The sequence below is a fragment of the Meriones unguiculatus genome, chromosome 5 (assembly GCF_030254825.1).
Source record: "Meriones unguiculatus strain TT.TT164.6M chromosome 5, Bangor_MerUng_6.1, whole genome shotgun sequence".
In the NCBI taxonomy this organism is placed as follows: domain Eukaryota; kingdom Metazoa; phylum Chordata; class Mammalia; order Rodentia; family Muridae; genus Meriones; species Meriones unguiculatus.
The window spans coordinates 72,618,545-72,906,902 of record NC_083353.1 but is presented as its reverse complement, the minus strand read 5'-3'; positions in this window follow the sequence as shown (position 1 = coordinate 72,906,902).

The following is a 288,358-nucleotide window of genomic DNA, read 5'->3' as shown; positions in this document are numbered from 1 at the left end:
CGTTTGTAGCGTGTTTTCTGTGCTCTGGAGTCGTTTCTTTGGAAGCGAATTTTTTGTGTTCTGGGGTGATTTCTTTGGAAGCGAATTTTTTGTGTTCTGTGGTAATTTCGTTGGAAGCGAATTTTTTGTGCTTTGGGGTGATTTCGTTGGAAGCGAATTTCTTGTGTTCCGGGGTATTTTAGTTGGAAGCTATTTTTTTGTGTTTTAAGGTGATTTTGATGGAAGCAAATTTTTGAAGTATGGGTAATATCATTGGAAGCGAATTTTTTTGTGTTCTCGGGTGATTTCGGTGGTCCCGAATTTCTTGTCTTCTGGGTAGATGTCGTTGGAAGCAAATTTTTTGTGTTCTGGGTTAAGTACGTTGGAAGCAAATTTTTTGTGTTTTGGGGTGATTTCTTTGTAAGCATGTTTTCTGTGCATTGGAGTCATTTCCTTGGAAGCAAATTTTTTGTGTTCTGGGGTGATTTTGTTGGAAGCGAATTTTTTGTGTTCTAGGGTGATTTCTTGGAAGCAATTTTTTGTGCTCTGCGGGAATTTCGTTGGAAGCGAATTTTTTGTGTTCTGGGGGATTTCGATGGAAGTAAAAATTTTCCGTTCTGGGGTAATTTCTTTGGAAGCCAATATTTGTGTTCTCGGGTGATTTTTTTGGAAGGGAATTTTTCGTGCTCTGGCTTGATTTGGGTGGAAGTAAATTTATCTATTCTGGAGTAATTTCTTTGGAAGCGAATTTTTTCTGTTCTCGGGTGATTTCGATGGAAGCAAATTTTTTGTGTTCTGGGTTAAGTACGTTGGAAGCAAATTTTTTGTGTTTTGGGGTGATTTCTTTGTAAGCATGTTTTCTGTGCATTGGAGTCATTTCCTTGGAAGCAAATTTTTTGTGTTCTGGGGTGATTTCGTTGGTAGCGTTTTTTCTGTGTTCTGGAGTGATTTCGTTGCAAGAGAATTTTTTGTGTTCTGGGTTGATTTCATTGGACACGAATTTTTTGTGTTCTCAGGTGATTTCGTTGAAAGAGAAATTTTTTTCCTTAGGGTTATTTCGTTGGAAGTGAATTTTTGGTGCTCTGGGGTGATTTCTTTGGAAGCGAATATTTGTGTTCTCAGGAGATTTCTTTGGAAAAGAATTTTTTGATTTTATGGTGATTTCATTGGAAGCTAATATTTGTGTTCCCGGGTGATTTCGTTAGAAGTGAATTTTTTTCTGTTCTCGGGTGATTTCGATGGAAGCAAATTTTTTGTGTTCTGGGGTGATTTCCTTGGAAGCAAATTTTTGTGTTCTGGGGTAATTTCTTTGGAAGCGAATTTTTCGTGTTCTCGGGTGATTTCGATGAAGCAAATTTTTCAAGTATGGGCTCATTTCATTGAAAGCGAATTTTTTGTGCTTCGGGTGATTTCGTTGGAAGCGAATTTTTTGTGCTCTGGGGTGATTTCTTTGGAAGCGAATATTTGTCTTCTCAGGAGATTTCTTTGCAAGCGAATTTTTTGTGTTCTGGGGTAATTTCGTTGGAAGCGAATTTTTTATGTTCCTGGGTGATTTCGTTGGATGCAAATATTTTTGTTCCCTGGTGATTTCGGTGGAAGCTAATTTTTCATGTTCTGTGGTATTTTTGTTGGAAGCGAATTTTTTTCTGTTCTCGGGTGATTTCAATAGAAGCAAATTTTTCGTGTTCTGGGTTGATTTCTTTGGAAGTAAATTTTTTGTGTGTTGGGGTGATTTTGTTGGAAGCGATTTTTTTGTGTTCTGGGGTGATTTCGATGGAAGCAAACTTTTTCCATTCTGGGGTAATTTCGTGGGAAGTCAATATTTGTGTTCTCGGGTGATTTTGTTGGAAGGGAATTTTTTGTGCTCTAGGTTGATTTGGTTGGAAGTAAATTTTTTCAATTCTCGGGTAATTTCGTTGTATGTGAATTTTTTGTGTTCTCGGGTGATTTCGTTGAAAGTGAATTTTTTTGCTTTAGGGTGATTTCGTTGAAAGCGAATTTTTTGTGCTCTGTGGTGATTTCTTTGGAAGCGAATTTTTTGTGTTCTGCGGTGATTTTATTGGAAGCGAATTTTTTGTGTTCTAGGGTGATTTCGTTGGAAGCGAATTTTTTGTGTTCTCTGGTTTTTTCGATGGAAGCAAATTTTTGAAGTAGGGGGTCATTTCATTGGAAGCGTGTTTTCTGTACTCTGGAGCCATTTCGTTGGAAGGGAATTTCTTCTGTTCTGAGGTAATTTCGTTGGAAGCGAATTTTTTTGTGTTCTCGGGTGATTTCGATGGAAGCGATTTTTTTATGTTGTAGCGTGATTTCGTTGGAAGCTAATATTTTTGTTCTCGTGTGATTTCATTGGATGCGAATTTTTGGTGGTCTGGCGTAATTTCTTTGGAAGCGAATTTTTTCTGTTCTCGGGTGATTTCGATGTAAGCAAATTTTTTGTGTTATGGGTTCATGTCGTTTGAAGCGAATTTTTGGTGTTCTTGGGTGATTTCGATGGAAGGAAATTATTGAAGTATGGGATCATTTCTTTGGAAGCGTGTTTTCTATACTCTGAAGTCTTTTCGTTGGCAGCTAATTTTTTGGGCTCTGCGGTGATTTCTTTGGAAGCGAATATTTTGTGTTCTCGGGTGATTTCGTTGAAAGCGCATTTTTTATGTTCTAGGGTAATTTCATAAAAGCGAATTTTTTGAGATCTGGGGTGATTTGGTTGGAAGTGAATTTTTTGTCTTCTGTGGTGATTTCGATGGAAGCGAATTTTTTATGTTCTAGGGTGATTTCGTTGGAAGCGAATTTTTTGTGTTCTGGGGTAATTTCATTTGAAGCTTCTTTTCTGTGCTCTGGAGTCATTTCGTTGGAAGCGAATTTTTTGTGCTCTGCGGTGATTTCGTTGGAAGCGAATTTTTTGTGTTCTCTGGGGATTTCGATGGAAGCATATTTTTGAAATATGGGGTCATTTCATTGGAATCATATTTTCTGTGCTCTGGAGTCTTTTCTTTGAAAGCGAATTTTTTGTGCTCTGTGGTGATTTCGTTGGAAGCGAATTTTTTGTGTTCTCGGGTGATTTCGTAGAAAGGGAATTTTTTTGTTCTAGGGTGATTTAATTGGAAGCAATTTTTTTCTGATCTGGGATGATATCTTTGGAAGTGAATATTGGTGTTCTCAGGAGATTTCCTTGGAAAAGATTATTTTGTCTTCTGGGGTAATATCTTTAAAAGAGATTTTTTGTGTACTACGGTCTTTTCGATGGAAGCAAATTTTTGAAGTAGAGGGTCATTTCGTTGGACGCGTGTTTTCTGTGCTCTGGAGTCATTTCTTTGGAAGCGAATTTTTTGTGCTCTGCGGTGATTTCGTTGGAAGCGAATATTTTCTTCTCAGGAGATTTCGTTGCAAGCAAATTTTTTGTGTTCTCGGGTGATTTCGTTGGCAGCGAATATTTGTGTTCTCAGAAGATTTCGTTGCAAGTGAATTTTTTGTGTTCTCCGGTTTTTTGGATGTAAGTAAATTTTTGAAGTATGGGGTCATTTCTTTTGAAGCATGTTTTCTGTGCTCTGGAGTAATTTCTTTGGAAGGGAATTTTTTTTGCTCTGGGGTGAATTCGTTTGAAGTGAATATTTGTGTTCTTAGGAGATTTCATTGCAAGCGAATTATTTGTGTTCTTAGGTGATTTCGTTGAAAGGGAATTTTTTGTGTTCTCGGGTGATTTCGTTGAAAGGGAATTTTTTGTGTTCTAGGGAGATTTCTTTGGAAGCGAATTTTTTGGTGCTCTGCGATGATTTCTGTGGAAGCGAATATATGTGTGCTCAGAAGATTTCGTTGCAAGCGAATTCTTTGTGTTCTGGGGTAATTTCGTTGGAAGCGAATTTTTTGTGTTTTTGGGTGATTTCGATGGAAGCAAATTTTTGAAGTATGGCGTCATTTCGTTGGAAGCGTGTTTTCTGTGCTCTGGAGTCATTTCGTTGGCAGCGAATTTTTTGTGCTCTGAGGTGATTTCGTTGGAAGCGAATATTTTGTGTTCTCGGTTGATTTCGTTGAAAGCGAATTTTTTATGTTCTAGGGTAATTTCGTAAAAGCGAATTTTTTGAGCTCTGGGGTGATTTGGTTGGAAGCGAATTTTTTATCTTCTGTGGTGATTTCAAAGGAAGCGAATTTTTTATGTTCTAGGGTGATTTCGTTGGAAGCGAATTTTTTGTGTTCTGGGGTAATTTCATTTGAAGCTTGTTTTCTGTGCTCTGGATTCATTTCGTTGGAAGCGAATTCTTTGTGCTCTGGGGTGATTTCATTGGAAACGAATTTTTTGTGTTCTCGGGTGATTTCGATGGAAGCGAAAGTTTTATGTTCCTGGGTGATTTCGTTGGAAGCAAATATTTGTGTTCCCTGGTGATTTCGTTGGAAGCTAATTTTTTATGTTCTGGGGTATTTTTGTTGGAAGCGATTTTTTTTCTGTTCTCGGGTAATTTCGATAGAAGCAAATTTTTCGTGTTCTGGGTTGATTTCTTTGGAAGTAAATTTTTTGTGTGTTGGGGTGATTTCGTTGGAAGCGAATTTTTTTGTGTTCTCTGGGGATTTCGATGGAAGCGAATTTTTGAAATATGGGGTCATTTCGTTGGAATCATGTTTTCTGTGCCCTGGAGTCATTTCTTTGGAAGCGAATTTTTTGTGCTCTGTGGTGATTTCGTTGGAAGCGAATTTTTTGTGTTCTCGGGTGATTTCGTTGAAAAGGAATTTTTGTGTTCTAGGGTGATTTAATTGGAAGCAATTTTTTTCTGATCTGGGATGATATCTTTGGAAGGGAATATTGGTGTTCTCAGGAGATTTCCTTGGAAAAGATTTTTTTGTCTTCTGGGGTAATATCTTTAAAAGAGAATGTTTTGTGTACTACAGTCTTTTCGATGGAAGCAAATTTTTGAAGTAGGGGGTCTTTTCATTGGAAGCGTGTTTTCGGTGCTCTGGAGTCATTTCGTTGGAAGCGAATTTTTTGTGCTCTGTGGTGATTTCGTTGGAAGCGAATATTTGTGTTCTCAGGAGATTTCGTTGGAAGCGAATTTTTTGTGTTCTGGGGTGATTTCGATGGAAGCAAATTTTTGAAGTATGTGGTCATTTCGTTGGAAGCGTGTTTTCTGTGCTCAGGAGTCATTTGGTTGGAAGCGAATTTTTTGTGCTCTGGGGTGATTTCTTTGGAAGAGAATTTTTTGTGTTCTCGGGTGATTTCGATGGAAGCAAATTTTTGAAGTATGGGATCTTTTCTTTGGAAGCGTGTTTTCTGTGCTCTGGAGTCATTTAGTTGGAAGCGAATTTTTTGTGTTCTGGTGTGATTCCGTTGGAAGCGAATATATGTGTTCTCAGACGATTTTGTTGCAAGCGAATTTTTTGGGTTCTGGGGTAATTTCGTTGGAAGCAAATTTTTTATGTTCTCGGATGATTTCAATGGAAGCAAATTTTTGAAGTTTGGGGTCATTTTGTTGGAAGTGTGTTTTCTGTGCTCTGGAGTCATTTCGTTGGCAGCGAATTTTTTATGTTTAAGAGTGATTCCTTTGGAAGCGAATTTTTTGTGCTCTGGGGTGATTTCCTTGGAAACGAATATTTTCTTCTAAGGAGATTTCGTTGCAAGCAAATATTTTGTGTTCTCAGGTGATTTCGTTGGCAGCGAATATTTGTGTTCTATGAAGATTTCGTTGCAAGCGAATTTTTTGTGTTCTGGGGTAATTTCGTTGGAAGCGATTTTTTGTGTTCTTGGGTGATTTCGATGGAAGCAAATTTTTGAAGTATGGGGTCATTTCGTTGGAAGCGTGTTTTCTGTGCTCTGAAATCATTTCGTTGGCAGCGAAGTTTTTGTGCTCTGGGGTGATTTCGTTGGAAGCAAATATTTTGTGTTCTCGGGTGATTTTGTTGAATGCGAATTTTTTATGTTCTAGGGTAATTTCGTAAAAGTGAATTTTTTGAGCTCTGGGGTCATTTGGTTGGAAGCGAATTTTTTGTCTTCTGTGGTGATTTCGAAGGAAGCGAATTTTTTATGTTCTAGGGTGATTTCGTTGGAAGCGAATTTTTTGTGTTCTGGGGTAATTTCATTTGAAGCTTGTTTTCTGTGCTCTGGAGTCATTTCGTTGGAAGCGAATTCTTTGTGCTCTGGGGTGATTTCATTGGAAACAAATTTTTTGTCTTCTGTGGTGATTTCCATGGAAGCGAATTTTTTATGTACTAGGGTGATTTCGTTGGAATAATTTTTGTGTTCTGTATTCATTTTTTTGGAAGCGTGTTTTCTGTGCTTTGTAGTCATTTCGGTGGAAGCAAATTTTTTCTGCTCTGGGGTGATTTCTTTGGAAGGGAATTTTTTTGTTCTAAGGTGATTTCGTTGCGAGCAAAATTTTGTGCTCTGGGATGATATCTTTGGAAGAGAATATTTGTGTTCTCAGGAGATTTCGTTGGAAAAGAATATTTCATCTTCTGGTTTAATATCGTTGGAAGAGAATTTTTTCTGTTCTCCGGTCTTTTCGATGGAAGCAAATTTTGAAATAGTGTGTTCTCTGGTTTTTTCGATGGACGCAAATTTTTGAAGTAGGGGGTCATTTCGTTGGAAGCATGTTTTCTGTGCTCTGGAGTCATTTCATTGGAAGCGAATTTTTTGTGATCCGCGGTGATTTCGTTTGAAGCGAATATTTGTGTTCTCAGGAGATTTCGTTGCAAGCGAATTTTTTGTGTTCTCGGGTGATTTCGTTGAAAGCGAATTTTTTATGTTCTATGGTGATTTCTTTGGAAGCGAATTTTTTGTCTTCTGGGTCCTTTCATTGGAAGCGTGTTTTCTGTGCCCTGCAGTTATTTCATTGGAACCAAATTTTTTGTGTTCTGGGGTGAGTTCGTTGGAAGTGAATTTTTTGTGTTCTGGGTTGATTTCTTTGGAAGCGAATTTTTTTGTGTTCTGGGGTAATTTCGTTGGAAGAGAATATTTTGTATTCTCAGGTGATTTCGATGGAAGCAAATTATTGAAGTATGGTATCATTTCGTTCGAAACGTGTTTTCTGTGCTCTGGAGTCAGTTCTTTGGAAGCGAATTTTTTGTGTTCTCGGGTGATTTATTTGAAAGTGAATTTTTTATGTTCTAGGGTGATTTTGTTGGAAGCGAATTTTTTGTGCTCAGGAGGTCTTTAGTTGGAAGCGTGTTTTCTTGTGCTCTGGAGTCATTTCGTTGGAAGCAAATTTTTTGTGCTCTGGGATGATATTTTTGGAAGCGACTATTTGTGTTCTCAGGAGATTTAGTTGGAAGCGAATTTTTTGTCTTCTGGGGTAATATCGTTGGAAGAGAATTTTTTGTTTTCTCCTTTTTTTTTTCGATGGAAGCAAGTTTTTGAAGTAGTAGGTCATTTTGTTGGAAGCGTGTTTTCTGTGCTCTGGAGTCATTTCGTTGGATGCAAAATTTTTGTGTTCTGTGGTGATTTCTTTGGAAGCGAATTTTTTGTGTTCTGGGGTAATTTCAATAGAAGCAATTTTTGTGTTCTGGGGTAATTACTTTGGGATCGAATTTTTTGTTTTCTGGGGTGATTTCGATGGAAACGAATTTTTTGTGTTCTGGGGTGATTTTGATGGAAGCGAATATTTTGTGTTCTGGGTTGATTTCGTTGGAAGAGAATTTTTTGTGTTCTGGGGCAATTTTGTTGAAAGTGATTTTTTTTTTTGAAGTATGGGGTGATTTCGTTGGAAGCATGTTTTCTGTGCATTGGAGTCATTTCCTTGGAAGCAAATTTTTTGTGTTCTGGGGTGATTTTGTTGGAAGTGAATTTTTTGTGTTCTAGGGTGATTTCTTTGGAAGCAATTTTTTTGTGCTCTGCGGGAATTTCGTTGGAAGCGAATTTTTTGTGTTCTGGGGGATTTCGATGGAAGTAAAAATTTTCCGTTCTGGGGTAATTTCGTTGGAAGCCAATATTTGTGTTCTCGGGTGATTTTTTTGGAAGGGAATTTTTTGTGCTCTGGCTTGATTTGGGTGGAAGTAAGTTTATCTATTCTGGTGTAATTTCTTTGGAAGAGAATTTTTTCTGTTCTCGGGTGATTTGGGTAGAAGCAAATTTTTTGTGTTCTGGGTTGATTTTGTTGGAAGCGAATTTTTTGTGCTCTGGGGTGATTTCATTGGAAGCGTGTTTTCTGTATTTTGGAGTCATTTCGTTGGAAGGGAAAATTTTGTGTTCTGGGTGATTTCTTTGGATGCGAATTTTTTGTGTTCTGGGTTGATTTCGTTGGACCCGAATTTTTTGTGTTCTCAGGTGATTTCATTGAAAGTGAATTTTTTTTTTGCCTTAGGGTAATTTCGTTGGAAGCGAATTTTTGGTGCTCTGGGGTGATTTCTTTGGAAGCGAATATTTGTGTTCTCAGGAGATTTCGTTGGAAAAGAATTTTTTGGTTTTAGGGTGATTTCATTGGAAGCTAATATTTGTGTTCCCGGGTGATTTCGTTAGAAGCAAATTTTTTCTGTTCTCTGGTGATTTCGATGGAAGCAAATTTTTTGTGTTCTGGGTTGATTTCGTTGGAAGCGAATTTTTTGTGTTCTGGGGCAATTTAGTTGGAAGTGAATTTTTCTGAAGTATGGGGTGATTTCGTTGGAAGCAATTTTTTTGTGCTCTGGGGTGATTTCGTTGGAAGCGAATTTTTTTGTGTTCTCGGGTGATTTCGATGGAAGCGAATGTTTCATGTTCCTGGGTGATTTCGTTGGAAGCAAATATTTGTGTTCCCTGGTGATTTCGTTGGAAGCTAATTTTTTATGTTCTGGGGTATTTTTGTTGGAAGCGAATTTTTTTCTGTTCTCGGGTGATTTCGATAGAAGCAAATTTTTCGTGTTCTGGGTTGATTTCTTTGGAAGTAAATTTTTTGTGTGTTGGGGTGATGTCGTTGGAAGCGAATTTTTGTGTTCTGGGGTAACTTCGTTCGAAGCGAATTTTTTGTGTTCTGGGGTCCTTTCATTGGAAGCTTGTTTTCTGTGCTCTGGAGTCATTTGGTTGGAAGAGAATTTTTTGGGTTCTGGGGTGAATTGGTTGGAAGCTAATTTTTTGTGTTCTCGGGTGATTTCGTTGGCCGCAAATTTTTAGTGTTCTGGGGTCATTTCGTTGGAAGCGTGTTTTCTGTGCTATGGAGTCATTTTGTTGGAAGCCAATTTTTTGTACTCTGTGTTGATTTCGTTGGAAGTGAATTTTTTGTGTTCTCGGGTGATTTCGTTGAAAGGGAATTTTTTGTGTTCTGGGGTCATTTCCTTGGACACCTGTTTTCTGTGCTCTGGAGTCATTTCGTTGGAAGCGAATTTTTTGTTTTCCAGGCTGATTTCGTTGGAAGCGAATTTTTTGTGTTCTGTGGAAATTTTGTTGGAAGCAAATTTTTTGTGTTGTCCGTTTTTTTCGATGGAAGTAAATTTTTGAAGTAGGGGGTCATTTTGTTGGAAGCGTGTTTTCTGTGCTCTGGAGTCACTTGGTTGGAAGAGAATTTTTGGTGCTCAGGGTTGATTTCGTTGGAAGCGAATTTTTTGTGTTCTCGGGTGATTTCATTTAAAGGGAATTTTTTGTGTTCTAGGGTGATTTCGTTGGAAGCGTGTTTTCTGTGCTCTGGAGTCATTTCGTTGGAAGGGAATTTTTTGTGCTCTGGGGTGATTTCGTTGGTAGCGAATATTTTGTGTTCTCGGGTGATTTCATTGAAAGGGAATTTTTTGTGTCCAGGGGTGATTTCGATGGAAGTGAATTTTTTGTGTTCTCCGGTTTTTTCGATCGAAGCAAATTTTTGAAGTAGCAGGTCATTTCGTTGGAATAGTGTTTTCTGTGCTCTAGAGTCATTTCGTTGGAAGGGAATTTTTTTTTCTCTGGGTTGATTTCGTTAGAAGCGAATTTTTTTGTTCCCGGGTGATTTCGTTGAAAGGGAATTTTTTGTGTTCAAGGTTGAATTCGTTGGAAGCGAATTTTTTGTCTTCTGGAGTAATTACGTTGGAAGCGAATTTTTTGTGTTCTCCGGTGATTTCTTTGGCCACGAATTTTTTGTGTTCAGGGGTGATTTCGATGGAAGCAAAATTTTTCTGTTGTGTGGTAATTTCTTTGGACGTGAATTTTTTGTGTTCTCGGGTGATTTGGTTGAAAGGGAATTTTTTGTGTTCCAGGGTGATTTCGTTGGAAGCGGATTTTTTTGTGCTCTGGGATGATTTCTTTGGAAGCAAATATTTGTGTTCTCAGGAGGTATCTTTGGAAGCGGATTTATTGTGTTCTGGGGTAATTTCGTTAGAAGCGAATTTTTTGTGTCCTGCGGTGATTTCGATGGAAGGAAATTTTTTCCGTCCTGGGGTAATTTTGTGGGAAGCGAATATTTTTGTTCTCAGGTGATTTATTGGAAGGGAATTTTTTGTGCTCTGGGGTGATTTCGTCGGAAGCAAATTTTTTCTATTCTAGGGTAATTTCGTTGGACGTGAATTTTTTTGTTCTCTGGTGATTTCATTGAAAGTGAATTTTTTGTGTTCTCAGGTCATTTCATTGCTATATTGTTTTCTGTGCTCTGGAGTCATTTCGTTGGAAGCGATTTTTTTGTGTTCTCGGGTGATTTCTTTGGCCGCGAATTTTTAGTGTTCTGGGGTCATTTAGTTGGAAGCGTGTTTTCTGTGTTCTGGAGTCATTTCGATGGAAGCGAATTTTTGTGCTCTGGGGTGATTTCGTAAAAGCAAATTTTTTGTGTTCTGGGTGATTTCGTTGGAAGCGAATTTTTTGTGTTCTGGGGTAATTTCATTGGAAGCGAATTTTTTGTGTTCTCGGGTATTTTCGATGGAAGCAAATTTTTTGTGTTCTGGTGTGATTTCGTTGGAAGCCTGTTTTCTGTGCTCTGGAGTCATTTGGTTGGAAGCGAAGATTTGGGTTCTGGGGTGAATTGGTTCAAAGCTAATTTTTTGTGTTCTCGAGTGATTTCGTTGGCCGCGAATTTTTAGTGCTCTGGGGTCATTTCGTTGGAAGCGTGTTTTCTGTGCTATGGAGTCATTTTGTTGGAAGCCAATTTTTTGTACTCTGTGTTGATTTCGTTGGAAGTGAATTTTTTGTGTTCTCTGGTGATTTCGTTGAAAGGGAATTTTTTGTGTTCTCCGGTTTTTTGGATGTAAGTAAATTTTTGAAGTATGGGGTCATTTCTTTTGAAGCATGTTTTCTGTGCTCTGGAGTAATTTCTTTGGAAGGGAATTTTTTTTGCTCTGGGGTGAATTCGTTTGAAGTGAATATTTGTGTTCTTAGGAGATTTCATTGCAAGCGAATTATTTGTGTTCTTAGGTGATTTCGTTGAAAGGGAATTTTTTGTGTTCTCGGGTGATTTCGTTGAAAGGGAATTTTTTGTGTTCTAGGGAGATTTCTTTGGAAGCGAATTTTTTGGTGCTCTGCGATGATTTCTGTGGAAGCGAATATATGTGTGCTCAGAAGATTTCGTTGCAAGCGAATTCTTTGTGTTCTGGGGTAATTTCGTTGGAAGCGAATTTTTTGTGTTTTTGGGTGATTTCGATGGAAGCAAATTTTTGAAGTATGGCGTCATTTCGTTGGAAGCGTGTTTTCTGTGCTCTGGAGTCATTTCGTTGGCAGCGAATTTTTTGTGCTCTGAGGTGATTTCGTTGGAAGCGAATATTTTGTGTTCTCGGTTGATTTCGTTGAAAGCGAATTTTTTATGTTCTAGGGTAATTTCGTAAAAGCGAATTTTTTGAGCTCTGGGGTGATTTGGTTGGAAGCGAATTTTTTATCTTCTGTGGTGATTTCAAAGGAAGCGAATTTTTTATGTTCTAGGGTGATTTCGTTGGAAGCGAATTTTTTGTGTTCTGGGGTAATTTCATTTGAAGCTTGTTTTCTGTGCTCTGGATTCATTTCGTTGGAAGCGAATTCTTTGTGCTCTGGGGTGATTTCATTGGAAACGAATTTTTTGTGTTCTCGGGTGATTTCGATGGAAGCGAAAGTTTTATGTTCCTGGGTGATTTCGTTGGAAGCAAATATTTGTGTTCCCTGGTGATTTCGTTGGAAGCTAATTTTTTATGTTCTGGGGTATTTTTGTTGGAAGCGATTTTTTTTCTGTTCTCGGGTAATTTCGATAGAAGCAAATTTTTCGTGTTCTGGGTTGATTTCTTTGGAAGTAAATTTTTTGTGTGTTGGGGTGATTTCGTTGGAAGCGAATTTTTTTGTGTTCTCTGGGGATTTCGATGGAAGCGAATTTTTGAAATATGGGGTCATTTCGTTGGAATCATGTTTTCTGTGCCCTGGAGTCATTTCTTTGGAAGCGAATTTTTTGTGCTCTATGGTGATTTCGTTGGAAGCGAATTTTTTGTGTTCTCGGGTGATTTCGTTGAAAAGGAATTTTTGTGTTCTAGGGTGATTTAATTGGAAGCAATTTTTTTCTGATCTGGGATGATATCTTTGGAAGGGAATATTGGTGTTCTCAGGAGATTTCCTTGGAAAAGATTTTTTTGTCTTCTGGGGTAATATCTTTAAAAGAGAATGTTTTGTGTACTACGGTCTTTTCGATGGAAGCAAATTTTTGAAGTAGGGGGTCTTTTCATTGGAAGCGTGTTTTCGGTGCTCTGGAGTCATTTCGTTGGAAGCGAATTTTTTGTGCTCTGTGGTGATTTCGTTGGAAGCGAATATTTGTGTTCTCAGGAGATTTCGTTGGAAGCGAATTTTTTGTGTTCTGGGGTGATTTCGATGGAAGCAAATTTTTGAAGTATGTGGTCATTTCGTTGGAAGCGTGTTTTCTGTGCTCAGGAGTCATTTGGTTGGAAGCGAATTTTTTGTGCTCTGGGGTGATTTCTTTGGAAGAGAATTTTTTGTGTTCTCGGGTGATTTCGATGGAAGCAAATTTTTGAAGTATGGGATCTTTTCTTTGGAAGCGTGTTTTCTGTGCTCTGGAGTCATTTAGTTGGAAGCGAATTTTTTGTGTTCTGGTGTGATTCCGTTGGAAGCGAATATATGTGTTCTCAGACGATTTTGTTGCAAGCGAATTTTTTGGGTTCTGGGGTAATTTCGTTGGAAGCAAATTTTTTATGTTCTCGGATGATTTCAATGGAAGCAAATTTTTGAAGTTTGGGGTCATTTTGTTGGAAGTGTGTTTTCTGTGCTCTGGAGTCATTTCGTTGGCAGCGAATTTTTTATGTTTAAGAGTGATTCCTTTGGAAGCGAATTTTTTGTGCTCTGGGGTGATTTCCTTTGAAACGAATATTTTCTTCTAAGGAGATTTCGTTGCAAGCAAATATTTTGTGTTCTCAGGTGATTTCGTTGGCAGCGAATATTTGTGTTCTATGAAGATTTCGTTGCAAGCGAATTTTTTGTGTTCTGGGGTAATTTCGTTGGAAGCGATTTTTTGTGTTCTTGGGTGATTTCGATGGAAGCAAATTTTTGAAGTATGGGGTCATTTCGTTGGAAGCGTGTTTTCTGTGCTCTGAAATCATTTCGTTGGCAGCGAAGTTTTTGTGCTCTGGGGTGATTTCGTTGGAAGCAAATATTTTGTGTTCTCGGGTGATTTTGTTGAATGCGAATTTTTTATGTTCTAGGGTAATTTCGTAAAAGTGAATTTTTTGAGCTCTGGGGTCATTTGGTTGGAAGCGAATTTTTTGTCTTCTGTGGTGATTTCGAAGGAAGCGAATTTTTTATGTTCTAGGGTGATTTCGTTGGAAGCGAATTTTTTGTGTTCTGGGGTAATTTCATTTGAAGCTTGTTTTCTGTGCTCTGGAGTCATTTCGTTGGAAGCGAATTCTTTGTGCTCTGGGGTGATTTCATTGGAAACAAATTTTTTGTCTTCTGTGGTGATTTCCATGGAAGCGAATTTTTTATGTACTAGGGTGATTTCGTTGGAATAATTTTTGTGTTCTGTATTCATTTTTTTGGAAGCGTGTTTTCTGTGCTTTGTAGTCATTTCGGTGGAAGCAAATTTTTTCTGCTCTGGGGTGATTTCTTTGGAAGGGAATTTTTTTGTTCTAAGGTGATTTCGTTGCGAGCAAAATTTTGTGCTCTGGGATGATATCTTTGGAAGAGAATATTTGTGTTCTCAGGAGATTTCGTTGGAAAAGAATATTTCATCTTCTGGTTTAATATCGTTGGAAGAGAATTTTTTCTGTTCTCCGGTCTTTTCGATGGAAGCAAATTTTGAAATAGTGTGTTCTCTGGTTTTTTCGATGGACGCAAATTTTTGAAGTAGGGGGTCATTTCGTTGGAAGCATGTTTTCTGTGCTCTGGAGTCATTTCATTGGAAGCGAATTTTTTGTGATCCGCGGTGATTTCGTTTGAAGCGAATATTTGTGTTCTCAGGAGATTTCGTTGCAAGCGAATTTTTTGTGTTCTCGGGTGATTTCGTTGAAAGCGAATTTTTTATGTTCTATGGTGATTTCTTTGGAAGCGAATTTTTTGTCTTCTGGGTCCTTTCATTGGAAGCGTGTTTTCTGTGCCCTGCAGTTATTTCATTGGAACCAAATTTTTTGTGTTCTGGGGTGAGTTCGTTGGAAGTGAATTTTTTGTGTTCTGGGTTGATTTCTTTGGAAGCGAATTTTTTTGTGTTCTGGGGTAATTTCGTTGGAAGAGAATATTTTGTATTCTCAGGTGATTTCGATGGAAGCAAATTATTGAAGTATGGTATCATTTCGTTCGAAACGTGTTTTCTGTGCTCTGGAGTCAGTTCTTTGGAAGCGAATTTTTTGTGTTCTCGGGTGATTTATTTGAAAGTGAATTTTTTATGTTCTAGGGTGATTTTGTTGGAAGCGAATTTTTTGTGCTCAGGAGGTCTTTAGTTGGAAGCGTGTTTTCTTGTGCTCTGGAGTCATTTCGTTGGAAGCAAATTTTTTGTGCTCTGGGATGATATTTTTGGAAGCGACTATTTGTGTTCTCAGGAGATTTAGTTGGAAGCGAATTTTTTGTCTTCTGGGGTAATATCGTTGGAAGAGAATTTTTTGTTTTCTCCTTTTTTTTTTCGATGGAAGCAAGTTTTTGAAGTAGTAGGTCATTTTGTTGGAAGCGTGTTTTCTGTGCTCTGGAGTCATTTCGTTGGATGCAAAATTTTTGTGTTCTGTGGTGATTTCTTTGGAAGCGAATTTTTTGTGTTCTGGGGTAATTTCAATAGAAGCAATTTTTGTGTTCTGGGGTAATTACTTTGGGATCGAATTTTTTGTTTTCTGGGGTGATTTCGATGGAAACGAATTTTTTGTGTTCTGGGGTGATTTTGATGGAAGCGAATATTTTGTGTTCTGGGTTGATTTCGTTGGAAGAGAATTTTTTGTGTTCTGGGGCAATTTTGTTGAAAGTGATTTTTTTTTTTTGAAGTATGGGGTGATTTCGTTGGAAGCATGTTTTCTGTGCATTGGAGTCATTTCCTTGGAAGCAAATTTTTTGTGTTCTGGGGTGATTTTGTTGGAAGTGAATTTTTTGTGTTCTAGGGTGATTTCTTTGGAAGCAATTTTTTTGTGCTCTGCGGGAATTTCGTTGGAAGCGAATTTTTTGTGTTCTGGGGGATTTCGATGGAAGTAAAAATTTTCCGTTCTGGGGTAATTTCGTTGGAAGCCAATATTTGTGTTCTCGGGTGATTTTTTTGGAAGGGAATTTTTTGTGCTCTGGCTTGATTTGGGTGGAAGTAAGTTTATCTATTCTGGTGTAATTTCTTTGGAAGAGAATTTTTTCTGTTCTCGGGTGATTTGGGTAGAAGCAAATTTTTTGTGTTCTGGGTTGATTTTGTTGGAAGCGAATTTTTTGTGCTCTGGGGTGATTTCATTGGAAGCGTGTTTTCTGTATTTTGGAGTCATTTCGTTGGAAGGGAAAATTTTGTGTTCTGGGTGATTTCTTTGGATGCGAATTTTTTGTGTTCTGGGTTGATTTCGTTGGACCCGAATTTTTTGTGTTCTCAGGTGATTTCATTGAAAGTGAATTTTTTTTTTGCCTTAGGGTAATTTCGTTGGAAGCGAATTTTTGGTGCTCTGGGGTGATTTCTTTGGAAGCGAATATTTGTGTTCTCAGGAGATTTCGTTGGAAAAGAATTTTTTGGTTTTAGGGTGATTTCATTGGAAGCTAATATTTGTGTTCCCGGGTGATTTCGTTAGAAGCAAATTTTTTCTGTTCTCTGGTGATTTCGATGGAAGCAAATTTTTTGTGTTCTGGGTTGATTTCGTTGGAAGCGAATTTTTTGTGTTCTGGGGCAATTTAGTTGGAAGTGAATTTTTCTGAAGTATGGGGTGATTTCGTTGGAAGCAATTTTTTTGTGCTCTGGGGTGATTTCGTTGGAAGTGAATTTTTTTGTGTTCTCGGGTGATTTCGATGGAAGCGAATGTTTCATGTTCCTGGGTGATTTCGTTGGAAGCAAATATTTGTGTTCCCTGGTGATTTCGTTGGAAGCTAATTTTTTATGTTCTGGGGTATTTTTGTTGGAAGCGAATTTTTTTCTGTTCTCGGGTGATTTCGATAGAAGCAAATTTTTCGTGTTCTGGGTTGATTTCTTTGGAAGTAAATTTTTTGTGTGTTGGGGTGATGTCGTTGGAAGCGAATTTTTGTGTTCTGGGGTAACTTCGTTCGAAGCGAATTTTTTGTGTTCTGGGGTCCTTTCATTGGAAGCTTGTTTTCTGTGCTCTGGAGTCATTTGGTTGGAAGAGAATTTTTTGGGTTCTGGGGTGAATTGGTTGGAAGCTAATTTTTTGTGTTCTCGGGTGATTTCGTTGGCCGCAAATTTTTAGTGTTCTGGGGTCATTTCGTTGGAAGCGTGTTTTCTGTGCTATGGAGTCATTTTGTTGGAAGCCAATTTTTTGTACTCTGTGTTGATTTCGTTGGAAGTGAATTTTTTGTGTTCTCGGGTGATTTCGTTGAAAGGGAATTTTTTGTGTTCTGGGGTCATTTCCTTGGACACCTGTTTTCTGTGCTCTGGAGTCATTTCGTTGGAAGCGAATTTTTTGTTTTCCAGGCTGATTTCGTTGGAAGCGAATTTTTTGTGTTCTGTGGAAATTTTGTTGGAAGCAAATTTTTTGTGTTGTCCGTTTTTTTCGATGGAAGTAAATTTTTGAAGTAGGGGGTCATTTTGTTGGAAGCGTGTTTTCTGTGCTCTGGAGTCACTTGGTTGGAAGAGAATTTTTGGTGCTCAGGGTTGATTTCGTTGGAAGCGAATTTTTTGTGTTCTCGGGTGATTTCATTTAAAGGGAATTTTTTGTGTTCTAGGGTGATTTCGTTGGAAGCGTGTTTTCTGTGCTCTGGAGTCATTTCGTTGGAAGGGAATTTTTTGTGCTCTGGGGTGATTTCGTTGGTAGCGAATATTTTGTGTTCTCGGGTGATTTCATTGAAAGGGAATTTTTTGTGTCCAGGGGTGATTTCGATGGAAGTGAATTTTTTGTGTTCTCCGGTTTTTTCGATCGAAGCAAATTTTTGAAGTAGCAGGTCATTTCGTTGGAATAGTGTTTTCTGTGCTCTAGAGTCATTTCGTTGGAAGGGAATTTTTTTTTCTCTGGGTTGATTTCGTTAGAAGCGAATTTTTTTGTTCCCGGGTGATTTCGTTGAAAGGGAATTTTTTGTGTTCAAGGTTGAATTCGTTGGAAGCGAATTTTTTGTCTTCTGGAGTAATTACGTTGGAAGCGAATTTTTTGTGTTCTCCGGTGATTTCTTTGGCCACGAATTTTTTGTGTTCAGGGGTGATTTCGATGGAAGCAAAATTTTTCTGTTGTGTGGTAATTTCTTTGGACGTGAATTTTTTGTGTTCTCGGGTGATTTGGTTGAAAGGGAATTTTTTGTGTTCCAGGGTGATTTCGTTGGAAGCGGATTTTTTTGTGCTCTGGGATGATTTCTTTGGAAGCAAATATTTGTGTTCTCAGGAGGTATCTTTGGAAGCGGATTTATTGTGTTCTGGGGTAATTTCGTTAGAAGCGAATTTTTTGTGTCCTGCGGTGATTTCGATGGAAGGAAATTTTTTCCGTCCTGGGGTAATTTTGTGGGAAGCGAATATTTTTGTTCTCAGGTGATTTATTGGAAGGGAATTTTTTGTGCTCTGGGGTGATTTCGTCGGAAGCAAATTTTTTCTATTCTAGGGTAATTTCGTTGGACGTGAATTTTTTTGTTCTCTGGTGATTTCATTGAAAGTGAATTTTTTGTGTTCTCAGGTCATTTCATTGCTATATTGTTTTCTGTGCTCTGGAGTCATTTCGTTGGAAGCGATTTTTTTGTGTTCTCGGGTGATTTCTTTGGCCGCGAATTTTTAGTGTTCTGGGGTCATTTAGTTGGAAGCGTGTTTTCTGTGTTCTGGAGTCATTTCGATGGAAGCGAATTTTTGTGCTCTGGGGTGATTTCGTAAAAGCAAATTTTTTGTGTTCTGGGTGATTTCGTTGGAAGCGAATTTTTTGTGTTCTGGGGTAATTTCATTGGAAGCGAATTTTTTGTGTTCTCGGGTATTTTCGATGGAAGCAAATTTTTTGTGTTCTGGTGTGATTTCGTTGGAAGCCTGTTTTCTGTGCTCTGGAGTCATTTGGTTGGAAGCGAAGATTTGGGTTCTGGGGTGAATTGGTTCAAAGCTAATTTTTTGTGTTCTCGAGTGATTTCGTTGGCCGCGAATTTTTAGTGCTCTGGGGTCATTTCGTTGGAAGCGTGTTTTCTGTGCTATGGAGTCATTTTGTTGGAAGCCAATTTTTTGTACTCTGTGTTGATTTCGTTGGAAGTGAATTTTTTGTGTTCTCTGGTGATTTCGTTGAAAGGGAATTTTTTGTGTTCTCCGGTTTTTTGGATGTAAGTAAATTTTTGAAGTATGGGGTCATTTCTTTTGAAGCATGTTTTCTGTGCTCTGGAGTAATTTCTTTGGAAGGGAATTTTTTTTGCTCTGGGGTGAATTCGTTTGAAGTGAATATTTGTGTTCTTAGGAGATTTCATTGCAAGCGAATTATTTGTGTTCTTAGGTGATTTCGTTGAAAGGGAATTTTTTGTGTTCTCGGGTGATTTCGTTGAAAGGGAATTTTTTGTGTTCTAGGGAGATTTCTTTGGAAGCGAATTTTTTGGTGCTCTGCGATGATTTCTGTGGAAGCGAATATATGTGTGCTCAGAAGATTTCGTTGCAAGCGAATTCTTTGTGTTCTGGGGTAATTTCGTTGGAAGCGAATTTTTTGTGTTTTTGGGTGATTTCGATGGAAGCAAATTTTTGAAGTATGGCGTCATTTCGTTGGAAGCGTGTTTTCTGTGCTCTGGAGTCATTTCGTTGGCAGCGAATTTTTTGTGCTCTGAGGTGATTTCGTTGGAAGCGAATATTTTGTGTTCTCGGTTGATTTCGTTGAAAGCGAATTTTTTATGTTCTAGGGTAATTTCGTAAAAGCGAATTTTTTGAGCTCTGGGGTGATTTGGTTGGAAGCGAATTTTTTATCTTCTGTGGTGATTTCAAAGGAAGCGAATTTTTTATGTTCTAGGGTGATTTCGTTGGAAGCGAATTTTTTGTGTTCTGGGGTAATTTCATTTGAAGCTTGTTTTCTGTGCTCTGGATTCATTTCGTTGGAAGCGAATTCTTTGTGCTCTGGGGTGATTTCATTGGAAACGAATTTTTTGTGTTCTCGGGTGATTTCGATGGAAGCGAAAGTTTTATGTTCCTGGGTGATTTCGTTGGAAGCAAATATTTGTGTTCCCTGGTGATTTCGTTGGAAGCTAATTTTTTATGTTCTGGGGTATTTTTGTTGGAAGCGATTTTTTTTCTGTTCTCGGGTAATTTCGATAGAAGCAAATTTTTCGTGTTCTGGGTTGATTTCTTTGGAAGTAAATTTTTTGTGTGTTGGGGTGATTTCGTTGGAAGCGAATTTTTTTGTGTTCTCTGGGGATTTCGATGGAAGCGAATTTTTGAAATATGGGGTCATTTCGTTGGAATCATGTTTTCTGTGCCCTGGAGTCATTTCTTTGGAAGCGAATTTTTTGTGCTCTATGGTGATTTCGTTGGAAGCGAATTTTTTGTGTTCTCGGGTGATTTCGTTGAAAAGGAATTTTTGTGTTCTAGGGTGATTTAATTGGAAGCAATTTTTTTCTGATCTGGGATGATATCTTTGGAAGGGAATATTGGTGTTCTCAGGAGATTTCCTTGGAAAAGATTTTTTTGTCTTCTGGGGTAATATCTTTAAAAGAGAATGTTTTGTGTACTACGGTCTTTTCGATGGAAGCAAATTTTTGAAGTAGGGGGTCTTTTCATTGGAAGCGTGTTTTCGGTGCTCTGGAGTCATTTCGTTGGAAGCGAATTTTTTGTGCTCTGTGGTGATTTCGTTGGAAGCGAATATTTGTGTTCTCAGGAGATTTCGTTGGAAGCGAATTTTTTGTGTTCTGGGGTGATTTCGATGGAAGCAAATTTTTGAAGTATGTGGTCATTTCGTTGGAAGCGTGTTTTCTGTGCTCAGGAGTCATTTGGTTGGAAGCGAATTTTTTGTGCTCTGGGGTGATTTCTTTGGAAGAGAATTTTTTGTGTTCTCGGGTGATTTCGATGGAAGCAAATTTTTGAAGTATGGGATCTTTTCTTTGGAAGCGTGTTTTCTGTGCTCTGGAGTCATTTAGTTGGAAGCGAATTTTTTGTGTTCTGGTGTGATTCCGTTGGAAGCGAATATATGTGTTCTCAGACGATTTTGTTGCAAGCGAATTTTTTGGGTTCTGGGGTAATTTCGTTGGAAGCAAATTTTTTATGTTCTCGGATGATTTCAATGGAAGCAAATTTTTGAAGTTTGGGGTCATTTTGTTGGAAGTGTGTTTTCTGTGCTCTGGAGTCATTTCGTTGGCAGCGAATTTTTTATGTTTAAGAGTGATTCCTTTGGAAGCGAATTTTTTGTGCTCTGGGGTGATTTCCTTTGAAACGAATATTTTCTTCTAAGGAGATTTCGTTGCAAGCAAATATTTTGTGTTCTCAGGTGATTTCGTTGGCAGCGAATATTTGTGTTCTATGAAGATTTCGTTGCAAGCGAATTTTTTGTGTTCTGGGGTAATTTCGTTGGAAGCGATTTTTTGTGTTCTTGGGTGATTTCGATGGAAGCAAATTTTTGAAGTATGGGGTCATTTCGTTGGAAGCGTGTTTTCTGTGCTCTGAAATCATTTCGTTGGCAGCGAAGTTTTTGTGCTCTGGGGTGATTTCGTTGGAAGCAAATATTTTGTGTTCTCGGGTGATTTTGTTGAATGCGAATTTTTTATGTTCTAGGGTAATTTCGTAAAAGTGAATTTTTTGAGCTCTGGGGTCATTTGGTTGGAAGCGAATTTTTTGTCTTCTGTGGTGATTTCGAAGGAAGCGAATTTTTTATGTTCTAGGGTGATTTCGTTGGAAGCGAATTTTTTGTGTTCTGGGGTAATTTCATTTGAAGCTTGTTTTCTGTGCTCTGGAGTCATTTCGTTGGAAGCGAATTCTTTGTGCTCTGGGGTGATTTCATTGGAAACAAATTTTTTGTCTTCTGTGGTGATTTCCATGGAAGCGAATTTTTTATGTACTAGGGTGATTTCGTTGGAATAATTTTTGTGTTCTGTATTCATTTTTTTGGAAGCGTGTTTTCTGTGCTTTGTAGTCATTTCGGTGGAAGCAAATTTTTTCTGCTCTGGGGTGATTTCTTTGGAAGGGAATTTTTTTGTTCTAAGGTGATTTCGTTGCGAGCAAAATTTTGTGCTCTGGGATGATATCTTTGGAAGAGAATATTTGTGTTCTCAGGAGATTTCGTTGGAAAAGAATATTTCATCTTCTGGTTTAATATCGTTGGAAGAGAATTTTTTCTGTTCTCCGGTCTTTTCGATGGAAGCAAATTTTGAAATAGTGTGTTCTCTGGTTTTTTCGATGGACGCAAATTTTTGAAGTAGGGGGTCATTTCGTTGGAAGCATGTTTTCTGTGCTCTGGAGTCATTTCATTGGAAGCGAATTTTTTGTGATCCGCGGTGATTTCGTTTGAAGCGAATATTTGTGTTCTCAGGAGATTTCGTTGCAAGCGAATTTTTTGTGTTCTCGGGTGATTTCGTTGAAAGCGAATTTTTTATGTTCTATGGTGATTTCTTTGGAAGCGAATTTTTTGTCTTCTGGGTCCTTTCATTGGAAGCGTGTTTTCTGTGCCCTGCAGTTATTTCATTGGAACCAAATTTTTTGTGTTCTGGGGTGAGTTCGTTGGAAGTGAATTTTTTGTGTTCTGGGTTGATTTCTTTGGAAGCGAATTTTTTTGTGTTCTGGGGTAATTTCGTTGGAAGAGAATATTTTGTATTCTCAGGTGATTTCGATGGAAGCAAATTATTGAAGTATGGTATCATTTCGTTCGAAACGTGTTTTCTGTGCTCTGGAGTCAGTTCTTTGGAAGCGAATTTTTTGTGTTCTCGGGTGATTTATTTGAAAGTGAATTTTTTATGTTCTAGGGTGATTTTGTTGGAAGCGAATTTTTTGTGCTCAGGAGGTCTTTAGTTGGAAGCGTGTTTTCTTGTGCTCTGGAGTCATTTCGTTGGAAGCAAATTTTTTGTGCTCTGGGATGATATTTTTGGAAGCGACTATTTGTGTTCTCAGGAGATTTAGTTGGAAGCGAATTTTTTGTCTTCTGGGGTAATATCGTTGGAAGAGAATTTTTTGTTTTCTCCTTTTTTTTTTCGATGGAAGCAAGTTTTTGAAGTAGTAGGTCATTTTGTTGGAAGCGTGTTTTCTGTGCTCTGGAGTCATTTCGTTGGATGCAAAATTTTTGTGTTCTGTGGTGATTTCTTTGGAAGCGAATTTTTTGTGTTCTGGGGTAATTTCAATAGAAGCAATTTTTGTGTTCTGGGGTAATTACTTTGGGATCGAATTTTTTGTTTTCTGGGGTGATTTCGATGGAAACGAATTTTTTGTGTTCTGGGGTGATTTTGATGGAAGCGAATATTTTGTGTTCTGGGTTGATTTCGTTGGAAGAGAATTTTTTGTGTTCTGGGGCAATTTTGTTGAAAGTGATTTTTTTTTTTGAAGTATGGGGTGATTTCGTTGGAAGCATGTTTTCTGTGCATTGGAGTCATTTCCTTGGAAGCAAATTTTTTGTGTTCTGGGGTGATTTTGTTGGAAGCGAATTTTTTGTGTTCTAGGGTGATTTCTTTGGAAGCAATTTTTTTGTGCTCTGCGGGAATTTCGTTGGAAGCGAATTTTTTGTGTTCTGGGGGATTTCGATGGAAGTAAAAATTTTCCGTTCTGGGGTAATTTCGTTGGAAGCCAATATTTGTGTTCTCGGGTGATTTTTTTGGAAGGGAATTTTTTGTGCTCTGGCTTGATTTGGGTGGAAGTAAGTTTATCTATTCTGGTGTAATTTCTTTGGAAGAGAATTTTTTCTGTTCTCGGGTGATTTGGGTAGAAGCAAATTTTTTGTGTTCTGGGTTGATTTTGTTGGAAGCGAATTTTTTGTGCTCTGGGGTGATTTCATTGGAAGCGTGTTTTCTGTATTTTGGAGTCATTTCGTTGGAAGGGAAAATTTTGTGTTCTGGGTGATTTCTTTGGATGCGAATTTTTTGTGTTCTGGGTTGATTTCGTTGGACCCGAATTTTTTGTGTTCTCAGGTGATTTCATTGAAAGTGAATTTTTTTTTTGCCTTAGGGTAATTTCGTTGGAAGCGAATTTTTGGTGCTCTGGGGTGATTTCTTTGGAAGCGAATATTTGTGTTCTCAGGAGATTTCGTTGGAAAAGAATTTTTTGGTTTTAGGGTGATTTCATTGGAAGCTAATATTTGTGTTCCCGGGTGATTTCGTTAGAAGCAAATTTTTTCTGTTCTCTGGTGATTTCGATGGAAGCAAATTTTTTGTGTTCTGGGTTGATTTCGTTGGAAGCGAATTTTTTGTGTTCTGGGGCAATTTAGTTGGAAGTGAATTTTTCTGAAGTATGGGGTGATTTCGTTGGAAGCAATTTTTTTGTGCTCTGGGGTGATTTCGTTGGAAGCGAATTTTTTTGTGTTCTCGGGTGATTTCGATGGAAGCGAATGTTTCATGTTCCTGGGTGATTTCGTTGGAAGCAAATATTTGTGTTCCCTGGTGATTTCGTTGGAAGCTAATTTTTTATGTTCTGGGGTATTTTTGTTGGAAGCGAATTTTTTTCTGTTCTCGGGTGATTTCGATAGAAGCAAATTTTTCGTGTTCTGGGTTGATTTCTTTGGAAGTAAATTTTTTGTGTGTTGGGGTGATGTCGTTGGAAGCGAATTTTTGTGTTCTGGGGTAACTTCGTTCGAAGCGAATTTTTTGTGTTCTGGGGTCCTTTCATTGGAAGCTTGTTTTCTGTGCTCTGGAGTCATTTGGTTGGAAGAGAATTTTTTGGGTTCTGGGGTGAATTGGTTGGAAGCTAATTTTTTGTGTTCTCGGGTGATTTCGTTGGCCGCAAATTTTTAGTGTTCTGGGGTCATTTCGTTGGAAGCGTGTTTTCTGTGCTATGGAGTCATTTTGTTGGAAGCCAATTTTTTGTACTCTGTGTTGATTTCGTTGGAAGTGAATTTTTTGTGTTCTCGGGTGATTTCGTTGAAAGGGAATTTTTTGTGTTCTGGGGTCATTTCCTTGGACACCTGTTTTCTGTGCTCTGGAGTCATTTCGTTGGAAGCGAATTTTTTGTTTTCCAGGCTGATTTCGTTGGAAGCGAATTTTTTGTGTTCTGTGGAAATTTTGTTGGAAGCGAATTTTTTGTGTTGTCCGTTTTTTTCGATGGAAGTAAATTTTTGAAGTAGGGGGTCATTTTGTTGGAAGCGTGTTTTCTGTGCTCTGGAGTCACTTGGTTGGAAGAGAATTTTTGGTGCTCAGGGTTGATTTCGTTGGAAGCGAATTTTTTGTGTTCTCGGGTGATTTCATTTAAAGGGAATTTTTTGTGTTCTAGGGTGATTTCGTTGGAAGCGTGTTTTCTGTGCTCTGGAGTCATTTCGTTGGAAGGGAATTTTTTGTGCTCTGGGGTGATTTCGTTGGTAGCGAATATTTTGTGTTCTCGGGTGATTTCATTGAAAGGGAATTTTTTGTGTCCAGGGGTGATTTCGATGGAAGTGAATTTTTTGTGTTCTCCGGTTTTTTCGATCGAAGCAAATTTTTGAAGTAGCAGGTCATTTCGTTGGAATAGTGTTTTCTGTGCTCTAGAGTCATTTCGTTGGAAGGGAATTTTTTTTTCTCTGGGTTGATTTCGTTAGAAGCGAATTTTTTTGTTCCCGGGTGATTTCGTTGAAAGGGAATTTTTTGTGTTCAAGGTTGAATTCGTTGGAAGCGAATTTTTTGTCTTCTGGAGTAATTACGTTGGAAGCGAATTTTTTGTGTTCTCCGGTGATTTCTTTGGCCACGAATTTTTTGTGTTCAGGGGTGATTTCGATGGAAGCAAAATTTTTCTGTTGTGTGGTAATTTCTTTGGACGTGAATTTTTTGTGTTCTCGGGTGATTTGGTTGAAAGGGAATTTTTTGTGTTCCAGGGTGATTTCGTTGGAAGCGGATTTTTTTGTGCTCTGGGATGATTTCTTTGGAAGCAAATATTTGTGTTCTCAGGAGGTATCTTTGGAAGCGGATTTATTGTGTTCTGGGGTAATTTCGTTAGAAGCGAATTTTTTGTGTCCTGCGGTGATTTCGATGGAAGGAAATTTTTTCCGTCCTGGGGTAATTTTGTGGGAAGCGAATATTTTTGTTCTCAGGTGATTTATTGGAAGGGAATTTTTTGTGCTCTGGGGTGATTTCGTCGGAAGCAAATTTTTTCTATTCTAGGGTAATTTCGTTGGACGTGAATTTTTTTGTTCTCTGGTGATTTCATTGAAAGTGAATTTTTTGTGTTCTCAGGTCATTTCATTGCTATATTGTTTTCTGTGCTCTGGAGTCATTTCGTTGGAAGCGATTTTTTTGTGTTCTCGGGTGATTTCTTTGGCCGCGAATTTTTAGTGTTCTGGGGTCATTTAGTTGGAAGCGTGTTTTCTGTGTTCTGGAGTCATTTCGATGGAAGCGAATTTTTGTGCTCTGGGGTGATTTCGTAAAAGCAAATTTTTTGTGTTCTGGGTGATTTCGTTGGAAGCGAATTTTTTGTGTTCTGGGGTAATTTCGTTGGAAGCGAATTTTTTGTGTTCTCGGGTATTTTCGATGGAAGCAAATTTTTTGTGTTCTGGTGTGATTTCGTTGGAAGCCTGTTTTCTGTGCTCTGGAGTCATTTGGTTGGAAGCGAAGATTTGGGTTCTGGGGTGAATTGGTTCAAAGCTAATTTTTTGTGTTCTCGAGTGATTTCGTTGGCCGCGAATTTTTAGTGCTCTGGGGTCATTTCGTTGGAAGCGTGTTTTCTGTGCTATGGAGTCATTTTGTTGGAAGCCAATTTTTTGTACTCTGTGTTGATTTCGTTGGAAGTGAATTTTTTGTGTTCTCTGGTGATTTCGTTGAAAGGGAATTTTTTGTGTTCTGGGGTCATTTCTTTGGACGCCTGTTTTCTGTGCTCTTGAGTCATTTCGTTGGAAGCGAATTTTTTGTTTTCCGGGCTGATTTCGTTGGAAGCGAATATTTTGTGTTCTCCGGTTTTTTCGATGGATGTAAACTTTTGAAGTAGGGGGTCATTTTGTTGGAAGGGTGTTTTCTGTGCTCTGGAGTCACTTGGTTGGAAGAGAATTTTTGGTGCTCTGGGTTGATTTCGTTGGAAGCGAATTTTTTTTGTTCTGGGTGATTTCATTTAAAGGAATTTTTTTGTGTTCTAGGGTGATTTCGTTCGAAGCGCATTTTTTGTTTTCTGGGGTATTTACGTTGGAAGCGAATTTTTTGTGTTTTAGGGTGATTTCGTTTAAAGGAAATTTTTAGTGTTCTGGCATCATTTCATTGGAAGCGTGTTTTCTGTGCTCTGGAGTCATTTCGTTGGAAGCGAATTTTTTGTGCTCTTTGGTGATTTCGTTGGAAGCAAATTTTTTGGGTTCTCGGGTGATTTTGTTGAAAGGGAATTTTTTGTGTTCTGGGCTCATTTCGTTGGAAGCGTGTTTTTTGTGTTCTGGAGTCATTTCGTTGGAAGGGAATTTTTTGTGCTCTGGGGTGATTTCGTTGGAAGCGAATATTTTGTGTTCTCGGGTGATTTCATTGAAAGGGAATTTTTTGTGTCCAGGGGTGATTTCGATGGAAGTGAATTTTTTGTGTTCTCCGGTTTTTTCGATCGAAGCAAATTTTTGAAGTAGCAGGTCATTTCGTTGGAATAGTGTTTTCTGTGCTCTAGAGTCATTTCGTTGGAAGGGAATTTTTTTTTCTCTGGGTTGATTTCGTTAGAAGCGAATTTTTTTGTTCCCGGGTGATTTCGTTGAAAGGGAATTTTTTGTGTTCAAGGTTGAATTCGTTGGAAGCGAATTTTTTGTCTTCTGGAGTAATTACGTTGGAAGCGAATTTTTTGTGTTCTCCGGTGATTTCTTTGGCCGCGAATTTTTTGTGTTCAGGGGTGATTTCGATGGAAGCAAAATTTTTCTGTTGTGTGGTAATTTCTTTGGACGTGAATTTTTTGTGTTCTCGGGTGATTTGGTTGAAAGGGAATTTTTTGTGTTCCAGGGTGATTTCGTTGGAAGCGGATTTTTTTGTGCTCTGGGATGATTTCTTTGGAAGCAAATATTTGTGTTCTCAGGAGGTATCGTTGGAAGCGGATTTATTGTGTTCTGGGGTAATTTCGTTAGAAGCGAATTTTTTGTTTTCGGGTGATTTCGATGGAAACAAATTTTTGAAATATGGGGTCATTTCGTTGGAAGCGTGTTTTCTCTGCTCTGGAGTCATTATGTTGGAAGCTAATTTTTTGTGTTCTGGGGTAATTTCCTTGGAAGCGAATATTTTGTTTTCTCCGTTTTTTTCGATGGAAGCAAATTTTTGAAGCGGGGGTCATTTCGTTGGAAGTGTGTTTTCTGTGCTCTGGAGTCATTTCGTTGGAAGCGAATTTTTGGTGCTCTGGGTTGATTTCGTTAGAAGCGAATTTTTTGTGTTCTCGGGTGATTTCATTTAAAGGGAATTTTTTGTGTTCTAGGGTGATTTCGTTGGAAGCGCATTTTTTGTTTTCTGGGGTAAGTACGTTGGAAGCGAATTTTTTGTGTTCTCGGGTGATTTCATTGAAAGGAAATTTTTAGTGTTCTCGCATCATTTCATTGGAAGCGTGTTTTCTGTGCTCTGGAATCATTTCATTGGAAGCTAATTTTTTGTGCTCTTGGGTGATTTCATTGTAAGCAAATTTTTGAAGTATGGTATCATTTCGTTCGAAGCGTGTTTTCTGAGCTCTGGAGTCATTTCGTTGGAACAAATTTTTTGTGATGTAGGGTGATTTCGTTGGAAGCGAATTTATTGTATTCTGGGGTGATTTCGATGGAAGCAAATTTTTTCTGTTCTGTGGTAATTTCGTTGGACGTGAATTTTTTGTGTTCTCGGGTGATTTCGTTGAACGGGAATTTTTTGTGCTCTGGAATGATTTCTTTCGATGCGAATATTTGTGTTCTCAGGAGATTTTTTGGAAGCGAATATTTTGTCTTGTGGGGTAATATCGTTGGAAGAGAATTTTTTGTTTTCTCCGGTTTTTTCGATTGAAGCAAATTTTCGAAGTATGGTATCATTTCGTTGGAAGCGTGTTTTCTGTGCTCTGGAGTCATTTCGTTGGAAGCGAATTTTTTGTGTTCTGGGGTGATTTCGTTGGAAGCGAATTTTTTGTGCTCTGGGGTGATTTGATTGGAAGCTAATATTTGTGTTCTCAGGATATTTCGTTGCAAGTGAATTTTTTGTGTTCTGGGGTAATTTCGTTGGAAGTGAATTTTTTGTGTTCTCCGGTTTTTTCGATGGAAGCAAATTTTTTAAGTAGAGGGTCCTTTCTTTGGAAGCGTGTTTTCTGTGCTCTGGAGTCATTTCTTTGGCAGTGAATTTTTTGTGCTCTGGGGTGATTTCGTTGGAAGCGAATTTTTTCTAATCTCGAGTGATTTTGTTGAAAGCGAATTTTTTATGTTCTAGGGTGATTTCGTTGGAAGCGAATTTTTTGTGCTCTGGGGTGATTTGGTTAGAAGGAAATTTTTTGTCTTCTGTGGTTATTTCGATGGAAGCCAATTTTTATGTTTTAGGGTGATTTCTTTGGAAGCGAATTTTTTGTGTTCTCGGGTCATTTCATTGCTACATTGTTTTCTGTCCTCTCGAGTCATTTCGTTGGAAGCGAATTTTTTGTGTTCTCAGGTGATTTCGTTGAAAGGGAATTTTTGTGTTCTTGGGTGATTTCGTTGGAAGCGAATTTTTTTTGCTCTGGGATGATATCTTTGGAAATGAATATTTGTGTTCTCAAGAGTTTTCGTTGGAAAAGAATTTTTTGTCGTCTGGGGTAATATCGTTGGAAGAGAATTTTTTCTGTTCTCTGGTCTTTTCGATGGAAGCAAATTTTGAAATAGTGTGTCATTTCGTTGGAAGCATGTTTTCTGTGCTCTGGAGTCATTTCGTTGGTAGCGAATTTTTTTACTCTGTGGTGATTTCGTTGGAAGTGAATTTTTTGTGTTCTCAGGTGATTTCGTTGAAAGGGAATTTTTGTGTTCTGGGGTCAATTCTTTGGAAGCCTGTTTTCTGTGCTCTGGAGTCATTTCGTTGGAAGCGAATTTTTTGTCTTCCTGGGTGATTTCTTTGGAAGCGAATTTTTTGTGTTCTGTGGAAATTTTGTTGGAAGCGAATTGTTTGTGTTGTCCGTTTTTTTCGATGGAAGTAAATTTTTGAAGTAGGGGGTCATTTTGTTGGAAGCGTGTTTTCTGTGCTCTGGAGTCACTTGGTTGGAAGAGAATTTTTGGTGCTCAGGGTTGATTTCGTTGGAAGCGAATTTTTTGTGTTCTTGGGTGATTTCATTTAAAGGGAATTTTTTGTGTTCTAGGGTGATTTCGTTGGAAGCGCATTTTTTGTTTTCTTGGGTATTTACGTTGGAATCAAATTTTTTGTGTTCTCGGGTGATTTCGTTTAAAGGAAATTTTTAGTGTTCTGGCATCATTTCATTGGAAGCGTGTTTTCTGTGCTCTGGAGTCATTTCGTTGGAAGGGAATTTTTTGTTCTCTGGGGTGATTTCGTTGGAAGCGAATTTTTTTGTTCTTGTGTCTTTTCGTTGAAAAGGAATTTTTTGTGTTCAAGGTTGATTTTGTTGGAAGCGATTTTTTTGTGTTCTGGGGTAATTACGTTGGAAGCGAATTTTTTGTGTTCTCGGGTGATTTCTTTGGCCGCGAATTTTTAGGTTTCTGGGGTCATTTAGTTAGAAGCGTGTTTTCTGTGCTCTAGTGTCATTTCGTAGGAAGCAAATTTTTTGTGATCTGGGGTGATTTCGTTGGTAGCAAATTTTTTGTGTTCTGGGGTGATTTCATTGGCAGCGAATTTTTTGTGTTCAGGGGTGTTTTCGATGGAAGCCAAATTTTTCTGTTCTGTGGTAATTTCGTTGGAAGGGAATTTTTTGTGTTCCAGGGTGATTTCATTGGAAGCGAATTTTTTTGTGCTCTGGGATGATTTCTTTGGAAGCAAATATTTGTGTTCTCAGGAGGTATCGTTGGAAGCGAATTTATTGTGTTCTGGGGTAATTTCGTTAGAAGCGAATTTTTTGTGTTTTTGATAGAAGCAAATTTTTGAAATATGGGGTCATTTCGTTTGAATCCTTTTTTCTCTGCTCTGGAGTCATTATGTTGGAAGCTAATTTTTTGTGTTCTGGTGTGATTTCGTTGGAAGCAAATATTTTGTGCTCTGGGGTGATTTGATTAGAAGCTAATATTTGTGTTCTTAGGATATTTCGTTGCAAGCGAATTTTTATGTTCTGGGGTAATTTCGTTGGAAGCGAATTTTTTGTGTTCTGGGGTAATTTCGTTGGAAGCGAATTTTTTGTGTTCTCGGGTATTTTCGATGGAAGCAAATTTTTTGTGTTCTGGGGTGATTTCGTTGGACGCCTGTTTTCTGTGCTCTGGAGTCATTTGGTTGGAAGCGAATTTTTTGGATTCTGGGGTGAATTGGTTGGAAGCTAATTTTTTGTGTTCTCGGGTGTTTTCGTTGAAAGGGAATGTTTTGTGTTCTAGGGTGATTTCGTTGGCAGCGAATTTTTTTGTTCAGGGGTGATTTCGATGGAAGCAAAATTTTTCTATTATGTCGTAATTTCGTTGGACGTGAATTTTTTGTGTTCTCGGGTGATTTCTTGAAAGGGAATTTTTTGTGTTCTCGGGTGATTTCGTTGGAAGCAAATTTTTTTGTGCTCTGGGATGATTTCTTTGGAAGCAAATATTTGAGTTCTCAGGAGATATCGTTGGAAGCGAATTTATTGTGTTTTGGGGTAATTTCGTTGGAAGCGAATTTTTTTTGTTTTCAGGTGATTTCGATGGAAGCAAATTTTTGAAATATGGGGTCATTTCGTTTGAAGCGTGTTTTCTCTGCTCTGGAGTCATTATGTTGGAAGCTAATTTTTTGTGTTCTGGGGTGATTTCGTTGGAAGCGAATATATGTATTCTCAGAAGATTTTGTTGCAAGCGAATATTTTGTGTTCTGGCGTAATTTCGTTGGAAGCGAATTTTTTGTTTTCTCAGGTTTTTTCGATGGAGGCAAATTTTTGAAGCAGGGGGTGATTTCGTTGGAAGTGTGTTTTCTATGCTCTGGAGTCATTTCGTTGGAAGCGAATTTTTTGTGTTCTGGGGTGATTTCATGGAAGCAAATTTTTTGTATTCTGGGGTAATTTCGTTGGAAGCGAATTTTTTGTGCTCTGGGATGATATCTTTGGAAGCGAATATTTGTGTTCTCTGGAGATTTCGTTGGAAAAGAATTTTTTGTCTTCTGGGGTAATATTGTTGGAAGAGAATTTTGTGTGTTCTCCGGTTTTTTTGATGGAAGCAAATTTTTGAAGTAGGTGGTCATTTCATTGTGAGCATGTTTTCTTTGCTCTGGAGTCATTTTGTTGGAAGAGAATTTTTGTGCTCTGGGGTGATTTCTTTGGAAGCGAATTTTTTTGGGTTCTCGGGCAATTTCGTTGAAAGGGAATTTTTGCATTCTAGGGTGATTTCTTTGGAAGCAATTTTTTTTGTTCTCGCATGATTTCTTTGAAAGGGAATTTTTGTGTTCTGGGGTGATTTCGTTGGAAGCGAATTTTTTTCCTCTGGGATGATATCTTTGGAAGCGAATATTTGTGTTCTCAGGAGAATTAGTTGCAAAAGAATTTTTTTTCTTCTGGGTTAATGTCGTTGGAAGAGATTTTTTTGTGTTCTCCACTTTTTTCGATGGAAGCAATTTTTTGAAGTAGGGGGTCATTTCATTGGAAGCATGTTTTCTGTGCTCTGGAGTCATTTCATTGGAAGCGAATTTTTTGTGCTCTGGGATGTTATCTTTGGAAGCGAATATTTGTGTTCTCAGGAGATTTCATTGGAAAAGAATTTTTTGTCTTCTGGGGTAATGTCTTTGGAAGAGAATTTTTTGTGTTCTCCGCTTTTTTCGATGGAAGCACATTTTTGAAGTAGTGGGTCATTTTGTTGGAAGCGTGTTTTCTGTGCACTGGAGTCATTTCGTTGGATTCAAATTTTTGGTGCTCTGGGGTGATTTCGTTGGAAGCGAGTATTTGTGTTCTTAGGAGATTTCGTTGCAACCAAATTTTTTGTGTTCTGGAGTAATTTCCTTGGAAGCGAATTTTTTTTGTTCTCGCGTGATTTCTTTGAAAGGGAATTTTTGCGTTCATGGGTGATATCATTGGAAGCATATTTGTTGTGCTCTGGGATCATATGTTTGGAAGCGAATATTTGTGTTCTCAGGAGATTTCGTTGGAAAAGAATTTTTTCTCTTCTGGGGTAATGGCGTTGGAAGAGAATTTTTTGTGTTCTCTAATTTTTTCGATGGAAGCAATTTTTTGAAGTAGTGGGTCATTTCGTTGGAAGCGTGTTTTCTATGATCTGGAGTCATTTCTTTGGAAGCGAATTTTTTGTACTCTGGAGTGATTTCGTTGGAAGCGAATTTTTTGTGTTCTCGCGTGATTTCTTTGAAAGGGAATTTTTGTGTTCTGGGGTGATTTCGTTGGAAGCGAATTTTTTGTGCTCTGGGATTATATCTTTGGAAGCGAATATTTGTGTTCTCAGGAGATTTCGTTGGAAAAGTATTTTTTGTCTTCTGGGGTAATGTCGTTGGAAGAGAATTTTTTGTGTTCTCCGTTTTTTTCTATGGAACCAAATTTTGAAGTAGGGTGTCATTTCGTTGGAATCATTTTTTCTGTGCTCTGGAGTCATTTCGTTGGAAGCGAATTTTTTGTGGTCTCAGGTGATTTTGTTGAAAGGGAATTTTTGTGTTCTGGAGTGATTTCGTTGGAAGCGAATTTTTTTTTGCTCTGGGATGATATGTTTGGAAGCGAATATTTGTGTTCTCAGGAGATTTCGTTGCAAAAGAATTTTTTGTCTTCTGGGGTAATATCGTTGGAAGAGAATTTTGTGTGTTCTCCGGTTTTTTTGATGGAAGCAAATTTTTGAAGTAGGTGGTCATTTCATTGTGAGCATATTTTCTGTGCTCTGGAGTCATTTTGTTGGAAGCGAATTTTTTGTGCTCTGGGATGATTTTGTTGGAAGCGAATTTTTTGTGTTCTAGGGTGATTTCGTTGAAAGGGAATTTTTGTGTTCTAGGGTGATTTCGTTGGAAGCGAATTTTTTGTGCTCTGGGATGATATATTTGGAAGCGAATATTTGTGTTCTCAGGAGATTTCGTTGGAAAAGAATTTTTTATCTTCTGGGGTAATATCGTTGGAAGAGAATTTTTTGTGTTCTCCTGTTTTTCGATAAAAGCAAATTTTTGAAGTAGGGGGTCATTTCATTGGACGCGTGTTTTCTGTGCTCTGGAGTCATTTCGTTGGAAGCGAATTATTTGTGCTCTGGGGTGATTTCGTTGGAAGCGAATTTTTTCTGTTCTCGGGTGATTTCGTTGAAAGGGAACTTTTGTGTTCTAGGGTAATTTCATTGGAAGCAAATTTTTTTTGCTCTGGGATGATATCTTTGGAAGTGAATATTTATGTTCTCCGGAGATTTAGTTGGAAAAGTATTTTTTGTTTTCTTGGGTAATATCTTTGAAAGAGAATTTTTTGTGTTCTCCGTTTTATTCGAAGGAAGCAAATTTTTGAAGCAGGGGGTCATTTCGTTGGAAGCGCGTTTTCTGTGCTCTGGATTCATTTCGTTGGAAGAGAATTTTTTGTGCTCTCGGGTGATTTCCTTGAATAGAAATTTTTGCGTTCTAGGGTGATTTCGTTGGAAGCGAACATTTTGTGCTCTGGGACGATATCTTTGGAAGCGAATTTTTGTGTTCTCAGGAGATTTCGTTGGAAAAGAATTTTTTATCTTCTGGGGTAATATCGTTGGAAGAGAATTTTTTGTGTTTTCCGGTTTTTTCGATGGAAGCAAATTTTTGAAGTAGGTGGTCATTTCATTGGACGCGTGTTTTCTGTGCTCTGGAGTCATTTCGTTGGAAGCGAATTATTTGTGCTCTGGGGTGATTTCGTTGGAAGCGAATTTTTTCTGTTCTCGGGTGATTTCGTTGAATGGGAATTTTTGTGTTCTAGGGTAATTTCATTGGAAGCAATTTTTTTTTGCTCTGGGATGATATCTTTGGAAGCAAATATTTATGTTCTCCGGAGATTTAGTTGGAAAAGTATTTTTTGTTTTTTTGGGTAATTTCTTTGAAAGAGAATTTTTTGTGTTCTCCGTTTTATTCGAAGGAAGCAAATTTTTGAAGCAGGGGGTCATTTCGTTGGAAGCGCGTTTTCTGTGCTCTGGATTCATTTCGTTGGAAGAGAATTTTTTGTGTTCTCGGGTGATTTCCTTGAATAGAAATTTTTGCGTTCTAGGGTGATTTCGTTGGAAGCGAACTTTTTGTGCTCTGGGACGATATCTTTGGAAGCGAATTTTTGTGTTCTCAGGAGATTTCGTTGGAAAAGAATTTTTGGTCTTCTGGGGTAATGTCGTTGGAAGAGCATTTTTTGTGTTCTCTGGTTTTTTCAATGGAAGGAAATTTTTGAAGTAGGGGGTCATTTCGTTGGAAGCATGTTTTCGTTGCTCTGGAGTCATTTCATTGGAAGCGATTTTTTTGTGTTTTCGCGTGATTTCGTTAAAAGGGAATTTTTGTGTTCTGGGGTGATTTCGTTGGAAGCGAATTTTTTTTTGCTATGGGATGATATCTTTGGAAGCGAATATTTGTTTTCTCAGGATATTTCTTTGAAAAAGAATTTTTGTCTTCTGGGGTAATGTCGTTGGAAGAGAATTTTTTGTGTTCTCCGGTTTTTTCGATGGAAGGAAATTTTTGAAGTATGGGGTCATTTCTTTGGAAGCTTGTTTTCTGTGCTCTGGAGTCATTTCGTTGGAAGCGAATTTTTTGTGACTGGGGTGATTTCGTTGGAAGCGAATTTTTTGTGTTCTCGGGTGATTTCGATGGAAACAAATTTTTGAAGTATGGGATCATTTCGTTGGAAGCGTGTTTTCTGTGCTCTGGAGTCATTTCGTTGGAAGCGAATTTTTTGTGCTCTGGGGTGATTTCGTTGGAAGCGAATTTTTTGTGCTCTGGGATGATATCTTTGGAAGCAAATATTTGTGTTCTCAGGAGATTTCCTTGGAAAAGAATTTTTTGTCTTCTGGGTTAATTTCTTTGGAAGCGAATTTTTTGTGTTCTCGTGTGATTTCGATGGAAGCAAATTTTTGAAGTATCTGATCATTTTGTTGGAAGCATGTTTTCTGTGCTCTGAGTCATTTCATTGAAAGCTAATTTTTATTTTCTGGGGTTTTTTCGTTGGAAGCGAATTTTTTGTATTATCGGGTGAGTTAGTTGAAAGCGAATTTTTTGTGTTCAGGAGTGATTTGGTTCGGAGCGAATTTTTTGTCTTCTGTGGTGATTTCGATGGAAGCGATTTTTTTTTATGTTTCATGGTGATTTTGTTTGAAGGGAATTTTTTGTGTTCTGGAGTCATTTCCTTGGATGCGTGTTTTCTGTGCTCTGGAGTCATTTCGTTGGAAGCGAATTTTTTGTGCTCTGCGGTGATTTTGTTGGAAGCGAATATTTGTGTTCTCAGGAGATTTCGATGCAAGCGAAATTTTTGTTTTCGGTGGTGATTTTGTTGGAAGAGAATTTTTTGTGTTCTCGGGTGTTTTCGTTGATGGGGAATTTTTGTGTTCTATGGTGATTTCGTCGAAAGCGAATTTTTTGTGCTCTGGGGTGATTTTGTTGGAAGCGAATTTTTTTGTTCTCAGGTGATTTTGTTGAAAGAGAATTTTTTGTGCTCTGGGGTGATTTCGTTGGAGGCAAATTTTTGTGTTCTCGGGTGATTTCGTTGGAATCAAATTTTTGAAGTATGGGGTCATTTCGTTGGAAGCGTGTTTTTTGTGCTCTGGAGTCATTTCAGTGAAAGCGAATTTTTTGTGTTCTGGGGTGATTTTTTGGAAGTGAATTTTTTGTGTTCTCCGGTGATTTCGTTGAAAGCGAATTTTTTATGTTCTAGGGTTTTTTTTTTGGAAGCGAATTTTTTGTCTTCTATGGTGATTTCGATGGAAGCGAGTTTTTTATATTCTAGGGTGATTTCGTTGGAAGGGAATTTTTTGTGTTCTGGGGTCATTTCATTGGAGGTGTGTTTTCTGTGCTTTGGAGTCATTTCTTTGGTCACGAATTTTTGTGCTCTGGGTGATTTCGTTGGAAGGGAATTTTTTGTGTTCTCGGGTGATTTCATTGAAAGGGAATGTTTGTGTTCTAGGGTGATTTCGATGGAATCGAATTTTTTGTGCTCTGGGATGATATCTTTGGAAGCGAATATTTGTGTTCTCCGGAGATTTCGTTCGAAAAGAATTTTTTGTCTTCTGGGGTAATATCGTTGGAAGAGAATTTTTTGTGTTTTCTGGTTTTTTTCGATGCAAACAAATTTTTGAAGTAGGGGGTCATTTCGTTGTAAGCGTGTTTTCTGTGCTCTGGAGTCATTTCGTTGGAAACAAATTTTTGGGTTTCTGGAGTGATTTTGGTGGAAGCGAATTTCTTGTGTTCTGGGGTAATTTCTTTGGAAGCGAATTTTTTTGTGTTCTGGGGTAATTTTGTTGGAATCAAATTTTTTGTGTTCTGGGTTAATATTGTTGGAAGCGAATTTTTTGTGTTCTGGGATGATTTCGTTTGAAGCCTGTTTTCTCTGTTCTGGATTCATTTCCATGGAATGGAAATTTTTGTGTTCTGTGGTGATTTCTTTGGAAGCAAATTTTTTGTGTTCTGGGATGTTTTCGTTGGAAGCGAATTTTTTGTATTCTGTTGTAATTAACTTGGAAGCCAATTTTTTGTGTTCTCGGTTGATTTCTTTGAAAGAGAATTTTTTGTGTTATAGGGTGATTTCGTTGAAAGGGAATTTTTGTGTTCTGGGGTGATTTCTTTGGAAGCAAATTTTTTGTGTTCTGGGATGATTTCATTGAAAGTGAATTTTTTGTATTCTGTTGTAATTAACTTGGAAGCCAATTTTTTGTGTTCTCGGTTGATTTCATTGAAAGAGATTTTTTTGTGTTCTAGGGTGATTTCGTTGAAAGAAAATTTTTGTGTTCTGGGGTAATTTCTTTGGAAGTGAATTTTTTGTGTTCTGGGGTGATTTCGATGGAAGCAAATTTTTTCTGTCCTGGGGTAATTTCATTGGAAGCCAATATTTGTGTTCTCGGGTAATTTTGTTGGAAGGGAATTTTTTGTGCTCTGGGTTGATTTGGTTGGAAGTAAATTTTCTCTCTTTGTGGTAATTTCTTTGGACGCGAATTTTTTTGTTCTCGGGTGATTTTGTTTATAGGGAATTTTTTTGTGTTCTGGGGTGATTTAGTTGGAGGCGAATTTTTTGTGTTCTCGGGTGATTTCGTTGGAAGCAAATTTTTGAAGTATGGGGTCATTTCGTTGGAAGCGTGTTTTCTGTACTCTAGAGAAATTTCGTTGGAAGCGAATTTTTTGTTCTCTGGGGTGATTTAGTTGGAAGCGAAATTTTTGTGTTCTAGGGTGATTTCTTTGGAAGCGAATTTTTGTGTTCTTGGGTGATTTTGTTGGAAGCGAATTTTTGTGTTCTGGGGTAATTTCTTTGGAAGTGAATTTTTTTTGCTCTGGGGTGATTTCGTCGGAAGCCAATTTTTTGTGTTCTCGGGTGATTTCGATGGAAGCAAATTTTTGAAGTACGGGATCATTTCGTTGGAATCGTGTTTTCTGTGCTCTGGAGTCATTTCTTTGGAAGCGAATTTTTTGTCTGCTGGAGTAATTTCATTGGAAGCGAAATTTTTGTGTTCTGGGGTGATTTCTTTGGAAGCAAATTTTGTGTGTTCCGGGGTGATTTCTTTGGAAGCATATATATGTGTTTTCGGGTGATTTTGTTGGAAGGGAATTTTTGTGTTCTGGGTTGATTTGGTTGGAAGTAAATTTTTTCTATTCTGCAGTAATTTCCTTGGACACCAATTTTTTGTGTTCTCGGATGATTTCGTTGAAAGTGAATTTTTCTTGTTCTAGGGTGATTTCGTTGGTAGCGAATTTTTTATGTTCTAGGGAGATATCGTTGGAAGCTAATATTTGTATTCTCGGGTGATTTCGTTGGAAGCGAATTTTTTGTGTTGTGGGTTGATTTCGTTGGAAGCGAATATTTGTGTTCTCGGGTGATTTCGTTGGAAGCGAATTTTTTGTGTTCTGGGGTAATTTCATTGGAAGCGAGTTTTTTGTGTTCTTGGGTGATTTCGAAGGAAGTGAATTTTTTGTGTTCTGGGTTGATTTCATTGGAAGCGAATTTTTTGTGTTCTGGTGTGATTTCATTGGGAACGAATTTTTTGTGCTCTGGGGTGATTAGGATAGAAGCGAATTTTTTCTGTTCTGGGGTAATTTCGTTGGAAGTGAATATTTTGAAGTATGGGGTGATTTCGTTAGAAGCATGTTTTCCGTGCTCTGGAGTCACTTCGTTGGAAGCAATGTTTTTCTCTTTTGGGGTAATTTCGTTGGAAGCACATTTTTTGTGTTCTCGGGTGATTTCGATGGTAGCGTGTTTTCTGTGGTCTGGAGTCATTTCGTTGGAAGCAAATTTTTTCTCTTCTGGGGTAATTTCGTTGGAAGCGAATTTTTGAGTTCTGGGGTGATTTCTTTGGAAGCAAATTTTTGTGTTCTGGGGTAATTTCATTGGAAGCCAATATTTGTGTTCCTGGGTGATTTTGTTGGAAGGGAATTTTTTGTGTTCTAGGGTTATTTTGTTGGAAGCGAATTTTTCGTGTTCTGGGGTGATTTCGTTGGAAGCGAACTTTTTGTGTTCTGGGGTGATTTCTTTGAAAGCAATTTTTTGTGCTCTGGGGTCATTTCGTTGGAAGCGAATTTTTTGTGTTCTCGGGTGATTTCGTTGGAAGCGAATTTTTTGTGTTCTGGGGTAATTTTGTTGGAAGCCTGTTTTTTGTGTTCTTGGGTGATTTCGAAGGAAGCGAATTTTTTGTGTTCTGGTGTGATTTCATTGGGAACGAATTTTTTGTGCTCTGGGGTGATTAGGACAGAAGCGATTTTTTTCTGTTCTGGGGTAATTTCGTTGGAAGTGAATTTTTTGTGTTCTGGGTTGATGTCGTTGAAAGCGAATTTGTTGTGCTCTGGGTTGATTTCGTTGGAAGCGAATAGTTGTGTTCTGGGGTAATTACGTTAGAAGAGAATATTTTTTGTTCTTGGGTGATTTTGTTGGAAGCGAATATTTGTGTTCTCAGGAGATTTCATTGCCAGCAAATTTTTTCTGTTCTGGGGTAATTTTGTTGGAAGTGAATATTTTGAAGTATGGGGTGATTTCGTTAGAAGCATGTTTTCTGTGTTCTGGACGCATTTCGTTGGAAGCAAATTTTTTCTCTTCTGGGGTAATTTCGTTGGAAGCGAATTTTTTGTGTCTCGGGTTATTTCGTTGGAAGCGTGTTTTCTGTGTTCAGGAGTCATTTCGTTGGAGGCGAAATTTTTGTGTTCTGGGGTGATTTCTTTGGAAGCGAATTTTTTGTGTTCTGGGGTGATTTCGTTGGAAGCAAATTTTTGTGTTCTGGGGTAATTTTGATGGAAGCCAATTTAGTGTTTTCGGGTGATTTCGATGGAAGCAAATTTTTTATGTTCTAGGGTGATTTCGTTGCAAGCAAATTTTTTTTGTGTTCTGGGGTAATTTCGTTGGAAGCGAATTTTTTGTGTTCTGGGTTGATTTCGTTGGACGCGAATTTTTTGTCTTCTAGGGTGATTTCGTTGAAAGCGAATTTTTGTGCTCTAGGGTGAGTTCGTTGGAAGCGAATTTTTTGTGCTCTGGGGTGATTTCGTTGGAAACAAATTTTTTTCTGTTCTGGGGTAATTTCGTTGGAAGTGAATATTTTGAAGAATGGGGTGATTTCGTTAGAAGCGTGTTTTCCGTGCTCTGGAGTCATTTCGTTGGAAGCAATGTTTTTCTCTTTTGGGGTAATTTCGTTGGAAGCACATTCTTTTGTGTTCTCGGGCGTTTTCGATGGTAGCGTGTTTTCTGTCGTCTGGAGTCATTTCGTTGGAAGCAAATTTTTTCTCTTCTGGGGTAATTTCGTTGGAAGCGAATTTTTGAGTTCTGGGGTGATTTCTTTGGAAGCAAATTTTTGTGTTCTGGGGTAATGTCATTGGAAGCCAATATTTGTGTTCCTGGGTGATTTTGTTGGAAGGGAATTTTTTGTGTTCTAGGGTTATTTTGTTGGAAGCGAATTTTTTGTGTTCTGGGGTGATTTCATTGGAAGCGAATTTTTTGTGTTCTGGGGTAATTTCGTTGGAAGCCAATATATGTGTTCCTCGATGATTTTGTTGGAAGGGAATTTTTTGTGCTCTGGTGTGATTTCTTTAGGGCAAATTTTTTCTATTCTGATGATTTCGTTGGACACGAATTTTTTGTGTTCTAGGGTGATTTTGTTGAAAGCGAATTTTTTGTGCTCTACGGTGATTTCGTTGGAAGTGAATTTTTTGTGCTCTGGGGTGATTTCGGTGGAAGCAAATTTTTTCTGTTCTGCTGTAATTTCGTTGGAAGTGAATTTTTTGAAGAATGGGGTGATTTCGTTAAATGCGTGTTTTTTGTGCTCTGAAGTCATTTCATTGGAAGCAAAATTTTTGTGTTCTGGGGTGATTTCTTTGGAAGTGAATTTTTTATGTTCTGGTGTGATTTCGTTGGAAGCAAATTTTTGTGTTCTGGGCTAATTTCATTGGAAGCAATTTTTTTTTGTGTTCTGGGGTGATTTCGATGGAAGCAAATTTTTTCTGTACTGGGGTAATTTCCTTGGAAGCCAATATTTGTGTTCCTGCGTGATTTTGTTGGAAGGGAATTTTTTTTGCCCTTGGTTGATATGGTTGGAAGTAATTTTTTTCTATTCTGGGGTAATTTCGTTGGACACCAATTTTTTGTGTTCTGGGTGATTTGGTTGAAAGCGAATTTTTGTGTACTAGGGTGAGTTCGTTGGAAGCGAATTTTTTGTGCTCTGGGGTGATTTCGTTGCAAGCGAATGTTTTGTGTTCTGGGGTAATTTCGTTGGAAGAGAATATTTGTGTTTGTGTGTTTTCTGTGCTTTGAAATCACCCGAGAACACAAAAAAATTCGCTTGCAACGAAATCTTCTGAGAATACAAATATTCGCTTCCAACGAAATCACCTCAGAACACAAAAAATTCGCTTCCAAAGAAATCACCCTAGAACACAAAAAATTCCCTTTCAAAGAATTCACCGAGAACACAAAAAATTCAAGTCCAACGAAATTACAACAGAACAGAAAAAATTTGCTTGCAACGAAATCTTCTGAGAACACATATATTCGCTTCCAATGAAATCACCCCAGAACACAAAAAATTCGATTCCAACGAAATTACCGAGAAAACAAAAATTTCGTTTCCAACGTATTCTCCTGGGAACACAAATATTCGCTTCCAACGAAATCACCCCAGAGCACAAAAAACTCGTTTCCAACGAAATGACTCCAGGGCACAGAAAACACGCTTCAAATGAAATGACCCCCTACTTCAAAAATTAGTTTCTATCGAAATCACATGAGAACACAAAAAATTTTCTTCCAACGAGTTCACCCCAGAGCACAAAAAATTTGCTTCCAACGAAATGACTCCAGAGCACAGAAAACACGCTTCCAAAGAAATGACCCCATACTTCAAAAATTTGCTTCCATCGAAAAAACCGGAGAACACAAAAAATTCTCTTCCAACAATATTACCCCACAAGACAAAAAATTCTTTTCCAATGAAATCTCCTGAGAACACAAATATTCGCTTCCAAAGGTATCATCCCAGAGTAGAAAATATCGCTTCCAACGAAATCACCCTAGAACACAAAAATTCCCTTTCAACGAAATCACCCAAGAACACAAAAAATTCGCTTCCAACGAAATCACCCCAGAACACAAAAAATTTGCTTCCAACGAAATGACTCCAGAGCACAGAAAACACGATTCTAACAAAATGACCCCCTATTTCAATAATTTGCTTCCATCGAAAAAACCGGAGAACACAAAAAATTCACTTCCAAAGAAATTACCCAGAAAACAAAAGTTTCTTTTCCAACGTATTCTCCTGGGAACACAAATATTCGCTTCCAAAGAAATCACCCCAGAGCACAAAAAACTCGTTTGCAACGAAATGACTCCAGGGCACAGAAACACGCTTCAAATGAAATGACCCCCTACTTCAAAAATTAGTTTCTATCGAAATCACATGAGAACACAAAAAATTTGCTTCCAACGAAATTACCCCTGAACACAAAAAATTCGCTTGCAACGAAATCTACTCAGAACACAAATATTTGCTTCCAACGAGATCACCCCAGAGCACAAAAAATTCGCTTCCAACGAAATGACTCCAGAGCACAGAAAACACGCTTCCAAAGAAATGACCCCATACTTCAAAAATTTGCTTCCATCCAAAAAACCGGACAACACAAAAAATTCACTTCCAACGAAATTACACCAGAAGAGAAAAAATTCGTTTGCATCGAAATCTTCTGAGAACACAAATATTCGCATCCAACGAAATCACCACAGAACACAAAAAAATTCGCTTCCAAACAAATCACACTATAACACAAAAAAATTCCCTTTCAACGAAATCACCCGAGAACACAAAAAATTCGATGCCAACGAAATTACCCCAGAACACAAGACATTCCTTCCAACGAAATCACCACAGAGCACAAAAAATTCGCTTCCAATGAAATTAACCCATAACAGAAAAAATTCGCTCCAACAAAATCACCCCAGAGCACAAAAAATTTGCTTCCAACAAAATGACTCCATAGCACAGAAAACATGCTTCCAACGAAATGACCCCATACTTCAAAAATTTGCTTTCATCGAAATCACCCGAGAACACAAAAAATTCGCTTCTAACGAAATTACCCGAGAACACATAAAATTCGCTTGCAACGAAATTTTCTGAGAACACCTATATTCGCATCCAACGAAATCACCACAGAACACGAAAAATTCGCTTCCAACGAAATAACTCCAGAGCACAGAAAACAAACATCCAACGAAAGGACCCCATATTTCAAAAATTTCCTTCAGTCGAAATCACCCAAGAACACATAAAATTCGCTTCCTACAATATTACCCCAGAACACAAAAAATTCTTTTACAACGAAATCTCCTAATAACACAAATATTTGCTTCCATAGAAATCATCCCAGAGAAAAAAAAATTCGCTTCCAAAAAAATCATCCTAGAACACAAAAAATTCGCTTCCAACGGAATCACCTCAGAACACAAAAAATTCGCTTGCAACGAAATCTCCTGAGAACACAAATATTCACTTGCAATGAAAAAACCCCAGAGCACAAAAATTCGCTTCCAACGAAATGACTCGAGAGCACAGAAAACACACTTCTAACGAAATGACCCCCTACTTCAAAAATTTGCTTCCATCGAAAAAACCGGAGAACACAAAAAATTCTCTTCCAACGAAATTACCCCAGAAGACAAAAAATTCTTTTCCAACGAAATCTCCTGAGAACACAAATATTCGCTTCCAAAGGTATCATCCCAGAATAGAAAATATCGCTTCCAACGAAATCACCCTAGAACACAAAAATTCCCTTTCAACGAAATCACCCAAGATCACAAAAAATTCGCTTCCAACGAAATCACCCCGGAGCACAAAAAATTCACTTCCAACGAAATGACTCCAGAGCACAGAAAACATGCTTCCAAAGAAATGACCCCATATTTCAAAAATTTGCTTCCATCGAAATCACCCAAGAACACAAAAAATTCGCTTCCAATGAAATTAACCCAGAACACAAAAAATTCGCTTCCAATGAAATCTCCTGATAACACAAATATTTGCTTCCAAAGGAATCATCCAGAGCACAAAAATTTTGCTTTCAAGGAAATCACCTGAGAACACAAAATATTCGCTTCCAACGAAATTACCCCGAACACAAAAAATTAGCTTTAAAGGAAATCACCTGAGAACACAAACAATTCGCTTCCAACAAAATCACCCCAGATCACAAAAAATTCACTTCCAATGAAATGACTCCAGAGCACAGAAAACACACTTCCAATGAAAGGACCCCAGCACACAAAAAGTTCACTTCCAACGAAATCACAGTAGAACATAAAAAATTCGCTTTCAACAAAATCACCCGAGAACACAAAAAACTCGCTTCCAACCAAATCAACCCAGAACATAAAAAATTCGTTTCCAAAGAAATGACTCCAGAGCACAGAAAACACGCTTCCAACGAAATGACCCCATATTTCAAAGATTTGCTTCCATCGAAATCACCCTAGACACAAAAAATTCACTTATAACGAAATTACCCCAGAACACAAAAAATTTGCTTCCGTTGAAATCTCTTGAGAACACAAATATTCGCTTCCAAAGAAAGCATCCCAGAGCACGAAAACTTCGCTTACCACGAAATCACCCTACAACACAAAAAATTCCCTTTCAACGAAATCACCTGAGAAGACAAAAAATTCACTTCCAAAGAAATCAACTCAGAGCACAAAAAATTCGCTTCCAACGAAATGACTCCATGGCACAGAAAACACGCTTCCAACGAAATGACCCCCTACTTCAAAAATATGTTTCCATTGAAATCACCTGAGAACACCAAAAATTCGCTTCCAACGAAATTACAACAAAACACAAAAAATTCGCTTGCAACAAAATCTCAGGAGAACACAAATATTCGCTTCCAACGAAATAACCGCAGAGCATAAAAAATTCGCATCCATCGAAATTACCCCAGAACACAAAAAATTCTTTTCCAACGAAATCTCCTGAGAACACAAATATTCGCTTCCAAAGAAATCACCCCAGAGCACAGAAAACACGATTCCAACGAAATGATCGCCTATTTCAAAAATTTGCTTCCATTGAAAAATCCTGAGAACACAAAAAATTCTCTTCCAACAATATTACCACAGAAGACAAAAAATTCTTTTCCAATGAAATCTCCTGAGAACACAAATATTCGCTTCCAAAGAAAACATCCCAGAGCACAAAAAGTTCGCTTCCAACGGTATCAACTCAGAGCACAAAAAATTCGCTTCCAACGAAATGACTCCAGGGCACAGAAAACACGCTTCCAACGAAATGACCCCATTCTTCAAAAATTTGCTACCATGCAAATCACACCAGAACACAAAAAATTCGCTTGCAATGAAATCTCGTGAGAAGACAAATTTTGGCTTCCATCGAAATCACCTCAGAAAATCACAAAAAAATCTCTTTCAACGACATGACTCCAGAACACTTAAAACACGCTTCCAACGAAATGACCCACTACTTCAAAAATTTGCTTCCATCGAAAACACCGGAGAACACAAAAAATTTTCTTCCAACGATATTACCCCAGAAGACAAAAAATTCTTTTCCAACGAAATCTCCTGAGAACACAAATATTCACTTCCAAATATATCATCCCAAAGTAGAAAAAATTCACTTCCAACGAAATCACCCTAGAACACAAAAATTCCCTTTCAATGAAATCACCCGAGAACACAAAAAAGTCGCTTCCAACGAAATGACTCAGGAGTACAGAAAACACGCTTCCAACGAAATGATCCCATACTTCAAAAATTTGCTTCCATGGAAATCACCCGAGAACACAAAAAATTTGCTTGCAACGAAATCTTCTGAATACACAAATATTCACTTCCAATGAAAATACCCCAGAGCACAAAAAACTATTTTCGAACGAAATGACTCTAGAGCACAGAAAACACGCTTCCAAAGAAATGACCCCCTACTTAAAAAATTTGATTCCATCGAAAAAACCGGAGAAAACCAAAAATTCGCTTCCAACGAAATTACACCAGAACAAAAAAATTCGCTTACAACAAAATCTTCTGAGAACACAAATATTCGCTTCCAACGAAAACATCCCAGAACACAGAAAATTCGCTTCCAACGAAATCACCCTACAACACAAAAAATTCCCTTTCAACGAAATCATCCGAGAACAAAAAAAAAATTCGCTTCCAACGAAATCACCCCAGAGCACAAAAAATTCGCTTTCAAAGAAATGACTCCAGAGCACAGAAAAAACGCTTCCAATGAAATGACCCCAGAACACAAAAAATTCGCCTCCAACTAAATCACCCTAGAACATAAAATATTCGCTTCTATCGAAATCACCACAGAAGACAAAAAATTCACTTCCAACGAAATCACCCCAGAGCACAAAAATTTGCTTCCAACGAAATGAGTCCAGAGCACAGAAAACACGCTTCCAACGAAATGACCCCATACTTCAAAAATTTGCTTCTATTGAAATCACCCGAGAACACAAAAAATTCTCTTCCAACGATATTACCCCAGAATACAAAAAATTCGCTTCCAACGATATCTCCTGATAACACAAATATTCGCTTCCAAAGAAATCATCCCAGAGCACAAAAAAATTCGCATCCAAAAAAATCACCCTAGAACACAAAAAATTCCCTTTCAAAGAAATCACCGGAGAACACAACAAATTCACGTCTAACGAAATTACCACAGAACAGAAAAAATTTGCTTCCATCGAAATCACCCCAGAACACAAAAAATTCGCTTCCAACGAAATGACTCCAGAGCACAGAAAACATGCTTCCAACAAAATGACCCCATACTTCAAAAATTTGCTTTCATTGAAATCACCAGAGAAGAGAAAAAATTCGCTTCTAACACATTACCCCAGAACACATAAAATTCACTTGCAACGAAATCTTCTAAGAACACATATATTCGCTTCCAACGAAATCACCCCAGAACACAAAAAATTGACTTCCAACGAAATGACTCCAGAGCACAGAAAACACGATTCCAACGAAATGACCCCACACTTCAAAAATTTGCTTCCATCGAAATCACGCGAGAACACAAAAAAATCGCTTCCAACGAAATCTCCTGAGAAAACAAATATTTGCTTCCAAAGAAATCATCCCAGAGCACAAAACAATTTGCTTCCAACGAAATCACCCTAATACACAAAAATTCCCTTTCAACAAAATCACCCGAGAACACATAAAATTCGCTTATAATGAAATCACACCAGAGCACAAAAAATTCGCTTGCAATGAAATCTACTGAGAACATAAATATTCACTTCCAATGAAAGGACTCCAGAGCACAGAAAACACGATTCCAACGAAATGACCCCCTATTTCAAATATTTGCTTCCATCGAAATCACTCGAGAACACAAAAAATTCTCTTCCAACGAATTTACCCCAGAAGACAAAAATTTCTTTTCCAACGAAACCTCCTGAGAACACAAATATTCGCTTCCAACGAACTCACCCCAGAGCACAAAAAACTCGCTTCCAACGAAATCACCCTACAACACAAAAAATTCCCTTTCAACGAAATCAACCGAGAACACAAAAAATTCTCTTTCAACGAAATCACCCCAGAACACAAAAAATTTGCTGCCAACAAAATCACCTCGAACACAAATAATTCGCTTTCAACAAAATCACACCAGAGCACAAAAATTAGCTTCCAACGAAATGACTCCAGAGCACAGAAAACACGCTTCCAAAGAAATGACCCCAGAACACAAAAAATTCGCTACCAACAAAATCACCTCGAACACAAATAATTCGCTTTCAACAAAATCACCCGAGAAAAAAAATTCACTTCCAACGTAATCACCATAGAGCACAAAAAATTCGCTTCCCGTAAAATGACCCTAGAACATAAAAAATTCGCTTCAATCGAAATTACCAGAGAAGACAAAATATGCGCTTACAACCAAATCACCCCAGAGCACAAAAAATTCTCTTCCAACGAAATGACCCCCAACGTCAAAAATTTTCTTCCATCGAAAAACAGTAAAACACAAAAAATTCACTTCCAACGAAATTACCCAAGAAAACAAAAAATTCGCTTGCAACCAAATCTCTGGAGAAGACAAATATTCGCTTCCAAAGAAATCATACCAGAGCACAAAAAATTCTCTTAAAACGAAGTGACTCCAGAGCACAGAAAACACGCTTCCAACTAAATGATCCCATACTTCAAAAATTTGCTTCCATTGAAATCACCAGAGAACACAAAAAATTCGCTTCCAACGAAATGACTCCAGAGCACAGAAAACACGCTTCCAACGAAATGACCCTCTACTTAAAAAATTTGCTTCCATCGAAAAAACAGGAGAACACAAAAAATTCGCTTCCAAAGAAATGACCCCAGAACACAAAAAATTCGCTTGAACGAAATGTCCTGAGAACACAGATATTCGCTTCCAAAGAAATCATCCCAGAGCAAAAAAAGTTCGCTTCCAACGAAATGACCCTAGAACACAAAAAATTCCCTTTCGATGGAATCACCCGAGAAAACAAAAAATTCATGTCCAACGAAATCACCCTAGAACACAAAAAATTTCCTTTCAACGAAATCAAACTAGAACACAAAAAATTCGCTTCCTACAAAATCACCCCAAAGCACAAAAAATTCCCTTCCAACGATCTGACCCCAGAGCACAGAAAACAAGCTTCCAACGAAATGTCCCTCTACTTCAAAAATTTGCTTCCATCGAAATTACCCCAGAACACAAAAAATTCGCTTCCAACGAAATCACCTCAGAACACAAAAAATTCGCTTCCAAAGAAATGACTCCAGAGCACAGAAAACACGCTTCCAACGAAATGACCCCCTGCTTCAAAAATTTGCTTCCATCGAAATTACCCCAGAACACAAAAAATTCGCTTCCAACGAAATCACCTCAGAACACAAAAAATTCGCTTCCAAAGAAATGACTCCAGAGCACAGAAAACACGCTTCCAACGAAATGACCCCCTGCTTCAAAAATTTGCTTCCATCAAAAAAACAGGAGAAAACCAAAAATTTAGGTCCAACAAAATTACCACAGAACAGAAAAAATTTGGTTCCATAGAAATCACCACAGAGCACAAAAAATTTGCTTCCAACAAAATCACCCTAGAACACAAAAAATTCCCTTTCAACGAAATCACACTAGAACACAAAAAATTTGCTTCCAAAGAAATCAGCCAAAAGCACAAAAATTCCGTTCCAACGAAATTACTCCAGAGAACAGAAAACAAGCTTCCAAAGAAATGACCCCCTACTTCAAAAACTTGCTTCCATCGAAAAAACCTGAGAACACAAAAAATTCGCTTGCAACAAAATCGTCTGAGAACACAAATATTTGCTTCCAACGAAATGACCCTCTACTTAAAAAATTTGCTTCCATCGAAAAAACCGGAGAACACAAAAAATTCGCTTCCAAAGAAATTACCCCAGAACACAAAAAATTCGCTTGCAACGAAATGTCCTGAGAACACAAATATTAGCTTCCAAAGAAATCACCCCAGAGCACAAAAAATTCGCTTTCAAAGAAATGACTTCAAAGCACAGAAAACATGCTTCCAGCAAAATGACCTCATATTTCAAATATTTGCTTCCATTGAAATCACTTGAGAATACAAAAAATTCGCTTCCAACGAAATTACCCCAGAACAAAAAAAATTCGCTTGCAACGAAATCTCCTGAGAACACAGATATTCGCTTCCAAAGAAATCATCCCAGAGCAAAAAAAGTTCGCTTCCAACGAAAACACCCTAGAACACAAAAAATTTCCTTTCAACGAAATCAAACTAGAACACAAAAAATTCGCTTCCAACGAAATCACCCCAAAGCACAAAAAATTCCCTTCCAACGATCTGACTCCAGAGCACAGAAAACAAGCTTCCAACGAAATGTCCCCCTACTTCAAAAATTTGCTTCCATCGAAATGACCCCAGAACACAAAAAATTCGCTTCCAACGAAATTACCCCAGAACACAAAAAATTTGCTTCCAACGAAATCACCCCAGAACACAAAAAATTGCTTCCAACGAAATGACTCCAGAGCACAGAAAACACGCTTCCAACGAAATGACCCCCTGCTTCAAAAATTTGCTTCCATCAAAAAAACTGGAGAAAACCAAAAATTTAGGTCCAACAAAATTACCACAGAACAGAAAAAATTTGGTTCCATAGAAATCACCACAGAGCACAAAAAATTTGCTTCCAACAAAATCACCCTAGATCACAAAAAATTCCCTTTCAACGAAATCACACTAGAACACAAAAAATTCGCTTCCAACGAAATCAGCCCAAAGCACGAAAAATTCCGTTCCAACGAAATTACTCCAGAGCACAGAAAACAAGCTTCCAAAGAAATGACCCCCTACTTCAAAAATTTGCTTCCATCGAAAAAACCTGAGAACACAAAAAATTTGCTTGCAACAAAATCGTCTGAGAACACAAATATTCGCTTCCAACGAAATGACTCCAGAGCACAGAAAACACGCTTCGAACGAAATGATACCATACTTCAAAAATTTGCTTCTATTGAAATGACCCGAGAACACAAAAAATTCACTTCCAACGAAAATACCCCAGAACACAAAAAATTCGCTTCCAACGAAATGACTCCAGAACATAGAAAACACACTTCCAACGAAATGACCCCAGAACACAAAAAATTTACTTCCAACGAAATGACCCCAGAACACAAAAAATTTACTTCCAACGAAATGACCCCAGAACACAAAAAATTGCTTCCAACGAAATTACCCCAGAACACAAAAAATTTGCTTCCATGAAATCACCCCAAAACATAAAAAATTCGCTTCCAACGAAATGACTCCAGAGCATAGAAAACAGACTTCCAACGAAATGACCCCCGGCTTCAAAAATTTGCTTCCATTGAAAAAACCGTAGAAAACAAAAAATTCGCTTCCAACGAAATCTTTTGAGAACACGAATATTCGCTTCCAACGAAATCACCCCAGAACACAAAAAATTCGCTTTTAAACGGAATGACTCCAGAGCACAGAAAACACGCTCCCAAATATATGATCCCATACTTCAAAAATTTGCTTCCATTGAAATCACCCGAGAACACAAAAAATTCGCTTCCAACGAAATCACCCCAGAACACAAAAAATTAGTTTCCAACATAATGACTCCAGAGCAGAGAAAACACGATTCCAACGAAATGACCCCATATTTCATAAATTTGCTTCTATCGAAATCACCCGAAAACACAAAAAATTCGCTTCCAACGAAATTACCCCAGAACACAATAAATTCGCTTCAAACGATCTCTCCTGAGAACACAAATATTTGCTTCCAAAGAAATCATCCCAGAGCACAAAAAAATTCGCTTCCAACGAAATCACCCTGGAACACAAAAAATTCCCTTTCAACGAAATCACCCGAGAACACAAAAATTTCGCATCCAACAAAATAACCTCAGAGCACAAAATATTCACTGCCAAAGAAATGACTCCAGAGCACAGAAAACACGCTTCCAACGAAATGACCCTCTATTTAAAAAATTTGCTTCCATCGAAAAAACCGGAGAACACAAAAAATTCGCTTCCAACGAACTTACCCCAGAACACAAAAAATTTGCTTGCAATGAAATATCCTGAGAACACAAATATTAGCTTCCAATCAAATCACCCCAGAGCACCAAAAATTCGATTCCAACGAAATCACCCCAGAACACAAAAAATTCGCTTCCAACGAAATGACTCCAGAGCACAGAAAAAACGCTTCCAACGAAATGACCCCCTGCTTCAAAAATTTGCTTCCATCAAAAAAACCGGAGAAAACCAAAAATTCACGTCCAACCAAATTACCACAGAACAGAAAAAAATTGCTTCCATCGAAATCACCACAGAACACAAAAAATTCGCTTCCAACAAAATTACCCTAGAACACAAAAAATTCCCTTTCAACGAAATCACACCAGAACACAAAAAATTCGTTTCCAACGAAATCAGCCCAAAGCACAAAAAATTCCCTTCCGACGAAATTACTCCAGAGCACAGAAAACGAGCTTCCAACGAAATGGCCCCTACTTCAAAAATTTGCTTCCATCGAAAAAACCGGAGAACACAAAAAATTCGCTTGCAACGAAATCGTCTGAGAACACAAATATTCGCTTCCAACGAAATGACTCCAGAGCACAGAAAACACGCTTCGAATGAAATGATACCATACTTCAAAAATTTGCTTCCATTGAAATGACCCGAGAACACAAAAAGTTCACTTCCAACGAAATTACCCCAGAACACAAAAAAATTGCTTCCAACGAAATGACCCCAGAACACAAAAAATTCGCTTCCAACGAAATGACCCCAGAACACAAAATATTTGCTTCCATGAAATCACCCCAGAACACAAAAAATTCGCTTTCAACGGAATGACTCCAGGGCACAGAAAACATGCTCCCAACGAAATGATTCCATACTTTAAAAATTTGCTTCCATCGAAATCACACGAGAACACAAAAAATTCGCTTCCAACGAAATTACGCCAGAACACAAAAAATTTGCTTGCAACAAAATCTTCTGAGAACAATATATTTGCTTCCAAAGAAATCATCCCAGAGCACAAAAAAATTAGCTTCCAATGAAATCACCCTGGAACACAAAAAATTCCCTTTCAACCAAATCACCCGAGAACACAAAAAATTCACGTCCAACGAAATTACCACAGAACAGAAAAATTTTGCTTCCATCGAAATCACCCGTGAACACAAAAAACTCGCTGCGAACGAAATCACCCTAGAACACAAAACATTCCCTTTCAACGAAATCACCCGAGAACACAAAAAATTAGCTTCCAACGAAATGACTCCAGAGCACAGAAAACATGCTTCAAACGAAATGACCCCAGAACACAAAAAAATTCGCTTCCAACGAAATCACCCAAGAGCACAAAAAATTCCCTTCCAACGAAATGACTCCAGAGCACAGAAAACACGCTTCCAACGAAATGACCCCCTGCTTCAAAAATTTGCTTCCATCAAAAAAACCGGAGAAAACCAAAAATTCAGGTCCAACAAAATTACCACAGAACAGAAAAAAATTGGTTCCTTCGAAATCACCAAAGAGCACAAAAAATTTGCTTCCAACAAAATCACCCTAGAACACAAAATATTCCCTTTCAACGAAATCACACTAGAACACAAAAAATTCGCTTCCAACGAAATCAGCCCAAAGCACAAAAAATTCCGTTCCAACGAAATTACTCCAGAGCACAGAAAAAAAGCTTCCAACGAAATGACCCCCTACTTCAAAAATTTGCTTCCATCGAAAAAACCTGAGAACACAAAAAATTTGCTTGCAACAAAATCGTCTGAGAACACAAATATTCGCTTCCAATGAAATGACTCCAGAGCACAGAAAACACGCTTCGAAGAAAATGATACCATACTTCAAAAATTTGCTTCCATTGAAATGACCCGAGAACACAAAAAATTCACTTCCAACGAAATTACCCCAGAACACAAAAAATTCGCTTCCAACGAAATGACTCAGAGCATAGAAAACACACTTCCAACGAAATGACCCCAGAACACAAAAAATTCACTTCCAACGAAATGACCCCAGAACACAAAAAATTTACTTCCAACGAAATGACCCTAGAACACAAAAAATTGCTTCCAACGAAATTACCCCAGAACACAAAAAATTTGCTTCCATGAAATCACCCCTAAACACAAAAAATTCGCTTCCAACGAAATGACTCCAGAGCATAGAAAACACACTTCCAACGAAATGACCCCCGGCTTCAATAATTTGCTTCCATTGAAAAAACCGGAGAAAACAAAAATTTCACTTCCAACGAAATCTTCTGAGAACACGAATATTCGCTTCCAACGAAATCACCCCAGAACACAAAAAATTCGCTTTTAAACGGAATGACCCCAGAGCACAGAAAACACGCTCCCAAAGAAATGATCCGATACTTCAAAAATTTGCTTCCATTGAAATCACCAGAGAACACAAAAAATTAGTTTCGAACATAATGACTCCAGAGCAGAGAAAACACGGTTCCAACGAAATGACCCCATATTTCAAAACTTTGCTTCTATCGAAATCACCCGAAAACACAAAAAATTTGCTTCCAACGAAATTACCCCAGAGCACAATAAATTCGCTTCAAACGATCTCTCCTGAGAACACAAATATTTGCTTCCAAAGAAATCATCCCAGAGCACAAAAAAATTCGCTTCCAACGAAATCATCCTGGAACACAAAAAATTCCCTTTCAACGAAATCAGCCGAGAACACAAAAATTTCGCTTCAAAAAAAATCACCCCAGAGCACAAAATATTCACTGCCAAAGAAATGACTCCAGAGCACAGAAAACACGCTTCCAACGAAATGACCCTCTATTTAAAAAATTTGCTTCCATCGAAAAAACCGGAGAACACAAAAAATTCGCTTCCAACGAAATTTCCCCAGAACACAAAAAATTTGCTTGCAACGAAATGTCCTGAGAACACAAATATTAGCTTCCAAAGAAATCACCCCAGAGCACAAAAAATTCGCTTTCAAAGAAATGACTTCAAAGCACAGAAAACATGCTTCCAGCAAAATGACCTCATATTTCAAATATTTGCTTCCATTGAAATCACTTGAGAATACAAAAAATTCGCTTCCAACGAAATTACCCCAGAACAAAAAAAATTCGCTTGCAACGAAATCTCCTGAGAACACAGATATTCGCTTCCAAAGAAATCATCCCAGAGCAAAAAAAGTTCGCTTCCAACGAAAACACCCTAGAACACAAAAAATTTCCTTTCAACGAAATCAAACTAGAACACAAAAAATTCGCTTCCAACGAAATCACCCCAAAGCACAAAAAATTCCCTTCCAACGATCTGACTCCAGAGCACAGAAAACAAGCTTCCAACGAAATGTCCCCCTACTTCAAAAATTTGCTTCCATCGAAATGACCCCAGAACACAAAAAATTCGCTTCCAACGAAATTACCCCAGAACACAAAAAATTTGCTTCCAACGAAATCACCCCAGAACACAAAAAATTGCTTCCAACGAAATGACTCCAGAGCACAGAAAACACGCTTCCAACGAAATGACCCCCTGCTTCAAAAATTTGCTTCCATCAAAAAAACTGGAGAAAACCAAAAATTTAGGTCCAACAAAATTACCACAGAACAGAAAAAATTTGGTTCCATAGAAATCACCACAGAGCACAAAAAATTTGCTTCCAACAAAATCACCCTAGATCACAAAAAATTCCCTTTCAACGAAATCACACTAGAACACAAAAAATTCGCTTCCAACGAAATCAGCCCAAAGCACGAAAAATTCCGTTCCAACGAAATTACTCCAGAGCACAGAAAACAAGCTTCCAAAGAAATGACCCCCTACTTCAAAAATTTGCTTCCATCGAAAAAACCTGAGAACACAAAAAATTTGCTTGCAACAAAATCGTCTGAGAACACAAATATTCGCTTCCAACGAAATGACTCCAGAGCACAGAAAACACGCTTCGAACGAAATGATACCATACTTCAAAAATTTGCTTCTATTGAAATGACCCGAGAACACAAAAAATTCACTTCCAACGAAAATACCCCAGAACACAAAAAATTCGCTTCCAACGAAATGACTCCAGAACATAGAAAACACACTTCCAACGAAATGACCCCAGAACACAAAAAATTTACTTCCAACGAAATGACCCCAGAACACAAAAAATTTACTTCCAACGAAATGACCCCAGAACACAAAAAATTGCTTCCAACGAAATTACCCCAGAACACAAAAAATTTGCTTCCATGAAATCACCCCAAAACATAAAAAATTCGCTTCCAACGAAATGACTCCAGAGCATAGAAAACAGACTTCCAACGAAATGACCCCCGGCTTCAAAAATTTGCTTCCATTGAAAAAACCGTAGAAAACAAAAAATTCGCTTCCAACGAAATCTTTTGAGAACACGAATATTCGCTTCCAACGAAATCACCCCAGAACACAAAAAATTCGCTTTTAAACGGAATGACTCCAGAGCACAGAAAACACGCTCCCAAATATATGATCCCATACTTCAAAAATTTGCTTCCATTGAAATCACCCGAGAACACAAAAAATTCGCTTCCAACGAAATCACCCCAGAACACAAAAAATTAGTTTCCAACATAATGACTCCAGAGCAGAGAAAACACGATTCCAACGAAATGACCCCATATTTCATAAATTTGCTTCTATCGAAATCACCCGAAAACACAAAAAATTCGCTTCCAACGAAATTACCCCAGAACACAATAAATTCGCTTCAAACGATCTCTCCTGAGAACACAAATATTTGCTTCCAAAGAAATCATCCCAGAGCACAAAAAAATTCGCTTCCAACGAAATCACCCTGGAACACAAAAAATTCCCTTTCAACGAAATCACCCGAGAACACAAAAATTTCGCATCCAACAAAATAACCTCAGAGCACAAAATATTCACTGCCAAAGAAATGACTCCAGAGCACAGAAAACACGCTTCCAACGAAATGACCCTCTATTTAAAAAATTTGCTTCCATCGAAAAAACCGGAGAACACAAAAAATTCGCTTCCAACGAACTTACCCCAGAACACAAAAAATTTGCTTGCAATGAAATATCCTGAGAACACAAATATTAGCTTCCAATCAAATCACCCCAGAGCACCAAAAATTCGATTCCAACGAAATCACCCCAGAACACAAAAAATTCGCTTCCAACGAAATGACTCCAGAGCACAGAAAAAACGCTTCCAACGAAATGACCCCCTGCTTCAAAAATTTGCTTCCATCAAAAAAACCGGAGAAAACCAAAAATTCACGTCCAACCAAATTACCACAGAACAGAAAAAAATTGCTTCCATCGAAATCACCACAGAACACAAAAAATTCGCTTCCAACAAAATTACCCTAGAACACAAAAAATTCCCTTTCAACGAAATCACACCAGAACACAAAAAATTCGTTTCCAACGAAATCAGCCCAAAGCACAAAAAATTCCCTTCCGACGAAATTACTCCAGAGCACAGAAAACGAGCTTCCAACGAAATGGCCCCTACTTCAAAAATTTGCTTCCATCGAAAAAACCGGAGAACACAAAAAATTCGCTTGCAACGAAATCGTCTGAGAACACAAATATTCGCTTCCAACGAAATGACTCCAGAGCACAGAAAACACGCTTCGAATGAAATGATACCATACTTCAAAAATTTGCTTCCATTGAAATGACCCGAGAACACAAAAAGTTCACTTCCAACGAAATTACCCCAGAACACAAAAAAATTGCTTCCAACGAAATGACCCCAGAACACAAAAAATTCGCTTCCAACGAAATGACCCCAGAACACAAAATATTTGCTTCCATGAAATCACCCCAGAACACAAAAAATTCGCTTTCAACGGAATGACTCCAGGGCACAGAAAACATGCTCCCAACGAAATGATTCCATACTTTAAAAATTTGCTTCCATCGAAATCACACGAGAACACAAAAAATTCGCTTCCAACGAAATTACGCCAGAACACAAAAAATTTGCTTGCAACAAAATCTTCTGAGAACAATATATTTGCTTCCAAAGAAATCATCCCAGAGCACAAAAAAATTAGCTTCCAATGAAATCACCCTGGAACACAAAAAATTCCCTTTCTACCAAATCACCCGAGAACACAAAAAATTCACGTCCAACGAAATTACCACAGAACAGAAAAATTTTGCTTCCATCGAAATCACCCGTGAACACAAAAAACTCGCTGCGAACGAAATCACCCTAGAACACAAAACATTCCCTTTCAACGAAATCACCCGAGAACACAAAAAATTAGCTTCCAACGAAATGACTCCAGAGCACAGAAAACATGCTTCAAACGAAATGACCCCAGAACACAAAAAAATTCGCTTCCAACGAAATCACCCAAGAGCACAAAAAATTCCCTTCCAACGAAATGACTCCAGAGCACAGAAAACACGCTTCCAACGAAATGACCCCCTGCTTCAAAAATTTGCTTCCATCAAAAAAACCGGAGAAAACCAAAAATTCAGGTCCAACAAAATTACCACAGAACAGAAAAAAATTGGTTCCTTCGAAATCACCAAAGAGCACAAAAAATTTGCTTCCAACAAAATCACCCTAGAACACAAAATATTCCCTTTCAACGAAATCACACTAGAACACAAAAAATTCGCTTCCAACGAAATCAGCCCAAAGCACAAAAAATTCCGTTCCAACGAAATTACTCCAGAGCACAGAAAAAAAGCTTCCAACGAAATGACCCCCTACTTCAAAAATTTGCTTCCATCGAAAAAACCTGAGAACACAAAAAATTTGCTTGCAACAAAATCGTCTGAGAACACAAATATTCGCTTCCAATGAAATGACTCCAGAGCACAGAAAACACGCTTCGAAGAAAATGATACCATACTTCAAAAATTTGCTTCCATTGAAATGACCCGAGAACACAAAAAATTCACTTCCAACGAAATTACCCCAGAACACAAAAAATTCGCTTCCAACGAAATGACTCAGAGCATAGAAAACACACTTCCAACGAAATGACCCCAGAACACAAAAAATTCACTTCCAACGAAATGACCCCAGAACACAAAAAATTTACTTCCAACGAAATGACCCTAGAACACAAAAAATTGCTTCCAACGAAATTACCCCAGAACACAAAAAATTTGCTTCCATGAAATCACCCCTAAACACAAAAAATTCGCTTCCAACGAAATGACTCCAGAGCATAGAAAACACACTTCCAACGAAATGACCCCCGGCTTCAATAATTTGCTTCCATTGAAAAAACCGGAGAAAACAAAAATTTCACTTCCAACGAAATCTTCTGAGAACACGAATATTCGCTTCCAACGAAATCACCCCAGAACACAAAAAATTCGCTTTTAAACGGAATGACCCCAGAGCACAGAAAACACGCTCCCAAAGAAATGATCCGATACTTCAAAAATTTGCTTCCATTGAAATCACCAGAGAACACAAAAAATTAGTTTCGAACATAATGACTCCAGAGCAGAGAAAACACGGTTCCAACGAAATGACCCCATATTTCAAAACTTTGCTTCTATCGAAATCACCCGAAAACACAAAAAATTTGCTTCCAACGAAATTACCCCAGAGCACAATAAATTCGCTTCAAACGATCTCTCCTGAGAACACAAATATTTGCTTCCAAAGAAATCATCCCAGAGCACAAAAAAATTCGCTTCCAACGAAATCATCCTGGAACACAAAAAATTCCCTTTCAACGAAATCAGCCGAGAACACAAAAATTTCGCTTCAAAAAAAATCACCCCAGAGCACAAAATATTCACTGCCAAAGAAATGACTCCAGAGCACAGAAAACACGCTTCCAACGAAATGACCCTCTATTTAAAAAATTTGCTTCCATCGAAAAAACCGGAGAACACAAAAAATTCGCTTCCAACGAAATTTCCCCAGAACACAAAAAATTTGCTTGCAATGAAATATCCTGAGAACACAAATATTAGCTTCCAATCAAATCACCCCAGAGCACCAAAAATTTGCTTCCAACGAAATCACCCCAGAACACAAAAAATTCGCTTCCAACGAAATGACTCCAGAGCACAGAAAACATGCTTCCAACGAAATGACCCCCTGCTTCAAAAATTTGCTTCCATCAAAAAAACCAGAGAAAACCAAAAATTCACGTCCAACCAAATTGCCACAGAACAGAAAAAAATTGCTTCCATCGAAATCACCCCAGAACACAAAAAATTCGCTTCCAACGAAATCAGCCCAAAGCACAAAAAATTCCCTTCCAACAAAATTACTCCAGAGCACAGAAAACGAGCTTCGAACGAAATGGCCCCCACTTCAAAAATTTGCTTCCATCGAAAAAACCGGAGAACACAAAAAATTCGCTTGCAACGAAATCGTCTGAGAACACAAATTTACGCTTCCAACGAAATGACTCCAGAGCACAGAAAACACGCTTCGAACGAAATGATACCATACTTCAAAAATTTGCTTCCATTGAAATGACCCGAGAACACAAAAAATTCACTTCCAACGAAATTACCCCAGAACACAAAAAATTGCTTCCAACGAAATGACCCCAGAACACAAAAAATTTGCTTCCCTTTAAACGAAATCATCTGAGAACACAAAAAATTTGCTTCCAACAAAATCACCCGAGAGCACAAAAAATTCCCTTCCAACGAAATGACTCCAGAGCACAGAAAACACGCTTCGAATGAAATGATACCATACCAACGAAATGACCTGCTACTTCAAAAATTTGCTTCGATCGAAAAAACCGGAGAACACAAAAAATTCACTTCCATCGAAAACACCCCAGGACACAGAAAATTCACTTTCAACGAAATTACCCGAAAACCCAAAAATTTTGCTTCCAAAGAAATCACCAAAGAGCACAAATAATTCGCTTCCAACGAAATTACTCCAGAGCACAGAAAACACGCTTCCAATGAAATGATGCCAGAACACTAAAAATTTCCGTTCAACGAAGTCACCCGAGAACACAAAAAATTCGCTTCCAACGTAATTACCCCAGAAAACAAAAAAATGTGCTTCCAACGAAATTACCCTAGAACACAAAAAATTTCCTTTAAATGAAATCACCCGAGAACACAAAAAATTCGCTTCTAACGAAATCAACCCAGAGAACCAAAAATTCTCTTCCAACCAAGTGACTCCAGAGCACAGAAATCACGCTTCCAACAAAATGACCCCCTACTTCAAAAATTTACTTCCATCGAAAAAACCGGAAAACACAAAAAATTCGATTCCAACAAAATTTCCACAGAACACAAAAAATTCGCTTCCAAAGAAATCACCCCAGAACACAAAAAATTCGCTTCCAACGAAATGACTCCAGAGCACTCAAAACAGGCTTCCAAAGAAATGACCCCAGAACACAAAAAATTCCCTTTTAACGAAATCACCCGAGAACACAAAAAATTCACTTCCAACGAAATCACCACAGAGTACAAAAAATTCGCTTCCAACAAAATGACTCCTTAGCACAGAAAACATGCTTCCAACGAAATGACCCCAGAACAATAAAAATTCGCGGACAACGAAATCACCCGAGAACACAAAAAATTCGCTTCCAACGTAATTACTCCAGAACACAAAAAATTGGCTTCCAACGAAATCACCCTAGAACACAAAAAATTCCCTTTAAACGAAATCATCTGAGAACACAAAAAATTTGCTTCCAACAAAATCACCCGAGAGCACAAAAAATTCCCTTCCAACGAAATGACTCCAAGCACAGAAAACACGCTTCCAATGAAATGATGCCAGAACACTAAAAATTTCCTTTCAACGAAGTCACCCGAGAACACGAAAAATTCGCTTCCAACGTAATTACCCCAGAAAACAAAAAATGCGCTCCCAACGAAATTACCCTAGAACACAAAAAATTCCTTTTAAATGAAATCACCTGAGAACACAAAAAATTCGCTTCTAACGAAATCAACCCAGAACAACAAAAATTCTCTTCCAACCAAGTGACTCCAGAGCACAGAAAACACGCTTCCAACAAAATGACCCCCTACTTCAAAAATTTACTTCCATCGAAAAAACCGGAAAACACAAAAAATTTGCTTCCAACAAAATTTCCACAGAACACAAAAAATTCGCTTCCAACGTAATTACTCCAGAACACAAAAAATTGGCTTCCAACGAAATCACCCTAGAACACAAAAAATTCCCTTTAAATGAAATCATCTGAGAACACAAAAAATTCGCTTCCAACAAAATCACCCAAGAGCACAAAATTTCCCTTCCAACGAAATGACTCCAGAGCACAGAAAACACGCTTCCAACGAAATGACCCCCTGCTTCAAAAGTTTGCTTCAATCAAAAAAACCGGAGAAAACCAAAAATTCAGGTCCAACAAAATTACCACAGAACAGAAAAAATTTGGTTCCATTGAAATCAACACAGATAACAAAAAATTCGCTTTTAAACGGAATGACTCCAGAGCACAGAAAACATGCTCCCAAAGAAATGACCCCAGAACACAAAAAAATTCCCTTTCAACGAAATCACACGAGAACACAAAAAATTCACTTCCAACGAAATCAACACAGAGTACAAAAAATTCCCTTCCAACAAAATGACTCCATAGCACAGAAAACACGCTTCCATTGAAATGACCCGAGAACACAAAAAATTCACGTCCAACGAAATTACCACAGAACAGAAAAAATTTGCTTCCATAGAAATCACCACAGAACACAAAAAATTCACTTCCAATGAAATCTCCTGAGAACACAAATATTCGCTTCCAAAGAAATCATCCCAGAGCCCAAACAAGTTCGCTTACAACGAAATCACCCCAGAGCGCAAAAAATTCCCTTCCAACGAAATGACTCCAAAGCACAGAAAACACGATTATAACGAAATGACCCCCTACTTCAAAAATTTGCTTACATTGAAATAACCGGAGAACACAAAAATTCACTTCCATCGAACTCACCCCAGAACACAGAAAATTCTCTTCCAACGAAATCACCCTAGAACACAAAAACTTCCCTTTCAACGAAATCACCTGAGAACACAAATATTCGCTTCCAATGAAATCACCCCAGAACACAAAATATTCGCTTCCAACGAAATCACCATAGAAGACAAAAAATTCGCTTCCAACCAAATCACTCCAGAGCACAAAAAATTTGCTTCCATCGAAAAATCCTGAGCACACAAAAATTTCTCTTCCAATGAAATCACCCCAGAACACAAAAAATTTGCTTTCAATGAAATGACCCCATTCTTCAAAAATTTGCTTCCATCTAAATCACCCGAGAACACAAAAAATTCGCTTCCGAAGAAATCAACCCAGAGCACAAAAAATTCGCTTCCAAAGAAATGACTCCAGAGCATAGAAAACACGCGTCCAACAAAATGACCCCATACTCCAAAAATTTGCTACCATCGAAATCACCCCAGAACACAAAAAATTTGCTTCCAACGAAATTTCCCCAGAAGACAAAAAATTCTTTTGCAACGAAATCTCCTGAGAAAACAAATATTCGTTCTCAAAGATATCATCCCAGAGCACAAAAATTTCTCTTCCAAAGAAATCACCCTACAACACAAAAATTCCCTATCATTGAAATCCCCCGAGAACACAAAAAATTCGCTTCCAAAGAAATCACCCCAGAACACAGAAAATTCGCTTGCAATGAAATCTCCTGAGAATACAAAAAATTCGCTTCCAAACAAATCACCCCAGAGCACAAAAAATTCGCTTGCAACGAAATCTCTGAGAACACAAATATTCATTTCCAATGAAATCAACACAGAACACAAAATATTCGCTTCCATCGAAATCACCCCAGAACACAAAAAATTTGCTTCAAACGAAATTACCCCTGAACACAAGAAATTCGCTTCCAACGAAATCACCCTAAGCACATAAAATAGCTTCCAACGAAATGTCCCCATACTTCAAAAATTTGCTTCCATCGAAATCACCTGAGAACACAAAATATTTCGCTTCCAACGAAATTACCACAGAACACAAAAAATTTCGCTTCCAACGAGATGACCCCCTACTTCAAAAATTTGCTTCCATCAAAAAAACCGGAGAAAACAAAAAAATTCGCTTCCAACGAAATTACCCCAGAACACAAAAAATTCACTTCCAACAAAATCACCTGAGGACACAAATATTCGCTTCCAAAGAAATCACCCCAGAGCACAAAAAATCCGCATCCAATGAAATCACCCTAAAGCAAAAAAAAATCACTTTCAATGAAATCACCTGAGAACAAAAAAATTCACGTCCAACGAAATTACCCCAGAATAGAAAAAATTTACTTCCAACCAAATCAACCCAGAGCACAAAAAATTCCCTTCCAACAAAATCACCCGAGAACAAAAATATTGGCTTCTAAAGAAATTACCCCAGAATGGAAAAAAATTCTTCCAACGAAATCACCCCAGAGCACAAAAAATTCCCTTCCAATAAATCACCTGAGAACAAAAATATTGGCTTCCCACAAAATTACCCCAGAACGGAAAAAATTTCCTTCCCTCGAAATCACCGCAGAACACAAAAAATTTGCTTCCAACGAAATGACTCCAGAGCACAGAAAACATGACTCCAACGAAATGACCCCCTACTTCAAAAATTTGCTTCCATCGAGAAAACCTGAGAACACAAAAAATACGCTTCCAACGAAAACACCCTAGAACACAAAAAATTCGCCTCAACTGAAATCATTCCAGAACACAAAAAATTCGCTTCCAACGAAATCAACCCAGAACACAAAAAAATTTGCTTCCATCGAAAACACAAAAAATTCGCTTCTAACGAAATTACCCCAGAACACAATAAATTCGCTTCCAACGATACCTCCTGAGAACACAAATATTTGCTTCCAAAGAAATCATCCCAGAGGACAAAAAAATTTGTTTCCAATGAAATCACCCTGGAACACAAAAAATTCCCTTTCAACCAAATCACCCGAGAACACAAAAAATTCACGTCCAAGGAAATTACCACAGAACAGAAAAATTTTGCTTCCATCGAAATCACCCCTGAACACAAAAAATTCGCTGCCAACGAAATCACCCCAGAACACAAAAAATTTCCTTCAAACGAAATGACTCCAGAGCACAGAAAACAAGATTCCAACGAAATGACCTGCTACTTCAAAAATTTGCTTCGATCGAAAAAACCGGAGAACACAAAAAATTCACTTCCATCTAAATCACCCCAGGACACAGAAAATTCACTTACAACAAAATCACCCTAGAACACAAAAAATTCCCTTTCAATGAAATCACCCGAGAACACAAAATATTCGCTTCCAACGCAATCACACCAGAGCACAAAAAATTCCCTTCCAACGAAATGACTCCAGAGCACAGAAAACATGCTTCCAACAAAATGACCCCCTACTTCAAAAATTTGCTTCCATCGAGAAAACCTGAGAACACAAAAAATACACTTCCAACGAAAATACCCTAGAACACAAAAAATTCGCCTCCACTGAAATCATCCCAGAACACAAAAAATTCGCTTCCAACGAAATCAACACAGAACACAAAAAATTTGCTTCCAACGAAATCACCCTAGAACACAAAACATTCCCTTTCAACGAAATCACAGGAGAACACAAAAAATTCGCTTCCAACAAAATGACTCCAGAGCACAGGAAACCCGCTTCGAACGAAATGATACCATATTTCAAAAATTTGCTTCCATCGAAATCACCCGAGAACACAAAAAATTCGCTTCCAACGAAATTACCCCCGAACACAAAAATTCGCTTCTAACGAAATCACCCCAGGACAGAAAAAATCCGCTTCCAACAAAATGACTCCAGAGCACAGAAAACACGCTTCGAACGAAATGATACCATACTTCAAAAATTTCTTTCCATTGAAATCATCTGAGAACACAAAAAATTCGCTTCCAAAGAAATGACTCCAGAGCACAGAAAACTCGTTTTGAACGAAATGACCCCTTACTTCAAAAATTTGCTTCCATTGAAGAAACCGGAGAACACAAAAAATTCTCTTCCAACGATATTACCCCAGAAGAGAAAAAATTCTTTTCCAACGAAATCTCCTGAGAACACAAATATTCGCTTCCAAAGATATCATCCCAGAGCACAAAAAATTCGCTTCCAACGAAATCACCCCAGAACACAAAAATTCCCTTTTAGAGAAATCACCTGAGAAAACAAAAAATTCGCTTCCCACGAAATCACCCCAGAGCACAAAAAATATGCTTCCAATGAAATGACTTCAGAGCAAAGAAAACACGCTTCCAACGATATGACCCCCAACTTCAAAAATTTGCTTCCATCGAAAAAACCGGAGAACACAAAAAAATTCTCTTCCAACCATATTACCCCAGAAGACAAAAAATTCTTTTCCAAAGAAATCTCCTGAGAACAAAAATATTCGCTTCCAATGAAATCACCCTAGAACACAAAAAATTCCCTTTCAACGAAATCACCGGAGAACACAAAAAATTCGCTTCCAACGAAATTACCCCAGAACACAAAAAATTCGCTTCCAACGAAATCACCCCAGAACACAAAAAATTTACTTCCAACGAAATGACTCCAGAGCACAGAAAACACGCTTCCAACGAAATGACCCCCTACTTCAAAAATTTGCTTCCATCGAAAAATCCTGAGCACACAAAAATTTCTCTTCCAACGAAATCACCCCAGAACACAAAAAATTTGCTCCAACGAAATGACCCCAGTCTTCAAAAATTTGCTTCCATCTAAATCACCCGAGAACACAAAAAATTTGCTTCCGAAGAAATCAACCCAGAGCACAAAAAATTCGCATCCAACAAAATGACTCCAGGGCACAGAAAACAGGCTTCCAACGAAATGACCCACTACTTCAAAAATTTGTTTCCATCAAAATCACCTGAGAACACCAAAAATTCGCACCAAAAAAATTAGCCCAGAAAACAAAAAATTCGCTTGCAACGAAATCTCCTGAGAACACAAATATTCGCTTCCAACAAAATCACCCCAGAGCACAAAAAATTCGCTTCCAAAGAAATGACTCCAGAGCATAGAAAACACGCGTCCAACAAAATGACCCCATACTTCAAAAATTTGCTACCATCGAAATCACCCCAGAACACAAAAAATTTGCTTCCAAGGAAATTTCCCCAGAAGACAAAAAATTCTTTTGCAACGAAATCTCCTGAGAAAACAAATATTCGTTCTTAAAGATATCATCCCAGAGCACAAAATTTACTCTTCCAAAGAAATCACCCTACAACACAAAAATTCCCTTTCATTGAAATCCCCCGAGAACACAAAACTTCGCTTCCAACGAAATTAGCACAGAACAGAAAAAATTTGCTTCCATCGAAATCACCCGAGAACACAAAAAATTCGCTTCCAACGAAATCAACCCAGAACACAAAAAATTCGCTTGCAACGAAATCTCCTGAGAACACAAAAATTCGCTTCCAACGAAATCACCACAGAGCACAAAAAATTCGCTTCCAACGATATTACCCCAGAACACAAAAATTATTTTCCAGCGAAATCTCCTGAGAACACAAATATTCGCTTCCAAAGATATCATCCCAGAGCACAAAAAATTCGCTTCCAACGATATTACCCCAGAAGACAAAAATTCTTTTCCAACAAAATCTCCTGAGAAACAAATATTCGCTTCCAAAGATACCATCCCAGAGCACAAAAAATTCGCTTCCAAAGAAATCACCCTAGAACACAATAATTCCCTTTCAACGAAAACACAAAAAATTCACTTCCAAAGAAATTACCACAGAACAAAAAAAAATTTGCTTCCATCGAAATCACCCGAGAACACAAAAAATTCGCTTCCAACGAAATCACGCTAGAACACAAAAAAATTCTCTTCAAACGAAATCACCCCAGAACGCAAAAAATTTCCTTCCAACGAAATGACTCCAAAGCACAGAAAACACGATTCCAATAAAATGAACCCCTACTTCAAAAATTTGCTTCCATCGAAAAGACCGGAGAACAAAAATATTCTCTTCAAATGATATTACCCCAGAAGACAAAAAATTCTTTTCCAGCGAAATCTCCTGAGAACAGAAATATTCGCTTTCCAAAATATCATCCCAGATCACAAAATATTCGCTTCCAACGTAATCACCCAAGAACGAAAAGATTCCCTTTCAATGAAATCACCCGAGAACACAAAAAATTTGCTTCCAACGAAATCACCACAGAGCACAAAAAATTCGCTTCCAACGAAATGACTCCTGAGCACAGAAAACACGCTTCCAACGAAATGACCACCTACTTCAAAAATTTGCTTCTATCGAAATCACCCGAGAACACAAAAAATTGACTCCAACGAAATTACCAAAGTAGACAAAAATTTCTTTTAAAACGAAATCTCCTGAGAACACAAATATTCACTTCCAGATATATCATACCAGAGAATAAAAAATTCGCTTTCAACGAAATCACCCTAGAACACAAAATTTCCGTTTCAAAGAAATAACCCGAGAACACAAAAAATTCGCTTCCAACTAAATCACCACAGAACACAAAAAATTCGCGTGCAACGAAACCTCCTGAGAACACAAGTTTTCGCTTCCAACAAAATCACCCCAGAGCACAAAAAATTCGCTTCCAACGAAATGACTCCAGAGCACAGAAAACACGCTTCCAATGAAATGACCCCCTAATTAAAAAATTTGCTTCCATCGGAAAACGAAGAACACAAAAAATTCTCTTCCAACGATATTACCCCAGAAGACAAAAATTCTATTCCAACAAAATCTCCTGAGAACACAAATATTCGCTTCCAAAGATATCATCCTAGAGCAAAAAATTCACTTCCAACGAAATCACCATAGAACACAAAAATTCCCTTTCAATGAAATCACACGAGAACACAAAAAATTTGCTTCCAACGAAATCAACCCAGAACACAAAAAATTCGCTTCCAACGAAATGACTCCAGAGCACAGAAAACACGCTTCCAACGAAATGACCCCCTACTTCAAAATGTGCTTCCATCAAAAAAACCGGTGAACACAAAAATTCTATTCCAAAGATATTACCCCAGAATAAATAAAATTCTTTGCCAACGAAATCTCCTGAGTACACAAATATTTGCTTTCAAAGATATCATCCCAGATACAAAAATTCGCTTCCAACAAAATTACCCTAGAACAAAAAAATTCCCTTTCAACGAAATCACCCGAGAACACAAAAAATTCGCTTTCAACGAAATCACCCCAGAGCACAAAAAATTCGCTTCCAACGAAATGACTCTAGAGCACAGAAAGCACGCTTCCAATGAAATGACCCCAGAACACAAAAAATTCGCCTCCAACGAAATCAACCCAGAGCACAAAAAATTCACTTCCAACGAAATGACTCCAGAGCACAGAAAACACGCTTCCAACGAAATGACTGCCTACTTCAAAAATTTACTTCCATCGAAAAAACCGGAGAACAGAAAAAATTCGCTTGCAACGAAATCTTCTGAGAACACAAATGTTCGCTTCCAACGAAATCTCCCCAGAACAGAAAATATTCGATTCCATCGAAATGACTCCAGAGCACAGAAAACACGCTTCAAACAAAATGATACCATACTTCAAATTTTTTTTCCGTTGAAATCACCCGAAAACACAAAAAATTCGCTTCCAAAGAAATGACTCCAGAACAGAGAAAACTCGCTTAAAAACGAAATGACCCCTTACTTCAAAAATTTGCTTCCATTGAAGAAACCGGAGAACACAAAAAATTCTCTTCCAATGATATTACCCCAGAAGAGAAAAAATTCTTTTCCAACGAAATCTCCTGAAAACACAAATATTCGCTTCCAAAGATATCATCCCTGATCACAAAAAAATTCGCTTCCAACGAAATCATCCCAGAACACCAAAAATTCCCTTTCAACGAAATCACCTCAGAACACAAAAAATTCGCTTCCAACGATATCAACCCAGAGCACAAAAAATTCGCTTCCAACGAAATGATTCCAGAGCTCTGAAAACATGCTTCCAACGAAATGACCTCCTACTTCAAAACTTTGCTTCCATCGAAAAGTCCTGAGAGCACAAAAATTTCTATTCCATCGAAATTACCCCAGAACACAAAAAATTCGCTTCCAACGAAATCTCCTGAGAACAAAAACATTCGCTTCCAAAGAAAACATCCCACAGCACAAAAAATTAGCTTCCAATGAAATGACTCCCTACTTCAAAAATTTGCTTCCATCGAAAAGTCCTGAGAGCACAAAAATTTCTATTCCATCGAAATTACCCCAGAACACAAAAAATTCGCTTCCAACGAAATTACCACACAATAGAAAAAAATTTCCTTCCATCGAAATCACCCCAGAACACAAAAAATTCGCTTCCAAGGAAATCATGCTAGAACACAAAAAATCAGTTTTCAAAGAAATCACCCAAGAAAACAAAAAATTCACTTCCAACGAAATCACCTCAGAACACAAAAAATTCACCTCCAACCAAATGACTCCAGAGCACAGAAAACATGCTTCCAACGAAATGACCCCCTACTTCAAAAATTTGCTTCCATCGAGAAGACTGGAGAACACAAAAAATTCTCTTCCAACGATAGTACCCCAGAAGACAAAAAATTCTTTTCCAACGAAATCTCCTGATAACACAAATACTTGCTTCCAAAGATATCATCCCAGCGCACAAAAACTTCGCTTCCAAAGAAATCATCCTAGAACACAAAAATTCCCTTTCAAGGAAATCACCCAAGAACACAAAAAATTCGCTTCCAACTAAATCACCTCAGAAAACAAAAATTCCCTTTCAAAGAAATCACCCGAGAACAAAAAAAATTCGCTTCCAACGAAATGACTCCAGAACACAGAAAACACGCTTCCAACGAAATGAACCCCTACTTCAAAAATTTGTTTCTATCGTAAAACCGGAGAACACAAAAAACTCTTTTCCACAGAAATCTCCTGAGAACACAAATATTCGCTTCCAAAGATATCATCCCAGAGCACAAAAAATTCCCTTCCAACGAAATCACCCTAGAACACAAAAATTCCCTTTCAAAGAAATCGCCCGAGAACACAAAAAATTCGCTTCCAACGAAATCACCCCAGAGCACAAAAAATTCGCTTCCAACAAAATGACTCCAGAGCACAGAAAACACGCTTCCAACGAAATGACCCCCTACTTCAATAAATTGCTTCCATCGAAAAAACCAGACAACTCAAAAAATTCTCTTCCAACGATATTACCCCAGAAGACAAAAATTCTTTTCCCAAGAAATCTCCTGAGAACACAAATATTCACTTCCAAAGATATCATTCCAGAGCACAAAAAATTCCCTTTCAACGAAATCTCCCGAGAACACAAAAAATTCACGTCCAACGAAATTACCACAGAACAGAAAAAATTTCCTTCCTTCGAAATTACCCCAGGACACAAAAAATTTGCTTCCAACGAAATCATGCTAGAACACAAAAAATTAGTTTTCAACGAAATCACCCCAGAACAGAAAAAATTCGCTTGGAACGAAATCTCCTGAGAACAAAAATATTCGCTTCCAACGAAATCACCACAGAGCACAAAAAATTTGCTTCCAACGAAATGACTCCAGAGCACAGAAAACATGCTTCCAACGAAATGACCCCATACTTCAAAAATTTACTTCCATCGAAAAGTCCGGAGAACACAAAATATTCTCTTCCAACGATATTACCCCATAACACAAAAAATTCATTTCCAACGAAATCTCCTGAGAACACAAATGTTTGCTTCCAAAAATCATCCCAGAGCAGAAAAAAATTCACTTCCAACAAAATCACCCTAGAACATAAAAAATTCTCATTCAAAGAATTCTCCTGAGAACACAAAAAATTCACGTCCAAAGAAATTACCACAGAACAGAAAAAAATTCCTTCCTTCGAAATCACCACAGAACACAAAAATTCGCTTCCAACGAAATCATGCTAGAACACAAAAAATTATTTTTCAACGAAATCTCCTGAGAACACAAATATTCGCTTCCAACGAAATCACCCCAGAGTACAAAAAATTGGCTTCCAACAAAATGCCTCCATTGAACAGAAAACACGCTTCCAACGAAATCACCCGAGAACAGAAAAAATTCGGTTCCAACAAAATTACCCCAGAACACAAAAAATTCGCTTCCAATGAAATCACCCCCGAAAACAAAAAATTCGCTTCCAACGAAATGACTCCAGAGCACAGAAAACATGCTTCCAACAAAATGACCCCATACTTCAAAAATATGCTTCCATCGAAATCACCCAAGAACACAAAAAATTCTCTTCTAACGATATTACCCCAGAAGACAAAAAATTCTTTTCCAACGAAATGTCCTGAGAACACAAATATTCGCTTCCAAAAATATCATCCCAGAGCACAAAAAATTCGAATCCAATGAAATCACCCTAGAACACAAAAATTCCCTTTCAAAGAAATCACCCAAGAACACAAAAAATTTGCTTCCAACGAAATCACCCCAGAACACAAAAAATTCTCTTCCAAAGAAATGACTCCAGAGTACAGAAAACTCGCTTCCAACTAAATGACTCCCTACTTCAAAAATTTGCTTCCATCGAAAAAACCGGAGAACACAAAAAATTCTCTTCCAACGATATTACCCCAGAAGACAAAAAATTCTTTTCCAACGAAATCTCCTGATAACACAAATACTAGCTTCCAAAGATATCATCCCAGCGCACAAAAACTTCGCTTCCAAAGAAATCACCCTAGAACACAAAAATTCCCATTCAAGGAAATAACCCGAGAACACAAAAATTCCCTTTCAATGAAATCACTCGAGAACACAAAAAATTCGCTTGCAACGAAAACTCCTGAGAACACAAATATTCGCTTCCAACGAAATCACCCCAGAGTACAAAAAATTCGCTTCCAACGAAATGACTCCAGAGCACAGAAAACACGCTTCCAACGAAATCACCCGAGAACACAGAAAATTCACTTCTATTGAAATCACCACAGAAGACAAAAAATTTGCTTCCAAACAAATCACCCCAGAGCACAAAAAAGTTACTTCCAACGAAATCACCCTAGAACATAAAAAATTTGCTTCCAACGAAATCACCCCAGAACACAAAAAATTTGCTTCCAAAGAAATGACTCCAGAGCACAGAAAACTCGCTTCCAACGAAATGACTCCCTACTTCAAAAATTTGCTTATATCGAAAAAAAGTGGAGAACACAAAAAAATCTCTTCCAACGATATTACCCCAGAAGACAAAAAATTCTTTTCCAACGAAATCTCCTGATAACACAAATACTTGCTTCCAAAGATATCATCCCAGCGCAAAAAAACTTCGCTTCCAAAGAAATCACCCTAGAAAACAAAAATTCCCTTTCAAGGAAATCACCTGAGAACACAAAAAATTCGCTTCCATCGAAATCACCCCAGAACACAAAAAATTTGCTTCCAATGAATTTATCCCAGAACACAAAAAATTCCCTTTCAACGATATCACCTGAGAACACAAAAAATTCCCTTCCAACGAAATCACCGCAGAACACAAAAATTTGCTTGCAACGAAATCTCCTGAGAACACAAATATTTGCTTCCAACAAAATCACCTCAGAGCACAAAAAATTCGCTTCCAAAGAAATGACTCCAGAGCAACGAAAACATGCTTCCAACGAAAAGACACCCTACTTCAAAATTTGCTTCCATCGAAAATACCGGAGAACACAAAAAATTCTCTTCCAACGATATTACCGCAGAAGACAAAAAATTCTTTTCCAACGAAATCTCCTAAGAACACAAATATTCGCTTCCAACGAAATCACACCAAAGCACAAAAAATTCGCATCCAACGAAATGACTCCAGAGCACAGAAAACACGCTTGCAACGAAATGACCCCCTACTTCAAAAATTTGCTTCCATCAAAAAAACCGGAGAACACAAAAATTTCTCTTCCAACGATATTACCCCAGAAGACAAAAAATTCTTTTCCAACGAAATCTCCTGAAAACACAAATATTCGTTTCCAAAGATATCATCCCAGAGCACAAAAAAATTCGCTTCCAAAAAAATCACCCGATGACACAAAAAATTCACGTCCAACGAAATTATCACAGAACAGAAAAATTTGCTTTGATCGAAATCACCCCATAATACAAAAAATTTGCTTCCAACCAAATCATGCTAGAACACAAAAAATTAGCTTTTTCAACGAAATCACCCGAGAGCACAAAAAATTCCCTTGAAAGGAAATGACTCCAGAGCACAGAAAACACGCTTCCAACGAAATGACCCCCTACTTCAAAAATTTGTTTCCATCGAAATCACCTGAGAACACAAAAAATTCACTTCCAACGAAATCACCTCAGAACACAAAAAATACGCTTGCAACGAAATCTCCTGAGAACACAAATATTCGCTTCCAGCGAAATCACACCAAAGCACAAAAAATTCGCATCCAACGAAATGACTCCAGTGCACAGAAAACACGCTTGCAACGAAATGACCCCCTACTTCAAAAATTTGCTTCCAATGAATAAACCGGAGAACACAACGAAAATTTCTGAGAACACAAATATTCGCTTCCAACGAAATCACCACAGAACAAAAAAATTCGCTTGCAAAGAAATTTTCTGAGAACACAAATATTCGCTTCCAACGAAATTACCCCAGAACACAAAAAATTCGCTTGCAACGAAATTTTCTGAGAACACAAATATTTGCTTCCATCGAAATCACCAGAGAACACAAAAAATTCGCTTCCAACGAGATTACCCCAGAAGACAAAAAATTCTTTTCCAATGAAATCTCCAGAGAACACAAATATTCGCTTCCAAAGAAATCATCCCAGATCACAAAAAAATTCGCTTCCAACGAAAGCACCCGATAACACAAAAAATTCACGTCCAACGAAATTATCACAGAACAGAAAAAAATTTGCTTCCATCGAAATCACCCCAGAATAAAAAAAATTTGCTTCCAACGAAATCACGCTAGAACACAAAAAATTAGCTTTTTCAACGAAATCACCCGAAAACACAAAATTTCCTTTCAAAGAAATCACGTGAGAACACAAAAAATTTGCTTCCAATGAAATCACCCCAGAACACAAAAAATTCACTTGCAATGAAATCTCCTGAGAACACAAAAATTCGCTTCCAACGAAATCGTCCCAGAGCACAAAAAATTTGCTTCCAACGAAATTACCCTAGAACACAAAAATTCCCTTTCAATGAAATCACCCAAGAACACAAAAAATTCGCTTCCAACGAAAACACCATAGAACAAAAAAAAATCGCTTCCATCGAAATCACCACAGAAGACAAAAAATTCTCTTCCAATGATATTACCCCAGAAGACAAAAACTTCTTTTCAAACGAAATCTCGTGAGAACACAAATATTCGCTTCCAAAGATATCATCCCAGAGCACAAAAAATTCCCTTCGAACGAAATCACCCAAGAGCACGAAAAATTCGCTTCCAAAGAAATGACTCCAGAGCACAGAAAACATGCTTCCAATGATATGACCCCATACTTCAAAAATTTGCTTCCATCGAAATCACCCCTGAACACAAAAAATTCGCTGCCAACGAAATCACCCTAGAACACAAAACATTCCCTTTCAACGAAATCACCCGAGAACACAAAAAAATAGCTTCCAACGAAATGACTCCAGAGCACAGAAAATTCGCTTCCAACGAATTCACCATAGAACACAAAAAATTTCCTTTCAACAAAATCACCTGAGAACACAAAAAATCACGTCCAACGAAATTACCACAGAACAGAAAAATTTTGCTTCCATCAAAATCACCCGAGAACACAAAAAATTCTCTTCCAAAGAAATCACGCTAGAACCCAAAAAATTAGCGTTCAATGAAATCACCCCTGAGCACAAAAAATTCTCTTCCAACGAAATGACTCCAGAGCACATAAAACACGAATCCAACGAAATGACCCCCTACTTAAAAAATTTGCTTCCATCGAAAAACCAGAGAACATAAAAAATTCGCTTTCAAAGAAATTACCCCAGAACACAAAAAATTCACTTGCAACGAAATTTTCTGAGAACACAAATATTCGCTTCCAATGAAATCACCCCAGAACAAAAAAATTCGCTTGCAACGAAATTTTCTGAGAACACAAATATTCACTTCCAACGAAATTACCCCAGAACACAAAAAATTCGCTTGCAACGAAATTTTCTGAGAACACAAATATTTGCTTCCGACGAAATCACCCCAGAACACAAAAAATTCGCTTCCAACGAAATTACTCCAGAGCACAGAAAACATGCTTTCAACAAAATGATCTCATACTTCAAATATTTGCTTCCATCGAAATCACCAGAGAACACAAAAAATTCGCTTCCAACGAAATGACTCCAGAGCACAGAAAACACGCTTCAAACGAAATGACCCCCTACTTAAAAAATTTGTTTCCATCGAAAAAATCAGAGAACACAAAAATACGCTTCCAACGAAATTACCCCAGAACACAAAAAATTCGCTTGCAACGAAATCTCCTGAGAACACAAATATTCGCTTCCAAAGAAATCACCCCAGAGCACAAAAAATTCGCTTTCAACGAAATCTTCTGAGGACACATATATTCGCTTCCAACGAAAACACCCGATAACACAAAAAATTCACGTCCAACGAAATTATCACAGAACAGAAAAAAATTTGCTTCCATCGAAATCACCCCAGAATAAAAAAAATTTGCTTCCAACGAAATCACGCTACAACACAAAAAATTAGCTTTTTCAAATAAATCACCCGAAAACACAAAATTTCCTTTCAAAGAAATCACCAGAGAACACAAAAAATTCGCTTCCAATGAAATCAACCCAGAACACAAAAAATTCGCTTGCAATGAAATCTCCTGAGAACACAAATATTCGCTTCCAACGAAATCGTCCCAGAGCACAAAAAATTCGCTTCCAATGAAATCACCCTAGAACGCAAAAATTCCCTTTCAAAGAAATCACCCGAGAACACAAAAAAATCGCTTCCTACGAAATCACCCCAGAGCACGAAATATTCACTTCCAACGAAAGGACTCCAGAGCACAGAAAACACGATTCCAACGAAATGTCCCCCTATTTCATATATTTGCTTCCATCAAAATCACCTGAGAACACAAAAATTTCGCTTCCAATGAAATTACCCCAGAAGACAAAAATTTCTTTTCCAATGAAACCTCCTGAGAACACAAATATTCGCATCCAACGAACTCACCCCAGAGCACAAAAAATTCGCTTCCAAAGAAATCACCCTAGAATAAAAAAATTCGCTTTCAACGATATCACCTGAGAACACAAAAAATTCGCTTTCAAAGAAATTACCCCAGAACACAAAAAATTCGCCTGCAACGAAATCTTCTGAGAACACATATAATCGCTTCCAACCAAATCACCCCAGAACACAAAAAATTCGCTTCCAATGAAATGACTCCAGAGCACAGAAAACACGCTTCCAATGAAATGACCCCCTATTTCAATAATTTGCTTCCATTGAAAAAACCGGAGAACACAAAAAATTCGCTTCCAACGAATTTAACCCAGAACACAAAAAATAGGCTTCAAACGAAATGACTCCAGAGCACAGAAAACGAGCTTCCAACGAAATGATCCCATACTTCAAAAATTTGCTTCCATTGAAATCACCCGAGAACACAAAAAATTCCCTTCCAACGAAAGGACTCCAGAGCACAGAAAACACGATTCCAACGAAATGACCCAATATTTAAAATATTTGTTTCCATCGAAATCACCCGAGAACACAAAAAATTCGCTTCCAACGAAATTACCCCAGAACACAAAAAATTCGCTTGCAACGAAATCTCCTGAGAACACAAATATTCGCTTCCAGCGAAATCACACCAAAGCACAAAAAATTCGCATCCAAAGAAATGACTCCAGAGCACAGAAAACACGCTTGCAACGAAATGACCTCTTAATTCAAAAATTTGCTTCTATCGAATAAACCAGAGAACACAAAAAATTCTCTTCCAACGAGATTACCCAAGAAGACAAAAAATTATTTTCCAACGAAATCTCCTGAGAACACAAATATTCACTTCCAAAGAAATCATCCCAGAGCACAAAAAAATTCGCTTCCAACGAAAGCACCCCAGAGCACGAAAAATTCGCTTCCAAAGAAATGACTCCAGAGCACAGAAAACACGCTTCCAACGATATGACCCCATACTTCAAAAATTTGCTTCCATCGAAATCACCCGAGAACACAAAAAATTCGCTTCCAACGAAATTACCCCAGAACACAAAAAATCGCTTCCAACGAAATCTCCTGGGAACAGAAATATTCGCTTCCAAAGAAATCATCCCAGAGCACAAAAAAATCGCTTCCAAAGAAATCACCATAGAACACAAAAAATTCCCTTTCAACGAAATCACCCGAGAACACAAAAAATTCACGTCCTACGAAATTACCACAGAACAGAAAATATTTGCTTCCATCGAAATCACCCCAGAACACAAAAATTCTCTTCCAAAGAAAACACGCTAGAACACAAAAAAATTAGCTTTCAATGAAATCACCCCAGAGCACAAAAAATTCCCTTCCAACGAAATGACTCCAGAGCACATAAAACACGATTCCAACGAAATGACCCCATACCTCAAAAATTTGCTTCCATCGAAAAAAACGGAGAACATAAAAAATTCTCTTCCAAAGATATTACCTCAGAAGACAAAAAATTCTTTTCCAACGAAATCTCCTGAGAACACAAATATTCGCTTCCAAAGATATCATCCCAGAGCACAAAAAATTCGCTTCCAAAGAAATCACTCCAGAGCACAAAAAATTCCCTTCCAACGAAATGACTCCAGAGCACAGAAAACACTATTCCAACGAAATGACCCCCTACTTCAAAAATTTTCTTCCATTGAAAAACCAGAGAACATAAAAAATTCGCTTCCAACAAAATTTCCCCAGAACACAAAAAATTGGCTTGCAACGAAATTTTCTGAGAACAAAAATATTCGCTTCCAACGAAATCTCCCCAGAACACAAAAAATTTGCTTCCAACGAAATTACTCCAGAGCACAGAAAACACGCTTTCCACGAAATGACCCAATATTTCAAAAATGTGCTTCCATCGAAATCACCCAGGAACACAAATAATTCGCTTCCAACAAAATTACCCCAGAACACAAAAAAATTCGCTTCCAACGAAATCTCCTGAAAACACAAATATTCGCTTCCAAACAAATCATCCCAGAGTACAAAAATATTCACTTCCAACAAAATCACCCTCTAACACAAAAAATTCCCTTTCAACGAAATCACCTGAGAACACAAACGATTCACATCCAACAAAATTACCATAGAACAGAAAAAATTTGCTTCCATCGAAATCACCCAGGAACACAAAAAATTCGCTTCCAAGGAAATCATGCTAGAACACAAAAAATCAGTTTTCAACGAAATAACCCAAGAACACAAAAAATTCGCTTCCAACGAAATCACTCCAGAGCACGAAAAAATTTGCTTCCAAAGTAATCAACCCAGAACACAAAAAATTCTCTTCCAACCAAGTGACTCCAGAGCACAGAAAACACGCTTCCAACAAAATGAACCCCTACATCAAAAATTTGCTTCAATCAAAAAAACCGGAGAACATAAAAAATTCTATTCCAACGATATTACCCCAGAAGACAAAAAATTCTTTTCCAACGAAATCTCCTGAGAACACAAATATTCGTTTCCAAAGATATGATCCCAGAGTACGAAAAATTCGCTTCCAAAAAATTACCCTAGAACACAAAAAATTCGCTTGCAATGAAATCTCCTGTGAACACAAATATTCGCTTCCAACGAAATCACCCAAGAGCACGAAAAATTTGCCTGCAACGAAATCTCCTGAGAACACAAATATTGGCTTCCAACGAAATCACCCCACAGCACAAAAAATTCGCTTCCAACGAAATCACCCCAGAACACAAAAAATTCGCTTGCAAAGAAATCTCCTGTGAACACAAATATTCGCTTCCAACGAAATCACCCAAGAGCACGAAAAATTCGCTTCCAAAGAAATCACACTAGAACACAAAAAAATAGCTTTCAATGAAATCACCCCAGAGCACAAAAAATTTCCTTCCAACGAAATGACTCCAGAGCACATAAAACACGATTTCAACGAAATGACCCCCTACTTAAAAAATTTGCTGCCATCGAAAACCGGAGAACATAAAAAATTTGCTTCCAACGAAATTACCCAAGAACACAAAAAATTCGCTTTCAACGAAATTTTCTGAGAATACAAATATTCGCTTCCAAAGAAATCACCCCAGAACACAAAAAATTCGCTTCCAACGAAATGACTCCAGAGCACAGAAAACACGCTTCCAACTAAATGATCCCATACTTCAAAAATTTGCTTCCATCGAAATCACCAGGGAACACAAAAAATTCGCTTCAATAGATATCATCCCAGAGCACAAAAAATACGCTTCCAACAAAATCCCCCTTGAACGCAAAAATTCGCTTTCAATGAAATCACCCGAGAACACAAAAAATTCGCTTCCAACGAAATCACTCCAGAGCACAGAAAACACCCTTCCAATGAAATGACCCCATACTTAAAAATTTGCTTCCATTGAAATCACCCGAGGACACAAAAAATTCGCTTCCAACGAAATTACACTAGAACACAAAAAATTCGCTTGCAACCAAATCTTCTGAGAACACACATATTCGCTTTCAATGAAAGCACACCAGAACACAAAAAATTCACTTCCAACGAAATGACTCCAGGGCACAGAAAACACGCTTACAATGAATTGACCCCATATTTGAAAAATTTGCTTCCATCGAAATCACCCGAGAACACAAAAAATTCGCTTCCAACGAAATTACCCCAGAACAGAATAAATTCACTTCCAAAGAAATCTCCTGGGAACACAAATATTCGCTTCCAAAGAAATCATCCTAGAGCACAAAAAATTCGCTTCCCACGAAATCACACTAGAACACGAATATTAGCTTTCAATGCAATCACCCGAGAACACAAAAAATTGGCTTCCATCAAAATCCCCACAGAGCACAAAAAATTCCCTTCCAACGAAATTACCACAGAACAGAAATAATTTGCTTCCATCGAAAACACCCCAGAACAGAAAAAATTCGCTTTTAATGAAATCACGCTAGAAAACAAAAATTAGCTTTCAATGAAATCACCAGAGAACACAAAAAATAGGCTTCCAACGAAATCACCCCATAGCACGAAAAATTCCCTTCCAACGAAATGACTCCAGAGCACAGAAAACACGATTCCAACGAAATGACCCCCTACTTCAAAAACTTGCTTCCATCGAAAAACCGGAGAACACAAAAAATTCGCTTCCAACGAAATGACTACAGAGCACAGAAAACACGATTCCAACGAAATGACCCCCTACTTCAAAAACTTGCTTCCATCGAAAAACCGGAGAAGATAAAAAATTCGCTTCCAATGAAATAACCCCAGAACACAAAAAATTTGCTTGCAACGAAATTTTCTGAGAACACAAATATTCGCTTCCAACGAAATCACCCCAGAACACAAAAAATTAGCTTCCAACGAAATTACCCCAGAGCACAGAAAACATGCTTCCAACGAAATGAACCCTTACTTCAAAAATTTGCTTCCATCGAAATCACCCGAGAACACAAATAATTCGCTTCCAACGAAATGACTCCTGAGCACAGAAAACACACTTCCAAAGAAATGACCCCCTACTTAAAAAATTCGCTTCCATCGAAAAAACCGGAGAACACAAAAAAATGCTTCCAACGAAATTACCCCAGAACACAAAAATTCCCTTTCAACGAAATCACACGAGAACAGAAAAAATTCGCTTCCAACTAAATCACCCCAGAGCACAAAAAATTCGCTTCCAACGAAATCACCCTAGAACATAAAAAATTCGCTTCCATCGAAATCACCACAGAAGACAAAAAATTCGCTTCCAACCAAATCACCCCAGAGCACAAAAAATTCACTTCCAATGAAATGACTCCAGAGCACAGAAAATTCGTTTCGAACGAAATGACCCCTTACTTCAAATATTTGCTTCCATTGAAGAAACCGGAGAACACAAAAAATTCTCTTCCAACGATATTACCCCAGAAGAGAAAAAATTCTTTTACAATGAAATCTCCTGAGAACACAAATATTCGCTTCCAAAGATATCATCCCAGAGCACAAAAAATTCGCTTCCAACGAAAAGACTCCAGAGCACAGAAAACATGCTTCCAACGAAATGACCACCTACTTCAAAAATTTACTCCCATTGAAAAAACCGGAGAACACAAATCACCCTAGAACACAAAAATTTCCTTTTAGAGAAATCACCCTGGAACACAAAAAATTCCCTTTCAAAGAAATCACCAGAGAACACAAAAAGTTTACGCCCAACGAAATTACCACAGAACAGAAAATATTTGCTTCCATTGAAATCAAAGCAGAACACAAAATATTTTATTCCAAAGAAATCACCCTAGAACACAAAAAAATTCCCTTTCAACGAAATCACCGGAGAACACAAAAAATTCGCTTCCAACGAAATTACCCCAGAACACAAAAAATTCTCTTCCAAAGAAATCACCCCAGAACACAAAAAATTTACTTCCAACGAAATGACTACAAAACACAAAACACGCTTCCAACGAAATGACCCCCTACTTTAAAAATTTGCTTCCATCGAAAAATCCTGAGCACACAAAATTTTCTCTTCCAACGAAATTACCCCAGAACACAAAAAATTTGCTTCCAACGAAATTTTCTGAGAACACAAATATTCGCTTCCAAAGAATACATCCTGGAGCACAAAAAATTTGCTTCCAACAAAATCACCTCAGACACAAAAAATTCCCTTTCAACGACATCACCCCAGAACACAAAAAATTCGCTTCCAACGAAACCAACCCAGAGCACAAAAAATTCGCTTCCAACGAAAAGACTCCAGAGCACAGAAAACATGCTTCCAACGAAATGACCACCTACTTCAAAAATTTACTCCCATTGAAAAAACCGGAGAACACAAAAGTTCTCTTCCAACGATATTACCCCAGAACACAAAAAATTCACTTTCAACGAAATCTCCTGAGAACACCAATATTCGCTTACAACGAAATCACCCCAGAGCACAAAAAATTCGCTTCCAACGAAATGACTCCAGAGCACAGAAAACACACTTCTAACGAAATGACCCCCTACTTCAAAAATTTGCTTCCATCGAAAAAACTGGAGAACAGAAAAAATTCTCTTCCAATGATATTACCCCAGAAGACAAAAATTCTTTTCCAACGAAATCTCCTGAGAACACAAACATTCGCTTCCAAAGATATCATCCCAGAGCACAAAAAATTCGCTTCCAACGAAATCACCCCAGAACACAAAAAATTCGCATGCAACGTAATCTCCTGAGAACACAAATATTCGATTCCAACGAAATCACCCCAGAGCACAAAAAATTTGCTTCCAACGAAATGACTCCAGAGCACGGAAAACGAAATATTGTGAGAACACAAATATTTGCTTCAAAAGATATCATTCCAGAGTAGAAAAAATTCGCTTCCAACGAAATCACCCTAGAACATAAAAAATTTGCTTCCATCGAAATCACCACAGAAGACAAAAAATTCGCTTCCAACCAAATCACCCCAGAACACAAAAAATAAGCTTCGAACGAAATCAGCCTAGAACATAAAAAATTCGCTTTCAACGAAATCACCCGAGAACACAAAAAATTCGCTTCCAACGAAATCACCCCAGAGCACAAAAAATTCCCTTCCAACGAAATGACTCCAGAGCACAGAAAACACACTTCCAATGAAATGACCCCAGAACACAAAAAATTCCCTTCCAACGAAATCACCCTAGAACATAAAAAAATCGCTTCCATCGAAATCACCACAGAGACAAAAAATTCGCTTCCAACCAAATCACCCCAGAGCACAATAGATTCGCTTCCAACAAAATCACCCCACAGCAGAAAAAATTTGCTTCCAACGAAATGACCGTATACTTCAAAAATTTGCTTCCATCGAAATCACATGAGGACACAAAAAATTCGCTTCCAAATCAATTTCCCCAGACCACAAAAAAGTCGCTAGCAACGAAATCTTCTGAGAACACAAATGTTTGCTTCCATCGAACTCACCCCAGAACACAAAAAATTTGCTTCCAACGAAATGACTCCAGAGCACAAAAACACGCTTCCAAAGCAATGACCCCCTATTTCAAAAATTTGATTCCATCGAAATACCGGAAAACACAAAAAATTCTCTTCCAACAAGATTACCCCAGAAGACAAAAAATTCTTTTCCAACGAAATCTCCTGAGAACAAAAATATTCGCTTCCAAAGATATCATCCCAGAGCACAAAAAATTCGCTTCCAACGAAAGCACCCTTGAACACAAAAATTCCCTTTCCAAAAAATCACCCGAGAACAGAGAATATTCGCTTGCAACGAAATTAGCACAGAACAGAAAAAATTTGCTTCCATCGAAATCACCCGAGAACACAAAAAATTCGCTGCCAACGAAATCACGCTAGACACAAAAAATTAGCTTTCAACGAAATCACCGAAGAACACAAAAAATTCGCTTCCAACGAAATCACCCCAGAGCGCAAAAAATTCCCTTCCAACAAAATGACTCTAGAGCACAGAAAACAGGCTTCCAACGAAATGAACCCCTACTTCAAAAATTTGCTTCCATCGAAATATCGCGAGAACACCAAAAATTCACTTCGAACGTAATTACCCCAAAACACAAAAAATTCGTTTCCAAAAAAATCACCATGGAACACAAAAAATTAGCTTTCAACGAAATCACCTAAGAACGCAAAAAAATTCGCTTCCAACGAAATCACCCCAGAGCACAAAAAATTCCATTTCAACGAAATGACTCCAGAGTACAGAAAACACGATTCGAATGAAATGACCCCCTACTTCAAAAATTTACTTCCATCGAAAAACCCGGAGAACACAAAAATTTCGCTTCCAACGAAATCACCCCAGAGCACACAAAATTCGCTTCCAGCGAAATGACTCCAGAGCACAGAAAACACGCTTCCAACGAAGTGAACACCTACTTCAAAAATTTGTTTCCATCGAAAAAAACGGAGAACACAAAAAGTTCTCTTCCAACGACATTACCCCAGAAGACAAAAAATTCTTTTGCAACGAAATCTCCTGAGAACACAAATATTCGCTTCCAAAGGTATCATCCCAGAGCACAAAAAATTCGCTTCCAACGAAATCACCCTAGAACACAAAAATTCCCTTTAAACGAACTCACAAGAGAACACAAAAAATTCGCTTCCAACGAAAACACCCCTGAACAAAAAATTCGCTTGCAACGAAATGACTCCAGAGCACAGAAAACACGCTTCCAACGAAATGACCCCCTACTTCATAAAATTGCTTCCATCGAAAAAACCGGAGAACACAAAAAATTCTCTTCCAAGGACATTACCCCAGAAGACAAAAAATTCTTTTCCAAAGAAATCTCCTGAGAACACAAATATTCGCTTCCAAAGATATCATCCCAGACCAGAAAAAATTCGCTTCCAACGAAATCACCTGAGAAAACAAAAATTGCTTTTCAAAGAAATCACCCGAGAACAAAAAAGATTCGCTTCCAACGAAATGACTCCAGAACACAGAAAACACGCTTCCAACGAAATGACTCCCTACTTCAAAAATTTGCTTCTATCGTAAAACCGGAGAACACAAAAAACACTTTTCCACTGAAATCTCCTGAGAACACAAATATTCCCTTCCAAAGATATCATCCCAGAGCACAAAAAATTCCCTTCCAACGAAATCACCCTAGAACACAAAAATTCCCTTTCAAAGAAATCACCCGAGAACACAAAAAATTCGCTTCCAACGAAATCACCCCATAGCACAGAAAATGTGCTTCCAACGAAATGACCCCCTACTTCAAAAATTTGCTTCCATCAAAAAAACCGGAGAACTCAAAAAATTCTCTTCCAACGATATTACCCCAGAAGACAAAAATTCTTTTCCCAAGAAATCTCCTGAGAACACAAATATTCACTTCCAAAGATATCATCCCAGAGCACAAATAAATTCCCTTTCAACGAAATCTCCCGAGAACACAAAAAATTCACGTCCAACGAAATTACCATAGAACAGAAAAAATTTCCTTCCTTCGATATCACCCCAGAACACAAAAAATTCGCTTCCAACGAAATCATGCTAGAACACAAAAAATTAGTTTTCAACGAAATCACACAAGAACACAAAAATTTCTTTTGCAACGAAATCTCCTGAGAACACAAATATTCGCTTCCAACGAAATCACCACAGAGCACAAAAAATTTGCTTCCAACGAAATGACCCCCTACTTCAAAAATTTGCTTCCATCGAGAAGACTGGGGAACACAAAAAAATCTCTTCCAACGATATTACCCCAGAAGACAAAAAATTCTATTCCAACGAAATCTCCTGATAACACAAATACTTGCTTCCAAAGATATCATCCCAGCGCACAAAAACTTCGCTTCCAAAGAAATCACCCTAGAACACAAAAATTCCCTTTCAAGGAAATCACCCGAGAACCCAAAAAATTCGCTTCTAACAAAATCACCCCAGAACCCAAAAAATTCGCTTGCAAAGAAATCTCCTGTGAACACAAAAATTTGCTTCCATCGAAATCACCTAATAACACAAAAAATTCGATTCCAAAGAAATGACCCCAGACCCCAAAATTTTGCTTCCAACGAAATGACTCCAGAGCACAGAAAACACGCTTCCAACTAAATGACCCTCTATTTCAAAAATTTGCTTCCATCGAAAAGTCCGGAGAACACAAAAAATTCTCTTACAACGACATTACCCCAGAAGATAAAAAATTCTTTTGAAACGAAATCTCCTGAGAACACAAATATTCGCTTCCAAAGATATCATCCCAGAGCACAAAAAATTCGCTTCCAACGAAATCACCCTGGAACACAAAAATTCCCTTTCAACGAAATCACAGGAGAACACAAAAAATACGCTTCCAACGAAATCACCCTAGAACAAAAAATTCACTTGCAACGAAATCTCCTGAGAACACAAATATTCGCTTCCAAAGATATCATTCCAGAGCACAAAAAATTCGCTTCCTACAAAATCACCCTAGAACACAAAAATTCCCTTTCAACGAAATCACCCGAGAACACAAAAAATTCGCTTCCAACGAAATCACCCCAGAACACAAAAAATTCGCTTGCAACGAAATCTCCTGAGAATACAAATATTCGCTTTCATCGAAATCACCCCAGACCACAAAAAATTCGCTTACAACGAAATGACTCCAGAGCACAGAAAACACACATCCAACGAAATGACCCCCTAATTCAAAAATTTGCTTCCATATAAAAGTCCGGAGAACACAGAAAATTCTCTTCCAACAATATTAACCCAGAACACAAAAAATTCGCTTCCAACGAAATCTCCTGAGAACACAAATATTCGCTTCCAAAGACATCATCCCAGAGCACAAAAAAATTCGCTTCCAAGGAAATCACCCTAGAACAAAAAAAAATTCACTTTCAACGACATCACCCGAGAACACAAAAAATTCACGTTCAACGAAATTCCCACAGAACAGAAAAATTTCCTTCCATCGAAATTACCCAAGAACACAAAAAAAATTTGCTTCGAATGAAATCATGCTAGAACACAAAAAATTACCTTTCAACGAAATCACCTGAGAACACAAAAAATTCGCTTCCAACAAAATTACCCCATAAGACAAAAAATTCGCTTCCAACGAAATCACCCCAGAACACAAAAAATTCACTTCCAACGAAATGACTCTAGAGCACAGAAAACATGCTTCCAACGAAATGATCCCATACTTCAAATATTTGCTTCCATCGAAATCACCTGAGAACAGAAAAAATTTGCTTCCAACGAACTTACCCCAGAAGACAAAAAATTCGCTTCCAACGAAATCACCCGAGAACACAAAAAATTCGCTTCCAACAAAATCACCACACAGCACTAAAAATTTGCTTCCAACGAAATGACTCCAGAGCACAGAAAACACGCTTCCAACGAAATGACTCCCTACTTCAAAAATTTGCTTCCATCGAGAAGACTGGAGAACACAAATAATTCTCTTCCAACGGTATTACCCCAGAAGACAAAAAATTCTTTTCCAACGAAATCTTCTGATAACACAAATACTTGCTTCCAAAGATATCATCCCCGCGCACAAAAACTTCGCTTCCAAAGAAATCACCCTAGAACACAAAAATTCCCTTTCAAGGAAATCACCTGAGAACACAAAAAATTCACTTGCAACGAAATCTCCTGAGAACACAAATATTCGCTTCCAATGAAATCACTACAGAACACGAAAAATTTGCTTCCAACGAAATGACTCCAGAGCACAGAAAACACGCTACCAACGAAATGACCCCCACTTTCAAAAATTTGCATCCATCCAAAAGTCCGGGGAACACAAAAAATTTTCTTCCAACAATATTACCCCAGAACACAATAAATTCTCTTCCAACGAAATCTCATGAGAATACAAATTTTTGCTTCCAAAAAATAATCCTAGAGCACAAAAAAATTTGCTTCCAACGAAATCACACTAGAACACAAAAAATTCCCTTTCAATGAAATCTCCCGAGAACACAAAAAATTCACGTCCAACGAAATTACCACAGAACAGAAAAAAAATTCCTTCCATCGAAATCACCCCAGAACACAAAAAATTCGCTTCCAAGGATATCATGCTAGAACACAAAAATCAGTTTTCAACGAAATCACCCAAGAACACAAAAAATTTGCTTCCAACGTAATTACCCCAGAAGACAAAAAATTCGCTTCCAATGAAATCACCTCAGAACACAAAAAATTCACTTCCAACGAAATGACTCCAGAGCACAGAAAACATGCTTCCAACGAAATGATCCCATACTTCAAAAATTTGATTCCATCGAAATCACCCGAGAACAGAAAAAATTCGCTTCCAACGATATTACCCCATAAGACAAAAAATTCTTTTCCCACGAAATCTCCTGAGAACACAAATATTCGCTTCCAAAGATATCATCCCAGAGCACAAAAAATCGCTTCCAAAGAAATCACCCTAGTACGCAAAAATTCCCTTTCAAGGAAATTACCCGAGAACACAAAAAATTCACTTCCAACAAAATCATCCCAGAAGACAAAAAATTCGCTTGCAACGAAATCTCCTGAGAACACAAATATTCGCTTCCAACGAAATCACCCCAGAGCACAAAAAAATTCGCTTCCAAAGAAATGAACCCCTACTTCAAAAATTTGCTTCCATCAAAAAAAACGGAGAACACAAAAAATTCTCTTCCAACAATATTACCCTAGAAGACAAAAAATTTTTTCCAACGAAATCTCCTGAGAACACATATATTCGCTTCCAAAGATATAATCCCAGAGCACAAAAAATTCGATTCCAACGAAATCACCCTAGAACAAAAAAAATTCCCTTTCAAAGAAAACACCCGAGAACAAAAAAAATTCGCTTCCAACGAAATGACTCCAGAACACAGAAAACACGCTTCCAACGAAATGACCCCCTACTTCAAAAATTTGCTTCTATCGTAAAACCGGAGAACACAAAAAACTCTTTACCACCGAAATGTCCTGAGAACACATATATTCGCTTGCAACGATATCATCCCAGAGCACAAAAAGTTCGATTCCAAAGAAATCACCCTAGAACAAAAAAATTCCCTTTCAAAAAAATCTCCTGAGAAAAACAAATATTCGCTTCCAACGAAATCACCTCAGAGCACAGAAAATATGCTTCCAACGAAATGACCCCCTACTTCAAAAATTTGCTTCCATCGAAAAATCCGGAGAACTCAAAAAATTCTCTTCCAACGATATTACCCCAGAAGACAAAAATTCTTTTCCCACGAAATCTCCTGAGAACACAAATATTCACTTCCAAAGATATCATCCCAGAGCACAAAAAATTCGCTTCAAACGAAATCACCCTACAACGCAAAAATTCCCTTTCAATGAATTGAAAGGAGAACACAAAAATTCACTTTCAACGAAATTACCACAAAACACAAAAAATTCGCTTGCAACGAAATCTCCTGAGAACACAAATATTCGCTTCCAACGAAATCACCCAAGAGCACAAAAAATTCGCTTCCAACGAAATGATTCCATAGCACAGAAAACACGCTTCCAACGAAATGACCCCCTACTTCCAAAATTTGCTTCCATCGAAAAAACCGGAGAACACAAAAAATTCTCTTCCAACGACATTACCCCAGAAGACAAAAAATTCTTTTCCAACGAAATCTCCTGAGAACACAAATATTCGCTTCCAAAGATATCATCCCAGAGCACAAAAAATTCGCTTCCAACGAAATGACTCCAGAGCACAGAAAACACGCTTCCAACGAAATCACCCGAGAACACAGAAAATTCGCTTCTATTGAAATCACCACAGAAGACAAAAAATTCGCTTCCAAACAAATCACCCCAGAACACAAAAAAGTTGCTTCCAACGAAATCACCCTAGAACATAAAAAAATTTGCTTTCAACGAAATCACCCGAAAACACAACAAATTCGCTTCCAACGAAATGACTCCAGAGCACAGAAAACACGCTTCAAACGAAATGACCCCATACTTCAAAAATTTGCTTCCATCGAAATCAGTCAAGAACACAAAAAATTCGCTTCCAACGAAATTACCCCAGAAGACAAAAATTACTTTTCCAACGAAATCTCCTGAGAACAGAAATATTCGCTTCCAACAAAATGACCCGAGAACACAAAAAATTCACTTCCAACGAAATTTCCCCAGAACACAAAAAATTCGCTTGCAACGAAATCTCCTGAGAACACAAATATTCGCTTCCAACGAAATCACCCCAGAGCACAAAAAATTCGCTTCAAACGAAATCACCCGAGAACACAGAAAATTCGCTTCTATTGACATCACCACAGAAGACAAAAAATTCGCTTCCAAACAAATCACCCCAGAGCACAAAAAAGTTGCTTCCAACGAAATCACCCTAGAACATGAAAAATTTGCTTTCAACGAAATCACCCGAAAACACAACAAATTCGCTTCCAACGAAATTACCCCAGAACACAAAAAATTTGCTTGCAACGAAATCTTCTGAGAACACAAATATTTGCTTCCAAAGATATCATCCCAGAGCACAAAAACTTCCCTCCCATAGAAATCACCCTAGAACACAAAAATTCCCTTTCAACGTAATCACCCGAGAACACAAAAAATTCGCTTGCAACGAAATCTCCTGAGAACACAAATATTCGCTTCGAACGAAATCACCCCAGAGTACAAAAAATTCGCTTCCAACGAAATGACTCCAGAGCACAGAAAACACGCTTCCAAAGAAATCACCCGAGAACACAGAAAATTCGCTTCTATTGACATCACCACAGAGGACAAAAAATTCGCTTCCAAACAAATCACCCCAGAGCACAAAAAAGTTGCTTCCAACGAAATCACCCTAGAACATGAAAAATTTGCTTTCAACGAAATCACCCGAAAACACAACAAATTCGCTTCGAAAGAAATTAACCCAGAACACAAAAAATTCGCTTGCAACTAAATCATCCTAGACCATAAAAATCTTGCTTCAAACGAAATCACCCGAGAACACAAAATATTTGCTTCCAAAGAAATCACCCAAAACACAAAAATTTCGCTTCCAATGAAATGACTCCAAAGCACAGAAAACACGCCTCCAACGAAATTATCCCATACTTCAAAAATTTGCTTCCAACGAAATCACCCTAGAACACAAAAATTCCCTTTAAACCCAATCACCCGAGAACACAAAAAAATTCGCTTCCAACGAAATCAAAACACAGCACAAAAAATTGCTTCCAACGAAATTACCCCCAAAGACAAAAATTTCTTTTCCAACGAAATCTCCTGAGAACACAAATATTCGCTTCCAAAGATATCATCCCAGAGCAAAAAAATTCACTTCCTATGAAATCACCCTAGAACACAAAAATTCCCTTTCATGGAAATCACCCGAGAACACAAAAAATTTTCTTCCAAGGAAATTACTCCAGAACACAAAAAATTCACTTGCAACGAAATCTTCTGAGAACACAAATATTCGCTTCCAACGAAATCACCCCAGAACACAAAAAATTCCTTTTCAACGAAATCACCCGAGAACACAAAAAATTCGCTTCCAACGAAATGACTCCAGAGCACAGAAAACACGCTTCCAACAAAATGACCCCATACTTCAAAATTTGCTTCCATCGAAAAGACCGGAGAACACAAAAAATTCCCTTCTAACGATAATACCACAGAAGACAAAAAATTCTTTTCCAATGAAATCTCCTGAGAACACAAATATTCGCTTCCAAAGATATCATCCCAGAGCACAAAAACTTCGCTTCCAAAGAAATCACCCTAGAACACAAAAATTCCCTTTCAACGAAATCACCCGAGAACACAAAAATTTCGCTTGCAATGAAATCTCCGGAAAACAAAAATATTCGCTTCCAACGAAATCACCCCAGAGTACAAAAAATTCGCTTCCAACGAAATGACTCCATAGCACAGAAAACACGCTTCCAACGAAATCACCCGAGAACACAGAAAATTCGCTTCTATTGAAATCACCAAAGAAGACAAAAAATTCGCTTCCAAACAAAACACCCCAGAGCACAAAAAATTCGCTTCCAACGAAATCACCCTAGAACATGAAAAATTTGCTTTCAACGAAATCACCCGAGAACACAACCAATTCGCTTCCAAAGAAATTACCCCAAAACACAAAAAATTCGATTGCAACGAAATCACCCTAGAACATAAAAAACTCGCTTCAAACGAAATCACCCAAGAACACAAAAAATTCGCTTCCAACGAAATCACACCACAGCACAAAAAATTCATTTCCAACGAAATGACTCCAGAGCACAGAAAACACGCTTCCAACAAAATCACCCGAGAACACAGAAAATTCGCTTCCAACGGAATCACCCGAGAACATAAAAAAATTGCTTTCAACGAAATCACCCGAGAACACAACAAATTCGCTTCCAAAGAAATTACCCCAGAACACAAAAAATTCGCTTGCAACGAAATCACCCTAGGCCATAAAAACTCACTTCAAACGAAATCACCCGAGAACACAAAAAATTCGCTACCAACGAAATCACCCAAAACACAAAAATTTCGATTCCAATGAAATGACTCCAAAGCACAGAAAACACGCCTCCAACGAAATTATCCCATACTTCAAAAATTTGTTTCCATCGAAATCACCCAAGAACACAAAAAATTCGCTTCCAACGAAATCACCTCAGAACATAAAAAATTCGCTTCCAACGAAATGATCCCATACTTCAAAAATTTGCTTCCATCGAAATCACCTGAGAATACAAAAATTCGCTTCTGACGAAATCACCCCAGATCACAAAAAATTCGCTTCCAATGAAATGACTCCAGAGCACAGAAAACACGCTTCCAACAAAATGACCCCATACTTCAAAAATTTGCTTCCATCGAAAAGACTGGAGAACACAAAAAATTCTCTTCTAACGATATTACCCCAGAAGAGAAAAAATCCTTTTCCAACGAAATCTCCTGAGAACACAAATATTCGCTTCCAAATATATCATCCCAGAGCACAAAAAATTCGATTCCAACGAAATCACCCTAGAACACAAAAATTCCCTTTCAAACATATCACCCAAGAACACAAAATATTCGCTTCCAACGAAATCACCCGAAAACACAAAAAATTCGCTTCCAACAAAATCACCACACAGCACAAAAAATTTGCTTTCAACGAAATGACTCCAGAGCACAGAAAACACGCTTCCAACGAAATGACTCCCTACTTCAAAAATTTGCTTCCATCGAGAAGACTGGAGAACACAAATAATTCTCTTCCAACGATATTACCCCAGAAGACAAAAATTCTTTTCCAACGAAATCTGCTGATAACACAAATACTTGCTTCCAAAGATATCATCCCAGCGCACAAAAATTTCGCTTCCAAAGAAATCACCCTAGAACACAAAAATTCCCTTTCAAGGAAATCACCTGAGAACACAAAAAATTCACTTGCAACAAAATCTCCTGAGAACACAAATATTCGCTTCCAATGAAATCACCACAGAACACAAAAAATTTGCTTCCAAAGAAATGACTCCAGAGCACAGAAAACACGCTACCAACGAAATGACCCCCTCTTTCAAAAATTTGCTTCCATCCAAAAGTCCGGAGAACACAAAAAATTCTCTTCCAACAATATTACCCCAGAACACAAAAAATTCTCTTCCAATGAAATCTCATGAGAATACAAATGTTTGCTTCCAAAAAATCATCCTAGAGCACAAAAACTTTTGCTTCCAAAGATATCACCCTAGAACACAAAAATTCCCTTTCAACGAAATCTCCCGAGAACACAAAAAATTCATGTCCGACGAAATTACCACAGAACAGAAAAAATTTCCTTCCATCGAAATCACCCCAGAACACAAAAAATTCGCTTCCAAGGAAATCATGCTAGAACACAAAAAAACAGTTTTCAACGAAATCACCCAAGAACACAAAAAATTTGCTTCCAACGAAATTACACCAGAAGACAAAAAATTCGCTTCCAATGAAATCACCTCAGAACACAAAAAATTCGCTTCCAACGAAATGACTCCAGCGCACAGAAAACATGCTTCCAACGAAATGATCCCATACTTCAAAAATTTGCTTCCATCGAAATCACCCGAGAACACAAAAAATTCGCTTCCAAAGATATTACCCCAGAAGACAAAAAATTCTTTTCCCACGAAATCTCCTGAGAACACAAATATTCGCTTCCAAAGATATCATCCCAGAGCACAAAAAATCGCTTCCAAAGAAATCACCCTAGAACCCAAAAATTCCCTTTCAAGGAAATCACCTGAGAACACAAAAAAATCGCTTCCAACGACTTAACGCCAGAACACAAAAAAATCGCTTGCAACGAAATCTCCTGAGAACACAAATATTCGCTTCCAAAGATATCATCGCATAACACAAAAAATTCGCTTCCAACGAAATCACCATAGTACGCAAAAATTCCCTTTCAAGGAAATTACCCGAGAACACAAAAAATTCGCTTCCAACGAAATCTCCTGAGAACACAAATATTCGCTTCCAACGAAATCACCCCAGAGCACAAAAAAATTCGCTTCCAACGAAATGAACCCCTACTTCAAAAATTTGCTTCCATCGAAAAAAACGGAGAACACAAAAAATTCTCTTCCAACAATATTACCCTAGAAGACAAAAAATTTTTTCCAACGAAATCTCCTGAGAACACATATATTCGCTTCCAAAGATATCATCCCAGAGCACAAAAAATTCGATTCCAACGAAATCACCCTAGAACAAAAAAATTCCCTTTCAAAAAAATCACCTGAGAAAACAAAAAATTCGCTTCCAACGAAATCACCCCAGAGCACACAAAATTCGCTTCCAACGAAATGACTCCAGAGCACAGAAAACACGCTTCCAACGAAGTGACCCCCTACTTCAAAAATTTGTTTCCATTGAAAAAACCGGAAAACAGAAAAAATTCTCTTCCAACGACATTACCCCAGAAGACAAAAAAATCTTTAGCAACGAAATCTCCTGAGAACATATAATCGATTCCAAAGATATCATCCCAGAGCAGAAAAAATTCGCTTCCAACGAAATCACCTCAGAAAACAAAAATTCCCTTTCAAAGAAATCACCCGAGAACAAAAACAATTCGCTTCCAACGAAATGACTCCAGAACACAGAAAACACGCTTCCAATGAAATGACCCCCTACTTCAAAAATTTGCTTCTATCGCAAAACTGGAGAACACAAAAAACTCTTTACCACCGAAATCTCCTGAGAACACATATATTCGCTTCCAACGATATCATCCCAGAGCACAAAAAGTTCGATTCCAAAGAAATCACCCTAGAACAAAAAAATTCCCTTTCAAAAAAATCTCTGAGAAAAACAAATATTCGCTTCCAACGAAATCACCTCAGAGCACAGAAAATATGCTTCGAACGAAATGACCCCCTACTTCAAAAATTTGCTTCCATCGAAAAAACCGGAGAACTCAAAAAATTCTCTTCCAACGATATTACCCCAGAAGACAAAAATTCTTTTCCCACGAAATCTCCTGAGAACACAAATATTCGCTTCCAAAGATATCATCCCAGAGCACAAAAAATTCACTTCCAACGAAATGACTCCAGAGCACAAAAAACACGCTTCCAAAGAAATCACCTGAGAACACAGATAATTCGCTTCTATTGAAATCACCACAGAAGACAAAAAATTTGCTTTCAATCAAATCACCCCAGAACACAAAAAAGTTGCTTCCAACGAAATCACCCTAGAACATAAAAAATTTGCTTTCAACGAAATCACCCGAGAACACAACAAATTCGCTTCAAACGAAATGACTCCAGAGCACAGAAAACACGCTTCCAACGAAATGACCCCATACTTCAAAATTTGCTTCCATCGAAAAGACCGGAGAACACAAAAAATTCTCTTCTAACGATATTACCCCAGAAGGCAAAAAATCCTTTTCCAACGAAATCTCCTGAGAACACAAATATTCGCTTCCAAAGATATCATCCCAGAGCACAAAAAATTCGGTTCCAACGAAATCACCCTAGAAAACAAAAATTCCCTTTCAAAGAAATCACCCAAGAACACAAAAAATTCGCTTGCAACGAAATCTCCTGAGAACACAAATATTCGCTTCCAACAAAATCACCCCAGAGTACAAAAAATTCGCTTCCAACGAAATGACTGCAGAGCACAAAAACACGCTTCCAACGAAATCACCCGAGAACACAGAAAATTCGCTTCTATTGAAATCACCACAGAAGACAAAAAAATCGCTTCGAAACAAATCACCCCAGAGCACAAAAAATTCGCTTCCAACGGAATCACCCTAGAACATAAAAAATTTGCTTTCAACGAAATCACCTAGAACACAACAAATTCGCTTCCAAAGCAATTACCCCAGAACACAAAAAATTCGCTTCCAACGAAATCACCCAAAACACAAAATATTCGCTTCCAACGAAATGACTCCAGGGAACAGAAAACACGCTTCCAAGGAAATCACCCGAGAACACTGAAAATTCGCTTCTATTGAAATCACCACAGAATACAAAAAATTCGCTTCCAAACAAATCACCCCAGAGCACAAAAAATTTGCTTCCATCGAAATCACCCAAGAAAACAAAAATTCCCTTTCAACGCAATCACCCCAGAACACAAAAGTTCCCTTCCAACGAAATGATCCCATACTTCAAAAATTTGCTTCCATCGAAATCACTCGAGAACACAAAAATTCGCTTCCAACGAAATCACCCCAGAACACAAAAAATTCGATTCCAACGAAATGACTCCAGAGCACAGAAAATACGCTTCCAACGAAATGACCCCATACTTCAAAAATTTGCTTCCATCGAAAAGACCGGAGAACACAAAAAATTCTCTTCTAACAATATTAAAACAGAAGAGAAAAAATTCTTTTCCAACGAAATCTCCTGATAACACAAATACTTGCTTCCAAAGATATCATCCCAGCGCACAAAAACTTCGCTTCCAAAGAAATCACCCTAGAACACAAAAATTCCCTTTCAAGGAAATCACCTGAGAACACAAAAAATTCGCTTCCAACAATATTACCCCAGTACACAAAAAATTCTCTTCAAACAAAATCTCCTGAGAACACAAATGTTTGCTTCCAAAAGTCATCCTAGAGCACAAAAAAATTCGCTTCCAACGAAATCACCATAGAACACAAAAATTTCCCGTTCAACGAAATTACCACAGAACAGAAAAAATTTCCTTCCATCGAAATCACCCCAGACCACCAAAAATTCGCTTCCAAAGATATCATTCCAGAGCAAAAAAAATTACATTCCAACAAAATCACCCCAGAGCACAAAAAATTCGCTTCCAACGAAATGATTCCAGAGCACAGAAAACACGCTTCCAACGAAATGACCCCCTACTTCAAAAATTTTCTTCCATCGAAATCACCCAAGAACACAAAAAACTTGCTTCCAACAAAATTACCCCAGAAGACAAAAATTTCTTTTCAAACGAGATCTCCTGAGAACACAAATATTTGCTTCCAACGAAATCACCCTAGAGCACAAAAAACTCGTTTCCAACGAAATGAATCCAGGGCACAGAAAACAAGCTTCCAACGAAATGACCCCCTATTCAAAAATTTGTTTCCATAGAAATCACCTGAGAACACAAAAAATTCGCTTCCAACGAAATTACCCAAGAATTCAAAAAATTCGCATGCAACGAAATCTTCTGAGAACACAAATATTCGCATCCAATGAAATATCCCCAGAGCACAAAAAATTCGCTTCCAACGAAATGACTCCAGAGCACAGAAAACACGCTTCCAACGAAATGACCCCCTACTTCAAAAATTTGCTTCCATCGAAAAAACCGGAGAACACAAAAAATTCTCTTCCAACGACATTACCCCAGAAGCCAAATTCGCTTCCAACGAAATCTCCTGAGGACACAAATATTCGCGTCCAAAGATATCATCCCAGAGCACAAAAAATTCGCTTCCAACAAAATCACCCTAGAACGCAAAAATTCCCTTTCAACGAAATCACCTGAGAGCACAAAAAAATTCGCTTCCAACGAAATTACTCCAGAACACAAAAAATTCGCTTGCAACGAAATCTCCTGAGAACACAAAAATTCGCTTCCATCGAAATGACCGCAGAGCACAAAGAATTCGCTCCAACGAAATGACTCCAGAGCACAGAAAACATGCTTCCAACGAAATTTGTGTTCTTGGGTGATTCCGATGGAAGCGAATTTTTTATGTTCTAGGGGGATTTCGTTGGAATCGAATTTTTTCTGCTCTGGCGTGATTTCGTTGGAAGTGAATTTCTTGTGTTCTAGGGTAATTTCGTTGGAAGCGAATTTTTTGTGTTCCCGGGTGATTTCGATGGAAGCAAATTTTTGAAGTAGGGGGTCATTTCGTTGGAAGCAAATAGTTTGTGCTCTTGGGTAATTTCTTTGGAAGCGAATTTTTTTGTGCTCTGGAGTGATTTCATTGGAAGCGAATATTTGTGTTCCTGAGTAATTTTGTTGGAAGTGAATTTTTTGTGTTCTGGGGTCATTTCGTTGGAAGCGTGTTTTCTGTGCTCTGGAGACATTTCGTTGGAAGCGAATTTTTTGTGTTCTGTGGTGATTTCGATGGAAGCAAATTTTTTTCTCTTGTGAATTGATTTCGTTGGAAGCAAATTTTTTGTGTTCTGGGGTAATTTCCTAAGCAGAGAATTTTTTGTTTTCTGGGGTGATTTCGTTGGAATCGTTTTTTCAGTGTTATGGAGTCATTTCGTTGGAAGCGAAATTTTTGTGTTCTAGGGTGATTTCTTTGGAAGCGAATTTTTTGTGTTCTGGGGAGATTTCGTTGGAAGTGAATTTTTGTGTTCTGGGGTAATTTCTTTGGAAGCAAATTTTTTTGTTCTGGGGTGATTTCGATGGAAGCGAAATTTTTATGTTCTAGGGTGATTTCTTTGGAAGCAAATTTTTTGTGCTCTGGGGTGTTTTCGTTGGAAGCGAATATTTGTCTTCCGGGTGATTTTGTTGGAAGCAAATTTTTTGTGTTCTGGGGTAATTACGTTGGAAGCGAATTTTTTGTATTCTCGGGAGATTTCGTTGGAAGCGTTTTTTCAGTGTTATGGAGTCATTTCGTTGGAAGCGAAATTTTTGTGTTGTAGGGTGATTTCTTTGGAATCCAATTTTTTGTGTTCTGGGGTGATTTCGTTGGAAGCAAATTTTTGAAGTAGGTGGTCATTTCATTGGAAGCGTGTTTTCTGTGCTGTTGAGTCATTTCTTTCGAAGGGATTTTTTTTTGTTCTGGGGTGATTTCGTTGGAAGCGAATTTTTGTGTTCTGGGGTAATTTCTTTGGAAGCAAATTTTTTTGTTCTGTGGTGATTTCCATGGAAGCAAATTTTTTATGTTCTAGGGTGATTTTGTTGGAAGCGAATTTTTTGTGTTCAGGGGTAATTACGTTGGAAGCGAATTTTTTGTATTCTCGGGTGATTTCGTTGAAAGTGAATTTTTTGTATTCTGGGCTGATTTCATTTGCAGCGAATTTTTTGTGCTCTGGGGTGATTTCGTTGGAAGTGAATATTTGTGTTCTCAGGAGATTTTGTTGTAAGCAAATTTTTTTTTGTGTTCTGGGGAAATTTCGTTGGAAGCAAATTTTTTGTGTTCTCTGGTGATTTCGATGGAAGCAAATTTTTCAAGTAGGGGGCCATTTCGTTGGAAGCATGTTTTCTGTGCTCTGGAGTTTTTTCGTTGGAATCAAATTTTTTGTGTTCTGGGGTGATTTCTTTGGAAGTCATTTGTGTTCTCGAGTGATTTTGTTGGAAGGGAATTTTTTGTGCTCTGGAGTGATTTCCTTGGAATCGATTTTTTTTTGTTCTCGGGTGATTTGGTTGCAAGCGAATTTTTTGTGTTTTAGGGTGATTTTGTTGGAAGATAATATTTTGTATTTTGGGGTGATTTCATTGGAAGCGAATTTCTTGTCTTCTGGGGTAATTTTGTTGGAAGCGAATTTTTTGTGTTCTTGGGTGGTTTCGATGGAAGCGAATTTTTTATGTTCTAGGGGGATTTCGTTGGAAGCGAATTTTTTGTACTCTGGCGTGATTTCGTTGGAAGCAAATTTTTTATGTTCTAGGGGGATTTCTTTGGAAGCTCTGGAGTGATTTCATTGGAAGCGAATATTTGTGTTCCTGAGTAATTTTGTTGGAAGCGAATTTTTTGTGTTCTCCGGTTTTTTCGATGGAAGCAAATTTTTGAAGTAGGGGGTCATTTCGTTGGAAGCGTGTTTTCTTTGCTCTGGAGTCATTTCGTTGGAAGCAAAATTTTGGGGTTCTGGAGTCATTTCGTTGGAAGCGAATTTTTTGTGTTCTGGGGTAATTTCGTTGGAAGCGAATTTTTTGTGTTCTTAGGTGATTTCGATGCAAGCAAATTTTTGAAGTATGGGGTCTTTTCGTTGGAAGCGAATTTTTTGTGCTCTGGCGTGATTTCGTTGGAAGCGAATTTCTTGTGTTCTGGGTAATTTCCTTGGAAGCGAATTTTTTGTGTTCTCCGGTTTTTTCGATGGAAGCAAATTTTTGAAGTAGGGGGTCATTTCATTGGAAGCGTGTTTTCTGTGCTCTTGAATCATTTCTTTGGAAGGGATTTTTTGTGTTCTGGCGTAATTTCGTTGGAAGCCAATTTTTGTGTTCTGGTGTAATTTCTTTGGAAGCAAATTTTTTTGTTCTGGGGTGATTTCGTTGGAAGCGAATTTTTTATGCTCTGGGGTGATTTCGTTGGAAGCGAATGTTTGTGTTCCCGGGTGATTTTGTTGAAAGCAAATTTTTTGTGTTTTGGGCTGATTTCGTTGGCAGCGAATTTTTTGTGTTCTCTGGTGATTTCGATGGAAGCAAATTTTTCAAGTAGGGGGTCATTTCGTTGGAGGCGTGTTTTCTGTGCTCTGGAGTCGTTTTGTTTTAAGCGAATTTTTTGTGTTCTCAGGTGATTTGGTTGGAAGCAAATTTTTTTGTACTTTGGGGTGATTTCGTTGGAAGCGAATTTCTTGTGTTTTGGGGTAGTTGCGTTGGAAGCAAATTTTTTGTGTTCTCGGGTATTTCGTTGGAAGCGAATTTTTTGTGCTTTGGGGTGATTTCTTTGGAAGCGAATTTCTTGTGTTCTGGGGTAATTCGTTGGACGCGAATTTTTTGTGTTCTCAGGTGATTTTGTTGCAAGCGTTTTTTCAGTGTTATGGAGTCATTTCTTTGGAAGCGAAATTTTTGTGTTCTAGGGTGATTTCTTTGGAATCCAATTTTTTGTGTGCTGGGGTGATTTCGTTGGAAGCAAATTTTTGAAGTAGGGGGTCATTTCATTGGAAGCGTGTTTTCTGTGCTCTGGAGTCGTTTCGTTTTAAGCGAATTTTTTTGTGTTCTGGGGTGATTTTGTTGGAAGCAAATTTTTTGTGTTCTGGGGTGATTTCGTTGGAAGCGAATTTTTTGTGCTCTGGGGTGATTTCGTTGGAAGTGAATATTGGTCTTCTCAGGAGCTTTCATTGCAAGCAAATTTTTTTGTGTTCTGGGGTAATTTCGTTGGAAGCGAATTTTTTGTGTTCTCTGGTGATTTCGATGGAAGCAAATTTTTCAAGTAGGGAGTCATTTCGTTGGAAGCGTGTTTTCTGTGCTCTGGAGTCGTTTCGTTGGAAGCGAATTTTTTGTGCTCTGGGGTGATTTCGTTGGAAGCGAATTTTTTGTGTTTTGGGTTAATTTCTTTGGAAGTCTATATTTGTTTTTTCGAGTGATTTTGTTGGAAGAGAATTTTTGTGCTCTGGGGTGATTTCCTTGGAATCGAATTTTTTGTGTTCTCGGGTGATTTGGTTGAAAGCGAATTTTTTGTGTTTTAGGGTGATTTCGTTGGAAGCGAATTTTTTGTATTTGGGGGTGATTTAATTGGAAGCGAATTTCTTATCTTCTGGGGTAATTTTGTTGCAAGCGAATTTTTTTTGTTCTCGGGTGATTTTGATGGAAGCAAATTTTTTATGTTCTAGGGGGATTTCGTTGGAAGCGAATTTTTTGTGCTCTGGAGTGATTTGATTGGAAGCGAATATTTGTGTTCCTGAGTAATTTTGTTGGAAGCGAATTTTTGTGTTCTCCTTGGTATTTTCAATGGAAGCAAATTTTTGAAGTAGGGGGTCATTTCGTTGGAAGCGTGTTTTTTTTTTGGTCTGGAGTCATTTCGTTGGAAGCAAAATTTTGGGGCTCTGGGGTCATTTCGCTGGAAGCGAATTTTTTGTGTTCTGGGGTAATTTCCTAGGAAGAGAATTTTTTGTGTTCTGGGGTGATTTCGTTGGAAGCGTTTTTCCAGTGTTATGGAGTCATTTCGTTGCAAGGAAAATTTTTGTGTTCTAGGGTGATTTCTTTGGAAGCGAATTTTTGAAGTAGGTGGTCATTTCATTGGAAGCATGTTTTCTGTGCTGTTGAGTCATTTCTTTCGAAGGGATTTTTTTTTGTTCTGGGGTGATTTCGTTGGAAGCGAATTTTTGTGTTCTGGGGTAATTTCTTTGGAAGCAAATTTTTTTGTTCTGTGGTGATTTCCATGGAAGCAAATTTTTTATGTTCTAGGGTGATTTTGTTGGAAGCGAATTTTTTGTGTTCAGGGGTAATTTCGTTGGAAGCGAATTTTTTGTATTCTCGGGTGATTTCGTTGAAAGTGAATTTTTTGTATTCTGGGCTGATTTCATTTGCAGCGTATTTTTTGTGCTCTGGGGTGATTTCGTTGGAAGCGAATGTTTGTGTTCCGGGTGATTTTGTTGGAAGCGAATTTTTTGTGTTCTGGGGTAATTACGTTGGAAGCGAATTTTTTGTATTCTCGGGTGATTTCGTTGGAAGCGTTTTTTCACTGTTATGGAGTCATTTCGTTGGAAGCGAAATTTTTGTGCTCTGGGGTCATTAACTTGGAAGCGAATTTTTTGTATTCTCAGGTGATTTGGTTGGAAGCAAATTTTTTGTGCTTTGGGGTGATTTCGTTGGAAGCGAATTTCTTGTGTTTTGGGTAATTTCGTTGGAAGCAAATTTTTTGTGTTCTCGGGTGATTTCGTTGGAAGCGTTTTTTCAGTGTTATGGAGTCATTTCGTTGGAAGCGAAATTTTTGTGTTCTAGGTTGATTTCTTTGGAATCCAATTTTTTGTGTTCTGGGGTGATTTCGTTGGAAGCAAATTTTTGAAGTAGGTGGTCATTTCATTGGAAGCGTGTTTTCTGTGCTGTTGAGTCATTTCTTTCGAAGGGATTTTTTTTTGTTCTGGGGTGATTTCGTTGGAAGCGAATTTTTGTGTTCTGGGGTAATTTCTTTGTAAGCAAATTTTTTTGTTCTTTGGTGATTTCCATGGAAGCAAATTTTTTATGTTCTAGGGTGATTTTGTTGGAAGCGAATTTTTTGTGTTCAGGGGTAATTACGTTGGAAGCGAATTTTTTGTATTCTCGGGTGATTTCGTTGAAAGTGAATTTTTTGTATTCTGGGCTGATTTCATTTGCAGCGAATTTTTTGTGCTCTGGGTTGATTTCGTTGGAAGCGAATATTTGTGTTCTCAGGAGATTTTGTTGTAAGCAAATTTTTTTTTGTGTTCTGGGGAAATTTCGTTGGAAGCAAATTTTTTGTGTTCTCTGGTGATTTCGATGGAAGCAAATTTTTCAAGTAGGGGGCCATTTCGTTGGAAGCGTGTTTTCTGTGCTCTGGAGTTTTTTCGTTGGAATCAAATTTTTTGTGTTCTGGGGTGATTTCTTTGGAAGTCTATATTTGTGTTCTCGAGTGATTTTGTTGGAAGGGAATTTTTTGTGCTCTGGGGTGATTTCCTTGGAATCGATTTTTTTTTTGTTCTCGGGTGATTTGGTTGCAAGGGAAATTTGTGTTTAAGGGTGATTTTGTTGGAAGCGAATATTTTGTATTTTGGGGTGATTTCATTGGAAGCGAATTTCTTGTCTTCTGGGGTAATTTTGTTGGAAGCGAATTTTTTGTGTTCTTGGGTGGTTTCGATGGAAGCGAATTTTTTATGTTCTAGGGGGATTTCGTTGGAAGCGAATTTTTTGTGCTCTGGCGTGATTTCGTTGGAAGCAAATTTCTTGTGTTCTGGGTAATTTCCTTGGAAGCGAATTTTTTGTGTTCTCGGGTGATTTCGATGGAAGCAAATTTTTTATGTTCTAGGGGGATTTCATTGGAAGCTCTGGAGTGATTTCATTGGAAGCGAATATTTGTGTTCCTGAGTAATTTTGTTGGAAGCGAATTTTTTGTGTTCTCCGGTTTTTTCGATGGAAGCAAATTTTTGAAGTAGGGGGTCATTTCGTTGGAAGCGTGTTTTCTTTGCTCTGGAGTCATTTCGTTGGAAGCAAAATTTGGGGGTTCTGGAGTCATTTCGTTGGAAGCGAATTTTTTGTGCTCTGGCGTGATTTCGTTGGAAGCGAATTTCTTTTGTTCTGGGTAATTTCCTTGGAAGAGAATTTTTTGTGTTCTCGGGTGTTTTCGATGGAAGCAAATTTTTTATGTTCTAGGGGAATTTCTTTGGAAGCGAATTTCTTGTGCTCTGGAGTGATTTCATTGGAAGCGAATATTTGTGTTCCTGAGTAATTTTGTTGGAGGCGAAATTTTTGTGTTCTCTGGTTTTTTCGATGGAAGCAAATTTTTGAAGTAGGGGGTCATTTCGTTGGAAGCGTGTTTTCTTTGCTCTGGAGTCATTTCGTTGGAAGCAAAATTTTGGGGTCTGGGGTCATTTCTTTGGAATCGAATTTTTTGTGTTATTAGGTGATTTCGATGGAAGCAAATTTTTGAAGTATGGGGTCATTTCGTTGGAAGCAAATAGTTTGTGCTCTTGGGTGATTTCGTTGGGAAGCGAATTTCTTGTGTTCTGGGGTGATTTCTTTGGAAGCGAATTTTTTTGTGCTCTGGAGTGATTTCATTGGAAGCGAATATTTGTGTTCCTGAGTAATTGTATTGGAAGCGAATTTTTTTTGTTCTGGGGTCATTTCGTTGGAAGCGTGTTTTCTGTGCTCTGGAGTCATTTCGTTGGAAGCGAATTTTTTGTGTTCTGGGGTGATTTCGTTGGAAGCGAATATTTGTGTTCTCATTAGATTTCTTTGCAAGCGAATTTTTTGTGTTCTGGGGTAATTTTGTTGGAAGCGAATTTTTTGTGCTCTGGGTGATTTTTTGGAAGCGAATATTTGTGTTCTCAGGAGATTTCGTTGCAAGCGAATTTTTTGTTTTCTGGGGTGATTTCGATGGAAGCGAAATTTATGTTCTAGGGTGATTTCTTTGGAAGCGAATTTTTTGTGTTCTGGGGTGATTTTGTTGGAAGCAAATTTTTGAAGTAGGGGGTCATTTCATTGGAAGCATGTTTTCTGTGCTCTGGAGTCATTTCTTTGGAAGGGATTTTTTTGTGTTCTGGTGTGATTTCGTTGGAAGCGAATTTTTGTGTTCTGGGGTAATTTCTTTGGAAGCAAATTTTTTTGTTCTGGGGTGATTTCGTTGGAAGCGAATTTTTTGTGCTCTGGGGTGATTTCGTGGAAGCGAATATTTGTCTTCTCAGGAGATTTCGTTGCAAGCGAATTTTTTTGTGTTCTGTGGTAATTCGTTGGAAGCGAATTTTTTGTGTTCTCTGGTGATTTCGATGGAAGCAAATTTTTCAAGTAGGGGGTCATTTCATTGGAAGCGTGTTTCTGTGCTCTGGAGTCATTTCGTTGGAAGGGAATTTTTTGTGTTCTTGTGTGATTTGGTTGAAAGCGAATTTTTTTGTTTTAGGGTGATTTTGTTGGAAACGATTTTTTGTATTTTGGGGTGATTTCATTGGAAGCGAATATCCTGTCTTCTGGGGTAATTTTGTTGGAAGCGAATTTTTTGTGTTCTTGGGTGATTTCGATGGAAGCGAATTTTTTATGTTCTAGGGGGATTTTGTTGGAAGCGAATTTTTTGTGCTCTGGTGTGATTTCGTTGGAAGCGAATTTTTTGTGTTCTCGGGTGATTTCGATGGAAGCAAATTTTTTATGTTCTAGGGGGATTTCGTTGGAAGTGCATTTTTTTTGCTCTGGAGTGATTTCATTGGAAGCGAATATTTGTGTTCCTGAGTAATTTTGTTGGAAGCGAATTTTTGTGTTCTCTGGTTTTTTCGATGGAAGCAAATTTTTGAAGTAGGGGGTCATTTCGTGGAAGCGTGTTTTCTTTGCTCTGGAGTCATTTCGTTGGAAGCAAAATTTTGGGGCTCTGGGGTCATTTCGTTGGAAGCGAATTTTTTGTGTTCTGGGGTAATTTCATTGGAAGCGATTTTTTTTGTGTTCTTAGGTGATTTCGATGGAAGCAAATTTTTGAAGTATGGGGTCATTTCGTTGAAAGGAAATAGTTTGTGCTCTTGGGTGATTTCGTTGGAAGCGAATTTCTTGTGTTCTGGGGTAATTTCTTTGGAAGCGAATTTTTTTGTGCTCTGGAGTGATTTCATTGGAAGCGAATATTCGTGTTCGTGAGTAATTTTGTTGGAAGTGAATTTTTTGTGTTCTCGGGTCATTTCGTTGGAAGCGTGTTTTCTGTGCTCTGGAGTCATTTCGTTGGAAGCGAATTTTTTTGTTCTGGGGTGATTTTGCTGGAAGCCTGTTTTCTGTGTTCTGGAGTCATTTCGTTGGAAGCGAAATTTTTGTGTTATGGGGTGATTTCTTTGGAAGTGAATTTTTTGTATTCTGTTGTAATTAAGTTGGAAGCCAATTTTTTGTGTTCTCAGGTCATTTAGTTGAAAGCGAATTTTTTGTGTTCTAGGGTGATTTTGTTGGCAGCGAATATTTGTGTTCTCATTAGATTTCTTTGCAAGGGAATTTTTTTGTGTTCTGGGGTAATTTCGTTGGAAGCGCATTTTTTGTTTTCTCCGGTTTTTCGATGGAAGCAAATTTTTGAAGTATGGGATCATTTCGTTGGAAGCCAATATTTGTGTTTTCGGGTGATTTTGTTGGAAAGGAATTTTTTGTGCTCTGGGGTGATTTCTTTGGAAGCAAATTTTTTCTGTCCTGGGTAATTTTGTTGGAAGCTAATATTTGTGTTCTCGGGTGATTTTGTTGGAAGGGAATTTTTTGTGCTCTGGGTTGATTTGGTTGGAAGCAAATTTTTTCTATTCTGTGGTAATTTCGTTGGACGCGAATTTTTTTGTTTTTGGGTGATTTTGTAGAAAGGGAATTTTTTGTGTTCTAGAGTGATTTTGTTGGAAGCAAATTTTTTGTGTTCTAGGGTGATTTCGTTAGAAGCAAATTTTTGAAGTAGGTGGTCATTTCATTGGAAGCGTTTTTCTGTGCCCTGGAGTCATTTCTTTGGAAGGGATTTTTTTGTGTTCTCAGGAGATTTGGTTGTAAGCGAATTTTCTGTTCTCTGGGGTGATTTCGTTGAAAGCGAATATTTGTGTTCTCAGGAGATTTGGTTGTAAGCGAATTTTTTGTGTTCTGGGATAATTTCGTTGGAAGCGAATTTTTTGTGTTTTCCGTTTTTTTTTTTTGATGGAAGGAAATTTTTGAAGTAGGAGGTCATTTTGTTGGAAGCATGTTTTTTGTGCTCTGGATTTATTTCGTTGGAAGCGAAATTTTTGTGCTCTGGGGTGATTTATTTGGAAGCGAATTTTTTGTTTTCTTGGGTGTTTTCCTTGAAAGCAAATTTTTTGTGCTCTGGGGTGATTTCGTTGGAAGCGATTTTCTTGTGTTCTGGGGTAATTTCGTAGGAAGTGAATTTTTTGTGTTCTGGGGTAATTTCGTTGGAAGCGAATTTTTTTTGTTCTCAGGTGATTTCGATGGAAACAAAGTTTTGAAGTATGGGGTCATTTCGTTGGCAGCAAATTTTTTTGTGCTTTGGGGTGATTTCGTTGGAAGCGAATTTCTTGTGTCTGGGGTAATTTCGTTGGAATTGAATTTTTCTGTGTTCTCGGGTGATTTCGATTGATGCGAATTTTTTCTGTTCTCGGGTGATTTCGATGGAAGCAAATTTTTTTGTTTTCTTGGTTGATTTCGTTGGAAGCGAATTTTTTGTATTCTGGGGTAATTTCCTTGGAAGAGAATTTTTTGTGTTCTGGGGTGATTTCGTTGGAAGCAAATTTTTTTTTTCTTGGTTGATTTCGAAGGAAGCGAATTTTTTATGTTCTACGGTGATATTTATGGAAGCGAATTTTTTGTGCTTTGTGGTGATTTTGTTGGAAGCAAATTTCTTGTGCTCTGGGGTAATTTCTTTGGAAGCGAATTTTTTGTTTTCTGGGGTGATTTCCATGGGATCAAATTTTTTCTGTTCTGGGGTAATTTTGTTGGTAGCCAATATTTGTGTTCTCTGGTGATTTTGTTGGAAGGGAATTTTTTGTGCTCTGGGGTGATTTTGTTGGAAGCGAATTTTTTGTGTTCTGGGGTGATTTCGTTGGAAGCGAATTTTTTGTGCTCTTGGGTGATTTCGTTGGAAGCGAATGTTTGTCTTCTCAGTAGATTTCGTTGCAAGCAAATTTTTTTGTGTTCTGGGGTAATTTCGTTGGAAGCGAATTTTTTGTGTTCTCTGGTGATTTCGATGGAAGCAAATTTTTCAAGTAGGGGGTCATTTCATTGGAAGCGTGTTTTCTGTGCTCTGGCGTCATTTCTTTGGAAGGGATTTTTTTGTGTTCTGGGGTGATTTCGTTGGAAGCGAATTTTTGTGTTCTGGGGTAATTTCTTTGGAAGCAAATTTTTTTGTTCTGGGGTGATTTCGTTGGAAGCGAATTTTTTGTGCTCTGGGGTGATTTCGTTGGAAGCGAATGTTTGTGTTCCCGGGTGATTTTGTTGGAAGTGAATTTTTTATGTTTTGGGCTGATTTCATTGGCAGCGAATTTTTTGTGTTCTCTGGTGATTTCGATGGAAGCAAATTTTTCAAGTAGGGGGTCATTTCGTTGGAAGCGTGTTTTCTGTGCTCTGGAGTCGTTTCGTTGGAAGCGAATTTTTTGTGCTCTGGGGTGATTTCGTTGGAAGCGAATTTTTGTGTTCTGGGGTAATTTCTTTGGAAGTCTATATTTGTGTTTTCGAGTGATTTTGTTGGAAGGGAATTTTTGTGCTCTGGGCTGATTTCCTTGGAATCGAATTATTTGTGTTCTCTGGTGATTTCGATGGAAACAAATTTTTCAAGTAGGTGGTCATTTCGTTGGAAGTGTGTTTTCTGTGTTCTGGAGTCGTTTCGTTGGAAGCGAATTTTTTGTGCTCTGCAGTGATTTCGTTGGAAGCGAATTTTTTGTCTTCTGGGGTGATTTCGACGGAAGCAAATTTTTTCTGTTCTGGGGTAATTTCGTTGGACACCAATATTTGTGTTCTCGGGTGATTTTGTTAGAAGGGAATTTTTTGTGCTCTGAGTTGATTTGGTTCGAAGTAAATTATTTCTATTCTGGGGTAATTTCGTTGGAAGCGTGTTTTCTGTGCTCTGTAGTCATTTCGTTGGAAGCGAATTTTTTGTGTTCTGGGGTGATTTCCTTGGAAGCGAATATTTGTGTTCTAAGGAGATTTTGTTGCAAGCAATTTTTTGTGTTCTGGGGTAATTTCTTTGGAAGCGAATTTTTTGTGTTCTCTGGTTTTTTCGACGGAAGCATATTTTTTAAGTAGGGGGTCATTTCGTTGAAAGCGTGATTTCTGTGCTCTGGAGTCATTTCGTTGGTAGCGAATTTTTTGTGTTCTGGGGTAATTTCATTGGAAGCGAATTTTTTATGTTCTCAGGTGATTTCGATGGAAGCAAATTTTTGAAGTATGGGTCATGTAGTTAGAAGCGAATTTTTTCTGTTCTCGGGTGATTTCAATGGAAGCAAATTTTTTGGGTTCTGGGATGATGTGGTTGGAAGAGAATTTTTTGTGTTCTCAGGTTTTTTTGGTGGAAGCAAATTTTTGAAGTAGGGGGTCATTTCGTTGGAACTGTTTTTTCTGTGCTCTGGAGTCATTTCGTTGGAAGTGAATTTTTTGTGTTCTGGGGTGATTTCTTTGGAAGCGAATTTTTTGTGTCGTGGGGCAATTTTGTTGGAAGCGAATTTTTTTTGAAGTATGAGTTGATTTCGTTGGAAGTGTGATTTCTCTGCTCTGGAGTCATTTCTTTGGAAGCAAATTTTTTGTGTTCTGGGGTGATTTTGTTGGAATCGAATTTTTTGTATTCTAGGGTGATTTCATTGGAAGTAATTTTTTTGTGTTCTGCGGGGATTTTTTGGAAGCGAATTTTTTCTATTCTGGGGTAATTTCTTTCGAAGCGAATATTTCTCTTCTGGGGTAATTTCGTGGGAAGCTAATGTTTTGCGTTCTGGGTTGATTTCGTTGGAAGCGAATATTTGTGTTCTGGGGTGATTTGGTTTGAAGCGCATTTTTTGTGCTCTGTGTGATTTCTTTGGAAGCGAATATTTGTGTTCTCTGGAGATTTCTTTGGAAGCGAATTTTTGGTGTTCTGGGGTAATTTCTTTGGAAGCGAATTTTTTTGTTTTGGGGTAATTTCGTTGGAAGCTAATGTTTTGTGTTCTCTGGTTTTTTCGATGGAAGCAAATTTTTGAAGTAGGGGGTCATTTCGTTGGAAGCGTGGTTTCTGTGCTCTGGAGTCATTTAGTTGGAAGCCAATTTTTTGTGTTTTAGGATGATTTCGTTGGAAGCTAATATTTGTGTTTCCGGTTGATTTCGTTGGAAGCGAATTTTTTCTGTTCTCGGGTGATTTCGAGGGAAGCAAATTTTTTGTGTTTCGGGGTGATTTCGTTGGAAGCGTGTTTTCTGTGCTCTGGAGTCATTTCATTGGAAGCGATTTTTTGTGTTTTGGGGTGATTTCTTTGGAAGCGAATTTTTTTGTGCTCTGGAGTGATTTCATTGGAAGCGAATATTTGTGTTCCTTAGTAATTTTGTTGGAAGCGAATTTTTTGTGTTCTGGGGTCATTTCATTGGAAGCGTGTTTTCTGTGCTCTGGAGTCGTTTCGTTGGAAGCGAATTTTTTGTGTTCTGGGTGATTTCTTTGGAAGCGAATATTTGTGTTCTCAGGAGATTTCATTGCAAGTGAATTTTTTGTTTTCTGGGGTGATTTCAATGGAAGCGAAAATTTATGTTCTAGGGTGATTTCTTTGGAAGCGCATTTTTTGTGCTCTGGGGTGAATTCCTTGGAAGCGAATTTTTTGTGTCCTTAGGTGATTTGGTTGGAAGCAATTTTTTGTGGTTTGGGGTGATTTCGTTGGAAGCGAATTTCTTGTGTTCTGGGGTAATTTCGTTGGAAGCGAATTTTTTGTGTTCTCGGGTGATTTCGTTGGAAGCATTTTTTCAGTGTTATGGAGTCATTTCGTTGGAAGCGAAATTTTTGTGTTCTGGGGTAATTTCATTGGAAGCGAATTTTTTGTGTTCTTAGGTGATTTCGATGGAAGCAAATTTTTGAAGTATGGGGTAATTTCATTGGAAGCAAATAGTTTGTGCTCTTGGGTGATTTCGTTGGAAGCGAATTTCTTGTGATCTGGGGTAATTTCTTTGGAAGCGAATTTTTTTGTGCTCTGGAGTGATTTCATTGGAAGCGAATATTTGTGTTCCTGAGTAATTTCGTTGGAAGCGAATTTTTTGTGTTCTTGGGGTATTTCGTTGGAAGCGAATTTTTTGTGTTCTCGGTTGATTTCGTTGGAAGCGTTTTTTCAGTGTTATGGAGTCATTTCTTTGAAAGCGAAATTTTTGTGTTCTAGGGTGATTTCGTTGGAAGCGAATTTTGTGTGTTCTGGAGTTATTTCGTTGGAAGCAAATTTTTGAAGTAGGGGGTCATTTCATTGGAAGCATGTTTTCTGTGCTCTGGAGTCATTTCTTTGGAAGGGATTTTTTTTGTGTTCTGGGGTGATTTCGTTGGAAGTGAATTTTTGTGTTCTGGGGTAATTTCTTTGGAAGCAAATTTTTTTGTTCTGGGTGATTTCCTGGGAAGCGAATTTTTTGTGCTCTGGGGTGATTTTGTTGTAAGCGAATGTTTGTGTTCCCTGGTGATTTTGTTGGAAGCAAATTTTTTGTGTTTTGGGCTGATTTTGTTGGCAGCGAATTTTTTGTGTTCTCTGGTGATTTCGGTGGAAGCAAATTTTTCAAGTAGGGGGTCATTTCGTTGGAGGCGTGTTTTCTGTGCTCTGGAGTCGTTTCGCTGGAAGCTAATTTTTTGTGTTCTGGGGTGATTTCGTTGGAAGCGAATTTTTTGTGTTCTGGGGTGATTTCGTTGGAAGCGAATTTTTTGTGCTCTGGGGTGATTTTGTTGGAAGCGAATATTTGTCTTCTCAGGAGATTTCGTTGCAAGCAAATTTTTTTGTGTTCTGGGGTAATTCGTTGGAAGCGAATTTTTTGTGTTCTCTGGTGATTTCAATGGAAGCAAATTTTTCAAGTAGGGGGTCATTTCGTTGGAAGCGTGTTTTCTGTGCTCTGGATTCGTTTCGTTGGAAGCGAATTTTTTGTGCTCTGGGGTGATTTCGTTGGAAGCGAATTTTTTGTGTTCTGGGGTAATTTCTTTGGAAGTCTATATTTGTGTTTTCGAGTGATTTTGTTGGAAGGGAATTTTTGTGCTCTGGGGTGATTTCCTAGGAATCGAATTTTTTGTGTTCTCGGGTGATTTGGTTGAAAGCGAATTTTTTGTGTTTTAGGGTGATTTCGTTGTAAGCGAATTTTTTGTATTTTGGGGTGATTTAATTGGAAGCGAATTTCTTGTCTTCTGGGGTAATTTTGTTGGAAGCGAATTTTTTGTGTTCTGGGGTGGTTTCTTTGGAAGCGAATGTTTGTGTTCCCCGGTGATTTCGTTGGAAGTGAATGTTTTGTGTTCTGGGGTAATTTTGTTGGAAGCAAATTTTTTCTGTTCTTGGGTGATTTCGACAGAAGCAAATTTTTTGTGTTCTGGGTTGATTTCGTTGGAAGAGAATTTTTTGTGTTTTCCGGTTTTTCCATGGAAGCAAATTGTTGAAGTAGGGGGTCATTTTGTTGGAAGCGTTTTTTCTGTGCTCTGGAGTCATTTCGGTGGAAGCAAATTTTTTGTGTTCTGGGGTGATTTCGATGGAAGCAAACTTTTTCCGTTCTGGGGTAATTTTGTGGGAAGCCAATATTTGTGTTCTCGGGTGATTTTGTTGGAAGGGAATTTTTTATGATCTGGGTTGATTTTTTTTTTGAAGTAAATTTTTTCTATTCTGGGGTAATTTCGTTGGACGCGAAATTTTGTGTTCTCGGGTGATTTCTTTGGAAGCGAATTTTTTGTGTTCTTTTGTGATTTCGTTGGAAGCGAATTTTTTCTGTTCTCGGGTGATTTCGAGGGAAGCAAATTTTTTGTGTTCTGATGTAATTACGTTGGAAGAGAATGTTTTGTGTTTTGGGGTGATTTCGTTGGAAGCGTGTTTTCTGTGCTCTGGAGTCATTTCATTGGAAGTGATTTTTTTTGTGTGTTTTGGGGTGATTTCTTTGGAAGCGAATTTTTTGTGTTCTGGGGTGATTTTGTTGGAAGAGAATTTTTGTGTTCTGGGTTAATTTCTTTGAAAGCGAATTTTTTGTGTTCTGGGGTGATTTCGATGGAAGCGAATATTTTGTGTGCTGGTTTGATTTTTTTGGAAGAGAATTTTTTGTGCTTTGGGGTGATTTCTTTGTAATGAATATTTGTCTTCTCTGGAGATTTCGTTGCAAGCGAATTTTTTGTGTTCTGGGGTAATTTCGTGGGAAGCAAATTTTTTGTGTTCTCCGTTTTTTTCGATGGAAGCAAATTTTGAATTAGGGGGTCATTTCGTTGAAAGCGAATTTTTTTGTGCTTTGGGGTGATTTCGTTGGAAGCGAATATCTTGTGTTCTGGGGCAATTTCGTTGGAAGCGAATTTTTTGTGTTCTTGGGTTAATTTGATGGAAGCGAATTTTTTATGTTCTAGGGTGATTTTGTTGGAAGCGAATATTTGTGTTCCCAGGTGATTTCATTGGAAGCGAATATTTTTGTGTTTTGGGGTAATTTTGTTGGAAGCAAATTTTTTCTGTTCTTGGATGATTTCGACAGAAGCAAATTTTTTGTGTTCTGTGTTGATTTCGTTGGAAGCGAATTTTTTGTGTTCTGGGGTGATTTCGTTGGAAGCGTGTTTTCTGTGTTCTGGAATCACTTCGTTCGAAGGGAAATTTTTGTGTTCTGGGGTGATTTCTTTGGAAGGGAATTTTTTGTGTTCTGGGGTGTTTTCGATGGAAGCACACCTTTTCCGTTCTGGGGTAATTTCGTGGGAAGCTAATATTTGTGTTCTCGGGTGATTTTGTTGGAAGGGAATTTTTTGTGTTCTGGGTTGATTTGGTTGGAAGTAATTTTTTTCTATTCTGGGGTAATTTCGTTGGACGTGAAATTTTGTGTTCTCGGGTGATTTCTTTGGAAGCGAATTTTTTGTCTTCTTTTGTGATTTCGTTGGAAGCGAATTTTTTCTGTTCTCGGGTGATTTCGAGGGAAGCAAATTTTTTGTGTTCTGGCTTGATTTTGTTGGAAGCAAATTTTTCGTGTTCTGATGTAATTACGTTGGAAGAGAATGTTTTGTGTTTTCGGGTGATTTCGTTGGAATCGTGTTTTCTGTGCTCTGGAGTCATTTCATTGGAAGCGATTTTTTTGTGTTTTGGAGTGATTTCTTTGGAAGCGAACTTTTTGTGTTCTGGGGTGATTTCTATGGAAGCGAATATTTTGTGTGCTGGGTTGATTTTGTTGGAAGAGAATTTTTTGTGTTCTGGGGCATTTTTGTTGGAATCGAATTTTTCGTGTTCTCAGGTGATTTCGATGGAAGCAAATTTTTGAAATATGGGTACATTTCGTTAGAAGGGAATTTTTTGTGCTTTGGGGTGATTTCTTTGGAACGAATATTTGTCTTCTCAGGAGATTTCGTTGCAAGCGAATTTTTTGTGTTCTGGGGTAATTTCGTTGGAAGTGAATTTTTTGTGTTCTCCGTTTTTTTCGATGGAAGCAAATTTTTGAAGTATAGGGTCATTTCGTTGAAAGCGAATTTTTTTTGTGCTTTGGGGTGATTTCGTTGGAAGCGAATATCTTGTGTTCTGGGGTAATTTCGTTGGAAGCGAATATTTTCTGTTCTGTGGTAATTTCGTTGGAAGCTAATGTTTTGCTTTCTGGGGTGATTTCGTTGGAAGCGAATATTTGTGTTCCGTGGTGATTTTGTTGGAAGCGAATTTTTTTGTGTTCTGGGGTAATTTTGTTGGAAGCAAATTTTTTCAGTTCTTGGGTGATTTCGACAGAAGGAAATTTTTTGTGTTCTGGGTAAATTTCGTTGGAAGCGAATTTTTTTGTTCTGGGGTGATTTCGTTGGAAGCGTGTTTTCTGTGTTCTAGAATCACTTCGTTGGAAGGGAAATTTTTGTGTTCTGGGGTGATTTCTTTGGAAGCGAATTTTTTGTGTTCTGGGGTGATTTTGATGGAAGCAAACTTTTTCCGTTCTGGGGTAATTTCGTGGGAAGCCAATATTTGTGTTCTCGGGTGGTTTTTTTGGAAGGGAATTTTTTGTGCTCTGGGTTGATTTGGTTGGAAGTAAATTTTTTCTATTCAGGGGTAATTTCTTTGGACGCGAATTTTTTGTGTTCTCGGGTGATTTCTTTGGAAGCGAATTTTTTGTGTTCTTTTGTGATTTCTTTGGAAGCGAATTTTTTGTGCTCTGGGGTGATTTCTTTGGAAGCAAATATTTGTGTTCTCAGGCGATTTAGTTGGAAGCGAATTTTTTGTATTCTGTGGTAATTTCGTTGGAAGCGAATTTTTTGTGTTCTCAGGTGATTTCGATGGAAGCAAATTTTTCAAGTATGGGGTCATTTCTTTGGAAGCTTGTTTTCTGTGCTCTGGAGTCATTTCTTTGGAAGCGAATTTTTTGTGTTGTTCGGTGATTTCGGTGGAAGTGAATTTTTTGTGTTCTGGGGTAATTTCATTGGAAGCGAATTTTTTGTGTTCGCGGGTGATTTCGATGGAAGCAAATTTTTGAAGTATTGGGTCATTTCGTTGCAAGCATGTTTTCTGTGCTCTGGAGTCATTTCATTGGAAGCGATTTTTTGTGCTCTGGGGTGATTTCGTTGGAAGCGAATATTTGTGTTCTCAGAAGATTTCGTTGCAAGCTAATTTTTTGTGTTCTGGGGTAAATTCGTTGGAAGCGATATTTTTGTGTTCTCCGTTTTTTTTGATGGAAGCAAATTTTTTAAGTAGGTGGTCATTTCGTTGGAAGCGTGTTTTCTGTGCTATGGAGTCATTTCGTTGGAAGCGAATTTTTTGTGTTCTGGAGTAATTTTGTTGGAAGTGAATTTTTTTTGTTCTCCGGTTTTTTCGATGGAAGCAAATTTTTGAAGTAGGGGGTCATTTCATTGGAAACGTGTTTTCTGTGCTCTGGAGTCATTTGGTTAGAAGCGAATTTTTTTGTGCTCTGGGGTGATTTAATTGGAAGCAAATATTTGTGTTCTCAGGAGATTTAGTCGCAAGCGAATTTTTTTTTGTTCTGGGGTAATTTCGCTGGAAGCGAATTTTTTGTGTTCTCCGTTTTTTTCGATGGAAGCGAATTTTTTGTTTTCTGGGGTAATTACTTTCGAAGCGAATTTTTTGTTTTCTGGGGCGATTTCGTTGGAAGCGTGTTTTCTGTGCTCTGGAGTCATTTCGTTGGAAGTGAATTTTTTGTGCACTGGGGTGATTACGTTGGAAGCGAATTTTTTGTGTTCTGGGGTGATTTCATTGGAAGCCATTTTTTTTGTTCTCGGGTGATTTCGATGGAAGCGAATCTTTTGTGTTTTGGGTTGATTTCGTTGTAAGCAAATTTTTTGTGTTCTGCTGTGATTTCGTTAGGAATGAATATTTTGTGCTCTGGGGTGATTACGATAGAAATGAATTTTTTCTGTTCTGGGGTAATTTCGTTGGAAGCGTGTTTCATGTGCTATGGTGTCATTTCGTTGGAAGCAAATTTTTTGTGTTCTGGGGTGATTTGTTGGAAGCGAAATTTTTGTGTTCTGGGGTAATTTCGTTGGAAGCCAATATTTGTGTTCTTGGGTGATTTTGTTTTAAGGGAATTTTTTGTGCTCTGGGTTGATTCTGTTGGAAGTAAATTTTTTCTATTCTGGAGTAATTTCGTTGGACCCGAACTTTTTGTGTTCTCAGGTAATTTTGTTGAAAGGGAATTTTTTTGTTCTAGGGTGATTTCGTTGGAAAGGAATTTTTTGTGCGCTGGGGTGATTTCTTTGGAAGCAAATATTTGTGTTCTCAGGAGATTTCCTTGGAAGCGAATTTTTTTGTGTTTTGGCGTGATTTCTTTGGAAGCATGACTCTAGAGTCATTTCTTTCGAAGGAAAATTTTTGTGTTCTGGGGTGATTTCGTTAGAAGCGAATTTTTTTGAAGTATTGGGTGATTTCGTTGGAAGCTTGTTTTCTCTTCTCTGGAGTCATTTCTTTGGAAGCAAATTTTTTGTGTTCTGGGGAGATTTCATTGGAAGCGAATTTTTTTGAAGTATAGGGTGATATCGTTGGAAGCGTTTTTTCTGTTCTCTGGAATCATTTCTTTGGAAGCAAATTTTTTGTGTTCTGGGGTGATTTCGTTGGAAGCAAATATATGGGTTCTCAGAAGATTTCGTTGCAAGTGAATTTTTTGTGTTCTGGGGTAATTTCGTTGGAACCGAATTTTTTGTGTTCTAGGGTTGTTTCGTTGGTATTGAATTTTTTGTGTTCTCCGGTTTTTTCGATGGAAGCAAATTTTTGAAGTTGGGGGTCATTTCGTTGGAAGCGTATTTCATGTGCTGTGGAGTCATTTCGTTGGAAGCGAATTTTTTGTGTTCGGTGGTGATTTTGTTTAAACGAATTTTTTGTGTTCTGGGGTAATTTAGTTTGTAGCGAGTTTTTTGTGTTCTCAGGTGATTTCGATGGAAACAAATTTTTGAAGTGTGTTGTCATGTCGTTTGAAGCGTGTTTTCTGTGCTCTGGAGTCATTTCGTTGGAAGCAAATTTTTTATGTTCTCGAGTGATTTCGATGTAAGCGAATTTTTTGTGCTCTGTGGTGATTTCTTTGGAAGCGAATAATTGTGTTCTCAGGAGATTTTGTTGGAAGCGAATTTTTTGTTTTCAGGGGTGATTTTTTTGGAAGCGAATTTTTTGTGTTCTAGGGTGATTTTGTTGGAAGCAAATTTTTTGTGTTCTCAGGTTTTTTCGATGGAAGCAAATTTTTGAAGTAGGGGGTCATTTCGTTGGAAGCGTGTTTTCTGTGCTCTGGACTCATTTCGTTGGAAGCCAATATTTGTGTTCTCGGGTGATTTCGTTGGAAGTGAATTTTTTGTGATCTGGGTTGATTTGGTTGGAAGTAAATTGTTTCTATTCTGGGGTAATTTCGCTGGAAGCGAATTTTTTGTGTTCTGGGGTGATTTCGTTGGAAGCGAATTTTTATGTTCTTGGTGATTTTGATGGAAGCAAATTTTTGAAGTATGGGGTCATTTCCTTGGAAGCATGCTTTCTGGGATCTAGAGTTATTTCGTTGGAATCGAATTTTTTGTACTCTGGTGTGATTTCGTAGGAAGCAAATCTTTTGTGTTCTTGGGTGATTTCCATGGAAGCGTATTTTTTATGTTCTAGCATGATTTTGTTGGAAGCGAATTTTTTGTACTCTGGGATGATTTCATTAGAAGCAAATTTTTTGTAGTATGGGGTGATTTCTTTGGAAGCCTGTTTTCTGTGCTCTGGAGTTTTTTTGTTGGACGCGAAATTTTGTTTTCTGGGGTGATATCATTGGAAGCGAATTTTTTGTGTTCTGGGGTGATTTCGTGGGAAGTGAATTTTTTTGATCTGGGTTGATTCGGTTGGAAGTAAATTATTTCTATTCTGGGGTAATTTCGTTTGAAGCGAATTTTTTGTGTTCTGGGGTGATTTCGATGGAAGCAAATTTTTGAAGTATGGGGTCATTTCCTTGGAAGCATGCTTTCTGGGATCTAGAGTCATTTCGTTGGAAATGAATTTTTTGTACTCTGAGGTGATTTCGTAGGAAGCGAATATTTGTATTCTCAGAAGATTTCATTGCAAGCAAAATTTTTGTTCTAGTGTGATTTCTTTGGAAAAAAATTTTTTGTGCTTTGGGTGATTTTGTTGGAAGCAAATTTTTTCTGTTCTTGGGTAATTTCGTTGGAAGCGAATTTTTCTGTTCTGGGGTGATTTTGATGGAAGCAAATTTTTTGTGTTCTGACGTAATTTCTTTGGAAGCGAATTTTTTGTGTTCTGGGTTGATATCGTTGGAAGCATGTTTTCTGTTTTCTGGAGTCATTTCTCTGGAAGCAAATTTTTTGTGTTCTGGGGTGATTTCAGTTGAATCGAATTTTTTGTGTTCTCGGGTGATTTCGATGGAAGCAAATTTTTGAAGTAGGGGGTCATTTCGTTGGAAGCTAATTTTTTGTGCTCTGGGGTGATTTCTTTGGTAGCGAATATTTGTGTTCTCAGGAGATTTCGTTGAAAGCAAATTTTTTGTGTTCTTGGGTAATTTCGTTGGAAGCGAACTTTTTTGGGTTCTCCGGTTTTTTCGATGGAAGAAAATTTTTGAAGAAGGGGGTCATTTCGTTGGAAGCTAATTTTTTGTGTTCAGGGGTGATTTCATTTGAAGCGAAATTTTTGTGTTCTGGGGTAGTTTCTTTGGAAGCAAATTATTTTGTGTTCTCTGTTGATTTCTTTGGAAGCGAATATTTGTGTTCTCAGGAGATTTCGGTGCAAGCGAATGTTTTGTGTTCTGGGGTAATTTCGTTGGAAGCGAATTTTTTGTGTTCTAGGGTGATTTCGTTGGAAGCAAATTTTTGAATTATGGGGACATTTCGTTGGAAGCGATTTTTTTGTGCTTTGCTGTGATTTCGTTGGAAGCGAATTTCTTGTGTTCTGGGGTAATTTTGTTGGATGCGAATTTTTTTTTGTGTTCTGGGGTGATTTTGATGGAAGCGAATATTTTGTGTTCTGTGTAGATTTCTTTGGAAGCGAATATTTGTGTTCTCAGGAGATTTCGGTGCAAGCGAATTTTTTGTGCTCTGGGGTGATTTCTTTGGAAGCAAATATTTGTGTTCTCAGGCGATTTAGTTGGAAGCGAATTTTTTGTATTCTGTGGTAATTTCGTTGGAAGCGAATTTTTTGTGTTCTCAGGTGATTTCGATGGAAGCAAATTTTTCAAGTATGGGGTCATTTCTTTGGAAGCTTGTTTTCTGTGCTCTGGAGTCATTTCTTTGGAAGCGAATTTTTTGTGTTGTTCGGTGATTTCGGTGGAAGTGAATTTTTTGTGTTCTGGGGTAATTTCATTGGAAGCGAATTTTTTGTGTTCGCGGGTGATTTCGATGGAAGCAAATTTTTGAAGTATTGGGTCATTTCGTTGCAAGCATGTTTTCTGTGCTCTGGAGTCATTTCATTGGAAGCGATTTTTTGTGCTCTGGGGTGATTTCGTTGGAAGCGAATATTTGTGTTCTCAGAAGATTTCGTTGCAAGCTAATTTTTTGTGTTCTGGGGTAAATTCGTTGGAAGCGATATTTTTGTGTTCTCCGTTTTTTTTGATGGAAGCAAATTTTTTAAGTAGGTGGTCATTTCGTTGGAAGCGTGTTTTCTGTGCTATGGAGTCATTTCGTTGGAAGCGAATTTTTTGTGTTCTGGGGTAATTTTGTTGGAAGTGAATTTTTTTTGTTCTCCGGTTTTTTCGATGGAAGCAAATTTTTGAAGTAGGGGGTCATTTCATTGGAAACGTGTTTTCTGTGCTCTGGAGTCATTTGGTTAGAAGCGAATTTTTTTGTGCTCTGGGGTGATTTAATTGGAAGCAAATATTTGTGTTCTCAGGAGATTTAGTCGCAAGCGAATTTTTTTTGTTCTGGGGTAATTTCGCTGGAAGCGAATTTTTTGTGTTCTCCGTTTTTTTCGATGGAAGCGAATTTTTTGTTTTCTGGGGTAATTACTTTCGAAGCGAATTTTTTGTTTTCTGGGGCGATTTCGTTGGAAGCGTGTTTTCTGTGCTCTGGAGTCATTTCGTTGGAAGTGAATTTTTTGTGCACTGGGGTGATTACGTTGGAAGCGAATTTTTTGTGTTCTGGGGTGATTTCATTGGAAGCCATTTTTTTTGTTCTCGGGTGATTTCGATGGAAGCGAATCTTTTGTGTTTTGGGTTGATTTCGTTGTAAGCAAATTTTTTGTGTTCTGCTGTGATTTCGTTAGGAATGAATATTTTGTGCTCTGGGGTGATTACGATAGAAATGAATTTTTTCTGTTCTGGGGTAATTTCGTTGGAAGCGTGTTTCATGTGCTATGGTGTCATTTCGTTGGAAGCAAATTTTTTGTGTTCTGGGGTGATTTGTTGGAAGCGAAATTTTTGTGTTCTGGGGTAATTTCGTTGGAAGCCAATATTTGTGTTCTTGGGTGATTTTGTTTTAAGGGAATTTTTTGTGCTCTGGGTTGATTCTGTTGGAAGTAAATTTTTTCTATTCTGGAGTAATTTCGTTGGACCCGAACTTTTTGTGTTCTCAGGTAATTTTGTTGAAAGGGAATTTTTTTGTTCTAGGGTGATTTCGTTGGAAAGGAATTTTTTGTGCGCTGGGGTGATTTCTTTGGAAGCAAATATTTGTGTTCTCAGGAGATTTCCTTGGAAGCGAATTTTTTTGTGTTTTGGCGTGATTTCTTTGGAAGCATGACTCTAGAGTCATTTCTTTCGAAGGAAAATTTTTGTGTTCTGGGGTGATTTCGTTAGAAGCGAATTTTTTTGAAGTATTGGGTGATTTCGTTGGAAGCTTGTTTTCTCTTCTCTGGAGTCATTTCTTTGGAAGCAAATTTTTTGTGTTCTGGGGAGATTTCATTGGAAGCGAATTTTTTTGAAGTATAGGGTGATATCGTTGGAAGCGTTTTTTCTGTTCTCTGGAATCATTTCTTTGGAAGCAAATTTTTTGTGTTCTGGGGTGATTTCGTTGGAAGCAAATATATGGGTTCTCAGAAGATTTCGTTGCAAGTGAATTTTTTGTGTTCTGGGGTAATTTCGTTGGAACCGAATTTTTTGTGTTCTAGGGTTGTTTCGTTGGTATTGAATTTTTTGTGTTCTCCGGTTTTTTCGATGGAAGCAAATTTTTGAAGTTGGGGGTCATTTCGTTGGAAGCGTATTTCATGTGCTGTGGAGTCATTTCGTTGGAAGCGAATTTTTTGTGTTCGGTGGTGATTTTGTTTAAACGAATTTTTTGTGTTCTGGGGTAATTTAGTTTGTAGCGAGTTTTTTGTGTTCTCAGGTGATTTCGATGGAAACAAATTTTTGAAGTGTGTTGTCATGTCGTTTGAAGCGTGTTTTCTGTGCTCTGGAGTCATTTCGTTGGAAGCAAATTTTTTATGTTCTCGAGTGATTTCGATGTAAGCGAATTTTTTGTGCTCTGTGGTGATTTCTTTGGAAGCGAATAATTGTGTTCTCAGGAGATTTTGTTGGAAGCGAATTTTTTGTTTTCAGGGGTGATTTTTTTGGAAGCGAATTTTTTGTGTTCTAGGGTGATTTTGTTGGAAGCAAATTTTTTGTGTTCTCAGGTTTTTTCGATGGAAGCAAATTTTTGAAGTAGGGGGTCATTTCGTTGGAAGCGTGTTTTCTGTGCTCTGGACTCATTTCGTTGGAAGCCAATATTTGTGTTCTCGGGTGATTTCGTTGGAAGTGAATTTTTTGTGATCTGGGTTGATTTGGTTGGAAGTAAATTGTTTCTATTCTGGGGTAATTTCGCTGGAAGCGAATTTTTTGTGTTCTGGGGTGATTTCGTTGGAAGCGAATTTTTATGTTCTTGGTGATTTTGATGGAAGCAAATTTTTGAAGTATGGGGTCATTTCCTTGGAAGCATGCTTTCTGGGATCTAGAGTTATTTCGTTGGAATCGAATTTTTTGTACTCTGGTGTGATTTCGTAGGAAGCAAATCTTTTGTGTTCTTGGGTGATTTCCATGGAAGCGTATTTTTTATGTTCTAGCATGATTTTGTTGGAAGCGAATTTTTTGTACTCTGGGATGATTTCATTAGAAGCAAATTTTTTGTAGTATGGGGTGATTTCTTTGGAAGCCTGTTTTCTGTGCTCTGGAGTTTTTTTGTTGGACGCGAAATTTTGTTTTCTGGGGTGATATCATTGGAAGCGAATTTTTTGTGTTCTGGGGTGATTTCGTGGGAAGTGAATTTTTTTGATCTGGGTTGATTCGGTTGGAAGTAAATTATTTCTATTCTGGGGTAATTTCGTTTGAAGCGAATTTTTTGTGTTCTGGGGTGATTTCGATGGAAGCAAATTTTTGAAGTATGGGGTCATTTCCTTGGAAGCATGCTTTCTGGGATCTAGAGTCATTTCGTTGGAAATGAATTTTTTGTACTCTGAGGTGATTTCGTAGGAAGCGAATATTTGTATTCTCAGAAGATTTCATTGCAAGCAAAATTTTTGTTCTAGTGTGATTTCTTTGGAAAAAAATTTTTTGTGCTTTGGGTGATTTTGTTGGAAGCAAATTTTTTCTGTTCTTGGGTAATTTCGTTGGAAGCGAATTTTTTCTGTTCTGGGGTGATTTTGATGGAAGCAAATTTTTTGTGTTCTGACGTAATTTCTTTGGAAGCGAATTTTTTGTGTTCTGGGTTGATATCGTTGGAAGCATGTTTTCTGTTTTCTGGAGTCATTTCTCTGGAAGCAAATTTTTTGTGTTCTGGGGTGATTTCAGTTGAATCGAATTTTTTGTGTTCTCGGGTGATTTCGATGGAAGCAAATTTTTGAAGTAGGGGGTCATTTCGTTGGAAGCTAATTTTTTGTGCTCTGGGGTGATTTCTTTGGTAGCGAATATTTGTGTTCTCAGGAGATTTCGTTGAAAGCAAATTTTTTGTGTTCTTGGGTAATTTCGTTGGAAGCGAACTTTTTTGGGTTCTCCGGTTTTTTCGATGGAAGAAAATTTTTGAAGAAGGGGGTCATTTCGTTGGAAGCTAATTTTTTGTGTTCAGGGGTGATTTCATTTGAAGCGAAATTTTTGTGTTCTGGGGTAGTTTCTTTGGAAGCAAATTATTTTGTGTTCTCTGTTGATTTCTTTGGAAGCGAATATTTGTGTTCTCAGGAGATTTCGGTGCAAGCGAATGTTTTGTGTTCTGGGGTAATTTCGTTGGAAGCGAATTTTTTGTGTTCTAGGGTGATTTCGTTGGAAGCAAATTTTTGAATTATGGGGACATTTCGTTGGAAGCGATTTTTTTGTGCTTTGCTGTGATTTCGTTGGAAGCGAATTTCTTGTGTTCTGGGGTAATTTTGTTGGATGCGAATTTTTTTTTGTGTTCTGGGGTGATTTTGATGGAAGCGAATATTTTGTGTTCTGTGTAGATTTCTTTGGAAGCGAATATTTGTGTTCTCAGGAGATTTCGGTGCAAGCGAATTTTTTGTGCTCTGGGGTGATTTCTTTGGAAGCAAATATTTGTGTTCTCAGGCGATTTAGTTGGAAGCGAATTTTTTGTATTCTGTGGTAATTTCGTTGGAAGCGAATTTTTTGTGTTCTCAGGTGATTTCGATGGAAGCAAATTTTTCAAGTATGGGGTCATTTCTTTGGAAGCTTGTTTTCTGTGCTCTGGAGTCATTTCTTTGGAAGCGAATTTTTTGTGTTGTTCGGTGATTTCGGTGGAAGTGAATTTTTTGTGTTCTGGGGTAATTTCATTGGAAGCGAATTTTTTGTGTTCGCGGGTGATTTCGATGGAAGCAAATTTTTGAAGTATTGGGTCATTTCGTTGCAAGCATGTTTTCTGTGCTCTGGAGTCATTTCATTGGAAGCGATTTTTTGTGCTCTGGGGTGATTTCGTTGGAAGCGAATATTTGTGTTCTCAGAAGATTTCGTTGCAAGCTAATTTTTTGTGTTCTGGGGTAAATTCGTTGGAAGCGATATTTTTGTGTTCTCCGTTTTTTTTGATGGAAGCAAATTTTTTAAGTAGGTGGTCATTTCGTTGGAAGCGTGTTTTCTGTGCTATGGAGTCATTTCGTTGGAAGCGAATTTTTTGTGTTCTGGGGTAATTTTGTTGGAAGTGAATTTTTTTTGTTCTCCGGTTTTTTCGATGGAAGCAAATTTTTGAAGTAGGGGGTCATTTCATTGGAAACGTGTTTTCTGTGCTCTGGAGTCATTTGGTTAGAAGCGAATTTTTTTGTGCTCTGGGGTGATTTAATTGGAAGCAAATATTTGTGTTCTCAGGAGATTTAGTCGCAAGCGAATTTTTTTTGTTCTGGGGTAATTTCGCTGGAAGCGAATTTTTTGTGTTCTCCGTTTTTTTCGATGGAAGCGAATTTTTTGTTTTCTGGGGTAATTACTTTCGAAGCGAATTTTTTGTTTTCTGGGGCGATTTCGTTGGAAGCGTGTTTTCTGTGCTCTGGAGTCATTTCGTTGGAAGTGAATTTTTTGTGCACTGGGGTGATTACGTTGGAAGCGAATTTTTTGTGTTCTGGGGTGATTTCATTGGAAGCCATTTTTTTTGTTCTCGGGTGATTTCGATGGAAGCGAATCTTTTGTGTTTTGGGTTGATTTCGTTGTAAGCAAATTTTTTGTGTTCTGCTGTGATTTCGTTAGGAATGAATATTTTGTGCTCTGGGGTGATTACGATAGAAATGAATTTTTTCTGTTCTGGGGTAATTTCGTTGGAAGCGTGTTTCATGTGCTATGGTGTCATTTCGTTGGAAGCAAATTTTTTGTGTTCTGGGGTGATTTGTTGGAAGCGAAATTTTTGTGTTCTGGGGTAATTTCGTTGGAAGCCAATATTTGTGTTCTTGGGTGATTTTGTTTTAAGGGAATTTTTTGTGCTCTGGGTTGATTCTGTTGGAAGTAAATTTTTTCTATTCTGGAGTAATTTCGTTGGACCCGAACTTTTTGTGTTCTCAGGTAATTTTGTTGAAAGGGAATTTTTTTGTTCTAGGGTGATTTCGTTGGAAAGGAATTTTTTGTGCGCTGGGGTGATTTCTTTGGAAGCAAATATTTGTGTTCTCAGGAGATTTCCTTGGAAGCGAATTTTTTTGTGTTTTGGCGTGATTTCTTTGGAAGCATGACTCTAGAGTCATTTCTTTCGAAGGAAAATTTTTGTGTTCTGGGGTGATTTCGTTAGAAGCGAATTTTTTTGAAGTATTGGGTGATTTCGTTGGAAGCTTGTTTTCTCTTCTCTGGAGTCATTTCTTTGGAAGCAAATTTTTTGTGTTCTGGGGAGATTTCATTGGAAGCGAATTTTTTTGAAGTATAGGGTGATATCGTTGGAAGCGTTTTTTCTGTTCTCTGGAATCATTTCTTTGGAAGCAAATTTTTTGTGTTCTGGGGTGATTTCGTTGGAAGCAAATATATGGGTTCTCAGAAGATTTCGTTGCAAGTGAATTTTTTGTGTTCTGGGGTAATTTCGTTGGAACCGAATTTTTTGTGTTCTAGGGTTGTTTCGTTGGTATTGAATTTTTTGTGTTCTCCGGTTTTTTCGATGGAAGCAAATTTTTGAAGTTGGGGGTCATTTCGTTGGAAGCGTATTTCATGTGCTGTGGAGTCATTTCGTTGGAAGCGAATTTTTTGTGTTCGGTGGTGATTTTGTTTAAACGAATTTTTTGTGTTCTGGGGTAATTTAGTTTGTAGCGAGTTTTTTGTGTTCTCAGGTGATTTCGATGGAAACAAATTTTTGAAGTGTGTTGTCATGTCGTTTGAAGCGTGTTTTCTGTGCTCTGGAGTCATTTCGTTGGAAGCAAATTTTTTATGTTCTCGAGTGATTTCGATGTAAGCGAATTTTTTGTGCTCTGTGGTGATTTCTTTGGAAGCGAATAATTGTGTTCTCAGGAGATTTTGTTGGAAGCGAATTTTTTGTTTTCAGGGGTGATTTTTTTGGAAGCGAATTTTTTGTGTTCTAGGGTGATTTTGTTGGAAGCAAATTTTTTGTGTTCTCAGGTTTTTTCGATGGAAGCAAATTTTTGAAGTAGGGGGTCATTTCGTTGGAAGCGTGTTTTCTGTGCTCTGGACTCATTTCGTTGGAAGCCAATATTTGTGTTCTCGGGTGATTTCGTTGGAAGTGAATTTTTTGTGATCTGGGTTGATTTGGTTGGAAGTAAATTGTTTCTATTCTGGGGTAATTTCGCTGGAAGCGAATTTTTTGTGTTCTGGGGTGATTTCGTTGGAAGCGAATTTTTATGTTCTTGGTGATTTTGATGGAAGCAAATTTTTGAAGTATGGGGTCATTTCCTTGGAAGCATGCTTTCTGGGATCTAGAGTTATTTCGTTGGAATCGAATTTTTTGTACTCTGGTGTGATTTCGTAGGAAGCAAATCTTTTGTGTTCTTGGGTGATTTCCATGGAAGCGTATTTTTTATGTTCTAGCATGATTTTGTTGGAAGCGAATTTTTTGTACTCTGGGATGATTTCATTAGAAGCAAATTTTTTGTAGTATGGGGTGATTTCTTTGGAAGCCTGTTTTCTGTGCTCTGGAGTTTTTTTGTTGGACGCGAAATTTTGTTTTCTGGGGTGATATCATTGGAAGCGAATTTTTTGTGTTCTGGGGTGATTTCGTGGGAAGTGAATTTTTTTGATCTGGGTTGATTCGGTTGGAAGTAAATTATTTCTATTCTGGGGTAATTTCGTTTGAAGCGAATTTTTTGTGTTCTGGGGTGATTTCGATGGAAGCAAATTTTTGAAGTATGGGGTCATTTCCTTGGAAGCATGCTTTCTGGGATCTAGAGTCATTTCGTTGGAAATGAATTTTTTGTACTCTGAGGTGATTTCGTAGGAAGCGAATATTTGTATTCTCAGAAGATTTCATTGCAAGCAAAATTTTTGTTCTAGTGTGATTTCTTTGGAAAAAAATTTTTTGTGCTTTGGGTGATTTTGTTGGAAGCAAATTTTTTCTGTTCTTGGGTAATTTCGTTGGAAGCGAATTTTTTCTGTTCTGGGGTGATTTTGATGGAAGCAAATTTTTTGTGTTCTGACGTAATTTCTTTGGAAGCGAATTTTTTGTGTTCTGGGTTGATATCGTTGGAAGCATGTTTTCTGTTTTCTGGAGTCATTTCTCTGGAAGCAAATTTTTTGTGTTCTGGGGTGATTTCAGTTGAATCGAATTTTTTGTGTTCTCGGGTGATTTCGATGGAAGCAAATTTTTGAAGTAGGGGGTCATTTCGTTGGAAGCTAATTTTTTGTGCTCTGGGGTGATTTCTTTGGTAGCGAATATTTGTGTTCTCAGGAGATTTCGTTGAAAGCAAATTTTTTGTGTTCTTGGGTAATTTCGTTGGAAGCGAACTTTTTTGGGTTCTCCGGTTTTTTCGATGGAAGAAAATTTTTGAAGAAGGGGGTCATTTCGTTGGAAGCTAATTTTTTGTGTTCAGGGGTGATTTCATTTGAAGCGAAATTTTTGTGTTCTGGGGTAGTTTCTTTGGAAGCAAATTATTTTGTGTTCTCTGTTGATTTCTTTGGAAGCGAATATTTGTGTTCTCAGGAGATTTCGGTGCAAGCGAATGTTTTGTGTTCTGGGGTAATTTCGTTGGAAGCGAATTTTTTGTGTTCTAGGGTGATTTCGTTGGAAGCAAATTTTTGAATTATGGGGACATTTCGTTGGAAGCGATTTTTTTGTGCTTTGCTGTGATTTCGTTGGAAGCGAATTTCTTGTGTTCTGGGGTAATTTTGTTGGATGCGAATTTTTTTTTGTGTTCTGGGGTGATTTTGATGGAAGCGAATATTTTGTGTTCTGTGTAGATTTCTTTGGAAGCGAATATTTGTTTTCTCAGGAGATTTCGGTGCAAGCGAATTTTTTGTGTTCTGTGGTGATTTCGATGGAAGCGAATTTTTTGTGTTCTAGGGTGATTTCATTGGAAGCGAATTTTTTGTGTTCTGGGTTGATTTCGTTGGAAACCTGTTTTCTGTGTTCTGGAGTAATTTTTTTGGAAGCGAATTTTTGTGTTCTGGGGTGATTTCGTTGGAAGCATGTTTTCTGTTTTCTTGAGTCATTTCTCTGGAAGCAAATTTTTTTGTGTTCTGGGGCGATTTCAGTGGAATCGAATTTTTTGTGTTCTCGGGTGATTTCGATGGAAGCAAATTTTTGAAGTTGGGGTCATTTCGTTGGAAGCGTGTTTTCTGTGCTCTCGAGTCATTTCTTTGCAAACAAATTTTTTTGTGTTCTGGGGTGATTTTGTGGGAAGCGAATTTTTGAGTTCTAGGGGGATTTCGTTGGAAGCAATTTTTTCTGTGCTCTGCGGAGATTTTGTTGGAAGCGAATTTTTTGTATTCTGGGGTAATTTCTTTGGAAGCAAATTTTTTTCTGTTCTGGGGTAATTTCGTTGGAAGCTAATGTTTTGCGTTCTGGGGTGATTTCGTTGGATGCGAATATTTGTGTTCTAGAGTAATTGTGTTGGAAGCGAAGTTTTTGTGCTCAGGGATGATATCTTTGAAAGTGAATATTTTGTGTTCTCCAGTTTTTTCGATGGAAGGAAATTTTTGAAGTAGGGGGTCATTTCTTTGGAAGCTTGTTTTCTGTGCTCTGGAGTCATTTCATTGGAAGCAAATTTTTTATGTTCTAGGGTGATTTCGTTGGAAGCTAATATTTGTTTTCCCTGTTGATTTCCTTATAAGCGAATTTTTTGTGTTCTGGGGTAATATCTTTGGAAGCGAGTTTTATGTCCTTTGGAGTCATTTACTTAGAAGCGAATTTTTCTCTGTTCTGTTGTGATTTCTTTGGAAATGAAGTTTTGTGATCTGGGGTGATTTCATTGGAAACGAAGTTTTTGTTTTCTGGGGTGATTTCATTGGAAGCTAATTTTTTGAAGTATGGGGTGATTTTGTTGGAAGCGTGTTTTTTGAAGTATGGGGTGATTTTGTTGGAAGCGTGTTTTCTGTGCTCTGGAATCTTCGATGGAAGCGAATTTTTTGTGTTCTGGGTTGATTTCGTTCAAAGCTAATTTTTTGTGTTCTGGGCTGATTTCGGTGGAAGAGAATTTTTGGTGTTCTGGGGTAATTTTGTTGGAGGCAAATTTTTGGTGTTCTGGTGTAATTTCGTTTGAAGCAGGTTTTATGTCCTTTGGAGTCATTTCGTTAGAAGAGAATATTTCTCTGTTCTGGTGTGATTTCGTTGGAAAAGAATTTTTTTTGTGCTCTAGGGTGATTTCTTTGGAAGCGAATGTTTTTGTGTTCTGGGGTAATTTTGTTGGAAGCGAATTTTTCTGTTCTCGAGTGATTTCGATGGAAGCGAATTTTCTGTGTTCTGGGTTTATTAAGTTGGAAACAAATTTTTTGTTTTCTGGGATAATTTCATTGGAAGCAAATTTTTTTCTGTTGTGGGGTAATTTCTTTGGAAGCCAATATTTTTGTTCTCGGGTGATTTTGTTGGAAGGGAATTTTTTGTGCTCTGGTTTGATTTGGTTGGAAGTAAATTTTTTCTATTCTGGGGTAATTTTGTTGGACGCCAATTTTTTTGTTCTCAGGTGATTTCGTTGAAAGTGAATTTTTTTTTGCTTTAGGGTGATTTCGTTGGAAGCGAATTTTTTGTGCTCTGGGGTGATTTCTTTGGTAGCGAATATTTGTGTTCTCAGGAGATTTCGTTGTAAGCAAATTTTTTGTGTTCTGGGGTAATTTCGTTGGAAGTGAACTTTTTTGGGTTCTCCGGTTTTTTCGATGGAAGAAAATTTTTGAAGTAGGGGGTCATTTCGTTGGAAGCTAATTTTTTGTGTTCAGGGGTGATTTCATTGGATGCGAAATTTTTGTGTTCTGGGGTAGTTTCGTTGGAAGCGAATTATTTTGTGTTCTGTGTTGATTTCTTTGGAAGCGAATATTTGTGTTCTCAGGAGATTTTGGTGCAAGCGAATTTTTTGTGTTCTGGGGTAATTTCATTGGAAGCGAATTTTTTGTGTTCTAGGGTGATTTCGTTGGAAGCAAATTTTTGAATTATGGGGACATTTCGTTGGAAGCGATTTTTTTGTGCTTTGCTGTGATTTCGTTGGAAGCGAATTTCTTGCGTTCTGGGGTAATTTTGTTGGATGCGAATTTTTTTTGTGTTCTGGGGTGATTTTGATGGAAGCGAATATTTTGTGTTCTGTGTTGATTTCTTTGGAAGCGAATATTTGTGTTCTCAGGAGATTTCAGTGCAAGCGAATTTTTTGTGTTCTGGGGTAATTTCATTGGAAGCGAATTTTTTGTGTTCTAGGGTGATTTCATTGGAAGCGAATTTTTTGTGTTCTGGGGTGATTTCGTTGGAAGCCTGTTTTCTGTGTTCTGGAGTAATTTTTTTGGAAGCAAATTTTTGTGTCTGGGGTGATTTCTTTGGAAGCAATTTTTATGTGTTCTTGGGTAATTTCTTTGGAGGCGAATTTTTTGTGTTCTGGGTGATTTCGATGGAAGCAAATTTTTTCCGTTCTGGGGTCATTTCTTGGCAAGCCAATATTTGTGTTCTTGGGTGATTTTGTTGGAAGGGAATTTTTTGTGCTCTGAGGTGATTTTGTTGGAAGCAAATTTTTTCTGTTCTGGAGTAATTTCTTTGGAAGCCAATATTTTTGTTCTCTGGTGATTTTGTTGGAAGGGAATTTTTTTGTGCTCTGGGTTAATGTCTTTGGAAGCGGGTTTTATGTCCTTTGAAGTCATTTAGTTAGAAGCCAATTTTTCTCTGTTCTGGTGTAATTTCTTTGGAAATGATGTTTTTGTGATCTGGGGTGATTTCGTTGGAAGCGAATTTTCTGTGTTCTCGGGTGATTTCGATGGAAGCAAATTTCTTGTGATCTGGGTTGATTTCGTTGGAAATGAAGTTTTTGTGATCGGGGTGATATCGTTGGAAGCGAATTTTTTGTGTTCTGGGGTGATTTCTTTGGAAGCGAATTTTTGGTGGTCTGGGGTGATTTTGTTGGAAGCGTGTTTTCTGTGCTCTGGAGTCATTTCGATGGATGCGAAATTCTTCTGCTCTGGGCTGATTTCGTTGGAAGCGAATTTTTTGTGTTCTAGGGTGATTTCTTTGGAAGCGAATTTTTTGTTTTCTGGGGTGATTTCGTTGGAAATGAATTTTTTGTGGTCTGGGGTGATTTCGTTGTTAGCGAATTTTTTGACGTATGGGGTGATTTCGTTGGAAGCGTGTTTTCTGTGCTCTGGAGTCATTTCCATGGAAGCAAATTTTTTGTGTTCTGGGTTGATTTCGTTCGAAGCTAATTTTTTGTGTACTGGGGTGATTTCGATTGAAGCGAATTTTTTGTTTTCTGGGTTGATTTTTTTGGAAGCGAATTTTTTGTGGTCAGGGGTGATTTCTTTGGAAGCAATTTTTTTGAAGTATGGGGTGATTTCGTTGGAAGCGTGTTTTCTGTGTTCTGGAGTCCTTTCGTTGGACGCAAATTTTTTGTGTTCTGGGCTGATTTCGGTGGAAGCGAATTTTTGGTGTTTGGGGTAATTTGGTAGTAAGCGGGCTTTATGACCTTTGGAGTTATTTCGTTAAGAGCGAGTTTTTCTCTGTTCTGGTGTGATTTCGTTGGAAATGAATTTTTCGAGATCTGGGGTGATTTTGTTGGAAACCAATTTTCTGTGCTCTGGGGTGATTTCATTGGAAGCGAATTTTTTGTGTTCTGGGGTAATTTCGTTGGAAGCAAATTTTTTGTGTTTTGGGGTGATTTCGATGGAAGCGAATTTTTTGTGGTCTGGGTTGATTTCAATGGAAGCGAATTTTTTGTGGTCTGGGTTGATTTCCTGGGAAGCGAATTTTTTATGTTCTGGGGAAATGCCTTTGGAAGCTAATTTTTTGTTTTCGGGGGTAATTTCGTTGGAAGTGAATTTTTTGTGTTCTGGGTTGATTTCGTTCAAAGCAAATTTTTTATGATCTGGTGTAATTTCAAAGAAGAGATTTTTTGTGCTCTGGGGTGATTTCATTGGAAGGGAATATTTGTGTTCTCAGGAGATTTCCTTTGAAAAGAATTTTTTGTCTTCTGGAGTAATATCGTTGGAAGAGAATTTTTTGTGTTCTCCGGTTTTTTCGATGGAAGCAAATTTTTGAAGTGGGGGGTGATTTCGTTGGAAGCGTGTTTTCTGTGCTCTGGAGTCATTTCAATGGATGCGAAATTTTTGTGTTCTGGGGTAGTTTCGTTGGAAGCGAATTATTTTGTGTTCTGGGGTAATTTTGTTGGAAACGAATTTTTTCATGGTCTGGGGTGATTTCGTGTTAGTGAATTTTTTGAAGTATGGGGTGATTTCGTTGGAAGCGTGTTTTCTGTGCTCTGGAATCATTTCGATGGAAGTGAATATTTTGTGTTCTGGGTTTATTTCGTTCGAAGCGAATATATTGTGTTCTGATTTAATTTCAATGAAGGGATTTTCTGTGGTCTGGGGTGATTTTGTTGGAAGCAAATTTTTTCTGTTCTGGGGTAATTTCGTTGAAAGCAAATTTTTTGTGTTCTAAGGTGATTTCGTTGGAAGGGAATTTTTTGTGCTCTGGGGTGATTTCTTTGGAAGCAAATTTTTTCTGTTCTGGGGTTATTTCATTGGAAGCCAATATTTGTGTTCTCGGGTGATTTTGTTGGAAGGGAATTTTTGTGCTCTGGGTTGATTTGGTTGGAAGTAAATTTTTTCTATTCTGGGGGAATTTCGTTGGACGCAAATTATTTGTGTTCCCAGGTGATTTTGGTGGGAGCAAATTTTTTTAGTTCTGGTGTAATTACGTTGGAAGCAAATTTTTTGTGTTCTCGGGTGATTTCGTTGAAAGTGAATTTTTTGTGTTCTAGGGTGATTTCGATTGCAGCGAATTTTTTGTGCTCTGGGGTGATTTCGTTGGAAGCAAATTTTTTTGTGTTCTGGGGTAATTTCGTTGGAAGCATTTTTTTTGTGTTTTTGGGTGATTTCGATGGAAGCGAATTTTTTGTGGTCTGGGTTGATTTCAATGGAAGCGAATTTTTTGTGGTCTGGGTTGATTTCCTGGGAAGCGAATTTTTTGTGTTCTCGGGTGATTTCATTGGAAGCGAATTTTTCTGCTCTGGGATGATATCTTTGGAAGCGAACATTTGTGTTCTCAGGAGATTTCGTTGGAAAAGAATTTTTTGTCTTCTGGGGAAATTTCGTTGCAAGTGAATTATTTGTGTTCTCGGGTGATTTCGATGGAAGTAATTTTTGAAGTATGGGATCATTTCGATGGAAGCGTGTTTTCTGTGCCCTGGAGTCACTTCGTTGGAAGCGAATTTTTTTGTGTTCTGGGTAATATCGTTGGATGCGAATTTTTTTGTGTTCTTCGTTTTTTTTGATGGAAGCACATTATTGAAATAGGGGGTCATTTCGTTGGAAGCGTGTTTTCTGTGCTCTGGAGTCATTTCGTTGGAAGCGAATTTTTTGTGTTCTGGGGTGATTTCGTTGGAAGCAAATATATGTGTTCTGAGAAGATTTAGTTGCAAGAGAATTTTTTGTGTTCTGGGGTAATTTCGTTGGAACCAAATTTTTTGTGCTCTGGGGTGATTTCGTTGGAAGCGAATTTTTTGTGCTCTGGGGTGTTTTCGTTGGAAGCGAATTTTTTGTGTTCTCAGGTGATTTCATTGGAAGCGAATATTTGTGTTCTCATGACATTTCGTTCTAAAAGAATTTTTTGTCTTCTGGGGTAATTTTGTTGCAAGCGAATTTTTTGTGTTCTTGGTTGATTTCGATGGAACCAAATTTTTGAAGTATCGGATCATTTCGTTGGAAGCGTGTTTTCTGTGCTCTGGAGTCATTTCGTTGCAAGCGAATTTTTTGTGTTCTGGGGTAATTTCGTTGGAACCGAATATTTTGTGTTCTCCGGTGATTTCGTTGGAAGCGAAGTTTTTGTGCTCAGGGATGATATCTTTGGAAGTGAATATTTTGTGTTCTCCAGTTTTTTCGATGGAAGCAAATTTTGGTAGTAGGGGGTCATTTCTTTGGAGGCATGTTTTCTGTGCTCTGGAGTCATTTCGTTCGAAGCGAATTTTTTGTGCTCTGGGGTGATTTCTTTGGAAGCGAATTTTTGGTGGTCTGGGGTGATTTCGTTGGAAGCATGTTTTCTGTGCTCTGGAGTCATTTCGATGGATGCGAAATTCTTCTGCTCTGGGCTGATTTCGTTGGAAGCGAATTTTTTGTGTTCTAGGGTGATTTCTTTGGAAGCGAATTTTTTGTTTTCTGGGGTGATTTCGTTGGAAATGAATTTTTTGTGGTCTGGGGTGATTTCGTTGTTAGCGAATTTTTGAAGTATGGGGTGATTTCGTTGGAAGCGTGTTTTCTGTGCTCTGGAGTCATTTCCATGGAAGCAAATTTTTTGTGTTCTGGGTTGATTTCGTTCGAAGCTAATTTTTTGTGTACTGGGGTGATTTCGATTGAAGCGAATTTTTTGTTTTCTGGGTTGATTTTTTTGGAAGCGAATTTTTTGTGGTCAGGGGTGATTTCTTTGGAAGCAATTTTTTTGAAGTATGGGGTGATTTCGTTGGAAGCGTGTTTTCTGTGTTCTGGAGTCCTTTCGTTGGACGCAAATTTTTTGTGTTCTGGGCTGATTTCGGTGGAAGCGAATTTTTGGTGTTTGGGGTAATTTGGTAGTAAGCGGGCTTTATGACCTTTGGAGTTATTTCGTTAAGAGCGAGTTTTTCTCTGTTCTGGTGTGATTTCGTTGGAAATGAATTTTTCGAGATCTGGGGTGATTTTGTTGGAAACCAATTTTCTGTGCTCTGGGGTGATTTCATTGGAAGCGAATTTTTTGTGTTCTGGGGTAATTTCGTTGGAAGCAAATTTTTTGTGTTTTGGGGTGATTTCGATGGAAGCGAATTTTTTGTGGTCTGGGTTGATTTCAATGGAAGCGAATTTTTTGTGGTCTGGGTTGATTTCCTGGGAAGCGAATTTTTTATGTTCTGGGGAAATGCCTTTGGAAGCTAATTTTTTGTTTTCGGGGGTAATTTCGTTGGAAGTGAATTTTTTGTGTTCTGGGTTGATTTCGTTCAAAGCAAATTTTTTATGATCTGGTGTAATTTCAAAGAAGAGATTTTTTGTGCTCTGGGGTGATTTCATTGGAAGGGAATATTTGTGTTCTCAGGAGATTTCCTTTGAAAAGAATTTTTTGTCTTCTGGAGTAATATCGTTGGAAGAGAATTTTTTGTGTTCTCCGGTTTTTTCGATGGAAGCAAATTTTTGAAGTAGGGGGTGATTTCGTTGGAAGCGTGTTTTCTGTGCTCTGGAGTCATTTCAATGGATGCGAAATTTTTGTGTTCTGGGGTAGTTTCGTTGGAAGCGAATTATTTTGTGTTCTGGGGTAATTTTGTTGGAAACGAATTTTTTCATGGTCTGGGGTGATTTTGTGTTAGTGAATTTTTTGAAGTATGGGGTGATTTCGTTGGAAGCGTGTTTTCTGTGCTCTGGAATCATTTCGATGGAAGTGAATATTTTGTGTTCTGGGTTTATTTCGTTCGAAGCGAATATATTGTGTTCTGATTTAATTTCAATGAAGGGATTTTCTGTGGTCTGGGGTGATTTTGTTGGAAGCAAATTTTTTCTGTTCTGGGGTAATTTCGTTGAAAGCAAATTTTTTGTGTTCTAAGGTGATTTCGTTGGAAGGGAATTTTTTGTGCTCTGGGGTGATTTCTTTGGAAGCAAATTTTTTCTGTTCTGGGGTTATTTCATTGGAAGCCAATATTTGTGTTCTCGGGTGATTTTGTTGGAAGGGAATTTTTGTGCTCTGGGTTGATTTGGTTGGAAGTAAATTTTTTCTATTCTGGGGGAATTTCGTTGGACGCAAATTATTTGTGTTCCCAGGTGATTTTGGTGGGAGCAAATTTTTTTAGTTCTGGGGTAATTACGTTGGAAGCAAATTTTTTGTGTTCTCGGGTGATTTCGTTGAAAGTGAATTTTTTGTGTTCTAGGGTGATTTCGATTGCAGCGAATTTTTTGTGCTCTGGGGTGATTTCGTTGGAAGCAAATTTTTTTGTGTTCTGGGGTAATTTCGTTGGAAGCATTTTTTTTTGTGTTTTTGGGTGATTTCGATGGAAGCGAATTTTTTGTGGTCTGGGTTGATTTCAATGGAAGCGAATTTTTTGTGGTCTGGGTTGATTTCCTGGGAAGCGAATTTTTTGTGTTCTCGGGTGATTTCATTGGAAGCGAATTTTTCTGCTCTGGGATGATATCTTTGGAAGCGAACATTTGTGTTCTCAGGAGATTTCGTTGGAAGCGAATTTTTTGTGCTCTGGGGTGTTTTCGTTGGAAGCGAATTTTTTGTGTTCTCAGGTAATTTCATTGGAAGCAAATATTTGTGTTCTCATGAGATTTCGTTCTAAAAGAATTTTTTGTCTTCTGGGGTAATTTTGTTGCAAGCCAATTTTTTGTGTTCTTGGTTGATTTCGATGCAACCAAAAATTCGCTTCCAAGGAAATTACCCAGAACACAAGAAATTCTCGGGTGATTTTGATGGAAGCAAATTTTTGAAGTATGGTATCATTTCGTTCGAAGCGTGTTTTCTTTGCTCTGGAGTCATTTCGTGGGAAGCGAATTTTTTGGGTTCTGGGTAATGTCGTGGGAAGTGAATTTTTTGTGTTCTAGGGTGATTTCGTTGAAAGCGAATATTTGTGTTCTCATGAGATTTCGTTCTAAAAGAATTTTTTGTCTTCTGGGGTAATTTTGTTGCAAGCGAATTATTTGTGTTCTTGGTTGATGTCGATGGAACCAAATTTTTGAAGTATCGGATCATTTCGTTGGAAGCTTGTTTTCTGTGTTCAGGCATCATTTCGTTGGAAGTGAATATTTTGTGCTCTGGGGTGATTTCATTGGAAGCGAATTTTTTGTGTTCTCGGGTTATTTTGTTGAAAGGAAATTTCTGTGTTCTAGGGTAATTTAGTTGGAAGCGAATTTTTTGTGCTCTGGGATGATATCTTTGGATGCAAATAATTGTGTTCCCAGGAGATTTCGTTGGAAAAGAAGTTTTTGTCTTCTGGGGTAATATCCTTAGAAGAGAATTTTTTGTGTTCTCCGGTTTTTTCGATGGAAGCAAATTTTGGTAGTAGGGGGTTATTTCTTTGGAGGCGTGTTTTCTGTGCTCTGGTGTCATTTCGTTGGAAGCGAATTTTTTGTGCTCTGGGGTGATTTCTTTGGAAGCAAATATTTGTATACTCAGGAGATTTCGTTGCAAGCGAATTTTTTGTGTTCTGGGGTGATTTCTTTGGACGCGAATTTTTTGTATTCTCGGGTGATTTCGTTGGAAGCAAATTTTTCGTGCTCTGGGATGATATCTTTGGAAGCGAATAATTTTGTTCTCAGGAGATTTCGTTGGAAAAGAAGTTTTTGTCTTCTGTGGTAATATCTTTGGAAGAGAATTTTTTGTGTTCTCCGTTTTTTTCGATGGTAGCACATTTTTGTAGTAGGGGGTCTTTTCTTTGGAAGCGTGTTTTCTGTGCTCTGGAGTCATTTTGTTGGAAGCGAATTTTTTGTGCTCTGCGGTGATTTCGTTGGAAGCGAATTTTTTCTGCTCTGGGATGATATCATTGGAAGCGAATATTTGTGTTCTCAGGAGATTTCGTTGGAAAAGAATTTTTTGTCTTCTGGGTTAATCTCGTTGGAAGAGAATTTTTTCGATCTCCGGTTATTTTCAACAGAAGCAAATTTTTGATGTAGGGGTTCATTTCGTTGCAAGCGTGTTTTCTGTGCCTTGCAGTCATTTTGTTAAAAGCAAATTTTTGTGTTCTGGGGTGATTTCGTTGGAAGCGAATTTTTTGTGTTCTCTGGTGATTTCGTTGAAAGGGAATTTTCGTGTTCTAGGGTGATTTCTTTGGAAGCGACTTTTTGTGCTCTGGGATGATATCTTTGGAAGCGAATATTTGCATTCTCAGGAGATTTCGTCGGAAAAGAATTTTTTGTATTCTGGTTTAATATCGTTGGAATATAATTTTTTGTGTTCTTGGGTTTTTTCAATGGAAGCAAATTTTTGAAGTATGGGGTCATTTCGTTTGCAGTGTGTTTGCTGTGCTCTGGAGTCATTTCGTTGGAAGCCAATTTTTTGTGCTCAGTGTTGCTGTCCTTGGAAGCGAATTTTTTGTGTTCTCGGGTGATTTCGTTGGAAGCGAATATTTGTGTTCTCAGGAGATTTCGTTGGAAAAGAATTTTTTGTCTTCTGGGGTAATGTCATTGCAAGCGAATCATTTGTGTTCTCGGGTGATTTCGATGGAAGCAAATTTTTGAAGTATGGTATCATTTCGTTGGAAGCGTGTTTTCTGTGCCCTGGAGTCATTTCGTTGGAAGCGAATTTTTTGTGTTCTCCGGTTTTTTCGATGGAAGCACATTATTGAAATAGGGGGTCATTTCGTTGGAAGCGTGTTTTCTGTGCTCTGGATTCATTTCGTTGCAAGCGAATTTTTTGTGTTCTGGGGTAATTTCGATGGAAACGAATATTTTGTGTTCTCCGGTGATTTCGTTGGAAGCGAATTTTTTATGTTCTAGGGTGATTTCTTTGGAAGCGAACTTTTTGTGTTCTCCGGTTTTTTCGATGGAAGCACATTATTGAAATAGGGGGTCATTTCGTTGGAAGAGTGTTTTCTGTGCTCTGGAGTCATTTCGTTGCAAGCGAATTTTTTGTGTTCTGGGGTAATTTCGTTGGAACCGAATATTTTGTGTTCTCTGGTGATTTCGTTGGAAGCGAATTTTTTATGTTCTAGGGTGATTTCGTTGGAAGCGAATTTTTTGTGCTCTGGGGTGATTTGGTTGGAAGCGAATTTTTTGTCTTCTGTGGTGATTTCGATGGAAGAGATTTTTTTATGTTCTAGGGTGATTTCGTTGGAAGGGAATTTTTTGTGTTCTAGAGTCATTTCATTGGAAGCGTATTTTCTGTGCTCTGGAGTCATTTCGTTGAAAGCGAATTTTTTGTGTTCTCGGGTGATTTCGTTGGAAGCGAATTTTTTCTACTCTGGGATGATATATTTGGAAGCGAATAATTGTGTTCTTAGGAGATTTCGTTGGAAAAGAAGTTTTTGTGCTCAGGGATGATATCTTTGGAAGTGAATATTTTGTGTTCTCCAGTTTTTTCGATGTAAGCAAATTTTGGTAGTACGGGGTCATTTCTTTGGAGGCATGTTTTCTGTGCTCTGGAGTCATTTCGTTCGAAGCGAATTTTTTGTGCTCTGGGGTAATTTCGTTGGAAGCGAATTTTTTGTGTTCTAGGGTGATTTCGTTGAAAGGGAATTTTTGTGTTCGAGGGTGATTTTGTTGGAAGCGAATTTTTTGTGTTCTCGGGTGATTTCGTTGAAAGGGAATTTTTGTATTCTAGGGTGATTTCTTTGGAAGCGATTTTTTGTGCTCTGGGATGATACCTTTGGAAGCGAATATTTGTGTTCTCAGGAGATTTCCTTGGAAAAGAATTTTTTGTCTTCTGGGGTAATATCGTTGGAAGAGAATTTTTTGTGTTCTCCGGTCTTTTCGATGGAAGCAAATTTTTGAAGTAGGGGGTCATTTCGTTTGAAGCGTGTTTTCTGTGCTCTGGAGTCATTTCGTTGGAAGCGTGTTTTCTTTGCTCTGGAGTCATTTCGTTGGAAGCGAATTTTTTGTGCTCCTTGTTGATTTCGTTGGAAGCGAATTTTTTGTGTTCTCGGGTGATTTTGTTGGAAGCGAATATTTGTGTTCTCAGGAGATTTCGTTGGAAAAGAATTTTTTGTCTTCTGGGGTAATATCGTTGGAATATAATTTTTTGTGCTCTTGGGTTTTCCAATGGAAGCAAATTTTTGAAGTATGTGGTCATTTCGTTGGAAGCGTGTTTTCTGTGCCCTGGAGTCATTTCGTAGGAATCGAATTTTTTGTGTTCTGGATAATATCGTTGGAAGCGAATTTTTTGTGTTCTCCGGTTTTTTCGATGGAAGCACATTATTGAAATAGGGGGTCATTTCGTTGGAAGCGTGTTTTCTTTGCTCTGGAGTCATTTCGTTGCAAGCGAATTTTTTGTGTTCTGGGGTAATTTCGTTGGAACCGAATTTTTTGTGTTCTCTGGTGATTTAGTTGGAAGCGAATTTTTTATGTTCTAGGTTGATTTCATTGGAAGCGAATTTTTTGTGCTCTGGGGTGATTTGGTTGGAAGCGTATTTTTTGTCTTCTGTGGTGATTTCGATGGAAGAGATTTTTTTATGTTCTAGGGTGATTTCGTTGGAAGGGAATTTTTTGTGTTCTGGGGTCATTTCATTGGAAGCGTATTTTCTGTGCTCTGGAGGCATTTCGTTGAAAGCGAATTTTTTATGTTCTCGGGTGATTTCTTTGGAAGCGAATTTTTTCTGCTCTGGGATGATATATTTGGAAGCGAATAATTGTGTTCTCAGGAGATTTCGTTGGAAAAGAATTTTTTGTCTTTTGGGGTAATCTCGTAGGAAGAGAATTTTTTGTGTTCTCAGGTTTTTTCGATGGAAGCAAATTTTGGTAGTAGGGGGTCATTTCTTTGGAGGCATGTTTTCTGTGCTCTGGAGTCATTTCATTCGAAGCGAATTTTTTGTGCTCTGGGGTGATTTTGTTGGAAGTGAATATTTGTGTTCTCAGGAGATTTTGTTGCAAGCGAATTTTTTGTGTTCTGCGGTGATTTCGTTGGAAGCGAATTTTTGTGTTCTCGGGAGATTTCGTTGAAAGGGAATTTTTGTGTTCTAGCGTGATTTGGTTGAAAGCGAATTTTTTGTGCTCTGGGATGATATCTTTTGAATCGAATATTTGTGTTATCAGGAGATTTCGTTGGAAAAGAATTTTTTGTCTTCCTGGGTAATATCGTTGGAAGAGAATTTTTGTGTTCTCCAGTCTTTTCGATGGAAGCAAATTTTTGAAGTAGGGGGTCATTTCTTTGGAAGCATGTTTTCTGTGCTCTGGAGTCATTTCGTCGGAAGCGATTTTTTTGTGTTCTGGGTAATTTCGTTGGAAGCGAATTTTTTGTGTTCTAGGGTGATTTCTTTTGAAGCGAATTTTTTGTGTTCTGCGGTGATTTCGTTGGAAGCGAATTTTTGTGTTCTCGAGAGATTTCGTTGAAAGGGAATTTTTGTGTTCTAGCGTGATTTGGTTGAAAGCGAATTTTTTGTGCTCTGGGATGATATCTTTTGAATCGAATATTTGTGTTCTCAGGAGATTTCGTTGGAAAAGAATTTTTTGTCTTCCTGGGTAATATCGTTGGAAAAGAATTTTTTGTGTTCTCCGGTCTTTTCGATGGAAGCAAATTTTTGAAGTAGGGGGTCATTTCGTTGCAAGCGTGTTTTCTGTTCCCTGGATTCATTTTGATAGAAGCGAATTTTTTGTGTTCTCGTGTGATTTTGTTGGAAGCGAATATTTGTGTTCTCAGGAGATTTCATGGGAAAAGAATTTTTTGTCTTCTGGGGTAATTTCGTTGCAAGCGAATTTTTGTGTTCTCTGGTGATTTCGATGGAAGTAAATTTTTGAAGTATGGGATCATTTTGTTGGAAGCCTGTTTTCTGTGCCCTGGAGTCACTTCGTTGGAAGCGAATTTTTTGTGTTCTGGGTAATATCGTTGGATGCGAATTTTTTGTGTTCTCCGTTTTTTTCGATGGAAGCACATTATTAAAATAGGGGGTCATTTCGTTGGAAGCGTGTTTTCTGTGCTCTGGAGTCATTTTATTGGAAGCGAATTTTTTGTGTTCTGTGGTGATTTCTTTGGAAGCGAATATATGTGTTCTGAGAAGATTTCGTTGCAAGCGAATTTTTTGTGTTCTGGGGAAATTTTGTTGGAACCAAATTTTTTGTGCTCTGGGGTGATTTCGTTGGATGCGAATTTTTGTGCTCTGGGGTGATTACGTTGGAAGGGAATTATTTGTGTTCTCAGGTGTTTTCGTTGGAAGCGAATATTTGTGTTCTCATGAGATTTCGGTCGAAAAGAATTTTTTGTCTTCTGGGGTAATTTTGTTGCAAGCGAATTTTTTTCTGTTCTCGGTTGATTTCGATGGAACCAAATTTTTGAAGTATTGGATCATTTAATTGGAAGCATGTTTTCTGTGGTCTGGTGTCACTTCATTGGAAGCGAATTTTTTTTGTTCTTCGGTTTTTTTGGTGAAAGCAAATTTTCGAAATAGGGGGTCATTTCGTTGGAAGCGTGTTTTCTGTGCTCTGGAGTCATTTTGTTGGAAGCGAATTTTGGTGTTCACGGGAGATTTCGTTGAAAGGGAATTTTTGTGTTCTAGCGTGATTTGTTTGAAAGTGAATTTTTTGTGCTCTGGGATGATATCTTTTGAATCGAATATTTGTGTTCTCAGGAGATTTTGTTGGAAAAGAATTTTTTGTCTTCTGGGGTAATATCGTTGGAAGAGAATTTTTTGTGTTCTCCGGTCTTTTCGATGGAAGCTAATTTTTGAAGTAGGGGGTCATTTCATTGAAAGCGTGTTTTCTGTGCTCTGGCGTCATTTTGTTGGAAGCGAATATTTTCTGCTCTGTGGTGATTTCGTTGGAAGCGATCTTTGTGTTCTCGGATGATTTCATTGAAAGGGAATTTTTTTGTTCTCGGGTGATTTCGTTGGAAGCGAATTTTTTCTGCTCTGGGATGATATATTTGGAAGCGAATATTTGTGTTCTCAAGAGATTTCATTGGAAAAGAATTTTTTGTCTTCTGGGGTAATCTCGTTGGAAGAGAATTTTTTGTGCTCTCCGGTTTTTTCGATTGAAGCAAATTTTTGAAGTAGGGGGTCATTTTGTTTGAAGCGTGTTTTCTGTGCTCTGGAGTCATTTCGTTAGAAGTTAATTTTTTGTGTTCTGGAGTGATTTCGTTGGAATCGAATATATGTGTTCTCAGAAGATTTTGTTGCATCTGAATTTTTTGTGTTTTGGTGTAATTACGTTGGAACCGAATTTTTTGTGTTCTCGGGTGATTTTGTTGGAAGCGAAGTTTTTGTGCTCTGGGGTGATTTGGTTGGAAGCGAATTTTTTGTTTTCTCAGGTGATTTCGTTGGAAGCGAATTTCTTATGTTCTAGGGTGATTTCGTTGGAAGCAAATTTTTTGTGTTCTGTGGTGATTTGGTTGGAAGCGAATTTTTTGTCTTCTGTGGTGATTTCGATGGAAGAGATTTTTTATGTTCAATGGTGATTTCGTTGGAAAAGAATTTTTTGTGTTCTGGGGTCATTTCATTGGAAGCATATTTTCTGTGCTCTGGAGTCATTTTGTTGGAAGCGAATTTTTTGAGCTCTGGGGTGATTTCATTGGAAGCGAATTTTTTGTGTTCTCGGGTGATTTCGTTGAAAGGGAATTTTTGTGTTCTAGGGTGATTTCATTGGAAGCGAATATTTTCTGCTCTGGGATGATATCTTTGGAAGTGAATATTTGTGTTCTCAGGAGATTTCGTTGGAAAAGAAGTTTTTGTCTTCTGGGGTAATATCGTTGGAAGAGAATTTTTTGTGTTCTCCGGTTTTTTCGATGGAAGCAAATTTTTATAGTAGGGGGTCATTTCTTTGGAAGCGTGTTTTATGTGCTCTGGAGTCATTTCATTGGAAGCGAATTTTTTGTGCTCGGGGATGATTTCGTTGGAAGCAAGTATTTGTGTTCTCAGGAGATTTCGTTGCGAGCCAAATTTTTTTGTGTTGGGGTGATTTCGTTGGAAGTGAATTTTTTGTATTCTCGGGTGATTTCGTTGAAAGGGAATTTTTGTGTTCTAGGGTGATTTCGTTGGAAGTGAATTTTTTGTGCTCTGGGATGATATCTTTGGAAGCAAATATTTGTGTTCTCAAGAGATTTCGTTGGAAAAGAATTTTTTGTCTTCTGGAGTAATATCTTTGGAAGAAAATTTTTTGTGCTCTCCGGTTTTTTTGATGGAAGCAAATTTTTGAATTAGGGGGTCATTTCGGTGGAAGCGTGTTTTCTGTGCTCTGGATTCATTTCGTTGGAAGCAAATTTTTTGTGCTCTGGGGTGTTTTCGTTGGAAGCGGATATTTGTGTTCTCAGGAGATTTCGTTGGAAAAGAATTTTTTGTCTTCTGGGGTAATATCGTTGGAAGAGAATTTTTTGTGTTCTCCTGTTTTTTCAATGGAAGCAAATTTTTGAAGTAGGGGGTCATTTCATTGGAAGCGTGATTTCTGTGCTCTGGAGTCATTTCGTTGGAAGCGAATTTTTTGTGCTCGGGCTGATTTCGTTGGAAGCAAATATTTGTGTTCTCAGGAGATTTAGTTGCAAGCAAAATTTTTGTGTTCTGGGGTGATTTCGTTGGAAGCGATCTTTGTGTTCTCGGATGATTTCATTGAAAGGGAATTTTTGTGTTCTCGGGTGATTTCTTTGGAAGCGAATTTTTTCTGCTCTGGGATGATATATTTGGAAGCGAATATTTGTGTTCTCAAGAGATTTCGTTGGAAAAGAATTTTTTGTCTTCTGCGGTAATATCTTTGGAAGAGAATTTTTTGTGCTCTCCGGTTTTTTCGATTGAAGCAAATTTTTGAAGTAGGCGGTCATTTTGTTTGAAGCGTGTTTTCTGTGCTCAGGAGTTATTTCGTTGGAAGTGAATTTTTTGTGTTCTGTTGTGATTTGGTTGGAAGCGAATTTTTTGTCTTCTGTGGTGATTTCGATGGAAGAGATTTTTTATGTTCTATGGTGATTTCGTTGGAAGGGAATTTTTTGTGTTCTGGGGTCATTTCATTGGAAGCATATTTTCTGTGCTCTGGAGTCATTTTGTTGGAAGCGAATTTTTTGAGCTCTGGGGTGATTTCGTTGGAAGCGAATTTTTTGTGTTCTCGGGTGATTTCGTTGAAAGGGAATTTTTGTGTTCTAGGGTGATTTCATTGGAAGCGAATTTTTTGTGCTCTGGGATGATATCTTTGGAAGTGAATATTTGTGTTCTCAGGAGATTTCGTTGGAAAAGAAGTTTTTGTCTTCTGGGGTAATATCGTTGGAAGAGAATTTTTTGTGTTCTCCAGTTTTTTCGATGGAAGCAAATTTTTGTAGTAGGGGGTCATTTCTTTGGAAGCGTGTTTTATGTGCTCTGGAGTCATTTCGTTGGAAGAGGATTTTTTCTGCTCTGGGATGATTTCGTTGGAAGCAAGTATTTGTGTTCTCAGGAGATTTCGTTGCGAGCCAAATTTTTTTGTTTTGGGGTGATTTCGTTGGAAGTGAATTTTTTGTATTCTCGGGTGATTTCGTTGAAAGGGAATTTTTGTGTTCTAGGGTGATTTCGTTGGAAGTGAATTTTTGGTGCTCTGGGATGATATCTTTGGAAGCAAATATTTGTGTTCTCAAGAGATTTCATTGGAAAAGAATTTTTTGTCTTCTGGAGTAATATCTTTGGAAGAAAATTTTTTGTGCTCTCCGGTTTTTTCGATGGAAGCAAATTTTTGAATTAGGGGGTCATTTTGGTGGAAGCGTGTTTTCTGTGCTCTGGCGTCATTTCGTTGGAAGCAAATTTTTTGTGCTCTGGGGTGATTTCCTTGGAAGCGGATATTTGTGTTCTCAGGAGATTTCGTTGGAAAAGAATTTTTTGTCTTCTGGGGTAATATCGTTGGAAGAGAATTTTTTGTGTTCGCCGGGTTTTTCGATTGAAGCAAATTTTTGAAGTAGTGGGTCATTTTGTTGGAATCGTGTTTTCTGTGCTCTGGAGTCATTTTGTTCAAAGCGAATTTTTTGTGCTCTGGGGTGATTTCGTTGGAAGCGAATTTTTTGTGTTCTCAGGTGATTTCGTTTGAAGCGAATTTTTTCTACTCTGGGTTATTTTTGGAAGCGAATATTTGTGTTCTCAGGAGATTTTTTTTGGAAAAGAATTTTTTGTCTTCTGGGGTAATATTGTTGGAATAGAATTTTTTGTGTTCTCCGGTTTTTTCGATGTAAGCAAATTTTTGAAGTAGGGGGTCATTTCGTTGGAAGCGTGTTTTCTGTGCTCTGGAGTCATTTCGTTGGAAGCGAATTTTTTGTGTCCTCGTGTAATTTCGTTAAAAGCGAATTTTTTCTGCTCTGGGATGATATTTTTGGAAGCGAATATTTGTGTTCTCCGGAGATTTTGTTGGAAAAGATTATTTTGTCTTCTGGGGTAATTTTGTTGAAAGCGAATTTTTTTGTTTTCGCGTGATTTCGAAGGAAGCAAATTTTTAAAGTATGGCATCATTTCGTTGGAAGCGTGTTTTCTGTGCTCTGGAGTCATTTTGTTGAAAGCGAATTTTTTGTGCTCTGGGGTGATTTCGTTGGGAGCAAATTTTTTGTGCTTTGGGGTGATTTGGTTGGAAGCAAATTTTTTGTATTTTGTGGTGATTTCGATGGAAGAGATTTTTTTATGTTCTAGGGTGATTTCGTTGGAAGGGAATTCTTTGTGTTCTGGGTTCATTTCATTGGAAGCATATTTTCTGTTCTCTGGAGTCATTTTGTTGAAAGCGAATTTTTTTTGCTCTGGGGTGATTTCGGTGGAAGCGAATTTTTTGTGTTCTGGGGTGATTTTGTTGGTACCAAAATTTTGTGTTCTCGGGTGATTTCGTCGAAAGGGAATTTTTGTGTTCTAGGGTGATTTCGTTGGAAGCGAATTTTTTGTGCTCTGGGATGATATCTTTGGAAGCGAATAATTGTGTTCTCAGGAGATTTCGTTGGAAAAGAATTTTTGTCTTCTGGGGTAATATCTTTGGAAGAGAATTTTTTGTGTTCTCTGGTTTTTTCGATGGAAGCAAATTTTTGTAGTACGGGGTCATTTCTTTGGAGGCGTGTTTTCTGTGCTCTGGGGTCATTTCGATGGAAGCGAATTTTTTGTGCTCTGGGGTGATTTCGTTGTAAGTGAATATTTGTGTACTCAGGAGATTTCGTTGCATGCGAATTTTTTGTGTTCTGGGGTGAATTGTTGGAAGCCAATTTTTGGGGTTCTCGGGTGATTTCATTGAAAGGAAATTTTTGTGTTCTAGGGTGATTTCATTGGAAGCGGATTTTTCGTGCTCTGGGATGATATCTTTCGAATCGAAATTTTTGTTCTCAGGAGATTTCGTTGGTAAAGAATTTTTTGTCTTCTGGCGTAATATCGTTGGAATAGAAGATTTTGTGTTCTCCGGTTTTTTCGATGGAAGCAAATTTTTGATGTAGGGGGTCATTTTGTTGGAAGCGTGTTTTCTGTGCTCTGGAGTCATTTTGTTTGAAGTGAATTTTTTGTGCTCCGGGGTGATTTCGTTGGAAGCGAATTTTTTGTGTTCTCTTGTGATTTCGTTGGAAGCGAATTTTTTCTGCTCTGGGATGATATCTTTGCTAGCGAATATTTGTGTTCTCAGGAGATTTCGTTGGAAAAGAATGTTTGTCTTCTGGGATAATTTCGTTGCAAGCGAATTTTTTGTGTTCTCGGGTGATTTCGATGGAAGCAAATTTTTGATGTATGGGATCATTTCGTTGGAAGCTTTTTTTCTGTGCTCTGGAGTCATTTCGTTGGAAGCGAATTTTTTGTGTTCTGGGGTAATTGGGTTGGAAGCGAATTTTTTGTTTTCTCCGGTTTTTTTGATGGAAGCAAATTTTTGAAGTATGGGATCATTTCGTTGGAAGCATGTTTTCTGTGCTCTGGAGTCATTTCGTTGGAAGTGAATTTTTTGTGTTCTGGGGGAATTTCGTTGGAAGCGAATTTTTTATGTTCTAGGGTGTTTTCATTGGAAGCGAATTTTTTGTGCTCTGGGGTGGTTTGGTTGGAAGCGAATTTTTTGTCTTCTGTGGTGATTTCCATGGACGCGATTTTTTTATGTTCTAGGGTGATTTCGTTGGAAGGGAATTCTTCCTGTTCTGGGGTCATTTAATTGGAAGCGTATTTTCTTGCTCTGGAGTCATTTTCGTTGGAAGCGATTTTTTGTGCTCTGGCGTGATTTCGTTGGAAGCGAATTTTTTTGTGTTCTCGGTTGATTTCGTTGAAAGGGAATTATTGTGTTTTGGGGTGATTTCGTTGGAAGCGAATTTTGGTGTTCTAGGGTGATTTCGTTGGAAGCGAATTTTTGTGCTCTGGGATGATATTTTTGGAAGCGAATATTTGTGTTCTCAGGAGATTTCGTTGGAAAATTATTTTTTGTCTTCTGGGGTAATATCGTTGGAAGAGAATTTTTTGTGTTCTCCTGTTTTTTCGATGGAAGCAAGTTTTTGAAGTAGGGGGTCATTTCGTTGGAAGCGTATTTTCTGTGCTCTGGAGTCATTTCGTTGGAAGCGAATTTTTTGTGCTCTGGGGGTATTTCATTGTAAGTGAATATTTGTGTACTCAGGAGATTTCGTTGCAAGTGAATTTTTTGTGTTCTGGGGTGATTTCGTCGGAAGCGAATTTTTCGTGTTCTCCGGAAATTTCGTTGAAAGGGAATTTTTGTGTTCTAGGGTGATTTCGTTGGAAACAATTTTTCGTGCTCTGGAATGATATCTTTCAAAGCGAATATTTGTGTTCTCAGGAGATTTCGTTGGAAAAGAATTTTTTGTCTTCTTGGGTAATATCGTTGGAAGAGAATTTTTTGTGTTCTTCGGTTTTTTCGATGGAAGCAAATTTTTGACGTAGGGGGCCATTTCGTTGGAAGCGTCTTTTTTGTGTTCTGGGGTAATTTCGTTGGAAGCAAATTTTTTGTGTTGTCGGGTGATTTCGTTGAAAGCGAATTTTTTATGTTCTAGGGTGATTTCGTTGGAAGCGAATTTTTTGTGCTCGGGGTGATTTGGTTGGAAGCAAATTTTTTTGTCTTCTGTGGTGATTTCGATGGAAGCGATTTTTTATGTTCTGGGGTAATTTCGTTGAAAGCGAATTTTATGTGTTCTCCTGTTTTTTCGATGGAAGCAAATTTTTGAAGTAGGGCGTCATTTCATTGGAAGCGATTTTTTTGTGCTTTGGGGTGATTTCGTTGGAAGCTTATGTCTTGTGTTCTGGGGTAATTTCATTGGAAGCGAATTTTTTTGTGTTCTGGGATAATTTCGTTGGAAGAGAATTTCTTGTGCTCTGGGGTGGTTTCGTTGGAAGGAAATTTTTTGAAGTATGGGGTGATTTCGTTAGAAGCGTGTTTTCTGTGCTCTGGAGTCATTTCGTTCGAAGCGATTTTTTTATGTTCTGGGGTGATTTCTTTGGAAACAAATATTTTCTGTTCTCTGGTAATTTCTTTGGAAGCAAATTTTTTGTGTTCTCAGGTGATTTCGTTGAAAGCGTATTTTTTTTGTTCTAGGGTCATTTCGTTGAAAGTGAATTTTTTGTCCTCTGTGGTGATTTCTTTGGAAGCAAATTTTTTCTGTCCTGGGGTAATTTCGTTGGAAGCCAATATTTGTGTTCTCGGCTGATTTTTTTGGAAGGGAATTTTTTGTGCTCTTGGTTGATTTGTTTGGAAGTAAATTTTTTACTTTAATGTTTTGTGTTCTTGGGTAATTTCGTTGGAAGCGAATTTTTTATCTTCAGGGTGATTTTGTTCGAAGCGTGTTTTCTGTGCTCTGGAGTCATTTCGTTGGAAGCGTATTTTTGTGTTCCGGGGTAATTTCTTTGGAAGCGTATTTTTTGATTTCTGTTGTGATTTTGATGCAAGCGAATATGTTGTGTTCTGGGTTGATTTCGTTGGAAGAGAATTTTTTGTGTTCTGGGGCTATTTCGTTGGAAGCGAATTTTTTTGAAGTATGGGGTAATTTCGTTTTAAGCTGTTTTCTGTACTCTGGAGTCATTTTTTTGAAAGCAAATTTTGTGTCTTCTGTGATGATTTCGTTGGAAGCGAATTTTTTGTGTTCTGGTGTGATTTCGTTGGGAACGAATTTTTTGTGCTCCGGGTTCATTACGATAGAATAGAATGTTTTCTGTTCTTGGGTAATATTCTTGGAAGCAAATTTTTTGTGTTCTGAGGTGATTTCTTTGAAAGCGAATTTTTTGTTCTCTAGGGTGATTACTTCGGAAGCGAATTTTTTGTGCTCTGGGGTGATTTCGTTGCAAGCAAATTTTTTCTGTTCTGTGGTAATTTCGTTGGAAGCAAATTTTTTCAAGTATGGGGTGATTTTGTTAGAAGCATGTTTTCTGTGCTCTGGAGTCATTTCGTTGGAAGCGAATTTTTTATGTTCTGGAGTGATTTCATTGGAAGCAAATTTTTTCTGTTCTGGGGTAATATCGTTGGAAGCCAAATTTTGTGTTCACGGGTGATTTCGTTGAAAGCGAATATTTTGTGTTCTAGGGTGATTTCATTGGAAGCGAATTTTTTGTGTTCTGGGGTAATTTTGTTGGAAGCGAATTTTTTGTGTTCTCCTGTGATTTCGATGGAATCAAATTTTTGAAGTTGGGGGTCATTTCATTGGAAGCATGTTTTCTTTGCTCTGGAGTCATTTCTTTGGTAGCGAATTTTTTGTGTTCTCGGGTTATTTCATTGGTATCGTGTTTTCTGTGTTCTGGAGTCATTTCGTTGGAAGCGAAATTTTTGTGATCTTGGGTGATTTCTTAGGAAGCTAATTTTTTGTGATCTGGGGTGATTTCGTTGGAAGCAATTTTTGTGTTCTGGGCTGATGTCTTTGGAAGCACTTTTTTTGTGTTTTGTTGTGATTTGGATGGAAGCAAATTTTTTCTGTTCTGGGATAATTACGTTGGAAGCCAATTTTTTTTCTCGAGTGATTTCGTTGAAAGCAAATTTTTTGTGTTCTAGGGTGATTTCATTGGAAGCGATTTTTTTTTGTCTCCTGTTTTTTCGATGGAAGCTAATATTTGAAGTAGGGTGTCATTTCATTGGAAGTTTTTTTTCTGTGCTCTGGAGTCATTTCGTTGGAAGCGAGTTTTTTGTGCTCTGTGGTAATTTCTTTGGAAGCAAATTTTTTCTGTTCTGGGGTAATTTCGTTGGAAGCCAATATTTGTGTTCTCCGTTGATTTTGGTGCAAGGGAATTTTTTGTGCTCTGGAGTGATTTCTTTGGAAGCAAATTTTTTTCTGTTCTGGGTAATTTTATTGGAAGCCAATATTTGTGTTCTCCGGTGATTTTGTTGGAAGGGAATTTTATGTGCTCTCCGTTGATTTGGTTGGAAGTAAATTTTCTCTATTCTGTGGTAATTTCGTTTGACGCGAATTTTTTGTGTTCTCGCGTGATTTCTTTGGAAGCGAATTTTTTGTTCTCTGGGGTGATTTAGTTGGAAGCCAATATTTGTCTTGGGTGATTTTATTGGAAAAGAAGTTTTTATGTTCTAGGGTGATTTCTTTGGAAGCGAATTTTTTGTGCTTTGGGGTGATTTCGTTGGAAGCGAATGTTTGTGTTCCCGGGTGATTTTGAAGGAAGCGAATTATTTGTGTTCTGAGGTAATTACATTGGAAGCAATTTTTTTTGTATTCTCGGGTGATTTCATTGAAAGCGAATATTTTGTGTTCTACAGTGATGTCGTTGGCAGCGAATTTTTTGTGTTCTCTGGTGATTTCGATGGAAGCGAATTTTTTGTTCTCTGGGGTGACTTTGTTGGAAGCGAATATTTGTGTTCTCAGGAGATTTCGTTGCAAGCGAATTTTTTGTGTTCTGGGGTAATTTTGTTGGAAGCGAATTTTTTGTGTTCGCCGTTTTTTTCGATTAAAGCAAATTTTTGAAGTAGGGGGTCATTTCGTTGGAAGCGTGTGTTCTGTGCTCCTGAGTCATTTCGTTGGAAGCAAATTTTTTGTGCTCTGGGGTGATTTCGTTGGAAGCGAATTTTTTGTGTTCGAGGGTGATTTCGTTGGAAGCAAATTTTTTGTGCTCTGGGGTGATTTCATTGGAAGCGATTTTCTTGTGTTCTGGGGTAATTTCGTTGGAAGCGAATTTTTTGTGTTCTGGGGAATTTCGTTGGAAGCGAATTTTTTGTGTTCTCAGGTGATTTCAATCAAAACAAAGTTTTGAAGTATGGGTTCATTTCGTTGGAAGCGAATTTCTTGTGTTCTGGTGTAATTTCGTTGGAATTAAATTATTCTGTGTTCTCTAGTGATTTCGATTGAAGCGAATTTTTTCTGTTCTCAGGTGATTTCGATGGAAGGAAATTTTTTTGTTTTCTGGATTGATTTCGTTGGAAGCAAATTTTTTGTGTTCAGAGGTAATTTCCTTGGAAGATAATTTTTTGTGTTCTAGGGTGATTTCTTTGGAAGCGAATTTTTTCTGTTCTGGGGTGATTTCGTTGGAAGCGAATTTTTGTGTTCTGGGGTGATTTCTTTGGAAGCAAATTTTTTGTGTTCTGTTGTGATTTGGATGGAAGCAAATTTTTTCTGTTCTGGGATAATTATGTTGGAAGCCATTTTTTTTGTTCTCGGGTGATTTCGTTGAAAGCGAATTTTTTGTGCTCTCAGGTAATTTCGTTGGAAGCGTAGTTTTTTGTTCTCCATTTTTTTCGATGGAAGCAAATTTTTGAAGTAGTGGGTCATTTCGTTGGAAGCATGTTTTCTGTGCTCTGGAGTAATTTCGTTGGAAGTGAGTTTTTTGTGTTCTGGGGTGATTTCATTGGAAGCGAATTTTTTGTGTTCTGGGGCAATTTCATTGGAAGCGAACTTTTCGTATTCTCGGGTGATTTCGATGGAACCAAATTTTTTTGTGTTCTGGGTTGATTTCGTTGGAAGAGAATTTTTTGTGTTCTGGGGTGATTTCCTTGGAAGCATGTTTTCTGTGCTCTGCAGTCATTTCGTTGGAAGCTAAATTTTTGTGCTCTGGGTTGATTTCGTTGGAAGAGAATATTTGTGTTCTCAGGAGATTTCGTTGGAAAAGAATTTTTTGTCTTCTGGGGTAATTTCGTTGGAAGTGAATTTTTTGTTTTCTGGGGTGATTTCCTTGGATGCGTGTTTTCTGTGCTCTGGAGTCATGTCATTGGAAGCTAAATTTTTGTCTTCTGCGGTGATTTCTTTGCAAGCAAATATTTGTGTTCACCGGTGATTTCGTTGGAAGCGAATTTTTTGTGTTTTGTGGTAATTTCGTTGGAAGCGAAATTTTTGATTTCTGGGGCTATTTTGTTGGAAGTGAATTTTTGTGTTCTGGGGTAATTTCTTTGGAAGCGAATTTTTTTGTTTTCTGGGGTGATTTCGTTGGAAGGCAATATTTGCGTTCTCTGGTGATTTCGTTGGAAGCGAATATTTGTGTTTCCGGTAATTTTGTTGGAAGCGAATTTTTTGTGTTCTCAGGTGATTTCGATGGAAGCAAAATTTTGAAGTATGGGGTCATTTCGTTGGAAGCGTGTTTTCTGTGCTCTGGAGACATTTCTTTGGAAGCGAATTTTTTGTTCTCTGGGGTGATTTCATTGGAAGCGAATTTTTTGTTCTCTGGGGTGATTTCTTTCGTTGGAAGCGAATATTTGTGTTCTCAGGAGATTCCGTTGCAAGCGAATTATTTGTGTTCTGTGGTAATTTCGTTGGAAGCGAATTTTTTGTGTTCGCCGTTTTTTGCGATGGAAGCAAATTTTTGAAGTAGGGGGTCATTTCATTGGAAGCGTGTTTTCTGTGCTCTGGAGTCATTTCGTGGGAAGCGAATTTTTTGTGCTCTGGGGTGATTTATTTGGAAGCGAATTTTTTGTTTCTTGGGTGATTTCATTGAAAGCGAATTTTTTGTGTTCGAGGGTGATTTTGTTGGAAGCGAATTTTTAGTGCTCTGGGGTGATTTCATTGGAAGCGATTTTCTTGTTTTCTGGGGTAATTTCGTTGGAAGCGAATTTTTTGTGTTCTGGGGTAATTTCGTTGGAAGCTAATTTTTTCTGTTCTCTGGTGATTTCGAGGGAAGCAAAGTTTTGAAGTATGGGGTCTATTCGTTGGAAGCGAATTTCTTGTGTTCTGGCGTAATTTCATTAGAATTGAATTTTTCTGTGTTCTCTGGTGATTTAGATTGAAGAGAATTTTTTCTGTTCTCAGGTGATTTCGATGGAAGGAAATTTTTTTGTTTTCTGGATTGATTTCGTTGGAAGCGAATTTTTTGTTTTCTGGGGAGATTTCGATGGAAGATAATTTTTTATGTTCTAGGGTGATTTCTTTGGAAGCGAATTTTTTGTTCTTTGGGGTGATTTCATTAGAAGCAAATGTTTGTGTTCCTGGGTGATTTTGTAGGAAGCGAATTTTTTGTGTTCTGAGGTAATTACGTTGGAATCAAATTTTTTTGTATTCTCGGGTGATTTCGTTGAAAGCGAATTTTTTGTGTTCTACAATGATGTCGTTGGCAGCGATTTTTTTGTGTTCTGGGGTAATTTCTTTGGAAGCGAATTTTTTGTGTTCTCGGGTGATTTCGATGGAAGCAAATTTTTCAAGTAGGGGGTCATTTTGTTGGAAGCGTGTTTTCTGTGCTCTGGAATCGTTGCTTTGGAAGCGAATATTTTGTGTTCTGGGGTGATTTCTTTGGAAGCAAATTTTATGTGTTCTGGGGTAATTTCGTTGGAAGTCTATATTTGTGTTCTCGAGTGATTTTGGTGGAAGGGAATTTTTTGTGCTCTGGGGTTATTTCTTTGGAAGCGAATTTATTGTGTTTTCGGGTGATTTGATTAAAAGTGAATTTTTTGTGTTTTAGGGTTATTTCGTTGGAAGCGAATTTTTTGTACTTTGGTGTGATTTTTTGGAAGCGAATTTCTTGACTTCTGAGGTAATTTCTTTGGAAGCGAATTTTTTGTGTTCTCGGGTGATTTCGATGGAAACGAATTTTTTTACGTTTTAGGGGGATTTCGTTGGAGGCGAATTTTTTGTGCTCTGTGGTGATTTCATTGGAAGCGAATATTTGTGTTCCTTAGTAATTTTGTTGGAAGCGAATTTTTTGTGTTCTCCGGTTTTTTCGATGGAAGGAAATTTTTGAAGTAGGGGGTCATTTGGTTGGAAGCATGTTTTCTGTGCTCTAGAGTCGTTTCGTTGCAAGCGAATTTTTTATGTTCTCGGAGGATTTCGTTGGATGCTAATTTTTTGTGCTTTGTGGTGATTTTGTTGGAAGCAAATTTCTTGTGTTCTGGGGTAATTTCTTGGAAGCAAATTTTTTGTGTTCTGGGGTGATTTCTTTGGAAGCGTGTTTTCAGTGTTATGGAGTCATTTCGTTGGAAGCAAAATTTTTGTGTTCTAGGGTGATTTCTTTGGAAGCGATTTTTTTCTGTTCTGGGGTGATTTCGTTGGAAGCGAATTTTTTGTGTTCTGTTGTGATTTGGATGGAAGCAAATTTTTTCTATTCTGGGATAATTACGTTGGAAGCCAATTTTTTGTGTTCTCAGGTGATTTCGTTGAAAGCAAATTTTTTGTGTTCTAGTGTGATTTCGTTGAAAGCGAATTTTTTGTGTTCTGGGGTAATTTCGTTGGAAGCGAATTTTTTCTGTTCTCGGGTGATTTCAATGGAAACAAAGTTTTGAAGTATGGGGTCATTTCGTTGGAAGCGCATTTCTTGTGTTCTGGGGTAATTTCGTTGGAATTGAATTTTTCTGTGTTCTCTGGTGATTTCGATTGAAGCGAATTCTTTCTGTTCTCAGGTGATTTCGATGGAAGGAAATTTTTTTGTTTTCTGGATTGATTTCGTTGAAAGCGAATTTTTTGTGCTCTGGGCTGATTTTGTTTGAAACAAATATTTGTGTTCTCAGGACATTATGTAGCAAGCGAATTTTTTTGTGTTCTGGGGTAATTTCGTTGGAAGCGAATTTTTTGTGTTCTCGGGTGATTTCGATGGAAGCAAATTTTTGAAGTATGGGGTTATTTATTTGGAAGGGAATAATTTGTGCTCTGGGGTGATTTCGTTGGAAGCGAATTTCTTGTCTTCTGGGGTAATTTCTAAGGAAGCGAATTTTTTTGTGTTCTGGGTTAATTTTGTTGGAAGCAAATATTTTGTGCTCGGGGGTGATTTCGTTGGAAGTGAATTTTTTGTGTTCTGGCGTGATTTCCTTGGAAGCGTGTTTTCAGTGTTCTGGAGTCATTTCGTTGGACACGAAATTTTTGTGTTCTAGGGTGATTTCTTTGGAAGCAAATTTTTTGTTTTCTGGGGAGGTTTTTTTGGAAGCCAATTTTTGTGATCTGGGGTAATTTTTTGGAAGCAAATTTTTTTTGTTCTGTGGTGATTTCGATGGAAGATAATTTTTTATGTTCTAGGGTGATTTCTTTGGAAGCGAATTTTTTGTTCTTTGGGGTGATTTCGTTAGAAGCAAATGTTTGTGTTCCTGGGTGATTTTGTAGGAAGCGAATTTTTTGTGTTCTGAGGTAATTACGTTGGAAGCAAATTTTTTTGTATTCTCGGGTGATTTCATTGAAAGCGAATTTTTGTGTTCTACAATGATGTCGTTGGCAGCGAATTTTTTGTGTTCTGGGGTAATTTCTTTGGAAGCGAATTTTTTGTGTTCTCGGGTGATTTCGATGGAAGCAAATTTTTCAAGTAGGGGGTCATTTTGTTGGAAGCGTGTTTTCTGTGCTCTGGAATCGTTGCTTTGGAAGCGAATATTTTGTGTTCTGGGGTGATTTCTTTGGAAGCAAATTTTATGTGTTCTGGGGTAATTTCGTTGGAAGTCTATATTTGTGTTCTCGAGTGATTTTGGTGGAAGGGAATTTTTTGTGCTCTGGGGTTATTTCTTTGGAAGCGAATTTATTGTGTTTTCGGGTGATTTGATTAAAAGCGAATTTTTTGTGTTTTAGGGTTATTTCGTTGGAAGCGAATTTTTTGTACTTTGGTGTGATTTTTTGGAAGCGAATTTCTTGACTTCTGAGGTAATTTCTTTGGAAGCGAATTTTTTGTGTTCTCGGGTGATTTCGATGGAAACGAATTTTTTATGTTTTAGGGGGATTTCGTTGGAGGCGAATTTTTTGTGCTCTGTGGTGATTTCATTGGAAGCGAATATTTGTGTTCCTTAGTAATTTTGTTGGAAGCGAATTTTTTGTGTTCTCCGGTTTTTTCGATGGAAGGAAATTTTTGAAGTAGGGGGTCATTTGGTTGGAAGCATGTTTTCTGTGCTCTAGAGTCGTTTCGTTGCAAGCGAATTTTTTATGTTCTCGGAGGATTTCGTTGGATGCAAATTTTTTGTGCTTTGTGGTGATTTTGTTGGAAGCAAATTTCTTGTGTTCTGGGGTAATTTCTTGGAAGCAAATTTTTTGTGTTCTGGGGTGATTTCGATGGAAGGCAATATTTGTGTTCTCTGGTGATTTCGTTGGAAGCGAATATTTGTGTTTCCGGTAATTTCCTTGGAAGCGTGTCTTCTGTGCTCTGGAGTCATGTCATTGGAAGCTAAATTTTTGTGTTCTGCGGTGATTTCTTTGTAAGCAAATATTTGTGTTCACCGGTGATTTCGTTGGAAGGGAATTTTTTGTGTTTTGTGGTAATTTCGTTGGAAGCGAAATTTTTGATTTCTGGGGCTATTTCGTTGGAAGTGAATTTTTGTGTTCTGGGTTAATTTCTTTGGAAGCGAATTTTTTTGTCTTCTGGGGTGATTTCGATGGAAGGCAATATTTGTGTTCTCTGGTGATTTCGTTGGAAGCGAATATTTGTGTTTCCGGTAATTTTGTTGGAAGCGAATTTTTTGTGTTCTCGGGTGATTTCGATGGAAGCAAAATTTTGAAGTATGGGGACATTTCGTTAGAAGCGTGTTTTCTGTGCTCTGGAGACATTTCGTTGGAAGCGAATTTTTGGTTCTCTGGGGTGATTTCGTTGGAAGCGAATTTTTTGTTCTCTGGGGTGATTTCGTTGGAAGCGAATATTTGTGTTCTCAGGAGATTTCGTTGCAAGCGAATTTTTTGTGTTCTGGGGTAATTTCGTTGGAAGCGAATTTTTTGTGTTCGCCGTTTTTTTCGATGGTAGCAAATTTTTGAAGTAGTGGGTCATTTCCTTGGAAGCGTGTTTTCTGTGCACTGGAGTCATTTCGTTGGAAGCAAATTTTTTGTGCTCTGGGGTGATTTATTTGGAAACGAATTTTTTGGTTTTTTTTGGGTTATTTCATTGAAAGCGAATTTTTTTGTGTTCGAGGGTGATTTCGTTGGAAGCGAATTTTTTGTGCTCTGTGGTGATTTCATTGGAAGCGATTTTCTTGTGTTCTGGGGTAATTTCGTTGGAAGCGAATTTTTTGTTTTCTGGGGTAATTTCGTTGGAAGCGAATTTTTTGTGTTCTCAGGTAATTTCGATGGAAACAAAGTTTTGAAGTATGGGGTCATTTCGTTGGAAGCGATTTTCTTGTGTTCTGGGGTAATTTTGTTGGAATTGAATTTTTCTGTGTTCTCTGGTGATTTCGATTGAAGCGAATTTTTTCTGTTCTCAGGTGATTTCGATGGAAGGAAATTTTTTTGTTTTCTGGATTGATTTCGTTGGAAGCAAATTTTTTGTGTTCTGGGGTAATTTCCTTGGAAGAGAATTTTTTGTCTTCTGTGGTGATTTCGATGGAAGCGATTTTTTTTATGTTTCATGGTGATTTCGTTTGAAGGGAATTTTTTGTGTTCTGGGGTCATTTCCTTGGATGCGTGTTTTCTGTGCTCTGGAGTCATTTCGTTGGAAGCGAATTTTTTGTGCTCTGCGGTGATTTTGTTGGAAGCGAATATTTGTGTTCTCAGGAGATTTCGATGCAAGCGAAATTTTTGTCTTCTGGGGTGATTTTGTTGGAAGAGAATTTTTTGTGTTCTCGGGTGTTTTCGTTGATGGGGAATTTTTGTGTTCTATAATGATTTCGTCGAAAGGGAATTTTTTGTGCTCTGGGGTGATTTTGTTGGAAGCGAATTTTTTTGTTCTCGGGTGATTTAGTTGAAAGGGAATTTTTTGTGCTCTGGGGTGATTTCTTTGGAGGCAAATTTTTTGTGTTCTCGGGTGATTTCGTTGGAATCAAATTTTTGAAGTATGGGGTCATTTCGTTGGAAGCGTGTTTTTTGTGCTCTGGAGTCATTTCAGTGAAAGCGAATTTTTTGTGTTCTGGGGTGATTTTTTGGAAGTGAATTTTTTGTGTTCTGGGGTCATTTCATTGGAAGCGTGTTTTCTGTGCTCTGGAGTCATTTGTTTGGAAGCCAATTTTTTGTGCTCTGGGGTGATTTCGTTGGAAATGAATATTTGTGTTCTCAGGAGACTTCTTTGGAAAAGAATTTTTGTCTTCTTGGGTAATATCGTTGGAAGAGAATTTTTTTGTGTTCTTCAGTTTTTTCGATGTAAGCAAATTTTTGAAGTAGGGGGTCATTTCGTTGGAAGCGTGTTTTCTGTGCTCTGGAGTCATTTCGTTGGAAGCAAATTTTTGGGGTTCTGGGGTGATTTCGTTGGAAGCGAATTTCTTGTGTTCTGGGGTAATTTCTTTGGAAGCGAATTTTTTTGTGTTCTGGGGTAATTTTGTTGGAATCAAATTTTTTGTGTTCTGGGGTAATATTTTTGGAAGCGAATTTTTTGTGTTCTGGGATGATTTCGTTGGAAGCCTGTTTTCTCTGTTCTGGATTCATTTCGATGGAATGGACATTTTTGTGTTCTGGGGTGATTTCTTTGGAAGCAAATTTTTTGTGTTCTGGGATGATTTCTTTGGAAGCGAATTTTTTGTATTCTGTTGTAATTAACTTGGAAGCCAATTTTCTGTGTTCTCGGTTGATTTCGTTGAAAGAGAATTTTTTGTGTTCTAGGGTGATTTCGTTGAAAGGGAATTTTTGTGTTCTGGGGTAATTTCTTTGGAAGCAAATTTTTTTGTTCTGGGGTGATTTTGATGGAAGCGAATTTTTTATGTTCTAGGGTGATTTCTTTGGAAGCGAATTTTTTGTGCTCTGGGGTGATTTCGTTGGAAGCGAATGTTTGTGTTCCCGGGTGATTTTGTTGGAAGCGATTTTTTGTGTTCTGGAGGGCTTTAGTTAGAAGCGTGTTTTCTGTCCTCTTTAGTCGTTTCGTTGGAAGGGAATTTTTGTGCTCTGGGGCGATTTCCTTGGAAGTGAATTTATTGTGTTCTCGGGTGATTTGGTTGAAAGCAATTTTTTTGTGTTTTAGGGTGATTTCGTAAGCAGCGAATTTTTTGTGCTTTGTTGTGATTTCGTTGGAAGCGAATTTTTTGTGCTCTGGGATGATATCTTTGGAAGCAAATATTTGTGTTCTCAGGAGATTTCCTTGAAAAGAATTTTTTGTTTTCTGGGTTAATTTCTTTGGAAGCGAATTTTTTGTGTTCTCGTGTGATTTCGATGGAAGCAAATTTTTGAAGTATCTGATCATTTTGTTGGAAGCATGTTTTCTGTGCTCTGGAGTCATTTCATTGAAAGCTAATGTTTTGTGTTCTCCGGTATTTTCGTTGGAAGCGAATTTTTTGTGTTCTCGGGTGAGTTCGTTGAAAGCGAATTTTTTGTGTTCAGGGGTGATTTGGTTCGGAGCGAATTTTTTGTCTTCTGTGGTTATTTCGATGGAAGCGATTTTTTTTATGTTTCATGGTGATTTCGTTTGAAGGGAATTTTTTGTGTTCTGCGGTCATTTCCTTGGATGCGTGTTTTCTGTGCTGTGGAGTCATTTCATTGGAAGCGAATTTTTTGTGCTCTGCGGTGATTTTGTTGGAAGCGAATATTTGTGTTCTCAGGAGATTTCGATGCAAGTGAAATTTTTGTCTTCTGGGGTGATTTTGTTGAAAGGGAATTTTTTGTGCTCTGGGGTGATTTCTTTGGAAGCGAATTTTTTGTGTTCTCGTGTGATTTCGATGGAAGCAAATTTTTGAAGTATGGGGTCATTTCGTTGGAAGCGTGTTTTTTGTGCTCTGGAGTCATTTCAGTGAAAGCGAATTTTTTGTGTTCTGGGGTGATTTTTTGGAAGTGAATTTTTTGTGTTCTCCGGTGATTTCGTTGAAAGCGAATTTTTTATGTTCTAGGGTGATTTCTTTGGAAGCGAATTTTTTGTCTTCTATGGTGATTTCGATGGAAGCGAGCTTTTTATGTTCTAGGGTGATTTCGTTGGAAGGGAATTTTTTGTGTTCTGGGGTCATTTCATTTGAAGCATGTTTTCTGTGCTCTGGAGTCATTTCTTTGGACGCGAATTTTTTGTGCTCTGGGTGATTTCGTTGGAAGGGAATTTTTTGTGTTCTCGGGTGATTTCATTGAAAGGGAATGTTTGTGTTCTAGGGTGATTTCGATGGAATCGAATTTTTTGTGCTCTGTGATGATATCTTTGGAAGCGAATATTTGTGTTCTCCGGAGATTTCGTTCGAAAAGAATTTTTTGTCTTCTGGGGTAATATCGTTGGAAGAGAATTTTTTGTGTTCTCTGGTTTTTTCGATGAAAAGAAATTTTCGAAGTAGTGGGTCATTTCGTTGGAAGCGTGTTTTCTGTGCTCTGGAGTCATTTCGTTGGAAGCGAATTTTTTGTGCGCTGGGGTGATTTCAATGGAAGCGAGTATTTTGTCTTCTGTGGTGATTTCGATGGAAGGGATTTTTTTATGTTCTAGGGTGATTTCGTTTGAAGCGAATTTTTTGTGTTCTGGGGTATTTTTGTTGGAAGCGAATTTTTTGTGTTCAGGGGTGTTTTGGTTCGGAGCTAATTTTTTGTCTTCTGTGGTGATTTCGATGGAAGCGATTTTTTTTATGTTTCAGGGTGATTTAGTTTGAAGGGAATTTTTTGTGTTCTGGGGTCATTTCCTTGGATGCGTGGAAATTAACCCAGAGCACAAAAAATTCGCTTCCAACGAAATGACTCCACAGCACAGAAAACCGCTTCCAACGAAAAGACCCCATACTTCAAAAATTTGCTTCAATCGAAATCACCCGAGAACACAAAAAATTCGCCTCCAATGAAATCACCCCAGAGCAAAAAAAATTTGCTTCCAACGAAATTACTCCATAGCACAGAAAACATGCTTCCAACGAAATGACCCCATACTTCAAAAATTTGCTTTCATCGAAATCAAACGAGAACACAAAAAATTTGCTTCTAACGAAATTACCCCAGAACACATAAAATTCGCTTGCAACGAAATTTTCTGAGAACACCTATATTCGCATCCAACAAAATTACCACAGAACACAAAAAATTCGCTTCCAACGAAATAACTCCATAGCACAGAAAACAAACATCCAACGAAAGGACCCCATATTTCAAAAATTTCCTTCCATCGAAATCACCCAAGAACACAAAAAATTCGCTTCTAACGATATTACCCCAGAACACAAAAAATTCTTTTACAACGAAATCTCCTAATAACACAAATATTTGCTTCCATAGAAATCATCCCAGAGAAAAAAAAATTCGCTTCCAAAAAATCATCCTAGAAAACAAAAAATTTGCTCCCAACGAAATCACCTCAGAACACAAAAAATTCGCTTGCAACGAAATCTCCTAAGAACACAAATATTCACTTGCAACGAAAAAAACCCCAGAGCACAAAAATTCACTTCCAACGAAATGACTCCAGAGCACAGAAAACACACTTCTAACGAAATGACCCCCTACTTCAAAAATTTGCTTCCATCGAAAAAAACGGAGAACACAAAAAATTCTCTTCCAACAATATTACCCAAGAATACAAAAAATTCTTTTCCAACAAAATCTCCTGAGAACACAAGCATTCGCTTCCAAAGGTATCATCCCAGAGTAGAAAATATCGCTTCCAATGAAATCACCCTAGAACACAAAAATTCCCTTTCAACGAAATCACCCAAGAACACAAAAAATTCGCTTCCAACGAAATCACCCAAGAACACAAAAAATTCGCTTCCAACGAAATTAACCCAGAACACAAAAAATTTGCTTCCAAAGAAATCTCCTGATAACTCCAATATTCGCTTCCAAAGGAATCATCCAGAGCACAAAAATTTTGCTTTCAACGAAATCACCCTAGAACGCAAAAATTCCCTTTCAACGAAATCACGCGAGAACACAAAAAATTCGCTTCCAACGAAATCACCCCAGAGCACAAAATTTCGCTGCAAACGAAATGACTCCAGAGAACAGAAAACACGCTTCCAACGAAATGACACCCTACTTCAAAAAATTGCTTCCATTGAAAAAACCGGAGAACACAAAAAATTCTCTTCCAGCAATATTACCACAGAAGACAAAAATTCTTTTCCAATGAAATCTCCTGAGAACACAAATATTAGCTTCCAAAGGTATCATCCCAGAGTAGAAATATCGCTTCCAACAAAATCACCCTAGAACACAAAAATTCCCTTTCAACGAAATCACCCAAGGACACATAAATTCGCTTCCAACGAAATCACCCCAGAGCACAAAAAATTTGCTTCCAACGAAATGACTCCAGAGCTCAGAAAACACGCTTCCAAAGAAATGACCCCATATTTCAAAAATTTGCTTCCATCGAAATCACCCAAGAACACAAAAAATTCGCTTCCAACGAAATCACCCCAGAACACAAAAAATTCGCTTCCAACGAAATGACTCAATAGCACAGAATACACGATTCTAACAAAATGACCCCATATTTCAATAATTTGCTTCCATCGAAAAAACCGGAGAACACAAAAAATTCGCTTCCAACGAAATTACCCAGAAAACAAAAATTTCTTTTCCAACGTATTCTCCTGGGAACACAAATATTCGCTTCCAACGAAATCACCCCAGAGCACAAAAAATTCGTTTCCAACGAAATGACTCCAGGGCACAGAAAACACGCTTCAAATGAAATGACCCCCTACTTCAAAAATTATTTTCATTTTAAATCACATGAGAACACAAAAAATTTGCTTCCAACGAAATTACCCCTGAACACAAAAAAATTCGCTTGCAACGAAATCTACTGAGAACACAAATATTTGCTTCCAACGAGATCACCCCAGAGCACAAAAAATTCGCTTCCAACGAAATGACTCCAGAGCACAGAAAACACGCTTCCAAAGAAATGACACCATACTTCAAAAATTTGCTTCCATCAACAAAACCGGACAACACAAAAAATTCACTTCCAACGAAATTACCCCAGAAGAGAAAAAATTCGCTTGCAACGAAATCTTCTGAGAATACAAATATTCGCTTCCAACGAAATCACCCAGAACACAAAAAATTCGCTTCCAAACAAATCACACTATAACACAAAAAAATTCCCTTTCAAGGAAATCACCCGAGAACACAAAAAATTCGATGCCAACGAAATTACCCCAGAACACAAGAAATTCCTTCCAATGAAATCACCACAGAGCAAAAAAATTTGCTTGCAAAGAAATCACCCCAAAGCACAAAAAATTCGCTTCCAACGAAATGACCCCATACTTCAAAAATTTGCTTCCATCGAAATCACCTGAGAACACAAATATTAGCTTCCAAAGATATCATCCCAGAACACAAAAAATTCGCTTCCAAAGAAATCACCCTAGAACATAAAAAAATCGCTTCCATCGAAAACACCACAGAAGACAAAAAATTTGCTTCCAAATAAATCACCCCATAACACAAAAAATTCGCTTCCAATGAAATCACCCTTGAACATAAAAAATTCGCTTTCAACGAAATCACCCCAGAACACAAAATATTCGCTTCCAACGAAATTATCCCAGAACACAAAAAACCCGCTTCCTCCGAAATCACCACAGAGCACAAAAAATTCGCTTCTAACGAAATTAACCCAGAACACAAAAAATTTGCTTCCAACAAAATCACCCCAGAGCAGAAAAAATTCGCTTCCAACGAAAAGACTCCAGAGCACAGAAAACACGCTTCCAACGAAAAGACCCCATACTACAAAAATTTGCTTCCATCGAAAAAACCAGAGAACACAAAAAATTCTCTTCCAACAATATTACCACAGAAGACAAAAACTTCTTTTCCAATGAAATCTCCTGAGAACACAAATATTAGCTTCCAAAGGTATCATCCCAGACTAGAAATATCGCTTCCAACAAAATCACCCTAGAACACAAAAATTCGCTTCCAACGAAATCACCCAAGAACACAAAAAATTCGCTTCCAACGAAATTAACACAGAACACAAAAAATTCGCTTCCAACGAAATCTCCTGATAACAACAATATTCGCTTCCAAAGGAATCATCCTGAGCACAAAAATTTTGCTTTCAACGAAATCACCCGAGAACACAAAATATTCGCTTCCAACGAAATTACCCCGAACACAAAAAAATTAGCTTTAAAGGAAATCACCTGAGAACACAAAAAATTCGCTTCCAACAAAATCACCCCAGAGCACAAAAAATTCACTTCCAATGAAATGACTCCAGAGCACAGAAAACACACTTCCAATGAAAGGACCCCAGAACACAAAAAGTTCACTTCCAACGAAATCACAGTAGAACATAAAAAATTCGCTTTCAACGAAATCACCCGAGAACACAAAAAATTCGCTTCCAACCAAATCAACCCAGAACACAAAAAATTCGTTTCCAAAGAAATGACTCCAGAGCACAGAAAACACGCTTCCAACGAAATGACCCCATATTTCAAAGATTTGCTTCCATCGAAATCACCCGAGACACAAAAAATTCACTTATAACGAAATTACCCCAGAACACAAAAAATTCGCTTCCATCGAAATCTCTTGAGAACACAAATATTCGCTTCCAAAGAAAGCATCCCAGAGCACGAAAACTTCGCTTACAACGAAATCACCCTACAACACAAAAAAATCCCTTTCAACGAAATCACCCGAGAACACAAAAAATTCGCTTCCAAAGAAATCAACTCAGAGCACAAAAAATTCGCTTCCAACGAAATGACTCCAGGGCACAGAAAACACGCTTCCAACGAAATGACCCCCTACTTCAAAAATATGTTTCCATTGAAATCACCTGAGAACACCAAAAATTCGCTTCCAACGAAATTACAACAAAACACAAAAAATTCGCTTGCAACGAAATCTCCTGAGAACACAAATATTCGCTTCCAACGAAATAACCCCAGAGCATAAAAAATTCGCATCCAACGAAATTACCCCAGAACACAAAAAATTCTTTTCCAACGAAATCTCCTGAGAACACAAATATTCGCTTCCAACGAAATCACCCCAGAGCACAGAAAACATGCTTCCAACGAAATGATCGCCTATTTCAAAAATTTGCTTCCATCGAAAAATCCTAAGAACACAAAAATTTCTCTTCCAACGAAATTACCCCAGAACACAAAAAATTCGCTTCCATTGAAATCTCGTGAGAACACAAATATTCGCTTCCAAAGAAAGCATCCCAGAGCACGAAAACTTCGCTTACAACGAAATCACCCTACAACACAAAAAATTCCGTTTCAACGAAATCACCCGAGAACACAAAAAATTCGCTTCCAAAGAAATCAACTCAGAGCACAAAAAATTCGCTTCCAACGAAATGACTCCTGGGCACAGAAAACACGCTTCCAACGAAATGACCCCCTACTTCAAAAATATGTTTCCATTGAAATCACCTGAGAACACCAAAAATTCGCTTCCAACGAAATTACAACAAAACACAAAAAATTCGCTTGCAACGAAATCTCCTGAGAACACAAATATTCGCTTCCAACGAAATAACCCCAGAGCATAAAAAATTCGCATCCAACGAAATTACCCCAGAACACAAAAAATTCTTTTCCAACGAAATCTCCTGAGAACACATATATTCGCTTCCAACGAAATCACCCAAGAACACAAAAAATTCGCTTCCAACGAAATTAACCCAGAACACAAAAAATTCGCTTCCAACGAAATCTCCTGATAACACCAATATTCGCTTCCAAAGGAGTCATCCAGAGCACAAAAATTTTGCTTTCAACGAAATCACCCGAGAACACAAAATATTTGCTTCCAACGAAATTACCCCGAACACAAAAAATTAGCTTTAAAGGAAATCACCTGAGAACACAACAAATTCGCTTCCAACAAAATCACCCCAGAGCACAAAAAATTCACTTCCAATGAAATGACTCCAGAGCACAGAAAACACACTTCCAATGAAAGGACCCCAGAACACAAAAAGTTCACTTCCAACGAAATCACAGTAGAACATAAAAAATTCGCTTTCAACGAAATCACCCGAGAACACAAAAAATTCGCTTCCAACCAAATCAACCCAGAACACAAAAAATTCGTTTCCAAAGAAATGACTCCAGAGCACAGAAAACACGCTTCCAACGAAATGACCCCATATTTCAAAGATTTGCTTCAATCGAAATCACCCGAGACACAAAAAATTCACTTATAACGAAATTACCTCAGAACACAAAAAATTCGCTTCCATTGAAATCTCTTGAGAACACAAATATTCGCTTCCAAAGAAAGCATCCCAGAGCACGAAAACTTCGCTTACAACGAAATCACCCTACAACACAAAAAATTCCCTTTCAACGAAATCACCCGAGAACACAAAAAATTCGCTTCCAAAGAAATCAACTCAGAGCACAAAAAATTCGCTTCCAACGAAATGACTCCAGGGCACAGAAAACACGCTTCCAAAGAAATGACACCCTACTTCAAAAATATGTTTCCATTGAAATCACCTGAGAACACCAAAAATTCGCTTCCAACGAAATTACAACAAAACGCAAAAAATTCGCTTGCAACGAAATCTCCTGAGAACACAAATATTCGCTTCCAACGAAATAACCCCAGAGCATAAAAAATTCGCATCCAATGAAATTACCCCAGAACACAAAAAATTCTTTTCCAACGAAATCTCCTGAGAACACAAATATTCGCCTCCAACGAAATCACCCCAGAGCACAGAAAACACGCTTCCAACGAAATGATCGCCTATTTCAAAAATTTGCTTCCATCGAAAAATCCTGAGAACACAAAAATTTCTCTTCCAACGAAATTACCCCAGAACACAAAAAATTCGCTTCCATTGTAATCTCTTGAGAACACAAATATTCGCTTCCAAAGAAAGCATCCCAGAGCACGAAAACTTCGCTTACAACGAAATCACCCTACAACACAAAATTTCCCTTTCAATGAAATCACCCGAGAACACAAAAAATTCGCTTCCAAAGAAATCAACTCAGAGCACAAAAAATTCGCTTCCAACGAAATGACTCCAGGGCACAGAAGACACGCTTCCAACGAAATGACCCCATACCTCAAAAATTTGCTACCATGGAAATCACCCCAGAACACAAAAAATTCTCTTGCAACGAAATCTCGTGAGAACACAAATATTCGCTTCCAACGAAATCACCTCAGAGCACAAAAAATTCGCTTCCAACGAAATGACTCCAGAGCATAGAAAACACGCTTCCAACGAAATGACCCCCTACTTCAAAAATTTGCTTCCATCGAAAAAACCGGAGAACACAAAAAATTTTCTTCCAACGATATTACCCCAGAAGGCAAAAAATTCTTTTCCAACGAAATCTCCAGAGAACACAAATATTCGCTTCCAAAGATATCATCCCAGAGTAGAAAAAATTCGCTTCCAACGAAATCACCCTAGAACACAAAAATTCCCTTTCAACGAAATCACCCCAGAACACAAAAAATTCGCTTACAACGAAATGACTCAGGAGCACAGAAAACACGCTTCCAACAAAATGATCCTATACTTCAAAAATTTGCTTCCATCGAAATCACCCGAGAACACAAAAAAATTCGCTTCCAACGAAATCACCCCAGAGCACAAAAAATTCGCTTCCAACGAAATGTCTCCAGAGCACAGAAAACACGCTTCCAACGAAATGACCCCATACTTCAAATATTTGCTACCATGGAAATCACGCCAGAACACAAAAAATTCGCTTGCAACGAAATCTTGTGAGGACACAAATATTCGATTCCAACGAAGTCACCTCAGAGCACAAAAAATTCTCTTCCAACGAAATAACTCCAGAGCACAGAAAACACAATCCAACGAAAGGACCCCATATTTCAAAAATTTCCTTCCATCGAAATCACCCAAGAACACAAAAAATTCGCTTCCAACGATATTACCCCAGAACACAAAAAATTCTTTTCCAACGAAATCTCCTGATAACACCAATAATTGCTTCCAAAGAAATCATACCAGAGAAAAAAAAATTCGCTTCCAAAAAAATCATCCTAGAACACAAAAAATTCACTTTGAACGATATCACCCGAGAACACAAAAAATTCGCTTCCAACGAAATCACCCCAAAGCACAAAAAATTCGCTTCCAACGAAATGACTCCAAAGCACAGAAAACACGATCCAACGAAATGACCCCATACTTCAAAAATTTGCTACCATGGAAATCATCCCAGAACACAAAAAATTCGCTTGCAACGAAATCTTGTGAGGACACAAATATTCGCTTCCAACGAAATCACCTCAGGGCACAAAAAATTCGCTTCCAAACAAATCACACTATGACACAAAAAATTCCCTTTCAACGAAATCACCCGAGAATACAAAAAATTCGATGCCAACGAAATTACCCCAGAACACAAGAAATTCCTTCCAACGAAATCACCACAGAGCAAAAAAATTTGCTTCCAAAGAAATCACCCCAAACCACAAAAATTCGCTTTCAACGAAATGACCCCATACTTCAAAAATTTGCTTCCATCGAAATCACCCGAGAACACAAATGTTAGCTTCCAAAAATATCATCCCAGAACACAAAAAATTCGCTTCCAACCAAATCACCCTAGAACATAAAAAAATCGCTTCCATCGAAATCACCACAGAAGACAAAAAATTTGCTTCCAACCATATCACCCCAGAGCACAAAAAATTCGCTTCCAATGAAATCACCCTAGAACATAAAAAATTCGCTTTCAACGAAATCACCCCAGAACACAAAATATTCGCTTCCAACGAAATTATCCCAGAACACAAAAAATTTGCTTCCTCCAAAATCACCACAGAGCACAAAAAAATCGCTTCCAACGAAATTAACCCAGAACAAAAAAAATTTGCTTCCAACAAAATCACCCCAGAGCAGAAAAAATACGCTTCCAACGAAAAGACTCCAGAGCACAGAAAACACGCTTCCAACAAAAAGACCCCATACTTCAAAAATTTGCTTCAATCGAAATCACCCGAGAACACAAAAAATTCGCTAACAACGAAATCACCCCAGAGCACAAAAAATTCGCTTCCAACGAAATGACTCCAGAGCACAGAAAACACGCTTCCAACGAAATGACCCCATACTTCAAAAATTTGCTACCATGGAAATCACCCCAGAACACAAAAAATTCGCTTGCAACGAAATCTTGTGAGGACACAAATATTCGCTTCCAACGAAATCACCTCAGAGCACAAAAAATTCGCTTCCAACGAAATAACTCCAGAGCACAGAAAACACACATCCAACGAAAGGAAACCATATTTCAAAAATTTCCTTCCATCGAAATCACCCGAGAACACAAAAAATTCGCTTCCAACGATATTACCCCAGAAAACAAAAAATTTTTTTCCTACGAAATCTCCTGATAACACCAATATTTGCTTCCAAAGAAATCATACCAGAGAAAAAAAATTCGCTTCCAAAAAAATCATCCTAGAACACAAAATATTTCCTTTGAACGATATCACCCGAGAACACAAAAAATTCGCTTCCAACGAAATCACCTCAGAACACAAAAAATTCGCTTGCAACGAAATCTCCTGAGAACACAAATATTCGCTTCAAACGAAAAAACCCCAGAGCACAAAAAATTCGCTTCCAACGAAATGACTCCAGGGCACAGAAAACACGCTTCAAATGAAATGACCCCCTACTTCAAAAATTAGTTTCTATCGAAATCACATGAGAACACAAAAAAAGTGCTTCCAACGAAGTTACCCCTGAACACAAAAAAATTCGCTTGCAACGAAATCTACTGAGAACACAAATATTTGCTTCCAACGAGATCACCCCAAAGCACAAAAAATTCGCTTCCAACGAAATGACTCCAGAGCACAGAAAACACGCTTCCAAAGAAATGACCCCATACTTCAAAAATTTGCTTCCATCGAAAAAACCGGACAACACAAAAAATTCACTTCCAAAGAAATTACCCCAGAAGAGAAAAAATTCGCTTGCAACGAAATCTTCTGAGAATACAAATATTCGCTTCCAACGAAATCACCCAGAACACAAAAAATTCGCTTCCAAACAAATCACACTATAACACAAAAAATTCCCTTTCAACGAAATCACCCGAGAACACAAAAAATTCGATGCCAACGAAATTACCCCAGAACACAAGAAATTCCTTCCAACGAAATCACCACAGAGCAAAAAAATTTGCTTCCAAAGAAATCACCCCAAACCACAAAAATTCGCTTCCAACGAAATGACCCCATACTTCAAAAATTTGCTTCCATCGACAAAACCGGGCAACACAAAAAATTCACTTCCAACGAAATTACCCCAGAAGAGAAAAAATTCGCTTGCAACGAAATCTCCTGAGAACACAAATATTCGCTTGCAACGAAAAAACCCCAGAGCACAAAAAATTCGCTTCCGATGAAGTGACTCCAGAGCACACAAAACACACTTCCTAAAAAATGACCCCCTACTTCAAAAATTTGCTTGCATCTTAAAAACCGGAGAACACAAAAAATTCTCTTCCAACAATATTACCCCAGAAGACAAAAAATTCTTTTCCAACAAAATCTCCTGAGAACACAAATATTCGCTTTCAAAGATATCATCCAAGAGTAGAAAATATCGCATCCAACGAAATCACCCTAGAACACAAAAATTCCCTTTCAATGAAATCACCCGAGAACACAAAAAAATTCGCTTCCACGAAATAATTCCAGAGGACAAAAAATTTGCTTCCTACAAAGGGACTCCAGAGCACAAATAACACGCTTCCAATGAAATGACCCCAGAACACAAAAAATTCGCCTCCAACGAAATCACCCTAGAACTTAAAAAATTCGCTTTCAACGAAATACCCCGAGAACACAAAAAATTCACTTCCAACGAAATCACCCCGGAGCACCAAAAATTTGCTTCCAACGCAATGACTCCAGAGCACAGAAAACATGCTTCCAAAGAAATGACCGATATTTCAAAAATTTGCTTCCATCGAAATCACCGAAGAACACAAAATAATTCGCTTCCAACGAAATTACCCCAGAACACAAAAAATTCCCTTTCAACGAAATCAGCCGAGAACACAAAAAATTCACGTACAACGAAATTACCACAGAACAGAAAAAATTGCTTCCATCGAAATCACCCCAGAACACAATAAATTCGCTTCAAACGAAATCACGCTAGAACACAAAAAATTAACTTTAAAGGAAATCACCTGAGAACATAAAATATTCGCTCCCAACGAAATCACCACAGAGCACAAAAAATTCACTTCCAATGAAATGACTCCAGAGTACAGAAAACACACTTCCAATGAAAGGACCCCAGAACACAAACAATTCACTTCCAACGAAATCACACTAGAACATAAAAAATTCGCTTTCAACGAAATCACCAGAGAACACAAAAAATTCGCTTCCAACAAAATCAACCCAGAACACAAAAAATTCGCTTCCAAAGAAATGACTCCAGAGCACAGAAAACACGCTTCCAACGAAATGACCGCATACTTCAAAAATTTGCTGCCATCAAAATCACCCAAGACACAAAAAATTCACTTACAAGGAAATTAACACAGAACACAAAAAATTCGCTTCCAATGAAATCTCTTGAGAACACAAATATTCGCTTCCAAAGAAAGCATCCGAGAGCACAAAAAGTTCGCTTCCAACGAAATTACCCTACAACACAAAAAATTCCCTTTCAACGAAATCACCCGAGAACACAAAAAATTCACTTCCAACGAAATCAACTCAGAGCACAAAAAAATTTGCTTCCAATGAAATGACTCCAGGGCACAGAAAACACGCTTCCAACGAAATGACCCCCTACTTCAAAAATTTGTTTCCATTGAAATCACCTGAGAACACCAAAAATTCGCTTCCAACGAAATTACAACAAAACACAAAAAATTCGCTTGAAACGAAATCTCCTGAGAACACAAATATTCGCTTCTAACGAAATCACCCCAGAGAACAAAAATTTTGCTTCCAAAGAAATGACTCCAGAGCATAGAAAACACGCTTCCAACGAAATGACCCCATACTTCAAAAATTTGCTACCATGGAAATCACCACAGAACACAAAAAATTCGCTTGCAACGAAATCTCCTGAGAACACAAATATTCGCTTCCAACGAAATCACCCCAGAGCACAAAAAATTCGCATACAACGAAATTACCCCAGAACACAAAAAATTCTTTTCCAATGAAATCTCCTGAGAACACAAATATTCGCGTCCAACGAAATCACCCCAGAGCACAGAAAAAACGCTTCCAACGAAATGACCGCCTACTTCAAAGATTTGCTTCCATCGAAATCACCCAAGAACACAAAAAATTCGCTTGCAACGAAATCTTCTGAGAACACAAAAATTCACTTCCAATGAAATTACCCCAGAACACAAAAAATTCGCTTGCAATGAAATCTCCGGAGAACACAAATATTCGCTTCCAAAGAAAACATCCCAGAGCACAAAAAGTTCGCTTCCAACGATATCAACTCAGAGCACAAAAAATTCGCTTCCAACGAAATGACTCCAGGGCACAGAAAACACGCTTCCAACGAAATGACCCCATTCTTCAAAAATTTGCTACCATGCAAATCACCCCAGAACACAAAAAATTCGCTTGCAATGAAATCTCGTGAGAAGACAAATATTGGCTTCCATCGAAATCACCTCAGAGCACAAAAAATTCCCTTTCAACGAAATGACTCCAGATCACTTAAAACACGCTTCCAACGAAATGACCCACTACTTCAAAAATTTGCTTCCATTGAAAACACCGGAGAACACAAAAAATTTTCTTCCAACGATTTTACCCCAGAAGACAAAAAATTCTTTTCCAACGAAATCTCCTGAGAACACAAATATTCACTTCCAAAAATATCATCCCAAAGTAGAAAAAATTCACTTCCAATGAAATCACCCTAGAACACAAAAATTACCTTTCAACGAAATCACCTGAGAACACAAAAAATTCGCTTCCAACGAAATGACTCAGGAGTACAGAAAACACGCTTCCAACGAAATGATCCCATACTTCAAAAATTTGCTTCCATGGAAATCACTCGAGAACACAAAAAATTCGCTTGCAACGAAATCTTCTGAGAACACAAATATTCACTTCCAATGAAATTACCCCAGAGCACAAAAAACTATTTTCGAAAGAAATGACTCTAGAGCACAGAAAACACGCTTCCAAAGAAATGACCCCTACTTAAAAAATTTGATTCCATCGAAAAAACCGGAGAAAACAAAAAATTCGCTTCCAACGAAATTACGCCAAAACACAAAAAATTCGCTTCCAACAAAATCTCCTGAGAGCAAAAATATTCGCTTCCAACAAAAACATCCCAGAACACAGAAAATTCACTTCCAACGAAATCACCCTACAACACAAAAAATTCCCTTTCAACGAAATCATCCGATAACAAAAAAAAATTTGCGTCCAACGAAATCACCCCAGAGCACAAAAAATTCGCTTTCAACGAAATGACTCCAGAGCACAGAAAAAAACGCTTCCAATGAAATGACCCAGAACACAAAAAATTCGCCTCCAACTAAATCACCCTAGAACATAAAATATTCGCTTCCATCGAAATCACCACAGAAGACAAAAAATTCACTTCCAACGAAATCACCCCAGAGCACAAAAATTTGCTTCCAACGAAATGAGTCCAGAGCACAGAAAACACGCTTCCAACGAAATGACCCCATACTTCAAAAATTTGCTTCTATTGAAATCACCCGAGAACACAAAAAATTTGCTTCCAACGAAATTACCCCAGAATACAAAAAATTCTCTTCCAACGATATCTCCTGATAACACAAATATTCACTTCCAAAGAAATCATCCCAGAGCACAAAAAAATTCGCTTCCAAAAAAATCATCCTAGAACACAAAAAATTCCCTTTCAAAGAAAACACCGGAGAACACAAAAAAATTCACGTATAACGAAATTACCACAGAACAGAAAAAATTTGCTTCCATCAAAATCACTCCAGAACACAAAAAATTTGCTTCCAACGAAATGACTCCAGAGCACGGAAAACATGCTTCCAACAAAATGACCCCATACTTCAAAAATTTGCTTTCATTGAAATCACCAGAGAAGAGAAAAAATTCGCTTCTAACAAATTACCCCAGAACACATAAAATTCACTTGCAACGAAATCTTCTGAGAACACAAAAAATTCACTTCCAACGAAATGACTCCAGAGAACAGAAAACACGATTCCAACGAAATGACCCTACACTTCAAAAATTTGCTTCCATCGAAATCACCCGAGAACACAAAAAAATCGCTTCCAACAAAATCTCCTGAGAAAATATATATTTGCTTCCAAAGAAATCATCCCAGAGCACAAAACAATTCGCTTCCAACGAAATCACCCTAATACACAAAAATTCCCTTTCAACGAAATTACCCAAGAACACAAAAATTTCGCTTCCAAAGAAATTACCCCAGAACACAAATAATTTGCTTCCAACGAAATGACTCTAGAACACTTAAAACATGCTTCCAACGAAATGACTCCCTACTTCAAAAATTTGCTTCCATCGAAAACACCGGAGAACACAAAAAATTTTCTTCCAACGATATTACCCCAGAAGACAAAAAATTCTTTTCCAACGAAATCTCCTGAGAACACAAATATTCGATTCCAAAGATATCATCCCAAAGTAGAAAAAAATCACTTCCAACGAAATCACCCTAGAACACAAAAATTCCCTTTCAACGAAATCAACCGAGAACACAAAAATTTCGCTTCCAACGAAATGACTCAGGAGTACAGAAAACACGATTCCAAAGAAATGACCCCATATTTCAAAAATTTGCTTCCATCGAAATCACCCGAGAACACAATAAAATCGCTTCCAACGAAATCTCCTGAGAAAACAAATATTTGCTTCCAAAGAAATCATCCCAGAGCACAAAACAATTCGCTTCCAACGAAATCACTCTAATACACAAAAATTCCCTTTCAACGAAATCACCAGAGAACAAAAAAAAAATCGCTTCCAAAGAAATTACCCCAGAACACAAAAAATTCGCTTCCAATGAAATGACTCCAGAGCACAGAAAACACGCTTCCAACGAGATGACCCCTTATTTCAATAATTTGCTTCCATTGAAAAAAACGAAGAACACAAAAAATTAACTTCCTACGAAATTACCCCAGAACACAAAAAATAGGCTTCCAACGAAATAACTCCAGAGCACAGAAAACAAGCTTCCAACGAAATGATCCCATACTTCAAAAATTTGCTTCCACTGAAATTACCTCAGAAGACAAAAATTTCTTTTCCAACGAAATCTCCTGAGAACACAAATATTCGTTTCCAATGAAAAAACCCCAGAGCACAAAAAACTCGTTTCCAACGAAATGATTCCAGGGCACAGAAAACACGTTTCCAACGAAATTACCCCCTACTTCAAAAATTTGTTTCCATCGAAATCACCTGAGAACACAAAAAATTCGCTTCCAACGAAATCACCCCAGAACACAAAAAATTCGCTTGCAACGAAATCTCCTGAGAACACAAATATTCGCTTCCAGCGAAATCACAACAAAGCACAAAAAATTCGCATCCAACGAAATGACTCCAGAGCACAGAAAACACGCTTCCAAAGAAATGACCCCGTATTTCAAAAATTTGCTTCCATCGAAAAAACCGGAGAACACAAAAAACTCGCTTCCAATGAAATTACCGCAAAACACAAAAAATTAGCTTGCAACGAAATCTCCTGAGAACACAAATATTCGTTTCCAACGAAATCACCGAAGAACACAAAAAATTCGCATCCAACAAAATTAACCCAGAATAGAAAAAAATTACTTCCAACCAAATCAACCCAGACCGCAAAAAATTCCCTTCCAACAAAATCACCAGGAACACAAATATTGGCTTCCAACGAAATTACCCCAGAGCTGAAAACATTTGCTTCCATCGAAATCACCCCAGAACACAAAACTTTGCTTCCAAAGAAATCACCCCAGAACACAAAAATTTGCTTCCAACAAAATCACCCCAGAACACAAAGAATTTGCTCCCAAAGAAATCACCGCAGAACACAAAAATTTCGCTTCCAACGAAATGACTCCAGAACACAGAAAAACCGCTACCAACGAAATCACCCGAGAACACAAAAAATTCGCTTCCAACGAAATCATCCTAGAACACAAAAAATTCGCATCGAACGAAATGACTCCAGAGCACAGAAAGCATGCTTCCAATGAAACGACCCCAGAAAACAAAAATTTAGCTTCCATCGAAATCACCGTAAAACCCAAAAATTCACATCCAACGAAAAGACTCCAGAGCACAGAAAACATGCTTTCAACGAAATGACCCCCTATTTCAAAAATTTGCTTCATTCAAAAAAACCGGAGACACAAAGAATTCGCCTCCAACAAAATCACCCCAGAACACAAAAAATTTGATTCCAAAAAAATTACTCTAGAGAAAACACCCTACCAACGAAAGAACCCCATACTTCAAAAAAATTCGCTTCCAACAAAATCACCCCAGAACAACATCTTTTCCTTTCAACGAAATCACCCCAGAGCACAAAAAAATTCGTTTCCAACGAAATCACCCTGGAACACAAAAAATTCGCTTTCAACAAAATCACCCGTGAACAAAAAAAAATTTGCTTCCAACGAAATTACCCCAGAACACAAAAAAGTAGCTTCCAACGAAATCACCCCAGAACACAATAAAATTTGCTTCCAACGAAATGACTCCATAGCTAGAAAACACACTTCGAACGAAATGACCCCCTACTTCAAACATTTGCTTCCATCGAAATCACCCGTGAACAGAAAAAATTCGCTTCCAACGAAATCACCCCAGAACATAAAACATTCGCTTCCAACGAAATGACTCCTGAGCACAGAAAACACGCTTCTAACGAAATCACCCCATACTTAAAAATATTCTCGTCCAACGAAATTATCCCAGAGCAGAAAACATTTGCTTCCAACGAAATCACTCCAGAGCATAAAAAATTCGCTACCAACGAAATCACCCTAAAGCACAAAAAATTCGATATCAACGAAATCATCCTAGAACACAAAAAATTCCCTTTCAACGAAATTATCCCAGGAGAGAAAAAATATGCTTCTATCGTAGTCACCACAGAGCACGAAATACTCGTTCCCAATGTAATCACACCAGAACACAAAAAATTCGCTTCCAATGAAATCACGCTAGAACACAAAAAATTAGCTTTTTCAACGAAATCACCCGAGAACACAAAAAATTCGCTTATAATGAAATCACCCCAGAGCACAAAAAATTAGCTTGCAATGAAATCTCCTGAGAACATAAATATTCACTTCCAAAGAAAGGACTCCAGAGCACAGATAACGCGATTCCAACAAAATGACCCCCTATTTCAAATACTTGCTTCCATCGAAATCACTCGAGAACACAAAAAATTCGCTTCCAATGAATTTACCCCAGAAGACAAAAATTTATTTTCCAACGAAACCTACTGAGAACACAAATATTCGCTTCCAACGAACTCACCCCAGAGCACAAAAAACTCGCTTCCAACGAAATCACCCTACAACACAAAAAATTCCCTTTCAACGAAATCACCCGAGAACACAAAAAATTCTCTTTCAACGAAATCACCCCAGAACACAAAAAATTTGCTGCCAACAAAATCACCTCGAACACAAATAATTCGCTTTCAACAAAATCACACCAGAGCACAAAAATTAGCTTCCAACGAAATGACTCCAGAGCACAGAAAACACGCTTCCAAAGAAATGACCCCAGAACACAAAAAATTCGCTACCAACAAAATCACCTCGAACACAAATAATTCGCTTTCAACAAAATCACCCGAGAAAAAAAAATTCACTTCCAACGTAATCACCACAGAGCACAAAAAATTCGCTTCCCGTAAAATGACCCTAGAACATAAAAAATTCGCTTAAATCGAAATCACCAGAGAAGACAAAATATGCGCTTCCAACCAAATCACCCCAGAGCGCAAAAAATTTGCTTACAACGAAATCACCCTGGAACATAAAAAATTCGCTTTCAACAAAATGAACAGGGGATTACAAAAAATTCGCTTCCAACGAAATCACCCCAGAGCACAAAAAATTCTCTTCCAACGAAATGACCCCCTACGTCAAAAATTTTCTTCCATCGAAAAACAGTAGAACACAAAAAATTCGCTTCCAACGAAATTACCCAAGAAAACAAAAAATTCGCTTGCAACCAAATCTCCGGAGAACACAAATATTCGCTTCCAAAGAAATCACACCAGAGCACAAAAAATTCGCTTACAACGAAGTGACTCCAGAGCACAGAAAACACGCTTGCAAAGAAATGACCCCATACTTCAAAAATTTGTTTCTATCGAAATCACCCGAAAACACAAAAAATTCGCTTCCAACAAAATCACCCCAAAGCACAAAAAATTCGCTTCCAAAGAAATGACCTCAGACTTCAAAAATTTTCTTCCATCGAAAAGAGCAGAGAACAGATAAAATTCGCTTCCAACGAAATTACCCCTGAACACAAAAAATTCACTTCTAAAGAAATCTCTTGAGAATACAAATATTGGCTTCCAAAGAAATCATCCCAGAGCACAAAAAATTTGCTTCCAAAGAAATCACCCCAGAGTACAAAAATTCCCTTCCAACAAAATCACCCGAGAACACAAATATTGGCTTCCATTGAAATCACCCCAGAACACAAAAATTTCTCTTCCAACGAAATGACTCCAGAGCACAGAAAACACGCTTGCAATGAAATGACCCCCTACTTCAAAAATGTCCTTCCATCGAAAAAACCAGAGAACAGAAAAAATTATCTTACAACGAGATTACCCCAGAAGACAAAAAATTCTTCTCCAATGAAATCTCCTGAAAACACAAATATTCGTTTCCAAAGATATCATCCCAGAGCTCGAAAAACACCCTTCCAACGAAATCACCCCAGAACACAAAAAATTCACTTGCAACGAAATCTCCTGTGAACACAAATATTCGCTTCCAACGAAATCACACCAAAGCACAAAAAATTCGCATCCAACGAAATGACTCCAGAGCACAGAAAACACGCTTGCAACGAAATGACCCCCTACTTCAAAAATTTGCTTCCATCGAAAAAACCGAAGAACACAAAAAATTCTCTTCCAACAATATTACCCCAGAAGACAAAAAATTCTTTTCCAATGAAATCTCCTGAAAACACAAATATTCATTTCCAAAGATATCATCCCAGAGCACAAAAAAATTCGCTTCCAACGAAATCACATGATGACACAAAAAAATTCACGTCCAACGAAATTATCATAGAACAGAAAAATTTGCATCCATCGAAATCACCCCATAATACAAAAAATTTGCTTCCAACCAAATCATGCTAGAACAGAAAAAATTAGCTTTTTCAACGAAATCACCCGAGAACACAAAAAATTCACTTCCAATGAAATCACCCCAGAGCACAAAAAATTCCCTTGAAACGAAATGACTCCAGAGCACAGAAAACACGATTCCAACGAAATGACCCCCTATCTCAAAAATTTGCTTCCATCGAAAAACCCGGAGAACACAAAAAATTTGCTTCCAACGAAATAACCCCAGAACACAAAAAATTCACTTGCAACGAAATCTCCTGAGAACACAAATAATCGCTTCCAGCGAAATCACACCAAAGCACAAAAAATTCGCATCCAAAGAAATGACTCCAGAGCACAGAAAACACGCTTGCAACGAAATAACCCCCTACTTCAAAAATTTGCTTCCATCGAATAAACCTGAGAACACAAAAAATTCTCTTCCAACGATATTACCCCAGAAGACAAAAAATTCTTTTCCAACGATAACTCCTGAGAACACAAATATTCGCTTCCAAAGAAATCATCAAAGAGCACAAAAAAATTCGCTTCCAAGAAAATCACCCGATGACACAAAAAATTCACGTCCAACGAAATTATCATAGAACAGAAAAATTTGCATCCATCAAAATCACCCCATAATACAAAAAATTTGCTTCCAAACAAATCATGCTAGAACAGAAAAAATTAGCTTTTTCAACGAAATCACCCGAGAACACAAAAAATTCACTTCCAATGAAATCACCCCAGAGCACAAAACTTTCCCTTGAAACAAAATGACTCCAGAGCACAGAAAACACGATTCCAACGAAAATTCTCTTCCAACGATATTACCATAGAAGAGAAACAATTCTTTTCCAATGAAATCTCCTGAGAACACAAATATACGCTTCCAAAGATATCATCCCAGAGCACAAAAATTTCGCTTTGAACAAAATCACCGTAAAACACAAAAATTCCCTTTCAATGAAATCACCCGGGAACACAAAAAATTTGCTTCCAACGAATTCACCCCAGAGCACAAAAATTTACTTGCAACGAAATCTCCTGAGACCACAAATACTCGCTTCCAACGACATTACCCCAGAGCACAAAAAATTCGCTTCCAAAGAAATGCCTCCAGAGCACAGAAAACATACTTCAAACGAAACAACCTCCTAATTCAAAAATTTGCTTCCATCAAAAAAATCGGAGAACATAAAAAATTCGCTTTCAACGATATTATCCCAGAAGACAAAAAATTCTTTTCCAACGAACTCTCCTGAGAATACAAATATTCGCTTCCAAAGATATCATCCCAGAGCAAGAAAAATTCACTTCCAAAGAAATCACCCCAGAACACAAAAGCTCCCTTTCAACGAAATCACCCGAGAACACACAAAATTTATTTCCAACGAAATGACTCCAGAGCACAGAAAACACGCTTCCAACAAAATGACCCCCTCCTTCAAAATTTGCTTCCATCGAGAAAACTGGAGAACACAAAAATTCTCTTCCAACGATATTACCCCAGAAGACAAAAAATTCTTTTCCAACGAAATCTCCTGAGAACACAAGTATTCCCTTCCAAAGATATGATCCCAGAGTACGAAAAATTCGCTTCCAAAGAAATTACCCTAGAACACAAAAATTCTTTTTCAACGAAATCACCTGAGAACACAAAAAATTTGCTTTCAACGAAATCACCCCAGAACACAAAAAACTTGCCTGCAATGAAAACTCCTGAGAACACAAATATTGGCTTCCAACGAAATCACCCATAACACAAAAAATTCCCTTTCGACGAAATCACCTGAGAACACAAAAGATTCACGTCCAACAAAATTACCACAGAACAGAAAAAATTTGCTTCCATCGAAATCACCCAGGAACACAAAAAATTCGCTTCCAACGAAATTACCCCAGAACACAAAAAATTTGCTTGCAACGAAATCTCCTGAGAACACAAACGTTCGCTTCCAACGAAATGACTCCAGAGCACAGAAAACACGCTTCCAATGAAATGACCCCCTACATCAAAAATTTGCTTCCATCGAAAAAACCGGAGAACATAAAAAATTCTCTTCCAACGATATTACCCCAGAAGACAAAAAATTCTTTTCCAACGAAATCTCCTGAGAACACAAATATTCCCTTCCAAAGATATGATCCCAGAGTACGAAAAATTCGCTTCCAAAGAAATTACCCTAGAACACAAAAATTCTTTTTCAACGAAATCACCTGAGAACACAAAAAATTTGCTTTCAAGGAAATCACCCCAGAACACAAAAAACTTGCCTGCAATGAAAACTCCTGAGAACACGGATATTGGCTTCCAACGAAATCACCCAAGAGTACGAAAAATTCGCTTCCAACGAAATCACGCTAGAACACAAAAAAATTAGCTTTCAATGAAATCACCCCAGAGCACAAAAAATGCCCTTCCAACGAAATGACTCCAGAGCACATAAAACACGATTCCAACGAAATGACCCCCTACTTCTAAAATTTGCTGCCATCGAAATCACCCGAGAACACAAAAAATTTGCTTCGAAAGAAATTACCCCAGAACACAAAAAAAATCGCTTCCAACGAAATCTCCTGGGAACACAAATATTCGCTTCCAAAGAAATCATCCCAGAGCACAAAAAATTCGCTTCCAACGAAATCACCCTAGAACACAAAAAATTACCTTTCAACGAAATCACCCGAGAACACAAAAAATTCACGTCCAACAAAATTACCACAGAACAGAAAATATTTGCTTCCATTGAAATAACCCCAGAACACCAAAAATTCGCCTCCAATGAAATCACGCTAGAACACAAAAAAATAGCATTCAATGAAATCATCCCAGAGCACAAAAAATTCCCTTCCAACGAAATGACTCCAGAGCACATAAAACACGATTCCAACGAAATGACCCCCTACTTGAAAAATTTGCTGCCATCGAAAACCGGAGAACATAAAAAATTCGATTCCAACGAAATTACCCAAGAACACAAAAAATTCGGTTGCAACCAAATTTTCTGAGAACACAAATATTCGCTTCCAACGAAATCACCCCAGAACACAAAAAATCGCTTCCAACGAAATGACTCCAGAGCACAGAAAACAAGCTTCCAAATAAATGATCCCATACTTCAAAAATTTGCTTCCATCGAAATCACCAGAGAACACAAAAAATTCGCTTCCATACATATAATCCCAGATCACAAAAAATTCGCTTCCAACAAAATCACCATTGAACGCAAAAATTCGCTTTCAACGAAATCACCCGAGAACACAAAAAATTTGTTTCCAACGAAATTACTCCAGAACACAAAAAATTCGCTTGCAATGAAATTTTCTGAGAACATAAATATTCGCTACCAACGAAATCACCCCCGAACACAAAAAATTCGCTTCCAACGAAATGACTCCAGAGCACAGAAAACACACTTCCAACTAAATGATCCCATACTTCAAAAATTTGTTTCCATCGAAATCACCCCAGAACACAAAAAATTTGCTTCCAATGAATTTATCCCAGAACACAAAAAATTCCCTTTCAACGATATCACCCGAGAACACAAAAAATTCCCTTCCAAAGAAATCACCCCAGAACACAAAAAATTTGCTTGCAACGAAATCTCCTGAGAACACAAATATTTACTTCAAACAAAAGCACCCCAGAGCACAAAAAATTCGCTTCCAACGAAATGACTCCAGAGCACAGAAAACATGCTTCCAGCGAAATGACCTCCTACTTCAAAAATTTGCTTCCATCAAAAAGACCGGAGAACACAAAAAATTCTCTTACAACGATAAAACCCCAGAAGACAAAAAATTCTTTTCCAAGAAATCTCCTGAGAGCACAAATATTCGCTACCAAAAATATCATCCCAGAGCACAAAAAAATTCGCTTCCAATGAAATCACCCTGGAACACAAAAAATTCCCTTTCAACCAAATCACCCGAGAACACAAAAAATTCACGTCCAACGAAATTACCACAGAACGGAAAAATTTTGCTTCCATCGAAATCACCCTTGAACACAAAAAATTCGCTGCCAACGAAATCATCCTAGAACACAAAACATTCCCTTTCAACGAAATCACCCGTGAACACAAAAAATTAGCTTCCAACGAAATGACTCCAGAGCACAGAAAACACGCTTCAAACGAACGACCCCAGAACACAAAAAATTCGCTTCCAACGAAATCACCCGAGAACACGAAAAATTCCCATTGAACGAAATCATCTGAGAAAACAAAAAATTTGCTTCCAACGAAATCACCCCAGAGCACAAAAAATTCTCTTCCAACCAAGTGACTCCAGAGCACAGAAAACATGCTTCCAACAAAATGACCCCCTACTTCAAAAATTTGCTTCCATCGAAAAAACCGGAGAACACAAAAAATTCGCTTCCAACAAAATTTCCACAGAACACAAAAAATTCGCTTTCAACGAAATCACCCCAGAACACAAAAAATTCGCTTCCAACGAAATGACTCCAGAGCACAGAAAACATGCTTCCAACGAAATAACACACTATTTCAAAATTTGCTTCCATTGAAAAGACCGAAGAACACAAAAAATTCTCTTCCAACGATATTACCCCAGAAGACAAAAAATTCTTTTTCAACGAATACTCCTGAGAACACAAATATTCGCTTCCAAAGATATCATCCCAGAGCACAAAAAATTCACTTCCAACGAAATCACCGTAGAACATAAAAAATTTTCTTCCATCGAAATAACCACAGAAAACAAAAAATTCACTTCTAACCAAATCACCCCAGAGCACAAAAAATTCGCTTCCAACGAAATCACCCTAGAACATAAAAAATTAGCTTTCAACGAAATCACCCGAAAATAGAAAAAATTCGCTTCCAACGAAATGACTCCAGAGCACAGAAAACATGCTTCCAACGAAATGACACACTATTTCAAAATTTGCTTCCATCGAAAAGACCGGAGAACACAAAAAATTCTCTTCCAACGATATTACCCCAGAAGACAAAAAATTCTTTTTCAACGAATACTCCTGAGAACACAAATATTCGCTTCCAAAGATATCATCCCAGAGCACAAAAAATTCGCTTCCAACGAAATCACCGTAGAACATAAAAAATTTTCTTCCATCGAAATAACCACAGAAGACAAAAAATTCCCTTCTAACCAAATCACCCCAGAGCACAAAAAATTCGCTTCCAACGAAATCACCCTAGAACATAAAAAATTAGCTTTCAACAAAATCACCCGAAAATAGAAAAAATTCGCTTCCAACGAAATCACCCAAGAACACAAAAAATTCACTGCCAAAGAAATGACTCCAGAGCACAGAAAACACGCTTCCAACGAAATGACCCTCTACTTAAAAAATTTGCTTCCATCGAAAAACCGGAGAACACAAAATATTCGCTTCCAAAGAAATTACCCCAGAACATAAAAATTCGCTTGCAACGAAATATCCTGAGAACACAAATATTAGCTTCCAATCAAATCACTCCAGCGCACAAAAAATTCGCTTCCAACGAAATTACCCCAGAACACAAAAAAATTGCTTCCATGAAAACACCCCAGAACACAAAAAATTCGCTTCCAACGAAATGACTCCAGAGCACAGAAAACACACTTCCAACGAAATGATCCCCTGCTTCAAAAATTTGCTTCCATAGAAAAAACCGGAGAAAACAAAATATTCGCTTCCAACGAAATTACCCCAGAACAGAAAAAAATTCGCTTGCAACGAAATCTTCTGAGAACACGAATATTCGCTTCCAACAAAATCACCCTGGAACACAAAAATTCCCTTTCAACCAAATCACCCGAGAACACAAAAAATTCAAGTCCAACCAAATTACCACAGAACCCAAAAATTTTGCTTCCATCGAAATCACCCCTGAACACAAAAAATTCGTTGCCAACGAAATCACCCCAGAACACAAAAAATTTGCTACCAACGAAATCACCCCAGATTACAAAATATTCGCTTCCTACGAAATGACTCCAGAGCACAGAAAACACGCTTCCAACTAAAAGACCCCAGAACACTAAAAATTCGCGGCCAAAGAAATCACCCGAGAACATAAAAAATTCGCTTCCAATGTAATTACCCCAGAACACAAAAAATTCGCTTCCAACGAAATCAACCTTGAACACAAAAAATTCCCTTTCAACGAAATCACCCGAGAACAAAAAAAATTTGCTTCCAACGAAATCACCCCGGAGAACAAAAAATTCCCTTCCAACGAAATGACTCCAGAGCACAGAAAACACGATTCCAACGAAATGACCTGCTACTTCAAAAATTTGCTTCGATCGAAAAAACCGGAGAAAACAAAAAATTCACTTCCATCGCAATCACCCCAGGACACAGAAAATTCACTTTCAACGAAATCACCCTAGAACACAAAAAATTCCCTTTCAATGAAATCACCCGAGAACACAAAATATTCGCTTCCAACGAAATCACCCCAGAGCACAAAAAATTCCCTTCCAACGAAATGACTCCAGAGCACAGAAAACACGCTTCCACCGAAATGAGCCCAGAAAACAAAAAATTCCCTTTCAACGAAATCACCTGAGAACCCAAAAAATTTGCTTCCAACGAAATCACCCAAGAGCACAAAAAATTCGCTTCCAACGAAATGACTCCAGAGCAGAGAAAACACGCTTCCAATGAAATGATGCCAGAACACTAAAAATTTCCTTTAAACGAAATCACCCGAGAACACAAAAAATTCGCTTCCAACGAAATCAACCCAGAGCACCAAAAATTCTCTTCCAACCAAGTGACTACAGAGCACAGAAAACACGCTTCCAACAAAATGACCCCCTACTTCAAAAATTCACTTCCATCGAAAAACCCGGAGAACACAAAAAATTCGCTTCCAACAAAATTTCCACAGAACACAATAAATTCGCTTCCAACGAAATCACCCCGGAACACAAAAAATTCGCTTCCAACGAAATGACTCCAGAGCACAGAAAACAGGTGTCCAAAGAAATGACCCCAGAACACAAAAAATTCCCTTTCAACGAAATCACCCGAGAACACAAAAAATTCACTTCCAACGAAATCAACACAGAGTACAAAAAATTGGCTTCCAACAAAATGACTCCATAGCACAGAAAACACGCTTCCAACGAAATGACCCCAGAACACTAAAAATTCGCGGCCAACGAAATCACCCGACAACACAAAAAATTCGCTTCGAACGTAATTACCCCAGAACACAAAAAATTCGCTTCTAACTAAATCACCCCAGAGCACAAAAAATTCCCTTCCAACGAAATGACTCCAGAGCACAGAAAACACGTTTCCAACGAAATGACCCCCTGCTTCAAAAATTTGCTTCCATCAAAAAAAACCAGAGAAAAAAAAAATTCATGTCCAACGAAATTACCACAGAACAGAAAAAATTTGCTTCCATAGAAATCACCACAGAACACAAAAAATTCGCTTCCAATGAAATCTCCTGAGAACACAAACAGTCGCTTCCAAAGAAATCATCCCAGAGCCCAAACAAGTTCGCTTACAATGAAATCACCCCAGAGCGCAAAAAATTCCCTTCCAACGAAATGACTCCAAAGCACAGAAAACACGATTATAACGAAATGACCCCCTACTTCAAAAATTTGCTTACATCGAAAAAACTGGAGAACACAAAAAATTCACTTCCATCGAAGTCACCCCAAAACACAGAAAATTCTCTTCCAACGAAATCACCTTAGAAAACAAAAACTTCCCTTTCCACGAAATCACCCGAGAACACAAAAAATTTGCTTCAAACGAAATTACCCCTAAACACAAGAAATTCGCTTCCAACGAAATCCCCCTTAGCACATAAAATAGCTTCCAACGAAATGTCCCCAAACTTCAAAAATTTGCTTCCATCGAAATCACAAGAGAACACAAAATAATTCGCTTCCAACCAAATTACCCCAGAACACAAAACATTCGCTTCCAACAAAATCACCCCTGAACACAAAAAATTTCGCTTCCAACGGGATGACCCCCTACTTCAAAAATTTGCTTCCATCAAAAAAACCAGAGAACACAAAAAAAATTCGCTTCAAACGAAATTACCCCAGAACACAAAAAATTCACTTCCAACAAAATCTCCTGTGGACACATATATTCGCTTCCAAAGAAATCACCCCAGAGCACAAAAAATCCGCATCCAATGAAATCACCCTAAAGCAAAAAATATTCACTTTCAACGAAATCACCTGAGAACAAAAAAAGTCATGTCCAATGAAATTACCCCAGAATAGAAAAAATTTACTTCCAAACAAATCAACCCAGAGCACAAAAAATTCCCTTCCAACAAAATCACCCGAGAACAAAAATATTGGCTTCTAAAGAAATTACCCCAGAACGGAAAAAAATTGCTTCCAACGAAATCACCCCAGAGCACAAAAAATTCCCTTCCAATAAATCACCTGAGAACAAAAATATTGGCTTCCCACAAAATTACCCCAGAACGGAAAAAATTTCCTTCCCTCGAAATCACCGCAGAACACAAAAAATTCGCTTCCAACGAAATGACTCCAGAGCACAGAAAAGATGCTTCCAATGAAATCACCCCAGAACACAAAAAATTTGCTTCCAACGAAATCAACCCAGAACACAAAAAATTCGCTTCCAACGAAATCACCCACGAGCACCAAAAATTTGCTTCGAAAGAAATCATCCCAGAGCACAAAAAAATTCGCTTCCAACGAAATCACCCTAGAACACAAATAATTCCCTTTCAAAGAAATCACCCGAGAACACAAAAAATTCACCTCCAACGAAATTACCAGAGAACAGAAAAAGTTTGCTTCCATCTAAATCACCGCAAAACACCAAAAATTCGCTTCCAACGAAATCACCCAGGAACACAAAAAATTCGCTCCAACGAAATGACTCTAGAGCACAGGAAACCCGCTTCGAACGAAATGATACCATACTTCAAAAATTTGCTTCCATCGAAATCACCCGAGAACACAAAAAATTCGCTTCCAACGAAATTACCCCCGAACACAAAAATTTGCTTCCATCGAAATCACCACAGAACACAAAAAATTCGCTTCCAACAAAATCACCCTAGAACACAAAAAATTCCCTTTCAACGATATCACACTAGAACACAAAAAATTCGCTTCCAACGAAATCAGCCCAAAGCACAAAAAATTCGCTTCCAACGAAATGACCACCTACTTCAAAAATTTGCTTCCATCGATAAAACCGGAGAACACAAAAAATTCGCTTGCAACGAAATCGTCTGAGAACACAAATATTCGCTTCCAACGAAATGACTCCAGAGCACAGAAAACACGCTTCGAACGAAATGATACCATACTTTAAAAATTTGCTTCCATTTTGAAATGACCCGAGAACACAAAAAATTCGCTTCCAACGAAATCAGCCCAAAGCACAAAAAATTCGCTTCCAACGAAATGACTCCAGATCACAGAAAACAAGCTTCCAACGAAATGACCACCTACTTCAAAAATTTGCTTCCATCGATAAAACCGGAGAACACAAAAAATTCGCTTGCAACGAAATCGTCTGAGAACACAAATATTCTCTTCCAACGAAATGACTCCAGAGCACAGAAAACACGCTTCGAACGAAATGATACCATACTTCAAAAATTTGCTTCCATTTTGAAATGACCCGAGAACACAAAAAATTCGCTTCCAACGAAATCACCCCAGAACACAAAAATTTCGCTTCCAACGAAATGACTCCAGAGCATAGAAAACACACTTCCAACCAAATGACCCCATATTTCAAAAATTTGCTTCCATCGAAATCACCTGAAAACACAAAAAATTTGCTTCCAACGAAATTACCCCAGAACACAATAAATTCGCTTCCAACGATATCTCCTGAGAACACAAATATTTGCTTAAAAAAAAATTATCCCAGAGCACAAAAAAATTCGCTGCCAACGAAATCACCCTAGAACACAAAACATTCCCTTTCAACGAAATCACCCTAGAACACAAAAAATTCACTTCCAACAAAATCACCACAGAGTACCAAAAATTCGCTTCCAACAAAATGACTCCAGAATACAGAAAACATGCTTCCAACGAAATGACACACTATTTCAAAATTTGCTTCCATCGAAAAGACCGGAGAACAGAAAAAATTCTCTTCCAACGATATTACCCCAGAAGACAAAAAATTCTTTCCCAACGAAAACTCCTGATAACACAAATATTTGCTTACAAAGATATCATCCCAGAGCACAAAAAATTCCCTTTCAACGAAATCACCCGAGAACACAAAAATATCGCTTCCAATGAAATCACCCGAGAGCACAAAAAATTCGCTTCCAACGAAATGACTCCAGAGCACAGAAAACAATTTACCAATGAAATGACCTGAGAACACAAAAAAAAAATGCTTCCAAAGAAATCACCCTAGAACATAAAAAATTGGCTTCCATTGAAATAACCACAGAAGACAAAAAATTCCCTTCCAATAAATCACCTGGGAACAATAAAATTCACGTCCAACGAAATTACCCCAGAATAGAAAAAAATTTGCTTCCAACGAAATCACCCCAGAGCACAAAAATTCCCTTCCAATAAATCACCTGAGAACAAAAATATTGGCTTCCCACAAAATTACCCCAGAACGGAAAAAATTTCCTTCCCTCGAAATCACCGCAGAACACAAAAAATTCGCTTCCAACGAAATGACTCCAGAGCACAGAAAACACGCTTCCAACGAAATCACTCCAGAACACAAAAAATTTGCTTCCAATGAAATCAACCCAGAACATAAAAAATTTGCTTCCAATGAAATGACTCCAGAGCACAGAAAACACGCTTTCAACGAAATCACCCCATACTTCCAAAAAATTCGCTTCCAACGAAATTGCCCCAGAACACAAAAAATTCGCTTCCAAAAAAATCAACCCTGAACACAAAATATTCGCTTCCATCGAAATCATACCAGAACACAAAAAGTTCGCTTCCAAAGAAATTACCCCAGAACAGAACAAATTCGCTTCCAAGGAAATCACCCCAGAACACAAAAAATTCGCTTCCAACGAAATTACCCCCGAACACAAAAATTCGCTTCTAACGAAATCACCCCAGGACACAAAAAATTCGCTTCCAAAAAAATGACTCCAGAGCACAGAAAACACGCTTCCAACGAAATGACCCCAGAACACAAAAAATTCCCTTTCAATGAAATCACCACAGAACACAAAAAATTTGTTTCCAACGAAATCACCCCAGAGCACAAAAAATTCGCTTCTAACGAAATGAATCCAGAGCACAGAAAACACGCTTCCAACGAAATGACGCCAGAACACTAAAAATTCCCTTTCAACGAAATCACCAGAGAACACAAAAAATTTGCTTCCAAAGATATTACCCCAGAACACAAAAAATTCACTTCCAATGAAATCACCCCAGATCTCAAAAACTTCATTTCCAAAGAAATCACACCAGAACAGAGAAAAATTCGCTTCTAACAAAATGACTCCAAAGGACATAAAACACGCTTCCAAGAATATTACCACAGAAAACAAAAAATTCACTTTCAACTATATCACCCCAGAACACAAAAAATTCGCTTCCAACAATATCACCCCCAGGACACAAAATATTCGCTTCCAACGAAATCTCCTGAGAACACAAATATTCGCTTCCGAAGTAATCACCCCAGACCAGAGAAAACACGCTTCCAACGAAATCACCCCAGACCACCAAAAATTCGCTTCCAACGAAATCACCCCAGAACACAAAAAATTTGCTTCCAAAGAAATGAATCCAGAGCACAGAAAACACTCTTCCAACGAAATGACACCAAAACACTAAAAATTCCCTTTCAATGATATCACCCTAGAACACAAAAAATTCGCTTCCAACGTAATTACCCCAGAAAACAAAAAATTCGCTTCCAAAGAAATCACACCAAAGCACCATAAATTCCCTTCCAATGAAGTGACTCCAGAGCACAGAAAACACGCTTCCAACGAAATGACCCCCTACTTCAAAAATTTGCTTTCATCGAAAAAACCGTAGAACACAAAAAATTCGCTTCCAACGAAATTACCCCAGAACACAAAAAAATTCGCTTGCAATGAAATCTTCTGAGAACATGAATATTCGCTTCCAACGAAATCACCCAAGAACACAAAAAATTCGCTTCCAACGAAATGACTCTAGAGCACAGAAAACACGCTTCCAACGAAATGATCCCATACTTCAAAAATTTGCTTCCATCGAAAACACCCGAGAACACAAAAAATTCGCTTCCAACGAAATTACCCCAGAACACAAAAAATTTGCTTTCATGGAAATCACCCAAGAACACAAAAAATTGGCTTCCAACGAAATCACCCGAGAACACAAACTATTTGCTTCCAACGAAATTGCCCCAGAGCACAAAAAATTAACTTGCAACGAAATGACTCCAGAGCACAGAAAACACGCTTCCAACAAAATGGCCCCCTACTTCAAAAATTTCCTTCCATCAAAATCACCCTAGAACACAAAAAATTTGCTTCCAACGAAATTACCCAAGAACATAAAAAAATTCGCTTCCAACGAAATATCCTGAGAACACAAAAATTCCCTTCCAACGAAATGACTCCAGAGCACAGAAAACAGGCTTCGAACAAAATGATACCATACTTCAAAAATATGCTTCCATCGAAATCAACCGAGAACACAAAAAATTCGCTTCCAACGAAATGACTCCTGAGCATAGAAAACACGCTACCAAAGAAATGACCCCAGAACACAAAAAATTCGCTTCCATCAAAATCACCCTAGAACACAAATAGTTTGTTGCCAAAGAAATCACACCAGACCACAAAAAATTCGCTACCAACGAAATCACCCCAGATCACAAAATCTTCATTTCCAACGAAATCACACCAGAACAGAGAAAAATTCACTTTTAATGAAATGACTCCAAAGGACATAAAACCCGCTTCCAACGAAATTACCCCCGATCACAAAAAATTCCCTTCCAATGAAATCACCCCAGAACACACACACACAAAAAATTCGCTTCCAATGAAATTACCCCAGAACGCAAAACATTCTCTTACAACAAAAACATTCCAGAGCAAAAAAAATGCGTTTCCAACAAAATCACACCAGAACAGAGAAAAATTCGCTTCCAATGAAATGACTACAAAGGACATAAAACTTTCTTCCAACAAAATTACCCCAGAACACCAAAAATTTGCTCCCACGGAAACCTCCCCAGAACACAAAAAAATCGCTTCGATAGAAATCAACCCAGAACACAAAAAATTCGCTTCCATCAAAATGACTCCAGAGCACAGGAAACATGCTTCCAAATAAATCACCCCATACTTCAAAAAATTCGCTAACAACGCTATCATCCCCGACCACAAAAAATTCGCTTCCATCGAAATCACCCTAGAACACAAAAATTCCCTTTCAACGATATCACCCTAGAACAAAAAAAATTCACGTCCAACGAAATTACCCTAGAACACAAGAAAATCGCTTCCAACGAAATTACCCGAGAACACAAAAATTGAGCTTCCAACAAAATCACCTCAGAGCACAAAAAATTCGCTTCCAACGAAATGACTCCAGAGCACAGAAAACAGGCTTCCAACAAAATGACCACAGAACACAAAAATTCCCTTTTAACAAAATCACCCGAGAAAACAAAAAATTCGCTTCCAAGGAAATGACTCCACAGCACAGAAAACATGCTTCCAACAAAATGATACCATACTTCAAAAATTTGCTTCCATCGAAATCACCCGAGAACACAAAAAGTTCGCTTCCAACGAAATTTCCCCAGAAGACAAAAATTGCTTCCAACGAAATCACCCCAGAACACAAAAAATTCGCTTCCAACGAAATGACTCCAGAGCACAGAAAACACGCTTCCAACGAAATGACTCCAGAGCACAGAAAACACGCTTCCAACGAAATGACCCCAAAACACAAAAAATTCCCTTTTAACGAAATCTCCCGAGAACACAAAAAATTCACTTCCAACGAAATCACCCCAGAGCAACAAAAATTCCCTTCGAACGAAGTGAATCCAGAGCACAGAAAACACGCTTCCAACGAAATGACCCCGTACATCAAAAATTTGCTTCCATCGAAAAAACCTGAGAACACAAAAAATTCGCTTCCAACAACATTACCCCAGATCAACAAAAAAATTCGCTTGCAATGAAATCTTCTGAGAACACGAATATTCGCTTCCAGGAAGTCACCCAAGAACACAAAAAATTCGCTTCCAACGAAATGACTCCAGAGCACAGAAAACACGTATCGAACGAAATGATACCATACTTCAAAAATTTGTTTCCACTGAAATCACCCGAGAACACAAAATATTCGCTTCCAACGAAATCACCCCAGAACACAAAAAATTCGCTTCCAACGAAATGACTCCAGAGCACAAAAAATTCGCTTCCAACGAAATTACTCCAGAGCACAGAAAACACGCTTCCAACGAAATGACTCCCTACTTCAAAAATTTGCTTCCATCGAAAAATCCTGAGAGCACAAAAATTTCTATTCCAACGCAATTACCCCAGAACACAAAAAATTCGATTCCAGCGAAATCTCCTGAAAACACAAATATTCGCTTCCAAAGAAAACATCCCAGAGCACAAAAAATTCGCTTCCAACGAAATCACCCTCGAACACAAAAAATTCCCTTTCAATGAAATTACCGAGAACACAAAAAATTCGCTTGCAACGAAATCTCCTGAGAACACAAATATTCGCTTCCAAAGAAAACATCCCAGATCACAAAAAATTCGCTTCCAACGAAATCACCCCAGAACACAAAAAATTCGCTTCCAACGAAATCAACGCAGAGCACAAAAAATTCGCTTCCAACGAAATGACTCCGGAGCTCCGAAAACATGCTTCCAACGAAATGACCTCCTACTTCAAAAATTTACTTCCATCGAAAAAAACGGAGAACAGAAAAAATTTGCTTGCAAAGAAATCTTCTGAGAACACAAATATTCGCTTCCAACGAAATCTCCCCAGAACACAAAATCTTTGCTTCCAACGAAATCACTCCAGAATACAGAAAACACGCTTCCAACGAAATGACTCCCTACTTCAAAAATTTGCTTCCATCAACGAAATTACCCCAGAACACAAAAAATTCGCTTCCAATGAAATCTTCTGAGAACACAAATATTCACTTCTAAAGAAATCATCCCAGAGCACAAAAAATTCGCTTCCAACAAAATCACCCTAGAACACAAAAAATGCCCTTTCAACGAAATCACCTAAGAATACAAAAAATTCGCTTCCAACATAATCAACCCAGAGCACAAAAAATTCGCTTCCAACAAATTGACTCCAGAGCACAGAAAACATGCTTCCAATGAAATGACCCCAGAACACAAAAAATTCGCTTTCAACGAAATCACTCTAGAACATAAAATATTCGCTTCCATCGAAATCACCATAGAAGACAAAAAAATCGCTTCCAACCAAATCACTCCATAAAATTCCCTTTCAATGAAATTACCCCAGAACACAAAAAATTCGTTTTCAAAGAATTCTCCTGAGAACACAAATATTCGCTTCCAAAGAAAACATCCCAGAGCACAAAAAATTCGCTTCCAACGAAATCTCCCCAGAAAACAAAATATTCGTTTCCAACGAAATCACTCCAGAGCACAAAAAATTCGCTTCCAACAAAATGACCCCAGAACACAAAAAATTCCCTTTCAAGGAAATCACCCGAGAACACAAAAAATTCGCTTCCAACGAAATCACCCCAGAGGACAAAAAATTCACTTCCAATGAAATGACTCCAGAGCACAGAAAACATGCTTCCAACGAAATGACCCCTTCCTTCAAAAATTTGCTTCCATCAAACAAACCGGTGAACACAAAAAATTCATTTCCAAAGAAATGACCCCAGAACACAAAAAAATTTGCTTCCAACGAAATCTTCTGAGAACACAAATATTCACTTCTAAGAAATCATCCCAGAGCACAAAAAAATTCTCTTCCTACAAAATCACCCTCGAACATAAAAAATTTCCTTTCAAAGAAATCACCCGAGAACACAAAAAATTCACGTCCAACTAAATTAACCCAGAACACAAGAAATTTGCTTCCAACGAAATTACCCTAGAACACAAAAATTTCGCTTCCAACAAAATCATCACAAACCACAAAAAATTCTCTTCCAACGAAATGACTCCAGAGCACAGAAAACACGCTTCCAAGGAAATGTTCCCATACTTCAAAAAATGGCATCAATCGAAATCACCCGAGAACACAAAAAATTCACTTCTAACGAAATTATCCCAGAACACAGAAAATGCGCTACCAACGAAATCACCCCAGAGCACAAAAAATTCGCTTACAACGAAATGACTCCAGAGCACAGAAAACACGCTTCCAACGAAATGACTCCCTACTTCAAAAATTTGCTTCCATCGAAAAATCCTGAGAGCATAAATATTTCTATTCCATCGAAATCACCCCAGAACACAAAAAATTCGCTTCCAACGAAATGATGAAATATTTCAAAAATTTGCTTCCATCGAAATCACCCGAGAACAGAAAAAATTCGCTTCCAACGAAATCACCCCAGAAGACAAAAAATTCTTTTCCAACGAAATCTCCTGTTAACACAAATACTTGCTTCCAAAGATATCATCCCAGCGCACAAAAACTTCGCTTCCAAATAAATCACCCTAGAACACAAATATTCCCATTCAAGGAAAGCACCCGAGAACCCAAAAAATTCGCTTCCAACGAAATCACCTCAGAAAACAAAAATTCCCTTTCAAAGAAATCACCCGAGAACAAAAAAATTCGCTTCCAATGAAATGACTCCAGAACACAGAAAACACGCTTCCAACGAAATGACCCCCTACTTCAAAAATTTGTTTCTATCGTAAAACCGGAGAACACAAAAAACTCTTTTCCACAGAAATCTCCTGAGAACACAAATATTCGCTTCCAAAGATATCATCCCAGAGCACAAAAAATTCCCTTCCAACGAAATCACCCTAGAACACAAAAATTCCCTTTCAAAGAAATCACCCGAGAACACAAAAAATTCGCTTCCAACGAAATCACCCCAGAGCACAAAAAATTCGCTTCCAACAAAATGACTCCAGAGCACAGAAAACACGCTTCCAACGAAATGACCCCCTACTTCAAAAAATTGCTTCCATCGAAAAAACCGGAGAACTCAAAAAATTCTCTTCCAACGATATTACCCCAGAAGACAAAAATCCTTTTCCCAAGAAATCTCCTGAGATCACAAATATTCACTTCCAAAGATATCATCCCAGAGCACAAAAAATTCCCTTTCAACGAAATCTCCCGAGAACACAAAAAATTCACGTCCAACGAAATTACCACAGCACAGAAAAAATTTCCTTCCTTCGAAATCACCCCAGAACACAAAAAATTCGCTTCCAACGAAATCATGCTAGAACACAAAATTATTTTTCAACGAAATCACCCCTGAACACAAAAAGTTCGCTTGGAACGAAATCTCCTGAGAACACAAATATTCGCTTCCAACGAAATCACCACAGAGCACAAAAAATTTGCTTCCAACGAAATGACCCCAGAGCACAGAAAACACGCTTCCAACGAAATGACCCCCTACTTCAAAAATTTGCTTCCATCGAAAAGTCCGGAGAACTCAAAAAATTCTCTTTAAACGATATTACCCCATAACACAAAAAATTCATTTCCAACGAAATCTCCTGAGAACACAAATGTTTGCTTCCAAAAATCATCCCAGAGAACAAAAAAATTCACTTAAAACAAATCACCCTAGAACATAAAAAATTCCCATTCAACGAATTCTCCTGAGAACACAAAAAATTCACGTCCAACGAAATTACCACAGAACAGAAAAAATTTCCTTCCTTCGAAATCACCACAGAACACAAAAATTCGCTTCCAACGAAATCATGGTAGAACACAAAAAATTAATTTTCAACGAAATCACCCAAGAACACAAAAAATTCGCTTCCAACGAAATCACCCCAGAACACAAAAAATTCGCTTCCAACGAAATGACTCCAGAGCACAAAAAATTCGCTTCCAACGAAATTACTCCAGAGCACAGAAAACACGCTTCCAACGAAATGACTCCCTACTTCAAAAATTTGCTTCCATCGAAAAATCCTGAGAGCACAAAAATTTCTATTCCAACGCAATTACCACAGAACACACAAAATTCGCTTCCAGCGAAATCTCCTGAAAACACAAATATTCGCTTCCAAAGAAAACATCCCAGAGCACAAAAAATTCACTTCCAACGAAATCACCCTCGAACACAAAAAATTCCCTTTCAATGAAATTACCGAGAACACAAAATATTCGCTTCCAACGAAATCACTCCAGAATACAGAAAACACGCTTCCAACGAAATGACTCCCTACTTCAAAAATTTGCTTCCATCAACGAAATTACCCCAGAACACAAAAAATTCGCTTCCAATGAAATCTTCTGAGAACACAAATATTCGCTTCTAAAGAAATCATCCCAGAGCACAAAAAATTCGCTTCCAACAAAATCACCCTAGAACACAAAAAATGCCCTTTCAACGAAATCACCTATAAATACAAAAAATTCGCTTCCAACATAATCAACCCAGAACACAAAAAATTCGCTTCCAACAAATTGACTCCAGAGCACAGAAAACATGCTTCCAATGAAATGACCCCAGAACACAAAAAATTCGCTTTCAACGAAATCACTCTAGAACATAAAATATTCGCTTCCATCGAAATCACCATAGAAGACAAAAAAATCGCTTCCAACCAAATCACTCCATAAAATTCCCTTTCAATGAAATTACCCCAGAACACAAAAAATTCGTTTTCAAAGAATTCTCCTGAGAACACAAATATTCGCTTCCAAAGAAAACATCCCAGAGCACAAAAAATTCGCTTCCAACGAAATCTCCCCAGAAAACAAAATATTCGTTTCCAACGAAATCACTCCAGAGCACAAAAAATTCGCTTCCAACGAAATGACCCCAGAACACAAAAAATTCCCTTTCAAGGAAATCACCCGAGAACACAAAAAATTCGCTTCCAACGAAATCACCCCAGAGGACAAAAAATTCACTTCCAATGAAATGACTCCAGAGCACAGAAAACATGCTTCCAACGAAATGACCCCTTCCTTCAAAAATTTGCTTCCATCAAATAAACCGGTGAACACAAAAAATTCATTTCCAAAGAAATGACCCCAGAACACAAAAAAATTTGCTTCCAACGAAATCTTCTGAGAACACAAATATTCACTTCTAAGAAATCATCCCAGAGCACAAAAAAATTCTCTTCCTACAAAATCACCCTCGAACATAAAAAATTTCCTTTCAAAGAAATCACCCGAGAACACAAAAAATTTACGTCCAACTAAATTAACCCAGAACACAAGAAATTTGCTTCCAACGAAATTACCCTAGAAAACAAAAATTTCGCTTCCAACAAAATCATCAAAGACCACAAAAAATTCTCATCCAACGAAATGACTCCAGAGCACAGAAAACACGCTTCCAAGGAAATGTTCCCATACTTCAAAAAATGGCATCCATCGAAATCACCCGAGAACACAAAAAATTCACTTCCAACGAAATTATCCCAGAACACAGAAAATGCACTACCAACGAAATCACCCCAGAGCACAAACAATTCGCTTAAAACGAAATGACTCCAGAGCACAGAAAACACGCACCCAACGAAATGACTCCCTACTTCAAAAATTTGCTTCCATCGAAAAATCCTGAGAGCATAAATATTTCTATTCCATCGAAATCACCCCAGAACACAAAAAATTCGCTTCCAACGAAATGATGAAATATTTCAAAAATTTGCTTCCATCGAAATCACCCGAGAACAGAAAAAATTCGCTTCCAACGAAATTACCCCAGAACACAAAAAAATTGCTTCCAAAGAAATGACTCCAGAGCACAGAAAACTCGCTTCCAACGAAATGACCCCCTACTTCAAAAATTTGCTTCCATCGAGAAGACTGGAGAACACAAAAAATTCTCTTCCAACGATATTACCCCAGAAGACAAAAAATTCTTTTCTAACGAAATCTCCTGTTAACACAAATACTTGCTTCCAAAGATATCATCCCAGCGCACAAAAACTTCGCTTCCAAATAAATCACCCTAGAACACAAAAATTCCCATTCAAGGAAATCACCCGAGAACCCAAAAAATTCGCTTCCAAAGAAATCACCTCAGAAAACAAAAATTCCCTTTCAAAGAAATCACCCGAGAACAAAAAAATTCGCTTCCAACGAAATGACTCCAGAACACAGAAAACACGCTTCCAACGAAATGACCCCCTACTTCAAAAATTTGTTTCTATCGTAAAACCGGAGAACACAAAAAACTCTTTTCCACAGAAATCTCCTGAGAACACAAATATTCGCTTCCAAAGATATCATCCCAGTGCACAAAAAATTCCCTTCCAACGAAATCACCCTAGAACACAAAAATTCCCTTTCAAAGAAATCACCCGAGAACACAAAAAATTCATTTCCAACGAAATCACCCCAGAGCACAAAAAATTCGCTTCCAACAAAATGACTCCAGAGCACAGAAAACACACTTCCAACGAAATGACCCCCTACTTCAAAAAATTGCTTCCATCGAAAAAACCGGAGAACTCAAAAAATTCTCTTCCAACGATATTACCCCAGAAGACAAAAATCCTTTTCCCAAGAAATCTCCTGAGATCACAAATATTCACTTCCAAAGATATCATCCCAGAGCACAAAAAATTCCCTTTCAATGAAATCTCCCGAGAACACAAAAAATTCACGTCCAACGAAATTACCACAGCACAGAAAAAATTTCCTTCCTTCGAAATCACCCCAGAACACAAAAAATTCGCTTCCAACAAAATCATGCTAGAACACAAAATTATTTTTCAACGAAATCACCCCAGAACACAAAAAGTTCGCTTGGAACGAAATCTCCTGAGAACACAAATATTCGCTTCCAACGAAATCACCACAGAGCACAAAAAATTTGCTTCCAACGAAATGACCCCAGAGCACAGAAAACATGCTTCCAACGAAATGACCCCCTACTTCAAAAATTTGCTTCCATCGAAAAGTCCGGAGAACTCAAAAAATTCTCTTTAAACGATATTACCCCATAACACAAAAAATTCATTTCCAACGAAATCTCCTGAGAACACAAATGTTTGCTTCCAAAAATCATCCCAGAGAACAAAAAAATTCACTTAAAACAAATCACCCTAGAACATAAAAAATTCCCATTCAATGAATTCTCCTGAGAACACAAAAAATTCACGTCCAACGAAATTACCACAGAACAGAAAAAATTTCCTTCCTTCGAAATCACCACAGAACACAAAAATTCGCTTCCAACGAAATCATGGTAGAACACAAAAAATTAATTTTCAACGAAATCACCCAAGAACACAAAAAATTCGCTTCCAACGAAATGACTCCAGAGCACAAAAAACATACTTCCAACAAAATGAAACCCTACTTCAAAAATTTGCTTCCATCGAAATCACCCGAGAACACAAAAAATTCGCTTCCAACGAAATGAACCCAAAACACAAAAAAATCGCTTGCAACGAAATCTCCTGAGAACACACATATTCGCTTCCAATGAAATCACCCCAGAGCACAAAAAAATTTGCTTCCAACGAAATGAACCCTACTTCAATAATTTGCTTCCATCGAAAAAAAAAGAGAACACAAAAAATTCTCTTCCAACGATATTACCCAAGAAGACAAAAAATTTTTTCCAACGAAATCTCCAGAGAACACATATATTCGCTTCCAAAGATATCATCCCAGAGCACAAATAATTTAATTCCCACGAAATCACACTAGAACAAAAAAATTCCCTTTCAAAAAAATCCCCTGAGAATACAAAAAATTCGCTTCCAACGAAATGACTCCAGAGCACAGAAAACATGCCTCCAACGAAATGATCCCATACTTCAAAAATTTGCTTCCATGGAAATCACCCGAGAACACAAAAAATTCACTTCCAAAGAAATTACCCCCGAAGACAAAAATTTCTTTTCCAACGAAATCTACTGAGAACACAAATATTCGCTTCCAAAGATATCATCCCAGAGCACAAAAAATTCGCTTCCAATGAAATCACCCTAGAAAACAAAAATTCCCTTTCAAAAAAATCACATGAGAACACAAATAATTCGCTTCCAACGAAATCACCCCAGAACACAAAAATTCACTTCCAACGAAATCTCCTGAGAACACAAATATTGGCTTCCAACGAAATCACCCCAAGTACAAAAATTGGCTTCCAACGAAATGACTCCAGAGCACAGAAAACACGCTTCCAACGAAATCACCCAAGAACAGAAAAAATTTGCTTTCAACGAATTCACCCGAGAACACAACAAATTCGCTTCCAAAGAAATGATCCCATATTTCAAAAATTTGCTTCCATCGAAATCACCCGAGAACAGAAAAAAATCGCTTCCAACGAAATTAACCCAGAACACAAAAAATTCGGTTCCAACGAAATTACACCAGAACACAAAAAATTTGCTTGCAATGAAATCTCCTGAGAACACAAATATTCCCTTCCAAAGATATCATCCCAGAGCAAAAAAAATTCGCTTCCACTGAAATGACTCCAGAGCACAAAAAATTCGCTTCCAACGAAATGACTCCAGACAACAGAAAACACGCTTCCAACGAAATGACCCCCTACTTCAAAAATTTGCTTCGATCGAAAAAACCGGAGAAGACAAAAAATTCTTTTCCAAAGAAATCTCCTGAGAAAACAAATATTCGCTTCCAAAGATATCATCCCAGAGCACAAAAAATTCGCTTCCAACGAAATCACCCCAGAGCACAAAAAATTCGCTTCCAACGAAATGACTCCAGACAACAGAAAACACGCTTCCAACGAAATGACCCCCTACTTCAAAAATTTGCTTCGTTCGAAAAAACCGGAGTACACAAAAATTCTCTTCCAATGATATTACCCAAGAAGAAAAAAAAATCCTTTTCCAACGAAATCTCCTGAGAACACAAATATTAGCTTCCAAAGATATCATCCCAGAGCACAAAAAATTATCTTCCAACGAAATGACTCCTGAGCACAGAAAACACGCTTCCAACGAAATGACCCCCTGATTCAAAAATTTGCTTCCATCGAAAAAACCGAAGAACACAAAAAATTCGCTTGCAACGAAATCTCCCGAGAACACAAATATTCGCTTCCAACGAAATCACACCAGAGCACAAAAAATTTGCTTCCACCGAAATGACTCCAGAGCACAGAAAACATGCTTCCAAAGAAATGACCCAGTACTTCAAAAATTTGCTTCAATCGAAAACCGTAGAACACAAAAAATTCTCTTTCAACCACATTACCCCAGAAAACAAAAAATTCTTTTCCAACGAAATCTTCTGTGAACACAAATATTCGCTTCCAACGAAATCACCCCAGAGCACAAAAAATTCGCTTTCCCCGAAATGACTCCAGAGCACAGAAAACATGCTTCCAACTAAATGACCCCCTACTTCCAAAATTTGCTTCGATCAAAAATACCGGAGAACACAAAAAATTCTCTTCCAACAATATTACCCCAGAAAAGCAAAAAATACTTTTTCAACGGAATCTCCTGAGAACACAAATATTCGCTTCCAAAGATATCATCCCAGAGCACAAAAAATTCACTTCCAACAAAATTTCCTGAGAACACAAATATTCGCTTCCAAAGTTATCATTCCAGAGCACAAAAAATTGGCTTCCAACGAAATCACCCTAGAACACAAAAATTCCCTTTCAACGATATCACTCGAGAACACAAAAAATTCGCTTCCAACGAAATGACTCCTGAGCACAGAAAACATGCTTCCAACGAAATGACCGCCTACTGCAAAAAATTGCTTCCATCGAAAAAATCGGAGAACACAAAAAATTCGCTTGCACCGAAATCTCCTGAGAACACAAATATTCGCTAACAACGAAATCACCCCAGAGCACAAAATATTCGCTTCCAACGACATTACCACAGAAGACAAAAAATACTTTTCCAACGAAATCACCTGACAACACAAATATTCGCTTCCAAAGATATCATCCCAGAGCACAAAAAATTCGCTTCCTACGAAATGACTCCTGAGCACAGAAAACACGCTTACAACGAAATGACCCCCTACTTCAAAAATTTGCTTCCTTCGAATAAACCAAAGAACACATAAAATTCGCTTGCACCGAAATCTCCTGAGAACACAAATATTCGCTAACAACGAAATCACCCCAGAGCACAAAAAATTCGCTTCCAACGAAATGACTCCAGAGCACAGAAAACACGCTTCCAAGGAAATGACCCCCTACTTCAAAAAATTGCTTGCATCGAAAAAACCAGAGAACACAAAAAATTCTCTTCCAACGACATTACCCCAGAAGACAAAAAATACTTTTCCAACGAAATCTCCTGAGAACACAAATATTCGCTTCCAAAGATATCATCCCAGAGTACAAAAAATTCGCTTCCAACGAAATTACCCCAGAAGAGAAAAAATTCTTTTCCAACGAAATCTCCTGAAAACACAAATATTCACTTCCAAAGATATCATCACAGAGCACAAAAAAATCATTTCAACAAAATCACCTTAGAACGCAAAAATTCCCTTTCACCGAAATCACCCGAGAACCCAAAAATTCGCTTCCAACGAAATCACCGTAGAACACAAAAATTCCCTTTCAACGATATCACTCAAGAACACAAAAAATTCGCTTCCAACGAAATGACTCCTGAGCACAGAAAACGTGCTTCCAAAGAAATGACACCCTACTTCAAAAAATTGCTTCCATCGAAAAAATCCGAGAACACAAAAAATTCTCTTCCAATGACATTACCCCAGAAGACAAAAAATTTTTTCCAAGGAAATCACCTGATAACACAAATATTCGATTCCAAAGATATCATCCCAGAGCACAAAAAATTTGCTTCCTACGAAATGACTCCTGAGCACAGAAAACACGCTTACAACGAAATGACCCCCTACTTCAAAAATTTGCTTCCATCGAATAAACCAAAGAACACAAAAAATTCGCTTGCAACGAAATGTCCTGAGAACACAAATATTCGCTTCCAACGAAATGCTTCCAGAGCACAGAAAACATGCTTCCAAGGAAATGACCCCCTACTTCAAAAAATTGTTTGCATCGAAAAAACCGGAGAACATAAAAAATTCTCTTCCACCGACATTACCCCAGAAGACAAAAAATTCTTTTCCAACGAAATCTCCTGAGAACACAAATATTCGCTTCCAAAGATATCATCCCAGAGCAAAAAAAATTAGCTTCCAACGATATTACCCCAGAAGACAAAAAATTCTTTTCCAACGAAATCTCCTGAGAACACAAATATTCACTTCCAAAGATATCATCCCAGAGCACAAGAAAATCATTTCAACAAAATCCCCTTAGAATGCAAAAATTCCCTTTCAACGAAATCACCAGAGAACACAAAAAATTGGTTTCCAAAGAAATTACCCCAGAACACAAAAATTCGCTTGAAACGAAATCTCCAGTGAACACAAATATTAGCTTCCAAAGATATCATCCCAGAGCACAAAAAATTCTCTTTCAACGAAATCACCCTAGAACACAAAAATTCCCTTTCAACGAAATCACCCGAGAACACAAAATATTCACTTCCAACAAAATTACTCCAGAACACAAAATTCCCTTTCAACGGAATCACCCGAACCCAAAAAATTCGCTTCCAATGAAATCACCGCAGAGCACAAAAAATTCGCTTCCAACGAAATGACTCCTGAGCACAGAAAACATGCTTCCAACGAAATGACCCCCGACTTCAAAAAATTGCTTCCATCGAAAAAACCAGAGAATACAAAAAATTCTCTTCCAACGACATTACCCCAGAAGACAAAAAATTCTTTTCCAACGAAATCACCTGAGAACACAAATATTTGCTTCCAAAGATATCATCCCAGAGCACAACAATTTCGCTTCCAACGAAATCACCCTGGAACACAAAAATTTCCGTTCAAAGAAATCACGTGAGAATACAAAGAATTCGCTTCCAACGAAATTACCCCAGAACACAAAAAATTCACTTGCAACAAAATCTCCTGAGAACACAAACATTCGCTTCCAACGAAATCAACCCAGAGTACAAAAAATTCCCTTCCTACGAAATGTCTCCAGAGCACAGAAAACACGCTTCCAACGAAATGACCCACTACTTCAAAAATTTGCTTCCATCGAAAAAACCGGAGAACACAAAAAATTCGCTTCCAACGATATTACCCCAGAACACAAAAAATTCTTCTCCAACGAAATCTCCTGAGAAGACAAATATTCGCTTCCAAAGATATCATCCCAGAGCACAAAAAATTCTCTTTCAACGAAATCACCCTAGAACACAAAAATTCCCTTTCAACGAAATCACCCGAGAACACAAAAAATTCACTTCCAACAAAATTACTCCAGAACACAAAATTCCCTTTCAATGAAATCACCCGAACCCAAAACATTCGCTTCCAATGAAATCACCCCAGAGCACAAAAAATTCGCTTCCAACGAAATGACGCCTGAGCACAGAAAACATGCTTCCAACGAAATGACCCCCGACTTCAAAAAATTGCTTCCATCGAAAAAACCAGAGAATACAAAAATTCTCTTCCAACGACATTACCCCAGAAGACAAAAAATTCTTTTCCAACGAAATCACCTGAGAACACAAATATTTGCTTCCAAAGATATCATCCCAGAGCACAACAATTTCGCTTCCAACGAAATCACCCTAGAACACAAAAATTTCCGTTCAAAGAAATCACGTGAGAATACAAAGAATTCGCTTCCAACGAATTTACCCCAGAACACAAAAAATTCTTCTCCAACGAAATCTCCTGAGAAGACAAATATTCGCTTCCAAAGATATCATCCCAGAGCACAAAAAATTCTCTTTCAACGAAATCACCCGAGAACACAAAAAATTCACTTCCAACAAAATTACTCCAGAACACAAAATTCCCTTTCAACGAAATCACCCGAACCCAAAAAATTCGCTTCCAATGAAATCACCCCAGAGCACAAAAAATTCGCTTCCAACGAAATGACTCCTGAGCACAGAAAACATGCTTCCAACGAAATGACCCCCGACTTCAAAAAATTGCTTCCATCGAAAAAACCAGAGAATACAAAAAATTCTCTTCCAACGACATTACCCCAGAAGACAAAAAATATTTTCCAACGAAATCACCTGAGAACACAAATATTTGCTTCCAAAGATATCATCCCAGAGCACAACAATTTCGCTTCCAACGAAATCACCCTAGAACACAAAAATTTCCGTTCAAAGAAATCACGTGAGAATACAAAGAATTCGCTTCCAACGAATTTACCCCAGAACACAAAAAATTCACTTGCAACGAAATCTCCTGAGAACACAAACATTCGCTTCCAACGAAATCAACCCAGAGTACAAAAAATTCCCTTCCTACGAAATGTCTCCAGAGCACAGAAAACACGCTTCCAACGAAATGACCCACTACTTCAAAAATTTGCTTCCATCGAAAAAACCGGAGAACACAAAAAATTCGCTTCCAACGATATTACCCCAGAACACAAAAAATTCTTCTCCAACGAAATCTCCTGAGAAGACAAATATTCGCTTCCAAAGATATCATCCCAGAGCACAAAAAATTCTCTTTCAACGAAATCACCCTAGAACACAAAAATTCCCTTTCAACGAAATCACCCGAGAACACAAAAAATTCACTTCCAACAAAATTACTCCAGAACACAAAATTCCCTTTCAACGAAATCACCCGAACCCAAAACATTCGCTTCCAATGAAATCACCCCAGAGCACAAAAAATTCGCTTCCAACGAAATGACGCCTGAGCACAGAAAACATGCTTCCAACGAAATGACCCCCGACTTCAAAAAATTGCTTCCATCGAAAAAACCAGAGAATACAAAAAATTCTCTTCCAACGACATTACCCCAGAAGACTAAAAATTCTTTTCCAACGAAATCACCTGAGAACACAAATATTTGCTTCCAAAGATATCATCCCAGAGCACAACAATTTTGCTTCCAACGAAATCACCCTAGAACACAAAAATTTCCGTTCAAAGAAATCACGTGAGAATACAAAGAATTCGCTTCCAACGAAATTACCGCAGAACACAAAAAATTCACTTGCAACGAAATCTCCTGAGAACACAAACATTCGCTTCCAACCGAATCAACCCAGAGTACAAAAAATTCCCTTCCTACGAAATGTCTCCAGAGCACAGAAAACACGCTTCCAACGAAATGACCCACTACTTCAAAAATTTGCTTCCATCGAAAAAACCGGAGAACTCAAAAAATTCGCTTCCAACGATATTACCCCAGAACACAAAAAATTCTTCTCCAACGAAATCTCCTGAGAAGACAAATATTCGCTTCCAAAGATATCATTTTTGAAGTAGGGGGTCATTTCGTTGGAAGCGTGTTTTCTGTTCTCTGGAGTCATTTCTATGGAAGCGAATTTTTTGTGTTCTGGGGTGATTTGGTTGGAAGTGAATATATGTGTTCTCAGAAGATTTCGTTGCAAGCGAATTTTTTGTGTTCTGGGGTGATTTCCTTGGAAGCAAAATTTTTGTGTTCTCGGGTGATTTCGTTGAAAGGAACTTTTTGTGTTCTAGGGTGATTTTTTTGGAAGCAAATTTTTTGTACTAGGGAATGATATATTTGGAAGCGAATATTTGTGTTCTCAGGAGATTTCGTTGGAAAAGAATTTTTTGTCTTCTGGGGTAAATTCGTTGGAAGAAAATTTTTTGTGATCTCCGGTCTTTTCGAAGGAAGCAAAGTTTTGATGTAGGGGGTCATTTCTTTGGAAGCGTGTTTTCTGTGCTCTGGAGTCATTTCGTTGGAAGCGAATTTTTTGTGCTCTGGGGAGATTTCGTTGGAAGCAAATTTTTTGTGCTCTGGGATGAAATCTTTGGAAGCGAATATTTGTGCTCTGGGGTGATTTCGTTGAAAGCCAATATTTGTGTTCTCAAGAGATTTCGTTGCAAGCGAATTTTTTGTGTTCTGGGTTGATTTCCTTGGAAGCAAAACTTTTGTGTTCTCGGGTGATTTCGTGGAAAGGGAATTTTTGTGTTCTAGGGTGATTTTGTTGGAAGCAATTTTTTTGTGCTCTGGGATGATATCTTTGGAAGCGAATATTTGTGTTCTCAGGAGATTTCGTTGGAAAAGTATTTATTGTCTTCTGGGGTAATATTGTGGGAAGATAATTTTTTGTGTTCTCCGGTCTTTTCGATGGAAGCAAATTTTTGAAGTAGGGGGTCATTTCGTTGGAAGCATGTTTTCTGTGCTATGGAGTCATTTCATTGGAAGCGAATTTTTTGTGTTCCAGGGTGATTTCGAGGAAGTGAATTTTTTTGTGCTCTGTGGTGATTCTGTTGGAAGCGAATTTTTTGTGTTCTCAGGTGATTTCGTTTAAAATTAATTTTTTGTGCTCTAGCGTGATTGCGTTGGAAGCGAATTTTTTGTGCTCTGTGGTGATTTCGTTGGAAGCGAATTTTTGTGTTCTCCGGAGATTTCATTGCAAGCGTATTTTCTGTGTTCTGGGTTGATTTTGTTGAAAGCGAATTTTTTGTGTTCTGGGGAGATTTCGTTGGAAGCGAATTTTTTGTGTTCTCGGGTGATTTTCTTCAAAGGGAATTTTTGTGTTCTAGGGTGATTTCGTTGGAAGCGAATTTTTTGCACTCTGGGATGATATCTTTGGAAGCGAATATATGTTTTTTTTGGAGATTACGTTGGAAAAGAATTTTTTTTTCTTCTGGGGTAATATCGTTGGAAGAGACATTTTTGTGTTTTCCAGTCTTTTCGATGGAAGCAAATTTTTGAAGTTAAGGGTCATTTCGTTGGACGCGTGTTTTCTCTGCTCTGGAGTCATTCCGTTCGAAATGAATTTTTTGTGTTCTGCGGTGATTTGGTTGGAATCGAATTTTTTGTGTTCTGGGGTAATTTCGTTGGAAGCGAATTTTTTGTGTTCTGGGGTGATTTCCATGGTAGCAAATTTTTTCTCTTCTGGGGTGATTTCTTTCGAAGTAATTTTTTGTGTTCTTGGGGGATTTCATTGAAAGGGAATTTTTGTGTTCTAAGGTGATTTCGTTGGAAGCGATTTTTTTCTATTCTGTGATGATATCATTGGAAGTGAATATTTTTGTTGTCAGGAGATTTCGTTGGAAAGGAATTTTTTGTCTTCTGGGGTAATATTGTTGGAAGATTTTTTTGTGTTCTCCGGTTTTTTCGATGGTAGCAAATTTTTGAAGTAGGGGGTCATTTCGTTGGAAGCGTGTTTTCTGTGATCTAGAGTCATTTTGTGGGAAGTGAATTTTTTGTGTTCTGGGGTGATTTGGTTGGAAGTGAATATATGTGTTCTCAGAAGATTTCGTTGCAAGCGAATTTTTTGTGTTCTGGTGTCCTCTCATTGGAAGCGTGTTTTCTGTGCTTTGGAGTAATTTCATTGGAAGCGAATATTTTGTGCTCTGTCTTGATTCCGTTGAAAGCGATTTCTTTGTGATCTCAGGTGATTTCGATGGAAGCAAATATTTTCTGTTCTGTGGTAATTTCGTTGGACGTGAATTTTTTGTGTTCTCGGGTGATTTTCTTCAAAGGGAATTTTTGTGTTCTAGGGTGATTTCGTTGCAAGCGAATTTTTTGTGTTCTAGGGTGATTTCGTCGGAAGCGAATTTTTTGTGCTTTGGGATGATAATTTTGGAAGCAAATATTTGTGCTCTCAGGAGATTTCGTTGGAAAAGAATTTTTTGTCTTCTGGGGTAATATCATTAGTAAAGAATTTTTTTTGTGTTTTCCGGTATTTCGATGGAAGCAAATTTTTGAAGTAGGGGGTCATTGCGTTGGAAGCATGTTTTCTGTGCTCTGGAGTCATTTCGTTGGAAGCGAATTTTTTGTGTTCTGGGGTAATTTCGTTGGAAGCGAATTTATTGTGTTCTCGGGTGATTTCGTTGCAAGCAAATTTTTTGTGTTCTGGGGTAACTTCGTTGGAAGCGAATTTTTTGTTTTCTGGGGTGATTTCGATTGTAGGAAATTTTTGAAGTATGGGATCATTTCGTTGGAAGTGTGTTTTCTGTGCTCTGGAGTCATTTCGTTTGAAGCGAATTTTTTGTGTTCTGGGGTGAGTTCGATGGAAGCAAATATTTGTGTTCTCAGAAGATTTCGTTGCTAGCGACTTATTTGTGGTCTGGGGAAATTGATTTGGAAGCGAATTTTTTGTGTCCTCATGTGATTTCAATGGAAGCAAATTTTTGAAGTATACGGTCATTTCGTTGGAAGCAAATTTTTTCTGCTGTGGGGTGATTTTGTTGGAAGCGAATTTATTGTGCTCTTGGGTGATATGGTTGGAAGCGAATTTTTTGTCTCTGTGGTGATTTCGATGGAAGCGATTTTTTTATGTTCTAGGGTGATTTCGTTGGAAGGGAATTTTTTGTGTTCTGGGGTCATTTCATTGGAATGTGTTTTCTGTGCTCTGGAGTCATTTCGTTGGAAGGGAATTTTTTGTGCTCTGGGGTGATTTCGTTGGAAGCGAATTTTTTGTGTTCTCGGGTGATTTCGTTGAAAGCGAAATTTTTATGTTCTAGGCTGATTTCGTTCCAAGCTTATTTTTTGTATTCTGGGGTGATTTGGTTGGAAGCGAATTTTTTGTCTTCTGTGGTGATTTCGATGGAAGCGAATTTTTTATGTTCTAGGGTGATTTCGTTGGAAGCGAATTTTTTCTACTCTGGAATGATATCTTTTGAAGCAAATATTTGTGTTCTCAACGATATTTCGTTTTCCGTGCTCTCGAGTCATTTCGTTGGAAGCAAATTTTTTGTGCTCTGGGGTGATTTCGTTGGAATCGAATATTTGCGTTCTCAGGAGATTACGTTGCATGCGAATTTTTTGTGTTCTGGGGTGATTTCGTTGGAAGTGAATTTTTTTGTTCTCGGGTGATTTCGTTGGAAAAGAATTTTTGTCTTCTGGGGTAATATCATTGGAAGAGAATTTTTTGTGTTCTCCAGTTTTTTCGATGGAAGCAAATTTTTGAAGTAGGGGGTCATTTCGTTAGAAGTGTGTTTTCTGTGCTCTGGAGTCATTTCTTTGGAAGCGAATTTTTTGTGCTCTGGGGTGATTTCTTTGGAAGCGAATTTTTTGTGCTCTGGGGTGATTTCGTTGGAAGCGAATATTGGTGTTCTCAGGAGATTTCGTTGCAAGTGAATTTTTTGTGTTCTGGGGTAATATCGTTGGAAGAGAACTTTTGTGTTCTCCGGTTTTTTCAATGGGAGTAAATTTTTGAAGTAGGTGGTCATTTCGTTGGAAGCATGTTTTCTGTGCTCTGGAGTTTTTTCGTTGGAAGCGAATTTTTTGTGCTCTGGGTTGGTTTCGTTGGAAGCGAATTTTTTGTGTTCTGGGGTGATGTCGTTGAAAGGGAATTTTTTGTGTTTGGGGTGATTTCGTTGGAAGCAAATTTTTCATGCCCCAGGATGTTTTCTTTGGAAGCGAATATTTGTGTTCTCAGGAAATTTCGTTGGAAGCAAATTTTTTGTGTTCTGGGGTAATTTCGTTGGAAGAGAAATTTTTGTGTGCTCAGGATTTTTCGATGGAAGCAAATTTTTAAAGTAGGGAGTCATTTCGTTGGAAGCGTGTTTTCTGTGTTTTGGAGTCTTTTCGTTGGAAGTAAATTTTTTGTGTTCTGGGGTGATTTCTTTGGAAGCGAATTTATTGTGTTCTGGGGTAATTTCGTTGGAAGCGAATTTTTTGTGTTATCTGGTGATTTCGTTGAAAGGGAATTTTTTGTGTTCTAGGGTGATTTCTTTGGAATCAAATATTTTGTGTTCTGCTTTGATTTCAATGGAAGCAAATATTTTCTGTTCTGTGGTAATTTCGTTGGGCATAAACTTTTTGTGTTCTCTGGTGATTTCGTTGAAAGGGAATATTTTGTGTTCCAGGGTGATTTCTCCAAAAGGGAATTTTTGTGTGCTAGGGTGATTTCGTTGGAAGGGAATTTTTTGTGCTCTGGGATGATATCTTTGGAAGCGAATATTTGTGTTCTCAGGAGATTTCATTGTAAAAGAATTTTTGTCTTCAGGGGTAATATCTTTGGAAGAGAATTTTTTGTGTTCTCCTGTTTTTTCAATGGAAGCAAATTTTTGAAGTAGATGGTCTTTTCATTGGAAGCGTGTTTTCTGTGCTCTGGAGTCATTTCGTTGGAAGCGAATTTTTTATGCTCTGGGGTGATTTCGTTCGAAGCGAATTTTGTGCTCTGGTGTGATTTGGTTGGAAGCGAATTTTTTGTCTTCTGTGGTGATTTCGATGGAAGCGAAGTTTTTATGTTTTAGGGTGATTTCGTTGGAGGCGAATTTTTTGTGTTCAGGGGTCATTTCATTGGAAGCGTGCTTTTTGTGCTCTGGAGTCATATCTTTGGAAGCGAATTTTTGTGCTCTGGGGTGATTTCGTTGGAAGGAAATTTTTTGTGTTCTCGGGGGATTTTGTTGAAAGGGAATTTTTGTGTTCTAGGGTGATTTCGTTTAAAGCTAATTTTTTGTGTTCTAGCGTGATTGCGTTGGAAGCAAATATTTTATGCTCTGGGGTGATTTCAATCAAAGCAAATTTTTTTCTGTTCTGTGGTAATTTTATTGCACGTGAATATTTGTGTTACCAGGTGATTTCGTTGAAAGGGAATTTTTTGTTTTCTAGGGTGATTTTGTTGGTATCGAATTTTTTGTGTTCTGGGGTAATTTCGTTGGAATCGAATTTTTTGTGTTCTGGGGTAATTTCGTTGGAAGCAAATTTTTTTGTGTTCTGGGGTGATTTCGTTGAAAGGGAATTTTTGTGTACTAGGGTGATTTCGTTGGAAGCTAATTTTTTGTGCTCTGGGATGATATCTTGGGAAGCGAATATGTGTTCTCAGAAGATATCGCTGCAAGCGAATTTTTTGCTTTCAGGGGTCATTGGGTTGGAAGCGAATTTATTGTGTTCTGGGGTAATTTCTTTGGAAGCGAATTTTTTGTATTCTCCGGTTTTTTCGATGGAAGCAAATTTTTGAAGTAGGGGGTCATTTCGTTGGAATCGTGTTTTCTGTGCTCTGGTATCATTTCTTTGGAAGGGAATTTTTTTGCGCTATGGGCTGATTTCTTTGGAACTGATTTTTTGGGCTCTGGGATGATTTCTTTGGAAGCGAATATTTGTGTTCTCAGGAGATTTCGTTGGAAGCGAATTTTTTGTGTTCTGTGGTGATTTCTATGGAAGCGAATTTTTTATGTTTTAGGGTGATTTCGTTGGAGGCAAATTTTTTGTGTTCAGGGATCATTTCATTGGAAGCGTGCTTTCTGTGCTCTGGAGTCATATCTTTGGAAGCGAATTTTTGTGCTCTGGGGTGATTTCGTTGGAAGGAAATTTTTTGTGTTCTCGGGGGATTTTGTTGAAAGGGAATTTTTGTGTTCTAGGGTGATTTTTTTGGAAGCGATTCTTTTCTGCTCTGTGATGATATCTTTGGAAACGAATATTCGTGTTCTCAGGAGATGTTGTTGGAAAAGAATTTTTTGTCTTCTTGTGTAATATTGTTGGAAGATTTTTTTGTGTTCTCCGGTTTTTTCGATGGAAGCAAATTTTTGAAGTAGGGGTTCATTTCGTTGGAAGCCTGTTTTCTGTGCTCTAGAGTCATTTTGTTGGAAGCGAATTTTTTTGTGCTCTGGGGTGATTTCGTTGGAAGCGAATATATGTGTTCTCAGGAGATTTCGTTGCAAGCGAATTTTTTGTGTTCTAGGGTGATTTTGTCGGAAGCGAATTTTTTGTGCTTTGGGATGATAATTTTGGAAGCAAATATTTGTGCTCTCAGGAGATTTCGTTGGAAAAGAATTTTTTGTCTTCTGGGGTAATATCATTAGTAAAGAATTTTTTTTTTGTTTTCCGGTATTTCGATGGAAGCAAATTTTTGAAGTAGGGGGTCATTGCGTTGGAAGCATGTTTTCTGTGCTCTGGAGTCATTTCGTTGGAAGCGAATTTTTTGTGTTCTGGGGTAATTTCGTTGGAAGCGAATTTATTGTGTTCTCGGGTGATTTCGTTGCAAGCAAATTTTTTGTGTTCTGGGGTAACTTCGTTGGAAGCGAATTTTTTGTTTTCTGGGGTGATTTCGATTGTAGGAAATTTTTGAAGTATGGGATCATTTCGTTGGAAGTGTGTTTTCTGTGCTCTGGAGTCATTTCGTTTGAAGCGAATTTTTTGTGTTCTGGGGTGAGTTCGATGGAAGCAAATATTTGTGTTCTCAGAAGATTTCGTTGCTAGCGACTTATTTGTGGTCTGGGGAAATTGATTTGGAAGCGAATTTTTTGTGTCCTCATGTGATTTCAATGGAAGCAAATTTTTGAAGTATACGGTCATTTCGTTGGAAGCAAATTTTTTCTGCTGTGGGGTGATTTTGTTGGAAGCGAATTTATTGTGCTCTTGGGTGATATGGTTGGAAGCGAATTTTTTGTCTCTGTGGTGATTTCGATGGAAGCGATTTTTTTATGTTCTAGGGTGATTTCGTTGGAAGGGAATTTTTTGTGTTCTGGGGTCATTTCATTGGAATGTGTTTTCTGTGCTCTGGAGTCATTTCGTTGGAAGGGAATTTTTTGTGCTCTGGGGTGATTTCGTTGGAAGCGAATTTTTTGTGTTCTCGGGTGATTTCGTTGAAAGCGAAATTTTTATGTTCTAGGCTGATTTCGTTCCAAGCTTATTTTTTGTATTCTGGGGTGATTTGGTTGGAAGCGAATTTTTTGTCTTCTGTGGTGATTTCGATGGAAGCGAATTTTTTATGTTCTAGGGTGATTTCGTTGGAAGCGAATTTTTTCTACTCTGGAATGATATCTTTTGAAGCAAATATTTGTGTTCTCAACGATATTTCGTTTTCCGTGCTCTCGAGTCATTTCGTTGGAAGCAAATTTTTTGTGCTCTGGGGTGATTTCGTTGGAATCGAATATTTGCGTTCTCAGGAGATTACGTTGCATGCGAATTTTTTGTGTTCTGGGGTGATTTCGTTGGAAGCGAATTTTTTTGTTCTCGGGTGATTTCGTTGGAAAAGAATTTTTGTCTTCTGGGGTAATATCATTGGAAGAGAATTTTTTGTGTTCTCCAGTTTTTTCGATGGAAGCAAATTTTTGAAGTAGGGGGTCATTTCGTTAGAAGTGTGTTTTCTGTGCTCTGGAGTCATTTCTTTGGAAGCGAATTTTTTGTGCTCTGGGGTGATTTCGTTGGAAGCGAATATTGGTGTTCTCAGGAGATTTCGTTGCAAGTGAATTTTTTGTGTTCTGGGGTAATATCGTTGGAAGAGAACTTTTGTGTTCTCCGGTTTTTTCAATGGGAGTAAATTTTTGAAGTAGGTGGTCATTTCGTTGGAAGCATGTTTTCTGTGCTCTGGAGTTTTTTCGTTGGAAGCGAATTTTTTGTGCTCTGGGTTGGTTTCGTTGGAAGCGAATTTTTTGTGTTCTGGGGTGATGTCGTTGAAAGGGAATTTTTTGTGTTTGGGGTGATTTCGTTGGAAGCAAATTTTTCATGCCCCAGGATGTTTTCTTTGGAAGCGAATATTTGTGTTCTCAGGAAATTTCGTTGGAAGCAAATTTTTTGTGTTCTGGGGTAATTTCGTTGGAAGAGAAATTTTTGTGTGCTCAGGATTTTTCGATGGAAGCAAATTTTTAAAGTAGGGAGTCATTTCGTTGGAAGCGTGTTTTCTGTGTTTTGGAGTCTTTTCGTTGGAAGTAAATTTTTTGTGTTCTGGGGTGATTTCTTTGGAAGCGAATTTATTGTGTTCTGGGGTAATTTCGTTGGAAGCGAATTTTTTGTGTTATCTGGTGATTTCGTTGAAAGGGAATTTTTTGTGTTCTAGGGTGATTTCTTTGGAATCAAATATTTTGTGTTCTGCTTTGATTTCAATGGAAGCAAATATTTTCTGTTCTGTGGTAATTTCGTTGGGCATAAACTTTTTGTGTTCTCTGGTGATTTCGTTGAAAGGGAATATTTTGTGTTCCAGGGTGATTTCTCCAAAAGGGAATTTTTGTGTGCTAGGGTGATTTCGTTGGAAGGGAATTTTTTGTGCTCTGGGATGATATCTTTGGAAGCGAATATTTGTGTTCTCAGGAGATTTCATTGTAAAAGAATTTTTTCTCTTCTGGGGTAATATCGTTGGAAGAGAATTTTTTGTGTTCTCCGGTTTCTTCAATGGAAGCAAATATTTGAAGTAAGGGGTCATTTCGTTCGAAACGAATTTTCTGTGCTCTGGAGTCATTTCTTCGGAAGCGAATTTTTTGTGCTCTGGGGTGATTTCGTTGGAAGAGAATTTTTTGTTTTCTTGGGTGATTTCTCTAAAAGGGAATTTTTGTGTTCTAGGGTGATTTCGTTGGAAGCGAAATTTTTGTGCTCTGGGATGATATCTTTGGAAGCGAATATTTGTGTTTTCAGGAGATTTCGTTGGAAAAGAACTTTTTCTCTTCTGGGGTAATATCGTTGGAAGAGAATTTTTTGTGTTCTCCGGTTTCTTCAATGGAAGCAAATTTTTGAAGTAAGGGGTCATTTTGTTCGAAACGAGTTTTCTGTGCTCTGGAGTCATTTCTTTGGAAGCGAATTTTTTGTTTTCTGAGATGATTTCAAGGGAAACAAATTTTTGAAGTATGGTATCATTTCGTTTGAAGCGTGTTTTCTGTGCTCTGGAGTCATTTCGTTGGAAGCGAATATTTTGTGTTCTGGGGAGATTTTGTTGGAAGCGAATATTTGTGTTCTCAGAAGATTTTGTAGCAAGCGAATTTTTTCTGTTCTCCGGTTTTTTCGATGGAAGTAAATTTTTGAAGTAGGAGGTCATTTCGTTGGAAGCGAATTTTTTGTGTTCTCAGATGATTTCAACGGAAACAAATTTTTGAAGTATGGTATCATTTCGTTCGAAGCGTGTTTTCTGTGCTCTGGAGTCATTCCGTTTAAAAGCGAATTTTTTGTATTCTGGGGTGATTTCGTTGGAAGCGAATTTTTTGTTTTCTCCGGGTTTTTCGATGGAAGCAAATTTTTGAAGCAGGGGGTCATTTCATTGGAAGTGTGTTTTCTGTGCTATGGAATCATTTCGTTGGAAGCGAATTTTTTGTGTTCTGGGGTGATTTCATGGAAGCAAACTTTTTGTGTTCTGGGGTAATTTCGTTGGAAACGAATTTTTTGTGTTCTGGGGTCATTTCGTTGGAAGCAAATTTTTTGTGTTCTGGGGTAATTTCGTTGGAAGTGAATTTTATGTGTTCTCGGGTCATTTCAATGGAAGCAAATTTTTGAAGTATGGTATCATTTCATTCGAAGCGTGTTTTCTGTGCTCTGGAGTCATTTCGTTGGAAGCGAATATTTGTGTTCTCAGACGATTTCGTTGCAAGCGACTTTTTTGTGTTCTCCGGTTTTTTTCGATGGAAGCAAATTTTTGAAGTAGGGTTTCATTTCGTTGGAAGCCTGTTTTCTGTGCTCTGGAGTAATTTCGTTGGAAAGGAATTTTTTGTGCTTTGGGCTGATTTCTTTGGACGCGAATTTTTTGTGTTCTTGTGTGATTTCGTTGAAAGGGAATTTTTTGTCTTCTAGGGTGATTTTGTTGGAAGCGAATTTTTTGTGTTCTGTGGTGATTTCGATGGAAGCAATTTTTTTCTGTTCTGTGGTAATTTGGTTGGATGTGAATTTTTGGTTTTCTCCTGTTTTTTTGATGGAAGCAAATTTTTGAAGCAGGGGGTCATTTCGTTGGAGGTGTGCTTTGTGTGCTCTGGAGTCATTTCGTTGGAAGCGAATTTTTTGTGCTCTGGGGTGATTTCGTTGGAAGAGAATTTTTTGTTTTCTTGGGTGATTTCTTTAAAAGGGAATTTTTGTGTTCTAGGGTGATTTCGTTGGAAGCGAAATTTTTGTGCTCTGGGATGATATCTTTGGAAGCGAATATTTGTGTTTTCAGGAGATTTCGTTGGAAAAGAACTTTTTCTCTTCTGGGGTAATATCGTTGGAAGAGAATTTTTTGTGTTCTCCGGTTTCTTCAATGGAAGCAAATTTTTGAAGTAAGGGGTCATTTCGTTCGAAACGAGTTTTCTGTGCTCTGGAGTCATTTCTTTGGAAGCGAATTTTTTGTTTTCTGAGATGATTTCAAGGGAAACAAATTTTTGAAGTATGGTATCATTTCGTTCGAAGCGTGTTTTCTGTGCTCTGGAGTCATTTCGTTGGAAGCGAATATTTTGTGTTCTGGGGAGATTTAGTTGGAAGCGAATATTTGTGTTCTCAGAAGATTTCGTAGCAAGCGAATTTTTTCTGTTCTCCGGTTTTTTCAATGGAAGTAAATTTTTGAAGTAGGAGGTCATTTCGTTGGAAGCAAATTTTTTGTGTTCTCAGATGATATCAACGGAAACAAATTTTTGAAGTATGGTATCATTTCGTTCGAAGCGTGTTTTCTGTGCTCTGGAGTCATTCCGTTTAAAAGCGAATTTTTTGTATTCTGGGGTGATTTCGTTGGAAGCGAATTTTTTGTTTTCTCCGGTTTTTTCGATGGAAGCAAATTTTTGAAGCAGGGGGTCATTTCATTGGAAGTGTGTTTTCTGTGCTATGGAGTCATTTCGTTGGAAGCGAATTTTTTGTGTTCTGGGGTGATTTCATGGAAGCAAATTTTTTGTGTTCTGGGGTAATTTCGTTGGAAGCGAATTTTTTGTGTTCTGGGGTCATTTCGTTGGAAGCAAATTTTTTGTGTTCTGGGGTAATTTCGTTGGAAGTGAATTTTATGTGTTCTCGGGTCATTTCAATGGAAGCAAATTTTTGAAGTATGGTATCATTTCGTTCGAAGCGTGTTTTCTGTGCTCTGGAGTCATTTCGTTGGAAGCGAATATTTGTGTTCTCAGACCATTTCTTTGCAAGCGAATTTTTTGTGTTCTCCGGTTTTTTCGATGGAAGCAAATTTTTGAAGTAGGGTGTCATTTCGTTGGAAGCTCGTTTTCTGTGCTCTGGAGTAATTTCGTTGGAAAGGAATTTTTTGTGCTTTGGGCTGATTTCGTTGGATGCGAATTTTTTGTGTTCTTGTGTGATTTCGTTGAAAGGGAATTTTTTGTCTTCTAGGGTGATTTTGTTGGAAGCCAATTTTTTGTGTTCTGTGGTGATTTCGATGGAAGCAATTTTTTTCTGTTCTGTGGTAATTTGGTTGGATGTGAATTTTTGGTTTTCTCCTGTTTTTTTGATGGAAGCAAATTTTTGAAGCAGGGGGTCATTTCGTTGGAGGTGTGCTTTCTGTGCTCTGGAGTCATTTCGTTGGAAGCGAATTTTTTGTGTTCTGGGGTGATTTCGTTGGAAGCGAATTTTTTGTGCTCTGGGGTGATTTGATTGGAAGCTAATATTTGTGTTCTCAGGATATTTCGTTGCAAGCAAATTTTTTCTGTTCTGGGGTAATTTCGTTGGAAGCGAATTTTTTGTGTTCTCCGGTTTTTTCGATGGAAGCAAATTTTTTAAGTAGAGGGTCATTTCGTTGGAAGCGTGTGTTCTGTGCTCTGGAGTCATTTCTTTGGCAGTGAATATTTTGTGCTCTGGGGTGAATACGTTGGAAGCGAATTTTTTCTATTCTTGGGTGATTTCGTTGAAAGCGAATTTTTTATGTTCTACAGTGATTTCTTTGGAAGCGAATTTTTTGTGTTCTCGGGTCATTTCATTGGTATATTGTTTTCTGTGCACTGGAGTCATTTCATTGGAAGCGAAATTTTTGTGTTCTAGGGTGATTTCGTTGAAAGGGAATTTTTGCGTTCTAGGGTGATTTCGTTGGAAGCGAATTTTTTGTACTCTGGGATGATATCTTTGGAAGCAAATATTTGTGTTCTCAGGAGTTTTCGTTGGAAAAGAATTTTTTGTCTTCTGGGGTAATATCGTTGGAAGAGAATTTTTTGTGTTCTCTGGTCTTTTCGATGGAAGCAAATTTTGAAATAGTGTGTCATTTCGTTGGAAGCATGTTTTCTGTGCTCTGGAGTCATTTCGTTGGAAGCGAATATTTTGTATCTGTGGTGATTACATTGGAAGTGAATTTTTTGTGTTCTCGGGTGATTTCGTTGAAAGGGAATTTTTTGTGTTCTGGGGTCATCTCTTTGGAAGCCTGTTTTCTGTGCTCTGGAGTCATTTCGTTGGAAGCGTATTTTTTGTGTTCTGGGGTGATTTCGTTGGAAGCGAATTTTTTGTGTTTTGTGGAAATTTTGTTGGAAGCAAATTTTTTGTGTTCTCCGGTTTTCTCGATGGAAGCCAATTTTTGAAGTAGGGGGTCAATTTGTTGGAAGCGTGTTTTCTGTGCTCTGGTGTCACTTGGTTGGAAGAGAATTTTGGTGCTCTGGAGTGATTTCGTTGGAAGCGATTTTTTTGTGTTCTGGGGTGATTTCGTTGGAAGCGAATTTTGTGAGTTCTGGGGTAATTTCGATAGAAGCGATTTTTTTGTGTCTGGGGTCATTTTGTTGGAAGAGAATTTTTTGTGTTCTGGTGTGATTTCGTTGGAAGCAAATTTTTTGTGTTCTGGGGTGATTTCGTTGAAAGCAAATTTTTTGTGTTCCCAGGTGATTTCAATGGAAGCAAATTTTTGAAGTATGGGATCATTTCTTTGGGAGCGTGTATTCTGTGCTCTGGAGTCATTCCGTTTAAAAGCGAATTTTTTGTGTTCTGGGGTGATTTCGTTGGAAGCGAATATTCGTGTTCTCAGAAGATTTCGTTGGAAGCGAATTTTTTGTTTTCTCTGTTTTTTTCAATGGAAGCAAATTTTTGAATCAGGGGTTCATTTGGTTGGAAGTGTGTTTTCTATGCTCTGGAGTCATTTCGTTGGAAGCGAATTTTTTGTGTTTTGGGGTGATTTCATGGAAGCAAATTTTTAGTGTTCTGGGGTAATTTCGTTGGAAGCAATTTTTTGTGTTCTCGGGTCATTTCAATGGAAGCAAATTTTTGAAGTATGGTATCATTTCGTTCGAAGCGTGTTTTCTATGCTCTGGAGTCATTTTGTTGGAAGCGAATATTTGTGTTCTCAGACGATTTCCTTGCAAGCGAATTTTTTGAGTTCTCCGGTGATTTCGTTGAAAGGGAATTTTTTTGTGTTCTAGGGTGATTTCGTTGGAAGCGATTTTTTTGTGCTCTGGGATGATTTCTTTGGAAGCGAATATTTGTGTTCCCAGGAGATTTCGTTGGAAGCGATTTTTTTGTGTTCTGGGGTATTTTATTTGGAAGCGAATTTTTTGTGTTCTCGGGTGATTTCGATGGAAGTGAATTTCTTCTGCTCTGGGGTGCTTTGGTTGGAAGCAAATTTTTTGTCTTCTGTGGTGATTTAGATGGAAGCGAATTTTTTATGTTCTACGGTGATTTCGTTGGAAGCGAAGTTTTTGTGTTCTCGGGTCTTTTTGATGGATGCAAATTTTTGAAATAGGAGGTCATTTCGTTGGAAGTATGTTTTCTGTGCTCTGGAGTCATTTCGTTGGAAGCGAATTTTTAGTGCTCTGAGGTCATTTTGTTGGAAGCAAATATTTGTGTTCTCAGGAGATTTTGTTGCAAGCAAATTTTTTGTGTTCTGCGGTGATTTCGTTGGAAGGGAATTTTTTGTGTTCTTGGGTGATATCGTTGAAAGGGAATTTTTTGTGTTCTGGGATAAATTCATTGGAAGCAAATTTTTTGTGTTCTGGGGTGATTTCGATGGAAGCGAATTTTTTATGTTCTACGGTGATTTCGTTGGAAGCGAATTTTTTGTGTTCTCGGGTGATTTAGTTGGAAGCGAATATTGGTGTTCTAAGGAGATTTCGTTGCAGGCAAATTTTTCGTGCTCTTGGGTGATTTTGTTGGAAGCGAATATTTGTGTTCACAGGAGATTTCATTGCAAGCGAATTTTTTGTGTTCTAGGGTAATTTCTTTGGAAGCGAATTTTTCGTACTCTGGGATCATATCTTTGGAAGGGAATATTTGTGTTCTCAGGAGATTTCGTTGGAAAAGAATTTTTTGTCTTCTGGGGTAATATCGTTGGAATAGAATTTTTTATGTTCTCCGGTTTTTTTGATGGAAGCAAATTTTTGATGTAGGGGGTCATTTTGTTGGAAGCGTGTTTTCTGTGCTCTGGAGTCACTTGTTTGGAAGAGAATTTTTTGTGTTCTGGGTTGATTACTTTGGAAGTGAATTTTTTCGTGCTCTGGAGTGATTTCGTTGGAAGCGAATTTTTTGTGTTCTTGGGTGATTTCGTTGAAAACTGATTTTCTGTGTTCTAGCATGATTTCCTTGGAAGCGAATTTTTTGTGTTCCTGGGTGATTTCGATGGAAGCAAATTTTTTCTGTTCTATGGTAATTTTGTTGGATGTGAATCGTTTGTGTTCTCAGGTGATTTCGTCGAAAGGGAATTTTTTGTGTTAGAGGGTGATTTTGTTGGAAGCGAATAATTTTGTACTCTGGAATGATTTGTTTGGAAGCGAATATTTGTGTTTTCAGGAGATTTCGTTGGAAGAAAATTTTTTTGTGTTCTGGGGTAATTTTGTTGGAAGCGAATTATTTGTGTTCCTGGGTGATTTCGATGGAAGCACATTTTTGAAATATCGGGTCATTTCGTGGAAAGCTTGTTTTCTGTGCTCTGGAGTAATTTCGTTGGAAGCAAATTTTTTGTGTTCTGGGGAGATTTCGTTGGAAGCGAATATTTTTGTTCTCAGAAAATTTCGTTGCAAGCGAATTTTTTGTGTTCTGGGGTAATTTCGTTGGAAGCGAATTTTTTATGTTCTCTGGTTTTTCGATGGAAGAAAATTTTTGAAGTAGGGGGTCATTTCGTTGGAATCGTGTTTTCTGTGCTCTGGAGTCATTTCGTTGGAAGGGAATTTTTTGTGCTCTGGGGTGATTTCGATGGAAGCAAATTTTTTCTGTTCTGTGGTAATTTTGTTGGACGTGAATTTTTTGTGTTCTCGGGTGATTTCGTTGAAAGGGAATTTTTTGTGTTCTATGGTGATTTCGTTGGAAGCGAATTTTTTGTGCTCTGGGATGATTTCTTTGGAAGCGAATTTTTTGTGTTCTCGGGTGATTTCGATGGAAGCAAATTTTTGAAGTATGGGGTCATATCGTTGGAAGCATGTTTTCTGTGCTCTGGAGTCATTTCTTTGGAAGCGAATTTTTCGTGCTCTGGGGTGCTTTCGTTGGAAGCGAATTTTTTGTGCTCTGGGATGATTTCTTTGGAAGTGAATATTTGTGTTCTCAGGAGATTTCGTTGGAAAAGAATTTTTTGTCTTCTTGGGTAATCTCGTTGGAAGAGAATTTTTTGTGTTCTCTGGTTTATTCGATGGAAGCAAATTTTTGAATTAGGGGGTCATTTCGTTGCAAGCGTGTTTTCTGTGCTCTGGAGTCATTTCTTTGGATGCGAATTTTTTGTGCTTTGGTGTGATTTCGCTGGAAGCGAATATTTGTGTTCTCAGGAGATTTCATTGCAAGCGAATTTTTTGTGTTCTGGGGTAATTTCGTTGGAAGCGAATTTTTTGTGTTCTCGGGTGATTTCGATGGAAACACATATTTGAAATAGGGGGTCATTTCGTTGGAATCGTGTTTTCTGTGCTCTGGAGTCCTTTCGTTGGAAGGGAATTTTTTGTGTTCTCGGGTGATTTCAATGGAAGCAAATTTTTGAAGTATGGGATCATTTCGTTGGAAGCTCGTTTTCTTTGCTCTGGAGTCATTTCATTTGAAGCCTATTTTTTGTGTTCTGGGTTAAATTCGTTGGAAGCAAATTTTTTCTGTTCTCCGGTTTTTTCAATGGAAGCAAATTATTGAAATAGGGGGTCATTTCATTGGAAGCGTGTTTTCTGTGCTCTGGAGTCATTTCATTGGAAGCGAATTTTTTGTGTTCTGGGGTGATTTCGTTGGAAGCGATTATATGTGTTCTCAGACGATTTCGTTGCAGGCGAATTTTTTGTGTTCTGGGGTAATTTCTTTGGAAGCGAATTTTTTGTGTTCTCAGGTGATATCGTTGAAAGCGAATTTTTTTATTCTAGGGTGATTTCTTTGGAAGCGAATTTTTTGTGCTCTGGGGTGAGTTCGTTGGAAGCGAATATTTGTGTTCTCAGGAGGTTTCATTGGAAAAGAAATTTTTGTCTTCGGGGGTAATTTCGTTGGAAGCGAATTTTTTGTGTTCTCGGGTGATTTCGATGGAAGCAAATTTTTGAAGTATGAGATCATTTTGTTGAAAGCATGTTTTCTGTGCTCTGGAGTAATTTCGTTGGAAGCGAATTTTTTGTGTTCTGGTGTGATTTCGTCGGAAGCAAATTTTTGTGTTCTCAGAAAATTTCGTTGCAAGCGAATTTTTTGTGTTCTGGGGTAATTTCGTTGGAAGCGAATATTTGTGTTCTCAGAAATTTTCGTTGCAAGCGAATTTTTTTGTTCTGGGGTGATTTCGTTGGAAGCGAATATATGTGTTCTCAGAAAATTTCGTTGCAAGCGAATTTTTTGTGTTCTGGGGTAATTTATTTGAAAGCGAATTTTTTATGTTCTCCGGTTTTTCGATGGAAGCAAATTTTTTAAGTAGGGGGTCATTTCGTTGGATTCGTGTTTTATGTGCTCTGGAGTCATTTCGTTGGAAGAGAATTTTTTGTGCTCAGGGGTGATTTCATTGAACGCTAATTTTTTGGGTTCTAGCGTAATTTCTTTGGAAGAGAATTTTTTGTGTTCTCGGGTGATTTCGATGGATGCAAATTTTTTCTGTTCTGTGGTAATTTCGTTGGACGTGACTTTTTTGTGTTCTCAGGTGATTTTGTTGAAAGGAAATTTTTTGTGTTCTAGGGTGAATTCTTTGGAAGCGAATTTTCTGTGCTCTGGAGTCATTTCGTTGGAAGCGATTTTTTTGTGTTCTCGGGTGATTTCGTTGAAAGGGAATGTTTTGTGTTCTAGGGTGATTTCGTTGGCAGCTAATTTTTTGTGTTCAGGGGTGATTTCGATGGAAGCAAATTTTTGAAGTATGGGGTCATATCATTGGAAGCGTATTTTCTGTGCTCTGGAGTCATTTCTTTGGAAGCGAATTTTTCGTGCTCTTGGGTGATTTCGTTCGAAGGGAATTTTTTGTGCTCTGGGATGATATCTTTGGAAGCGAATATTTGTGTTCTCACGAGATTTCGTTTGAAAAGAAGTTTTTGTCTTCTGGGGTAATATCATTGGAAGAGAATTTTTTGTCTTCTGTGGTGATTTCGATGGAAGCTATTTTTTTTTGTTCTATGGTGTTTTCATTGGAAGCGAATTTTTTGTGTTCTTGGGTGATTTCATTGAAAGAAAATTTTTGTGTTCTAGGGTAATTTCGTTGGAAGCGAATTTTTTGTGCTCTGGGACGATTTCGTTGGAAGCGAATTTTTGTGTTCTCAGGAGATTTCATTGCAAGCGAATTTTTTGTGTTCTGGGGTGATTTCATTGGAAGCGAATTTTTTGTGTTCTCACGTGATTTCTTTGAAAGGAAATTTTGTGTTTTCGGGTGATTTCGTTGAAAAAGCTAATTTTTTGTGTTCTAGCGTGATTTCGTTGGAAGCAAATTTTTTTTATTCTGGGGTGATTTCGATGGAAGCAAATTTTTTTCTGTTCTGTGATAATTTCGTTGGACGTGAATTTTTTGTGTTATCGGGTGCTTTCGTTGGAAGCGAATTTTTTTGTACTCTGGGATGATTTCTTTGGAAGCGAATATTTGTGTTCTCAGGAGATTTCATTGGAAAAGAATTTTTTGTCTTCTGGGGTAATCTCGTTGGAAGAGAATTTTTTGTGTTCTCCGGTTTATTCGCTGGAAGCAAATTTTTGAAGTAGGGGGTCATTTCGTTGCAAGCGTGTTTTCTGTGCTCTGGAGTCACTTCGTTGGATGCGAATTTTTTGTGCTTTGGTGTGATTTCGCTGGAAGCGAGTATTTGTGTTCTCAGGAGATTTCGTTGCAAGCGAATTTTTTGTGTTCTGAGGTGATTTCGTTGGAAGTGAATTTTTTGTGTTCTCAGGTGATTTCGATGAAAACAAATTTTTGAAGTAGGGGGTCATTTCGTTGGAAGCGTGTTTTCTGTGCTCTGGAGTCATTTCCTTTCAAGGGAATTTTTTGTGCTCTCGGGTGATTTCATTGCAAGTGAATTTTTTGTGTTCTCGGGTGATTTCGTTGAAAAAGCTAATTTTTTGTGTTCTAGCATGATTTGGTTGGAAGCAAATTTTTTGTATTATGGGGTGATTTCGATGAAAGCAAATTTTTCTGTTCTGTGATAATTTCGTTGGACTTGAATTTTTTGTGTCATCGGGTGATTTTGTTGGAAGCGAATTTTTTTGTGCTCTGGGATGATATCTTTGGAAACGAATATTTGTGTTTTCAGGAGATTTCATTGGAAAAGAATTTTTTGTCTTCTGGGGTAATATCGTTGGAAGAGAATTTTTTGTGTTCTCCGGTTTTTTTGATTAAAGGAAATTTTTGAAGTAGGGGGTCATTTCGTTGCAAGCGTGTTTTCTGTGCTCTGGAGTCATTTCGTTGCAAGAGAAATTTTTGTGTTCTGGGGTGATTTCAAAGGAAGCCAATATTTGTGTTCTTGGGTGATTTTGTTGGAAGGGAATTTTTGTACTCTGGGGTGATTTCTTTGGAAGCAAATTTTTTGTGCTCAGGGTGATTTCTTTGGAAGCGAATATTTGTGTTCTTAGGAGATTTCGTTGGAAGCAAATTTTGTTTCTTCTGGGGTAATATTGTTGGAAGCGAATTTTTTGTGTTCTGGGGTGATTTCGTGGAAGGCGAATTCTTTGTGTCTCCGGTTTTTTCGAATGAAGCAAATTTTTGAAATAGGGGGTCATTTCGTTGGAAGCGTGTTTTTTTACGTGCTCTGGAGTCTTTTCGTTGGACGTGAATTTTAGTGTTTTGCGGTGATTTCGATGGAAGCGAAATTTTTGTTTTCTAGGGTCATTTCACTGGAAGCGTGTTTTCTGTGATCTGGAGTCATTTCGTTGGATGTGAATTTTTTGTGTTCTAGGATGATTTCTTTGGAAGCGAATTTTTTGTGTTCTCAGGTGATTTCGTTGGTAGCATTTTTTCTTTGTTCTGGAGTCTTTTCGTTCGATGTGAATTTTTGTGGTTTGCAGTGATTTCGATGGAAGCGAAATATTTGTTTTCTGGGGTCATTTCATTGGAAGTGTGTTTTCTGTTCTCTGGAGTCATTTCGTTGGATGCGAATTTTTTGTGTTCTAGGATGATTTCGTTGGAAGCGAATTTTTTGTTTTCTCAAGTGATTTTGTTGGTAGCGTTTTTTCTGTGTTCTGGAGTCATTTCTTTGGAAGCGAAATTTTTGTGTTCTGCGGTGATTTCTTTGGGAGCAAATTTTTTGTGTTCTGGGGTGATTTTGTTGGAAGCGAATTTTTGTGTTCTGGGGTGATTTCTTTGGAAGCAAAGTTTTGTGTTCTGGGGTGATTTCGATGGAAGCGAAATTTTTGTGTTCTGGGGTGATTTCGATGGAAGCAAATTTTTTCTGTTCTGGGGTAATTTCGGTGTTAGCAAATATTTGTGTTCTTGGGGGATTTTGTTGGAAGGGAATTTTTTGTGCTCTGGGTTGATTCGGTTGGAAGTAATTTTTTTCTATTCTGGGTTAATTTTTTTGGATGCGAATTTTTTGTGTTCTTCGGTTTTCGTCGGAAGCGAATATTTGTTTTCTCAGGAGATTTCGTTGCAAGCTATTTTTTTGTGTTTTGGGGTAATTTCATTGGAAGCTAATTTTTTGTGTTAGCTGGTTTTTTCGATGGAAGAAAATTTTTCAAGTAGGGGGTCATTTCGTTGGAAGCATGTTTTCTGTGCTTTGGAGTCTTTTCGTTGGAGGTGAATTTTTGTGTTTTGCGGTGATTTCGATGGAAGCGAATTTTTTATGTTCTAGAGTGATTTCGTTGGAAGCGAAATTTTTGTTTTCAGGTTCATTTCATTGGAAGCGTGTTTTCTGTGCTCTGGAGTCATTTCGTTGGAAGCAAATTTTTTATGTTCTCCGGTTTTTTCGATGGAAGCAAATTTTGGAGTTAGGGGGTCATTTCGTTGGAAGCGTGTTTTCTGTGCTCTGGAGTCATTTCGTTCGAAGGGAATTTTTTGTGCTCTGGGGTGATTTCGTTGGAAGCAAATATATGTGTTCTCAGAAGATTTCGTTGCAAGCGAATTTTTTGTGTTCTGGGGTAATTTCGTGGGAAGCAAATTTTTTATGTTCGGTTTTTCGATGGAAGCAAATTTTTTAAGTAGGGTGTCATTTCGTTGGAAACGTGTTTTATGTGCTCTGGAGTCATTTCGTTCGAAGGGAATTTTTTGTGCTCTGGGGTGATTTCATTGAAAGCTAATTTTCGATGGAAGAGTATTTTTTCTGTTCTGTGATAATTTCGCTGGATATGAATTTTTTGTGTTATCGGATGATTTCGTTGAAAGGGAATTTTATGTGTTCTTGGTTGATTTCGTAGGAAGCGAATTTTTTTTGTGCTCTGGGATGATTTCTTTGGAAGCGAATATTTGTGTTCTCAGGAGATTTCGTTGAAACGAATTTTTTGTGTTCTGGGGTAATTTCGTTGGAAGCGAATTTTTTGTGCTCTGGGATTATAACTTTGGAAGCGAATGTTTGTGTTCTGATGTAATTACGTTGGAAGAGAATGTTTTGTGTTTTGTGGTGATTTCGTTGGAAGCGTGTTTTCTGTGCTCTGGAGTCCTTTCGTTGGAAGCGAACATTTATGTTCTCAGGAGATTTCATTGCAAGCGAATTTTTTGTGCTCTGGGGTGATTTCATTGGAAGCGAATTTTTTGTGTTCTCGGGTGATTTCGTTGAAAAAGATAATTTTTTGTGTTCTAGCATGATTTCGTTGGAAGCGAATTTTTTGTGTTCTGGTGTGATTACATTGGGAACGAATATTTCGTGCCCTGTGGTGACTACGATAGAAGCAAATTTTTTCTCTCCTGGTGTAATTTCGTTGAAAGGGAATTTTTTGTGTTCTAGGATGATTTTGTTGATATCGAATTTTTTGTGCTTTAGGGTGATTTCGTTGGAAGCGAATTTTTTGTGCTTTGGGGTGATTTCGTTGGAAGCAAATGTTTTCTGCTCTGGGATAATTTCGTTGGACGAGAATATTTTTAAGTATGGGGTGATTTCGTTAGAAGCGTGTTTTCTGTGCTCAGGAGTCATTTCGTTGGAAGCGAATGTTTTACGTTCTGGGGTGATTTCGTTGGAAGCGAATTTTTTGTGTTCTCGGGTGATTTAATGGAAGCAAATGTTTGAAGTAGGGGGTCATTTCGTTCAAATCGTGTTTTCTAGCTATGGAGTCATTTCGTTGGAAGCAAATTTTTTGTGCTCTGGGTTGATTTCGTTGGAAGCGAATTTTTTGTGTTCTGGGGTAATTTCATTGGAAGCAAATTTTTTGTGTTCTCGGGTGATTTTGTTGAAAGCCAATTTTTTGTGTTCCAGGGTGATTTCGTTGGAAACGAATTTTTTGTGCTCTGGGGCGATTTTCTTGGAAGAGTATTTCTTGTGTTCTGGGGTAATTTTGTTGTAATCGAATTTTTTGTGCTCTGGGGTGTTTTAGTTGAAAGAAAAAGATTTTGTTCTGGGGTGATTTTGTTGGAAGCGAATTTTTTTGAAGTATGGGGTTCTTTCGTTGGTAGGGTGTTTTCTGTTCTCTAGAGTAATTTTTTGGAAGCAAATTTTTTGTGTTCTGGGGTAATTTCGTTGGAGGCGAATTCTTTGTGTCTCCGGTTTTTTCGAATGAAGCAAATTTTTGAAATAGGGGGTCATTTCGTTGGAAGCGTGTTTTCTGTGCTCTGGAGTCTTTTTATTGGATGTGAATTTTTGTGTTTTGTGGTGATTTCGATGGAAGCGAAATTTTTGTTCTCTGGGGTCATTTCATTGGAAGCATGTTTTCTGTGCTCTGGAGTCATTTCTTTGGAAGCGAATTTTTTGTGTTCTCAGGTGATTTCGTTGAAAGCGAATTTTTTATGTTTTAGGGTGATTTTGTTGGAAGCAAATTTTTTGTGCTCAGGAGGGCTTTAGTTGGAAGCGTGTTTTCTGTGCTCTGGAGTCATTTCTTTGGAAGCAAATTTTTTGTGCTCTGGGGTGATTTTGTTGGAAGCAAATATTTTGTGTTCTCTGGTTTTTTCAATTGAAGCAAATTTTTGAAGTAGGGGGTCTTTCGTTGGAAGCATGTTTTCATTGCTCTGGAGTCATTTGTTGGAAGCCAATTTTTTGTGCTCTGGGGTGATTTCTATGGAAGCAAATTTTTTGTGTTCTCTGGTGATTTCATTGAAATCGAATATTTGTGTTCCCAGGTGATTTCATTGGAAGCGAATTTTTTGTCTTCTGGGGTAATATCGTTGGAAGAGAATTTTTTCTGTTCTCCGGTTTTTTCGATGGAAGCAAATTTTTGCAATACGGGGTCATTTCGTTGGAAGCATGTTTTCTGTGCTCTGGAGTCACTTCGTTGGAAGCGAATTTTTTGTGCTCTGGGGTGATTTCGTTGGAAGCGAATTTTTTGTGTTCTCACGTGATTTCGTTGAAAGGGAATTTTTGCGTTCTAGGGTGATTTCGTTGGAAGCAAATATTTTGTGCTCTGGGATGATATTTTTGGAAGCAAATATTTGTGTTCTCAGGAGATTTCGTTGGAAAAGAATATTTTGTATTCTGGGGTAATATCGTTGGAAGAGAATTTTTTGTGTTCTCCGGTTTTTTTGATCGAAGCAAATTTTTGAAGTATGGGGTCATTTCGTTTGTAGCGTGTTTTCTGTGCTCTGGAGTCGTTTCTTTGGAAGCGAATTTTTTGTGTTCTGGGGTGATTTCTTTGGAAGCGAATTTTTTGTGTTCTGTTGTAATTTCGTTGGAAGCGAATTTTTTGTGCTTTGGTGTGATTTCGTTGGAAGCGAATTTCTTGTGTTCTGGGGTATTTTAGTTGGAAGCTAATTTTTTGTGTTTTAAGGTGATTTCGATGGAAGCAAATTTTTGAAGTATGGGTAATTTCATTGGAAGCGAATTTTTTTGTGTTCTTGGTGATTTCGGTGGTCCCGAATTTCTTGTGTTCTAGGTAGATGTCGTTGGAAGCGAATTTTTTGTGTTCTGGGGTAAGTACGTTGGAAGCAAATTTTTTGTGTTTTGGGGTGATTTCGTTGGAAGCATGTTTTCTGTACATTGGAGTCATTTCCTTGGAAGCAAATTTTTTGTGTTCTGGGGTGATTTTGTTGGAAGCCAATTTTTTGTGTTCTAGGGTGATTTCTTTGGAAGCAATTTTTTTGTGCTCTGCGGGAATTTCTTTGGAAGCGAATTTTTTTGTGTTCTGGGTGATTTCAATGGAAGGAAAAATTTTCCGTTCTGGGGTAATTTCGTTGGAAGCCAATATTTGTGTTCTCGGGTGATTTTTTTGGAAGGGAATTTTTTGTGCTCAGGCTTGATTTGGGTGGAAGTAAATTTATCTATTCTGGGGTAATTTCTTTGGAAGCATATTTTTTTCTGTTCTCGGGTGATTTGGATAGAAGCTCATTTTTTGTGTTCTGGGTTGATTTTGTTGGAAGCGAATTTTTTGTGCTCTTGGGTGATTTCATTGGAAGCATGTTTTCTGTGTTTTGGAGTCATTTCGTTGGAAGGGAAATTTTTATGTTCTGTGTGATTTCTTTGGATGCGAATTTTTTGTGTTCTGGGTTGATTTGTTTGGACACGAATTTTTTGTGTTCTCAGGTGATTTCGTTGAAAGTGAATTTTTTTTTTTTTTTTGCCTTTCGTAAATTCGTTGGAAGCGAATTTTTTGTGCTCTGGGTTGATTTCTTTGGAAGGGAATATTTGTGTTCTCAGGAGATTTCGTTGGAAGCGAATTTTTTGTGCTTTAGGGTGATTTCATTGGAAGCTAATATTTGTGTTCCCGGGTAATTTCGTTAGAAACGAATTTTTTCTGTTCTCGGGTGATTTCGATGGAAGCAAATTTTTAGTGTTCTGGGTTGATTTCGTTGGAAGCGAATTTTTTGTGTTCTGGGGCAATTTAGTTGGAAGTGAATTTTTTGAAGTATGGGGTGATTTCATTAAAAGCGTGTTTTCTGTGCTCTGGAGTCATTTCTTTGGAATCAAATTTTTTGTGTTCTGGGGTGATTTCGTTGGAAGCGAATTTTTTGTGTTCTTAGGTGATTTCGATGGAAGCAAATTTTTGAAGTATGGGCTCATTTCGTTGAAAGCGAATTTTTTTTGCTTGGTGTGATTTTGTTGGAAGCGAATTTTTTGTGCTCTGGGGTGATTTCTTTGGAAGCGAATATTTGTCTTCTCAGGACATTTCTTTGCAAGCGAATTTTTTTGTGTTCTGGGGTTATTTCGTGGAAGTGAATTTTTTGTGTTCTGGGGTGATTTTGATGGAAGCGAATATTTTGTGTTCTGGGTTGATTTCGTTGGAAGAGAATTTTTTGTGTTCTGGGGCAATTTTTTGAAAGCGAATTTTTTTGAATTACGGGGTGATTTCGTTGGAAACGTGTTTTCTGTGCATTGGAGTCATTTCTTTGGAAGCAATTTTTTTGTGTTCTGGGGTGATTTTGTTGGAAGCGAATTTTTTGTGTTCTAGGGTGATTTCTTTCTAAGCATTTTTTTTTGTGCTCTGCGGGGATTTCGATGGAAGCGAATTTTTTGTATTCTGGGTTAATTTCTTTGGAAGCAAATTTTTTCTGTTCTCAGGTGATTTGGATAGAAGCAAATTTTTTGTGTTCTAGGTTGATTTTGTTGGAAGCGAATTTTTTGTGCTCTGGGGTGATTTCATTGGAAGCGTGTTTTCTGTGTTTTGGAGTCATTTCGTTGGAAGGGAAATTTTTGTGTTCTGAGTGATTTCTTTGGATGCGAATTTTTTGTGTTCTGGGTTGATTTCATTGGACACGAATTTTTTGTGTTCTCAGGTGAATTCGTTGAAAGTGAAATTTTTTTCCTTAGGGATTATTTCGTTGGAAGCGAATTTTTGGTGCTCTGGGGTGATTTCTTTGGAAGCGAATATTTGTGTTCTCAGGAGATTTCGTTGGAAAAGAATTGTTTGGTTTTAGGGTGATTTCATTGGAAGCTAATATTTGTGTTCCCGGGTGATTTCGTTAGAAGCGAACTTTTTCTGTTCTCGGGTGATTTCGATGGAAGCAAATTTTTTGTGTTCTGGGTTGATTTCGTTGGAAGCGAATTTTTTGTGTTCTGGGGCAATTTAGTTGGAAGTGAATTTTTCTGAAGTATGGGGTGATTTCATTGGAAGCGTGTTTTCTGTGCTCTGGAGTCATTTCTTTGGAAGCAAATTTTTTGTGTTCTGGGGTGATTTCCTTGGAGGCGAATTTTTGTGTTCTGGGGTAATTTCTTTGGAAGCGAATATTTGTCTTCTCAGGAGATTTCTTTGCAAGCGAATTTTTTGTGTTCTGGGGTAATTTCGTTGGAAGCGAATTTTTGGTGTTCTTGGGTAATTTCGATGGAAGCAAATTTTTGAAGTATGGGATCATTTCGTTGGAAGCGTGTTTTCTGTACTCTGGAGTCATTTCGTTGGCAGCGAATTTTTTGGGCTCTGCGGTGATTTCTTTGGAAGCGAATATTTTGTGTTCTCGGGTGATTTCGTTGAAAGCGAATTTTTTATGTTCTAGGGTAATTTCGTAAAAGCGAATTTTTTGAGCTCTGGGGTGATTTGGTTGGAAGTGAATTTTTTGTCTTCTGTGGTGATTTCGATGGAAGCGAATTTTTAATGTTCTAGGGTAATTTCATTTGAAGCTTGTTTTCTGTGCTCTGGAGTCATTTCGTTGGAAGCGATTTTTTTGTGCTCTGCGGTGATTTCGTTGGAAGCGAAATTTGTGTTCTCTGGGGATTTCGATGGAAGCGAATTTTTGAAATATGGGGTCATTTCATTGGAATTATGTTTTCTGTGCTCTGGAGTCATTTCTTTGGAAGCGAATTTTTATGCTCTGTGGTGATTTCGTTGGAAGCGAATTTTTTGTGTTCTCAGGTGATTTCGTTGAAAGGGAATTTTTGTGTTCTAGGGTGATTTAATTGGAAGCAATTTTTTTCTAATCTGGGATGATATCTTTGGAAGTGAATATTGGTGTTCTCAGGAGATTTCCTGGGAAAAGATTTTTTTTGTCTTCTGGGGTAATATCTTTAAAAGAGAATTTTTTGTGTTACGGTCTTTTCGATGGAAGCAAATTTTTGAAGTAGGGGGTCATTTCATTGGAAGCGTGTTTTCTGTGCTCTGGAGGCATTTCTTTGGAATCGAATTTTTTGTGCTCTGCGGCGATTTTTTTGTAAGCGAATATTTGTGTTCTCAGGAGATTTCGTTGGAAGTGAATTTTTTGTGTTCTGGGGTGATTTCGATGGAAGCAAATTTTTTGAAGTATGTGGTCATTGCGTTGGAAGCATGTTTTCTGTGCTCTGGAGTCATTTCGATGAAAGCGAATTTTTTGTGCTCTGCGGTGATTTCCTTGGAAGCGAATATTTTCTTCTCAGGAGATTTCATTGCTAGCAAATTTTTTGTGTTCTCGGGTGATTCCTTTGGCAGCGAATATTTGTGTTCTCAGAAGATTTCGTTGCAAGCGAATTTTTTGTGTTCTCCGGTTTTTTGGATGGAAGTAAATTTTTGAAGTATGGGGTCATTTCTTTTGAAGCATGTTTTCTGTGCTCTGGAGTCATTTCGTTGGAAGGGAATTTTTTTTGCTCTGGGGTGAATTTGTTTGAAGCAAATATTTGTGTTCTTAGGAGATTTCATTGCAAGCGAATTATTTGTGTTCTTAGGTGATTTCGTTGAAAGGGAATTTTTTGTGTTTTCGGGTGATTTCGTTGAAAGGGAATTTTTTGTGTTCTAGGGAGATTTCGTTGGAAGCGAATTTTTTGGTGCTCTGCGATGATTTCTGTGGAAGCGAATATATGTGTGCTCAGAAGATTTCGTTGCAAGCGAATTCTTTGTGTTCTGGGGTAATTTCGTTGGAAGCGAATTTTTTGTGTTCTTGGGTGATTTCGATGGAAGCAAATTTTTGAAGTATGGGGTCATTTCGTTGGAAGCGTGTTTTCTGTGCTCTGGAGTATTTCGTTGGCAGCGAATTTTTTGTGCTCTCGGGTGATTTCGTAGGAAGCGAATATTTTGTGTTCGCGGGTGATTTCGTTGAAAGCGAATTTTTTATGTTCTAGGGTAATTTCGTAAAAGTGAATTTTTTGAGCTCTGGGGTGATTTGGTTGGAATCGAATTTTTTTATCTTCTGTGGTGATTTTGAAGGAAGCGAATTTTTAATGTTCTAGGGTGATTTCGTTGGAAGCGAATTTTTTGTGTTCTGGGGTAATTTCATTTGAAGCTTGTTTTCTGTGCTCTGGAGTCATTTCGTTGGAAGCGAATTCTTTGTGCACTGGGGAGATTTCATTGGAAACGAATTTTTTGTCTTCTGTGGTGATTTCCATGGAAGCGAATTTTTTATGTACTAGGGTGATTTCGTTGGAATAATTTTTGTGTTCTGGATTCATTTTTTTGGAAGCGTGTTTTCTGTGCTTCGGAGTCATTTTGGTGGAAGCAAATTTTTTCTGCTCTGGGGTGATTTCTTTGGAAGGGTTTTTTTTGTTCTAGGGTGATTTCGTTGGGAGCGAAATTTTGTGCTCTGGGATGATATCTTTGGAAGAGAATATTTGTGTTCTCAGGAGATTTTGTTGGAAAAGAATATTTTGTCTTCTGGGGTAATATGGTTGGAAGCGAATTTTTTGTGTTCTCGGGTTTTTTCGATGGATGCAAATTCTTGAAGTAGGGGGTCATTTCGTTGGAAGCATGTTTTCTGTGCTCTGGAGTCATTTCATTGGAAGCGATTTTTTTGTGCTCCGCGGTGATTTCGTTTGAAGCGAATATTTGTGTTCTCAGGAGATTTCGTTGCAAGCGAACTTTTTGTGTTCTGGGGTAATTTCGTTGGAAGCGAATTTTTTGTGTTCTCGGGTGATTTCGTTGAAAGCGAATTTTTTATGTTCTATGGTGATTTCTTTGGAAGTGATTTTTTTTGTCTTCTGGGGTCCTTTCATTGGAAGCGTGTTTTCTGTGCTCTGCAGTCATTTCATTGGAACCAAATTTTTTGTGTTCTGGGGGGATTTCGTTGGAAGTGAATTTTTTGTGTTCTGGGTTGATTTCTTTGGAAGCGAATTTTTTTGTGTTCTGGGGTAATTACGTTGGAAGAGAATATTTTGTATTCTCGGGTGATTTCGATGGAAGCAAATTTTTGAAGTATGGTATCATTTCGTTCGAAACGTGTTTTCTGTGCTCTGGAGTCAGTTCGTTGGAAGTGAATTTTTTGTGCTCTGGTGTGATTTCGTTGGATGCGAATTTTTTGTTTTCTCAGGTGATTTCCTTAAAAGCTAATTTTTTTGTGTTCTAGCGTGATTTCGTTGGAAGCGAATTTTTTGTGTTCTGGGGTGATTTCGATGGGAGCAAGTTTTTTCTGTTCTGTGGTAATTTCGTTGGACGTGAATTTTTGTGTTCTCGGGTCATTTCGTTGAAAGGGAATTTTTTATGTTCTAGGGTGATTTCATTCGAAGCGAATTTTTTGTGCTCTGGGGTGATTTGGTTAGAAGCGAATTTTTTGTCTTCTGTGGTGATTTCGATGGAAGTGAATTTTTTATGTTCTAGGGTGATTTCGTTGGAGGCAAATTTTTTGTGTTCTGGGGTCATTTCATTGGAAGCGTTTTTTCTGTGCTCTGGAGTCATTTCGTTGGAAGCGAATTTTTTGTGCTCTGTGGTGATTTCGTTGGAAGCAAATATTTTGTGTTCTTGGGTGATTTCGTTGAAAGGGAATTTTTTGTGTTCTAGGGTGATTTCGTTGGAAGCGAATTTTTTGTGATCTGGGATGTTTTCTTTGGATGCGAATATTTGTGTTCTCAGGAGATTTAGTTGCAAGCGAAATTTTGTGTTCTGGGGTAATTTCGTTGGAAGCGAATTTTATGTGTTCTCGGGTGATTTCGTTGAAAGCGAATTTTTTATGTTCTATGGTGATTTCTTTGGAAGTGATTTTTTTTGTCTTCTGGGGTCCTTTCATTGGAAGCGTGTTTTCTGTGCTCTGCAGTCATTTCATTGGAACCAAATTTTTTTTGTTCTGGGGTGATTTCGTTGGAAGCGAATTTTTTTGTGTTCTGGGGTAATTTCGTTGGAAGAGAATATTTTGTATTCTCGAGTGATTTCGATGAAAGCAAATTTTTGAAGTATGGTATCATTTCGTTCGAAACGTGTTTTCTGTGCTCTGGAGTCAGTTCGTTGGAAGCGAATTTTTTGTGTTGTGGTGTGATTCCGTTGGAAGCGAATATATGTGTTCTCAGACGATTTTGTTGCAAGCGAATTTTTTGTGTTCTCGGGTGATTTCGTTGAAAGGGAATTTTTTATGTTCTAGGGTGATTTCATTCGAAGCGAATTTTTTGTGCTCTGGGGTGATTTGGTTAGAAGCGAATTTTTTGTCTTCTGTGGTGATTTCGATGGAAGTGAATTTTTTATGTTCTAGGGTGATTTCGTTGGAGGCAAATTTTTTGTGTTCTGGGGTCATTTCATTGGAAGCGTTTTTTCTGTGCTCTGGAGTCATTTCGTTGGAAGCGAATTTTTTGTGTTCTGGGGTAATTTCGTTGGAAGCAAATTTTTTGTGTTCTGGGGTAATTTCGTTGGAAGTGAATTTTATGTGTTCTCGGGTCATTTCAATGGAAGCAAATTTTTGAAGTATGGTATCATTTCATTCGAAGCGTGTTTTCTGTGCTCTGGAGTCATTTCGTTGGAAGCGAATATTTGTGTTCTCAGACGATTTCGTTGCAAGCGACTTTTTTGTGTTCTCCGGTTTTTTTCGATGGAAGCAAATTTTTGAAGTAGGGTTTCATTTCGTTGAAAGCCTGTTTTCTGTGCTCTGGAGTAATTTCGTTGGAAAGGAATTTTTTGTGCTTTGGGCTGATTTCTTTGGACGCGAATTTTTTGTGTTCTTGTGTGATTTCGTTGAAAGGGAATTTTTTGTCTTCTAGGGTGATTTTGTTGGAAGCCAATTTTTTGTGTTCTGTGGTGATTTCGATGGAAGCAATATTTTTCTGTTCTGTGGTAATTTGGTTGGATGTGAATTTTTGGTTTTCTCCTGTTTTTTTGATGGAAGCAAATTTTTGAAGCAGGGGGTCATTTCGTTGGAGGTGTGCTTTGTGTGCTCTGGAGTCATTTCGTTGGAAGCGAATTTTTTGTGCTCTGGGGTGATTTCGTTGGAAGAGAATTTTTTGTTTTCTTGGGTGATTTCTTTAAAAGGGAATTTTTGTGTTCTAGGGTGATTTCGTTGGAAGCGAAATTTTTGTGCTCTGGGATGATATCTTTGGAAGCGAATATTTGTGTTTTCAGGAGATTTCGTTGGAAAAGAACTTTTTCTCTTCTGGGGTAATATCGTTGGAAGAGAATTTTTTGTGTTCTCCGGTTTCTTCAATGGAAGCAAATTTTTGAAGTAAGGGGTCATTTCGTTCGAAACGAGTTTTCTGTGCTCTGGAGTCATTTCTTTGGAAGCGAATTTTTTGTTTTCTGAGATGATTTCAACGGAAACAAATTTTTGAAGTATGGTATCATTTCGTTCGAAGCGTGTTTTCTGTGCTCTGGAGTCATTTCGTTGGAAGCGAATATTTTGTGTTCTGGGGAGATTTAGTTGGAAGCGAATATTTGTGTTCTCAGAAGATTTCGTAGCAAGCGAATTTTTTCTGTTCTCCGGTTTTTTCAATGGAAGTAAATTTTTGAAGTAGGAGGTCATTTCGTTGGAAGCAAATTTTTTGTGTTCTCAGATGATATCAACGGAAACAAATTTTTGAAGTATGGTATCATTTCGTTCGAAGCGTGTTTTCTGTGCTCTGGAGTCATTCCGTTTAAAAGCGAATTTTTTGTATTCTGGGGTGATTTCGTTGGAAGCGAATTTTTTGTTTTCTCCGGTTTTTTCGATGGAAGCAAATTTTTGAAGCAGGGGGTCATTTCATTGGAAGTGTGTTTTCTGTGCTATGGAGTCATTTCGTTGGAAGCGAATTTTTTGTGTTCTGGGGTGATTTCATGGAAGCAAATTTTTTGTGTTCTGGGGTAATTTCGTTGGAAGCGAATTTTTTGTGTTCTGGGGTCATTTCGTTGGAAGCAAATTTTTTGTGTTCTGGGGTAATTTCGTTGGAAGTGAATTTTATGTGTTCTCGGGTCATTTCAATGGAAGCAAATTTTTGAAGTATGGTATCATTTCGTTCGAAGCGTGTTTTCTGTGCTCTGGAGTCATTTCGTTGGAAGCGAATATTTGTGTTCTCAGACCATTTCTTTGCAAGCGAATTTTTTGTGTTCTCCGGTTTTTTCGATGGAAGCAAATTTTTGAAGTAGGGTGTCATTTCGTTGGAAGCTCGTTTTCTGTGCTCTGGAGTAATTTCGTTGGAAAGGAATTTTTTGTGCTTTGGGCTGATTTCGTTGGATGCGAATTTTTTGTGTTCTTGTGTGATTTCGTTGAAAGGGAATTTTTTGTCTTCTAGGGTGATTTTGTTGGAAGCCAATTTTTTGTGTTCTGTGGTGATTTCGATGGAAGCAATTTTTTTCTGTTCTGTGGTAATTTGGTTGGATGTGAATTTTTGGTTTTCTCCTGTTTTTTTGATGGAAGCAAATTTTTGAAGCAGGGGGTCATTTCGTTGGAGGTGTGCTTTCTGTGCTCTGGAGTCATTTCGTTGGAAGCGAATTTTTTGTGTTCTGGGGTGATTTCGTTGGAAGCGAATTTTTTGTGCTCTGGGGTGATTTGATTGGAAGCTAATATTTGTGTTCTCAGGATATTTCGTTGCAAGCAAATTTTTTGTGTTCTGGGGTAATTTCGTTGGAAGCGAATTTTTTGTGTTCTCCGGTTTTTTCGATGGAAGCAAATTTTTTAAGTAGAGGGTCATTTCGTTGGAAGCGTGTGTTCTGTGCTCTGGAGTCATTTCTTTGGCAGTGAATATTTTGTGCTCTGGGGTGAATACGTTGGAAGCGAATTTTTTCTATTCTTGGGTGATTTCGTTGAAAGCGAATTTTTTATGTTCTACAGTGATTTCTTTGGAAGCGAATTTTTTGTGTTCTCGGGTCATTTCATTGGTATATTGTTTTCTGTGCACTGGAGTCATTTCATTGGAAGCGAAATTTTTGTGTTCTAGGGTGATTTCGTTGAAAGGGAATTTTTGCGTTCTAGGGTGATTTCGTTGGAAGCGAATTTTTTGTACTCTGGGATGATATCTTTGGAAGCAAATATTTGTGTTCTCAGGAGTTTTCGTTGGAAAAGAATTTTTTGTCTTCTGGGGTAATATCGTTGGAAGAGAATTTTTTGTGTTCTCTGGTCTTTTCGATGGAAGCAAATTTTGAAATAGTGTGTCATTTCGTTGGAAGCATGTTTTCTGTGCTCTGGAGTCATTTCGTTGGAAGCGAATATTTTGTATCTGTGGTGATTACATTGGAAGTGAATTTTTTGTGTTCTCGGGTGATTTCGTTGAAAGGGAATTTTTTGTGTTCTGGGGTCATCTCTTTGGAAGCCTGTTTTCTGTGCTCTGGAGTCATTTCGTTGGAAGCGTATTTTTTGTGTTCTGGGGTGATTTCGTTGGAAGCGAATTTTTTGTGTTTTGTGGAAATTTTGTTGGAAGCAAATTTTTTGTGTTCTCCGGTTTTCTCGATGGAAGCCAATTTTTGAAGTAGGGGGTCAATTTGTTGGAAGCGTGTTTTCTGTGCTCTGGTGTCACTTGGTTGGAAGAGAATTTTGGTGCTCTGGAGTGATTTCGTTGGAAGCGATTTTTTTGTGTTCTGGGGTGATTTCGTTGGAAGCGAATTTTGTGAGTTCTGGGGTAATTTCGATAGAAGCGATTTTTTTGTGTCTGGGGTCATTTTGTTGGAAGAGAATTTTTTGTGTTCTGGTGTGATTTCGTTGGAAGCAAATTTTTTGTGTTCTGGGGTGATTTCGTTGAAAGCAAATTTTTTGTGTTCCCAGGTGATTTCAATGGAAGCAAATTTTTGAAGTATGGGATCATTTCTTTGGGAGCGTGTATTCTGTGCTCTGGAGTCATTCCGTTTAAAAGCGAATTTTTTGTGTTCTGGGGTGATTTCGTTGGAAGCGAATATTCGTGTTCTCAGAAGATTTCGTTGGAAGCGAATTTTTTGTTTTCTCTGTTTTTTTCAATGGAAGCAAATTTTTGAATCAGGGGTTCATTTGGTTGGAAGTGTGTTTTCTATGCTCTGGAGTCATTTCGTTGGAAGCGAATTTTTTGTGTTTTGGGGTGATTTCATGGAAGCAAATTTTTAGTGTTCTGGGGTAATTTCGTTGGAAGCAATTTTTTGTGTTCTCGGGTCATTTCAATGGAAGCAAATTTTTGAAGTATGGTATCATTTCGTTCGAAGCGTGTTTTCTATGCTCTGGAGTCATTTTGTTGGAAGCGAATATTTGTGTTCTCAGACGATTTCCTTGCAAGCGAATTTTTTGAGTTCTCAGGTTTTTTCGATGGAAGCAAATTTTTGAAGTAGGGGGTCATTTCGTTGGAAGCTTGTTTTCTATGCTTTGGAGTAATTTCGTTGGAACGGAATTTTTTGTGCTTTGGGCTGATTTCTTTGGAAGCGAATTTTTTGTGTTCTAGCGTGATTTCATTGGAAGCGAATTTTTTGTGTTGTTGGGTTATTTCGATGGAAGCAAATATTTTCTCTTCTGTGGTAATTTCGTTGGACGTGAATTTTTTGTGTTCTCCGGTGATTTCGTTGAAAGGGAATTTTTTTGTGTTCTAGGGTGATTTCGTTGGAAGCGATTTTTTTGTGCTCTGGGATGATTTCTTTGGAAGCGAATATTTGTGTTCCCAGGAGATTTCGTTGGAAGCGATTTTTTTGTGTTCTGGGGTATTTTATTTGGAAGCGAATTTTTTGTGTTCTCGGGTGATTTCGATGGAAGTGAATTTCTTCTGCTCTGGGGTGCTTTGGTTGGAAGCAAATTTTTTGTCTTCTGTGGTGATTTCGATGGAAGCGAATTTTTTATGTTCTACGGTGATTTCGTTGGAAGCGAAGTTTTTGTGTTCTCGGGTCTTTTTGATGGAAGCAAATTTTTGAAATAGGAGGTCATTTCGTTGGAAGTATGTTTTCTGTGCTCTGGAGTCATTTCGTTGGAAGCGAATTTTTAGTGCTCTGAGGTCATTTTGTTGGAAGCAAATATTTGTGTTCTCAGGAGATTTTGTTGCAAGCAAATTTTTTGTGTTCTGCGGTGATTTCGTTGGAAGGGAATTTTTTGTGTTCTTGGGTGATATCGTTGAAAGGGAATTTTTTGTGTTCTGGGATAAATTCATTGGAAGCAAATTTTTTGTGTTCTGGGGTGATTTCGATGGAAGTGAATTTTTTATGTTCTACGGTGATTTCGTTGGAAGCGAATTTTTTGTGTTCTCGGGTGATTTAGTTGGAAGCGAATATTGGTGTTCTAAGGAGATTTCGTTGCAGGCAAATTTTTCGTGCTCTTGGGTGATTTTGTTGGAAGCGAATATTTGTGTTCACAGGAGATTTCATTGCAAGCGAATTTTTTGTGTTCTAGGGTAATTTCTTTGGAAGCGAATTTTTCGTACTCTGGGATCATATCTTTGGAAGGGAATATTTGTGTTCTCAGGAGATTTCGTTGGAAAAGAATTTTTTGTCTTCTGGGGTAATATCGTTTGAATAGAATTTTTTATGTTCTCCGGTTTTTTTGATGGAAGCAAATTTTTGATGTAGGGGGTCATTTTGTTGGAAGCGTGTTTTCTGTGCTCTGGAGTCATTTCTTTGGAAGCGAATTTTTTGTGTTCTCAGGTGATTTCGTTGAAAGCGAATTTTTTATGTTTTAGGGTGATTTTGTTGGAAGCAAATTTTTTGTGCTCAGGAGGGCTTTAGTTGGAAGCGTGTTTTCTGTGCTCTGGAGTCATTTCTTTGGAAGCAAATTTTTTGTGTTCTGGGGTGATTTTGTTGGAAGCAAATATTTTGTGTTCTCTGGTTTTTTCAATTGAAGCAAATTTTTGAAGTAGGGGGTCTTTCGTTGGAAGCATGTTTTCATTGCTCTGGAGTCATTTGTTGGAAGCCAATTTTTTGTGCTCTGGGGTGATTTCTATGGAAGCAAATTTTTTGTGTTCTCTGGTGATTTCATTGAAATCGAATATTTGTGTTCCCAGGTGATTTCATTGGAAGCGAATTTTTTGTCTTCTGGGGTAATATCGTTGGAAGAGAATTTTTTCTGTTCTCCGGTTTTTTCGATGGAAGCAAATTTTTGCAATACGGGGTCATTTCGTTGGAAGCATGTTTTCTGTGCTCTGGAGTCACTTCGTTGGAAGCGAATTTTTTGTGCTCTGGGGTGATTTCGTTGGAAGCGAATTTTTTGTGTTCTCACGTGATTTCGTTGAAAGGGAATTTTTGCGTTCTAGGGTGATTTCGTTGGAAGCAAATATTTTGTGCTCTGGGATGATATTTTTGGAAGCAAATATTTGTGTTCTCAGGAGATTTCGTTGGAAAAGAATATTTTGTATTCTGGGGTAATATCGTTGGAAGAGAATTTTTTGTGTTCTCCGGTTTTTTTGATCGAAGCAAATTTTTGAAGTATGGGGTCATTTCGTTTGTAGCGTGTTTTCTGTGCTCTGGAGTCGTTTCTTTGGAAGCGAATTTTTTGTGTTCTGGGGTGATTTCTTTGGAAGCGAATTTTTTGTGTTCTGTTGTAATTTCGTTGGAAGCGAATTTTTTGTGCTTTGGTGTGATTTCGTTGGAAGCGAATTTCTTGTGTTCTGGGGTATTTTAGTTGGAAGCTAATTTTTTGTGTTTTAAGGTGATTTCGATGGAAGCAAATTTTTGAAGTATGGGTAATTTCATTGGAAGCGAATTTTTTTGTGTTCTTGGTGATTTCGGTGGTCCCGAATTTCTTGTGTTCTGGGTAGATGTCGTTGGAAGCGAATTTTTTGTGTTCTGGGGTAAGTACGTTGGAAGCAAATTTTTTGTGTTTTGGGGTGATTTCGTTGGAAGCATGTTTTCTGTACATTGGAGTCATTTCCTTGGAAGCAAATTTTTTGTGTTCTGGGGTGATTTTGTTGGAAGCCAATTTTTTGTGTTCTAGGGTGATTTCTTTGGAAGCAATTTTTTTGTGCTCTGCGGGAATTTCTTTGGAAGCGAATTTTTTTGTGTTCTGGGTGATTTCAATGGAAGGAAAAATTTTCCGTTCTGGGGTAATTTCGTTGGAAGCCAATATTTGTGTTCTCGGGTGATTTTTTTGGAAGGGAATTTTTTGTGCTCAGGCTTGATTTGGGTGGAAGTAAATTTATCTATTCTGGGGTAATTTCTTTGGAAGCATATTTTTTTCTGTTCTCGGGTGATTTGGATAGAAGCTCATTTTTTGTGTTCTGGGTTGATTTTGTTGGAAGCGAATTTTTTGTGCTCTTGGGTGATTTCATTGGAAGCATGTTTTCTGTGTTTTGGAGTCATTTCGTTGGAAGGGAAATTTTTATGTTCTGTGTGATTTCTTTGGATGCGAATTTTTTGTGTTCTGGGTTGATTTGTTTGGACACGAATTTTTTGTGTTCTCAGGTGATTTCGTTGAAAGTGAATTTTTTTTTTTTTTTGCCTTTCGTAAATTCGTTGGAAGCGAATTTTTTGTGCTCTGGGTTGATTTCTTTGGAAGGGAATATTTGTGTTCTCAGGAGATTTCGTTGGAAGCGAATTTTTTGTGCTTTAGGGTGATTTCATTGGAAGCTAATATTTGTGTTCCCGGGTAATTTCATTAGAAACGAATTTTTTCTGTTCTCGGGTGATTTCGATGGAAGCAAATTTTTAGTGTTCTGGGTTGATTTCGTTGGAAGCGAATTTTTTGTGTTCTGGGGCAATTTAGTTGGAAGTGAATTTTTTTGAAGTATGGGGTGATTTCATTAAAAGCGTGTTTTCTGTGCTCTGGAGTCATTTCTTTGGAATCAAATTTTTTGTGTTCTGGGGTGATTTCGTTGGAAGCGAATTTTTTGTGTTCTTAGGTGATTTCGATGGAAGCAAATTTTTGAAGTATGGGCTCATTTCGTTGAAAGCGAATTTTTTGTGCTTGGTGTGATTTTGTTGGAAGCGAATTTTTTGTGCTCTGGGGTGATTTCTTTGGAAGCGAATATTTGTCTTCTCAGGACATTTCTTTGCAAGCGAATTTTTTTGTGTTCTGGGGTTATTTCGTGGAAGTGAATTTTTTGTGTTCTGGGGTGATTTTGATGGAAGCGAATATTTTGTGTTCTGGGTTGATTTCGTTGGAAGAGAATTTTTTGTGTTCTGGGGCAATTTTTTGAAAGCGAATTTTTTTGAATTACGGGGTGATTTCGTTGGAAACGTGTTTTCTGTGCATTGGAGTCATTTCTTTGGAAGCAATTTTTTTGTGTTCTGGGGTGATTTTGTTGGAAGCGAATTTTTTGTGTTCTAGGGTGATTTCTTTCTAAGCATTTTTTTTTGTGCTCTGCGGGGATTTCGATGGAAGCGAATTTTTTGTATTCTGGGTTAATTTCTTTGGAAGCAAATTTTTTCTGTTCTCAGGTGATTTGGATAGAAGCAAATTTTTTGTGTTCTAGGTTGATTTTGTTGGAAGCGAATTTTTTGTGCTCTGGGGTGATTTCATTGGAAGCGTGTTTTCTGTGTTTTGGAGTCATTTCGTTGGAAGGGAAATTTTTGTGTTCTGAGTGATTTCTTTGGATGCGAATTTTTTGTGTTCTGGGTTGATTTCATTGGACACGAATTTTTTGTGTTCTCAGGTGAATTCGTTGAAAGTGAAATTTTTTTCCTTAGGGATTATTTCGTTGGAAGCGAATTTTTGGTGCTCTGGGGTGATTTCTTTGGAAGCGAATATTTGTGTTCTCAGGAGATTTCGTTGGAAAAGAATTGTTTGGTTTTAGGGTGATTTCATTGGAAGCTAATATTTGTGTTCCCGGGTGATTTCGTTAGAAGCGAACTTTTTCTGTTCTCGGGTGATTTCGATGGAAGCAAATTTTTTGTGTTCTGGGTTGATTTCGTTGGAAGCGAATTTTTTGTGTTCTGGGGCAATTTAGTTGGAAGTGAATTTTTCTGAAGTATGGGGTGATTTCATTGGAAGCGTGTTTTCTGTGCTCTGGAGTCATTTCTTTGGAAGCAAATTTTTTGTGTTCTGGGGTGATTTCCTTGGAGGCGAATTTTTGTGTTCTGGGGTAATTTCTTTGGAAGCGAATATTTGTCTTCTCAGGAGATTTCTTTGCAAGCGAATTTTTTGTGTTCTGGGGTAATTTCGTTGGAAGCGAATTTTTGGTGTTCTTGGGTAATTTCGATGGAAGCAAATTTTTGAAGTATGGGATCATTTCGTTGGAAGCGTGTTTTCTGTACTCTGGAGTCATTTCGTTGGCAGCGAATTTTTTGGGCTCTGCGGTGATTTTTTTGTAAGCGAATATTTTGTGTTCTCGGGTGATTTCGTTGAAAGCGAATTTTTTATGTTCTAGGGTAATTTCGTAAAAGCGAATTTTTTGAGCTCTGGGGTGATTTGGTTGGAAGTGAATTTTTTGTCTTCTGTGGTGATTTCGATGGAAGCGAATTTTTAATGTTCTAGGGTAATTTCATTTGAAGCTTGTTTTCTGTGCTCTGGAGTCATTTCGTTGGAAGCGATTTTTTTGTGCTCTGCGGTGATTTCGTTGGAAGCGAAATTTGTGTTCTCTGGGGATTTCGATGGAAGCGAATTTTTGAAATATGGGGTCATTTCATTGGAATTATGTTTTCTGTGCTCTGGAGTCATTTCTTTGGAAGCGAATTTTTATGCTCTGTGGTGATTTCGTTGGAAGCGAATTTTTTGTGTTCTCAGGTGATTTCGTTGAAAGGGAATTTTTGTGTTCTAGGGTGATTTAATTGGAAGCAATTTTTTTCTAATCTGGGATGATATCTTTGGAAGTGAATATTGGTGTTCTCAGGAGATTTCCTGGGAAAAGATTTTTTTTGTCTTCTGGGGTAATATCTTTAAAAGAGAATTTTTTGTGTTACGGTCTTTTCGATGGAAGCAAATTTTTGAAGTAGGGGGTCATTTCATTGGAAGCGTGTTTTCTGTGCTCTGGAGGCATTTCTTTGGAATCGAATTTTTTGTGCTCTGCGGCGATTTCTTTGTAAGCGAATATTTGTGTTCTCAGGAGATTTCGTTGGAAGTGAATTTTTTGTGTTCTGGGGTGATTTCGATGGAAGCAAATTTTTTGAAGTATGTGGTCATTGCGTTGGAAGCATGTTTTCTGTGCTCTGGAGTCATTTCGATGAAAGCGAATTTTTTGTGCTCTGCGGTGATTTCCTTGGAAGCGAATATTTTCTTCTCAGGAGATTTCATTGCTAGCAAATTTTTTGTGTTCTCGGGTGATTCCTTTGGCAGCGAATATTTGTGTTCTCAGAAGATTTCGTTGCAAGCGAATTTTTTGTGTTCTCCGGTTTTTTGGATGGAAGTAAATTTTTGAAGTATGGGGTCATTTCTTTTGAAGCATGTTTTCTGTGCTCTGGAGTCATTTCGTTGGAAGGGAATTTTTTTTTGCTCTGGGGTGAATTTGTTTGAAGCAAATATTTGTGTTCTTAGGAGATTTCATTGCAAGCGAATTATTTGTGTTCTTAGGTGATTTCGTTGAAAGGGAATTTTTTGTGTTTTCGGGTGATTTCGTTGAAAGGGAATTTTTTGTGTTCTAGGGAGATTTCGTTGGAAGCGAATTTTTTGGTGCTCTGCGATGATTTCTGTGGAAGCGAATATATGTGTGCTCAGAAGATTTCGTTGCAAGCGAATTCTTTGTGTTCTGGGGTAATTTCGTTGGAAGCGAATTTTTTGTGTTCTTGGGTGATTTCGATGGAAGCAAATTTTTGAAGTATGGGGTCATTTCGTTGGAAGCGTGTTTTCTGTGCTCTGGAGTATTTCGTTGGCAGCGAATTTTTTGTGCTCTCGGGTGATTTCGTAGGAAGCGAATATTTTGTGTTCGCGGGTGATTTCGTTGAAAGCGAATTTTTTATGTTCTAGGGTAATTTCGTAAAAGTGAATTTTTTGAGCTCTGGGGTGATTTGGTTGGAATCGAATTTTTTTATCTTCTGTGGTGATTTTGAAGGAAGCGAATTTTTAATGTTCTAGGGTGATTTCGTTGGAAGCGAATTTTTTGTGTTCTGGGGTAATTTCATTTGAAGCTTGTTTTCTGTGCTCTGGAGTCATTTCGTTGGAAGCGAATTCTTTGTGCACTGGGGAGATTTCATTGGAAACGAATTTTTTGTCTTCTGTGGTGATTTCCATGGAAGCGAATTTTTTATGTACTAGGGTGATTTCGTTGGAATAATTTTTGTGTTCTGGATTCATTTTTTTGGAAGCGTGTTTTCTGTGCTTCGGAGTCATTTTGGTGGAAGCAAATTTTTTCTGCTCTGGGGTGATTTCTTTGGAAGGGTTTTTTTTGTTCTAGGGTGATTTCGTTGGGAGCGAAATTTTGTGCTCTGGGATGATATCTTTGGAAGAGAATATTTGTGTTCTCAGGAGATTTTGTTGGAAAAGAATATTTTGTCTTCTGGGGTAATATGGTTGGAAGCGAATTTTTTGTGTTCTCGGGTTTTTTCGATGGATGCAAATTCTTGAAGTAGGGGGTCATTTCGTTGGAAGCATGTTTTCTGTGCTCTGGAGTCATTTCATTGGAAGCGATTTTTTTGTGCTCCGCGGTGATTTTGTTTGAAGCGAATATTTGTGTTCTCAGGAGATTTTGTTGCAAGCGAACTTTTTGTGTTCTGGGGTAATTTCGTTGGAAGCGAATTTTTTGTGTTCTCGGGTGATTTCGTTGAAAGCGAATTTTTTATGTTCTATGGTGATTTCTTTGGAAGTGATTTTTTTTGTCTTCTGGGGTCCTTTCATTGGAAGCGTGTTTTCTGTGCTCTGCAGTCATTTCATTGGAACCAAATTTTTTGTGTTCTGGGGGGATTTCGTTGGAAGTGAATTTTTTGTGTTCTGGGTTGATTTCTTTGGAAGCGAATTTTTTTGTGTTCTGGGGTAATTACGTTGGAAGAGAATATTTTTTATTCTCGGGTGATTTCGATGGAAGCAAATTTTTGAAGTATGGTATCATTTCGTTCGAAACGTGTTTTCTGTGCTCTGGAGTCAGTTCGTTGGAAGTGAATTTTTTGTGCTCTGGTGTGATTTCGTTGGATGCGAATTTTTTGTTTTCTCAGGTGATTTCCTTAAAAGCTAATTTTTTTGTGTTCTAGCGTGATTTCGTTGGAAGCGAATTTTTTGTGTTCTGGGGTGATTTCGATGGGAGCAAGTTTTTTCTGTTCTGTGGTAATTTCGTTGGACGTGAATTTTTGTGTTCTCGGGTCATTTCGTTGAAAGGGAATTTTTTATGTTCTAGGGTGATTTCATTCGAAGCGAATTTTTTGTGCTCTGGGGTGATTTGGTTAGAAGCGAATTTTTTGTCTTCTGTGGTGATTTCGATGGAAGTGAATTTTTTATGTTCTAGGGTGATTTCGTTGGAGGCAAATTTTTTGTGTTCTGGGGTCATTTCATTGGAAGCGTTTTTTCTGTGCTCTGGAGTCATTTCGTTGGAAGCGAATTTTTTGTGCTCTGTGGTGATTTCGTTGGAAGCAAATATTTTGTGTTCTTGGGTGATTTCGTTGAAAGGGAATTTTTTGTGTTCTAGGGTGATTTCGTTGGAAGCGAATTTTTTGTGATCTGGGATGTTTTCTTTGGATGCGAATATTTGTGTTCTCAGGAGATTTAGTTGCAAGCGAAATTTTGTGTTCTGGGGTAATTTCGTTGGAAGCGAATTTTATGTGTTCTCGGGTGATTTCGTTGAAAGCGAATTTTTTATGTTCTATGGTGATTTCTTTGGAAGTGATTTTTTTTGTCTTCTGGGGTCCTTTCATTGGAAGCGTGTTTTCTGTGCTCTGCAGTCATTTCATTGGAACCAAATTTTTTTTGTTCTGGGGTGATTTCGTTGGAAGCGAATTTTTTTGTGTTCTGGGGTAATTTCGTTGGAAGAGAATATTTTGTATTCTCGAGTGATTTCGATGAAAGCAAATTTTTGAAGTATGGTATCATTTCGTTCGAAACGTGTTTTCTGTGCTCTGGAGTCAGTTCGTTGGAAGCGAATTTTTTGTGTTGTGGTGTGATTCCGTTGGAAGCGAATATATGTGTTCTCAGACGATTTTGTTGCAAGCGAATTTTTTGTGTTCTCGGGTGATTTCGTTGAAAGGGAATTTTTTATGTTCTAGGGTGATTTCATTCGAAGCGAATTTTTTGTGCTCTGGGGTGATTTGGTTAGAAGCGAATTTTTTGTCTTCTGTGGTGATTTCGATGGAAGTGAATTTTTTATGTTCTAGGGTGATTTCGTTGGAGGCAAATTTTTTGTGTTCTGGGGTCATTTCATTGGAAGCGTTTTTTCTGTGCTCTGGAGTCATTTCGTTGGAAGCGAATTTTTTGTGTTCTGGGGTAATTTCGTTGGAAGCAAATTTTTTGTGTTCTGGGGTAATTTCGTTGGAAGTGAATTTTATGTGTTCTCGGGTCATTTCAATGGAAGCAAATTTTTGAAGTATGGTATCATTTCATTCGAAGCGTGTTTTCTGTGCTCTGGAGTCATTTCGTTGGAAGCGAATATTTGTGTTCTCAGACGATTTCGTTGCAAGCGACTTTTTTGTGTTCTCCGGTTTTTTTCGATGGAAGCAAATTTTTGAAGTAGGGTTTCATTTCGTTGGAAGCCTGTTTTCTGTGCTCTGGAGTAATTTCGTTGGAAAGGAATTTTTTGTGCTTTGGGCTGATTTCTTTGGACGCGAATTTTTTGTGTTCTTGTGTGATTTCGTTGAAAGGGAATTTTTTGTCTTCTAGGGTGATTTTGTTGGAAGCGAATTTTTTGTGTTCTGTGGTGATTTCGATGGAAGCAATATTTTTCTGTTCTGTGGTAATTTGGTTGGATGTGAATTTTTGGTTTTCTCCTGTTTTTTTGATGGAAGCAAATTTTTGAAGCAGGGGGTCATTTCGTTGGAGGTGTGCTTTGTGTGCTCTGGAGTCATTTCGTTGGAAGCGAATTTTTTGTGCTCTGGGGTGATTTCGTTGGAAGAGAATTTTTTGTTTTCTTGGGTGATTTCTTTAAAAGGGAATTTTTGTGTTCTAGGGTGATTTCGTTGGAAGCGAAATTTTTGTGCTCTGGGATGATATCTTTGGAAGCGAATATTTGTGTTTTCAGGAGATTTCGTTGGAAAAGAACTTTTTCTCTTCTGGGGTAATATCGTTGGAAGAGAATTTTTTGTGTTCTCCGGTTTCTTCAATGGAAGCAAATTTTTGAAGTAAGGGGTCATTTCGTTCGAAACGAGTTTTCTGTGCTCTGGAGTCATTTCTTTGGAAGCGAATTTTTTGTTTTCTGAGATGATTTCAACGGAAACAAATTTTTGAAGTATGGTATCATTTCGTTCGAAGCGTGTTTTCTGTGCTCTGGAGTCATTTCGTTGGAAGCGAATATTTTGTGTTCTGGGGAGATTTAGTTGGAAGCGAATATTTGTGTTCTCAGAAGATTTCGTAGCAAGCGAATTTTTTCTGTTCTCCGGTTTTTTCAATGGAAGTAAATTTTTGAAGTAGGAGGTCATTTCGTTGGAAGCAAATTTTTTGTGTTCTCAGATGATATCAACGGAAACAAATTTTTGAAGTATGGTATCATTTCGTTCGAAGCGTGTTTTCTGTGCTCTGGAGTCATTCCGTTTAAAAGCGAATTTTTTGTATTCTGGGGTGATTTCGTTGGAAGCGAATTTTTTGTTTTCTCCGGTTTTTTCGATGGAAGCAAATTTTTGAAGCAGGGGGTCATTTCATTGGAAGTGTGTTTTCTGTGCTATGGAGTCATTTCGTTGGAAGCGAATTTTTTGTGTTCTGGGGTGATTTCATGGAAGCAAATTTTTTGTGTTCTGGGGTAATTTCGTTGGAAGCGAATTTTTTGTGTTCTGGGGTCATTTCGTTGGAAGCAAATTTTTTGTGTTCTGGGGTAATTTCGTTGGAAGTGAATTTTATGTGTTCTCGGGTCATTTCAATGGAAGCAAATTTTTGAAGTATGGTATCATTTCGTTCGAAGCGTGTTTTCTGTGCTCTGGAGTCATTTCGTTGGAAGCGAATATTTGTGTTCTCAGACCATTTCTTTGCAAGCGAATTTTTTGTGTTCTCCGGTTTTTTCGATGGAAGCAAATTTTTGAAGTAGGGTGTCATTTCGTTGGAAGCTCGTTTTCTGTGCTCTGGAGTAATTTCGTTGGAAAGGAATTTTTTGTGCTTTGGGCTGATTTCGTTGGATGCGAATTTTTTGTGTTCTTGTGTGATTTCGTTGAAAGGGAATTTTTTGTCTTCTAGGGTGATTTTGTTGGAAGCCAATTTTTTGTGTTCTGTGGTGATTTCGATGGAAGCAATTTTTTTCTGTTCTGTGGTAATTTGGTTGGATGTGAATTTTTGGTTTTCTCCTGTTTTTTTGATGGAAGCAAATTTTTGAAGCAGGGGGTCATTTCGTTGGAGGTGTGCTTTCTGTGCTCTGGAGTCATTTCGTTGGAAGCGAATTTTTTGTGTTCTGGGGTGATTTCGTTGGAAGCGAATTTTTTGTGCTCTGGGGTGATTTGATTGGAAGCTAATATTTGTGTTCTCAGGATATTTCGTTGCAAGCAAATTTTTTGTGTTCTGGGGTAATTTCGTTGGAAGCGAATTTTTTGTGTTCTCCGGTTTTTTCGATGGAAGCAAATTTTTTAAGTAGAGGGTCATTTCGTTGGAAGCGTGTGTTCTGTGCTCTGGAGTCATTTCTTTGGCAGTGAATATTTTGTGCTCTGGGGTGAATACGTTGGAAGCGAATTTTTTCTATTCTTGGGTGATTTCGTTGAAAGCGAATTTTTTATGTTCTACAGTGATTTCTTTGGAAGCGAATTTTTTGTGTTCTCGGGTCATTTCATTGGTATATTGTTTTCTGTGCACTGGAGTCATTTCATTGGAAGCGAAATTTTTGTGTTCTAGGGTGATTTCGTTGAAAGGGAATTTTTGCGTTCTAGGGTGATTTCGTTGGAAGCGAATTTTTTGTACTCTGGGATGATATCTTTGGAAGCAAATATTTGTGTTCTCAGGAGTTTTCGTTGGAAAAGAATTTTTTGTCTTCTGGGGTAATATCGTTGGAAGAGAATTTTTTGTGTTCTCTGGTCTTTTCGATGGAAGCAAATTTTGAAATAGTGTGTCATTTCGTTGGAAGCATGTTTTCTGTGCTCTGGAGTCATTTCGTTGGAAGCGAATATTTTGTATCTGTGGTGATTACATTGGAAGTGAATTTTTTGTGTTCTCGGGTGATTTCGTTGAAAGGGAATTTTTTGTGTTCTGGGGTCATCTCTTTGGAAGCCTGTTTTCTGTGCTCTGGATTCATTTCGTTGGAAGCGTATTTTTTGTGTTCTGGGGTGATTTCGTTGGAAGCGAATTTTTTGTGTTTTGTGGAAATTTTGTTGGAAGCAAATTTTTTGTGTTCTCCGGTTTTCTCGATGGAAGCCAATTTTTGAAGTAGGGGGTCAATTTGTTGGAAGCGTGTTTTCTGTGCTCTGGTGTCACTTGGTTGGAAGAGAATTTTGGTGCTCTGGAGTGATTTCGTTGGAAGCGATTTTTTTGTGTTCTGGGGTGATTTCGTTGGAAGCGAATTTTGTGAGTTCTGGGGTAATTTCGATAGAAGCGATTTTTTTGTGTCTGGGGTCATTTTGTTGGAAGAGAATTTTTTGTGTTCTGGTGTGATTTCGTTGGAAGCAAATTTTTTGTGTTCTGGGGTGATTTCGTTGAAAGCAAATTTTTTGTGTTCCCAGGTGATTTCAATGGAAGCAAATTTTTGAAGTATGGGATCATTTCTTTGGGAGCGTGTATTCTGTGCTCTGGAGTCATTCCGTTTAAAAGCGAATTTTTTGTGTTCTGGGGTGATTTCGTTGGAAGCGAATATTCGTGTTCTCAGAAGATTTCGTTGGAAGCGAATTTTTTGTTTTCTCTGTTTTTTTCAATGGAAGCAAATTTTTGAATCAGGGGTTCATTTGGTTGGAAGTGTGTTTTCTATGCTCTGGAGTCATTTCGTTGGAAGCGAATTTTTTGTGTTTTGGGGTGATTTCATGGAAGCAAATTTTTAGTGTTCTGGGGTAATTTCGTTGGAAGCAATTTTTTGTGTTCTCGGGTCATTTCAATGGAAGCAAATTTTTGAAGTATGGTATCATTTCGTTCGAAGCGTGTTTTCTATGCTCTGGAGTCATTTTGTTGGAAGCGAATATTTGTGTTCTCAGACGATTTCCTTGCAAGCGAATTTTTTGAGTTCTCAGGTTTTTTCGATGGAAGCAAATTTTTGAAGTAGGGGGTCATTTCGTTGGAAGCTTGTTTTCTATGCTTTGGAGTAATTTCGTTGGAACGGAATTTTTTGTGCTTTGGGCTGATTTCTTTGGAAGCGAATTTTTTGTGTTCTAGCGTGATTTCATTGGAAGCGAATTTTTTGTGTTGTTGGGTTATTTCGATGGAAGCAAATATTTTCTCTTCTGTGGTAATTTCGTTGGACGTGAATTTTTTGTGTTCTCCGGTGATTTCGTTGAAAGGGAATTTTTTTGTGTTCTAGGGTGATTTCGTTGGAAGCGATTTTTTTGTGCTCTGGGATGATTTCTTTGGAAGCGAATATTTGTGTTCCCAGGAGATTTCGTTGGAAGCGATTTTTTTGTGTTCTGGGGTATTTTATTTGGAAGCGAATTTTTTGTGTTCTCGGGTGATTTCGATGGAAGTGAATTTCTTCTGCTCTGGGGTGCTTTGGTTGGAAGCAAATTTTTTGTCTTCTGTGGTGATTTCGATGGAAGCGAATTTTTTATGTTCTACGGTGATTTCGTTGGAAGCGAAGTTTTTGTGTTCTCGGGTCTTTTTGATGGAAGCAAATTTTTGAAATAGGAGGTCATTTCGTTGGAAGTATGTTTTCTGTGCTCTGGAGTCATTTCGTTGGAAGCGAATTTTTAGTGCTCTGAGGTCATTTTGTTGGAAGCAAATATTTGTGTTCTCAGGAGATTTTGTTGCAAGCAAATTTTTTGTGTTCTGCGGTGATTTCGTTGGAAGGGAATTTTTTGTGTTCTTGGGTGATATCGTTGAAAGGGAATTTTTTGTGTTCTGGGATAAATTCATTGGAAGCAAATTTTTTGTGTTCTGGGGTGATTTCGATGGAAGCGAATTTTTTATGTTCTACGGTGATTTCGTTGGAAGCGAATTTTTTGTGTTCTCGGGTGATTTAGTTGGAAGCGAATATTGGTGTTCTAAGGAGATTTCGTTGCAGGCAAATTTTTCGTGCTCTTGGGTGATTTTGTTGGAAGCGAATATTTGTGTTCACAGGAGATTTCATTGCAAGCGAATTTTTTGTGTTCTAGGGTAATTTCTTTGGAAGCGAATTTTTCGTACTCTGGGATCATATCTTTGGAAGGGAATATTTGTGTTCTCAGGAGATTTCGTTGGAAAAGAATTTTTTGTCTTCTGGGGTAATATCGTTTGAATAGAATTTTTTATGTTCTCCGGTTTTTTTGATGGAAGCAAATTTTTGATGTAGGGGGTCATTTTGTTGGAAGCGTGTTTTCTGTGCTCTGGAGTCATTTCTTTGGAAGCGAATTTTTTGTGTTCTCAGGTGATTTCGTTGAAAGCGAATTTTTTATGTTTTAGGGTGATTTTGTTGGAAGCAAATTTTTTGTGCTCAGGAGGGCTTTAGTTGGAAGCGTGTTTTCTGTGCTCTGGAGTCATTTCTTTGGAAGCAAATTTTTTGTGCTCTGGGGTGATTTTGTTGGAAGCAAATATTTTGTGTTCTCTGGTTTTTTCAATTGAAGCAAATTTTTGAAGTAGGGGGTCTTTCGTTGGAAGCATGTTTTCATTGCTCTGGAGTCATTTGTTGGAAGCCAATTTTTTGTGCTCTGGGGTGATTTCTATGGAAGCAAATTTTTTGTGTTCTCTGGTGATTTCATTGAAATCGAATATTTGTGTTCCCAGGTGATTTCATTGGAAGCGAATTTTTTGTCTTCTGGGGTAATATCGTTGGAAGAGAATTTTTTCTGTTCTCCGGTTTTTTCGATGGAAGCAAATTTTTGCAATACGGGGTCATTTCGTTGGAAGCATGTTTTCTGTGCTCTGGAGTCACTTCATTGGAAGCGAATTTTTTGTGCTCTGGGGTGATTTCGTTGGAAGCGAATTTTTTGTGTTCTCACGTGATTTCGTTGAAAGGGAATTTTTGCGTTCTAGGGTGATTTCGTTGGAAGCAAATATTTTGTGCTCTGGGATGATATTTTTGGAAGCAAATATTTGTGTTCTCAGGAGATTTCGTTGGAAAAGAATATTTTGTATTCTGGGGTAATATCGTTGGAAGAGAATTTTTTGTGTTCTCCGGTTTTTTTGATCGAAGCAAATTTTTGAAGTATGGGGTCATTTCGTTTGTAGCGTGTTTTCTGTGCTCTGGAGTCGTTTCTTTGGAAGCGAATTTTTTGTGTTCTGGGGTGATTTCTTTGGAAGCGAATTTTTTGTGTTCTGTTGTAATTTCGTTGGAAGCGAATTTTTTGTGCTTTGGTGTGATTTCGTTGGAAGCGAATTTCTTGTGTTCTTGGGTATTTTAGTTGGAAGCTAATTTTTTGTGTTTTAAGGTGATTTCGATGGAAGCAAATTTTTGAAGTATGGGTAATTTCATTGGAAGCGAATTTTTTTGTGTTCTTGGTGATTTCGGTGGTCCCGAATTTCTTGTGTTCTGGGTAGATGTCGTTGGAAGCGAATTTTTTGTGTTCTGGGGTAAGTACGTTGGAAGCAAATTTTTTGTGTTTTGGGGTGATTTCGTTGGAAGCATGTTTTCTGTACATTGGAGTCATTTCCTTGGAAGCAAATTTTTTGTGTTCTGGGGTGATTTTGTTGGAAGCCAATTTTTTGTGTTCTAGGGTGATTTCTTTGGAAGCAATTTTTTTGTGCTCTGCGGGAATTTCTTTGGAAGCGAATTTTTTTGTGTTCTGGGTGATTTCAATGGAAGGAAAAATTTTCCGTTCTGGGGTAATTTCGTTGGAAGCCAATATTTGTGTTCTCGGGTGATTTTTTTGGAAGGGAATTTTTTGTGCTCAGGCTTGATTTGGGTGGAAGTAAATTTATCTATTCTGGGGTAATTTCTTTGGAAGCATATTTTTTTCTGTTCTCGGGTGATTTGGATAGAAGCTCATTTTTTGTGTTCTGGGTTGATTTTGTTGGAAGCGAATTTTTTGTGCTCTTGGGTGATTTCATTGGAAGCATGTTTTCTGTGTTTTGGAGTCATTTCGTTGGAAGGGAAATTTTTATGTTCTGTGTGATTTCTTTGGATGCGAATTTTTTGTGTTCTGGGTTGATTTGTTTGGACACGAATTTTTTGTGTTCTCAGGTGATTTCGTTGAAAGTGAATTTTTTTTTTTTTTTGCCTTTCGTAAATTCGTTGGAAGCGAATTTTTTGTGCTCTGGGTTGATTTCTTTGGAAGGGAATATTTGTGTTCTCAGGAGATTTCGTTGGAAGCGAATTTTTTGTGCTTTAGGGTGATTTCATTGGAAGCTAATATTTGTGTTCCCGGGTAATTTCATTAGAAACGAATTTTTTCTGTTCTCGGGTGATTTCGATGGAAGCAAATTTTTAGTGTTCTGGGTTGATTTTGTTGGAAGCGAATTTTTTGTGTTCTGGGGCAATTTAGTTGGAAGTGAATTTTTTTGAAGTATGGGGTGATTTCATTAAAAGCGTGTTTTCTGTGCTCTGGAGTCATTTCTTTGGAATCAAATTTTTTGTGTTCTGGGGTGATTTCGTTGGAAGCGAATTTTTTGTGTTCTTAGGTGATTTCGATGGAAGCAAATTTTTGAAGTATGGGCTCATTTCGTTGAAAGCGAATTTTTTGTGCTTGGTGTGATTTTGTTGGAAGCGAATTTTTTGTGCTCTGGGGTGATTTCTTTGGAAGCGAATATTTGTCTTCTCAGGACATTTCTTTGCAAGCGAATTTTTTTGTGTTCTGGGGTTATTTCGTGGAAGTGAATTTTTTGTGTTCTGGGGTGATTTTGATGGAAGCGAATATTTTGTGTTCTGGGTTGATTTCGTTGGAAGAGAATTTTTTGTGTTCTGGGGCAATTTTTTGAAAGCGAATTTTTTTGAATTACGGGGTGATTTCGTTGGAAACGTGTTTTCTGTGCATTGGAGTCATTTCTTTGGAAGCAATTTTTTTGTGTTCTGGGGTGATTTTGTTGGAAGCGAATTTTTTGTGTTCTAGGGTGATTTCTTTCTAAGCATTTTTTTTTGTGCTCTGCGGGGATTTCGATGGAAGCGAATTTTTTGTATTCTGGGTTAATTTCTTTGGAAGCAAATTTTTTCTGTTCTCAGGTGATTTGGATAGAAGCAAATTTTTTGTGTTCTAGGTTGATTTTGTTGGAAGCGAATTTTTTGTGCTCTGGGGTGATTTCATTGGAAGCGTGTTTTCTGTGTTTTGGAGTCATTTCGTTGGAAGGGAAATTTTTGTGTTCTGAGTGATTTCTTTGGATGCGAATTTTTTGTGTTCTGGGTTGATTTCATTGGACACGAATTTTTTGTGTTCTCAGGTGAATTCTTTGAAAGTGAAATTTTTTTCCTTAGGGATTATTTCGTTGGAAGCGAATTTTTGGTGCTCTGGGGTGATTTCTTTGGAAGCGAATATTTGTGTTCTCAGGAGATTTCGTTGGAAAAGAATTGTTTGGTTTTAGGGTGATTTCATTGGAAGCTAATATTTGTGTTCCCGGGTGATTTCGTTAGAAGCGAACTTTTTCTGTTCTCGGGTGATTTCGATGGAAGCAAATTTTTTGTGTTCTGGGTTGATTTCGTTGGAAGCGAATTTTTTGTGTTCTGGGGCAATTTAGTTGGAAGTGAATTTTTCTGAAGTATGGGGTGATTTCATTGGAAGCGTGTTTTCTGTGCTCTGGAGTCATTTCTTTGGAAGCAAATTTTTTGTGTTCTGGGGTGATTTCCTTGGAGGCGAATTTTTGTGTTCTGGGGTAATTTCTTTGGAAGCGAATATTTGTCTTCTCAGGAGATTTCTTTGCAAGCGAATTTTTTGTGTTCTGGGGTAATTTCGTTGGAAGCGAATTTTTGGTGTTCTTGGGTAATTTCGATGGAAGCAAATTTTTGAAGTATGGGATCATTTCGTTGGAAGCGTGTTTTCTGTACTCTGGAGTCATTTCGTTGGCAGCGAATTTTTTGGGCTCTGCGGTGATTTCTTTGGAAGCGAATATTTTGTGTTCTCGGGTGATTTCGTTGAAAGCGAATTTTTTATGTTCTAGGGTAATTTCGTAAAAGCGAATTATTTGAGCTCTGGGGTGATTTGGTTGGAAGTGAATTTTTTGTCTTCTGTGGTGATTTCGATGGAAGCGAATTTTTAATGTTCTAGGGTAATTTCATTTGAAGCTTGTTTTCTGTGCTCTGGAGTCATTTCGTTGGAAGCGATTTTTTTGTGCTCTGCGGTGATTTCGTTGGAAGCGAAATTTGTGTTCTCTGGGGATTTCGATGGAAGCGAATTTTTGAAATATGGGGTCATTTCATTGGAATTATGTTTTCTGTGCTCTGGAGTCATTTCTTTGGAAGCGAATTTTTATGCTCTGTGGTGATTTCGTTGGAAGCGAATTTTTTGTGTTCTCAGGTGATTTCGTTGAAAGGGAATTTTTGTGTTCTAGGGTGATTTAATTGGAAGCAATTTTTTTCTAATCTGGGATGATATCTTTGGAAGTGAATATTGGTGTTCTCAGGAGATTTCCTGGGAAAAGATTTTTTTTGTCTTCTGGGGTAATATCTTTAAAAGAGAATTTTTTGTGTTACGGTCTTTTCGATGGAAGCAAATTTTTGAAGTAGGGGGTCATTTCATTGGAAGCGTGTTTTCTGTGCTCTGGAGGCATTTCTTTGGAATCGAATTTTTTGTGCTCTGCGGCGATTTCTTTGTAAGCGAATATTTGTGTTCTCAGGAGATTTCGTTGGAAGTGAATTTTTTGTGTTCTGGGGTGATTTCGATGGAAGCAAATTTTTTGAAGTATGTGGTCATTGCGTTGGAAGCATGTTTTCTGTGCTCTGGAGTCATTTCGATGAAAGCGAATTTTTTGTGCTCTGCGGTGATTTCCTTGGAAGCGAATATTTTCTTCTCAGGAGATTTCATTGCTAGCAAATTTTTTGTGTTCTCGGGTGATTCCTTTGGCAGCGAATATTTGTGTTCTCAGAAGATTTCGTTGCAAGCGAATTTTTTGTGTTCTCCGGTTTTTTGGATGGAAGTAAATTTTTGAAGTATGGGGTCATTTCTTTTGAAGCATGTTTTCTGTGCTCTGGAGTCATTTCGTTGGAAGGGAATTTTTTTTGCTCTGGGGTGAATTTGTTTGAAGCAAATATTTGTGTTCTTAGGAGATTTCATTGCAAGCGAATTATTTGTGTTCTTAGGTGATTTCGTTGAAAGGGAATTTTTTGTGTTTTCGGGTGATTTCGTTGAAAGGGAATTTTTTGTGTTCTAGGGAGATTTCGTTGGAAGCGAATTTTTTGGTGCTCTGCGATGATTTCTGTGGAAGCGAATATATGTGTGCTCAGAAGATTTCGTTGCAAGCGAATTCTTTGTGTTCTGGGGTAATTTCGTTGGAAGCGAATTTTTTGTGTTCTTGGGTGATTTCGATGGAAGCAAATTTTTGAAGTATGGGGTCATTTCGTTGGAAGCGTGTTTTCTGTGCTCTGGAGTATTTCGTTGGCAGCGAATTTTTTGTGCTCTCGGGTGATTTCGTAGGAAGCGAATATTTTGTGTTCGCGGGTGATTTCGTTGAAAGCGAATTTTTTATGTTCTAGGGTAATTTCGTAAAAGTGAATTTTTTGAGCTCTGGGGTGATTTGGTTGGAATCGAATTTTTTTATCTTCTGTGGTGATTTTGAAGGAAGCGAATTTTTAATGTTCTAGGGTGATTTCGTTGGAAGCGAATTTTTTGTGTTCTGGGGTAATTTCATTTGAAGCTTGTTTTCTGTGCTCTGGAGTCATTTCGTTGGAAGCGAATTCTTTGTGCACTGGGGAGATTTCATTGGAAACGAATTTTTTGTCTTCTGTGGTGATTTCCATGGAAGCGAATTTTTTATGTACTAGGGTGATTTCGTTGGAATAATTTTTGTGTTCTGGATTCATTTTTTTGGAAGCGTGTTTTCTGTGCTTCGGAGTCATTTTGGTGGAAGCAAATTTTTTCTGCTCTGGGGTGATTTCTTTGGAAGGGTTTTTTTTGTTCTATGGTGATTTCGTTGGGAGCGAAATTTTGTGCTCTGGGATGATATCTTTGGAAGAGAATATTTGTGTTCTCAGGAGATTTTGTTGGAAAAGAATATTTTGTCTTCTGGGGTAATATGGTTGGAAGCGAATTTTTTGTGTTCTCGGGTTTTTTCGATGGATGCAAATTCTTGAAGTAGGGGTTCATTTCGTTGGAAGCATGTTTTCTGTGCTCTGGAGTCATTTCATTGGAAGCGATTTTTTTGTGCTCCGCGGTGATTTCGTTTGAAGCGAATATTTGTGTTCTCAGGAGATTTCGTTGCAAGCGAACTTTTTGTGTTCTGGGGTAATTTCGTTGGAAGCGAATTTTTTGTGTTCTCGGGTGATTTCGTTGAAAGCGAATTTTTTATGTTCTATGGTGATTTCTTTGGAAGTGATTTTTTTTGTCTTCTGGGGTCCTTTCATTGGAAGCGTGTTTTCTGTGCTCTGCAGTCATTTCATTGGAACCAAATTTTTTGTGTTCTGGGGGGATTTCGTTGGAAGTGAATTTTTTGTGTTCTGGGTTGATTTCTTTGGAAGCGAATTTTTTTGTGTTCTGGGGTAATTACGTTGGAAGAGAATATTTTGTATTCTCGGGTGATTTCGATGGAAGCAAATTTTTGAAGTATGGTATCATTTCGTTCGAAACGTGTTTTCTGTGCTCTGGAGTCAGTTCGTTGGAAGTGAATTTTTTGTGCTCTGGTGTGATTTCGTTGGATGCGAATTTTTTGTTTTCTCAGGTGATTTCCTTAAAAGCTAATTTTTTTGTGTTCTAGCGTGATTTCGTTGGAAGCGAATTTTTTGTGTTCTGGGGTGATTTCGATGGGAGCAAGTTTTTTCTGTTCTGTGGTAATTTCGTTGGACGTGAATTTTTGTGTTCTCGGGTCATTTCGTTGAAAGGGAATTTTTTATGTTCTAGGGTGATTTCATTCGAAGCGAATTTTTTGTGCTCTGGGGTGATTTGGTTAGAAGCGAATTTTTTGTCTTCTGTGGTGATTTCGATGGAAGTGAATTTTTTATGTTCTAGGGTGATTTCGTTGGAGGCAAATTTTTTGTGTTCTGGGGTCATTTCATTGGAAGCGTTTTTTCTGTGCTCTGGAGTCATTTCGTTGGAAGCGAATTTTTTGTGCTCTGTGGTGATTTCGTTGGAAGCAAATATTTTGTGTTCTTGGGTGATTTCGTTGAAAGGGAATTTTTTGTGTTCTAGGGTGATTTCGTTGGAAGCGAATTTTTTGTGATCTGGGATGTTTTCTTTGGATGCGAATATTTGTGTTCTCAGGAGATTTAGTTGCAAGCGAAATTTTGTGTTCTGGGGTAATTTCGTTGGAAGCGAATTTTATGTGTTCTCGGGTGATTTCGTTGAAAGCGAATTTTTTATGTTCTATGGTGATTTCTTTGGAAGTGATTTTTTTTGTCTTCTGGGGTCCTTTCATTGGAAGCGTGTTTTCTGTGCTCTGCAGTCATTTCATTGGAACCAAATTTTTTTTGTTCTGGGGTGATTTCGTTGGAAGCGAATTTTTTTGTGTTCTGGGGTAATTTCGTTGGAAGAGAATATTTTGTATTCTCGAGTGATTTCGATGAAAGCAAATTTTTGAAGTATGGTATCATTTCGTTCGAAACGTGTTTTCTGTGCTCTGGAGTCAGTTCGTTGGAAGCGAATTTTTTGTGTTGTGGTGTGATTCCGTTGGAAGCGAATATATGTGTTCTCAGACGATTTTGTTGCAAGCGAATTTTTTGTGTTCTCGGGTGATTTCGTTGAAAGGGAATTTTTTATGTTCTAGGGTGATTTCATTCGAAGCGAATTTTTTGTGCTCTGGGGTGATTTGGTTAGAAGCGAATTTTTTGTCTTCTGTGGTGATTTCGATGGAAGTGAATTTTTTATGTTCTAGGGTGATTTCGTTGGAGGCAAATTTTTTGTGTTCTGGGGTCATTTCATTGGAAGCGTTTTTTCTGTGCTCTGGAGTCATTTCGTTGGAAGCGAATTTTTTGTGTTCTGGGGTAATTTCGTTGGAAGCAAATTTTTTGTGTTCTGGGGTAATTTCGTTGGAAGTGAATTTTATGTGTTCTCGGGTCATTTCAATGGAAGCAAATTTTTGAAGTATGGTATCATTTCGTTCGAAGCGTGTTTTCTGTGCTCTGGAGTCATTTCGTTGGAAGCGAATATTTGTGTTCTCAGACGATTTCGTTGCAAGCGACTTTTTTGTGTTCTCCGGTTTTTTTCGATGGAAGCAAATTTTTGAAGTAGGGTTTCATTTCGTTGGAAGCCTGTTTTCTGTGCTCTGGAGTAATTTCGTTGGAAAGGAATTTTTTGTGCTTTGGGCTGATTTCTTTGGACGCGAATTTTTTGTGTTCTTGTGTGATTTCGTTGAAAGGGAATTTTTTGTCTTCTAGGGTGATTTTGTTGGAAGCGGATTTTTTGTGTTCTGTGGTGATTTCGATGGAAGCAATATTTTTCTGTTCTGTGGTAATTTGGTTGGATGTGAATTTTTGGTTTTCTCCTGTTTTTTTGATGGAAGCAAATTTTTGAAGCAGGGGGTCATTTCGTTGGAGGTGTGCTTTGTGTGCTCTGGAGTCATTTCGTTGGAAGCGAATTTTTTGTGCTCTGGGGTGATTTCGTTGGAAGAGAATTTTTTGTTTTCTTGGGTGATTTCTTTAAAAGGGAATTTTTGTGTTCTAGGGTGATTTCGTTGGAAGCGAAATTTTTGTGCTCTGGGATGATATCTTTGGAAGCGAATATTTGTGTTTTCAGGAGATTTCGTTGGAAAAGAACTTTTTCTCTTCTGGGGTAATATCGTTGGAAGAGAATTTTTTGTGTTCTCCGGTTTCTTCAATGGAAGCAAATTTTTGAAGTAAGGGGTCATTTCGTTCGAAACGAGTTTTCTGTGCTCTGGAGTCATTTCTTTGGAAGCGAATTTTTTGTTTTCTGAGATGATTTCAACGGAAACAAATTTTTGAAGTATGGTATCATTTCGTTCGAAGCGTGTTTTCTGTGCTCTGGAGTCATTTCGTTGGAAGCGAATATTTTGTGTTCTGGGGAGATTTAGTTGGAAGCGAATATTTGTGTTCTCAGAAGATTTCGTAGCAAGCGAATTTTTTCTGTTCTCCGGTTTTTTCAATGGAAGTAAATTTTTGAAGTAGGAGGTCATTTCGTTGGAAGCAAATTTTTTGTGTTCTCAGATGATATCAACGGAAACAAATTTTTGAAGTATGGTATCATTTCATTCGAAGCGTGTTTTCTGTGCTCTGGAGTCATTCCGTTTAAAAGCGAATTTTTTGTATTCTGGGGTGATTTCGTGGAAGCGAATTTTTTGTTTTCTCCGGTTTTTTCGATGGAAGCAAATTTTTGAAGCAGGGGGTCATTTCATTGGAAGTGTGTTTTCTGTGCTATGGAGTCATTTCGTTGGAAGCGAATTTTTTGTGTTCTGGGGTGATTTCATGGAAGCAAATTTTTTGTGTTCTGGGGTAATTTCGTTGGAAGCGAATTTTTTGTGTTCTGGGGTCATTTCGTTGGAAGCAAATTTTTTGTGTTCTGGGGTAATTTCGTTGGAAGTGAATTTTATGTGTTCTCGGGTCATTTCAATGGAAGCAAATTTTTGAAGTATGGTATCATTTCGTTCGAAGCGTGTTTTCTGTGCTCTGGAGTCATTTCGTTGGAAGCGAATATTTGTGTTCTCAGACCATTTCTTTGCAAGCGAATTTTTTGTGTTCTCCGGTTTTTTCGATGGAAGCAAATTTTTGAAGTAGGGTGTCATTTCGTTGGAAGCTCGTTTTCTGTGCTCTGGAGTAATTTCGTTGGAAAGGAATTTTTTGTGCTTTGGGCTGATTTCGTTGGATGCGAATTTTTTGTGTTCTTGTGTGATTTCGTTGAAAGGGAATTTTTTGTCTTCTAGGGTGATTTTGTTGGAAGCCAATTTTTTGTGTTCTGTGGTGATTTCGATGGAAGCAATTTTTTTCTATTCTGTGGTAATTTGGTTGGATGTGAATTTTTGGTTTTCTCCTGTTTTTTTGATGGAAGCAAATTTTTGAAGCAGGGGGTCATTTCGTTGGAGGTGTGCTTTCTGTGCTCTGGAGTCATTTCGTTGGAAGCGAATTTTTTGTGTTCTGGGGTGATTTCGTTGGAAGCGAATTTTTTGTGCTCTGGGGTGATTTGATTGGAAGCTAATATTTGTGTTCTCAGGATATTTCGTTGCAAGCAAATTTTTTGTGTTCTGGGGTAATTTCGTTGGAAGCGAATTTTTTGTGTTCTCCGGTTTTTTCGATGGAAGCAAATTTTTTAAGTAGAGGGTCATTTCGTTGGAAGCGTGTGTTCTGTGCTCTGGAGTCATTTCTTTGGCAGTGAATATTTTGTGCTCTGGGGTGAATACGTTGGAAGCGAATTTTTTCTATTCTTGGGTGATTTCGTTGAAAGCGAATTTTTTATGTTCTACAGTGATTTCTTTGGAAGCGAATTTTTTGTGTTCTCGGGTCATTTCATTGGTATATTGTTTTCTGTGCACTGGAGTCATTTCATTGGAAGCGAAATTTTTGTGTTCTAGGGTGATTTCGTTGAAAGGGAATTTTTTGTACTCTGGGATGATATCTTTGGAAGCAAATATTTGTGTTCTCAGGAGTTTTCGTTGGAAAAGAATTTTTTGTCTTCTGGGGTAATATCGTTGGAAGAGAATTTTTTGTGTTCTCTGGTCTTTTCGATGGAAGCAAATTTTGAAATAGTGTGTCATTTCGTTGGAAGCATGTTTTCTGTGCTCTGGAGTCATTTCGTTGGAAGCGAATATTTTGTATCTGTGGTGATTACATTGGAAGTGAATTTTTTGTGTTCTCGGGTGATTTCGTTGAAAGGGAATTTTTTGTGTTCTGGGGTCATCTCTTTGGAAGCCTGTTTTCTGTGCTCTGGAGTCATTTCGTTGGAAGCGTATTTTTTGTGTTCTGGGGTGATTTCGTTGGAAGCGAATTTTTTGTGTTTTGTGGAAATTTTGTTGGAAGCAAATTTTTTGTGTTCTCCGGTTTTCTCGATGGAAGCCAATTTTTGAAGTAGGGGGTCAATTTGTTGGAAGCGTGTTTTCTGTGCTCTGGTGTCACTTGGTTGGAAGAGAATTTTGGTGCTCTGGAGTGATTTCGTTGGAAGCGATTTTTTTGTGTTCTGGGGTGATTTCGTTGGATGCGAATTTTTTGTTTTCTCAGGTGATTTCCTTAAAAGCTAATTTTTTTGTGTTCTAGCGTGATTTCGTTGGAAGCGAATTTTTTGTGTTCTGGGGTGATTTCGATGGGAGCAAGTTTTTTCTGTTCTGTGGTAATTTCGTTGGACGTGAATTTTTGTGTTCTCGGGTCATTTCGTTGAAAGGGAATTTTTTATGTTCTAGGGTGATTTCATTCGAAGCGAATTTTTTGTGCTCTGGGGTGATTTGGTTAGAAGCGAATTTTTTGTCTTCTGTGGTGATTTCGATGGAAGTGAATTTTTTATGTTCTAGGGTGATTTCGTTGGAGGCAAATTTTTTGTGTTCTGGGGTCATTTCATTGGAAGCGTTTTTTCTGTGCTCTGGAGTCATTTCGTTGGAAGCGAATTTTTTGTGTTCTGGGGTAATTTCGTTGGAAGCAAATTTTTTGTGTTCTGGGGTAATTTCGTTGGAAGTGAATTTTATGTGTTCTCGGGTCATTTCAATGGAAGCAAATTTTTGAAGTATGGTATCATTTCATTCGAAGCGTGTTTTCTGTGCTCTGGAGTCATTTCGTTGGAAGCGAATATTTGTGTTCTCAGACGATTTCGTTGCAAGCGACTTTTTTGTGTTCTCCGGTTTTTTTCGATGGAAGCAAATTTTTGAAGTAGGGTTTCATTTCGTTGGAAGCCTGTTTTCTGTGCTCTGGAGTAATTTCGTTGGAAAGGAATTTTTTGTGCTTTGGGCTGATTTCTTTGGACGCGAATTTTTTGTGTTCTTGTGTGATTTCGTTGAAAGGGAATTTTTTGTCTTCTAGGGTGATTTTGTTGGAAGCGAATTTTTTGTGTTCTGTGGTGATTTCGATGGAAGCAATATTTTTCTGTTCTGTGGTAATTTGGTTGGATGTGAATTTTTGGTTTTCTCCTGTTTTTTTGATGGAAGCAAATTTTTGAAGCAGGGGGTCATTTCGTTGGAGGTGTGCTTTGTGTGCTCTGGAGTCATTTCGTTGGAAGCGAATTTTTTGTGCTCTGGGGTGATTTCGTTGGAAGAGAATTTTTTGTTTTCTTGGGTGATTTCTTTAAAAGGGAATTTTTGTGTTCTAGGGTGATTTCGTTGGAAGCGAAATTTTTGTGCTCTGGGATGATATCTTTGGAAGCGAATATTTGTGTTTTCAGGAGATTTCGTTGGAAAAGAACTTTTTCTCTTCTGGGGTAATATCGTTGGAAGAGAATTTTTTGTGTTCTCCGGTTTCTTCAATGGAAGCAAATTTTTGAAGTAAGGGGTCATTTCGTTCGAAACGAGTTTTCTGTGCTCTGGAGTCATTTCTTTGGAAGCGAATTTTTTGTTTTCTGAGATGATTTCAACGGAAACAAATTTTTGAAGTATGGTATCATTTCGTTCGAAGCGTGTTTTCTGTGCTCTGGAGTCATTTCGTTGGAAGCGAATATTTTGTGTTCTGGGGAGATTTAGTTGGAAGCGAATATTTGTGTTCTCAGAAGATTTCGTAGCAAGCGAATTTTTTCTGTTCTCCGGTTTTTTCAATGGAAGTAAATTTTTGAAGTAGGAGGTCATTTCGTTGGAAGCAAATTTTTTGTGTTCTCAGATGATATCAACGGAAACAAATTTTTGAAGTATGGTATCATTTCGTTCGAAGCGTGTTTTCTGTGCTCTGGAGTCATTCCGTTTAAAAGCGAATTTTTTGTATTCTGGGGTGATTTCGTTGGAAGCGAATTTTTTGTTTTCTCCGGTTTTTTCGATGGAAGCAAATTTTTGAAGCAGGGGGTCATTTCATTGGAAGTGTGTTTTCTGTGCTATGGAGTCATTTCGTTGGAAGCGAATTTTTTGTGTTCTGGGGTGATTTCATGGAAGCAAATTTTTTGTGTTCTGGGGTAATTTCGTTGGAAGCGAATTTTTTGTGTTCTGGGGTCATTTCGTTGGAAGCAAATTTTTTGTGTTCTGGGGTAATTTCGTTGGAAGTGAATTTTATGTGTTCTCGGGTCATTTCAATGGAAGCAAATTTTTGAAGTATGGTATCATTTCGTTCGAAGCGTGTTTTCTGTGCTCTGGAGTCATTTCGTTGGAAGCGAATATTTGTGTTCTCAGACCATTTCTTTGCAAGCGAATTTTTTGTGTTCTCCGGTTTTTTCGATGGAAGCAAATTTTTGAAGTAGGGTGTCATTTCGTTGGAAGCTCGTTTTCTGTGCTCTGGAGTAATTTCGTTGGAAAGGAATTTTTTGTGCTTTGGGCTGATTTCGTTGGATGCGAATTTTTTGTGTTCTTGTGTGATTTCGTTGAAAGGGAATTTTTTGTCTTCTAGGGTGATTTTGTTGGAAGCCAATTTTTTGTGTTCTGTGGTGATTTCGATGGAAGCAATTTTTTTCTGTTCTGTGGTAATTTGGTTGGATGTGAATTTTTGGTTTTCTCCTGTTTTTTTGATGGAAGCAAATTTTTGAAGCAGGGGGTCATTTCGTTGGAGGTGTGCTTTCTGTGCTCTGGAGTCATTTCGTTGGAAGCGAATTTTTTGTGTTCTGGGGTGATTTCGTTGGAAGCGAATTTTTTGTGCTCTGGGGTGATTTGATTGGAAGCTAATATTTGTGTTCTCAGGATATTTCGTTGCAAGCAAATTTTTTGTGTTCTGGGGTAATTTCGTTGGAAGCGAATTTTTTGTGTTCTCCGGTTTTTTCGATGGAAGCAAATTTTTTAAGTAGAGGGTCATTTCGTTGGAAGCGTGTGTTCTGTGCTCTGGAGTCATTTCTTTGGCAGTGAATATTTTGTGCTCTGGGGTGAATACGTTGGAAGCGAATTTTTTCTATTCTTGGGTGATTTCGTTGAAAGCGAATTTTTTATGTTCTACAGTGATTTCTTTGGAAGCGAATTTTTTGTGTTCTCGGGTCATTTCATTGGTATATTGTTTTCTGTGCACTGGAGTCATTTCATTGGAAGCGAAATTTTTGTGTTCTAGGGTGATTTCGTTGAAAGGGAATTTTTGCGTTCTAGGGTGATTTCGTTGGAAGCGAATTTTTTGTACTCTGGGATGATATCTTTGGAAGCAAATATTTGTGTTCTCAGGAGTTTTCGTTGGAAAAGAATTTTTTGTCTTCTGGGGTAATATCGTTGGAAGAGAATTTTTTGTGTTCTCTGGTCTTTTCGATGGAAGCAAATTTTGAAATAGTGTGTCATTTCGTTGGAAGCATGTTTTCTGTGCTCTGGAGTCATTTCGTTGGAAGCGAATATTTTGTATCTGTGGTGATTACATTGGAAGTGAATTTTTTGTGTTCTCGGGTGATTTCGTTGAAAGGGAATTTTTTGTGTTCTGGGGTCATCTCTTTGGAAGCCTGTTTTCTGTGCTCTGGATTCATTTCGTTGGAAGCGTATTTTTTGTGTTCTGGGGTGATTTCGTTGGAAGCGAATTTTTTGTGTTTTGTGGAAATTTTGTTGGAAGCAAATTTTTTGTGTTCTCCGGTTTTCTCGATGGAAGCCAATTTTTGAAGTAGGGGGTCAATTTGTTGGAAGCGTGTTTTCTGTGCTCTGGTGTCACTTGGTTGGAAGAGAATTTTGGTGCTCTGGAGTGATTTCGTTGGAAGCGATTTTTTTGTGTTCTGGGGTGATTTCGTTGGAAGCGAATTTTGTGAGTTCTGGGGTAATTTCGATAGAAGCGATTTTTTTGTGTCTGGGGTCATTTTGTTGGAAGAGAATTTTTTGTGTTCTGGTGTGATTTCGTTGGAAGCAAATTTTTTGTGTTCTGGGGTGATTTCGTTGAAAGCAAATTTTTTGTGTTCCCAGGTGATTTCAATGGAAGCAAATTTTTGAAGTATGGGATCATTTCTTTGGGAGCGTGTATTCTGTGCTCTGGAGTCATTCCGTTTAAAAGCGAATTTTTTGTGTTCTGGGGTGATTTCGTTGGAAGCGAATATTCGTGTTCTCAGAAGATTTCGTTGGAAGCGAATTTTTTGTTTTCTCTGTTTTTTTCAATGGAAGCAAATTTTTGAATCAGGGGTTCATTTGGTTGGAAGTGTGTTTTCTATGCTCTGGAGTCATTTCGTTGGAAGCGAATTTTTTGTGTTTTGGGGTGATTTCATGGAAGCAAATTTTTAGTGTTCTGGGGTAATTTCGTTGGAAGCAATTTTTTGTGTTCTCGGGTCATTTCAATGGAAGCAAATTTTTGAAGTATGGTATCATTTCGTTCGAAGCGTGTTTTCTATGCTCTGGAGTCATTTTGTTGGAAGCGAATATTTGTGTTCTCAGACGATTTCCTTGCAAGCGAATTTTTTGAGTTCTCAGGTTTTTTCGATGGAAGCAAATTTTTGAAGTAGGGGGTCATTTCGTTGGAAGCTTGTTTTCTATGCTTTGGAGTAATTTCGTTGGAACGGAATTTTTTGTGCTTTGGGCTGATTTCTTTGGAAGCGAATTTTTTGTGTTCTAGCGTGATTTCATTGGAAGCGAATTTTTTGTGTTGTTGGGTTATTTCGATGGAAGCAAATATTTTCTCTTCTGTGGTAATTTCGTTGGACGTGAATTTTTTGTGTTCTCCGGTGATTTCGTTGAAAGGGAATTTTTTTGTGTTCTAGGGTGATTTCGTTGGAAGCGATTTTTTTGTGCTCTGGGATGATTTCTTTGGAAGCGAATATTTGTGTTCCCAGGAGATTTCGTTGGAAGCGATTTTTTTGTGTTCTGGGGTATTTTATTTGGAAGCGAATTTTTTGTGTTCTCGGGTGATTTCGATGGAAGTGAATTTCTTCTGCTCTGGGGTGCTTTGGTTGGAAGCAAATTTTTTGTCTTCTGTGGTGATTTCGATGGAAGCGAATTTTTTATGTTCTACGGTGATTTCGTTGGAAGCGAAGTTTTTGTGTTCTCGGGTCTTTTTGATGGAAGCAAATTTTTGAAATAGGAGGTCATTTCGTTGGAAGTATGTTTTCTGTGCTCTGGAGTCATTTCGTTGGAAGCGAATTTTTAGTGCTCTGAGGTCATTTTGTTGGAAGCAAATATTTGTGTTCTCAGGAGATTTTGTTGCAAGCAAATTTTTTGTGTTCTGCGGTGATTTCGTTGGAAGGGAATTTTTTGTGTTCTTGGGTGATATCGTTGAAAGGGAATTTTTTGTGTTCTGGGATAAATTCATTGGAAGCAAATTTTTTGTGTTCTGGGGTGATTTCGATGGAAGTGAATTTTTTATGTTCTACGGTGATTTCGTTGGAAGCGAATTTTTTGTGTTCTCGGGTGATTTAGTTGGAAGCGAATATTGGTGTTCTAAGGAGATTTCGTTGCAGGCAAATTTTTCGTGCTCTTGGGTGATTTTGTTGGAAGCGAATATTTGTGTTCACAGGAGATTTCATTGCAAGCGAATTTTTTGTGTTCTAGGGTAATTTCTTTGGAAGCGAATTTTTCGTACTCTGGGATCATATCTTTGGAAGGGAATATTTGTGTTCTCAGGAGATTTCGTTGGAAAAGAATTTTTTGTCTTCTGGGGTAATATCGTTTGAATAGAATTTTTTATGTTCTCCGGTTTTTTTGATGGAAGCAAATTTTTGATGTAGGGGGTCATTTTGTTGGAAGCGTGTTTTCTGTGCTCTGGAGTCATTTCTTTGGAAGCGAATTTTTTGTGTTCTCAGGTGATTTCGTTGAAAGCGAATTTTTTATGTTTTAGGGTGATTTTGTTGGAAGCAAATTTTTTGTGCTCAGGAGGGCTTTAGTTGGAAGCGTGTTTTCTGTGCTCTGGAGTCATTTCTTTGGAAGCAAATTTTTTGTGCTCTGGGGTGATTTTGTTGGAAGCAAATATTTTGTGTTCTCTGGTTTTTTCAATTGAAGCAAATTTTTGAAGTAGGGGGTCTTTCGTTGGAAGCATGTTTTCATTGCTCTGGAGTCATTTGTTGGAAGCCAATTTTTTGTGCTCTGGGGTGATTTCTATGGAAGCAAATTTTTTGTGTTCTCTGGTGATTTCATTGAAATCGAATATTTGTGTTCCCAGGTGATTTCATTGGAAGCGAATTTTTTGTCTTCTGGGGTAATATCGTTGGAAGAGAATTTTTTCTGTTCTCCGGTTTTTTCGATGGAAGCAAATTTTTGCAATACGGGGTCATTTCGTTGGAAGCATGTTTTCTGTGCTCTGGAGTCACTTCATTGGAAGCGAATTTTTTGTGCTCTGGGGTGATTTCGTTGGAAGCGAATTTTTTGTGTTCTCACGTGATTTCGTTGAAAGGGAATTTTTGCGTTCTAGGGTGATTTCGTTGGAAGCAAATATTTTGTGCTCTGGGATGATATTTTTGGAAGCAAATATTTGTGTTCTCAGGAGATTTCGTTGGAAAAGAATATTTTGTATTCTGGGGTAATATCGTTGGAAGAGAATTTTTTGTGTTCTCCGGTTTTTTTGATCGAAGCAAATTTTTGAAGTATGGGGTCATTTCGTTTGTAGCGTGTTTTCTGTGCTCTGGAGTCGTTTCTTTGGAAGCGAATTTTTTGTGTTCTGGGGTGATTTCTTTGGAAGCGAATTTTTTGTGTTCTGTTGTAATTTCGTTGGAAGCGAATTTTTTGTGCTTTGGTGTGATTTCGTTGGAAGCGAATTTCTTGTGTTCTGGGGTATTTTAGTTGGAAGCTAATTTTTTGTGTTTTAAGGTGATTTCGATGGAAGCAAATTTTTGAAGTATGGGTAATTTCATTGGAAGCGAATTTTTTTGTGTTCTTGGTGATTTCGGTGGTCCCGAATTTCTTGTGTTCTGGGTAGATGTCGTTGGAAGCGAATTTTTTGTGTTCTGGGGTAAGTACGTTGGAAGCAAATTTTTTGTGTTTTGGGGTGATTTCGTTGGAAGCATGTTTTCTGTACATTGGAGTCATTTCCTTGGAAGCAAATTTTTTGTGTTCTGGGGTGATTTTGTTGGAAGCCAATTTTTTGTGTTCTAGGGTGATTTCTTTGGAAGCAATTTTTTTGTGCTCTGCGGGAATTTCTTTGGAAGCGAATTTTTTTGTGTTCTGGGTGATTTCAATGGAAGGAAAAATTTTCCGTTCTGGGGTAATTTCGTTGGAAGCCAATATTTGTGTTCTCGGGTGATTTTTTTGGAAGGGAATTTTTTGTGCTCAGGCTTGATTTGGGTGGAAGTAAATTTATCTATTCTGGGGTAATTTCTTTGGAAGCATATTTTTTTCTGTTCTCGGGTGATTTGGATAGAAGCTCATTTTTTGTGTTCTGGGTTGATTTTGTTGGAAGCGAATTTTTTGTGCTCTTGGGTGATTTCATTGGAAGCATGTTTTCTGTGTTTTGGAGTCATTTCGTTGGAAGGGAAATTTTTATGTTCTGTGTGATTTCTTTGGATGCGAATTTTTTGTGTTCTGGGTTGATTTGTTTGGACACGAATTTTTTGTGTTCTCAGGTGATTTCGTTGAAAGTGAATTTTTTTTTTTTTTTGCCTTTCGTAAATTCGTTGGAAGCGAATTTTTTGTGCTCTGGGTTGATTTCTTTGGAAGGGAATATTTGTGTTCTCAGGAGATTTCGTTGGAAGCGAATTTTTTGTGCTTTAGGGTGATTTCATTGGAAGCTAATATTTGTGTTCCCGGGTAATTTCATTAGAAACGAATTTTTTCTGTTCTCGGGTGATTTCGATGGAAGCAAATTTTTAGTGTTCTGGGTTGATTTCGTTGGAAGCGAATTTTTTGTGTTCTGGGGCAATTTAGTTGGAAGTGAATTTTTTTGAAGTATGGGGTGATTTCATTAAAAGCGTGTTTTCTGTGCTCTGGAGTCATTTCTTTGGAATCAAATTTTTTGTGTTCTGGGGTGATTTCGTTGGAAGCGAATTTTTTGTGTTTTAGGTGATTTCGATGGAAGCAAATTTTTGAAGTATGGGCTCATTTCGTTGAAAGCGAATTTTTTGTGCTTGGTGTGATTTTGTTGGAAGCGAATTTTTTGTGCTCTGGGGTGATTTCTTTGGAAGCGAATATTTGTCTTCTCAGGACATTTCTTTGCAAGCGAATTTTTTTGTGTTCTGGGGTTATTTCGTGGAAGTGAATTTTTTGTGTTCTGGGGTGATTTTGATGGAAGCGAATATTTTGTGTTCTGGGTTGATTTCGTTGGAAGAGAATTTTTTGTGTTCTGGGGCAATTTTTTGAAAGCGAATTTTTTTGAATTACGGGGTGATTTCGTTGGAAACGTGTTTTCTGTGCATTGGAGTCATTTCTTTGGAAGCAATTTTTTTGTGTTCTGGGGTGATTTTGTTGGAAGCGAATTTTTTGTGTTCTAGGGTGATTTCTTTCTAAGCATTTTTTTTTGTGCTCTGCGGGGATTTCGATGGAAGCGAATTTTTTGTATTCTGGGTTAATTTCTTTGGAAGCAAATTTTTTCTGTTCTCAGGTGATTTGGATAGAAGCAAATTTTTTGTGTTCTAGGTTGATTTTGTTGGAAGCGAATTTTTTGTGCTCTGGGGTGATTTCATTGGAAGCGTGTTTTCTGTGTTTTGGAGTCATTTCGTTGGAAGGGAAATTTTTGTGTTCTGAGTGATTTCTTTGGATGCGAATTTTTTGTGTTCTGGGTTGATTTCATTGGACACGAATTTTTTGTGTTCTCAGGTGAATTCTTTGAAAGTGAAATTTTTTTCCTTAGGGATTATTTCGTTGGAAGCGAATTTTTGGTGCTCTGGGGTGATTTCTTTGGAAGCGAATATTTGTGTTCTCAGGAGATTTCGTTGGAAAAGAATTGTTTGGTTTTAGGGTGATTTCATTGGAAGCTAATATTTGTGTTCCCGGGTGATTTCGTTAGAAGCGAACTTTTTCTGTTCTCGGGTGATTTCGATGGAAGCAAATTTTTTGTGTTCTGGGTTGATTTCGTTGGAAGCGAATTTTTTGTGTTCTGGGGCAATTTAGTTGGAAGTGAATTTTTCTGAAGTATGGGGTGATTTCATTGGAAGCGTGTTTTCTGTGCTCTGGAGTCATTTCTTTGGAAGCAAATTTTTTGTGTTCTGGGGTGATTTCCTTGGAGGCGAATTTTTGTGTTCTGGGGTAATTTCTTTGGAAGCGAATATTTGTCTTCTCAGGAGATTTCTTTGCAAGCGAATTTTTTGTGTTCTGGGGTAATTTCGTTGGAAGCGAATTTTTGGTGTTCTTGGGTAATTTCGATGGAAGCAAATTTTTGAAGTATGGGATCATTTCGTTGGAAGCGTGTTTTCTGTACTCTGGAGTCATTTCGTTGGCAGCGAATTTTTTGGGCTCTGCGGTGATTTCTTTGGAAGCGAATATTTTGTGTTCTCGGGTGATTTCGTTGAAAGCGAATTTTTTATGTTCTAGGGTAATTTCGTAAAAGCGAATTTTTTGAGCTCTGGGGTGATTTGGTTGGAAGTGAATTTTTTGTCTTCTGTGGTGATTTCGATGGAAGCGAATTTTTAATGTTCTAGGGTAATTTCATTTGAAGCTTGTTTTCTGTGCTCTGGAGTCATTTCGTTGGAAGCGATTTTTTTGTGCTCTGCGGTGATTTCGTTGGAAGCGAAATTTGTGTTCTCTGGGGATTTCGATGGAAGCGAATTTTTGAAATATGGGGTCATTTCATTGGAATTATGTTTTCTGTGCTCTGGAGTCATTTCTTTGGAAGCGAATTTTTATGCTCTGTGGTGATTTCGTTGGAAGCGAATTTTTTGTGTTCTCAGGTGATTTCGTTGAAAGGGAATTTTTGTGTTCTAGGGTGATTTAATTGGAAGCAATTTTTTTCTAATCTGGGATGATATCTTTGGAAGTGAATATTGGTGTTCTCAGGAGATTTCCTGGGAAAAGATTTTTTTTGTCTTCTGGGGTAATATCTTTAAAAGAGAATTTTTTGTGTTACGGTCTTTTCGATGGAAGCAAATTTTTGAAGTAGGGGGTCATTTCATTGGAAGCGTGTTTTCTGTGCTCTGGAGGCATTTCTTTGGAATCGAATTTTTTGTGCTCTGCGGCGATTTCTTTGTAAGCGAATATTTGTGTTCTCAGGAGATTTCGTTGGAAGTGAATTTTTTGTGTTCTGGGGTGATTTCGATGGAAGCAAATTTTTTGAAGTATGTGGTCATTGCGTTGGAAGCATGTTTTCTGTGCTCTGGAGTCATTTCGATGAAAGCGAATTTTTTGTGCTCTGCGGTGATTTCCTTGGAAGCGAATATTTTCTTCTCAGGAGATTTCATTGCTAGCAAATTTTTTGTGTTCTCGGGTGATTCCTTTGGCAGCGAATATTTGTGTTCTCAGAAGATTTCGTTGCAAGCGAATTTTTTGTGTTCTCCGGTTTTTTGGATGGAAGTAAATTTTTGAAGTATGGGGTCATTTCTTTTGAAGCATGTTTTCTGTGCTCTGGAGTCATTTCGTTGGAAGGGAATTTTTTTTGCTCTGGGGTGAATTTGTTTGAAGCAAATATTTGTGTTCTTAGGAGATTTCATTGCAAGCGAATTATTTGTGTTCTTAGGTGATTTCGTTGAAAGGGAATTTTTTGTGTTTTCGGGTGATTTCGTTGAAAGGGAATTTTTTGTGTTCTAGGGAGATTTCGTTGGAAGCGAATTTTTTGGTGCTCTGCGATGATTTCTGTGGAAGCGAATATATGTGTGCTCAGAAGATTTCGTTGCAAGCGAATTCTTTGTGTTCTGGGGTAATTTCGTTGGAAGCGAATTTTTTGTGTTCTTGGGTGATTTCGATGGAAGCAAATTTTTGAAGTATGGGGTCATTTCGTTGGAAGCGTGTTTTCTGTGCTCTGGAGTATTTCGTTGGCAGCGAATTTTTTGTGCTCTCGGGTGATTTCGTAGGAAGCGAATATTTTGTGTTCGCGGGTGATTTCGTTGAAAGCGAATTTTTTATGTTCTAGGGTAATTTCGTAAAAGTGAATTTTTTGAGCTCTGGGGTGATTTGGTTGGAATCGAATTTTTTTATCTTCTGTGGTGATTTTGAAGGAAGCGAATTTTTAATGTTCTAGGGTGATTTCGTTGGAAGCGAATTTTTTGTGTTCTGGGGTAATTTCATTTGAAGCTTGTTTTCTGTGCTCTGGAGTCATTTCGTTGGAAGCGAATTCTTTGTGCACTGGGGAGATTTCATTGGAAACGAATTTTTTGTCTTCTGTGGTGATTTCCATGGAAGCGAATTTTTTATGTACTAGGGTGATTTCGTTGGAATAATTTTTGTGTTCTGGATTCATTTTTTTGGAAGCGTGTTTTCTGTGCTTCGGAGTCATTTTGGTGGAAGCAAATTTTTTCTGCTCTGGGGTGATTTCTTTGGAAGGGTTTTTTTTGTTCTATGGTGATTTCGTTGGGAGCGAAATTTTGTGCTCTGGGATGATATCTTTGGAAGAGAATATTTGTGTTCTCAGGAGATTTTGTTGGAAAAGAATATTTTGTCTTCTGGGGTAATATGGTTGGAAGCGAATTTTTTGTGTTCTCGGGTTTTTTCGATGGATGCAAATTCTTGAAGTAGGGGTTCATTTCGTTGGAAGCATGTTTTCTGTGCTCTGGAGTCATTTCATTGGAAGCGATTTTTTTGTGCTCCGCGGTGATTTCGTTTGAAGCGAATATTTGTGTTCTCAGGAGATTTCGTTGCAAGCGAACTTTTTGTGTTCTGGGGTAATTTCGTTGGAAGCGAATTTTTTGTGTTCTCGGGTGATTTCGTTGAAAGCGAATTTTTTATGTTCTATGGTGATTTCTTTGGAAGTGATTTTTTTTGTCTTCTGGGGTCCTTTCATTGGAAGCGTGTTTTCTGTGCTCTGCAGTCATTTCATTGGAACCAAATTTTTTGTGTTCTGGGGGGATTTCGTTGGAAGTGAATTTTTTGTGTTCTGGGTTGATTTCTTTGGAAGCGAATTTTTTTGTGTTCTGGGGTAATTACGTTGGAAGAGAATATTTTGTATTCTCGGGTGATTTCGATGGAAGCAAATTTTTGAAGTATGGTATCATTTCGTTCGAAACGTGTTTTCTGTGCTCTGGAGTCAGTTCGTTGGAAGTGAATTTTTTGTGCTCTGGTGTGATTTCGTTGGATGCGAATTTTTTGTTTTCTCAGGTGATTTCCTTAAAAGCTAATTTTTTTGTGTTCTAGCGTGATTTCGTTGGAAGCGAATTTTTTGTGTTCTGGGGTGATTTCGATGGGAGCAAGTTTTTTCTGTTCTGTGGTAATTTCGTTGGACGTGAATTTTTGTGTTCTCGGGTCATTTCGTTGAAAGGGAATTTTTTATGTTCTAGGGTGATTTCATTCGAAGCGAATTTTTTGTGCTCTGGGGTGATTTGGTTAGAAGCGAATTTTTTGTCTTCTGTGGTGATTTCGATGGAAGTGAATTTTTTATGTTCTAGGGTGATTTCGTTGGAGGCAAATTTTTTGTGTTCTGGGGTCATTTCATTGGAAGCGTTTTTTCTGTGCTCTGGAGTCATTTCGTTGGAAGCGAATTTTTTGTGCTCTGTGGTGATTTCGTTGGAAGCAAATATTTTGTGTTCTTGGGTGATTTCGTTGAAAGGGAATTTTTTGTGTTCTAGGGTGATTTCGTTGGAAGCGAATTTTTTGTGATCTGGGATGTTTTCTTTGGATGCGAATATTTGTGTTCTCAGGAGATTTAGTTGCAAGCGAAATTTTGTGTTCTGGGGTAATTTCGTTGGAAGCGAATTTTATGTGTTCTCGGGTGATTTCGTTGAAAGCGAATTTTTTATGTTCTATGGTGATTTCTTTGGAAGTGATTTTTTTTGTCTTCTGGGGTCCTTTCATTGGAAGCGTGTTTTCTGTGCTCTGCAGTCATTTCATTGGAACCAAATTTTTTTTGTTCTGGGGTGATTTCGTTGGAAGCGAATTTTTTTGTGTTCTGGGGTAATTTCGTTGGAAGAGAATATTTTGTATTCTCGAGTGATTTCGATGAAAGCAAATTTTTGAAGTATGGTATCATTTCGTTCGAAACGTGTTTTCTGTGCTCTGGAGTCAGTTCGTTGGAAGCGAATTTTTTGTGTTGTGGTGTGATTCCGTTGGAAGCGAATATATGTGTTCTCAGACGATTTTGTTGCAAGCGAATTTTTTGTGTTCTCGGGTGATTTCGTTGAAAGGGAATTTTTTATGTTCTAGGGTGATTTCATTCGAAGCGAATTTTTTGTGCTCTGGGGTGATTTGGTTAGAAGCGAATTTTTTGTCTTCTGTGGTGATTTCGATGGAAGTGAATTTTTTATATTCTAGGGTGATTTCGTTGGAGGCAAATTTTTTGTGTTCTGGGGTCATTTCATTGGAAGCGTTTTTTCTGTGCTCTGGAGTCATTTCGTTGGAAGCGAATTTTTTGTGTTCTGGGGTAATTTCGTTGGAAGCAAATTTTTTGTGTTCTGGGGTAATTTCGTTGGAAGTGAATTTTATGTGTTCTCGGGTCATTTCAATGGAAGCAAATTTTTGAAGTATGGTATCATTTCGTTCGAAGCGTGTTTTCTGTGCTCTGGAGTCATTTCGTTGGAAGCGAATATTTGTGTTCTCAGACGATTTCGTTGCAAGCGACTTTTTTGTGTTCTCCGGTTTTTTTCGATGGAAGCAAATTTTTGAAGTAGGGTTTCATTTCGTTGGAAGCCTGTTTTCTGTGCTCTGGAGTAATTTCGTTGGAAAGGAATTTTTTGTGCTTTGGGCTGATTTCTTTGGACGCGAATTTTTTGTGTTCTTGTGTGATTTCGTTGAAAGGGAATTTTTTGTCTTCTAGGGTGATTTTGTTGGAAGCGAATTTTTTGTGTTCTGTGGTGATTTCGATGGAAGCAATATTTTTCTGTTCTGTGGTAATTTGGTTGGATGTGAATTTTTGGTTTTCTCCTGTTTTTTTGATGGAAGCAAATTTTTGAAGCAGGGGGTCATTTCGTTGGAGGTGTGCTTTGTGTGCTCTGGAGTCATTTCGTTGGAAGCGAATTTTTTGTGCTCTGGGGTGATTTCGTTGGAAGAGAATTTTTTGTTTTCTTGGGTGATTTCTTTAAAAGGGAATTTTTGTGTTCTAGGGTGATTTCGTTGGAAGCGAAATTTTTGTGCTCTGGGATGATATCTTTGGAAGCGAATATTTGTGTTTTCAGGAGATTTCGTTGGAAAAGAACTTTTTCTCTTCTGGGGTAATATCGTTGGAAGAGAATTTTTTGTGTTCTCCGGTTTCTTCAATGGAAGCAAATTTTTGAAGTAAGGGGTCATTTCGTTCGAAACGAGTTTTCTGTGCTCTGGAGTCATTTCTTTGGAAGCGAATTTTTTGTTTTCTGAGATGATTTCAACGGAAACAAATTTTTGAAGTATGGTATCATTTCGTTCGAAGCGTGTTTTCTGTGCTCTGGAGTCATTTCGTTGGAAGCGAATATTTTGTGTTCTGGGGAGATTTAGTTGGAAGCGAATATTTGTGTTCTCAGAAGATTTCGTAGCAAGCGAATTTTTTCTGTTCTCCGGTTTTTTCAATGGAAGTAAATTTTTGAAGTAGGAGGTCATTTCGTTGGAAGCAAATTTTTTGTGTTCTCAGATGATATCAACGGAAACAAATTTTTGAAGTATGGTATCATTTCGTTCGAAGCGTGTTTTCTGTGCTCTGGAGTCATTCCGTTTAAAAGCGAATTTTTTGTATTCTGGGGTGATTTCGTGGAAGCGAATTTTTTGTTTTCTCCGGTTTTTTCGATGGAAGCAAATTTTTGAAGCAGGGGGTCATTTCATTGGAAGTGTGTTTTCTGTGCTATGGAGTCATTTCGTTGGAAGCGAATTTTTTGTGTTCTGGGGTGATTTCATGGAAGCAAATTTTTTGTGTTCTGGGGTAATTTCGTTGGAAGCGAATTTTTTGTGTTCTGGGGTCATTTCGTTGGAAGCAAATTTTTTGTGTTCTGGGGTAATTTCGTTGGAAGTGAATTTTATGTGTTCTCGGGTCATTTCAATGGAAGCAAATTTTTGAAGTATGGTATCATTTCGTTCGAAGCGTGTTTTCTGTGCTCTGGAGTCATTTCGTTGGAAGCGAATATTTGTGTTCTCAGACCATTTCTTTGCAAGCGAATTTTTTGTGTTCTCCGGTTTTTTCGATGGAAGCAAATTTTTGAAGTAGGGTGTCATTTCGTTGGAAGCTCGTTTTCTGTGCTCTGGAGTAATTTCGTTGGAAAGGAATTTTTTGTGCTTTGGGCTGATTTCGTTGGATGCGAATTTTTTGTGTTCTTGTGTGATTTCGTTGAAAGGGAATTTTTTGTCTTCTAGGGTGATTTTGTTGGAAGCCAATTTTTTGTGTTCTGTGGTGATTTCGATGGAAGCAATTTTTTTCTATTCTGTGGTAATTTGGTTGGATGTGAATTTTTGGTTTTCTCCTGTTTTTTTGATGGAAGCAAATTTTTGAAGCAGGGGGTCATTTCGTTGGAGGTGTGCTTTCTGTGCTCTGGAGTCATTTCGTTGGAAGCGAATTTTTTGTGTTCTGGGGTGATTTCGTTGGAAGCGAATTTTTTGTGCTCTGGGGTGATTTGATTGGAAGCTAATATTTGTGTTCTCAGGATATTTCGTTGCAAGCAAATTTTTTGTGTTCTGGGGTAATTTCGTTGGAAGCGAATTTTTTGTGTTCTCCGGTTTTTTCGATGGAAGCAAATTTTTTAAGTAGAGGGTCATTTCGTTGGAAGCGTGTGTTCTGTGCTCTGGAGTCATTTCTTTGGCAGTGAATATTTTGTGCTCTGGGGTGAATTCGTTGGAAGCGAATTTTTTCTATTCTTGGGTGATTTCGTTGAAATCGAATTTTTTATGTTCTACAGTGATTTCTTTGGAAGCGAATTTTTTGTGTTCTCGGGTCATTTCATTGGTATATTGTTTTCTGTGCACTGGAGTCATTTCATTGGAAGCGAAATTTTTGTGTTCTAGGGTGATTTCGTTGAAAGGGAATTTTTTGTACTCTGGGATGATATCTTTGGAAGCAAATATTTGTGTTCTCAGGAGTTTTCGTTGGAAAAGAATTTTTTGTCTTCTGGGGTAATATCGTTGGAAGAGAATTTTTTGTGTTCTCTGGTCTTTTCGATGGAAGCAAATTTTGAAATAGTGTGTCATTTCGTTGGAAGCATGTTTTCTGTGCTCTGGAGTCATTTCGTTGGAAGCGAATATTTTGTATCTGTGGTGATTACATTGGAAGTGAATTTTTTGTGTTCTCGGGTGATTTCGTTGAAAGGGAATTTTTTGTGTTCTGGGGTCATCTCTTTGGAAGCCTGTTTTCTGTGCTCTGGAGTCATTTCGTTGGAAGCGTATTTTTTGTGTTCTGGGGTGATTTCGTTGGAAGCGAATTTTTTGTGTTTTGTGGAAATTTTGTTGGAAGCAAATTTTTTGTGTTCTCCGGTTTTCTCGATGGAAGCCAATTTTTGAAGTAGGGGGTCAATTTGTTGGAAGCGTGTTTTCTGTGCTCTGGTGTCACTTGGTTGGAAGAGAATTTTGGTGCTCTGGAGTGATTTCGTTGGAAGCGATTTTTTTGTGTTCTGGGGTGATTTCGTTGGAAGCGAATTTTGTGAGTTCTGGGGTAATTTCGATAGAAGCGATTTTTTTGTGTCTGGGGTCATTTTGTTGGAAGAGAATTTTTTGTGTTCTGGTGTGATTTCGTTGGAAGCAAATTTTTTGTGTTCTGGGGTGATTTCGTTGAAAGCAAATTTTTTGTGTTCCCAGGTGATTTCAATGGAAGCAAATTTTTGAAGTATGGGATCATTTCTTTGGGAGCGTGTATTCTGTGCTCTGGAGTCATTCCGTTTAAAAGCGAATTTTTTGTGTTCTGGGGTGATTTCGTTGGAAGCGAATATTCGTGTTCTCAGAAGATTTCGTTGGAAGCGAATTTTTTGTTTTCTCTGTTTTTTTCAATGGAAGCAAATTTTTGAATCAGGGGTTCATTTGGTTGGAAGTGTGTTTTCTATGCTCTGGAGTCATTTCGTTGGAAGCGAATTTTTTGTGTTTTGGGGTGATTTCATGGAAGCAAATTTTTAGTGTTCTGGGGTAATTTCGTTGGAAGCAATTTTTTGTGTTCTCGGGTCATTTCAATGGAAGCAAATTTTTGAAGTATGGTATCATTTCGTTCGAAGCGTGTTTTCTATGCTCTGGAGTCATTTTGTTGGAAGCGAATATTTGTGTTCTCAGACGATTTCCTTGCAAGCGAATTTTTTGAGTTCTCAGGTTTTTTCGATGGAAGCAAATTTTTGAAGTAGGGGGTCATTTCGTTGGAAGCTTGTTTTCTATGCTTTGGAGTAATTTCGTTGGAACGGAATTTTTTGTGCTTTGGGCTGATTTCTTTGGAAGCGAATTTTTTGTGTTCTAGCATGATTTCATTGGAAGCGAATTTTTTGTGTTGTTGGGTTATTTCGATGGAAGCAAATATTTTCTCTTCTGTGGTAATTTCGTTGGACGTGAATTTTTTGTGTTCTCCGGTGATTTCGTTGAAAGGGAATTTTTTTGTGTTCTAGGGTGATTTCGTTGGAAGCGATTTTTTTGTGCTCTGGGATGATTTCTTTGGAAGCGAATATTTGTGTTCCCAGGAGATTTCGTTGGAAGCGATTTTTTTGTGTTCTGGGGTATTTTATTTGGAAGCGAATTTTTTGTGTTCTCGGGTGATTTCGATGGAAGTGAATTTCTTCTGCTCTGGGGTGCTTTGGTTGGAAGCAAATTTTTTGTCTTCTGTGGTGATTTCGATGGAAGCGAATTTTTTATGTTCTACGGTGATTTCGTTGGAAGCGAAGTTTTTGTGTTCTCGGGTCTTTTTGATGGAAGCAAATTTTTGAAATAGGAGGTCATTTCGTTGGAAGTATGTTTTCTGTGCTCTGGAGTCATTTCGTTGGAAGCGAATTTTTAGTGCTCTGAGGTCATTTTGTTGGAAGCAAATATTTGTGTTCTCAGGAGATTTTGTTGCAAGCAAATTTTTTGTGTTCTGCGGTGATTTCGTTGGAAGGGAATTTTTTGTGTTCTTGGGTGATATCGTTGAAAGGGAATTTTTTGTGTTCTGGGATAAATTCATTGGAAGCAAATTTTTTGTGTTCTGGGGTGATTTCGATGGAAGCGAATTTTTTATGTTCTACGGTGATTTCGTTGGAAGCGAATTTTTTGTGTTCTCGGGTGATTTAGTTGGAAGCGAATATTGGTGTTCTAAGGAGATTTCGTTGCAGGCAAATTTTTCGTGCTCTTGGGTGATTTTGTTGGAAGCGAATATTTGTGTTCACAGGAGATTTCATTGCAAGCGAATTTTTTGTGTTCTAGGGTAATTTCTTTGGAAGCGAATTTTTCGTACTCTGGGATCATATCTTTGGAAGGGAATATTTGTGTTCTCAGGAGATTTCGTTGGAAAAGAATTTTTTGTCTTCTGGGGTAATATCGTTTGAATAGAATTTTTTATGTTCTCCGGTTTTTTTGATGGAAGCAAATTTTTGATGTAGGGGGTCATTTTGTTGGAAGCGTGTTTTCTGTGCTCTGGAGTCACTTGTTTGGAAGAGAATTTTTTGTGTTCTGGGTTGATTACTTTGGAAGTGAATTTTTTCGTGCTCTGGAGTGATTTCGTTGGAAGCGAATTTTTTGTGTTCTTGGGTGATTTCGTTGAAAACTGATTTTCTGTGTTCTAGCATGATTTCCTTGGAAGCGAATTTTTTGTGTTCCTGGGTGATTTCGATGGAAGCAAATTTTTTCTGTTCTATGGTAATTTTGTTGGATGTGAATCGTTTGTGTTCCCAGGTGATTTCGTCAAAAGGGAATTTTTTGTGTTAGAGGGTGATTTTGTTGGAAGCGAATAATTTTGTACTCTGGAATGATTTGTTTGGAAGCGAATATTTGTGTTTTCAGGAGATTTCGTTGGAAGAAAATTTTTTTGTGTTCTGGGGTAATTTTGTTGGAAGCGAATTATTTGTGTTCCTGGGTGATTTCGATGGAAGCACATTTTTGAAATATCGGGTCATTTCGTGGAAAGCTTGTTTTCTGTGCTCTGGAGTAATTTCGTTGGAAGCAAATTTTTTGTGTTCTGGGGAGATTTCGTTGGAAGCGAATATTTTTGTTCTCAGAAAATTTCGTTGCAAGCGAATTTTTTGTGTTCTGGGGTAATTTCGTTGGAAGCGAATTTTTTATGTTCTCTGGTTTTTCGATGGAAGAAAATTTTTGAAGTAGGGGGTCATTTCGTTGGAATCGTGTTTTCTGTGCTCTGGAGTCATTTCGTTGGAAGGGAATTTTTTGTGCTCTGGGGTGATTTCGATGGAAGCAAATTTTTTCTGTTCTGTGGTAATTTTGTTGGACGTGAATTTTTTGTGTTCTCGGGTGATTTCGTTGAAAGGGAATTTTTTGTGTTCTATGGTGATTTCGTTGGAAGCGAATTTTTTGTGCTCTGGGATGATTTCTTTGGAAGCGAATTTTTTGTGTTCTCGGGTGATTTCGATGGAAGCAAATTTTTGAAGTATGGGGTCATATCGTTGGAACCATGTTTTCTGTGCTCTGGAGTCATTTCTTTGGAAGCGAATTTTTCGTGCTCTGGGGTGCTTTCGTTGGAAGCGAATTTTTTGTGCTCTGGGATGATTTCTTTGGAAGTGAATATTTGTGTTCTCAGGAGATTTCGTTGGAAAAGAATTTTTTGTCTTCTTGGGTATTCTCGTTGGAAGAGAATTTTTTGTGTTCTCTGGTTTATTCGATGGAAGCAAATTTTTGAATTAGGGGGTCATTTCGTTGCAAGCGTGTTTTCTGTGCTCTGGAGTCATTTCTTTGGATGCGAATTTTTTGTGCTTTGGTGTGATTTCGCTGGAAGCGAATATTTGTGTTCTCAGGAGATTTCATTGCAAGCGAATTTTTTGTGTTCTGGGGTAATTTCGTTGGAAGCGAATTTTTTGTGTTCTCGGGTGATTTCGATGGAAACACATATTTGAAATAGGGGGTCATTTCGTTGGAATCGTGTTTTCTGTGCTCTGGAGTCCTTTCGTTGGAAGGGAATTTTTTGTGTTCTCGGGTGATTTCAATGGAAGCAAATTTTTGAAGTATGGGATCATTTCGTTGGAAGCTCGTTTTCTTTGCTCTGGAGTCATTTCATTTGAAGCCTATTTTTTGTGTTCTGGGTTAAATTCGTTGGAAGCAAATTTTTTGTGTTCTCCGGTTTTTTCAATGGAAGCAAATTATTGAAATAGGGGGTCATTTCATTGGAAGCGTGTT